The sequence below is a fragment of the Dasypus novemcinctus genome, chromosome 2 (assembly GCF_030445035.2).
Source record: "Dasypus novemcinctus isolate mDasNov1 chromosome 2, mDasNov1.1.hap2, whole genome shotgun sequence".
NCBI classification, from domain to species: domain Eukaryota; kingdom Metazoa; phylum Chordata; class Mammalia; order Cingulata; family Dasypodidae; genus Dasypus; species Dasypus novemcinctus.
The window spans coordinates 156,331,487-156,619,844 of record NC_080674.1 but is presented as its reverse complement, the minus strand read 5'-3'; the positions used below and the strand labels follow the sequence as shown (position 1 = coordinate 156,619,844).

The following is a 288,358-nucleotide window of genomic DNA, read 5'->3' as shown; positions in this document are numbered from 1 at the left end:
AGCAATATTGTAATATTCTTTCATCAGTGTCAAAGCAGGTACTACAACAGTGCTAAGTGTCAATAATAGAGAGGTATGAGATTTTTTCTTTTGGACCAAGGAAAACATTAAAAAATTTACTGAGGTGATGACTGCACAACTCAGTGATGAAAGTGAGAGCCATTGAATGTACACTTTTGATATATTGTACAAGGCATGAGACTGTATAACATAGTGAACCATGTGGTTTAAAACAGACTGTGGTTAACAGCACAAATACGAGAGTATACTCTCATAAACTATAACAAATGTACAATACTAATACATGGTGGTACTTATATGGGTGGTATAGAAAAAAGTATGAAATGTATGCTATAGGCCATAGTTAATGATAATAGTGTGATGATGTTCTTTCATAATCTACAACAAATGTTCCACAGCAATGTAAGGTGTTGGTGGAGGGGTATTGTATGGGAATTCTGTACTATCCATCATGTTTTGTAAGTTCACAACTTCTCTCATATACATATATATACACACACACACAAATCAAGGGAAGCAGATGTGGCTCAAGCAGTTGGATATCTGCCTACTATATGGGAGGTCCCCGGTTTGGTTCCTGGTGGCTCCTAAAGAAGAAGGGCAAGATGGCTATCTGATGCAACGGGCTGGCGTAGTGAGCTGACACAACAAGATGACACAATGAGGAGACACAATGAGAAAACACAACAAGGGGACACAACAAAAGACACAACAAGCAGGAAGCAGATGCGGCTCAAGCGAAAGGATGCCTCCCTCCCACATGGGAGGTCTGGGGTTTGTTTCCCAGCTTAAAAAAGACGACGAGGAGACATAGAACACATAATAAACAGACAGAGAGCAGGCAGCGCAAACAAGTGGTGGGGGGGGAAGGAAATAAATAAATCTTCTTAAAAAAATCAAAACAAAGATATTTTTAGGAAGATGGAAACTGAGATCATTTATTGTCAGCTCACCTACATACAAAATATAACAAAGGAGGAGTGGCTATAGCTCAGTGATTGAGCGCTTCCTTTGCATGTATGAGGTCCCTGATCCAATCCCCAGCACCTCCTAAAAAAATAATAACAAAGGAAGTTCTTCAGGATGAAGGTAAATGTCACCAAATAGAAACTTGGAAATAGAGCAAGAAATGAAGATAACTGGAAATGGTAAGTATATACCTCATTATGGATTCATGTTGTTCACATAGATAAAGAAGTAAGGATGAAGATGTGTCTATATATATGTGTGTGTGTGTTTGTGTATTTATATACAGATACATGTCTGCATATAAGTGTAAACTTCTCAACTGTATCATCTGAACCATCCATGAGACAATGACAAACCAGTAGCAATGAACAAATCTAACACAGATTTCAGTTTCTAAGTACTTTTTTCCACTAAAAGGTAGCAGGGCTCCATGAAAATTTCAGTAATCCAGGACTAGGGCACAGAAAGTACAGGATAAGCCTAGAACATCAGCTGTGCCTAAAAATAAAGAAGGCTCAAAGAATAATGGGGAATATCAAAAGGACAGAGTAGCCAGCTTGAAAGGGCCCCCACTAGCCAAATTTGGGATGATATGAGCACTAAATTATGATAACATATCAAAACCCATTGAATAAAACAAGAATCCATGAGTCCATTCTCATATAAATTAATCAAGCAGTCAGGTAGTCAATCAATACATAAAGGGAAAGCTCTTCTTTAAACAATGTCAAATAAGTGTGCTATGGGGGCATTTTCAGTACTTGAGAATTGTTCTGATTGACGTTGCAATGACAGATACAGGCCATTATATATCTTGCCATAACTTACAAAATTGTGCAGGTGAGGATGTAAACTGCAATCCGCAATTAGTGGCAATGCTCCAAAATGTGTTCATCAATTATAACAAAGGTACCACACTAACAATGGATATTGTTAATGTGGGATAATGTGGGAGGGATAGGGACCCGGGTATATGGGAATCTCCTATATTTTTTATGTAACATCTATGTAATCTAAGTACCTTTAAAAAGAAAAAAACTATATTAAAAAAATAAAATGTCAAATAATTAATATAAAAGAAATAACGGAATTAGAAAATCATCAATACATGCTGTAAAAAATGAGTGTAAGTTGATTATAAGATACTTACATAATCTCAAAGTATCTCCCCATATATTAATTATTAATTACAGAGGGAAAAATACTATCTTTCCAGTGGAGAAAATAGATGGATACATTAACCAAATGATCCAGTCAGTATCACCAATATTAAGACAAGTTAGCTTAATGTGTCTCCTAATATGATACACTGAGAAGGCCATCATCACTTTGTTGTATTCTTGCCAAGCATGTATAATATTAATCTATGAGAAATAGACAAAATAGAGGGGCATTTATTTTATTTTATTTTTTTATCTTTTAAAAAATTTATACTTGTTATTATCTTTTTAAAGATACTTAGATTACTAAACGTTATATAAAAAATCTAGGGATTCCCTTATGACCCACTCACTAAACCTCCTACACTTTCCCATATTAACATCCTTCATTAGTGTGGTACATTTGTTACAATTGATGAATATATATGGAAACATTGCCACTAAGTATGGATTATAGTTTACATTATAGTTTAATGCGTCTTCTCCACAATTTTGTAAGTTATGACAATATATATAATGGCCATATTAAGTCATTGCAGTGTCATTCAGGGCAATTCAAATGTTCAGAAAATTTTCCCTTATTACACATATTTTTCCTTCTCCCTCCCCTCAGAACCTCTGGTGGCCATTGCCTCCACATCAATGATGAAATTTCTTCCATTGCTAGAATAACAACTGTATAGTAAAATAACAATAAGTCTACTCTAGTCCATCATTTTAAAAAACAAAACCTGGCTTAGACTTTTTACAAATGTTAAGGTCAAGACAGACAAAGATAGTCTCAGAACCTGTTCCATATTAAAGGATTCTAAAGCAACAAGACTACTTAATTCAATTTGTGGTGCTGGATTGAATCATGGACTGGATGTAAATGTTATAAAGGACATCATTGGGACAATTAAAATGTTAAATATATTTGAAGTAACATAATATTGTTTTATTATTAAATTTCCTAATTTTGATATCGGCACTATTATCAAATTTCCAACTTAGAATCAAATGATTCCCCCCAAAATTATTTACCTACATCTAAATCTATATCTATATTGATAGATAAGAGAAATCAAATAGGTGAAAAATATATCCACATATAGAATTGATGAATCTAGATAAAGGGCAGAATGTTGTTCTTTCTGATCTTTAAACTTCTGTTTGTAATTTTATTAAAATTAAGGATACAAATATAAATAAAAGCCTATTTTAAGAAAGAAAATGAAGATATGGTTCTCAATTGTTTAAAGAATAAAAAGAGACAATTAAGTAAATTACCATGATTGGATATTGACTCAAAAAAATATATAAGGGAAGCAGACTTGGCCCAATGGATAGGGCATCCGCCTACCACATGGGAGTTCTGCAGAACGCCAGGCCTCCTTGACCCGTGTGGAGCTGGCCCATGTGCAGTGCTGATGCGCACAAGGAGTGCCCTGCCACACAGGGGTGTCCCCCAGGTAGGGGAGCTCCACGCACAGAGCAAGGAGTGCGCCCCGTAAGGAGAGTCTCCCAGCGTGAAAGAAAGTGCAGCCTGCCCAGGAATGGCGCCGCACACATGGAGAGCTGACACAGCAAGATGACACAACAAAAAGAAACATAGATTCCCAGTGCCTCTGATAAGGACAGAAGTGGTCACAGAAGAACACACAGCGAATGGACACAAAAAGCAGACAACGGGTGGGGTGGGGGGTGGGGAGGAAGGGGAGAGAAATAAATAAATAAAAGAATCTTCAAAAATATATGTATATAAAATATCTTTGAGATAGTTTGGTAATTTTGAATGTTAACTGGATATTAGAGTCTATTCTTAAAATATTGCTTAAGAATTTCAGAGATGTCTGTCATGATACCTTTCTGCAATTTCAATTTCCTTTGAAATTATTCAACCAAAATTGTGTCAGTTTGTGTCAGTATAATACAGCAAAATGTTGTTGAATGTATGAGAAAGGTAATGATTTAAATTGTAACATTTTCAAATTTTCTATGTTTGAAAATGTTCAAAATAAAATGTTGAAGCAAACTGTAAATTTAAAAAACTTGGTAGAGTAGATGTAAATGAAGAAAGGGAAGCAATAATGTGTCATAAGAAGTTCCTTAGGCACTCAACTATATGTATTCTTTCAAATTAGGAAACTGAAGCTGACACAGTAGAGAAAACTTGCAAAATAACCAATAGGTTGACAGTGGTATTATTAAATTAGGAATCCTGGTCTCCTGAACTTTATATCAGCACTTTCACTATGCCAATATGCCACTCTCACTATGTACACATAAGCTTCAAAGAAAAATGGACATTTAGTAACAATAAGTGCACTAGGAAAAAAAAAAGCGTTTGAAGTCAGATATAAAGGAAAGTCTGTACTTAGTCTCTGTGACCATGAACAAGATAACTAAAATCTCTGATCCTCAGTTTCCTTACTTGTAAAATGGGAATAATAATATCTACGTTGCAGCAATTAAAAACGATGGAAATAAAGCACCACAGCGCCTAGCACAGGAACAGAAGTCTGCAGAGACCCAAGGTGGAACATAAGCTGCTGAGAAGTGATGCACAGAAAAGGGCTCCCAGAGGAACAGAGAGAGAGAGACTGTGGTAGAACCGCATCTGACAGGTGCTGTGCTTATTCAATCGATTTTCTGCTGCCTTTCTAGATTGATCCCAACTGGCTCCCTTGAGTGGGATACACTAACAGGAAAGAAACTGACATAAAAAATATTCCACAGGGAATAAAAGAGGGGAGGGGTTAAATAGGAGGGTCCTAGAACTGAAAAGAGAGAGGAAAATGGGGAAGAAGAGGGAGAGAACTTACACATATCATAAGGATTGGGGAAAGAGTTCTGCATAATAACAAACAGGACAGATCAAGATACCTGGAGAAGGAATAGAGGAAGGAAAGTTTTCTCCTGGAGGTGAAACAATTACACAATAATTACAATAATAAAAATTGTACCATGTATCCAGGGCAAGAATGAGATGAAGAAGAGCTTAAAAAAATCTGAACAGCTAAACACGAGGTATTCTAAAAGTCCAGAATAAATTTGACAAGTATCAAAGAAGAGCCTTAAAACAAAGACAATCAACAATAAAACCTTAGATAACAGGGAGAAACTAACCTTCAGGGTTAACTCATCAAGAGAATAAGATGCCTAGAAATCAGCAAAATAATTACAAATCAAACTGAAAATCAGGAAGATATGGTTCACTCAAGGGAACAAATTAAAACATCAGAGAAGACCCAGAGGTAATGAAAGAAGCTCAAACAAATCTATGGCCAATTGATTTTGATTTTTTTAAATTACAGCTTTAGTGAGATATAATTTAAATACCATACAACTCACCCATTTAAAGTGTTCAATGCAATGATTTTAGTATGTTCAGAGAGTTGCAGCACCATCTCCACAAACAATTCTAGAACATTTTCAACAGCCCCAAAAGAAATCCCATACCCATTAGCAGTAACTCACCATTTCCTCCATCCCCATCCCAGACTCTAGGCAATCAATAATCCCCTTTCTCTATATATAGATACATCTATCCTGGAAATTTCATATAAAGGGGATCATATATATGGTTCTGACTGGCTTTTCCTTCCAACTTTAGAACATATCCATTGTTCCAAAAAGAAACCCCACACCCCTTATCCCCTCACCCTCTCCCCCCCACTATTGGCACCCAGCACTGGTATGGCACTCTTGCCACAATTCCTGGAAGCACATTTAGGCATTACTGTTAACTGTAGTCCATAGTTTGCATTAGGTATATTTTTTCCCCATATACTACCCTATTATTAACTCCTTGTAATAGTGACATTCAGTTGTTTTAATTGACCTAAACATTCTTGTATTTATACTATTAACCACCTTCATCGTCCACAACAAGGTTCACTATGTTATACAGTCCCATGTTTCATGCTAGTGACATACACAACCCTAAACTTCTCCTTTCAACCACAGTCATACACATGATTCAGCACTTTTAAGTATACTCATGATAATGTGCTAACATCACTTCTATCTAGAAGGTAAGTTACCAGAAGATAGAATGAGGGTAGAGAATAGGGATGGGGAGCTGATGCTTAATTTGTTCATAATTTTTAATAAGGTTAATTAAAAGCTGTGGAAATGGATGATAATGATGGTAGCACATTTATTGTGAGTTATATTGGTGAATGTGGCTAAAAGGGAAAATTTTAGATCATATATGTTACTAGAATAAAAATTAAAAGATAAAACATAGGACAACATAAAACAGTTAGCCCCATTGTAGACAATGTACTATATATAGTTAATAGTACAAGTATAAGAATGTTCTTTCATGAAATACAACAAATGTATGACATTAATACAAGGTGTTAATAATAGGGTGGTATGTGGGGAAAAACACCTAATGTAGACTATAGAAAATAGTTACTACTACTATTTTAATAATCTTTCATCAATTGTAACAAAGGTAACTACTGTAAAAAACAATAGTACAATTACTAAAAGTGGTATCATTGATTGTAACAAACACTCCACACCAATGCAAAGTATTGGTGGTGGGGTGGTGTATACATGATTGGGCTGTAAACCCATAACTTCTCTTGTAATATTTTTTTAAAGCAATGAGCAGAAAAAAGAAGGGAAAACCTTAACTGAGTAAAGCACCACAGTTATTTTAGCTAAGCTTTAAAGAATGGGCACAATCAAAACATTCAGAACTATATAGAGAATAAGGAATGGAAGGAAAAGAAAGGGTAATTTAAGGAAAAGCATGAAGTTTCATGAATAATGAACAGTAAGACTGAAAGATGTCCTCAAATGTCAGGTTAATAATACATTAGGCTGTATATTTCCAGTTTCTGTCATTTTTCTTATTGGTAAAACCTTAGCAACAGGATGTGAAAATCAACAGGTGCCTGACTGGCATCCCCAGTCCAGCAAGTACATCAGTACCCATTAGAGCAATTCTTTTAAGTTTTGTCATCATTCTTTAATCATCCTTAAAAGAGTGGAGTCGATAATAATATGTTTGCTTGTACTCCCAGTGAGTATGCATGCATAGATATGTACCCTGTACCCAGAGAGGTAAGAAGAAGAGGAGAGAGATTTATCCAAGGCTAAGCAATGTAAACTTATTAAATATGACTAATATCTTAGTACTGTAGAGGGACTGTTTTCACCAATGCCATGCCCCTCCACTCCTGCACTAGGGCAAAGATTGTTTATTCTGTCAAATCATTGATTATATGAAGCTGAAATATGTTATTTATTATTTCAACCCATGGAAGGAAGAGTGATATCATTACTAACTAGCCATTATTATTTCAGGGGAAATGGGGAATCATATTTTTGCACAATAGTTTTGCATAATATTAATTTACATTTTCTTGGTTTATTCTCACAACAAAGCAATGAAATTTATGTTAGCATGCAAGTATGTTAGCATTTTTGCATGCCTTTTTGTAGTCTAGGAAAATAACTTATCTAGAGTCACATCACAGCTAAAATGGTCAATTTGGAATTGAAGCCAGGGCTGTTTCTCCATGGGTTTTGATTATCCCTCTTCAACTGGCCGTCTCCAAAGATCATTTCCCACCATCATTTTAGGACAAGCTTCTGTTGAATTATTTCTAAGTATTGTAGAGATTATAAACAGATTTTTTAGGGCCTACAGATCACTGTAGTGAAATGTTTTCAAACTACACATTAGGATTTGTAAATTATGAGATAAAATGGAATAAAAAGTATCAAGAGTCATCACACGTAACAAGGCTTAGTTTCATTTCTTAGCAATTTTGTTTGTATAAATACAGACACACAAACAAAAAGAGAAGAAAAAACAAAACAAATACAAACATACACACACACTAGGCCATAACACAAACTTATTTTTTATTTTGGGTGACAGTCAAAACGTTTAAAAATCACTGATTTGTTAGAAAGAGCACTGGCTTTGACATCAGACAGGCCTGCATCTGAATGTTATTACTGCTGCTAGACTACCTAAAGAGTTCCTGTGGGAAGATCCCAGCTACTTCCCTTCTCCAATACTGCTTGGGAGACCAAAGAAAAAATCCTTTTCTCAAATATTAAACTCCCTCAACCGTGGCTATTAGAACCTTACTGGCAAGAAAACGACCACTGAAGTCATGGCTCGAGATGAAGAGACAAAAAAATTTACTCATCCAATCAGTATCTATCAATGCTTAGACTCAAAAGGGCATAAATCATTTCCATTCACCTAGCACTCAACTCAGATTCTTTGAATAAATAGTAAGTCTCAATATTTGGAATGTAATGATGACTGAATGAATAATAGTCTGAGTGAACCAACAAATGACTACTCTATGACAGGGACTGGAGACAGAGGTGAAAAAGGCATAACCTGGGTCTTCAAGAAAGTGTGTCCATTCATTACTTAGTTCATGTAGTCAACAAATATACATATAGTGTGTACCTTTACCATGTGCTTTGATAGGTGCTACAGTAAACAAAACACATGTGATTTGCTCCCTAAAAGTGGTAGGATATTATATAGTAACTATCAGATTAACAATAGATATAAATTGTCTTAAGTGCTATGAAGAATGATATAGAGTATTATGAAATAATATAACAGGAAGGCCCTATGTTGATGTGGAAACAAGTGAGGGGAGACTCAAAAAAGTGTCTCTATGGGAAAATTATATTCAACCTGAATCTTGAGGCTTGACTGCTGGAAGTTATATTATTATTAAGGGGAACAGAGAGATAACCAATGTAGCTTGACAGAGTGAGCAAGGAGCAAGGAGGTTAGTAGGGGATACAATGAATTAGGTCAGATGGAACAAAATCTTGCAGGGTCTGAAACTTTCCTAAGGATTTTGAATGAGAAGGTGGGGAGTAACATGATCACTTTTGCATTTTATAAAGATCACTCGATTTTTCTATGGTAAACAGTTCTGAGGGAGAAATAGATGCTGGGAGAATGTTTGAAGGAAACTGCAGAAATCCAGAAGGAAAATGATAATCTTCTTTTTAAATATGACAGGGAAGGTGATGAGAAGTACATAGAACTGACAATAGCTTAGACATAGGTACAAGAAGAGGATTTAGTAATAAATTCAAGGTGGATAATGGTGCACAGTGAGGATAAGGAGAGGCATAAAGATTATGCTTAGGTTTTGGCTTGGACAACCAACTAGAAGGAAGTGGAACAGCTGAAAGAGTGAAAGAGGAAAATATGTGTGGTGATGATCAATATGGTAGTATGTGACATTAAATTTAAGGTGCCTAAAGGGTATCCCAATGAATATGTTAAGAAGGCAGTTGAAATATTTACAAAAACAGAGTTGGCTATCTCAGTCTGAAGATCAGAAGGGAGATCTGGGAAAGATGAAATATTTAGAAGTCATGCATTTATTGATAGAATTTAAAGAATGTGAGTAAATCAGCTTACCTAAGGACAGTGAAAAATGAACTGCAAATAGGATCCAGGACCAAGACTTGAGGAACTCCAGCATTCATCTACAGTAGGGGGAGAGAGTAAAAAGATGAAGAAGGTAGAAGGATAAAGAAGGTATTAGAAATGTAGGGGACTGTGCAGTCATGAAACTCAGGGGAAGAGATTACATTAGTATGATCAAGTGTGAGGAATTAGAGGCCATGTGCACTGAGAAAATGCTCATGGAAATTCTGGACCAAAACAAGAACAATTTCAGTGGTGGTAGGAAGGAGGAAGAAGAATGGTGAAGTCTGAAAAGTAAATGGCAGATAAGAGAAACAGTCATATGTATAAATAGTTACAACAGTGCATTATGTGCCATATTCCAGCCTGCTCAAAAGTGCTATGGTCGGATGTGGCTCAAGCAACTGGGTTTCTGCCTACCATATTGGAGGTCCGGGGTTTGATGCCCAGGGCCTCCTGGTGAAGGCAAGCAGGCCTGTGTGATGAGCTGGCTCACACATAGTGCCGGCCTACGCAGAGTGCTGCCCCGTGCAGGAGTGCTGGCCCATGTGGAGAGCTGGCGCAGCAAGGTGACACCACAAAAAAAAGACACTGAGGAGAGATAATAAGAGATGCAGCAGACCAGGGAGCTGAGGTGGTGCAAGAGAATGTTCGCCTCTCTCCCACTCTAGAAGGTCCCAGGATTGGTTCCTGGGGCTGCCTAATGAGAACACAAGCAGACCCTGAAGAGCACACAACATATGGACACAGAGAGCAGACAATGGAGGAAGGGGGAAGAAATAAATAAATAAGTCTTTTTTTAAAAAGTGCTATGGAAGAGAGCTGGTGTAGCTCAGTGGTTGAGCATCGGCTTCCCACATACAAGTTCCCATGTTCAATCCCTGGCCCCAGTATCTCAAAAAAAAAAAAAAAAAAGGCTATGGAAGCCCAGAGGCGTTTAGGGAGTTTTCCAAAAGGAAAGAGCATTTGAACTGAGTCTTAAAGACTTAGAGGAATTTCAATGATGTAGAGGTAAAAAGAAACATTCTGATCAGATAGAACAGCATGTATATATATGAAAGAATAAAATCAATAACAATAATGGTGATATATTTACTGTATAGTATATTTACTGTATGGTTACTATGGGTCAGAAATTTTTGTAAAGACTTTACATGTATTAATGTATCTAAAGTACAAAATTGGTCTCTTCCTTCCACCTCCACCATCCTCACCATCATCTCTTGCCTGGACTATGACGATAACGTAGAGGCTGGTTTTCCTGCTTCTTTACTTGCCTTCTAACTTATTCTCTTAAGCAACTATAGTGACCTTTTTATTTATTTATTTATTTATTTTTAAAGATTTATTTATTTATTTTAACTTCCCCCCCTCCCCTGGTTGTCTGTTCTTGGTGTCTATTTGCTGCGTCTTGTTTCTTTGTCCGCTTCTGTTGTCGTCAGCGGCACTGGAAGTGTGGGCGGCGCCATTCCTGGGCAGGCTGCTCTTTCTTTTCACGCTGGGCGGCTTTCCTCACGGGCGCACTCCTTGCGCGTGGGGCTCCCCCACGCGGGGGACACCCTTGCGTGGCACGGCACTCCTTGCACGTGGGGCTCCCCCCACGCGGGGGACACCCTTGCGTGGCACGGCACTCCTTGCGCGCATCAGCACTGCGCATGGCCAGCTCCACACGGGTATAGTGACCTTTTTAGAATGAATGTCAAAGCATGTCATTCTTCTGCTATAACTCTCCAATGACTTTCTCTTTGGTAAAACAAACAAACAAACAAAAAACCAAAGTCCTTGTCATGACCTACAAAGGCAATTGTGATCAATGCCCTCACTGCCTCCTCGATCAAATCTTCTACTTTTCTTTCTATCACCCGGCTCCAGCCTGACCTGGATTTTTCTCAAGTTCCCTTCTGCCTCAAAACCTTTTGCACTTACTCTCTGCCTGGAATGCACTTAGATACCTACATGGCTCGATTTCACACTTTCTGCATGTCCCTCTTCAAATGTTGCCTAATCAGCAAGTCTTTCCCTGACCACCCTAAAATAATATCCCTCCAAACACCTCGCACTCTTACCTCTCTATTCTTTGTCTTCATAATATGTCTCACAATCTTGCATCCTTTATAATTGATTATTTGTTTTTTGCCTATCTTCTCAAATTAGAATGGAAGGGAAGCTCTGTGAAGGTGGGAAATTTACTGGTGTATCCCCAGAGATGAGAACAGTGCCTGACATATTTCAAGATCTGTGAGTTCTAAGAATTTACCCTGTTTGAAAGCTAACAAGTTGGCCTGCCACAACTTCAATGGATCCTGGCAGAAGACACAGATTTTTAGGTCAGAAGTGAGGGACTTAATTATTCAATAGTAATAGCCAAAGCATCAACATTTGTGCTGGTTCCCCAGCCCGGATTTCCGCAAGGAGACTGGAGGAGGGGCAAGTGACACCTGCATAGGAAGTGCAATTCGTTACTGGAGAAGAAAGCCAAGCTTTTTAAAATCACAAATTGTTTTAAGAGGGCAATAAATCCACCTCTTTGCCCTGAAGATAGATATTACCTCTATTAAATGATTAGTAAACAAATTCAACCTTGCTCCTGGGCGGCACCACCTCTATCTTTCAAGGTCATTATGCAAACATCAGGAAAAGGTTGTCTGAAACAAAGGCCATCAGGTCTCTGCTCTACAGACATGCAGAAAGATGAGAGAAAAAGGAGATTTATCTCCCAAAAACACAGTGGAGAAACTATGTATGTGTTTTTTTACAGAATTGTTAATACTTCGAGTTAGGTTCTATTATTATTTCTATTTTCAGATGACTAAACCGAGGCACAGCAAGTTACTGGAACATATGGCAGTAAGTGGCTCCAGCACACTCTATCTCCAGGGTATGAATCCTTCCCATCTCTAACCTGTCCCTCTATCAGCTACTTTAGGTTTCGTGAATAGGTGACAGAAAAAGAGAGAAAGTAAAATAAGGAAAGGAAGAAAGAATGGAGGGGTTTTCTAACATCCACACCTGCTTAAACATCCAGGTCTGAAGAATAGGAGGAATCCTGGACATCATCTAATTTACACCTTTATTTTATAGATGAGAAATCTGGGGATAGAGTTAACAAACTAACTGCAAGAACTGTTTTCCTGACAGATTTTTGGCCTTGGATACTTCAGGCCCACCTGCTCTTTTACTGTTATTACACACATAACGTTCAACCTGAGACCAGGCTATGATAACAGAGTCAATCAATAACCAAGGAGGTCACTGGCAGTGCAGCAGGTGGAGCCTGTGTTCCCATCCCACATATATGCACCTTCCAGTCCCAGGGTTCTGGAGGGAAGTCGCAAGTTTGGTGCAGTTTTCCACTGAACTCTGGACACGGAAATTCAGCCATGAAGGTAACAAGCATCTTTCTGCTCAGTGCCTTGATCCTGTTCAGTTTCTCCGGTAGGTGGCTGTGCATATTTTTCTGATTTGAGTGAAAACTTTTGAACTGATGCTTTGCTGAGCACATTACCCACTAGACTGTGAATTAGCCTTCGCCAGGTTTTTTGGTCCCAATGAAATGAAATATAATCAATGGATGGTAATTATAGAAAGAAATTTTCCTCATAAGCGTGAGAACTACATTCTACAAATGAGAGCAGTCCAGAGATGGAATGGTTCTCCTCTAATGATGGGAGGCTTACACTTTGTCAATGATATGACAGAGAAAAGAAGGTGGGAGTATTTCAACCCTAAGTACTTTTTCAACTCTGTAAATGTTTAGGCCAATTTACAAGTTTTAAGTTTCCATGGGATTGCATTAAAATAGATAACAATGGCTTATTAGTCTATAGACAAGGCAGAGTTTGACTGATTGAAAGTGTTATTTTTCGGGAAGCAGATGTGGGTCAAGTGATAGAACTTCTGCCTGTCATATAGGAGGACCTAGATTCATTCCCTGGGGCCTCCTGGTGAAAAAAAAAGAAGAGAAAGCGTGTCTGCAAGGCAAACCTGTGCCTGCACAAGTGCCGGCGGGCTGAGCGCAAGTGCCTTTGTGGTGAGCCAGTGCCCACACAAGTGAAACACGCAGCAAGATGATGATGCATCAAAAGAGAGACAAGGGGAGAGTCAAGGTGAAGCACAGCAGAGACCAGGAACTGAGGTGGTGCAATTGACAGGAAACCTCTGTCCACATTAGGGGTCTCCATGATTGAATCTAGGTGAATCCTAGAGGAGAAAAAATGAGAAGAGAAGACAACACAGACAGCAAAAATAGCAGGGCAGGAGGAGGGGAAGGGGGGAAAATAAATAAATAAATCTTTTTTTTATGTTAATTTTCAACCTGCAGGATGTTGCCAGGGAAAACATTTTGTTTGACTAGATGGTGTGTTTATATTCCCAAATTCCATCTCAACTATATTGACAGATGATTCTGAACACATAAGATTGAAATGAGCTTCTAGTTTATCACTGGAAATGGTTAACATTTTCACCTTATTCTCAGTTAACTTGCTAAGAAACCTACTGGGAGCCAACTCAGCACTTTGCTAAAAAGGAAAGGAAAGAATATAATTTGTTGTATTTGCTAAAGATTTATGAGAGTGTAGGCCCTTTTCCCTTCCTCCTACATATCAACTGAGATAAGCAGGTGGTGACCACCTGCTCCCCCATTTCAGAGGCAACTAGATTCCTAGGGAGTCTTTCTTCCACAGGCTCTTAGAGGCCTTACTATTTTTCAATATTTAGTAGGAAGAGGGACTACCTGAAAGTAGCCACCAATAATAAAGGTCTGCCCAAAAGGAAGACTGAGTAGTTAATCTTTATATTTTCTGTAACTGGGTGACTCAGAGATTGTTGATATCAAAATTAAATCTCACCGACATTTCCTCCTTTGGGTGCTCTCAGATTAGTTCCCTTTCTCTTCAGTGAACTCATCCACAGTTACAAGTTACAAGTCTAGCATGATGTTAGCAAGACTTCCAATCTTTTGGAGCATGTGAAGTAGCTATTCTGACCATTTGTAAAGACAAGAATTGTGAATTTGACCTGGAGTCATTCAGTGTGATATAACTGTGGGAAATAGCTCTTTTGCGAACTGATGGTGAGTTGTAAAGAGCTCCATTTTTTTACATTTTTTAACATTAAAAGGACTTGAATGTAATTTTAAAAGTTAATCTTGTGTCAGAAAACCTGGTTTCTGCCAGCGATAAATGTGTTAGAGTCATATAAGCCCTCCATAACTGAGATAAATATAGTTAAGCTTCCTATAACACTAAGTAGTTATGAGATCAAAAGATTGTGAGAATGTCAGTGAGCATTCTACAGATATTTGCTCAGGACATTTCAAGCAAGAAGTACTGAATTTCTACTTTCAAGGAAATGGATCAACATATCTGAAATACCAAATTGAAATACTTTGGTAATTGTAAAAATATTTTTGCTTATTTTTTTTAAGATTTCATCATAGTGGGAGCAGATGGAAACCAGGTGAATGCCCTTGAGAGAGGATGTAAATAGGAAGGGATAGGGAAAGGAAGAGAGTTACGAAGAAGTTAGGGTCTTCAATGAAAGCAGAAAATTTGCATCATAATAGATATGGCTTTTCCCATCTTGGGACCCAACTAACATGTTTGATTTATGTTTTCTAGGTAACACTAAAGGTGAATCCCTAGGAAGAGAGGTAAAAAGAATTTTGTAATTCCTCATTTCTCAGGCTGGATCTGTTTATTCCCTCAAGATTGCAAACTAGCTGTCATTTTTAAATGTACCCTGAAGCCAAGGCAATGAGTGTGAATACTGGTGAGGCTTAACCTGTGAAAGCCAGATAGTAATACAACTTCCTTCAGTGCTGATGTCGAAGATCAAATTCATTGATATAGGCAAGTTTTATGTAGTCATATAATACTTGCTGTAAATGAGTTCTTAACAGATAGTAAGACTAAGCCAGTAGGAGAAATATTTTGAGTGGAAGCCTTCTCAACTTCACACAAAGTAACCCTTCCTCCTTACTGCTAGTTTGACCTTGTAGGTAATTACCAAGGTGTAATTCTAATTTGTAATTAGCAAAACAAAATATTAACCTAGGTTCTTCTTCTAGAAAGGTATTCTCAACTTAACTTTTCCATTTATTTCTTATGTTTAAAAGATAATTTCAGTAAATTTGGAAACCAGGAGAAGTGTTCCTCTTCCTTTTACATTTATACCTAATGTGGAGGCAGATGATAAAATTAATAAAGAAATAAATTATTACATTTGCGAAAAGTATTATTAAGAAGTTCTGGTACTGTTAGGAGCCTAACCCATTTAGAGATCAGGGAAGGTGTCCCTAAGTAAGTGTATCAGTCAAGTTTCTCCAAGGAAACAGAATCAATAGGATGTATGTTTATAGGTATGTATGTATGTATGCAGGCATTATTTTAAGGAATTGACACTTGTGATTGCAATGGCTGGCAAGTCCAAGATCTATAGGGCAGGTTAGCAGGCCAGAAACTCAAGGCAGAGTTTATGTTGTTTTGAGTTCAAATTTGTAGGACAGGCTAACAGGCTAGAAATTCAGATATTTGATGATGTAGTCTTGAGTCAAAATTGCTTCTTTTCTGGGAAACCTCAGTTTTTTCTTTTAGGGCCTTCAACTGATTGTACAAGGCCCACCCATAGTTTTTAAGGGTAATCTTTATTTAAAGTCAACAAACTGGAGATGTTAAGCACATATATAAAATACCTTCACAGTAACACATGAATAAATGATTAAATACCTGGGTACTAGAGCCTAGCCAAGTTGACATACTCGATTAACCATCACAGAAAATGAAAATTATTTTGATTCATGAAGGATAAATTTGTGTTTGCAAAACATAAGTGGGTGTGAGAAGTAGTAGAGCGAGACAATTAGAGCTAAGACTCAAACTATACTGACTGGGTTTGAATTCTGGATCCAGCAATAACTAGTGGTGTGACATTGGTGATTTTATCTCTTTGTGTCTCATTATCTTCACCTGAAGAATGAGTGTATTAATAATGTCAAAGAATAAAAAAATAGGGAAGCAGACTTGGCCCATTGGTTAGGGCATCCATCTAAAACATGGGAGGTCCGCAGTTCAAACCCCGGGCCTCCTTGACCAGTGTGGAGCTGGCCCATGTGCAGTGCTGATGCGCGCAAGGAGTGCCGTGCCATGCAGGGGTGTCCCCCACATAGGGGAGCACCACGCGCAAGGAGTGCGCCCCATAAGGAGAGCCGCCCAGCGTGAAAGAAAGTGCAGCCTGCCTAAGAATGGTGCCACCCACATGGAGAGCTGACACAACAAGATTATGCAACAAAAAAAACACAGATTCCCATGCCACTGACAACAACAGAAGTGGACAAAGAAGAAGACTCAGCAAATAGACACAGAGAACAGACAACCAGGGTAGGAGGGAAGGGGAGAGAAATAAATTAATTAATTAATTAAGTAAATAAATAAAGAATAAAAAATTAAACAAAAAATACATGGAACTACACAACATAAACTGTGAACCCTAAATTAAAACATGGACTGTAGTTAATAGTACAATTATAAAAATATACTATTGTCAGTTTTAACAAATGTACTATACCAATGCAAAGTGCTAAAAATAGGATGGTATAAGGGAATCCTGTATTTTTTGTATGATTATTCTGTAAACACATAACTTCTCTAATTAAAAAAAAACTGATAATAAGGTGTGAGATTTAAATAGAATAAAACAAACAAAAAAAGCACTTAGGATATTGTCAGGCCCATATAAGTCATTCAGTGATCTTATTGGAGTAGAGGAAACAGATTACACAAACACTCTGAAGGTGAAAGGTACATAGTGTCTTTAAGGAACTAAGAGAAAACTGGTGTGACTGGACAAGAGTTTGCTGTAAGGAAGAGCATGCTCCAAGGTGAGACTGTCTTGAGAGAAGCTAGCACTGCAGAAATTGTAAACCTGAACATCAACTCACTCATGTCATTTAAATCTCACAACACCACTATGCAATAGGTGGGGAAAATGAAAACATGGCTTGCATTTTTCAAAGGAAGAGACTAAGGTTTCAAGGAGTCTAGTTACCTCCCAAAGTCTTATAAGTAGCAGAGGCATTACTTAAAACCAGGCCATCTGGCTCCAAATCTTGGAATCAGTTCCCCCAGAACATGTAGAGTCACTCTCCCAATTACTGTCATGCTCCATCTTAAAGATGACCAAATACAAGATAAATAGAACCATTTGAGATACTATTTTATAAACTCAAAGAATGGAAAATGATGGGAAATAATTCCATTTAACCCTTTTTTTAGGCTCAATGTAACGAAAACATTACTGGATGCCCCAAGATATATAACCCGATCTGTGGGACTGATGGAAATACTTACAGCAATGAATGCATGCTATGTAAACAAAACAAGTGAGTATAAACTTAAACTTCTTTTAAAATGCATGTTCAACCTTCCATATATCTTATAACTCTAGAGTCTCAATCAATATACTGATAACAAATCTTAGCATCAGAGAAACAAAAAGTTTACTGTTTTCCAAGACTAATTTTCTCTTTCTCTCATTTTTATTTATCAGTGTGAATATATAGAGATGTGTATGTATGTTTATCAGGATAGAAAATAATATTTATTGTGTCAAACATTGTGCTAAGCACTTAATATTCACAAATCTATGAGGTAAATAATACTAACGCCGTTATACACATGAAGAAATTTAGTTTAAATAAATTGGTCAAGATCATCCATCAAAAAGTGCCTTCTGGGACTGAAGCCTTGTTCTTCCCACTATGCTGTAAAACCAGGCACCAGGTAAAGTATGTGTGGGATACAGAAGAGAATCCAATATCTTATATCCCTCAGTTCAATCACATTCAACGCTAAAACAGTGTAGTCAATGCTATTGATGGAAGTTTGAGCAAAGTGCTATGAAAGGACAAAATTATGCCAGCTTTGATTTGGAAAAATTTGGAGGCTTTCCTAAGCAGTAAAAAAGGGGAGAGAGAGGCAATCCAACAAGGAGTAAAAACTGAACAAAAGTAAAAAAGGGGAGAGAGAGGCAATCCAAAAAGGAGAAAAAACTGAACAAAAGAGAGAAAAGAGTTAATATGTTGAAATATAAAAATGAATAAAAGTGTGCTCCTGAAAGGATGATGCAATAGAAGAGGGAAAGCAATTTTAATGACTCTCTAAATTTATTAAAAATTACTTCCCTTATAAAAAAAATTCATGTTTATACAACAAAACAGTAAATAGTTTGAGTTTTTAAAAAGCTCATACATGCAAAATATCTTTGATTTAAAAAAATATTTCTTGGTGATAGTAAAGGCTGTGTTTTCCAAATCTCTCGACTATGCAAATGTAAATTGTATATATTCAATGAGCAAAATTTTTTTTGCAAAACTATATTTGTGGAGGGGCAGCCTCAATGAAGCATCATTTTCAGAAGTGTCCTTAGGCAGGTGATGTGAATCAGACTCAGGGCATTTAGGACTAGATTTGCACAGATTTTACTCAGCATCTGAACTCTTAACATGTGCCAAGCATGGTGCTAGTCTCCCCTACTTTCCTTGGACTTAAAAGAGAAAATAGGTCATGAGGGCAAATAAGACAGTGACATGTACTTTGAAACAAATGCCATAAAGAAGGTGTAAGCAAAGTGCTACTGGCTTGATGCAGAGATAAAGATTTCTTCTTACTGAAAGAAGTCAAGAAAGGTTTCATGAAAAGGATACCATTTAAAAGAGATCTGAGTTTTGGCAGCAATGAAAGAGCATTCCAGGTTAAATAAAGGTGTATAATGAACAAAATAAATAGAAGAGGTTCCACAAGTGACTTAAAAATCCTTAGCTATTCTGGAACTGATTTGGTATTAAATACTTTGATTTAGGCTCAAATGACAATGTAAAGTTAAATTATACAAGGGCATAAATTCTTGTTCCTATAACATAAACCTTCTTCTGAGTTGCTTTAAGTCATTTCAGAAAATTCTCAAATTTAAGCAGAATGAGGGACCTAGGTTTCCCATTGTGAGAGGTCTAATATCCTGAAGTCCTGAAGTTTTAGACCCAAAACATCATGTGACCTGCTTTGATAAAAATTTGTTTCATAACAAAGACTTGTAAAAGGAATTTGAAACCAGTTGTTCATTTTCTCATGACCTATGTTATTGACTTTAAGGTCAGATATATTTCCATCCAAGAGTAGGAGAAAGCAATCAAACAACCTTAAGACTGGGGAATTTCCAAGTGCCAAGATCAAAAGGCATACTTTATAGCAGGGGTTCTTAACCTTTTTTGTTCCATGGATCCCTTTGTCAGTCAGTTGAAAACCACAGATCCCTTCTCAGAATGTAGCGGCAGAGAGTTCTATGACACTCAACTAACGTCAGGTCTAACAACTACTGTAATTTCATGAGCATAAGCAATTTTTCAAGATATGCAACTACTGTAATGTGATATGAAGTGAATACTACTATAATTTATTGCATACATTCATAAGTAAAGGAAATGCTAGATTTCAGTTAGAGATCAGAGAAAATAAAGGTAACAAGTTGATTTTTTTCAGTTCAAGTTCACGGATCCCCTGCTTTATAGAGTGAAATATTGGGAAAGTATGGACAAAGGGCTGGAACACCTTATTACATTACCCTTTTAAGTCTACCAGTCCCTGTTTTATATTCTTCCCAAAACATAAAAGTGTGGGAGGGATATTTGAATGCCATCAAATATAACCTCCCTTCCTATTTCTCAGATAAGAAAACTGAAGCCCAGGGAGAGATATGGCTTCCTCAAGTGAACCATATTTTCTAAAGTAACATAATCCCTTTCTTTCATTCCCCATTTAAAAGCCCAGAATAAATTCACTGGAGAGTGTATTAGTTTCCTAGGCTGCTATAACAAATTACTACAAACTTGGCAGCTTCAAACAACAGAAATGTATTCTCTCACGGTTCTGGAGGCCAGAAGTCAGAAGTCAAGGTGTCGGCAGGGTCGGTTCCTCCTGGGGGCTCTCAGGGGGAACCTGTTCCATGCCTCTCTTCTAGCTTCTGCTGGTTGTCCACAGTCCTTGGTGTTCCTTAACTTGGAACTGCAAGACTAATCTCTGTCTCCATCTGTACATGGCCTTCCTCTCTCTGTCTCTGTGTCTCAAATCTACCTCTCCTTTTGACTTAGAGACAGCAGTTATTGAATTTAGATCCAACCCTAAATAAAGGATGATCTCATCTTGAGATCCTTGTGTAAATTATATCTGCAAAGACCCCGTTTCAAAATAAGAGTATTCACAGGTACTGGTGGTTGGGACTTACACATATCTTTAGGGAGAATATAATTCAATCCACTGCACATAGTAGTTAGAGCCAGGCTCTGACCCTGGTTGTTGGGTTTGGTGGTTGGTAGACAACAACAAATAAAGGATTGCATATAAGTAGTCTCTTTGGTCATTATATGCTTGGTAGATATACAGTGAGTTCTCCTTCTATTTCTTCTAGGTCTCCTTAGAGAATCTGCCATTAAGTATTCTTTTCTATAGATTACAGAAGTTCTAGCTAATAGAACTTTCCGCAATGACCAAAATGCTTTATATCTGTGCTGTCTAATGTGATCGCCACTAGTCACATATAGCCATTAAGCAATTAAAATGTGGCTAGCACAACTGAGAAACTGAATTTTTACTATTGCTTAATTTTAACTAATTTAAATTTAAATTTAAATAGCCATATGTGGCTAGTGATAGAAAATAGGTCAACTCTTGCATGCACAATTTAGATGTTTATGTTTGTGTACATTAACTGATTCAGAAATAAGTATTATGAGTGGTTAATAATTATAATGGGAAGTGGATGTGGCTCAAGAGATTGAGCTCCAGCCTACCACATGGGAGGTCCTGGGTTCTGTTCCTGGTACCTCCTAGAGAAGATGATCAAGACAGTGAGCTGGCACCACAGGCTGGCATGACGGGCTAGCCTGGAGAGTTGACACAACAAGATGACACAACAAAGGAGGCACAAAGAGGAGATACAATGAAAGACACAGCAAAGCAGGGAGCAGAGGTGGCTCAAGCAACTAGGTGCCTCTCTCCCACATGGGAGGTCCCAGGTTCAGTTCCCGGTGCCTCATAAAGAGAAGATGAGTAGACACAGAAAGCACACAATGAATGGACACAGAGACCAGACAGTGAACGCAAACAATAGGGGTGGGGGTGGGGGAATAGATAAATAAGATAAATCTTTTTTAAAAATTATTATTATAAGACAAGAAAGCAATGAAAACTTTAAAAATGAAGATCCAGATAAATAAATATATAAAAGTATATGGAAATGGAGACAGAGAGTAGATGAGAGTTTGCCAGGGGATGGGGTAGAGGGAATGGGGAATGACTACTAATGGGGTAATGGGAATGTTTGGAAATTAGATAGTAGTGATGGTTGCACAAAATTGTGAATACATTAAAGCCAGAGAATTGTATACTTTAACATGGCTAAAATGATGATTCTATGTTATATGAATTTTATCTCAGTAAAAATATACATATGGAAGACTGAATAATGTTTATGGAACTGCAAAGTAATAGAAAAATGGAAGAAGTTTTATAAGCCAGTATATTCAAATGAAGCAATCATTATATCATTTAAAAAATGAAAGCTCTGGAAACAAAGTCTTATAAGGAGTACTCACAGGACCTAAAAATATTTAACTTATAGAAAAGAAAACTAGTTTGGGAAGAATGGTGTTGGGGGACAGTTTTTTGTTTGTTTGTTTGTTTGCTTGGAAGGTGTAGGCACTAGACATTTACAGACGCTGGGTATTACATGGAATAAAGCTATGATTTGTTTTGCAAGATCTCACAGATATGAACCCCCAGAAGTAGAATTCTAAGGTCAAAGAAGTAATCAATTAAATGGTCCTGAGACAGCTGAGGTACCAGTTAAAATGGGAATCTGGTAACTATGGTAATGACATCAGGGGCAAAAGAAGCAATGGGATAGAGATTAATTTCAGAGGTTCACTGTAACACCCTGCCAGATATGTGAACTCCTTAAGGACAGACATCTTTCCTCTCTGTATGTCCCAGGTATGTCTAAGAGTACTCAATAAATATTTGATGAATTGATTATTGATTAATGAATAAATGAATAAAATCAATTGGAGTAAATCTCAAATATTTCTATTGTAAATAAAGTTGATTTTTTTCACTATTTTACTCCCATAGTCCACTTTTGGTCAGTAAAGTTTAAGCTGATGTGTTTTTTTCCCAATCTCTTCTACAGGAAGACCCAGGTTCCTGTTCGCATTCTAAAATCCGGGCCTTGCTGAGAATTAAGGTTCTGAAATCCCATAAGGTCACCTCGGTGTCTGGATGGCCTGATTATTAAATAAATGCATCAATATACTTCCTGTCGTTCCCATGGAAGTTGTCTCTAAGGAATGTTTGATTATACTGGAGACGGGGGACTTGGGCAAGACTCAGAAGAGATTAAGTTTTACAAAATCCAGCATTCCTATGATTTCAGATGCTTTTTTTCACCCATGATGCCCTTTCCTTCCTCACTTTTCTCATACATTTAGGCTTCTCTCTTAGCATTTATGATTGTCATACCTTGCATATATTAAGTGACAGGACAGAATTGATTGTGAATTCATTTAAACCTAAGGAGGACTAAACTATGATATGAGAAATGGTCAGAAAACTCTCAGTCCAAAAACAATACCTATCACCTTTTACTGACAGAACTAATTCCTTTAGGGTTCTTTGAGATTTAATTGAGCATCTATTGAGTCTGATATAATTCTAGATGCATGGGCATAAAGATTTCTAAGAATTGTGTGCCAGACAGAAAAATGTTTAGTCCTTAAGATTTCCTGTATACCTCAGAATGTAGATTTTAGGTGAGACATTATCTTTGCCCGGAGGCTCTGAGTCATTGAGTACACAAACAAAAAATACCCTACATTTTTTCAGTTATCCTATGAATTTAGCCATAATTCTTCTCCAGAAAGAGGAAATTTCCCCTTAGTTACTAAGATGGACAATATTAACGTAGCACTGTCATTTCTTCCTGGGAATCTGAGGTTTGAAGAGAGGGCTTCATTTAGGACTTGCATTGGAGATGTCCATCATAGGGCCTGTGGAGTTAGTGCTGAGCTAATAACAGGGGAAAAGGGCTTGGTTCTGAATTAACTCGGCAATGGATCTTTCTGCAATCAAACCATCCCCATGAAATGGTCTGGCAGGAAAGAAAGAACTATAGATTAGATAAACTGATCATGAGGACTTTGTGTAGTTCACTTGCTTTATGTTATTCTTCTAATGACTTTGCTTCATGTTATCCAATATCCTGTAAGGTTATCTATGCTTGTCTTTTGAGTAAAATTAGAAAAGTTAAGTACTATCACCAATAAAAAACAAGGCAGAGTCAGGTTTTTAACCTAGGGTTGACTCCAAGTCTAATGCTTCCTCTACTAAACCACGGTCCTCTCACATGGATTTCTCTTTGCTATTTCTTCCCTAGGAATTTTAGGTAACATCCTCACATTAAAAGGGCATATGCGTTTATAATCAGGGACAGCAAATAAGAAAAAATAAGGAAGTACACAAAAGAAAAAGTTCTCACAGCTACTACAAAAGGGAAGGGAAAGCAGTTCAAATCTCTGAGCTCATGCAGCACTAACTTGGAATGGAAAGGTGGAGAAGGGGCTATAAAAAGCCTGAGATAATCAAGATCCCTAATATGCAGCTGGCAATAGATCACCCATTGATCCAGAAAAATCCAATCAAAATATATTCCACACTTGTAAAACACAGTTGCTTGGCACTCTAAGGTTTAGCTTAATTTCTGGTAATGGTCAGAACATACGCATCTTGAGGCTTAAATCTGACCACTAGAGGATGCTGTGGTCTACCAGGTGACTCGGCCAAACGCGAATCTAGCAGCTCACCCTATTTTTGCTGACAGACGTTATGGATGCAAGATGGCTTCTGTAATGCTAGAGGACACCTGAAGGACACCCCTGAAAGGAATTTTGCTATGGTAACTAGAATTTAAATAATTGAATACTGGAAATTATTTTGACTAATTGGGGCACTTTATAGGTCCAGAGAGGAAGAAGGCACCTGAAGGTTGTAGGCAAAGGCAAGACATTAGACAGTCTGCCTTTAATGATTGTGCTTTCTCCGAGTCATGGGACAACATGCGGAGTAATATGTTCATTTCTGGTGTTTGTTTTAGAAGAGATATTTATAAACTGGTATGTGCTTAGAGAAGAGAGACCACCAAAACTGATAACAAATTTGAAGCTTTGTACTAGTATAAGTGGTTGAAATGAGAAGAGAAATTTTGGGCTGAAAAACCAGCAAATCCACAGAACTCAGCTGGCAACTGGCCTCAGCAATTAATTGCCCTCATAAAGCCTTCTATTATTTCTGACATGGTTTAATGTAACTGACCAGGGCCCATTGGTAAAGATAAGGGCTGTATGCCTCATCAAATGCGGAGCCACAAAATGCAAGTAAACTCCAGTAGGACACAGTCACAGGGCAGTCAATTTCTGCAGCTTCCTTCATTGGTTTCAGAATTTTTGAATTACGAAGGTATCTAAAGTGAACAGTGTATCAAAAATATTTTTGTTGCATCATAAGAAGCAAACTGCAAGTTTTTCAATTAAACATTGAAATAAATTATACTGAGCCTTTCAAGAAACAGGAACATGAGAAACATCGAATTTTTTTTTATGTTTCTAACCCTTTCTATCCCCTAGAAAGCTTACCCTATTCAAACTAAGTAGAAATAAAAGGTACTTACATAATAAAATAGGTAATTAAATTAAAATGTGCAAAGCTTTTAATTTTTAAAGCACTAGCACTGCCAACACTCTGTTCTTTCTTTGTTTAAATATTAGCTAACTTTAAGTAAAAATACAGAATATGGGGAAGCGGCTGTGGCTCAATCAGTTGGGCTTCCATCTACCATATGGGAAGCCCTGGGTTCGCATCCTGGGGCCTCCTTGGGAAGGCAGGCTCGCCCGCACTCTGTGGAGAGCCACCAGCCTGGGCACCACAGAGTGCCGCTGGCCAGCAAGCACTGCAGAGAGCTGACACAGCAAGGTGAACAAAAAAAGGGAGACAAGTGAAAATGCAGAAGACCGCACAGCAAATGGACACTGAGAGCAGACAGCAGGCCAGCCGTGGGGGGAGGGGGAGGGAATAAATAAAAATAAATACAGACACAGAAGAGCACACAGGAATGGACACAGAGAATAGACAGCAAGCAAAAAGCCGCAAGGGGGGGATAAAGAAAAAATATGGAATATGCAGATAATAAAATAGATGTTCACAAAAGGATAATATAGATCTTCTGTTTTTAATAAAATCAAAAGCCACTGAAAAGCAAACAATAAAAAATAAAAAACCCTGGTTAGAGGTCAGGAAAAAAGCCAGGTAACTGAATGCGGTGCTATTTGAGATCCAATGTTTTTTAGGAGGTAATAGTAACTCATTTTACTCAATGCATTTGAAGTTACAAATAAGAAATATAGATTTTTTTTTTTTATTATTCCTCCTTGAAGGAAGAAAAAAAGAAATAAAGGAATGTGAGAAAACTGGAAATTAGGAGTTGTCAGTTATGTTAGAAATAGAAACAAAAAAGTAATTGCAAAGAAAAAGAAAAAATACAAAACTGTGGAAGTTACAGGATAAAAACAGAATGAATCATGTATAACTGAAAAAATCCATAGAAACAAACACACTCATAGAGAAAGAATAAGAGGCAGAGAGCAAGACAGTGAAAATTTAATAAGTCTTATAACAAATGTGGTTCGGGAAGGCCACATTCAAAACAAGGAATATTTTTAACTGCATATGCTAAATACCAGTTATTTTTAAAAAGACTTTTTATTTACTAAAAAAAACTCATGCTTTTCTTCAAACCTATTTGTTTTAGTTTGCTAAAAGCTGCTGTGAGCAATATACCAGAAATGGGTTGACTTTTATGATGGGGATTATTAGGTTAAAAAAGCTTACAGTTCTGTGGCCATGAAAATGTCCAAGTCAAGGTATTATCAGAGACACTGTCTCACCAAACATCTGCTCCTGGGCGATCACCACATGGCAGCATCATCCAAGATGCTTTCTTTCCCACTTTAGCTGTGGGCCATCAGGCATATAGCTTATCTCTCCCCTCTCCTCCAGGCCTATCTCTCAGGCTCTCAAGGACTTCTTTACAAGCCTCTGTGCTCTGCTGATTCCAGCTTCCAACTTCTGGAACCTCTCTCTTTGCACATCTCAGGGTTCCTCTCCGTTTTCAGTCCTCCATTTTAAAAAGACTCCAGCAAAAGGATCAAGAGCCACCCTGGGCCATGCCTCACTGACGTAATCCAATCAAAGCCCGCATCTCCCCAAATGAATCCAATCCAATCAAAGGGTCCCACATTCATAGGAATGGATTAGCTTCAAGAACATAATCTTTTCTGAGATCCACAAAAAGCTTCAAACTGTCACACTAGTTTTGAAATAAAATGTTATTTGGAGTCTAGAGACCTTTAAAATATTTAAAAGAATGACTTAATAGAAATTAACTTTCAAACCTTAAAGGTGAAAGTCAATGACAAGCAATAAATAGGAACTAACCAATAATGAATATTTCTATGTGCCAGGTTTAAATAAAGCCTTCTACAGAAGGCAAGCTACATTGAGACTTAATATGATTAATTAATTCTCAAATATTGGAATAGATAGCAAAAGAATGCATAGTGAAAACTGCACTTAATTATTCAGAACTTGAAAAAGTAACTAAGGCAGCATATCAATTTTGTTGGAAGGTCTCCTCAGAACACAAACAGGCTGGTGAAACCTCTTCATCTCTCACAATACTCTTCATGTTCAATCTTCAGTCAATCTGTCCATTCAGCTTGCAGACAGTGTTTAGGGGAAATAATTCCAAATCTATGTGTCTTTGTTTTCTAGTCTGCTATAATAAATACCACACAATGGAATGAATTAAATGATGGAAACTTGTTGGCTAAGTTTTCAGGCAGAAGTCCAAAATCAAGGCATTAGCTAAGCAATGGTGTTCTGGTACTGGCTGTCTGCAATCCTTGGCTTCCTTGCTTTTATCAATCACATGGTGATGGACATGGCCATGTCCTCTCTTTTCTGGGTTTCTGCTGACTCAGCTTCTGACTCATCCCTGTGACTTATAAGGCTTCCAGTAATAGGATTAAGATCCATTCTGAGGCAGTTGTCCACACCTTAACTAAAAATAACATCTTCTAAAGGTTCTATTAACAATGAGTTCAATATTTTTTAATGTAACATTTAAAAGAAAATAAAGAAGAAGAAAAAAACAACGAGTTCATACCCACAGGAACGGAATTTAGACAAAGAACATGTTTGTTTGTTTTCTGGAGCAAATAACTCAATCTACTGAGCCATGTAAAGACTGGTCCACATGCCTTCTCTTATTGAACCAGATGTTCTGAATTGTCTTATCCTTCCACTCATTTATTCAACAATCATATACTAAGCTTCAAAAATTTTGCCATTGTTCTAATAGCCAAGTCAGGAAAGATATTTCCCTTCTTGGAACTGACACCCAAATGAAGAGAGAAGGATTAATTATCAAGAGGAAACAAATATACAAACAAGATAACTTTAGATGATGTTATGAGCTATGAAATAAATAAATGTGATGATAGGACAAAACTTGAAGAGGTCACACGAAAGGGGCACAGTGGATTAAAAATAGCCACAGATTATTTTTAATATCTCCCATCAAGAGGTAGAGTCTATTTCTCAACCCCTTAAAACTTGGTTAGCCTTATGACTTGCTCTGAGCAATAAAATATTGCTGAGGTGACACTGGGCAACTTTTACTCTCACCCTCTTGAAGTTCAGATATCTTATGAGGGAGACTGAGCTAGCGTGATAAAGAGGTTATGTGGATAATAACCAAGGCCCACCAGTTGACATAAAGACAAACATATAGACCACCCAGCCAACATATAGACAAATGAGTTAAGCTCTCTGAGTCACAGCCACCAGGTGAACTGTCAACTTACCCAGAACCCACAAACACAGTTGTTTTATTTTGCTGAGTTACTGAAAGTACATGCCATAAAATGGGTTGGCTTTCAACAATGAGAATTTATTCACTTACACTTAAAGTTTGGGAAAATGCCCAAACCAAGTCATCATTAAGATGATGCTTTCTTCCCAAAGATCGGCTACCAGCAATCCTTGGTTCCTCTGCCAAATGGAAAGGCACATGATGATGTCTGCTGGTCTCTCCCTTCTCTTCCTGGTTTTGTGGCTTTCTCCTCTCTCTCTCTCTCTCTCTCTCTTCATCACATTTATAAAGGACTTCAGTAAGAGGATTAAGACTCACCCTTGGCCATGCCTTAACTGAAGTAACCTAATCAAAAGGTCCTAGTTAAAATACACTTACATCCACAGGGATGGATTAGCTTTAAGAACGTGATTTTCTGGGGTGCATACAGTTTCAAACCACTATACCAGTCAACATGATGTGGAGCAAAGGTAAGGTATCCAACTAGCTGGCCCACTGAATCATAAGCAAATAAACTGTTGTTTTAAATCACAATATTTCAGAGGTGTTTTTTAATTGGAAACAGATAACTGAAACTGAAACTAGAGTGATGAAGCTACTTTAGATAGGATGGTCAGGCAGAACATCCATAAGGAGGTAGTATGTGAGCATAAACATAAATAATAAGTAGAATTTGAAGCAGAGAGCAACAGGACATTATTCCAGGCAAAAAAGAAATGCAAATGGAAATGACATAGGTCAGAAAGAAATGGCTTGGTATATTAGAGAAACAGAAATGAGAACATTATGACTGGAGCATAACAAGCAATGAGGAAAATAACACAGCAACATGGGATGAAATGGAAAAGATAGGAGGGACCACATTATATAAAACCTGTACACTGTGGTAACAAGTTTAGATTTCATTCTAAGTGAAACAGGAAATTATCGAGCATTTTTGGAAGTAAAGAGATAGGATTTCTCTACATGTTTAAATACCATAATGGCTACTATGAAGAATAGATAGAAAACCAGTTAAAATGCTATAGAGTTTATCTAACTTATACATCACAGTAGCTTTGATTGGGGTAACAACTGTGAAGATGGACAGGAGAGGATAGAGTCAAGATATGTTTTGTCCATGAAACCTATAATACTTGTTAGTGATTTAGGAGCAGGTCTGTAGTTGAGGAAAGAAAGGGAAGAGACATCAAAGATGACTGCTGACTTTTGGGCTAGATCATATGGATGAATGATTGAGCAATAAGTTGGGAGTGGGAAGTGGGCAATAAAAATCAACAGTTTTGTCTTTCAATTTATTAAATTTTGCTATCTGAAGTGGAGGTAAATAGTAAGTAACTAGCTATCTGTCTGGAATCCAAGGGAGAGTATAAACTAGAGATAAAAATTTGATGATTTTCAACATATAGAAGGTATTTGAAGCCATGGAAGAATGTGATAAAGGAAGAGAATTTAGACAGAGAAGAGAGGCTAGGTTGAGTACAGAAGGAAGAGTCATTCTCCCTTATTTTGTAAGAAAAAACTTTCAAAGGCCAGTTAAACATGAGGAAAATAAAGACAGTAAGAGGTCAGATATGCCTAAAGAAAGTGGCATATAAGTTGAACCAGCAGCCAATTTATGATGCTGCTTCTGTAAATAGAATATGCAGGTCTAGAAATCAATGGAAAGAATTATATCAATAACTCGAATTTTCACTTCTAGTCCCTGAAAATTCAAGCTCTGATCCTTCAGAGGCCTAAATTCTGAAGGGACAATGCTTGTACAAAACAACATTGTTCCACTGAACTGAAAGATGAAGCTGTCATCTGGCCATGTGGGGATCCTCATGCCATTGAAATTATAGGCAAAGAAGGGTGAATGATCTCTATTTTTAAGGGAAATAGAATGCTACTAAACAGTAAGGCAAGGGATGGGGTAGATTATGTCTGGAACTCAAGGAATCCTCTGAGGTACCTCTAAGTACTTCCAGGTTCAGTAATAAAAGTTAATGGAGAGGATTTCTAGGAAGGTGCAACATTAGAGAGGTACAGGACTCATTTCTCTCCCAGAAAAAAACAGCTAGAGAAAAGGCAGAAACAGTCTTGGAAAAAAATGTTCTAGGGTTTAGAATACCAGGTAAAGGCTGGACTCTACCCAGAAGAGAGAGGAACAAAGGAAAAGAATCTCCATGGCAAAACTGTAAGTTAAAGCTGCAGCTGCAGCTGCCAGTGCCAATTCCCTTCCCCCAACACCTGGAGCAGGCAGCTTTGAATTTTCTGGCCTCTGGCCAGCACCTTTGGACAGAGGGGCTATAGGAGTCTACTTCTATAGCAAAGAGGAGAGAGAGGAATGCAGCCTAATGCTCATTCGCTTTTGGTCAGCAAATTTGGTCCACTGTGTCCCAGGAGTCCTTCCAAGCTGGGTGTGGACTTGCCGTTGTTTACCTTGGGAATCATCAGGGGACAAAAGAGATCCAACTCTCAGAAACACCCTTCCTACTGATCAGGACTGGTTGCTGAAGATGCAAACGGGAGGGGAATTATTTCCTACCTGGGAAAACAGAGGGGGCTGCCAGAAAAGTTCGCAGAACAGCCTCAGACAAAGGTTGAACTGTGAGGCTCTGAACAGACCTAGAGGATCCTCTGTCACATTATTGCAGTTGGTGTTGTAGTAAACTCTCTCCCAGAAGGGTTTGAACTGAGAGTGCTGAAGAGTGCCATCTGCTGGCGGAACAAGGAAGTTATGTGAGGAAACTAAAAAGTAAGAAGTTTCTCCAGTCTTTCCAGCCTCCCTCCCAAAGGTCTAGAGAAGTGGGTCTACAATCCATTAGTGTGTCTATGGCCTAGGCTTGAGAAACTAAAGAGTGACAATCCTAAAGACCTAGAACAGGAAGAACCAAGAATCAAAGAACACCAGGAACACACAGCCTCCTGCCACTAAATCACTATGAGAGAGAAATTGAACATCAGAGTAAACTCGCTATCAATGAGAGGCCTAGGCATGAGCAAAAAATCATAAGCCATACTAAGAAAGTGAAAGAAAGGAACCAAGCAAAGGAATATATTAAAGCCCAGATGAGACACGGGATCTGAGACAACTAATTGAAGTTCATAAAAATATCCTAAATCAAATCAATGAGTTGAAAGATAATGTGCCTAAAGAGATAAAGGATATCAAGAAGACACTGGGAGAGTACAAATTTGAAAACCTGAATGAAAAATAACAAAGCTTATGGCAATGAAAGACAGAATAGGAGAAATTTTTTTAAAAATGTTATAGGCATACAGAAACAGACTCAAAATGAGAGAAGAAAGAATAAGTGATGGAGAAGAAAAAACAGCTGAAATTGAAGAGAGAAAAGAACAGAAAAAGAAAAGAATGAAAAAAAATTGAACAGGGGCTAAGGGAGTTAAATGATCACATGAAGCACAAGAACATATGTGTCATGGGAGTTCCAGAAGGAGAAGAGAAGGGAAAGGGGGCAGAAAGAATATTTAAGGAAAAAATGGCTGAAAATTTCCCAGTTCTCAGGGAAGAAATGAATTTACATGTCCAAGAACCACAACATACCCCAGTCAGTCTAAATCTGAATAGACCTACTCCAGACAAATACTACTCAGAATGTCAATTGCCAAAGATAAAGAGAAAATTCTGAAAGCAGCAATGGAGAAGGGAACTATTATATTCAAGGGACACAGAGCAAGAGTTAGTGAAGATTTCTCATCAGAAATCATGGAGGCAAGAAGACAGTGATATGATATAATTAGAATACTGAAAGAGAAAAATTGCCAGCTGGGAATTCTTTATCCAGGAAAATTGTCTTTCAAACATGAAAGTGAGTTAAAATATTCACTAAAAAAAAACTAAAAGAGTTCATAAAAAAGAATCTGCCTTTGCAGGGAGCATAAAAGGGAAACTTATAGCCCAAAAGATTAAGACAGGAGAGACATAGAGAAGTTAGAAGAGAAGACTAGCAGAAAAAATAATCAAAAGAATAAAGAAACAGATGAAAATAAGATATGACATATGAAAGTCAAAGTTTATATGGTGGAAGTAAATAACGCATTTACAGTAATATCATTAAATGTGAGTGGACTAAACTCCCCAATCAAAAGATAAAGGCTGAAAGAATGGCTAAAAACATGAGCTGTCCACATGCTGCGTACAAGAGACTCACCTCAGATCCAGGAATACAAATAGGATGAAAATGAAAGGTTGGAAAAAGATCATGCAAACAGTAACCAAAAGAGAGTGGCGGGCGGGGGAGGGGAGAAGCAGACTTGGCCCAGTGGTTAGGGTGTCTGTCTACCATATTCATGTTCACGGTTCAAACCCCGGGCCTCCTTGACCCGTGTGGAGCTGGCCCATGCGCAGTGCTGATGTGCACAAAGAGTGCTGTGCCACACAGGGGTGTTCCCCGCATAGGGGAGCCCCACACACAAGGCGTGCGCCCTGTATGGAGAGCCGCCCAGCGTGAAAGGAAGTGCAGCCTGCCCAAGAATGGTGCCACACACACAGAGAGCTGACACAACAAGATGACGCAACAAAAAGAAACACGGATTCCGTGCCACTGACAACAATAGAAGCAGACAAAGAAGACGACGCAGCAAATAGACACAGAGAACAGACAACTGGGGTGGAGGGGAGAGGAGAGAAATACATAAATAAATAAATCTTTAAAAAAAAAGAGAGCAGGTTTAGCTATATTAATATCAGACAAAACAGGCTTTAAATGCAAAAAAAAGTTATAAGATATGTAAGGCCATTACATATTAATAAAAGGGACAATCTACTAGGAAGAAATAAGTCATAAATATCTATGTATCTAACCAGGGAGCCCCAAAATACATGAGGCAAACTCCGGCAAAACTGAAAGGAGAAATAGATATCTCTACAATAATAATTGGAGACTTCAACACACCAATCACATCATTAGATAGAACTAAAAAGATTAGCAATAAGGAAACAGAGAACTTGAGCAATATAAAAAATAAGCCAGACCTAACAGACATACACAGAAGGCTGCATTCCAAATCAGTGGGTTAAAAATTCTTCTCAAGTGCTCAAGGATATTTCTCCAAATATACCACATGTTTGGTCACAAAGAAGGTCTCAATTAATATAAAAAGACTGAAATTATGCAAAGCACCTTTTCATACCATAATGTAATAAAGCTAGAAATCAGTAACAGATGTGAAAAGAAAAAATTTTTAAATGTGTGGAGGCTAAACAACACACACCTAAACCATCAGTGAGTCAATGAAGAAATTGTAAGAGAAATTAGTAAATTTATAGAAACAAATGAAAACAAGAACATAACTTATTGAAACTTATGGGATAGAGCAAAAGCAGTGCTGAGAGGGAAATTTATAGCCTTTAAATGCCTATATTTAAAAAAAGAACAAGAAGCTAAAATCATAGACCTAACTGAACACTTGAAAGAACTAGTAAAAGAATGGCAAACCAATCCCAAAGCAAGAAGGAAAGAAGTAATAAAGATTAGAACAGCAATGAATGAAATTGAGATCAAAAGACAATAGAGAAAATAAACAAAACCAAAAACTGGGTCTTTGAGAACCACAAAACTGACAAACCCTTAGCTAGACTAACAAAGAAAAAAGAGAAGATGCAAATAAATAAAATCAGAAATGAAAGAGAAGTTACAACTGACCCCACAGAAATAAAAAGGATCATAAGACATATTATGAGAAACTATATGCCAACAATCTAGACAATACAGATGAAATGGACAAATTCCTAAAAATGCACAACCAACCTATATTGATTCTGTAAGAAATACAAGAACTCAACCAAACAATCACACTTCAAGAGTTTGAATTAGTCATCAAAAATCTCCCAACATGGGAATCAGACGTGGCTCAACTGATAGAGCATCCATCTACCATATGGAGGGTCCAAGGTCCAATCCCTAGGACCTCCTGACCCATGTGATAAGCTGTCCCACGTGTAGTGCTGCCGCGTGCAAGGAGTGCCATGCCATGCAGGGGCAACCCCACGAAGGGGTGCCTCACACAAGAAGTGCGCCCCACAAGGAGAGCCACCCTGCATGAAAAAAAAAGTGTAGCCCATGCAGGAGAGGTACTGCACACAGAGCTGATGTGGCAAGATGATGCAACAGAAAAAGAGATGCAGTTTCCCAGTTCCACTGGATAATGCAAGCAGATGAAGAAGAACACACAGCAAATGGACACAGAGAGCAGACGACAGGTGGGAAGGGGAGAGAAATAAATAAAATAAATCTTAAAAAACAACAACAACATGTCCCAACAAACAAAAGTCCAGGACAAGATGTCTTCACTGGTGAATTCTACCAAGCATTTTGAGGAGAATTAACACCAATTCTGTTTAAACTCTTCCCAATAATTGAAGAGGAGAGAAAATAACCCAACACATTTTATGAAGCCAACATCACCCTGAACCAAAGCCAGATAAAGATACTACAAAAAAAGAAAAGTACAGACCAATCTCTCCAATGGATATGAATGTAAAAATACTCAACAAAATACTTACAAATAGAATCCAACATCATATCAAAAGAATTATACAACACTTTCAAGTGAGATTTATTTCCTAGTATGCAAGAGTGGTTCAATTAACAAAATACACCACATTAATAAATTGATAGGGGGAAAAACACACATCATCATGTTGACTGATGCAGAAAAGGATTAGACAAAATCTAACATCCTTTCTTGATTAAAAAAATGTATTTCAAAATATCAGAATACAAGGAAAGTTCCTCAATATCTAAACTGTATGAAAAACCCACAGCCAATGTCATACTCAATGGGGAAAGGTTGAAAGTTTTGCCTCTAAGATTGGGAACAAGACAAGGATTGCCACCACTGTTATTCAACATTGTGCTAGAAGTTCTAACTTGAGCAATTAAAGAATTAAAAAAAAAAAAAAAAAAGCAAAAACCTACAAATAGGAGAAGAGAAAGTGAAACTCTCACTGTTTACTGACAACATAATCATATATTTAGAAAATTTTGAAATGTCTAAAGCAAAGCTACTTGAACTAATAAACAAGTTCAGAAAAGTCGCAGGAAACAAGATCAACACGCAAAAATCAGTAATGTTTCTGTACACTGGTATTGAGCAATCCAAGGAGGAAATCAGGGGGAAAATTCCATTTACAATAGCAACAGAAAAACTCAAATACTAAGAATCAATTTAATCAAAGTTGTACAGGACCTATATTCAGAAAACTACAAAACAATGCTCAAAGAAATCAGTGAAGACCTAAGAAAATAGAAAGATATTCCATGTTTATGGATTGGAAGACTAAATATTGTGAACATATCAATCCTACCCAAACTGATTTATACATTCAAAGCAATGCCAATCAAAATTCCAAAACCCTATTTTACAGAAATAGGAAAGGCAATTACCAAATATACTTGGAAGGGAAAGTGCATCCCAACAGCCAAAAGCATCCTAAAAAGAAGAGCAGTGTAGGAATACTCTTACTGCCTGACTTTGAAACATACTACAAAGCTACTGTGGTCAAACAGCATGGTATTGTCATAAAAATAGACACATTGATCAGTGGAATAGAATCGAGAGTCCACGATTAAACCCTAACCTCTATGGCCAACTGGTTTTGACAAACTGACCGAGTCCACATTACCAGGACAAAGCAGTCTCTTCAAAAAATGGTGCTGAAAGAGCTAGATATCAATAACCAAAAGAATGAAAGAGGACACCTACCTCACTCCCAATACAAGAATCAACTCAAAATGAACCAATGACCTAAATAGAAAAATCAGGACCATAAAACTACTAGAAGAAAATGTAGGAAAATAGCTTCAAGACCTTGTGGTAAGTGGTGGCTTCTTGGGTCTTTCACCCAAAGCTCAAGCAACAAAAGAAAAAATAGATAAATGAGACCTCCTTAAAATTAAACACTTTTGCACCCCAAAGTCATTTGTCAAAAAGATGAAAAGGCAGCTGACTCAAGGGGAGAAAACATTTGGAAATCACATATTCAGTAAGGGCTAAATATCCATGATATACATAGAGATCCTACAACTCAAGAATAACAAGACAAATTACCTGATTAAAAAGTGGACAAAAGACTTGAGGGAACATTTGTCCAAAAAATAAATACAAATGGCCAAAAATCACATAAAAACAATTTCAACATCATTAGCTCAAGATCAAAACTACGCTGAAATATCATTTCACATCTTCTAGTATGACGATTATTACAAAAACCAAATACTGTAAGTGCTGGCAAGGATGTGGAGAAAGAAAAACAGTCCTTCACTCTTATTGAGAATGCAGAATGGTGCAGGCTCCTTGGAAGACAGTTTGGTAGTTCCTCGAGAAACTAGATAGATGTCTGCTGTATGATCCAACAATCCCCTTACAACAAATATATTCAGAAGAACTGAAAGGAAGGACGTAAACTGACATTAGCATACCAATATTCACAGCACCGTTATTTACAATTGTTAAAATATGGAAACAACTCAAGTGCCCACCAACCAATTAGTGGATAATCAAAATATGGTATCTACAAAATACAATGGAATAGTATTCAGCTGCATAAAAAATGAAATCAGGATGCATATGACAACATGGATGAACTTTGAGGACATTATGTTGAGTGATATAAGTCAGACACAAAAGGACAAATAGTGTATGGTCTCAGTAATATGAACTAAAAAAATAAGTAAACTCAGAAAGGTAAACTCTAGATCAGGGGTTCTTAATCAGGGGTCCACAGACCCCCAAGGGGTCCATGGAAAGATTTCAGGGGGTTTGTGAGCTAGAATTCAAAAATCAGAACTTACTAGCTTTATTTTCCCTGACCTCTAATTGAAATCTAGCATTTCCTTCACTTATGAATGTATGCAATAAATAAATTACAGTAGAATTCATTTCACCTGGCTGTCAAGGGGATCCATAAAACAAAAAAGGTTAAGAGTTCCTGCTCTAGAGTATAAGTTACTAGGAAATTGAATGTGGGTTGAAAATGGGAGCTAATCTTTAATGTGTATAGAATTTAAATAAGGTTTATTATAAATGAGTGGAAAGGAATAAAGTTGATGGTAATATAGTACGTATAAGTAACACTGCTTATTTATAAATGTGATTTTGGTTGAAAGGGGTATTCTGTGGATATATTTCAATTGAAAAGAAGACAGAGAATAATATAGGAACTGTATAACAGTGATTTTGGTGGTGGATGAAGAATGTGGTTAATATTAATAGTATAAATACAAGAATGTTCTTCCTTTACAAAGTGTTAAGTTAATGGTAATACATGGAAAAAATACATCTAATATAATTTATGGATTACAGTTAACAGTAATATTGTAATATTTTTGCAGTAATGGCAAAGAAGATATTATATCAAATCTAAGAGACAAATAATAGGGAGTTATAAGGGGGTATGGGATTTTTTCTTTTGGAGTAATAAAAATGTTCTAATATTGACTAAGGTGATGACAGCACAACTCTGTGATGAATGTGAGAACACTGAGTATACACTTTGAATGGATTGTACAAATATGGGACTGTATAACATAATGAATCCGGGGGTGGAAGATGGACTGTGGTTAACAAACAAATATGAGAGCATTTGCTTATGAACTATAACAAGTATATAACACTAAATACAGGGTGTCATTAACCAGGTAGGTTGGGGGAAAAAATACACCAAATTTAAGATATTGGTTATAGTTAGTAGAAACATTTTGATGATTCTCTTTCCTAGATTATAACAACTGTTTCACAACAATACAAGTGTTGGTGGTGGGATAATGTATGGGAGCCCTGTATGATGATATGCATGTTTGTTTTGTAAGTTCAAAACTTATACTATTCTCTTATTGTTTATGTATGTTCATGTATGAATGATAAACTTCAATTTTAAAAAGTTAAAAAAGAGTTGTAAACTACAAGTTTTGGACAGGGTGTGGAGAGATAGGAATGCTTGTTTATTCACTGCCAGAGGGAATGTAGAATGGTACAGTCATCATGGAGGACTGTATGGCAGTTTCTGAGGAAGTTGAATATAGACTTGCCATATGACCCAGCAATACCACTACTAGAGATATACCCAGAAGAACTGAGCTCAGTGACATGGACTTCTGGACACCGATGTTCACAGTTGCACTGTTCACAATTGCCAAAAGATGGAAACAACTCAGGTGACCATCAACTGATGAATGGATAAACAAAATGTGGTGTATACACACAATGGAACATTATGCAGCTGTAAGAAGAAATGAAGTCATTATGAAGCATATGACAAAATGGATGAAACCGGAGCATATTATATTGAGTGAAGCAAGCCAGATCACAGAAGGATAAATACTGTATATTGCACTATTATGAACTAAATATTTTGTATAAACTCATGGAGTTAATAACTAGAATATAGGTCACCAGAAAATAGAATGAGGGAAGAGAATGGAAAGCTGAGGGTTAATCTTTGCAGAATTGGTAAAAAGGATATTTGTAAATCTTTGGAAATGATTAAAAATGGTGAAAGCACATCATAGTGCTTGTAGCTAGCAGTGTTGTTATATGGGTATGTCAGTGGTTGAAAGGGAAAGTCTAAGAACATGTATATTACTAGAAGGAAAGCTAAAAAATAGAACATGAGACTGTATAACAGTAAAACCTCATGTGAAATATGAATATGGGTAATATTGTACATATAAGAATGTTTTTATAAAATATAAATACAAATAAACTAAGAGACAGAAACAGAATAGCAGCTATGTATAGTAGAGAGTGATTGAGAGATGATGAGGTTTTTGTGTTTGCTTGTCTGTTTTATTATTATTATTATTACTATTATGGGAATAATGAAAATGCTTTAATAATGATTGAAGTAATGAATGCAAAACTATATGATTATACCAAATACCATTAATTGTACACTTTGGATAGATAGTATGCTTTATTAATATGTATCAATAACATTGATTTGTTTAAAAAAAAAAAGTTAATGGGACACTACAATAAAAAGGACCCCTATAGCGTTTATATTCTTCAGGAACAAAAGTTTGAACTACTCTACCAAGTAAAAGATTTCAACCAACTGAGGTGCTGGTTGATGTCAAAGGGAGCATGGAATGAGTAAGAGAAGAGAATAATAAATATCAGCCATGGATTCATAAGTTACTAACAACCAATTATAGAATTTATGATTATTAGTTATACATGATTTCTTCCATACTTGTTATGTAGTGTTTGGGTGTGTTAATTATTTCTTTTTTACTTCTCTTCATTTCTTACAAAGATGTGTGATGATGATTATTTTTATTATTTAGTATTTAAATTACAGAATATCCACTGTGAAAGCATTTCTTTTTATATGCAGAATATACCATGTTAGGTAAAAGCATCATGTTATTGTTGAATTTAGTATAAATAAGGGTAGAAGGGAAGTGAATGAACACTGAGGAGTAAAACGGATGGCCTGTGTTGATTATTTAACTATTAATCATAGGCTCTATTCCCCTACTTCATGCTCTTTTCTGTGTAACAGGCAGAAGAGGGAGCTTGAAAACTGCATTTCCCAGATACCCTTCACAGAGGAGGTACTGAAAGGAGATAGAAAGAAAGGAGGAATGGGATGGCCATTTCATTTTCTGCTTTTGATGGGGCATCAAACACTCACGACGCCTCAGTGAGAAGGTCATCTTCTGAGTTTCTGCTCAGCTGCAGGACTGTAGATTCAAGAGTGAAAGAAGCAGAGTAGTAGCAGGATTTTAAGGTCCTGTGGTCCTGCTCAAGTGCAGCAGTACACTTTCAGCTGTACTGGCAACAGCAAGCCAGGCTTCCATCCAGGTTCAACAGCAGCTTCTAGTTCCTAGGTTACACTCTGCTGTTTTTGTTTCTTCAGCCTTTCTAAAACCCTTACTAATCTTCAGCATTAAATCCCTCTTTCCTTAAAATATTTAGAGTGGTTTCTGATTTCTGGGCTTGAGACTAACTGTTGAAGATATGATTTATAGAATATTTGAAAAAACTATTTTCTACGGTTGTCTGTTTTTTCAAGTGACTATTTCCAATCCTAGGCTGGAATACTGTTTGAGAATTTGAGCCAATCATCTTGGCCAGGGAGACAATATGGCTTAGTAGAAAAACATTTGCTTTGACAAGACAGACCTGTATTCAAATATTAATTGCAACAATCAGCCATGTGGTTATTAATTAAATTCCCTTTCAGAATAGGTTTCCTTTTCTTGAAAATGGTAACAATATCTGTAAAGCTGTTGAAAAGTTTGAAATAAATATATAAAAACATTGTAAATAATATTTGTTCACAAAATGGTAGTTGTGTAGATTGAATTATATACCCCAACAAAAGATATATTCTTAATTGTAATCTGCAGTCCTGTGAATATGAATCCATTGTAAATAGGGCCTTTTGAATATGTTACTTTTATTTAAGATATGGTCCAACTGAATCAGGGTGGGCCTTAATCCATATCACTGAAGGCCTTTTAAGAGACAAAATGAGAGGCTAGAGTCAAAGGAATGCCGGAAGTCAGTGGAAACTGGAAGAGAAGACACAAGGGAGTCAGTGAAGTAAACCAAAGAGCACCAAGGATTGCACCAAGCCAGAAAGCTATAGACTTTAGAGAGAAAGCATGGTTGTGGATGCCTTTATTTTAGACTTCTAGCCTTCAAAACTGTGAGACAATAAATTCCGTTGTTTAAGTCAACCCAGTGTGTGGTATTTGTTATAGCAACCCTGGCAAACTAATAAATGATTTAAGAAAAAACATGATCAATAGGAAAAGTGAGGCTAACTGACTACTCTAAGGATTTAGATTCTCCTGTGTACTCTCTTTTATCATTCTACTCTAACACTTTTCTTCTATCTATCTATATCTATATCTTGATCTCACTCCATTTTTCCTTCCTCTTCCCCCGACTCATCCTTCCTTCCTCTGTTGTGGACCCATCTCAGAGACACACAGTTCAGCATCTCCCACCTATCCTTTAAGATCATGCCAAAGTAGCCCCATTATCACAACATCTGCATCAGTAACTCAGAGTCTAGTTTACCAGTCATTGTAAGCATTATCCACTGAATATACTCTTGCTGTATACAGAGTAGAATTTTCAAAATCTGTAGAACTGTAAACAGACACCATTTAATCATGTTGGAATTATACTTAAAAACAAATCAAGGAACAGACACAAAAGGTAACATATGATACAATTCCATTTGTAAGAAATATCTAGAAGGGGTAAACCCATAGAGACAGAAAGCAAATTGGTAGCCAGGGTCAGGGAGGGGATTTAGGGACTGACTAATAGGCACATTGTTTTATTTGGGGGTGATGAAAAGGCTTTGGAATTAGAGATGGTGATTATACAACACTGTGAATGTAGTAAATGCCACTGAATTGTACACTTTAAAGTGTTATATTATGTGAAATATACCTCAAAAAAACAAAGGGAAAAATTAGGGAAACTCTGAAGGGGGTTGCTAAGCAATATATTGGTCCACGGTGACATTGAAGGGTCAATATCTTCCCTGGAGATGAAATTGTTGCATTGATGGATTCCAAAACACTCTAATCCTTTGCTTTGATGAATCAGGATCTTCTGAAGCAAGAGGAAAGGGATACGAAGTAAAGAATATGGCAGTGCTTTCCATGGGGACAAAGAGGAGATTCTAAGTCTAAGGAAGGAAGAAGAATGCAGAAGATGCCACCTTCCTCTCATACAGCCAGCTCCTACCCCTGGCCACCACTGGTAATGGGGGGCCTCTTATGAGTCCAAAGTGCCCAGATATTTGGTCCCTTCCCAGGGTCCTCAATGGGAATGGTGCTTACCACTGCAAGAGTAATCAAGTGAAATGTCTTGAGCTTGGAGGATCCCTGGATGAACTGCAACTTCTGTTTGAGAGATAAAATTCTGAACACACTAGGAAAGGAGAAAGGGCCTCTGCCCATGAAAAAAAGAAAGCACAGCTATCAAAAGAGGATAGGATAAGGGACTGGGGAATGATGTCTATTGGCCTTCCTTCTTTCAGAGTAAATGGCAGTGAGAACAGGGGTTTGTAGAGGAGTCAGAGTAGAGAGACGAGTGTGGCATGGGAAATATACCTAAACATTAAGGAAGGTTATCTCTTAGGTAAAGATTATCCCCATTCTCAAAGTCATCATTTTGTACTAGTTTTCTCACTTGTTTTGCAGTAGTCTTATAAATCCTGTCCCCAATGTAACTTAAGCCCTTATTTCCCTCAATTTTACCTTCCCTTGATCCTGTCTTTACCTATCAAAGCCACGTTTAGCTAGAGTTCTATTGCAAGACAGTAAAGGATAGCACTATAAATTGTGCCTAGGAGAAGAAAAACAGGTATTTTGCCTACCTGACTAGAATGAGAAGGTTTATTGAAGATTTTGGAAAATTAGACACAGTCTTCCTATCAACATTCAAATAGTTCAAGTCAGAAGTTATTTATCTGATATAATATACTTTCAATCAAACATGGATGAGAGAGTCTGGTTAATCTGAAAGAGCAGAGGGATGATTTGGCCTATTCTAAAGAATCTGTGTGAAATTCTCCCTTTAAATGTCATTGGGCACAGCAGGTAGAAGCTGGAAGAAAGTCCAAGGCCTCCTAATACTCAGGCAGTACCTATTTTCTCAAGGTACTATTTGCTGGAGGTCTTTCTCAGGTGGTAGGCAAGCAGCTAAGGAAAAATATGCCAAGGAAAAAATTATCACTGTCACAGTGATAGATCACATTAGATCTGTGGTCTGATCCCAGGCGAGGAAATTGAGGAAGGAGAAAACAGGAGTAGATAACCAATTCTGCCCTTTCCACTTTGACCCATGTGACACTGACAGTCCTGTATTAATGACATGAAGATTCTCTTGGAACCCAGGAGACCCAGGTGGGACTAACTGGCACGTTTCATGATGTCCACCATAAAACTGACCCCAGCCGTTGAAGCTGCCATGTAATTATCTACCTATCTGCTCAGCTTGAAAAGAATTCCAGGAGTCACTTATTTTTACTTCTTGGAAAAGGAAAAGAGATGGTAGGGCATCAGTTAGAAACACCTGCTTCTGTCCACCCCAATTTCTGATTTCTACCCTTTGACAGTCACCACATACCTGTTGTCTTATCACCTTAGAAACTTTTCATGCAATTTTGAATCTCACAGCTTTATTGGGCAATTAATGAATTGGGCAGCATCCCATTCAGAAAGTAGAAGGGAGCGCTACCGAGGGAGTGGAAACAGGAAGCTCATATATGACAAATGCAGAAGCAAGTAAGGAAATGTTCTGACGGGCTGGCATTAAGTTTCCATTTTCACATGGGTTCTTATAAAGTGGGGAGAACATATATGTTGATTAGTATAGTATTCTTGTCCATTTTGGTAAGCTAAATCTACTGGAGTAAAAAAGATTAATCAGCAGAAGTCACTTATCTGCAATTCTGTAGGATGCTTCCATTTTCTCAGAAAGTCTCTGCAGGTCAATTGTCTTTGTCTTCTAGAAAAGCCCTTCGCAGAAAGGCGTCCCTCCTGACAATGCCCTATGCAGGTGATCATTTTATTTTACTTAACAAAACCCAAGAGTATGGAGATGTATATACTTTAGGTTTTCTCCAGTGATGCCTCCATATCACTGAAACACTCAAGCACTCTCAAAGACAATTGTCGGCATTTAGCTTTGGGTGGTCAAGGTTTCCTAGGATCAGTTGTTCTTCCTGACATGGGAAAGTGTTAATTAGTTGTGGGAGAAGGGAAACCCAGGTATTAGGACAGGTCTGACCAGAAGTGTAAAGTAAGGGGACTCAGCAAAACAAATCAAGTTTTAGAGTAGGATTTCCTGGGGCTTGGACCATGCCCATCTCAAAGGTTAAGACTATTTTTAGTGCTTCCTACCCTCTACCCTAACTAAGATCTTCAACCCTCTCTGCCAAGCCCCATGTTAACCTATGCATTCACCCATTCAGTTTCTAAATCTTTTACCTATGTATCCAAGCTGTTTTCTCAACATTTTTGGCTGGATGTATCTATTGCCCCAGGCAGGCCAGGTTTAACATATGTACATCTGTCTTTCCAGGTGAACTTAATTTTAAATGGGCACATTCCCCTTCCTGCAAAACAAGGGGATTTTTATTGATGTTTGTGAGGTCATAAACCAGAGAAGACATACTCCTAGATGAGGCAACCATCCTCCCCACACCATGCCACCACCTCTGTCCAAGGCACATCTTAAATGGCATATGCACATTCTTTAACACAATAGCTATGGGTAACAAAATCACTCTTGCTAAGTATCAGTAACTTCAAAGAGACCTATTTAGAATCTTGCAAATCCCAGTTCGGCCCTGTGCCTTCCATGTTCCTGCCTTATAAAGCCCCCTGTAACCCAAGGTGCTACGGAGCCCTACTCTGAACTTCCTATGGTGGCCCAGGACCAGCTCCCTGAACTGTAAGTTCCCTAATAAATTGTTACTATTTTGCTATATGGAGTGGCCTACTTCCTTTTTCAGTTTTAAGTTCCCATCAAACTTTGGTGGAACCTCTTCTGTAGGTTCATGGTCAGACAACGTTTTTGGAAAACTAGGCTGAAGTCCCTTCTAAGACAGAGCACTGCATTTATTTACTCAAAGCCACTGGGAAAGAATGATTGATGACTCAAGATTTTCATTTTACCATATGTAGCCAAAGAAGTCTGACTTCAGTTTTTCTATGTCTCTCAGTATACAGTTAATGGAAAATATATTTGATTAGAACAATAGAGAGCTATTTAGGTGATTTCTCTTAATAGAAGACCAGAAGTGAATCAAGTCTTCTAAATAAAAACTGGTAATTTAAAAATCTCTAAGGAAATGCAAAATTACTAACTTTCAGTACACAGAGCAGGGATGATCTATGTATGTGCAAGCATATGAAGATTTTTTTAACAAAAGGACTGATTTTCAGGCCTATGAGACAATTATAAATGCTTATGGAAGATTCTGACTAAAACACTCCTTTTTATGGATTTGTATAAAAATTTTCTGTCTAATATTTTATCACACATATCCTGATGTAAACCTGTCCTTACGTTCAATTTGCTTTTTGCCATGTCTCCTTTCTTGACTTTCTCATGTCTTATTCTCACTCTTCTTTGAACCTGGGGTTCCCTTTCTAAATGTTTAATTTCAGTGAACTTTCCCTGAGGGAGTTTTGTTGTTTTTAAAACACTCTTTCTTGAGTAGGCTCTAAGGGGCATTTGAGCTATTTCCTTGAATAGAAATTTCTTACTATTGGTCAACAATAAAAATTGTTACTGGTCCAGATATAGTGCTGAGATTATACCCAAGCCATTCTAAAACTCAACTGAGCTTTCCCACATCTGAGAAAGATGGAACAGGGTCTCAGGAATCAAAGACGTAGACAGATGATATTTCATTTCTTACCTATTCTAGCTTCTGCTTTACTTGTTTGCTCTTTCTTTTTGAGTTTTCTTTATTTAGTTATTTATTGGCTGGTTTTATTTATCACTTTGTGACAGTTTGCAATTTGTGGGAAGAAACTCTGAGGGAGAATTTTCACTCATTTTCAGAGCACTGTTTATTCCAGAGCCTTAAAAGCCAAAAGAAAATACACTGGAAAAGAGAACTCTCTTGGTTCATTCCAAAAATCTTAACAGACTTAAGCAAGGTTAAATGCCTACATGTAGTCTTCAGAACATCTCCTTTTTTAAAATTAGTCCAATCACCTAGCAGAGGAGGGACTAGATGCCTGTAAAGGTATCTCTTGTTAAAACAAGTTTTATTCCAGCATAGACATATTGTCTCTTTCAGCACAACCAACAGTACTAGCAGAAGTTCCTGGGGCAAAAGGAACTCAACCATCAGCACAGTCAAGTCAGAAATCCCATTAAGGATTGAGAGGAAATAGGTATCACAAATATTTCAATATTTGAAAGAACATGGGTTGGGAAACAGATATGGCTCAACCACTTGGGCTCCCATCTACCATATAGGATGTTCAGGATTCAATGCCCAGGGCTTCCTGGTGAGGGCAAGATGGCCCACACAGCAAGCTGGCCCATGTGGAGTGCTGGCCCACATGGGAATGCCACCCCACACAGGAGTGCTGCCCTGCATGGGAATGCCACCCACGCAGGAATACTGTCTGATGCAGAGAGCTGGAGCAGCAAGATGACATAACAAGAGACACAGAGGAGAGACAATAAGAAGACGTAGCAGAACAGGGAGTTGTGGTGGCACAAAAGAGTAATCCCCTCTCTTCCACTCTGGAAGGAGTGGATTGGTTCACAAATTGGAACCCAGGATTGGTTCCTGGAGCCACCAAATGAGAATACAAGCAGACACAGAAGAACACACAGCAAATGGACACAGAGAGCAGACAATGGGAGGAATGGAGGGGTAAGGGAGAGAAATAAATAAAATAAATATTTTTAAAAATGGGTTGGAAAAGGGAGAAAGGATGGGGATTACCTTGCCACATAATAATAGAAATTAAATAAATTATAAATATTGTATCCAGAGATATCCATATTGTGAGAAGACAGTTTTCTAAGATAGGTAAAACTGAAGGAAATGTAGCTTTTGGTTTCCAGTGTAGGTGTCAGTGGCTCACTTTAATGTGAGAAGTCTATTCAAGGCAGCTCTTTGGAAGGTGTCATTTATTTTATCTAATAGGGCTACACGGAAACTGAGAACCAGAGGACTGTTGTAAACTACCTGCTGGGAGAACCATTAACCCTAGCTTCAAATGTGTAGTTTGGTCATAAAGAAAAATTAACTATAACTGATTATAGGGGCCCAGCTTGAATTTTTTTTTTAAGTGTCTACATTTTGTTTTATTTTACATATCAATTGCTTGGCACAAGGTAGGGCTTCTCTTAATTAATGGAGAAATAATAACTGTACGATTTCTTTCTTGAAGGAACACTAAGGAAATGACCAGAAAAGGGGCACAGAAATGAGGTCCTATTGACCTCAAGTCCCATCACCAGCCTTGAGCTCAAAGATGACCCTAAGCAGTGCTGGGAAGCTCCAAAAGAATGTTAATGAGGTGTCCCCTTTCTTTATTCTTTAAGCCTATGTAAGGTCTCTGCCACAAAGAAAGGGCAAAAAATCATTTTTTCGAAAGAGTCTGAAATAAAACCCAGCCTTCTCTTATAGCTTTCAATGACTCACCCATGCTCAGACTTAGAGCCAGTGTAAGAAAATGCTGGGAAAAGGGACCATATAGGAGGTCTGAGTGTTCTGGTGGTGGCTTTCCAGCAACCCACAACTCAGTCTCTGCCTCTGTCACATGACCATCTCTCTCCCTGTTTCCTACTGTATCCAAATTTCCTCTGCTTAAAAGGAATCCAGTCATCCTGAATTAAGGCCCACCCTGATTCAGTTTGGCCTTTGAAGATCCTTTTTACAAATTAGTTCACATACACAGGACCCAAGGTTTGGAGTTAACCATGTTTTTATGAGGGAGATGATTCAATCCATAACCTCTTAATATATTCTCCACAAGCTGGATCACTCATGAGGAGAACTGGATCATGAAAACCCCTCCTAGACAGCTCTGATAGATTTAAGGGAGGTTTCAAGAAGCAATCCCTTCCCTTTATTTCTCATGACTCTGCATTTCTCAGTCATTAAGTATGCATGCAAAATAGACAAGAATCTCAAGGAATGAAACATTGCTTGAGGCACAGAATCTTTTTTTTTCCTTCCACAGATATCAGAACTTGTGGCAAATAGGGGAAATGTTAAAAACCTTGGAAAGAAGAAAGCACAATAGACGATGTGATACGAAGCTTTATTCCTCCTAATTCTTCATCACTGGATTTGTTCTGTGACTGTAAAAGCCTGCCTTTAACACTATGGGATTAAACAATGGGCAGACTGCACAGTTTACTGAACTACAACTTGATGATGTTCTCCCAGAAGGTATAATCTGTAAAAAGATAAAAATTTAAAAAGAAATCTCAGCCCTGAAGTTCAAATTCAGAGAGAACTAAGCATGTTCTTGGGAGGCGGAGACACTCAGTATGTGATAGAAGAAACTTAGGTATAAAAAAGACTGAAAGAAAGAGAAGACATCTAAGTGCTCTTCCCTGGAGAAGGAACACGTACTTGATTCTCAACTACTGGTCCCAACACTAGAACTGTGAAAATCTTGTTAAGAATTGCATGAAGACTTCTAACTACAGGAATCAAGCACATTGCTTATGTCCTATGGAATGAAAGTGTTCCCTCTGATAAAGTGACACTAGAAATTTTGGGAGCTCATAGGTCAGAGTCCTTCCTACCTAGCAAAGAAGCAAACAGTTGCTTATGCTGGTGTATATAAAACCTGAAAGCAACTCCAAGAGAGCTCTACCATGTATGGGACAATGAAGCATTGCCTTTCAGTTTCAAAACCACCCTTCTGTACTCTGACTTGTGATACTAGTACTGGGATGATGCAAATTATATTTCTGCTTGGCCAGTCAGTCCATCCCACCAGTAGGGGAGTGATAAAGACAGCAGAAGACTGGACAAAGAAGGCAATTGTTATTTCCTTCCTGTTCCTTCCTGTCGGTGTGAAGTTCTGATAAGCATTACTCTGGCAAGACTTCACCCATGCAGCAGCAGCAGCAACTTTCTGTAGTAGCAGTCAATCTGCTTTGCAGTTTTCCAGCACTTACAGCACCAGACTTACCTTGCTCCTTCAGAGATGCAAACAGCTTCCCTCCTCACGGGATTGGGTCCCACCCTCTGAGCTCAGAGACACCCATGCCAACTGAGCAGCATGCTCTCCTCAGAGGTCTGAGTTTCTACTCCACAGCCTGTGCACCATGCTTCTAAGTTTTAATAAATGCAATCTTTTTCCATTGTTTCCCCAGACCTAGGTGGGTAGAATACTTTATTTTGTGTTTCCTTTTTTTCCTTTTTTAGTTCTTAAAAATCTGGTAAAAAAAGTTTTATATTAAATTCTGTTAAAACAATTGTGCTTTCTATCTGATATACTCTCCCCTTCTCAAGCTTCCTCTACATAGTTAGACAGTAGAAGGGGCAGGAAAGTTGAAATAAAGCTACTCTAAGATATACCTGTACCCCAAAGTATAAGAAGCCAATAGTTTGAGAGAAACAGGAGATGTGATAGGCTAAATTTCCTCTTGAATCTACCCCACTTAATTTGACTTCAAAATTCTGGTTGTAGAAGTTTTCCTAGATTGATCTGTGGACAGGACAGAAAGCAACCCTAAAGAAGGTGCCCTATACAGAAAACACTTGAAGCATGAAACTCCTCTCGATGCTTAGCCATCATATTGGGCTCTGGGCCATGGGGACCCTTTTTCAGATTGCCCTGGAGAGTTTAGGGAATTAATTCTATATGGATCAGGACTCCCTCCCAAATCCTAACCTACTTTTTTCCTCTCAGGCAGGGTAAATGCTATTTTCTGGTCAGCCCTGTCCTAATACCTGGCTTTCCCTTCTCCCACAACTAATTAAAGTGACCTCTCCCATGTCAGGAAAAACAACTGATCCTACGAAAACTTGCCCACCTAAAGCTAATTGCCAATAATTGTCTTAGAGAGTGCTTCACTGTTTCAGTAATACAGAGGCATCACTGCAGAGAACCTGAAGTATATACCTCTCTGTCCTCTTGGGTTTTGTTAAGGAGAACAAAATGATGACCTGCATTGGGCATTGCCAGGCAAGAGCAAAACTTCAAGCAACTTTGGCATCTTCTGATTTAATCTTCACCACAGACCCCATTAAGCAAATTTAGCCCATTTTACAAATGGAGAAACTGGGCCCAGAAAGCAGCTAGCTTTTGAAGTAATATGCCAAGAGGGCTAAAGAAGCAAGAGTCCTCAGTCACAGCATATTGCAGTTGAGTAGACAGCTATTTTAAATAGGTCAATTTAAAACTTTCAGTTCCTTGGTGTATGGCAGGTATGTAGTGGTGGTATGACTTAACAGCTCATACCGTATGGGTCCTAGGTTGCTCTAGTCTGTCACTGGAACGACTTGAGGCCAGACTCTGTGGCTGGAAGACCTCCTCTTTGTTCATTCTTGAGTCCATTTGTTCAAAAGATGTCTATTGAAAAAAAAGTTGGCCTCCCAGAAATAAGGCAGTTCTTTTGAGAGTGATAGAAATTCAAACTGACTTTAAGAGCATCATATGTATAGCCCAAGAGAAAGGAATATAATTCAGTGACCTCTAAAGATCATGATGCAGAAGACCGTGATTTTAGATTCTCATTTCAGCTCCCTGAACAACAGCCAAACTGAATGGGAGTTTGGCAGGTCCTTGAAATCATAAACATTGAGCATATAATTCTGTTTCCAGTAGGATCAACTGGCATCTTTAAGTGTCCACCAGGCAGCACTGGGTATGCATAGCACTGATTTCTAGGAAAACATGATGAGCTTGAAACTCCCTCTCCAGGCTGCTCTCTCTCACTGCCATTTGGACCACAAAAGCATTCAGAGATCTGTGAAAGGGTGGGGAAACTGCATGAAGTAATCCCTCTCTTTGCCTCTTAGACTTCTATTTATTTCTCTGCTATAAACCAGGATGCCAAATAAGTAGGAATCTCAGGATAGTAAGCACAGGGTTCTGCTTATTAGCTCCTGTGTGATCCAACTATCATGCAGTTTAGGACAAGAAGAAAAGAGGCTAGAAAATAAGGTACACAGATATAGCTGGATGAGAGATTCTCTTAATCTGCCTATGTTAGTTTATTCAGAAGTCATTTTTTTAACATTTCTTCATTTAAAAAATTATTTAAGAACATCATTCATAATGAGCATACGTTAAACCAGAAGTTTATGGTAAAAGCCTGAACTTACAAAACAAACACGCATAACCTACAGGGCTCCCATACATCACCCCACCATCAACATTTTGCACTGTGGTGATACATTTGTTATAAAGGATGAAAGAGCATCATCAAAATATTACTACTAACTGTAGTCCATATCTTACATGCGGTGTATTTAGGATTTTAGGATGGTGATGCTTGCTCTGCTTCAGATGATTAGTATTATATATGTCTTATAGTTCATGAAAGAACACTCTCATATTTGTACTGTTAACCACAGTCCATCATCCACCACAGTATTCACTGTGTTATACAGTCCCATGCCTTGTACAAACCATTCAAAGTGTATACTCACTAATGGAACAGCAACAAGCCCCCAAGTGCAATGGCTAAGACCAATAAGGAAGGATGGTCCAACAATGAGCCCTTGATGCTAATGACTATGCTTGTGAGCCTGTGTACCTGAAATAAGAATTATTTCAGCCTAGAGCTGTAGGGTGCCTAAGAGTTACCTCCTGGGAGCCTCCATGTTGCTCAAATGTGGACAGTCTCAAAGCCAAACTCAGCATGTAAATGCATTGCCTTCCCCCTAGCGTGGGACATGACTCTCAAGGATGAGCCTCCCTGGCACCAAGGGATTACTACCAAGTACCAGCTGATGATGTGGCTGGAGAACAGCCTTGAATAAAAGGGTCAACTCAGACCAGCAGAATATCTCAGCCTACATGTAATATCAGGAGTTAAAAATGCTTTTTGACCTTGAATAAAAGAGGGAAATGGAAAGGACAAATGAGTTTATATGGCTATGAGTCTCCAAAAAAGATCCGGGAGGTCGTCAGAGGTGTCACCCTTACGCGCACCTCAACAGAGTCCCAGAGACAGGTAAAGTAGATACAACCCCAGGTATTGGTTCTCGTGAGGGCTACAGAGACCCACAGGTTCTATGGTCATGGCAGATGGAGTTCAGTGCCATGTCAGTTGGCCCTACTTTGGAGTTTGTGTTCCTGAGTGTGATGGAGTTGGACTCAGATGTGATCTTTGTTCACAAGCCTCTCCTGTTACTTTTACTGGAACTGTAGTTGGTGCTGGGGTTTAATATACACCCAGGGGACCTGAATCTCTGGACTGACCATGTGATAGCCATGTCCTGAGCCTCAACAGACTTCAGCTCCTACATTCTGGTTTATTGGACTTACCCAAGCCAGCTAACATGGAGGTGAAGAAGGTCAAACACCACACCAGGGAGCCAAGACTGCCTACAACTGCAAACAGGAGAACTGCATCCATCATCTAAGTGGAATCTAAGCACCCTCTTGATGCAGAGGTGGAGTGGACATAGCCATCCCAGGGTCCACAGAATGGAGGAGTGGAGTATGGATTGACGTGTACTTGCTAATGCTCTATTCTGGAATTGTTGTGATTAGTGATGGAAGTAAATGTGGCATTGAGGTGGAGAAAGTGGCCATGATGGCTGCTGGGGGTGGGGAGTGGGAAGAAGAGATGTGATGTGGGGGCATTTTCAGGATTTGGAGTTGTCCTGGGTGGTACTGCGGGACAGTTACTGGACATTGTGTGTCCTCCCATGGCCCATGGGGTAGAATGGGGGAGAGTATAAACTTAAATTGGACCATTGACCATGTGGTGCAGCAGTGCTCAGAGATGTGTTCCCCGAGTGCAGTGAGTGTCCATGATGTTGGAGGAGGTTGTTTTTTGGGAGGAGTGGGGTAAGAGGGGTGGGGGGGGGGGTATATGGGGACCTCATTTTTTTTAATGTGACATTAAAAAATAAATAAAGACAAAAAGAATTCATTAGCCAATTCAAAAAACAAAACATACAAAGTGTATACTTAGTTGATCTCATTCTCATCACAGAGTTGTGCTGTCATTACCACAGTCATTTTAAAATCTTTTCATTACCCCAAAGGGAAAAATTTTCCACCTCCTCACATCCTTTATTGTTGACCCATAGAATTGATACAGTATCTACTTTGCCATTGCTGGAAAACTATTATAATATTACTGTTAACTATGATCTATAAGTTACATTAGTTGTAATTTTCCCACGTATTCTTAATACTTTGTAATAGAACATTCTTATATTTATACACTTTTAAGTTTATAAACTTTATTTTTAAAGAAGTTTTAGATTACAGAAAAGTTACATAAAAAATATGGGGGATTCCTATATAACCTCCTCCCTTTCTCACATTTCCCCCTATTAATAAAATATCATATTAGTGTGGTACATTTATTACAACTGATGAACAAATATTGAAGCACTGCTAATAACCATGGTCTATGGTTTTTATGGTTTACACTTTGCACCTGAGAATTTTATATGTTTTGACAAAATGTATAATGGCCTATATCTGTCATTGTAATGTCATGCAGAAAAATTCTAATGCCCTAAAAATGTCCTATATCCCACCTATTGCTCGCAACCCCTCCCCTCAGAACCTCCGGTAACCACTGTCTTTATACCAATGTTAAAAGTTCTTTCCTTACTACAAAAATAATTAAGTCTACTTTGGTCCAAGGTTGCATTCCCACCTTATATTTGGTCATTTCTCAGTCTTAGGGATTTGGGGATGATGATGCCTATTCTGCTTCAGACTGTCAGGGGGCTTAGATCTTTTGGGGCATATGGAAGGAACAGTTTTGCTTGCAATTTTAGATACTATTTGCTTTCTGAGATGGGGTTTGTCTATCATCACCATTTTGTTATTTGTCCCAGGCAAGTCCAATGAACTAGAGAGTAGGTGTTGGTCACAACTCTGTTGAGATTCAGGGTTCAGTCAGCATATGAACAGACTAAAGATTTAAGTCTCTAGGACATATCTTTAATAGGGATAATGCTAAATACAGGTTCAAATAAAAGGAATAGAAGACTCGTGTAGGGAAATTATAAATTATTCTAACTTTGTTAAATTAGGGAAATAGATTATCATATATTCGAAGTTAAGGCCCACAGATGGGTTGCTGATTTCATGGCATAGGGTGCAGATGTTCCTAGAATCCTCAGGAGCACCCTGTTTGAGGCTTTGTTTACTGTGGCAGTGAGAGTCACCTGAGACATGCATAAGTGTAATCTCTGGAATGACCTTCTGACTCACTTTTAAATTTCTTAGCCATAAAAACTATTTTGTATTATATTTAATGTTTCCCCCTTCTGGTCAAGATCTTTTTCCAAATGCATTGCTGGCTGGCACTTGGTATTTAAGCCCTCAGTGCCAGGAAGGTTCTCCCCAGGAGTCATGACCCAGGCTGGGGGTAAAGTAGGGAATTTATTTGCTGAGTTTGGCTTAGAGAGAGGCCACATTTGAGTAACAAGGAAGTTTTCAGGAGATAACTCTTAGACAACAGATATTATTAGGCAAAGTTTCAATTTTACAAGAATAAGGTTTATAAGTACAAGCGTTAATATTGAGGAATTGGCATATTGGTCTGTTTTCTTTTATTAGGCACTGCCTAATAATAGAGATTCTTGCCAGAGAACAGAGTAAGACTCCCCAGGATGGAAATTTAATATTTTGCTGGTTATAGTGTAGGTCTCCACACACTGAGATAACACTCTATGATGACATGAACACATTCATATTCCAGAGAGGCATGCCCCAGGTACACCGTTCCCCACACATCCTCCCACAACCGACACCTTGCACCAGTGACCTTCCCCTGCCATAGATACTGAAAGAACACTCCTACAATTGTATTCTTAACCATAGTCCACAACCTCCCCAGAGTTCACCTGTTCCTTCCTCCAGCCCTTCCCCCAGCTCTGTGGATAGCCCAACTTATCCCCTAATTCTGCTCACACTCACACTCGAGCATCATCGACCGCACTCACACTGCTGTACCACCATCATCCATCCACTGCTAAACCTCCTCAAACCACCTTATCATAAAACCTGCCAAGATTGAGCATTGGTGTCATACTCTCTATTCCCTTTCTATTTTCTGATAACCTATCTTCCCGACTCTACCCTGTAAGTGTGCTCAATATTTTTAGTTCATATCAGCGAGATCATACAATATTTGTCCTTTAGTGACTGGCTTACTTCATTCAGCATATGGTATTTGAGATTCATCCATTTGTTGCATGTGTCAAAACTTCATTCCTTCTTAAAGATGAGTAATATTCCATCATAAGTATATATCACATTTTTTAATCCATTCATCCATTGATGGACACTTGGGTTGCTTCCAACTTTTGTTAATTATGAATAATATGATGAACACTGGTGTGCATATATCTGTTCATATTCCTGCTTTCAATTCTTCTGGGCATATTTCTAGTAGTGAGATTGCTGGATAATATGGCAATTCTATACTTAGCTTCCTGAGGAACTACCAAACCATCCTCCATAGTGGCTGCACCATTCTCCGTTCCCACCAGCAGTTGATGAGTGTTCCTACTTCTCCACATATTCTCCAACACTTGTAGTTTTCTGTGTGTGCTTTTTTTTAAAATAGCAGTCAGTCTAATAGGTGTTAGATGACATCTCATTGTAGTTTTGATTTTCATTTTCCTTATAGCTAGTGATATGGAGCATCTTTACATGTGCTTTTCAGCCATTTGTATTTCATCTTTGGTCAAGTGTCTATTCAAGCCATTTTTCAAATGGGTTGTTTGTCTTTTTATTTTTGAGATGTTAGATTTCTTTATATATGCTGGATATTAGGCCCTTATCAGATAGTTGGTTCCTAAATATTTTCTTCAATTGAATAGACTGCCTTTTCCCTTTCTTGACAAAATCCTTTGAAGCACAAATGTGTTTAATTTTGAGGAGGTCCCATTTATCTATTTTCTTTCACTGCTTGTGCTTTGGGTGTAAGCTTTATTAAAGCATTTCCTACTACAAGATCATGTAGATGCTTCCCTACACTATCTTCTAGGAGATTTATGGTCTTGGCTCTTATATTTAGGACTTTTATACATCTCGAGTTAATTTTAGTACAGGGAATGAGACTGTGACCCTCTTTCATTCTTTTGGATATGGATATCCAGTTCTCCAAGCACCATTTGTTGAAGACAACTGGTTCTCTCTCAGTTGAGTGGGCTTGGTGGCCTTGTCAATTATCAGTTAACCAAATATGTACATGTCTATATCTGAACTCTCAATTCTATTCCATTGGTAGTGTGTCTATCCTTGTGCCAATACTACACAGTTTTGCCCATTTTAGCTTTGTAATATGCTTTAAAGTCAGATAGTGTGACTCCCCCAATTTCGTTTTTCCTTTTCAAGATGTTTTTGGCTATTTGGGGCCCCACCCCTTCCAAATAAATTTTCCAGCTCAATAAAAAAATGCTGTTGGAACTATAATTGGGATTGCATTGAATCTGTAAATCAATTTGAGTAGAACAGACATCATAATGACAGTCTTCCAATCCATAAACATGGAATATTCTTCCACTTATTTAGATATTCTTTAATTACCATAAGCAATGTTGTGTAGTTTTCTGTGTAGAAGTCCTTTATATCCTTAGTTAAGCTTATTCCTAGATATTTGATTTTTTTAGTCACTATTGTAAATGGAACTTTTCTTGATTTCCTCCTCAGATTGCTCATTATTAGTGTACAAAAATGCTACTGATTTGTGCATGTTGGTATTATATCCTGTCACTTTACTGAACTCGTTTATCAGCTCTAGAAGCTTCGCTGTAGGTTTTTTGGGATTTTCTACATATAGGATCATGTCATCTGCAAATAGTTGAAAGTTTAATTTCTTCCTTTACAATTTGGATGTTTTTTTATTTCTTTTTTTTGTCTAAGTGCACAAGCAAGTACTTCTAATACAATGTTAAATAAGAGCAGTGACAGTAGGCATCCTTGTCTTGTTGCAGATCTTGGAGGGAAAGCTTTAGCCTTTTACCATTGAGTATTATGTTAGGTGTTGGTTTTTCACATATTCCCTTTATCATGTTGATGAGGTTTCCTTCTAATCCTAACTTTTGAAGTATTTATATCAAAAAAGGATGGTGTATTTTGTGGTATGTCTTTCCTGAGTTGATAGAGATATCACGTGATTTATTCCCCTTTGATCTGTTACTGTGCCATATTCCATCAATTACTTTTCTTATGTTGAACCATCTTTGTATACTTGGGATGAAAGCCCACTGGAACATGGTGTATAATTTGATTGATATGTTGTTGTTGAAGTCAATTAACAAGTTGAAGATTTTTGCATCCAAGTCTACTAGAGAGATTGGTCTCTAGTTTTACTTCTTGGAGTGTCTTTATGTGGCTTTGGTATTAGGGTGATTTTGAGTTAGGTAATATTCTGTTCTCTTTATTTTTTTGGAAGAGTTTGAGGATCAGTAATTTCTGGAAGGATTAGTAGAATTCACCTGTGAGGCCATCTGGTCCTGGGCTCTTCATGGTTGGGAGATATTTGATGACTAGTTCAATCTCACTACTTGGGATTGGTCTGTTGAGTGCTTCTACCTCTTCTTTGATCAGTGTAGGTTGCTTGTGTGTCTCTAGAAATTTGTCCATTTCATCAATATTGCCATCTCATTGGCATACAACTTTTCAAAGTATCCTTTCATGATACTCTTTAGTTCTGTGGGGTCAGTGGTGATAGTCCCTCTCTCATTTCTGATTTTATTTATTTTGCATCATCTCTCTTTTTCTTTGTTAATCTAGATAAGGGTTTGTCAATTTTATTAATCTTCTTAAAGAACCAGCTTTTGGTTTTGTTAATTTTTTCTAATGTTTTTTTATTCTCTATTTCATTTAATTCTTCACCAATCTTTGTTATTTCCTTCTTTCTGCTTGCTTTGGGATTAGTTTGTTCTTCTTTATCTAATTCCTCCAGGTGTGCAGTTAGGTCTTTGACTTTAGCCTTTCTTCTTCTTTAATGTAGACATTTAGAGCTATAAATTTTCCTCTCAGCACTGATTTAGCTGCAATCCAATAAATTTTGATATGTTGTGTTCATTCACTTTGAAATAATTATTGATTTCTCTGGAAATTTCCTCAATGATCCACTGCTTGTGTGAGAGTGTGTTGTTTAACTTCCATATATTTGTGCCTATTCCAGTTCACCATCCTTTATTGATTTCCAGCTTCATTCCATTATGGTCAGAGAAAGTGCTTTGTATAATTTCCATCTTTCTAAATTTGTTGAGACTTCTACTTTGACCTAGCATGTAGTCCATCCTGGAGAATGATCCATGAACCCTCAAGAAAAATGCATATCTGCTGCTTTTAGATGTAATGTTCTGTATAAGTCAATTAGGCCATGTTCTTCTAACATATTATTCAAGGTCTTTTATTTCTTTATTGAGTCTCTGTTGCGATGTTCTGTCAAATGGTGATAATTGTATATTGAAGTTCCCAATCATGATTGTCGAGGCATCTATTTCTCCCCTTAGTTTTGCCAGTATTTGCCTAAGTATTCTGGGGCTCCCTGAGTAGGTGCATAAATATTTATTACTGTTTTTCTTCTTGGTAGAGTATCCCTTTTATTAATATATTATGTCCTTTTTTGTCTCTTACAAGTTTTGCATTTAAAGTCTATTTTGTCTGATATTAGTATAGCTACTCCTGCCCTTTTTTGGTTACAATTTACATGCAAAATCATTTCCCAACCTTTCACATGCAACCTGTTTATGTCTCTGGGTCTAAGATGTATTACTTGTAGACATGGTATAGATGGGTCATATTTCCTTATCCATTCTGCCAATCTGTGTCTTTTGATAGGAGTGTTTAATCCACTAATATTCAAAGTTATTACTCTAAAGGTAGTACTTCCTTTAGCCATTTTTATAGGCTTATAGGTGTCATATTTTAATATTTTAATCTTTTTCATTACTCTTAGCAGTAATCTTCCTTCTACACTTTCTTCCAACCCTCTCTCTCCTGTTTTTTCTATTAAACCTGCAGAACTCCATTTAATATTTCTTGAAGGGCAGGATTATTTTTGACAAACCCTCTCAATTTCTGTTTATCTGTGAATATTTTTAATGCTCCCACATTTTGAATGGCATTTTGGCTGGCAGTTTTTTTCTTTCAATGCCTTAACTATGTCATACCACAGTTTTCTTGCCTCCTGGTTTCAGATGAGAATCAGCACTTAATCTTATCAAGCTGGGAAGTGGATTTGGCTCAAATGATAAGGCATCTGCCTACCATATAGGAGGCCCAGCATTCAAACCCAGGTCCTCCTGACCCTGTGGTGAGTTGCCCACGTGCAGTGCTGATGCATGCAAGAAGAGCTGTGCCACACAGGGGTGTCCCCAGTATAGGGGAGCCCCATGCACATGGAATGTACCCCTGCAAGGAGAACTGCCCCTCATGAAAAAAGTGCAGCCTGCCCAGGAGTGGCACTGCACACACAGAGAGCTCACGCAGCAAGATGACACAACAGAAAGACACACAGATTCCTGGTGCCACTGACAAGAATGCAAGCAGACACAGAAGAACACGGAGCGAATGGACACAAAGGGCAGACAACAGTGGGAGGGGAAGGGGAGAGAAATAAATAAAAAAATAAATCTTAAAAAAAATCTTATTCAAGCTTCTTTTCTATGTGATCAGTTTTTTTTCTCTTGCTGCTTTGTGGATTCTGTCTTTGTCTTGAGCTTTTGACAATCTGGTGTATATATATATATGTCTTAGCGCAAGTCTACCAGGATTTATTGTGCTTGTAGTACACCATGCTCCCTGGACATGTATGCCAATGCCTTTCATGAGAGTTGGGAAATTTTCAGCCATTACTTCCTCAAACACTCCTACTGCCCCTTTTCCCTACTCTTCCCCCACTGGGATGTCCATAATGTGTATGTTTATGCAGTTCGTGTGGTCATTCAATTCCCTGAGTCCCTGCTGAATTTTTTCCACTTTTTTTTGTCTAACTGTCCTATTACCAGTGTGATTTTAGGAGTCCTATCTTTGATGTCACAATTATTTTCTCTTCTTGTTCAAATATACTCTTATGTACTTCTAGCATATTTTTAATTTCTTGCATTGTGACTTTCATTACCATATGTTATATTTTTATGTATGCTTACAATTTCTTCTGTATGTTATCTCAGTGTCTTCTTGAAATTCTTTATCTCTTCCTTTATTTCATTGAGTTGGTTAAGGATATTTGTTTGGACAACCTTGATCAGTTGTTCCACACTGCGAATCTCATCCTGATTTTTGGTTTGTTCATTAGATTCGGCCATGATTTTGGTTTCATAATATGGCTGGTAATTTGTTGCTCATGTCTAGGCATCTATTTATCCTGATGGTCTCATTCGGCTTGTTAGTTTCTCTTTCTCATCTACAGTTTTATTTTTGTTTGGTTTTCTGTTAGAAGTTTTTTTTAACCACTTGGTTCCACTTCTTCTATATGTTGTAGTTGTCCATGCTGAATGGAAAAAAAATATTAGATCCACAAAAAAGAAAGTAGAAGAGGAAAAAAACATATAAAAAGGAAAGAAAAGGAAAAGAAAAAATAGGTAGAAAAATAAATAATAAGGGAAACAGTAAACAGGAATAAAATTTTTTTAAAGGTGAAAAAAAGAAACAGGAAAAATAAAATAATAAAACAATAAATAAAATACCAGATACATAAGAAGAGAAGAAAGGCAAAATAAGTAAAGACAGAATGGAAGAAAAGAAGAGGAAAACGATAAGAAAGAAAAAAGAGGAAGAAATGAGAAAAAAGAGAAAAGGGGTAAAATAACAAAAGATTAAAAGGGAGGGAAAAAGAAAAAAGGAAAAAGGAAAGGACAAGAGAAATGAAAAGAGAAGAAAGAAAAGAAGAAAAGGAGGGGAAGAAAAGAAAATAAGGAAGAGGAGAAGAAAAACCAAACAAGCAAAAACTGAAGACAGAGAAGCATTGGATTCCTCTAGGTTCTTGGGCTATGACGCATGAAAGAATTTATGAACACACCAGCTTAGTTAGGCCAGTAAAAAGAATTTATTTGGGAAATGGGGTAAAGAAGATGGTCTGCTGAGAAATGGGAGAGAAAATGGGAATACACCCCAAGATTTGGTGTGGGTCAGCTTTAGGAAGACAGAGCAGGCTCTGCCTTGTGTGATTACCTTTTAAACTGTTAATTATTCCACTCCCTTGCTAATGATAAGAGGATAGGCCCCAGTGTTATTGGTTACCCCACCTATGGTGAGGGCCAATGGTAAGGTCTTTTGGGAATATCCAGGGCCAAGGGGATGACCCAGAAAGATAAACTGGGACCTCAAGGTTAAATTCAAGGTCCCAGCGAGGTCTTGCAGCCATGTTGTCTGCTGGCCATGTGGTCTGCCAACTGTGTTGTCCATCAGCCATGTGGGTTGTCTTCTCCTCCATTACCCTGTAATAATCTGCCTTGAGACAAACAAAAAAAAACAAAAAAAAAAACATAAAAAAAGGAAAGAGAAAACTTGGTTTCCCTCTCAGACCACCAAAACTGCTAGGCTCCTCCTCGCAGGCTGCCTGTTTTGTTTTGTTTTTTTAAAGGTTTATTTTTATCTATTTCTACCCCCCTTGTCCCCCATTCCCCCTGTTGTCTGCTCTCTGTGTCCATTCACTGCGTTCTTCTGTGTCTGCTTGTATTCTCATTAGGTGGCTCCAGGAACCAATCCTGGGACCTTCTGGATTACTTATTGTGCCACCTCATCTCCCTGTTCTGCTCATCTCCTCTGTGTCTCTTGTTACGTCATCTTGCTGTGTCAGCTCTCTGTGTCGCAGGCTGCCTGTTTTGGGTAACCTAGCACTCCACAACACCCCTCTCTGCAGGTATCCCGGTGAAGAAGGAGAGTGAGAGGAAAAAACAACAACAGGCCTCCCTTTCAGGCCAACAGCAACTGACTAGTCTACTCCTCTCCGGCTGCTTGTACCTGCCAGTCAATGACCCCACAGCCAGTCTCTCTGCCAGTACCCAGATGAAGTGTGTGTGTGGGAGAGGGGGGGGTTAGGGGGGTGGAATAGAGGAGGAAAAAAAAGAGAGAGAGAGAGGAAAAAAGGGAAAAATTAAAACCTCTAATTTCCTTCAGCTCTCCCCGTGGCTAGCCGGGCTCCCCTCTATTCTAAGCAGGCTGGGCACAGACCCACCTGTGGGATCCCTCCTCAGCAGCTCCACACTCCCCGAGAGTCTGCTGCGGGGCTCCCCCTCCCTCAGGGCCTACTGGAAGTTTTCCTCTTCTCCTGGAAGCTGGTAAGTTCCTTTCTTCTCTGGGGTTGGTGGGCAGCTCCCCTTTACCGTGGGGCCCAGGAGGCTCACCTGGGACTTCTCTCTCTCTCCAGCTGCCCTCTCCTATTGCCCCCAAAACACTCCGACTTCCCTTACACCTGGCAAGCGTGCCTACCTTCCACAGTTTCTAGAGGAAAGTGCAGCCTGCCCTTCCCTACTCTGCCATCTTGGATCTCCTCAGCTTTTTTTAATACTTGCAGATTTCCAAAAAGTTGAACAATAGTACAAATAATTCCTATATATTCTACCCAGCTTATTCCCCTAGTGTTCACTGATTTTTCTATCTCTGTACACACACGCACACACAATGATAAATCAAGGAAAAAAGAGAGTGGAGGAGGAGGAGAGGAAGAGGGGGAAATGGAGAGGAGGAAGACAAGGAAGAGAAAAGTTGCAGATATTCTAAACACTTTAGTGTGTATTTCCTAAAAAGGACATTTTCTTTCACAATAACAGTTCAATTATCAAAAATTAGAAAATTAATATTGAAATAATACTCTCTACTCTGTAGACCTTATTCTGATATTGCCGACTACCCTGTTAATGTCCTTTCTAGTGAGGTTTTTTTTTTTTTGGTTCTCCAGGACCCAGTCCAATCCAGGATAGTCAATCCAGCATCACTCATGCATGGCATTCAATTATCAGATCTTTTTTTTTTTTTTTAAGGAGGAACTTGTACATGGAAGCAGGTACTCAATTTCAGAGCTACAACTGCTCCTAATTATTATAACTCTTGAATCTCTTTTAATGTGGAAGTTTTTCCATCTTTCTTTGTCTTTCATAACCTTGACATTTTTTCAAAGAAGATCCCTCAATTTGGATTTGCATGCTATTTGCTCATGATTTCAGATTATGCATTTTGGTTCTTAAGGAGGTTTATTTGTCTCATGTCTCTTTGTTCTATTCCTGATGATGCTAACTTTGATCACATTACTGAAGAGGCATCAATCAGGTTTCTTCACTGTGAAATTACTATTTTTCCTCTGAAATTAATAACAATCTTGTGGGAGATACTTTAACACTGTAAATTTCTTCCTCCTCATCAAACTTTTATCTGCTACTATTAATATCCACTGATGCCTAAAAATATTATTATAATGTTTGCTAAGTGATGATTTGCTGAATGATGGATCCTTCCTTTTCCGTTTATTAGTTGGCATTCTCCTGTAAGAAAGAATTTTCCCATCTTCCCTATTTAATTCATTTATTTGCTTAGAACAGTATAGGCTCAAGAATTCTAATTTCATTCTATCATTTATATTCCATTTCTATCATTATTCATTTTGATGCTCAAATTTTTCCAGATTTCGTAATTGTGGATCCTTTTTATCTGGTTCTTTTGACTTCTGAAGTGTCTGTCACCATCATTCTTTGGGTACTTTATCTTTACTTTCTGGCATAGCGTGATGTTCTACTTTCATCTTGTTCTTACTGTCCCAGACCTGGAATCAGCCATTTCTCCAAAGATTCCCGGTTTCTCTTCCTTTAATGAAAAACTGAATATAGAATTCATGATCTAGATATAGGTGTGTCATTGCTGCTAGGCCCTCTCAGTGGACAGAGCTAGCATACACAGGTGTGTGTTTCTATATATGTATGTATATCTATATAGTTATCTATGTTATATTTATATGTAGATCTATCTAGATCTATACATCTACATTTATATCTATATACCCATGAGTCCATATTTTTTTAAAGTTTTTTTTATTTGTTTCTCTCCCCTTCCCACCCCACCCCCCACCCGCCCCAGTTGTTTGTTCTCTGTGTCCATTTGCTGCGTGTTCTTTTGTCCGCTTTTGTTATTGTCAGCAGCATGGGAATCTGTGTCTCTTTTTGTTGCGTCATCTTGCTGCGTCAGCTCTCCGTGTGTGTGGCACCATTCCTGGGCAGGCTGAAATTTCTTTCGCACTGGGCGGCTCTCCTTACGGGGCGCACTCCTTGAACGTGGGGCTCCCCTACACAGGGACACTGCTGAGTGGCAGGGCACTCCTTGCGTGTATCAGCACTGCACGTGGGCCAGCTCCACATGGGTCAAGGAGGCCTGGGGTTTGAACTGCGAACCTCCCATGTGGTAGATGGATGCCCTATCCACTAGGCCAAGTTCGCTTCCCTCCATGAGTCCATATTGATACCTCCAATTCCAGTGCAACACCTCAGAGTTTATTCTAATCTTCCCACTTCTGTATACTTAACTCTCTTATCCAAGAGTAAGAGAGCAGACTCTGATGAGTTACCATATATTTATTTCACTGCTCAATCCTAGTACATAGTAGTTTTTAGATTACTAACTCAAATCATCATGAAAAACAAATTTACTAACTAATGTTCTGTATTTTATAGTTTTTTGTCTTAAGGGTTTATATTCAAATCCTGTGTTCATAAGTTATTAGGGTCAGTATTTTGTTGTTGTTATTCTCCTTCAGGGGAGATATGTTATTCATTTGAAATCAGTTAAATTCATTCCTTTCTGTTTGTGTTACCTATTGAATTTTTCCAGTATACCTGTTGATTTTCTTTGTTTTTCTGGTGTGTATATAACCTTAATGTGGTTCCACTATGAGAAATGCCACTCTTTCCATGACATCTAGCTCATCTACCCTATCTTCCCCATTCTTCTCCTACACACTCCTGTACATTTATCCTTTCTGTTTCTTCTTGAACAAATGAAGATTCATTTATTTGTTCCTCATTTTTACACAAAATATGACATTTTATATTCTTATATACTTTGCTTTTTTTTCCCCACTTAGAAATATATCCTGTAACATACTCATAGAGATTTTCCTAATTCTCTTCATGGCAACATTGTGTCAATTGTCAGGATAAACAATACTTCATCCAATCTTTCCTCCATGAACATTTAATTGGTTTGGACTGTCAAGATTCCTACTAATTCTGGAGTCCTCAGGTTTGGCTCAACAAAGAAAATTCTATGCTTTGCCTTGGAATACTACATATACAAATTTTTCTATGAAGATAAGGTGGTGGGGGAGAATACTGGAAAGATGAGTAGATGACACAAAGCAAATGGTTCTGTTACTTTTTGGCCTGCCCTCAATGTTAAGGCTCTTGGCCAGAATAAAAAGTGACTGGGAAGATAAATAGAATAGGAGAATTAGCTTGAAGTGCTATTATTCATGATTCTTTTTAAATGATATCATAAGCTACTTTATTTTCCAAAGAATCATGAATAGCTTTGTAATGCACAAGGGTGAAAATCCTTTACAGAAACGCAGAGCACTGCAGTTGGGTGTAATGGCTCTGGTAAGGGGAGGGATACCTAAATAAAAGTATCAGCATAAGGTTAAAGCACAGAGCCTAGCAACTGCTTCCTAGGGAAAGGCAAGGAATAAGTGAGCAGAACTGGAAATGTTTTAACCAGCCAAAACATAAGTGAAGTACAAACGCACGATAGAGAAGGAATAGATTCAAAGCCCCTTTGTGGGGTCCTACTACTATCCCTCAAGTCCCTTGGGCCACTTGGGTATAAGAGGTTCTGTAAACTTTTTTTTGTATCTATATAAACTTTCCTAGTTTCTGTTTGGTTTTGTTCACTTCATCCTCACAATAACCATCTCAGCAAATTCTTTTATCATCTCTTCATTGCTCAAATGCACACCGTGTATAGCCTCCTTATATTCCTGGAGGAACTCAGCCAGCCCTTTGTTGGGTTTCCTTTTTTTGCTTTTCTGGATACATCATTCTCAGCTGGGTGCTTCCTGCAGCCCTTGTTTCACTCTAGATTTCCTGCTTCTTTTGACTTTCCTTAGTTCTCTGGTTGTCCCTCTCTCTCTCTAGCTTTCCCTAAATTTCTAGTTTTCCCTCATTTCTGGCTTTTCTTTATCCTTTAGTATATCCTGATTGTCTTTCCCTCATTTTCTAACTTTTCCTTGTCTTCCAGATTATAAGCACTTCTGGCTTTCCCTCATCCTGGGGAAGTTCTTCATTTCCACCTCTCCTTGGTTTTCAGGCTTTCCTTCATTTTCATTGTAGAGCTTTTTCCTCCTTATCTGTCTTACAAGGATTCCGGGCAAGTTACTCCTCTTTTTCTAGCCTCCTCAAGTGCTGAGAACAACATAAGTGCCAATCTGCGGGGCCTTGGGCAGGCTGGTGTATCCTTGGGCTCGCCAAAGCCTACTCACCTGCCACCTGAGCAGCTTAAGGATTTGGTTCTGCACCTCTGCCAGGATCCAACTGGGGGAAGGGTGGGTCCTGGTTTTTCTGTAACAAATTTGTTCACCAAATTTTATATTATGAATTGAATCATGTCTCCCACAAAGATGTGTTTAAATTATAACACCTGGTTGTATGGATGTCAACCAATTTATAAATACGATCTTTGAGGATTTTATTAGTCATGGTGAAGCTGAATTGAATCAGGGCAATCTTTAATTCAATATGATTAGAGTCCTCATAAACAGAGGGAATTTGGAAACAGCGGTAGACAGATAGGGGAGAGACAGCCACGTGATGGAGGCAGAGAGTGAATTACGGATTGCCTGCAAGACACTACCAGAATGCCACAGACTTCAGAGAAAGCACAATCCAGCAGATACTGGATTTTGGCCTTCAAAACTGTGAGACAATGAATTCCTGTTATTTAAGCCAAGCAGCCTATGGTATTTGTAATAGCAGCCCTGGCAAACTAAGACAGTATATAAGTGAAAGTAAATCCCAGCCTGCTTAATGGGATAAGACATAGAATAAATCCATGGCTTCCACATAGTTTAGATGAGGTCCTGCCAAAAGGCAGGTCCTGAAAAGATCCTGTTCCTGATGGTTAGACTCAAGGAATTCTGGGGTTGTTCCTGTGAGGGGGCAAGACTCAACATTCAATTGGTGAATTTTTAATTTAGCCAAGGAAGGAGAAAATAAATAAATGAGGTGTCTTCTAAAGGCCAACTGCAGCTCTCACCTACAGCTGTGAAGACTGAGGAATTTGTAGGAACCATGACAATAGTGATGGCGTCTGTATCCACTTCTTTATTGGGGGGTGGAGGGATGGAAGATAGGTAGATGCCCACACTAAGAAGACATTAGGAATGTTGGTGACACACTACTCAAATACTTGTTAAAGGAAAAGGCGAGAAAACAGATTCAAGATTCCTCTCAGGAATTACCATCATGTCCTTGGACTTATTGGTTTCATTCTACTTTGTTTTCTCATGTTCATGAAGCTGTCTGACCTCAGAATAGGATGCCAAATGGAGAAAATTATCAAGGTTGAAGACAGTAAATGAAACAATCATTTTGTGATACACTGACTAAATCTTAGACTATATAAATCAGAGAAACCCAGGAGATGTTAACAGCCTAAGCATGAACATTCTTTCTCTTGATCTCATACTACCTGTTTCTAAAATGATATTTATATACCCAGGTTGACTTGAGGTTCAAAACTAAATCAGGTATCCATTCCAATCTTTGGTTTATGAGATAGAGGAGATTAGCTTTATGACCTATAAAAGGTCAGGTCTTTGAGTTAGTCAAATTTAGGACACAGAAGTTACAATTAGACTAAAATATTTTATCTGAACTTGATAGTGGCTACCTGTTGGGTCTGGGCCATGAAAGCCTCTCCTTCAGGAGAAGGTGCATGGAAAAAACATATCCTTATTCTATAATATCTCCATATAGAATTGCATAAAGTCAGACTGTAGGACATTTTCCTAGGAAATTTTGGGAAATGAGGTTACTGCATGAAGTATAGAAGCTTACTCTTCCACTTTGACATCCTCATGCCATAATGTCTTAGAGACAAACTAGGAATGATTGGAAAAATGGAGAAAATGCTAGCCACTGTATATATTTTAGATTCACAACAGGTATATTAATACCAATATCCAGATATTTGAACTAGAATAGTCATGTCATTTCATTTTTAAGAGAAGATCTATTCTTGATTATGAAGGCCACAAAAATCTCAAGAATTACAGAGGTTTGTATAAAGCTGAATGTGCAACATATCCTTTTGCTTTTAAAAAACTGTCCATTTTACAAAGGTATTATAGATTAAAGGTCTGCTGGGAATCTAGGAGAAATAATCACAAAGTAAAGTGACTTATCCATTGTTTCTGTACCTCCAAGGATTCAATGACTATAGATAAAATAAAGGAGGCCTGGAAATTAAGCTGTTTGAAGATATAGCTATAAGAAGTGATGTTGGGAAGCGGACTTGGCCCAGTGAATAGGGCATCCGTCTACCACATGGGAGGTCTGCAGTTCAAACCCTGGGCCTCCTTGACATGTGTAGAGCTGGCCCATGTGCAGTGCTGATGTGCGCAAGGAGTGCCCTGCCATGCAGGAGTGTCCCTGCGTAGGGGAACCCCATGTGCAAGGAGTGTGTCCCATAAGGAGAGCCGCCCAGCGCGAAAGAAAGTGCAGCCTGCCAGGAATGGCGCCGCCCACACGGAGAGCTGACGCAGCAAGATGATGCAACAAAAAGAAACACAGATTCCCTTGCTGCTAACAACAACAGAAATGGACAAAAACAAGAACACGCAGCAAATGGACACAGAACAGACAACTTGGGGGGAAGGGGAGAGAAATAAATAAAAATAAATCTTTAAAAAAAATAAAATAAAATGCTAAACATATAATTACGTTTTAAAAAAAAAAGGAAGTGATGTTTTTCTGACTCTTATTAATTTGCTTTGGATGTAATGACTCATTAAGGATAATGTAGCATCCTGAAAGGAAATGCTAAATTTGCTATTCATGGCATTCTTATTACTTATCAGGCCTTGCATTCTACCACTGATACTGTGCTGCCATATTAAAGACCAAACATCCATAGCTCTAGAAATGGGTCTAGTCCAACTTTCCATATTATAATGTAAAGTGTTGACATGCCTGAAGTTAGGATGATGTAAATGACCTGTGAAGGTCCTCTCTGTTATAAAATTCATTCACAGTTAAGTAAAATAAATGAACACCTACCTTAAGTATTGCAGGGAGGGACCCCTTTTTGAGTAAGACTTTTCCAGGAAACAAAAGCAGTCTACCTGCCAGGACATTTCGAGAAAATGGAACACACCCTACAGAACTGCAGTTACACCATTAGTGATAAACCAGTTTGGGTCCAGTAGAGATGGCTTATCAAAATGGACAAGCAACAAGCAGCAACATGGTGGCAGAGTAAGGAGCTCCTAGTGTCAGCTTCTGCTACAGGGCAGTTGGTAAACACCCAGGACTATCTGGAGCTATCTGAAGCACCTCTTGGAGGTTTCAGGAGGCCAGAAGAGCATCCTGCAACATACTTGAAGGTATGGAAGGAGGAGACTGCCCATCTGCAGAGAAGATTCATAAGTAGAGTGCTCCACACCACAGAGGCTGGTGCCCATCTCAGGAGCTACTCTGTAACTGGAATTGAAAGCTCCACTTCCCAAAAATGGGGGAGGAAGAGACAGTTGGGCACCAACTTCAGCTACTAAGAAGTAAATTCAGCAGACTAAAGTATAATCCAAAAAACAGCAAAAGTTTGAGCCTGTCCAAGTAAGAAAGATGCCAGTAGCTGCCCTCTTAACTCCACGCCTAGCATGAGAGGAAGCAGGGCAGACTGAAAATCACAGTGATAGTGGGGACTGGCTTCTTTCCATGCAGATCAGATTGTAGCTCTAACCTAGGCCCCAGGGCCACCTCCAGCAGGGAGGAAGCTGCAAGGACCTGCACAAGCCTCACCAGGAAATTACCGGCCAAGTTGTAGAGGCCAGTGATTATCCTACTCTGGTGGCAAGCCACCCTGGGAGCTGTTCTGTGGCTGGAATTGGAAACTCCACTTCCCAAAATCAGGGAAGGAGGAGATGGTTGGCTACCGATTTCGGCTACTAATTAATAGATTTGTCTGGCTAAAGTATAATCCTAGTAACACCTGGGGTTGAATCTGTACAATTAAGAAAGTGGCCAGTAGTGGACAATTTGACTCCGCCCCACCATGAGGGGAAGCCAGGCTGACCGAAAATCACAGAGATGGTAGGAACCAGTTTCTTTCACCCAGATCAGCCTGCAGAAGTAGACTAGGCTTCAGTCCCATCTCTGGCAGGGAGAAGGCTGGCGGGTCCTGCACCAGCCTATCCAGGTAACTGCAGGCACCTTTGGCTGACACAGAATGAATAATTGAAAGTCTATTGGGGCAACTATGGTCATCTTGTGCCTGCACTGAATAGAGTGCTGCCCATACCTGCAGCCCCTTCCCCACTCCAGGCAGGGGAGAAAGAGGTGTGAAGCTTCATCAGTCTTTCTGGGCTTCTACAGTCTAGGCCTGCATGACTTGGATTATTCCACACAGTTGTGACTCTGTCCCTACTCCTGCAAGGGAGAAAGTTGAGAGAGGCTTCATCAGTCTCTGGGGCAATGAGGGCAGCTTGAACCTCCACAGCTTGTAGCATCAGCTACATCCTTGGCTCCTATTGCACAACCAGCAATGGAGAAAGGACAGGAAGCCCTAAACTAAAGAGAAAAACTGCACCAGAATAAGTATTATATTAAGCCAGATGCCAAGACATCAACAAAAAATTACAATCCACACCAAGAAACAGGAAGATATGGCCCAGTTAAAGGAACAAGATAAGCTCTCTAGATGACATAAAGGAGTTGAGACAACTAATCACAGATGTTCAAACAAATCTCCTTAATAAATTCAATGAGATGGCTAAAGAGATTAAGGATATTAAGAAGACACTGGATGAGCACAAAAAAGAATTTGAAAGCATACATGGAAAAATAGCAGATCTTACAGTAATGAAAGGTACAATAAATGAAATTTAAAAAACATTGGAATCATATAATAGCAGATTTGAGGAGGCAGAAGAAAGGATTGGTGAGCTCGAAGAAATGGCCTCTGAAAGTGAACATACAAAAGAACAGATGAAGAAAAGAATGGAAAAAATTAAACAAGTTCTCAGGGAACTAAATGACAGCAAAAGATGTGCAAACATACACATCATAGGTGTCCCAGAAGGAGAAGAGAAGGGGAAAGGGGCAGAAGGAATATTTGAAGAAATAATGATAGATATCCATGTTCAAGAGGCACAACGTACTCCCATCTGAAAAAATCCTAGTAGACCAACTCCAAGACACATACTAATCAGAATGTCAAATGCTAAAGACAAAGAAAGAATTCTAAGAACAACAAGAGAAAAGCAATGCATAATATATAAGGGTTACCCAATAAGTTTAAGTGCTGATTTATCACCAGAAATCATGGAGGTAATAAGACTGTGGTCTGATATATTTATGATACTACAAGAGAAAAACTTTCAGCCAAGAATCTTAAAAAAGGTCTAAATAACTGGAAGAACATTCCATGCTCGTGGATTGGAAGACTAAATATAATTAAGATGTCAATTCTACTCAAATTGATATACAGATTCAATGCAATCCCAATAAAAATTCCACCAGCATTAAAAAAAAATTAAAAGCACGATTATCAAATTTTATTTAGAAGGTTAAGGGGTCCTAAATATCCAGAAACATCATAAAAAAGAAAAGCAAACCTTCATCTCCAGACTTTAAATCATATTACCTAGTTATAGTGGTAAAATCAGCATGGTACTGGCATAAAGACAGACACAGAGACCAATGGAATCAAACTGATGGTTCAGAAACAGACCATCATGTGTATTGTCAAGTGATTTTTGAGTAGTCTGTCAAACCCACACAGCTCAGGTAGAACAGCCCAGTCAACAAATGGTGCTGAAAGAACTGGGTATCCATAGCTGAAAGAAGGAAAGAGGACCCCTATGCCACACCTTATCCAAAAATTAACTCAAAATGGATTAAATACCTAAAAATAAAAGCAAGAACCATAAAACGCCTAGAAGATTTTGTAGGAAAATATCTTCAAGAACTGGTGGTAAGTGGTGGATTCTTAAAGGAGATAAGAGGAGGACTGAGATGGACTATCGATGTTTAATATACGTAGAAGTTTTAATTAGCTTTACTGTAAAAGTGTGGAAATGTATATAGTGGATGGTAACAAACAGTGTGTAACAATTATTTTATAAATGGGGATGTGGCTGAAAATGGTAGTCTAGGTATGTAAATGCCAACTGACAGAATACTAGAGAATAACCTAGGAACTGAATAGCACAGTAAACCAAGAGGTGGATGAGAATTTTCGTTGATGGTACAGATGCAAGAGTGTCCTTTGTAAGCTAGAAGAAATGCACATTACTACTGCAGGGTGTTGGGAATGTGGAGAAGCATGGGAAAAATAGAACTGGAGTGACCTATGGACTGTGATTAGCAGTAATAATATAATATTTTTGCATCAATGTCAAAAATGTACTGTGTTGATAATGAGGCAGTATGGAAAATGTGAAACAAATGTACACTATGGATGTGATAACAATCAGAAGATAATTATCTTATCTGTAACAAATGTTCCACAACACAGTGTTGTGTTGATAGAGGGGTGTTGTTTGGGAATTCTGCACATGTGCATGATGGTCTGTCATAAAAAAATATATTTAAAAAATAATAATAGGATGGGTTGGGGGAAAAAATACCAAATGTAAGATAAGGACTAAATTAGTAGTAAGATTTTGACAATATTCTTTCACAATTTGTAACAAACGTTTCACGACAATGAGAGGTTTTGGTGGAGGGTTGATGTATGGGACCTCTGTATGATGTTATGCACGTTTGCTTTGTAAGTTCACAACTTTTACTATACACTTAATTGTTTATGTATGTTCATATATAAATGACATAAGGATAATAATAATAGGGAGGGTTGGGGGAAAAAACTTTGATTCATAATAATATTTTGACAATGCTTTTTAATCATTAGTTAAAAAGCTTTAACAACAATGCAAGATATTGGTAGGGTGAGTTATGAGAGTCTTGTATGATGTTATATGTGTTTGTTTTGTAAGTTCATAACTATTACTACACACTTATTGTTTATGTATGTTTATGTATAAGTGATATACTTCAATAAATTAAATTTTAAAAAATGGACAAGCACACCACACCAATCAATGTCTATCTGCTCCCCACTTTGTAACATTCCTTTCCTTCCCTCCCCCCCCCCCAATTTAGTTTCCTGGGCCACTCAAGTAAATACCATGATATGAGACTTTATTAGCTTACAGTTACGAGGCTGGGAAAAGTCCAAACAAGGTGTCATCAAGGTGATGCTTGCTCCCTGAAGCCTGTGGCATTCTGGGGCAGACTGTTGGCAACCTTTGGCACCTCTGTCACATGCTAAGGCCTGTAGTAGCATCTCATCTCTCCCTTCTCTTCAGGGGTTTATTCAATCTCAGCTTCTTGCTTTGGTGGCTTTTCTTTCTCGTATCTGAGTTCATTTCACTTATAAAGAACACCAGTAATAGGATTAAGACCCAAACTGATTGAGCTGGGCCACACAACACCTTAACTGAAATAAGCTCATCAAAAGTTTTCACTTACAATGTTTTCACACCCACAGGAATGGATTAGATTTAAGAACATGTTTTTCTGGGGCACGTACAACTTTAATCTACCAGAGCTGTAGAGAATTTACAATTCCGTTCCTATACTGAACTCTGAGCTGTGAAGGGCTCTGCCAGACAATTCTAGACAAATCAAGAGAAACTCATAAAACAAAAATTCCTCTCTTTTTTTTTGCTCTTTCAAGCAATTCTTTCATGAAGACAAAATAGTCAGATCATCAGGAAATATGAGCATAAAAAAAATTGTACTAGTAAAAGAGTCTGCATTTTCTACTATCTTCCTACTGAACTTCAGCATGGAGTGAATGGAGCATGAAAAGTCAGACAAATGATGAGATGAAGCATTGGACTCCATTATATTTCTAGAGCTCACTCTGTTTACCTGTATACAAGGAAGACATGGAAGACTGGATAACTAAAACATCTTCAACCTAATTTTTCTAGGTGAATCAATGGACCCATCTCCCCCCATTCACACTGAAATGCCATATTCCAGTCAAATATACTCCTCCCTAATTGTCCTCTTCATCTCTGCTTCAACATTTCTCTAACAGGGATAGATTATGTAAGTTTGAGAATCAGTGAAGCAGCCTCTGGCCTCTGATTCTGAGGACTCCCCCCTTACCAGTGCAACTAAACATGCTGACCCTGCTGCTTCCAATGCCCCTCATCCGTGTGTACAGTGCTTCCCTCCTCTCTGCACAGGTCCTCATCTCCCTGGTGCAGTGTTGGCCAGTTCATCCTGGCCACCAATGCCCTCAGTCCTTGTCAGGTAGAAACACCTAGCAGTCTCTTTCAAGGCAAGAATTCACTTTCACCTCTACCTTTTGCTCTTGTACAGAAGAAGAAAACTCTTCCCTTTCTATGTTAAGCTTTTACAAGTGAAGTGAGTAAAGATCTCTCAGCCTTCTTTTAGGAGAGTTGTCAAAGCAGGATTACTTGGGCCCATTAGATGTTAAGTATTGAAAGAATGGCTTCCACACAGAGTAAAACTGACCCTCCAGTGTAAGTGGATCAAGAATGGTTCAAGGTCCATCTTCCTGGAAACGTTGTTTCCATCCACTATCCTTTTCAGTCTCTATTTTTTGTTATTTGTCCCTTTGCCTGGACAGTAAGGAATTTGGCCTCACCTACAGAGAGTTCTGGCCTTTGTCCTAGCTCTTAGGGGGAGTAAACTCTAAACACCTGGGATTTTCTGAGTGACAGGAATGTCTTTGTTATTCATAATGGACTCCCTCAGCCCCCACTTGACAGTTCACGCTAACAAGGTACTTAGGATGGGGCTGCTCACAAGTAGTCTTAGGGGAGGGCTGGACTTAAAGAAAGACCAACCAGGTGATCAGAGGGTTTGGGTTTTGAGCCAGGGGATAAAACCCAACCTCCTGGTAGGAGAGGCTGGCTGGATATTGAGTTCAGTTATGTGAGCAATGATTCAATCAATCATGCCTACTTAATGAGACCCCAATAAAAACTGGACAGCAAAGCTCAGGTGGGATTCCCTGGTTGGTAATAATCTTTGGGTACTGTCATAAATTGATGTACTGGGAGGATGACACATCCAGCTCCATGAGAGAGAATAACGGAAGCTTTGCAGGTGAAGATGAACCCTCGCAGACCTCACCCTTATGCATCTCTTTTGGCTTGTCCTGGTTTGTATTCCTGGTTAGTATTGTCCTGGTTTGTATTGTTAATATAGCACTTCCCTTAAGTTTTACGAGTCATTCTGAGGCAGGTTTGTATAGTGAAGGGCAGAAGGTGGCTGAGGCCCAGCAGACAACAAGGCCGGCAGACCACATGGCCCTGAGACCCAGTCTGGAAACTGCTTGAGGAATCCTGGGAGACCCTGGTCATGAGAACAATCCTGTTCAGAGTCAAGGGAAAGTGCCTGATATCCTTAAAAGGCATCACCATTGGGCTCTGAAAACTGGCAGGTGGGGCAACCAATCAGAACAGCAAACAGCTGAAGACCTCCACCAACATTATGATGGGTGAGGAGAAAAGCTGGGGCCCTACATGCACATCTCATTCTGCAGCATGCCTGTAGTCCATTTCTCAGACCATGTACTTGTTTTCTTGTTTCTTAATAAACTCTTTACTCTCTTGTCTACCCTATGGTGTGTCCTTAACTTCTTTTAGGCTGCATAAACCAAGAACCTAGAAACCCAGAACTCAGAGCCATCTGGTAACAATTCGAGCAAATTATCCAACCTGAGTGAGCAGTGGTAACCTCTGAACTTGTGACCAGTGGGTCAGAAGTGGGGTGGTTTGGGGAATCCCTGAACTTGTGGCTGGTGTCTGAGGTAATGGTAGTATTGTGAGGCTGTGTTCTTAACATGAAGTTTGTCCTAACTCCAGGAATTTAGTGTCTGAACTGATTGCATTTTCACAAATGTAGCTCCAAAATGGGAGCATAATGTGACTGATGAAGACATTGGACGAAACAAGATCCCAATATTCAAATTTGGGCATGGTGTGATTGAGCGGAAAGTGTTTTTTTAAAAAAAAACCCATCTGGCACAATCAAGGAGAGTTAGGATCAAAAGGTATAAAGTTCTTTTTCTCTAAGTTCAATATCAGACCATTGTGCCCTTAACAGGAAAATGAGATTAATATTCATTCCATTTGTTGATTCAAATGATACAGGGGCTGGATATTATGACCTATAAAAAGGTAAGCACTGATTTAGTTTATTCAAGGTCAAAAAGATCAGTCCCATGCATAAAATTTTATCTCAAGGCTTGAAGCTTAAGTGTGATTGCATAAGTAAAACTTCCTTGTCCTCTCATTTGTACATTGTACAATATTTAGTGTCTCAAATGCTTGTTAGACCAGTTTTAACACCTTACAGGTCACCTTATTAATTAACTAGCTAATTAATTAAAATATTTGATGTGTTCATTTTATACTTGCTGAAGGTTATGATTTTACCACTTTGAAAATTATACTTTAACAAGAGCTAAGAACTTCACAGATTTATTTGAGAGATGGATTGGGTTTTTATTAAGGATTGAGAAATTTATTAGAAGGAGAAATAGATGCCAGAAAAGAGAATGATTTTTTTTTAAAGAGTTAAGATGAGTGTATTGTATCTCCAGAGATAAAGAACCCACAGGATAGGTAGATAGGTAAGTAGGGAGGTACATAGATAGAGACGTAGATAGATAGATAGATAGATAGATAGATAGGAGTTGGCTCATGTGACAGGGGGAATTGAGGTTCTCTAGGGCAGGCCTCAAATTGGGAACTCTATGGTGATGTTGAATTACACAGGAGGAGTTAGCTGGCTGAAGGAGAGATAGAAATTCTCTTTTTCTGACTGCTGCTGAAATCATCAGTTTTCTCTTAAAGGCCTCTATCTGACTGGATGAGGAAATTCCTCTCATTGCTGAAGGCAAGCTCCTTTGTTGATTGTAGATAAAAATTAGCCTTTGCAGCAGTGAACTGCCTATAGATGCAAATCTGTCTAGGAAATATCCTCACAGTAACAATCAGGCCAGTTCTTGTTTGACCAAAACACTGGCCATCATAACCTAGCCAAGTTGACACATGAACTTAACCATCACAATGAGGTAAGCTGCTTTCCTGAAATCTAACTTTTCTGTGCCTCTAGGTTTGGCCCTGCCAGAGAACACACTGAGTCCAGGGTGGTAGTTTCCAATTCCTCAAGAAAGGAGAGAAAGGACGCTCAGCTTGTAGCAGTTAGAGCCTAAAACATGTTAAGCAAGAGTGACTCAGGAGGAGAAAGTGGGAAGAAGCAAGAGACTGCAAAGATTTCCTACCCAGGTTTTGTTGCCCTTGGGGGGAAAAACGACAAGAAAAAAACACACAAAAATATCTCCCCACAAGCTCAGATTCTTTCATTATGCCATTTTCTATCATGAAAGTGTTAGCAAGCTCTATGCTCCCAATTTCACACTTCAGATTAACTATAAGAAACAAATTGAATAGTAACAAAATGTAGATACAGGATAGAAATATTTAAAGAAAGTTGGCTGATAAATATGTGAGGCAGATCATGAAATCTGTAATCTCCACTTTTAGATAGGCCTTTTCTCCTTTTAGTCCCTCTGCACCTGGCAAACATATCCTTGAGAGGAAATGGAGCCTGTTGAAGGACTTAAAGGATAATTTGGGGGTCAAAAGGTAGAAGGTATTAGGGGAAATTTTTTAAAAGTTTGGGATCCTAAAGGAAAAGTTGTGGGTCTTTAAAGGTTCATATTTAGGGGAGGAGACAATATAATAGAATAGCTGGAATTCACAGAAACTATTTTACATGCCAAGCATGTGCTAAGATTTCTACAAATTTGATTTGTTCAAATCTCCATTTAGTAGGTAAAGTCAACTGTTATCCTGGCTTCACAGAGGAGGAAATTGAGGCTGAGAGAATACATGGCTCTATGATCACACAGTTAAGGACTGTAATCTGGGAAGAAGCCGAGCTATCTGAAGAAGAGAATAAGGTTTGAAATGTTGGGAAGTTTAGAGTAGAGGAAGACCATTTTCTTGTTGGCAATCCCATTCTCAATGACTTTAGGAATTTTTAAAATTTAAATAATGGTTTTCATCCAGGGCCTCACCAGCCCTTCTCAGCCAAGTCACTTACCTTGTGGCTATATGAACTCAGTAAGGATTTGCCAGATGCACTGATTGGTTGTTAAAGCCTAAATCTCAAGAACATCAAGCCAAGAAGAGCAGAGGGAGGGAGGTGAGTGCTTGGAATCCCTTCTAGTTTCCCCTCCCACCCTAGAGCTTTCGCCTGAGGCCTTTCTCAATAAAATGTAAAAACTAAATAAAACCTTGGCAGTTAAACCTTACAAACAGAAGAAGTTAGCTGTCTACATAGAAGTAATCTCTAATACCTCCTTCTCCCTAACCTCCAATATACTGTATCCCTTTCAGCATAATGTAGCCAACCCATCAGCAAGTCCTGGTAAATTCACCTCCAGAATGCATCTCAAACAGTCCGATTTTCTCCATATCCACTGTCAGGACCCTAATCTAACCACTATTATCTCTGTTCTAGATAACTGCTGGACCCTAAATGCATCCACTTTGCCCACCTCCAATTCATTTCCCATAGTACTAAGGAGGAACCAAAGGCAAAGTCTTCAATGACTCTTCATTGTATTCAAGAAAAAGGTCCAATTAACTTAAAGTGGCCTACAAAGGGCTGCATAATTTGGTCCTTCCCTCTTTCCCAAGTTCACTACTTGCCACTTCCCCTGCTGCAAGGGCCTCCAAAAATATTTTTTATTCCTGGCCTTTTCTCTCCTCAGGAGCATTTCCTTCTGCCTAGAACTCTCTTTTCTCAGCTTTTACACAATTGGCATAGCTCATACTTCATTTTGCAGTTTAAATATAAGCCCCCCTAAGAGAGTCATCCCCATTTTGTGCACTTCCATTCCTTATTCTTTATCTCAATCTTTCAGCATTGCTTTATAGGACTTATGACAATTTGCTAGCCTTTTGCTCTCGTTCTTGTCTTTGACTACTCCAACCACCAGATGCTAAGCTCCATAAGGGTATAGGACATTTGCCTCTATCTCTGTGGGATGCCTGTGATTATTACCCTGCTTGGCTCATACAAGAACTCAGTAAATATTTGGTGAGGGGATGAAAAATGTTTTCTATTCCTAGTGTTATAATTATAAGACATTTTTCATCTGCAAGCACTGTAGTAATTATTAAAGTTATGGTGCCTCTCATAGATAACTAAAAATAAAAACTATATTAAAAGTAAAACATACATATGTTTATAAAAATAAAAACTTTTTTAATAAAGCTGTAATATAGCGGTGGTCACTATTAGCATTACACTTCTTTTTCTACTATAAGAGCAATTAATCTTTGGCCTTCTTTCCTTTCTTTTCATTCCACACAGCTTGGCAACTCCTTAGCTATTGAGAAATACTAATCCCGCAAAATAAATGAACAGAAGGAAAACAAGGAGGAAAGACAGAGTTTGTGTACGCTAAGGGTACAGATTCTTTCAACAAACATATAGATGGTAATAACGTGTGCCTTGTACTGAGTTAGGTGCTAGGGTTAAGTAAAATTGAGTGGCATGCCATGTTCTTCCCAATGTTAGGACCTACAAACATATCCTTCCCTTTGTCTGAAACCACCTGCTCCCCACCTCACCCCACAATCCCTCCAGTATTACTGTCCCTGTTTCCCAAACTAAGTTATAGCCTCCTTTAATATCCCAGCAGAGCTCCCTGCATTTCTCCAATGTACTCATCAACAGAATTTAATTTATTATGTGTTTTATTTCTTCATGTTATCGTATCACAGCTATGTCCCTTGTACTTAGTAGAGTTGTCAGCATACAGCAGCAGCTAGCAATAAATATTTGTTAATTTAATAAACAAAATGTGAATGAATGAACATATCCTGACCTCCACAAGTGCTTACAAGCAAATGTGAGGGACAGATAAATAAAAATATATTTACCACTCAATAACATGTGTATAGTAATAAAGATGGGACAGGAACAATAGGAAACTCAGTTCTAATTTTGGTATCAGTAAAGACTCCGTAAAGGAGGTGATGTTTGAAATAAGTCTTAAAGGTGAAACAGGTGGGGTATGAAATGGATTTCCAGAGGAAGCAGGGTAAACAGGGCAGAATTGTCCATCTGCTATCTTGGGAGTCATCCAGAAGATAGTAGGGCAGAGAAGTGTAGATTCATGAAAGACTTTGTCTACTATACTTGCTTATTGATCGTACCCATAAATGAAATGCAGCAAAGTCAGAATGATCATTACTGATCACGTTTATGTGCTCTGTAAATACACAAACTATTAATAGTCACTTACAGAGTGGCTAGGCAATAAATACCAGTTACTTCTGGACTTCCTTTAACTTTTTTTTTTTTAAACCGTGCCATTTGCCTATCCATGAGATACACATTCTACACAATTCCTCATAATCTACTAACAGTAGGTTTGCAGTCATAGCAGCATGTTCTCAGCATAACCCCGAATGGTCTGAGTATTTTAGAAATGCCCAGAAAAGGGTGCTATGCAAACTGTAGGTATTATACTTATATTTCTAATGATATTAGCTAATAGTGATTAATCATGTTTTACATGCCAGGCATTCCTTAGCACTTTGCACACACAAACTTTGATCCCCACCACAACACAATGGGATAGGTACCATTATTATGTTGTACAGATGAAGGAACTGAGGCACAGAGAAATGAAGCACCTTACACAAGGTCACTGTGAAAACTAATGAATAGGTTTGGATTCAATCCAGACAGTCTGTCTCAGAGCCCACACTTTGCAGCCTTCCTCCCATTATGCAGTGGTTTCTCCTGCAATTTTAATGAAGCTTTTGGAGCCAAGACCCATACCCTGTACTTCTTTGGACATGTCATAGAATTCAGAAGTCAAAGTTTAGAAAGGTTCCAGGAGAGGTAGACAGTCTGGTCACCACTAGTACTACTGGAAAGTAAGTTCTTAGAATGAAATGAGTGTTTCCAAAGAACCATGCATACCATAAGTGATATGCTAGATGACTTTAAATATATATGTACAAACGTTTTCATTTAAAAAGTTATGTATTAAAATATTTGATGAGTATATTAATTTTAATGTGTGTTATATACACATTTTGTTAATAAGATAATTAGCTTATTTTTTAATTTTGAGAAATAGCAAAAATATACAATGCTATATAAAGAATATTATAGTAACAACTTAGGTAGACAGGATCCAATGTACAAAGTTGTTGACATTTTTATTATATTTCTTTGTATATTATTCACTACTTATATCTTCATTATATTATATTTATTAGAGTTATTTCCTGATTTTTTCACTCAATAAATATTTATTGAGCACCTAATTTAGATCAAGAATTGTTCTTTCTGCTTGGGAAATATCAGTGAACAAATAGACAAAAAGAAATCCCTATTTTTGTATAGCTCACCTTCTAGTAGGGAGAAACAGATGATAAAAAATATTTTAAACACAAATAAATAATACAGTATATTAAAAGATGATAAATAATATGGAAAACTAGAGCTTGCTAAGAGGAAGAATGGGAATCAAAAAGAAGAGTGTAATTTAAAATTTTCTTTTTTAATTTAAAACATTACAAATAAAGTTGAAGGCTCTGTTTAACTAAAAAAAAAAGTGAATTTGCTTTAAGTTCCTTTCTCTGGGACCACTCTGTATCATGTCAATTTGATTTATGTTCTACTGAAGGAAGAGATGAATTTCAGTTTAAAATAAATACATAACAAATAATTGAAGTAAATCAAAATAAAATAAATGGTAATTAGATAAAGTAACTAGTTTTAAAAACTCCTATTAAATTATGGTGACATTTCCACATGGATATGACAGAAAATGGGAGAGTAGTATTTGAATGGTTAAATTTGGGGAATTATTCAGATAGGGAACACCAAACTTTTCTCTCCCGAAACTGACTCCTGAGGAGTATATGTTTATACTGACGGTGGGAGAGAAAAACTAGAATCACTCACCCCAACCCAGTCAGCTACTGATGTTAAGGATGAAATCCTCTGTCACAAGGCCCATGAAGAGTGTTCTATAGTTTAAACAAGTCTGAGCTTCCATAACCTGCAGCTTCCTCTACTAATTTATAAGAACATCTCCGTTGAAAATAGAAGGTAAGATATGAAGAATATAAAAAGATGTTAGCTCATCACAGCACATTGCTTTTTTTTACACAATCATACTTGTTTGATGCTGATTTGGAAGTGTTTCCATGCCTCTTTATGACTGTTCAGGCTCTGCAATGGGCAGGGGCCACCAGCTGCACAAAGCAGGATGTTAAGAGTTCCTTTGGAGAGGACCAGGAGGCAGTGTCAAGTCCTGAGGATGCGCTGCAACCCTTTCCTGATCACCTAGTTAGGTTCAAGTCAGTTTTGTTAGAAAAACCCATGATACCAAGGAGATCAAATGCAGGAAAAAGCTCTCTCATATTTTATTTTAGTTACTTAAGAATGAGTAACAAATAAGTATAGTTAACATTTCTTGAACACTTACTACGTGCCAGATGTGCTTATGATTCACATGCTTCATTCCATTTAATTCTTCCAATGATTCTATGAGATCCTATAATTATTTCCATTTTATAGATGAAGAAAGGCAGGCCCAGGGAAGTTAATTAAGGTGCCCAAATCATACATACAATAAATGCTGGCACCAGAAATTTCACCCAGGCTGTCTGATTTTAATCTAATGCCATTTGAATCTATAGTAATCCCATGGGTTAAGAAGAACAATGATTATATCCATTTCATGGAGAAATGGCAGGAAAATGTAATTAGGAGAGCATATATTAGTGTTAGAAGAGTTGCAGCTTTAATTCAGCCTTATCATATATTAGCTGGGTGTATTTGGGAAATTTATCTAACTCCTTAATGACCTGCAATGTCTTCAACTATTGAGTTACAGAGAACACTTCATTTCTTAGGTCTTTCCTGTCTTTGCCACCCCTTTCATGATCAGGCTATCCTCAAGTTTTCCTTATGCCTGAGAATGCCATGTTACTCCCTCCTTGGATTAAGAGGAGGATATAATTTAATAATAATAATGTTAATTAAGGCAGACATTTATTGTACACTTACTACGTGCCAAGTGCAAGCACCATCTCATTCAATCTTTTTAACTACTGAGAGAGAGAAATACAAGCATTGTTTATAATTAGAACTCAACACTCCTGTTTTCCCTTCCTTTTTTCCTGCCTACCACCCTGCCGGCCACCTGACTTGGGAATTCCAGGCGGGAGTCATTGAAAATGGCAGACAACTGCCTGCAGGAAATTGAACGTTCCAGGAGCCTAACACTAAAAAGCTTCGGAACTATTCACCAACTGGCGCTACTGAGAACCGTGACTGTCCAAAGGAGTTTCCGTTCCCTTCATTTCAAATTCTTAGTCCACCACGGAGTAACGAGTACCTCTACGTCCTCTTCAGAGGCAGAGCCGAAAAAACAAACCGTGCCTCACCAGAGAACAAGCCGGGAGTAGTGCCGCACAATCAGACAGACTCCAGTTTTATTGTAAAGTCCAGTCACACGCTTTTTTTTTTTTTTAAACAACCTTGAGTGGCATTGAATGAAAGATGCTATAAGGGACAATATATTTTGAGTAATAATACTCTGCTCTTTTGCCACTTATTTTCTCTACATTAATTATTTTTTCTGGTCACAAAATTTAATGCATTGTATTGAAAAAGCATAGAAAATGCCAAAAGAGCTGTTTCGCGTCTTTCAATTTAGATTCGAGTGAAATTTTAATTATTCTCTCCCTATGCCTACGCACCCTTGGCCCATCTTTAAAGACCTGAAGTCCAGGGAACGAACACCCCGCGCACCCAAGAGGGCGGCAGCACAAAGTCACTGCCCCGGCCCCTGCAGCCTGTGTTACCCGTCTCCCCTCCCCCTTCGCCCGGTGGCTCACCATTGGTCATTGCCATGACAACCAGCTGCTGCCCAGGCGGGCAGCCTCTACCGCAGCAGGGGTGGGGCTGTGGGGGAGGGGGAGGCGGGGGAGGAGCCAGAGGAGGTGTCTGCTGCAAGTTCCTGGCTGCCTCTGAGCTCACCCCATCCTCCAAAGGGAGGAGGCCCAAGTGGAGATGCCGCTGCTCCAGCCTCCTCTGCTGCTGGTACTCTAGCGGGGCTGGAAGGGAGGCTCCTCTTCGCATCATCGCCAACTAGCGAGAGACGGGAAAATATCCCAGGAGCCGCTGCTGATGTTGGCTTCTGAGGCTGCATCCGATTCGGTTCCCAGGAAAATGGATTCAATTTGCATCTTTCCCTCCTTTCGACAGCTTCTCTGGGTCTCAGCAAGGTAAGTAGGAGACAGTGGGGCTATCTTCTCGGTTTAGCTTGTTATTAAATGGCCTGCGTGCACATTCGTGGCCTGGTTTTGAACAATGACTCTCCTCCCTAAGTCTAGGAGGGGGAGTTGTGGAGACAGAGATGGGGATGGAGCGAGGGGAAGGTTGCCAAGGAGAGAGAAGTGAGAAGGCATCCGCCAGTGTTAAAAAAAAAAATGGTGTTCAGATTTTTATCTTAAACGGCCTCAGAATGCTTTCTGAGCCACTTGCTTCCTTTCCTCTCAGGCTTAGCGACAGAATCAGGGACTGAAAAATCGCTAACGACAAGAAATGGGTGTAATTGAAAAGAATCCTTTTATTTGCAGCTGGCACATAGGGTTGGGCCTTCAAAAATATATTTGGTGCCTTATAAGCATCTCACCTAATTATAAGGTGTTTTTGCTTATTTCATTCGTTGCCAAGAAGAGGCGGCTCGGGAATTTGGCATTCAGTTTCATATATTCTAATATGTTTTACCTACTCTTGTTGAGAAACCATTTGCCTGATAGAGTTTGATTTTCAGTATATAGATCTGATTGTGAACATACAAACGTATACCGTATGGACGTGCATTTCATATATACACTTAGCATTTTTACATACAGAGCGGGCTTTGCAATCATTTTTATAGAATATAAATGCCCTTGCATGCGTGGAGGCAATTGTATATTTTTGAAACTATGCTTCTGGTTTACATATTATTCATTGACTTCATTTGGATTAATGTGAGATTTATTCTTGTTATTGTCCCTCAATTTCATTGTGATCAATTAAGACTGATTCCTATCATTTAATCTGTTTATAGCACTAGATGCGAATTTACAGCCTGCCTCTTTTTTTAAATTTTTAATTGGGTTTGTGGAGGGGTGATATTGAGGGCCCTGAATTTACAATGATGGGAAAGGTTTGTGGAATTTTGTGACCAACATCTTGCCAAATGAATGTTGAAACAAATCCGTTTTCTTGGAATTCCTACCCCAACAACCTTGTCAGATTTGTGTCTTGTGTCCCAGGAAGCACAGCAGAGCGGGAAGGTGAAGTGCATTCATTTTATTTAATAGTGCTGCTATTTGCAATTCATTCCTTCAGTATCCAAGCACCATTTTACCGTTCTCTCAAATGATGTATTAAAGATCTGCTTCTTTTAGTAATTAAATAGGATAGTGGGATTGTTTTGAAAATCTAGATATTTCCAAGTAACCTAGCCATTTTCAAATTAGCCTGTTTGTACAATGAAATGAAAGGAGAGTGAGCAGGAAAATATGTGGCTTGTAGCTGAAATGGGGGGCTATTTACAAATGCTAACTGGAATCTTCTTGACCTTTTATTATTGTTAAAGCTCTATGGCAGCTCTGGAGACTAAAGATGCCTGAAATGGGTAGGGTACACTGCTCACTTACCACCTAGGACAATGGATTGCAATGAATTAAAGCCAGAAAAAAATGCTTGCACATAAAAGTGAGTTGGTAACACTATGTTATCTTAAGAACTAGTTTTATCCATTAATCTCCACATTGTAGTAGCACTGGCAGTGCAAACATTTTTACAAGCTAAGATAGCAGTATTTTTTGGTTTTAATCTTACAAACTTACGCATTACTCCCCCTTATTTAAAATTGTTACATTAATTTCCCTCAGAATAATTGTCCTATTTGTTTTATAGTTGGGAAGGCTCTTCAGTTACTTAAGGGGAAGAATGGATTTAATATGCTCAAGGCATCTCATATATGTAATACAGATTCACTACTCTGTAAAGTCATGCTACTGTGTACTTAATAGGGGAGAAAAATTTTATTGGGGAGAAAAAAAGGTACTGGTCTTCTCTGTCAAATCAAAAGTGTCCTGAATCTTTTAATGATAACTTTTGACTTCCAAAAATTAAAATCTCAGAGATATCTACAGTAAACTTTAAAAAATTAGGATACCAGTGAAGTAGACCCTGTTTCATGTAGTGAAACCAGCTATTTTGGGGCTTTGTTTTTGTTTCCTTTGTGTTGAGTTTTCATTGGGATGTGTTTCTGGTACAGTTTGAGCAGTGCAAATTACTGCAAGCCGTGGGCTTAGAACTGACGGGCTGGTGATGTTTTCTTGCCCTGTGGTTGGACTCAGATGGTAATACATGTCTAGTATTTGCCCTATGTTTAAAGAACTGCATGTTGAATTGTCTAAGGAAACTAGGATTATTTCATATGAAAAGAGAAAACTGACAGATGAATTTTTACTGCTATTTTTTGGAACCTAAAATAGGGTAAATGGACTTCGACTGTATTAGAAAGAATGAACGTTAGAAATATAAGATGTAGAATATGGTGGTAGTAAGTGTGAGCAAATGGTCAGCTAGGTGAGCAGAGAAGGCAGTGGAGTGTTTCATAAAATCTCCAAAAATAGGACTTAGATCATGCATTTGTCTAGGATGGACTAGATTACTTCTCAAGAATTCTCTTTTTTTCCCTAGAGTAAATGGTCCATTTAAGAATGTACTTAGTTGTTTAGCGTCAGGCAAGTCCATTTTACCATGGACGTCTAATACAGAATCTGGATATTTTAAAAGAAATAGATTAAACATCTTTTTGAAAAAGTTTACATGTATTCCTGCCTAAATTCAGGGGACTGAGCATTGTGCTGCTCATAACAGCCCCTCTTTCTCAGCAACTTTATGGAGTTAAATGTTTAATAGCCATGCTACAGTAGTTCTGTATGTACAGAATGGTGAGTACTGTATGTACAGTTTGGTGACTTTTAAAAAAATATATGATTTTTCATACTTTGTTTAGTAGGGTCTAAATACAAAATAATTTGAGAGCCAGCAATTTGATGTCAGAAAAACAAATTATATGAAAGATATTTATGTTATTGTTTAAATGCACTATTTAGCAAATAAGCTAAATTTACTAATTACTTTTATATTCAAATACTATCTTGAAAATCCCATATTTGTTGGAATATTAAAATTAAATATTTAACTGGTGTTTAAGCCTTTAGTAAACTTGTATGAATTGGAGTAAAACACACATTGTCTAATTTCTCCCCTTCTGGGATGTTCCTTATTTCTTCAACTGATCTCAAAACATGTTTCAATTTTATGTACATGCTCCATCTGGGTGTCTTAGAAAACTTTTCCTATATTTCTCATCAGCTCATAAAAAAAACGGTTAATGCTTTGCTTCCATGGTTGGAGACTAAAGGAAAATCAAATTGATCATGGAACTTTCCACATAGATAACCCAACAATCAGCTTTCTCTAAGGCTGAAATAAATAAACTAGGTTTATAATTGGATATTAGTCTTAGAGATAAGTTACATTTCCCCCGTTTGAATACCCCAACCATTAATTATTCTATCAAGTGAATATGTGTTTTCAAACAAGGTGAATTAATGAGTTGACCAGCCAATAATTGTAGAGCTCTTGTATGACTCCATAATTTACGTATGTTAGCAACATGAAATTCCCTTGGGGAGATAAAATATGCACACGTAAAATTATTAATGAAGTAAACAATATAGTTGAAATTAGTACCTGTTATCATGCCTTTCATTAATAGGTTTTACAGTTCTCAAAGTTACTTTACATTTTTCATTGTTTATTCCCGACAGTTCTGTTGCATTAATAAAGCTGGTATCATCAAAATTATTTTAAATAAATTGGAGACAGGTTCAGAGAGGTGTGACTTATCCAACATTGTATGTGGTAAGTGGTTTAATTGGGACTGGTAGCCAAGTCTCAGGATCTCCCATAAATGATATGATAAAATTTAGCAAATTAATCTTGCTGGTTTGAACTGGAAAATATTAAATATAGTAAATATAAATTAAACGTAGCTCATGTTTTTTTAGATTGGAGTATTTCCAGTGCCATAGTTTGATTTTTGGCAATATTAAGTAACCAAATGGACTAATTGTGTATTTAGGGCATCAGCAACAAAACAAAAAGAGTGCACAAAAAATATTTTTGAGAAAATGTGTGAACCCTGATATTTCAGAAAGGCATAGAAGCATTTGCTTAGGGGAAAAGCATTTGCTTAGGGGGAAAATGTGACAGAGAGGTTGGGAGTTACCATAATTTTTCTGTGTTTAGGATCTTTTTAAGATTGATGTAGGAACTGGGCTCTGAAAAAAAACTGTGGCACCTCCTCGCCTATATGTCCTAAACATCTCTCCATCTATATGTCTTAAACATAAAAGCAATATTAAATCATAAAATAAATTAAAGCAGTTCAACAACTTTCTGATTGTTTCCCCCTGGACAAATGCTTCTACACTTTTCTGAAATATCAGAAATCAAATACTTCTCCAAAGGAGTCTGATTTTTTGCTGTCCTCTTCTTTTCACTACTGCCCTAGGCACACATTGTCTGATTATTTGGTAATTCAGTCCTGACCAATGAATTAATCATACTATCTGAATCATCACTCCATATTTGAATAAAATCTCCTTTATAATTAATTAGCTTGCAGTCAATGTGAGATCTGGCAGAGTAGACATTCTGTTTTAAACCAACATTCACCAATACTATTATTTTGTTTCAGATTTTTTTCACACTAAGAAAATATGTGTATATCCTCATTATAACAAAAGAAAAGATAATACATAAATGTATAAATGAAGGTGAAAATCACCCATAAGCTTACTATTAAGGAATAATCATTGTTAGCATTTTGGCACATTTCATTCTAATTCCTTTTTCTGAATGCACAAATATGCTCATATGCACACTTTCATCAATGGGACCATTCTCTAAGTACTGTTTTATATTTCATTCCCTTTATGTAATGTGGCCATCTTTCCCTGTCAGTAAATAACTCTCTTCTTATTTAATACCTGTGTGCATTTTTCTTGATGATTAGAGCTATTTTTCCCCATTTGAGGGTCTTCACACTTTGCTTTTAAATACTTCTCATGATGCAGGTTGATTTACAGCAGCTGTGAGTCAAGTATTTTTTTCAGGAACTATGAGCTTCTGTTATCCTGACCTGTCACTGCATCTCACAATGGGTATTAAATTAACCTTGTTCATCTCTTCTCTGCTGGTAATGAATGAGTTTTAAACCCAAGTCACTGAAAGCCCTGTTTGAATCACTAGGTGATTCCATCAGGTGCATGCATCAGTAGCAATTAAAAACCAAAACCAAAACCAAAAAAACAAATCTCCTTCAGATTCATGCCATCTTTCCTCAATGTGGTAGTGGAAGCCTGCAGTTTTAACCTCTGTGATCAACTCAAAACTTTTATAGAAGTATATTTGAACAACGTCACATTAGTTTTCACATTAGTTCTCAGGAATAAACCTAACTCATTCTTGGCATCTTGTGTTTTCATTGTGTTCTTTAAACATGTGTAGTTTTGAAATGAATCATCTGACTCCTCCTCCTTTTAACATTTGAATGGTTAGTTTCTTTTTATACTTGCAGTCTGTACTTAAAGGTAACTTCTTGGAATTGTTTCCCTAGGTGTATCTCCCCTGCTACTCTCTGTAACTGCACCTTATGTGTTTCCTTCATAGCATTTATCAAGAAGTTTTCATTTTAGAGTTATTTGCTTACTTGATTTTCCCTACCCATCATTAGATTGTAGGCATTAACTGACACCATTTTGTTCACCAGTTAATAACGAATGCCTTGGCACGACAGACTTGCTCAATAGGTACTAGTTAATTGACTGGATGCATGGATGGATGGATGGATGGATGGATGGATGGATGGATGGATGGATGGACGGGCCTTGCAAGGACGTTTGGCTGAAGGCTGTAGAAGAGATTTACTTTAGTAGTACTTAGGACTGTCATTCCCATGCTTTCATTTTGACTGTAAAAACTAAATGGATTGTTTTCATGTATGAGATATTCTCAGGACGTTGTTAAGAGGTTGATAAAGAAAATCTAATCCTAAAGGTAAGAAGTCACAACCCTTAAAAATTAATCATCATTAAAGGTTGTTTACTACATGCTGTGATATAAATAAGAAAGGCTGTGAATGCTTCTATGGCTGCCTTTATTCTCTTTCAAAAACTAAAATGCAAGTCAGAAATGGTGATATCATTATAGGATGCTTTTGAATCCATTTTAATTTATTAGAATAAATTAGTAATTTATCATTAGTCCTAAATTACACAATATGCACTCACAGCTAGTTTGCTATTTTAGACATCTACCAAATAAACTGATCATGAATCATTCCTTAATATTTATATCCAAAATTAAGCTGAAACACAAATGGGAGGCTGTAACTTTACTCCAAGGCTAAATTAAGGCAGGATCTTGTTTTTATTAAAGTCTGGAAATCAAGCATACAAAAGAATGACTTGGAAAAGAGGGACATACTTGCCAACAACTGAGGCATGGCTTCAAACCATTGCTAACCACCATCACTATGGGGTGCCTATCTGCTGATACACTGAAACGTAAGGATAAGGAAAAAGTCTTTGTGTGGCATCTAAATCAGGCTCATTGCATATACAGAAATTCTTGCAATTCTGGAGTCCAGCTGCAGTTATGCATGGAGAATCAAATCTGACTAAATTTAGTAGACACTATCTGCTCAAAAATCAACCCATTGGTATATATATATTGTTTTCGAGAAGGAGATTTTACTTATATTATTATGGCTCTATAAAGCCTTGTTCTTAAGCATGTACTTAAGAGAGTGATATTTTCAACATTCCTTCTGTTCCCAACTGGAAATGTTCCACTGAAAAATGTTACCCAGTGTAACGATTACAAAAATGTACACTAAGCAAATGTTTCTCACCCACATTCCTTATCTGGCTCCTCCTTGTGCAGCATTTCATGGAATGAGGTGCCTCCCCAGTATAAACCCAGTTCTTACTTTAGAGTTTTCACTGATCCATATTTAACGTTATTACTAATCATAGGTCAGATATACCTAATTTGACCATATTTCCCAAAACCAAAATTAGGTATGGGTGGGTTTTTTTTTTAATGCAATTATATCAATAAAAAAAAACTGGACAGAATGTTTTAAATGAGTACCTTTTGTAAAATCTAGGCTATCGTGTCTTTCTACCAAGAAGCCATAAAAAGAATAGTGAAACAAGCAAAAATAAGCTTTTATATAATAATAGTCAATCTGGAGAATTTTATATTAAAACTATACACTGAATTCACATGAGAACTCACAAACTGCTAATTCTGCTAACTGGCACTGACAAGACAGGGAGAAGGGCTTGGGTGTTATGAAGATATTACAGATCCCACACTTTCTCTCATATGAATTTCGTAGATAAATCAGACTATGAGGAAGGAAACTTTGGAATTAGTGGAGTTGCTCCACCCTCTGCTCAGCTCTGGTTACCTAGACCTAGAGGAAGGAATGGCTCAGAATCCACTGGGCCAGTCTTTTTCTCCTGTGTTTCTTGAGGAGGATTTTAAGGAAACCATAAAATGGATTTTATATTTCTAAAAATATATCATTTTAGTTGTATTAAGGACATAGGTATTTGAATTAATGACATCCTTTTATTTTTAAAGCACTTCACTTAATAAAAGTGTCTGCAAAATTTAGAAACTATTGTATTTTGAGCCAGATTCCTAAAACATTAGCAATATTTAAAAATAAACCCTAGCTTTGTCAAGCTGAAATAAGGGTACCTCTCCTCCCCCCAAGAAGGAACGTTTTACCCTTATTGCTCTCTTCTTTGCTAGATCGTTCACATTTTCAGCCTCATTGGTCACAGTGCTACTCTCTGAAAAAGAAGTGAAAGGAAAGTGCAGCTTTCAGGTTTTTTTCCCTTTTGTAGGTTTTAAAGAATCCAATTTCCAAAACATGCTTACACACACCTGATTCTTACAAATGCTCTTTTCTGAACAGGTTTGACTACATATTCTTTCTAATCCCTTTCAACTGTGCTATATGATTTTATATTTTTCTCCTTTTACTTTAGTTATGGCTTTTTAAATCGAGTATACCTTACTCAGCCCAAGCCCCCTGGCAGGTAATAAAGAGAAAAAGAATAGTACTTCTGGTTAGTCATAGGTCATTTGCTTACAGAACTTTCACTAACATTTGTATAGGTTGTATTGGCTATATAGTCAACCTTAAGCAGAATCAGTTCTCATAGTGCCATCTCTAAACACATTCTTGACTTATGAAAGGATCTTGTGGCAGAAAGGAGCTGATGAGATAGTTGGAAAGTCATTTTGTTTGGGAGACAATCTTTACAAAGATGCACTCTCTCCTGGAATTTTTTTTCAGACTTGATGCTAACTCATCTCCACTTTTTAAAAGAAATAAGGAGATGCGTAGCTTCAATTTTCTTTATAATTCTTTATAAATTCAAATAAATTATAATTCTTTGTAATTCAAATAAAATAATTCCAACAATGTATGGGAACACTCTTGGTCTGTAATAAGAATATCTGATATGCTCTGATATATATATAAAATATATATAATATAACAAATATTAAAGGAGGAAAACAGAACTCACGTTTTTTTTAAGTTATCCAGAAAAAGAAACAACTAAATTATTTGAGCACTTACATATTTATTATGCTGAGTGTTTTCATCCATGTTTTTGCCATCCTTGCAATAGTCTGGTGAAGTAGGCATTGTTCTTCCTTCTCTGCAAGAAGAAAATGAAGCTGAGACGTTAAATTTCTTAGCCAAAGCCCTTTGGTTAGTAGGTTTTAGAGCTGCGATTCAAATAAGGGCTGTCTGATTGTATAGCAGTGGTTAAAAACTGGAGCATTGTGGACTTGACCTGACTTGGGGAAGTGTTTGTAAACATGGATGAAGTGTTTGTAAACAACGGTATATGCTCCCAGCACAATGTTTTGAAAAGGATACTTTATCCAAAATTTTATAACTTTGACATTTCAAAAAAATTGAATAACTGCCTCCTCTTACAAAGAAAATTTGGCAACACAAGGTAGACTCATCTGGAGTACTTGAGTAATGGATCGTCCCTTGAACAGGTGATGGGTATTGTGCTTTACAACATGTTGCCTTGTCCACTCCAATTCCAACTCCAATTAATTCACATTAACCTTGTTATTTCCCATTTAAACATGTTTTTTTGTTCTTCAAGCAAACTTTCAATTTACATTTATATAGAAGCTGAAAATGAGCATAAAAACAACCTATAGACATATGTTTGATAAAAATGAATTATCTATATGAAATTTAAACTGTTGACCTGGTTTTGGGGATAATCACAATGACTAATTTTCAGCTTCACATGTTTACTCTTAGTCCTCATCAATTATTATTATTTTTTTTGCTTTATCTCTTTTATATTTAGTAGTCTGAAACATTTTTTTCACTAGTATGTGCCTAATACTTTCATGTAAAATTTATAAGAACTTCCCGTATCTTAATTAAATCCACACTATAGGTAGGTAGATATGATGTATTACATTATGTATTATATTATAATCATATGTTAATTATATTAGTTGTATTATATACTATATTATTATAGTGCTATATTATTTATAATCATCCTCAGGGTAAAGTTCTGAGTGTCTGCTTGTACTCAGCATCACCAAACCACCTAACCTTCCGAATTTTTTTTCTCTATAAGATGTTGCCTCAAATACCTGATTGCATCAGAGAATCAGGGCCCAAGAACCATGACAAAGATCTGAACCACCTCGCCTTGTAAATCCCAAGGATTCTGTATTAAAAACAAAATTTTAAATAGGTACTATATATGTGTGTGTGTGTGTGTATTAAAAACACTGCCTAGTTTACTTTTCTGTTCTTGTCAAGCAGTACATAAATTAGCAAGACAAAATTGTTTGCTGTGCTTTTGACAGTTCTGTATACTATAAACATTTTCTTATCTCCTCTAAGAAGATTTAGAGGGGAGTTTTACAGGAATATCATCTCTAGGAAAATCCCCCTCTGCAAAATTGACAGAATAGCACAAAATGCAGAATTTAATGCTGCACAGTTTCTGTGGTCTTATAGTTTGCACGGAGCTAAGGTCATGCAACTCAAGACTTTTTTGGTTTCGGTTTTTAGCTTATTGAGAATAGCAGGAGTTTTGGCAGGGATAGCTTTGGGTGAGAAAAAGTTGAAACCCTTATTTGTGTGATTTTCTCTGTATATATGTCAGCAAATCTCAAAAAATAGTTGTCTGTGTGTGTGTGTGTATGTATCAACGAATGACTCAGTTCTAAGTAATACATAGGCAGGATTTATATGTCTCAAAGTAGAAAAACATGCACTGATACATTCTTATCACTACACATCTAAACTAAAATAGAGAGATAGAACATTAAAACCCATTTAAGAAGTCAAAATAAATGCTTAAAAAATCCCAGAACTTAAATACCTACATGCATTTTATTAACAGGTTTATCCTTTTAGGCTTTACTTAGGGCCTAGTAAAAAGAAGTAGGAAAAAAAAAGTAGGTATTTGGGGCTGTTTAACAAAGGGCCAAGTAACTCTAAAAACTGCTGAATACAACAGTTGGTAATTTAAATAAATATCATGCACCATTGAGGAATAATAAATTGTGTTCACTATGACTTGCTTAAAGAGACAGTTAAGTGTGTAGCAATCAAGAAATATTTTCTTTTTTAACAAACCAATTTTCAAAATTTTATATTTTATATATATTTTATTGAAATATTTCATTCATACATGAACATACATAAACAATAAGTGCATCGTAAAAGTTGTGAACTTATAAAATAAGCATGCATAAGTTCATACTGGGGTCCCATACATCACCTGTCCACCAACACCTTGCATTGTTGTGCAACATTTGTTATTATGTAAGAGCATTGTCAAAATATAACTACTAACTATAGTCCATATCTTATATTAACAGATCAATTTATTGATACATATTAATAAAGCATAAATCCATCCCAAATGTACAATCAGTGGTAGTTGAAATAATCACAGAGTTGTGCATTCATCACTTCAATCATTTTAGAGCATTTTCGTTATTCTGGTAGTAATAAAATAATAATACTAAAAAACAAAAATCAACCAACCAAACAAACAAAACTTATTACCCCTCAATCTCTCTATGCTTCCCCTGCCGTACATAGCTGCTATTCTGTTTCCTTCTCTCTAGTTTATTTGCATTTATATTTTGTAAAAATAGTCTTCTATATGCAAAATCGCCCATATTCATATTTTACATTAGGTTTCACTATGTTATACAGTCCCATTTTTTACCTTTTTAATTTAACAATCTTTCTATAAAATGTTTTTTATACTTTGGGGAATATAAGTGATAATAGGCATTATAGAACTTAACTTGCTAATTGATATCAAAAAACTTAAAATCTTAAAATTGTGCATTTACCTAGCAGCTCACTCAAAATTTGACAGATGTTACTGAGTTTTTACTGTATTCCAGGTGCTATTCCAGACAAGAATCCTTATCTCTTTTTGCTCACAATTTAGTAAGGGAGACAGATAAAGAAAACATAACAAGTAAATACAAAGTGTGCTAGAGCAAGATAAGTGCCGCAGAAAAAGAAGGATTTTCCCTGGAGAGCCATAGAGAGAAGGGAAAGTTTAGGAAGGTAGGTTCCAGGCTTTCTACTCAAAATATCTATCCATTGTGTGCCCTCCTAAAATTTTGAGAAAAAGATCCTGTCACAAAATAGTTTGAGACCCCAATGATATAATTGATGTAATTGATATTCTGTGTGTGAAAATATCTATAGTTTCTTTAAAAACCAAGAATTTCAGTTTTCACCTGCACATTCAGCATCCTTTTTTCCATCAACCTCTAAGTGGTTTTAGCTCACAGTAGTAATTAGAATCAGTGTTAATAAGATGAAAGTCTAAATTTAACCCTGTGCAGTCCAGTCACAATTCATTTTTATTGAAACCCTCAAACAAGGAATTCTAGATGAGGAGACAAAATTCCATGTAAATTCTTCGTAAATTTGAACTTTCGCCCTTCAGAAGGTCAGCACAGTTATCCACATCATGAAGGACCTCCTCACACTTTTGATGCCCTCTCTCTTTGTAGTTTAAATGAAATGCAGTCTTTCTGTTCTTGGACCTAATGATAGTGTTGATGATGATGGTGATGATGATAATGGTGGTGATGATCGTTTAGAGGGTGGGATCTGGGAGTTGCACAGCACTAGGGAGGGCAATGTGAATGGTGCTGATTTAGCACCTGCTATGTGCTGGGTGAAGTTCTGAACACTTTATCTGAAGTAACACCTTTGCGGTAGGTACTGTTTTACCCTCATTTTACTCATTTACTCAGAGAGATATGAGGGAGCATGTCTAAGTTCAGACAGCTAATAAATAGGTTACTGAAGGGCTCCTAAGAGCTTGTCTTTGTACTAGGTATGTGACATAAAGATCAGGGACCTATTTTCAAGTTTTATGGAGTAGTAAGGGAGACAGGTGTATAAACAAATTGGTAACAAATATAACAAATAACTGTGATGGCATGGCTTTCCCATGCAGCCACCAAAGGACATGGTCTCAACCAAAAACTTTATGCATTAACATTTGTCATGAAGATATATGCTAAATCATATTTGTTCTTTACTGAAGAACTGAAAACAAGTTATGAATCATTTTGTAGTGCTTTTTTCCTGTTACTGTATATTAGACATTGTAATGCTGTCCATTAAATCATATCTTTTTATGCTATCTGACCAAACCCATCTTGGGGAATCTTAAGATAACTCAAATATTTTACTTACTATGTGAATTACTAACTAGCCAGAGATTTATCTTTTTTTTTTTTTCCCCGTAACATCATCTGGTCATTCTGTTTAATTAGAAACCAGAGACGGATTTTAACTTGTTGAATTAAGGCAGAACTTTATTCTCCAAACCAAAGTAAAATGAGTGTTCTTTAGATTTATGGACCAAATATTAATACAAAGAAAACATAATGTTAAAAATAATTCTAACAACTGAAATGTGTTGTTCTAAATTAGGTGTATGTATGGAGGTGTGATGAGTGGAGAAACTGCAAACATGAATATGACTTAATAATAAAGATAGTTAGTGTTTAGACATTAAAATATTACAGAGAAACGTGGAAGATTTATCTCAGAGCATCAGAACATTTGCCAGTTGGGTATCACATGTGAAAATCTGTACAGGAAAACTTGGGTAGGGATATCAGTCAAGGAGATGAATGAGAAAAAGCAGTAAATTCACAAAATTTCATCCCTGGATGGGGGGAGGGGAGGTATAACATACCTTGCCTTAAAGTTAAAAAGGAATGTTACTGTGACACAGAATCATGATGTAAATGGCCTTATTTTTCAGAGAATAATACAAAATAAGGATTTTAAAGACAAAGCAAAGCAAAACAACAACACAAACTACTTTACAACATGAACAGTTTACTCTGAATTTCAGCGTATTGAACCTTTATCACTTGGTGTATTAGAAAAGAGGCTGTAATACCGAAGGAAGGGTGAAATGCTGAAGGAAAATTATGAATGTCTTTCTCAAGTTTTTCCCTTCTGAACCTTCCCTCGCATATGACTCTGATGAGGCCATGTACGTAGCAAGTATTGGAAAACATGTTAGATTCATTGATTCCATTTACAATCATGGGTCTCTTTTATTATTATTTTTTCTGTGTTTAATACATAAAAAGTGACCTAGAAAATGAGGAAAAATATAAATCCAGAGGGAAAAATTTCACTGAGTATTTAATGAGAGTATTGATCTCTGTTTGCCTGCCTTGACTTTGATGTTTTTGTTCTTTGAGCTATCGCTAACTGTACTCCAAGCTCTGTGTTAAACAACCTGGCAACTTTCTCTCTTGGGACCTTCTCAAATGCCACCAAAGCTGAAACCTGGAAAACCTTGGTGGATCCCTTAAACTCTTAATTTTCCCTTAAGTGGAGGAAAGGCTTGGGCTAAATGATAAGACCCTTTAAATATAAACCTATATGTTTATGACTGTGATTCTCCATCACACTTTCTTTTTGTTGGTCATGCTATAATAAATACTTCCCAAGGTAATAAATCAATATCGACTTTTTCTCATTTTTTTCTGTGTAAAAGTATGTGTGTGTGTTTAGAAGTGCCATTCAGTTTAACAAATATGCCGATAAATCCCAGCCATACATTTTAAAAGGCATGTAGTGTATAGTATGCTGCCTGGTTAGTTAGCCAGTCCAATGGAAAGTTTATATTTTTTCGGCTGTCCCAGATAATGTATCCATAGGAGCTGATGTTTTAGCACAAGGTGAATGATTGATTGACATATTACTGAGGGGTTTTTAGCTGAGTCAAGTGGTTATATTAGACTATATTTATGACTGTCCCCATTCAACATTATGAATCTATGATAACTAGATCCCTCAAGGTAGAAGCATTCTCTACTCAGTAAAATATTTGTTCTTGCACATTTCGAATGTGACTTTTTAGATTTTCTTTATAGAAGCTGGTATGGAAGCCATTTGTGATACTTTATGTGTGATACTTTAATCGAAGTATGAATGTAGGTCTGCTTGAAGAGCAAATGAAAGAATAAAAGATTATCTTTTTCTCTCTCTTTCATGTCTTCCATGTCTCTTAACCAGAGAGATTTTGAAAAGTATTCACTTTCCACGGTCTTTTTTTTGTGTGTTTTTGGGTGAACCAGTGACAAACAGTGTGAAAACACACACCTAGGATTCAGAAATTTTTGGTTTAATCTTTCTTCAGCCACCAACTAATAATGTTGTGAGCAGGCGACCTATCCGTTCTTCTTTTTTTTTCTTCTTTACAAGAGAAATTGTGAGTTTACAGAACAATCATACATAAAATACAGGATTCCCATGTATACCCCACCAGCAACACCTTGCACTGATGTGAAACATTTGTTATGATTAATGATAGCCCATTTTAAAATTATTTTACTGTTAATAAAAGACCATAATTTAACTTAGGGTTCACTGTTTGTGTAGTATACCATGGATTAAAAAAAATTGTTCTATTACCATATATACAATCTAACATTTCCCATTTTAATCATATTCATATAACTATTTCAGTGTTATTTGAGTTCACAATATTTTGCTACTATCACCACCATCCATTACCAAAATAGGAACTCTGTACATTTTAAGCCTTAACTTCCCAACCATTTCCCCACCCTGTTCCCTGTTCATAGATTCTGACTCTGTGAGTTTGCTTATTCTAATTGTTTCAAATCTGTGAGATCGTACACTATTTGTCCTTTTGTGTCTGGCTTATTTCAGTCAGCATGGTTTCTTCAAGGTTAATCCATGTTGTCACATGTATCAGGACTTGATTCTTTTTTAAGGCTGAATAATATTTCATTGTATATATATGCCACATTTTATTTATCCATTTATTGGTTGATGGACACTTAGGTTGCTTCCATTTTTTGGCAATTGTGAGTAATGCCATGATGAACATTGGTGTGCAAATGTCTGTTTGAGTCCCTGCTTTCAATTTGTTTGTGTTTAATACCTAGTAGTGGGATTGCCAGATCATATGGTAGAATTATGCTTAGCTTTCTGAGGAACCATCAAACTGTCTTTCGTAGAGGTTGCATCATTTTACATCTCCACCAGCAGTGAATGAGTGTTCCTATTTTTCTGCATCCTCTCCAACGCTTGTTATTTTCTGATGTTGTTGTTGTTTTAGTAGAAATCACTCTAATGGGTATGAAATGTATTTCATTGAGGTTTTGATTTGCATTTCCTTGATGGCTAATGATGTTGAGCAACTTTTCACAGGCTTTCTGGCCATTGTATATCTTCTTTGGAGTGATGTCTATTTAAGTCTTTTGCCCATTTTAAAATTGAGTTGCTTGTCTTTTTTAAGTTGAAAAATTTCTTTATATATTCTGGAAATTAATCCTTTATCAGATATGTGATTTATAAATATTTTCTCCCATTGCATATACTCTTTTTTACTTTCATGATAAAAGCCTTTGAGGAACAAAACCTTTTAATTTTGATAAGGTCCCATTTATTTTATCTTTTATTACTTGTGCTGTGGGTCTAAAGTCTAAGAAACCGTTGCCTAACGCAAGGTCCTGAAGATACTTCCCTGTAGTTTCTTCTAGGAGCTTTGAGTTGGTTTTGTATATGGTGCGAGGTAGGTTGGAAATGGAGATCCAGTTTCTCCAGCACCAAATTGAGTGGTCTTTGCCACCTTGTCAAAAATCAGTTGGCCATAAATGTGAGGGTTGATTTCTGAGCTCTCAACTCAATTCCATTCATCTGTATGTCTGTCCTTGTGCCAGTACCATACTGGTTTGTTTACTATGGCTTATTTTAGCAATATTTTGTAATTTTCAGGGTATAAGTCCTTTACATCTATTTTAATTTGCTAAAGGCTGCCCAAGTAATATTCCAGAAATGGGTTGACTTTTACAATGGAGACTTATTAAGTTAAAAGCTTACAGTTCTCTATTGTGGTTAGTAATCGAGAAGATGTGGCATTGATGTGGAGAAAGTGACCATGGTGGCTGCTGGGTGCGGGGAAGGGGAGGAAGAGAAGAGATGTGTAGGCATTCTCGGGACTTGAAGTTGTCCTGGGTGGTGCCCCAGGGACAATTGCTGGATGTTGTGTGTCCTCCCATGGCCCACTGGATGGAACGTGGGAAACTGTGAGCTATGGTGTGGAACACGGGACATGGGGTGCAGCGATGCCCGGAGATGTACTCACCAGACGCAATGGATGTGACATGATGATGGGGGAGAGTGTTGTTGGGGGGGGAGTGGTGGGGTGGGGGCGGTGGGGGCGAATGGGGACCTCGTATATATTTTTTTAATGTAATATCTTTTTAAAAAAATGAATAAATTGAGTAGAATTTGAAAAAAAAAAAAAAGAAAAAAAAGCTTACAGTTTTGAGGCTGTGAAAATACCAAATCAAGAGAGATGCCTTCTTCTCTAGCTGGAGCTGAGGGCAGTCAGGCACATGGCAGGGCACAATGGTGGCATCTATAGGTCTCAACTTCTGTGGGTTCTATTGATTTCAGCTTCTGGCTCCTGGGGCCTTCTATCTCAGCTTTTGGTCACTTTTCTGTCTCTGTGGCCTCCTCTCTCCCATTTATAAAAAGACTCCAGCAAAAAGACTAAGACCCATCCTGGGCTACAACCCACTGAAGGAATCCAAACAAATGACCTTGAACTGAATGAATCCAATCCATTAAAAAGGTCCCACAACCACAGAAATGGACCAATTTAAGAACATAGTTTTCTGGGGTCCGCAAAAGACTCAGATTACCACAACATTCTTAGTTAGATTTATTCCTAGATATTTCATTATTTTAGTTGCTATTGTGAGTGAAATTGTTTTCTTGATTTCTTATTCTGATTGTTCATTGCTTGTGTATAGAAACAATGCTGATTTTGAGGTGTTGATCTTGTACCCTGCCATTTTGCTGAATTCATTTATTAGCTCTAGGAGCTTTGTTGTGGATTTTTCAGGATTTTCTGCATGTAGAATCATATCATCTGCAAAGAGGGCAAGTTTTACTTCTTCCTTTCAAAATTAGATGCCTTTTCTTTTTATTACCTAATTGTTCTGCAAGGACTTCCCATACAATGTTGAATAGGAGTGGTGACACAGACATTCTTGTCTTGTTTCTGATTTTAGAGGGAAAGCTTTCAGTCTTTCACCAATAAGTAGGACATTAGCTGTGGGCATTTCATCAATACTCTTTATCATGTTGAGGACATTTCCTTCTATCCCTAGTGTTCTAAATGTTTTTATCAAGAAAATGTGGTCTACTTTGTCAAATGTCTTTTCTGCATCGATTGAGATGATCATGTGGGTTTTTTCCTTCATTTTGTTAATATGATGCATTGCATTAACTGATCTTCTAATGTTGAACCAAACTTGCATAGCAGGGATAAATCCCACTTGGTTATGATGTAGAATTCTTCTAATATGCTATTGAATTCAGTTTGCAAGTATTTTGCTGAAGATTTTTGCATTTATATTCATAGAGATATTGTTCTTTAATTTTCCTTTTCTTTGGTATCTTTATCTGATTGTAGTATGAGGGCAATGTTGGCCTCATACAATGAGTTAGGGAGAATTCCCTCCTCTTCCATTTTGTGGAAGAGTTTGAACAGAATTGAAATTAAGTCTTCTTGGAATGTTTGGTAGAATTCCCCTTTGAAGCCATCTGGTCCAGGCTTTTCTTTGTTGGGAGGAATGTTTTTTCTTTAAAAAATTTTTTTCTTAATTTTTAAAGAAGTTTTAAATTACATAAATGATACATTAAAAATATAGGGGAGGGAAGCGGACTTGGCCCAATTGATAGGGCATCTGTCTACCACATGGGAGGTCCGCGGTTCAAACCCCGGGCCTCCTTGACCCGTGTGCAGCTGGCCATGCGCAGTGCTGATGCGCACAAGGAGTGCCGTGCCACACGGGTGTCTCCCCATGCACAAGGAGTGCACCCCGTAAGGAGAGCTGCCCAGCACAAAAGAAAGTGCAGCCTGCCCAAGAATGGTGCCGCACACACGGAGAGCTGACACAACAAGATGATGCAACAAAAAGAAACACAGATTCCCGGTGCCACTGATAAGGATTGAAGTGGTCACAGAAGAACACACAGTGAATGGACACAGAGAGCAGACAACTGGAGGGGGTGGGGAGAAATAAAAAAAAATAAATTAAAAAATAAAAAGATTTATAAAAAAAATGTGTGTGTGTGTGTATATATATATATACACACATATATATATATATGTAGGGAATTCCCATGTACCCAACCCTTGCCCTTCCTATAATTTCCCACATTAAGAACATTTTTCATTACTGTGGTACATTTGTTACAATTGTTGAAAACATATTGAGGCATTTCTACTAACCATGGACTATAGTTCACAGTATAGTTTACTCTTTGCCCTGTGCAATTTCATAGGTTTTGACAAAATGTATAATGGCCTATGTCTGTCATTGCAATGCCATGCAGGACAATTCCAATGGTGTTGAGAGTTTTTTATTACTGATTCAATCCCTTTACTAGTATTTGGGTTTTTTTTTCAGGTCTTCATTTTTTTCTTGACTCATTGTAAGTAGTTTGTGTGTTTCTAAGAATTTGTCCATTTGATCTAGGGTATCTAATTAATTACCATACAATTTTCATAGTGTTCACTCACAGTCTTTTTAAATTAGCAGAGAAGTAGTAATGTCTGTGCTGATTTTCATTATCTGTATTTTTTTTTTGTCAGTCTAGCTAAAAGTTTGTGAATTTATTGATATTGTCAAAGAAACAACTTTTAATTTTGTTGATTCTCTCTATTTTTTTTTGTGTTTGCTATTTATCTCTGCTATAATCTTTATTTCCTTCCTTCTGCTTACTTTGTGTTTAGTTTGAACTTCTTTTCCTAATACTTTTCGTTTTAAGATTAGCTCTTTGATTTTGAAGTCTTTCTTCTTTTTTTTAAATAATATATATTTTTAAAGATACATAAATCACACTAAATGTTACAATAAAAAATATGAGGTTCCCATATACCCCACATCCCACACCCCCACTACTTCCGTCTTGACCACTTCTTTCATTAGTGTGGTACATTCATTGCATTTGATGGGTACATTTTGGAGTATTACTACACAGCATGGATTATAGTTTATGTTGTAGTTTACACTCTCTCCCAGTCCATTCAGTGGGTTATGGCAGGATATATAATGTCCTGCATCTGTCCCTGTAGCTGAGCGTGAGGGTTTTGTCCTCGCTCAGGCCAAAGAGTCGGGGGGGCTTGCTCCTGCTGAACCGCTGGCGGGGGGTGCTCCAAGAGGGAACACCGGTTCTCCAGGCGTGGGGGACGCGCGGTTGAGGAAAAACCACAGAGACCGCTTGAGCGCAAGAACAGGTCTGCTTTATTACGGAAGTACACTTAGCTATATAGGGTTGGGTAGAGGGAGGGGCGTGATGAAGGGAGGGTTGGCTAAGGGGCGGCTGTGGACAGGCTGAAGCTGATGGATAGACCTGAGGTAAGCAGTTACTGGGGAAGAGGGCAGATTGCGGGTTGGCAATATGGGCGGGACTGGCGGGAAGGACGGCGGGGGCTGGAAGGGGAGGAGGGGTGGAGAAAGGCGGCAACAATTGCTCCTTTTGTTTTTAAAAGGAAATAGAGGCAACAAGTTTTGGTGCGCACTGTGGGTGTGAATAACTCGGTGTGCGCAGCAACAAAAGACAAGGATTATGAGGAGGAGGAGGAAAAGGAGGTTATAAGGACGGGTACTGGAATAGGACGAGGGGTGGGGGGAGACCACGAGGACCGGCTGGCCGTGAGCGGACGACATAGCATCTGGCCAGGACGCATGTGCCTGCCATTAGGGTCGGCGCACGCCGGCGCCTGGCGCGCGCCGAGCCTTGCCAGCGAAACGGGCCTGTGATGCCCCTGTACCCCTCGCCTGAGGGGGAGGAGTAGTTGGGGAGAAGTAAGGAGAGGAAGACAAGAAGCTATAGGCGAGCGGTCTGGAGTAGGTGGAGAAACCTGTGGCAGCGGGGTTGTGTCCCCCCCACTCATAAGACGGAAGGTTCGTGCGTCCAGTGAGGTTGGCGACATCAGTAGTGAAAGAGGGGGCGGAGGCGGTTACGTTTGAGGCGAGGAGCCTTTTTTGTTGCCAGAGGGAGAGGGTCCAATTGAAGGGCTGGTGACTCGGGTTGGCATCGGCTGGGAGAGCGAGGGAAGCCAGGACGAAGAGAACGGCTGCGAGGCTGTGTAGAGGCATCATCTGACGGTGCGGCATCTTGATGATGGCTGGTGCTGGATCCGGGTGAACGGGGCGACCTCTGGGCCGTATCCACTGTCAATGTTATCTCTCACCGAAGGCATAGGGTGCTGATCGTTCGGTGGAACTAATGGGTCAGTGGCAGGCCGGATGCAGCGCCCAGGAACCCAGAGCGGCTGCGGCTCAGAATCTGGAAAGACGCAAGCAAAGCCCCTCCCCTGTGCTAGGAGGGGAGCTGGATCTTGCCAACGATTTGTGGCAGGGTCTTTCCAATGGACGAGGGGAACTTGCGAGGGCTGCCACATGGGTCCCCAGTGTTTATGGGTGGGGGAGAGTCCATGGTCATCGAAGGTTAGGAGATTGTGATGAATGAGGCAGGCAGTCACGACGTCGGCGGGGCCCTTGTGGGGAGAGGAGGCCCTTTCTTTTTGAATGAGTAGCTTGAGCTGTTGGTGAGTGCGCTCGACGATTCCTTGCCCCTGTGGATTGTATGGAATGCCAAAATGATGCGTGATGTGATACATCTGCATGAAGCTGGCGAAGGCGGCACTGTGATATGCTGGTCCGTTGTCTGTCTTGAGATCCCATGGAATTCCCATGAACAAAATAGCTTGGCGAAGTGCCTGGACGCAGTGTTTAGCACTTTCCCCCGTAAGAGGGACTGCATAGCACAGATGTGAAAAGGTGTCAATTGCCACATGAAGATATTTGAGGCGGCCAAATGCACTGACATGAGTGACATCTAATTGCCACCTTGAGTTTGGGCGGAGGCTGCGGGGGTTAACACCCTGAGGCTGCAAAGGCCCAAGTGGCAACAATGGCGCGCAAGTCCGGCACGCACGCACAAGGTGTTTGCAAGTTTCAATGGGAAGGTCTGGGAAGAGCTTCCGGATGGACCGCGCAGAGAAGTGGAATTGGGAATGCAGGAGCTTGGCTTGATTAACAAAGTCTCCAAGTCGCGGCCCGTCGGCAGGGCTTTCATGGAGGAGGACCGGGTTTACCTGGCGGCTGGACACAGAAGCATCAGCGAGGTCATTCCCTAGAGCCAGCGGTCCTGGTAGGCCAGAATGGCTTCTGATATGAGCAATGAACCAGGGCTGCTGCCTCGCCTCAAGCAGTCGCTGTACGAAGGCGAGCGCCCGATCGATGTTTGAGTCACCTGGTAGGAAAGTAGCAAGCAGGAGGCTGCGACACACCTGAAGAGTGTATAGGCTGTCAGTAAAGATGTTGAGAGGCTGGTCTGGGTGGAGATTGAGGACTACAGCGACAGCTAGAAGCTCGCCCACTTGAACAGAAGAGTCATTTGCGAACAGCAGTTGCCGTGGCTCAGGATTCTCAGGAGTGTATATGATGGCAGCAAACGCCGTTTTTGAGGCATCTGTGAAGGCAGTGATAGCTGAGGGGATTGGGTTCCGCGCGGGCAATGGATGGAACGGGTTGGAAAACGCCAATTGAGACATTCCCTGCAGCAATCGGTGATGAGTATAGTGGTTGTCAAAGGAGCCGCGAAAGAGCTCTAGTAGGCTCTGCATTTGGGCATTGTTCATGATGAGGGAGGTAACTTCCTTGGCATCTAAAGGCCAGACAATGGTGTGTGGCGGGATGCCATACGTTTGTATGGAGAGAAGTACTAAGTCAGTGGCCAACGCGATCCAGGCCCTTATAAAAGGGCAGATTTTCGGGAGTTTGCTCTTTGACGTATGCAGAAAAAGGAGAGGGCCATCTTGCCACAAGAGACCTGTGGGAGTGATTGGCGTTGGCAGAACTAAAGCCAAGATTGGAAGGGTGGGGGAGAACCGCTCCAGGCGACACTGTTGCAGGGCGGCGCTGACTTGTTGGACGGCTTCTCAAGCCTCTGGAGTGATGATGATGCTGCGAGTGGTCGCCGTTGGAGGGCTGTCCCTTGTCTGCAAAAGCTCGAAGAGAGGCTGCATTTGCGCTGTTGTGATGGGAAGCGCCGAGCGAAGCCAATTGATTTGCCCGCAGAGCTGCTGGAGCTCAGTTAATGTCATCTTCGGAGAGAGGTGGATTTTTGGGCTTGTGGGCTGGATAAACCGATGAAAATGAAAGCCTAAAAATTGGAAAGGAGGCTGGAGGTTTATTTTGTCAGACCGCACAGTAAGTCCGAGGCTTGAAAGGTTTGTCATCACTGCAGAGAGCAGGTCATTGAGGAGCGTGCTGGAGCTCGCTGCTAAGAGGTCATCCATATAGTGGAGAATGTATGTTTGCGCTGGATGAAACTTTGAGCGCAGCGGCTCAATGGCATGGTTGACATAGAGCTGACATATGGTTGGGCTGTTCCGCATAACTTGCGGCAGCACTCGCCATTGGAATCGAAGCGCTGCGCCCTGGTTGTTGGTGCGTGGGACTGTAAACGCAAATCGCGGACAGTCTCGCGGGTGAAGAGGAATAGAGAAAAGCAGTCCTTGATGTCAATGGTTGCTGCATGAAAATGTTGGGGGACTGCAGTGGGGTGCGGGCATCCTGGCTGAGGTGACCCCATTGGTTTGATATGCTTGTTGATCTCGCGGAGATCATGGAGAAGGCGGTATTTGCCAGTGCTCTTTTTGCTGATGACAAAGACTGGTGAATTGAAGGGACTAGTGGATGACTCTATGTGCCCTGCCTGTAGCTGCTCTTGGACGAGGGTGGAGAGAGCTTGTAATTTGTGAGCAGGTAAGGGCCACTGCTCGACCCAGATGGGCTCCTCTGTGTCCCACTCCAGAGGAATAGGGTCAGGTCTTGAGATGTGAGCAGTGGCCCCTAGTGGGGGGGGGGGCAGCGCAGCTGAGAAGGCCTCTGTGGTAATTCGGGCCTTTAACTGGCTGAGGACATCTCTCCCCCATAAGATGGTCTGGACAGACGAAAGGACGAGTGGGCGAATTTGGCCTTCGTGGCCTTCCCGGTCGCTCCAATGCAAAGGCTGGGACGTTTTCCAGGAGGTAGCGGATCCCGTGGCGCCGATGACTTGAGGGCCGGTTTCTAGGGGCCAGTGATTGAACGCAGCGACTTCAAAGGGAACACAGGAGACTTCAGCGCCGGAATCCAGGAGCCCATCGAGCCATTGCCCATCGATTTTAAGCTCCAATGAGGGTCTCTGGCGGTGCGTGATGGGCATCGTCCACATTATGGCTTGGGAAGTCTTCTGGAGGCCTCTTGGGGGAGGGGCTGAGGCCTGCCCCGCTGGGAGTTTAAAGGCTGCTGAGGACTTTGGGCAGAACGGCAGTCACGGGCCCAGTGATATCCTTTCCCACAGCGTGGACATGGCGTAGAAGGGCCCCTTGGCCACCGCAATGGCGGGTCTGAGCAAGGCGCTGGGCCTGGTTGGGAGCACTCGCGGACGAAGTGGCCGGGCTGGCCGCACCGAAAGCAGACAGAAGTGGGGCCGGATGAAACAGCCATGGCAGAGGCAAGGGCAGTAGTGAGTGTTTTGACTTGTGGGTCGACGTCACGGCAAGCAAGGACCCATTCGTGCAGAGCCTTGTCGCGTATGGGAAGGACTACCGCCCGGAACGGCGCAAGGCACCCGTCAATGACTAACTCTTTGGCTAACGCAAATTAGGCATCCTCGCTGGAAATTTTCCGTTGACAAGCTTCCAGGACGTGGGCGACAAATGCTGGGAAGGTCTCATTGGAGTCCTGAAGCAGCTGCGCGAGCTTGGTGGGCTGCTTGGTGGAAACTAGAGAGAATGATCGCTGGACGAGGACTTTTACCCGGTGCCAAAACCCTGGGTCAATTTCGAGATAAGAACGAGGGTTTGCATAATTGTTGGTGCCCGTGTATGCATCGGAGGGATCGAGGATGCCGGCTTGGGCATTTTCCACGATTTGCCGGTCAACAGCCAGTTGGTAATGGGCGCGCCATTCAATGAATTGACCCGGCGTTAAGATGGCACGGGCTAGTGCAATCCAGTCATATGGGAGAACGAGTTGGGTCCCCAACTCCTCAAGTAGTTGCTGCGCATAAGGGCTGCCAATCCTGTCTTCCTTTACAGCTTTGCGGAGGGTTCTGACCTCTTCCGCTGTAAAGGGTAGCCAAGTTTGGGGTCGCTGTGGCGTAGGCTGCGGATTCAGCGGATACAGCTGAGGGGTTGGAGAAGGTGTGGCACCGGGGACCGATGGAGCAGCCAAGGCAGGTGAAGGACTATTGCCGTACGGCGGCGGCAAGGGATAAGCGGAACACGGGTGAGAAAATGGCGGCTTAGCGACTTCCGGGCGACAAGATGGCGGCGGGACCCTTCCGGGTGCCGGCCAAGATGGTGGAGCAGCCACATCCGGCAGGGGACAAAATGGCGCGAGGGGCATTTCCGGTTTAGCGGAAGATGGCGACCATGCAGTTTCCGGGCCCGAACCAGATGCTAACTGGGCAGGAAGAGGCGGGTAGAGGCGGGAGGAGGAGGACACCAGCGGAGAAGAAGCCGGATGTGCGCCATCTTGGGCAGAAGTGGGGGAAGAAGGCGGAAGTCCGCCATCTTGGGGAGTGGCAGGAGTGGTTTCTGTCTGCTGCGGGGAGCTCGGGCGGGGAGGTTCGCGCTCGAGAGCAGCAGCAAGTTGGTTAGACAGAGAGTCAGTGTCGGCGGACTCATCGGGATCACAGTCTAGAGGCCGTTTGGGAGAAGCTTCATAAACGGCTTCGGTCGGAGCGCCAAGGAGACAGGCGCGAATGGCAACGAGAATGGGTAAGAGGCCTGTTGGGAAGGTGCGTTTCTCGTGCTCCATGGCGGAAGTGACTCGATCTATGAGTCGAGAGTATGTGTCCGGGCTCCAAAGTTGGCAGGTGGCGAGCCACAGATTAAAAGGGAGCAAGAGATCCCAGTACTTTTGGAGCTGCCGCAAGGAGACGCGGACTCCATTGGCATTGAGCAGGGCAGCGAGGGCCCTGACTTGCAGCGCCTGACGCAATGACAAAGAGGCGCCCATGACTGGATAGGGATGGGACGACGGCGAGGGGTCCCTTGGGGCTCGTCCAGGCGAGGGGTCCCTACCTGGAGAGGAGGACGATCACAGCAGCAGCAGCAGCAGAGAGGGGCCGGGGGAGGAGCCGCCACGTTGGGCGCCAGTTGTAGCTGAGCGTGAGGGTTTCGTCCTCGCTCAGGCCAAAGAGTCGGGGGGGCTTGCTCCTGCCGAACCGCCGGCGGGGGGTGCTCCAAGAGGGAACACCGGTTCTCCAGGCGTGGGGGACGCGCGGTTGAGGAAAAACCACGGAGACCACTTGAGTGCAAGAACAGGTCTGCTTTATTACGGAAGTACACTTAGCTATATAGGGTTGGGTAGAGGGAGGGGCGTGATGAAGGGAGGGTTGGCTAAGGGGCGGCTGTGGACAGGCTGAAGCTGATGGATAGACCTGAGGTAAGCAGTTACTGGGGAAGAGGGCAGATTGTGGGTTGGCAATATGGGCGGGACTGGCGGGAAGGACGGCGGGGGCTGGAAGGGGAGGAGGGGTGGAGAAAGGCGGCAACATGTCCCTGCAATATCATTCAGGACAAAGCATTTAGAGCTATAAATTTACCTCTCACAACTTCCTTTGCTACATCCCATAAATTTTGGTATTTTGTATTTTCATTTTCATTCACCTTAAGATATTTCCTAATTTTGCATCTGATTTTCTCTTAAACCCATTGATTGTTTAAGTATGTTGTTTAATTTCCATATTTATGAATTTTCCCTTTCTCCCTCTGTTACTGATTTCTAATTTCATCGTATTGTGGTAGGAGAATATATATACTGTATGATTTCAGTATTTTTGAATTTATTGAAAAGTGTGTAAATCAAAATACGAAATATGATTCATCCTGGCAAATGATCTATATGCAAAAAAAAAAGAATGTGAATTCTGTTTTCATTGGGTATGGTGTTCTATATGTGTTTGTTAGGTCTAGTTGGTTTGGTGTATCATTCAAATCCCATGCTTCCTTACTGGTCTTCTGACTAGATGTTTTATCCATTATTGAACGTGGATAAAAGTCTCCTATTATTAACGTAGAGCTGTCAGTTTCTCCTTTACAATCTATCAGTATTTGCTTCATATATTTTGGGGCTCTACTATTAGGTATATATATATTTATAATTGTTACAACTTCCTGTTGAATTGCCCCCCTTTTCAGTATGTAATGAACATCTTTGTCCCTTCTGTTTTTTACTTGAAGTTTCTATTTTATCCAATATTATTATAGCCACCCTACCGCTCTTTTGAATACTTCTTGCATGGTGTATATATTTTTCCCTACTTTCACCCTCAACCTACTTATATCTTTGACTTCAAAGTGAGTCTCTTGCAGATAGCATATTGTTCAGTCATGCTTTTTTAATCATTCTGGCAATCTCTGCCTCCTTACTAGAGAGTTTAATCTATTTATATTTAAAGTCAATACTAATAATATAGGACTTTCTTCTGCCATTTTCTATCTAACCTTTGTAAGTATTATACTTTTTTGGCCCTTCTGCATACTTTTGTATTTATTTGTTTTCTTTTGGTATACTATATTGCATGCCTTTTTTGTGTCTATCTGGATCTATTTCTCATCTGTTTTACTTATGGTTGTCATGATATTAAAATTTAACATCCTAAATATACAACAATTGTATTTGGTTTGATACCATCTTAACTTTGAGAGCATGCTTCAATACATTTCCTTTATTTTTTTGTCCCTGTACCATTTTTTTTTAATTGTTACTACTTATATCTTTGTACATTGTATGTACAAAAACCTAGATTTATCATAAATTTTTGTGCCTTAGCATTTTAACAATGGTAGGAAGAAATGGAGTTGCATACTAAACAATACAATATTGTAATTCTGACGTGTATAATTACTCTAATGTTTACCTTTATTGTAGGTCTTTATTTCTTTATGCTGCTTTGAACCACTCTCCAATGCCCTTTAGTTTCAGTCTGAAGAATCCTCTTTAGCATTGTTTGTAGGACTGATCTAGTGGTGATGAACTCACTCAGCTTTTGTTTACCCCTCCCTCATTTTTGAATGAGATTTTACCCCTCCCTCATTTTTGAAAGAGAGTATTGGCGTACATAAAATTCTTTACTGGCACTGCATTCTAGCCTCCATGGTTTCTGATGAGAAATTGGCACTTCTTGTATGTAATGTGTTGCCCTTCTCTGGCAGCTTTAAGAATTTGCTCCTTATCCTTACATTTCATAGTGTAATAAATACACGATGAGGTATTTTTTTCTTCATGTTTATCCTATTTGGTGTTCTCTGAGCTTCTTGGATATGCATATTCATGTCTTTTGCTAAATTTGAGAAGTTCTCTGTCATTATTTCTTTAGCTAGTCCTTGTTCCCCTTTATCTCTTTCTTCTACTTCTGGTGTTCTCCTAATGTGTGTGATGGTGTTCCATAGCTGTCTTAGGCTAAATTTCACTTTTAATATTTCTTTTTTGCTTTTTACTCCTCAGTCTGACTCCTTTCAAATGTCTTGTCTTCACATTCACTGATTCCATCATCTGCCAGCTTCAATCGCCTCCTGAAACCCTCCTGGGTTTTTTTTTCACTTCAGTTATTGTGGTTTTCAACTCCAGTAGTTCTGTTTGATTCTGATATAAAATTTCTATCTATATGCTTAGACAATCACATTGTTCATTCATTGTTTTCCTGATATCCTTTAGTTCTTTCTCTGTACTTACCTTCATTTCCTTGAGCATTTTAAAAATCTTTTTTTTTTAAGACTTTGTTTGGTATATTCATATTCTTTTCTTCTTCTTTGGTGTTTTCTATATATTCATCCTCTTCTTTCAGATAGACCATCAGTTCCTGTTTCTTTGTTTTGTACTCTTTTGTTGCATACTGTATATTTTAATAATTTAAAAATTCAACTCTAGGATTTAATCATGGGGATGTCTGTTTATTGGTTTTGTAGCCAGCTGGTGATAAGACAGAGAGATTTTATTGAGCTTCAGTACTCCTGGCAGGAATGTCTCACCAATACAAATACGGTGTGTAAGATATTCTCTGTCTTTCTGGCCTTCTCTCTTCTCCTGGGTCTTGTGCTTTTTAGTTGTTTTTGAGTTCCCCTGTTTATAGGAATTTGGCTATCCGCTCTGTTTCTCAGGGGACAAACCTCCTTCTCCTGGGTACCTGAAGCCACAATACTCCTTTTCCTGGGTATCTGAAGCTAGCGTAAGGCCTTCCTCCCAGACTGTCTGCCTCAATAGTTTTTCATACTCCTTTTGTTGTGTCATGCTGCTTTTGCCTAGAGGGCAAATCCTGGAAGCAGAGGTAGGTAGCTGCCGTTTTAACTGCCTCCAGCATGAGAAGAAGTGAGGCCAACTGAAAATCACAGTGCTGGCAGGGACCAGCTTCTTTCCATCCAGATCATAATGGGGCTCTAGCCTAAGTCCTAGCCCCACCTCTGACAGGAAGGAAGCTGATGGGACCTGTGTCATGCCCAGAGGCCAGAGCTTATCCTACTCAGGAGCTGTTCTGTGGATGGAGTTGGAAGCTCCATTTCCCAAACATAGGGGTGGAAGAGATGATTGACCACTGACTTCAGTTAGTGATTAGTAAATTCTATTGGCTAAAGTATAACCCTAAGAACAGCTGAAGTTTGAACCTGTCCAAATTGGAAAGAGACAGCGATTTCGATTCCACATTCATCATGGGGGGAAGCCAGGCTGATTGAAAATCACAGTGACAGTAGGGACAAGTGTCTTCATACACAGAGTGGACTGCAGCCCTAGGCTAGAATTTAGCCTCACCTTTGGCAGGGAGGAAGCTGGCAGGACCAGCACCGACTTCTTTGGGTAATTGCAGGTACATTCAGCAGGCATAGACTGAATATTTGGAAGTTTACTGGGTCAACTGCAGTCATTTTGGACCCACACGGCATATAGATTGCTGCCCACACCTGCAGCTCCATCCGTACCCCAGCAGGGGAGGAAGGACGTTACTTCATTATTCTCTCTAGGAAACTACAGTCTAGGCTTGCACAACTTGGATTATTACACACAGCTGTGATTCTGTCCCCACCCCTAGCAAAGGAGAAAGGTAGGGGAAGCTTCACTGGTCCCTGAGGCAATGTGGGCAGCTAGAGCCTCTAAAGCTTATAGAACAAACTACAATTTTGGCTCACATTACTCAGCCTACAAGGGAGAAAGGGCAAGAAAGCCCCAAACTAAAGAGAGAAACTGCACCCAGAATAATATTCTAGTAAGCCAGATGCCAAGACACCAACACAAAATTATAATCCACACCAAGAAACAGGAAGATATATGGTCCAGTTAAAGGAACAATAAGCCTAAAGAGGACATAAAAGAGTTGAGACAACTAATCATATATGTTCAGGCAAATCTCCCTAATAAATTTAATGAGATGACTAAAGAGATTAAACATATTAGGAGATTTTGGATGAACACAAAGAAAAATTTGAAAGCATACATAGAAAAATAGAAGGTCTTATGGGAATGAAAGGTGCAATAAATTAAAAATACAATGGAGTCATATATCAGCAGATTTGAGGAGGCAGAAGAAAGGATTGGTGAGCTTGAAGACATGGCCTCTGAAAGTGAACATAGAAAAGAACAGATGAAGAAAAGACAATATTGAACAAGGTCTCAGGGAACTAAATGACAGTAAGAGATGTGCAAACATAGGTATCATGGGTGTCCTAGATGGAGAAGAGAAGGGAAAAGGGCAAAGGAATATTTGAAGAAATAATGGTAGAAAATTTCCCAACCTTATTTAAGGACATAGATATCCATGTGCAAGAAGCACAGCCTATTCCCATCTGAGTAAATCTGAATAGACAAACCCTGAGACACATACTAATCAAAACGTCAAATGCCAAAGACAAAGAGAATTTTTAGAGCAGGAAGAGAAAAGAAATGCATAACATATAAGGGATACCCAATAGGATTAAGTGCCAATTTCTCATCAGAATCCATGGAGGCAAGAAGACAGTACTATGATATATTTAAGATACTGCAAGAGAAAAACTTCCAGCCAAGAATCTTGTATCTGGCAAGACTGTCTTTCAAAAATTAGGAAGAGTTTAGAATATGCACAGATAAACAGAAACTTAGAGAGTTTATAACAAAGAGTCTGGCTTTGTAGGAAATACTAAAGTTTATGCTACAGTCTGAAAAGACAGGAGAGAGAGGTTTGGAAGAGAGTCTAGTAATGACAATTTTATCAGTAAAAGTTACTAAACGTGTCAAAATAGTGGTGAAAATAAAATATGACAGATAAAACCCAAAGGTCAAAATGGGTGAAATAAGAACTGCCTTTACCAAAATAACATTGAATGTTAATGGATTAAACTCCCCAATCAAAAGACACAGACTGGCAGAATGGATAAGAAAATATGAGCCATCTATATGCTGTCTGCAAGATACTCACCTTAGACCCAAGGATACCAATAGACTGAAAGTAAAAAGCTGGAAAAATATATTCCATGCATGTAGTGACCAAAAAAACAAAACAAAACAAACAAATAAACAAAGCTGGAATAGCTATACTTATATCAGATTAAATAGACTTTAAAAGATACTAGCAATATGCAATCTGAGGGGGAAATCAGGAAAAGGATTTCATTTACAATAGCAACTAAAAGAATCAAATATTTAGGAATAAACTTAATCAAGGATATAAAGCACTTGTATTCAGAAAACTACAATGCTTTGTTAAAAGAAATTTTTAAAAGACCTAAATAATTGGAAGAACATTCCATGCTCATGGATTGGAAGGCTCAATATCATTAAGATTGACATCAGTACATCAGTTCTACCCAACCTGATGTACAGATTCAATGCAATCCCAATAAAAACTCTACCAGCATTTTAAAAATAAATGGAAAACACAATTATTAAATTTATTTGGAAGGTTAAGGGGTCCCGAATAGCCAGAAACATCTTAAGAAGGAAAAGTCTCACTTCCAGACTTTAAATCATATTACCTAACTACAGTGGTTAAAAACACCATGTTGCTGGCATACAGACCAATGGAACTGAATTGATAGTTCAGAAGCAGACCCTCACATCTCTAGTTAAGTGATTTTTGACAAGCCTATCAAAACTACCCAGCTTTAGCAGAACAGTCCATTCAACAAATGGTGTGGAAGAACTGGATATCCATAGCCAAAGAAAGAAAGAGGACCCCTATCTCATACCTTATACAAAAATTAACTCAAAATGGATTAAAAACCTAAATATAAAGGCAAGAATCATAAAGCTTCTAGAAGAAAATGTAGGAAAACATCTTCAAGACCTGGTCATAGGTGGTGGACTCTTAAAGGAAATACAAGAAGGGCTGAGATGGACTACTGATGCTTATTGTAATAGAAGTTTTAATTAACTATATTGTAAATGTTTGGAAATGTATAGAGTTGATGGTAATACAATATAGTGAGTAACAGCTGGTTTATAAATAGGAATGTGGCTGGAAAGGGTAGTCTAGGGATGTAAATGTCAATTGAATGAAAGCTAGAGAAAAATCTAGGGGCTGAATAACACAGAGGTGGATGAGAACTGTAGTTGATGGTACAAATGCAAGAGTGTCCTTTGTGAGCTAGAGCAAATGTACATCACTATTGCGGAGTGGTGGGAATGTGGAGAAGCATGGGAAACATTCAACTTGAGTGACCTGTGGACTGTGGTTAATGGCAATATTTATGCATCTATGCCAAAGATGTACTATGTTGATAGTGGGGGTGTATGGAAAAAGTGTACCAAATGTATGCTGTGGACCATGGTTACTGGTAATAGTCTGATGATGTTACACAATCAGTAACAAATGTTCTACACAACACACCATGGTGTGTTGATGGAGGGATGTTGTATGGGAATTCTGCATATGAGCGTGATTGTTTTTTAAGTTTGAAACTTTTTAAATAAAAATTATATTTAAAAAAATAAATAAAGCGGGTTGGGGAAAATACACCAAATGTAAGATACTGACTGTAGTTAGTAGTGAGATTTTGATGATATTCTTTCAGAATTTATAACAAATATCTCATAACAATGCAAGATGCTGGGGGTGGGTAGATGTATGCGTCCCCTGTATAATGTCATGCATGTTTGCTTTGTAAGTTCACAACTTTTACTAAACATTTTTTGTTTATGTATGGTCATGCATAAATGTTATAAAAATAATAATAAGGTGGGCTGGGGTGAAATACATCAAATGTAAGATACTTTGTTAGTCGCGATATTTTGAGGGTGCTCTTTTATCATTTGTTGAACATGTTACACAACAATGCAAGGTATTGGTGGTAGGGTGAGGTATGAGAGCCCTGAATGATGTTATGCATGTTTGTTTTATAAGTTCCCAGCTATTACTATACACTTATTGTTTATATATGTTTATGTATGAGTGATATACTTCAATAACATTTTTAAGTTAAAAAAAACACAACAAAAATCTACATTACACCTCAAAGCCCCCATTTTATTTAAATGCTTCCCTATTCCAGGGACAATATTAAAGGACTTTTATACATGAATAAGGTCCATATTCCCTGTGTGAAAGAACCCATCTTCTCTCTATTTCAATGTGAGTGAGATTCCTCTCCACCTCTAAATTAAAATACTCACCTAATGTGGGTGGTGGCAGCAGACTTCAGAAAGAAAAGGCAATGAACAGAAAGCAGTGATTTCATACATAGTTCCCTGCAGCGCCTCTAGGATATTCAGAAGTCTACAGTAACCTCACCCCAGTGGAAGAGACCAAGACTGAATATTTGCAGAGAGAATGCTGAGTAGGAAAATGTTCCCCTTCAACATCCTTACTGTTGCAGGAAGAAAGATTAAACATCCTCAAAACAGCCCCCAAAGTAACTAGTACTTTCTCCTTCTGGGCCCACCATGTTTCTGTTTGTCAAAGAACTGAACTGGTTTTTATCTTCTCATTAAAGCAATATGAAGAACTGAAGGTTCTTTAGAATACAGGCCTCAAGGCTACTAAAGGAAATTTAACACATCAATCCAAACTCTTCTCTTTACTTTCCTCACAAGTTCTCCTTCACAACCCAGAATTCAGAGGACTTCTGGTGGTCTCACAGTTTCATTAAATATTTAATTATCTTCACTGTTGTTATAATTTAATCTGTTTTCATTCCCATGATCAAAAAATTCACTTTCTGTTCCACTTGTCATATGTAGTCATCATTTCTGATTGATGAAATATATAATCTTATTTGTCTGTTTCTAAAACATAATATGGTGTTAAGTACTGGAAATACAAATCCAGATTTGAAAGCTGGCCCTGCCAATTAAGCTTTAACCTTGAGCAAGTTACCTTATCTTTCTAAGTCTCATTTTCCTCAGTTGTTAAATATAGAATAAAAATTATTCTTTTCTTGTAAGGTTGTTGTTTAGAATATTATATATTCTTCTTCCTGAATCATCCGTTTCTTCCTTTCAACTAGATCCCTTGAATAGCATATAAATATGTTCTTGTATCTTAGACCTTAAAAAATTCTTTGACCTCAGTATCCTCTTCAGTCACTGCCGCGCTTACATTCTACCCTTCACAGCAAAGCCTAGTGCGCGAAGAGTTATCATCAGTGCTGTCTGTGTACCTGCTCACTAGGTGGGCTTTCATTACCACCACTCCACTGACACCGCACTTGTCAAAATCCCAATGATCTCTTTGAGGCCAAATTCTAATGTCACTTAATCCTTGTTCTTTTCTTATATTCACCTCTCTGGTAAGACTGTTGACCATTCCCTTCTTATTAATTTTTCCCCTTTATGGTTTCTTAACTACTATTTATTTGACTCATTGCCTCTTCTCTGTGCTTGCAGCTGCTCCCTTTTCCACTTTCCATCTCTAAATATTTGTGAACCAAGGCTCAGTCCTAGACTTCCTTAGGTGCTCTAGTTATACTCTCCCCAGGTAATCTCACACATTCTTAAAGTCTGTTGCCTCTCTCTGTCCCTTGAGTCCTTTATCAATAAAGTGGGTGAGGGCACAATGGTATGAAGAGATTAAATGGTATGAAGCTTCCAAGAGTAACGGAATGGACAGTGAACACTTTCCAGTAAGTGGTAAATAGATTTGTCAATGTTTGTGAAAGACCTTAGTGGTGCAACTGGACTACACATAGCCACCTAAATTACACTCATGAGATTTTTATTTAGCTTTTATTTTGTTCAGTTTTTGCATATGTGTTCAGTTTTTGCATATATGATATCTTATGGTGTGTTCTAGTGGAGTTTTCATGATTACAACTCTTAATCTTTTATGTTCAATTCTTTTGACCTTTTCTTTGTTATTTACTAATTAACTTTTTTTTAACTAGTTCACTTTTAACTAGTCTTTTTATGATTTGAAATTTAACTCATTAAACAATTTGGAATTTATTCTGATATGTAGCATAAATTGCAGGTATCTAAATTTTATCAAAATATTTTTCTTTGTTCTGCTTAGTATTACTTTTATATTTTCAGAGATTACATTTAACTTTCCTAATATCAGCATTCATTTGCATTTTAGTAGTAGGTTATTAATTTCTGACATTACCAACAAAATTTAAATTGTTACATAGCCATGGATTTTTCTATAATCAATTAGATAAAGTTGTAAAATTGGGAAATAGCACACAGTGTTTCAGTTACCTTTGCACTTCTCTGCCCTTATTATTAGTTTAGCAGCACTTAATTGGAGGAAGCAAATTTCAGGGACCCTTATTTTCTGAACCTTTGTTAAATTGTTCATTGTATGAGGTGCTGAAAATGTACTGCAAATGACTATATTACCTAAAATCAAGTCAACAATCAATAGCCTTTTTTTTTTAAGATTATTACTTATTTCTCCCCCCTTTCCCCACTGCCCCATTGTGTTCTTCTGTGTCTGCTTGTAGTCTCATTAGGCAGCTACAGGAACCCATCCTGGGACCTTCCAGAGTGGGAGACAGACGATTATTCTCTTGTACCACCTCAGCTCCCCTGTTCTGTTACATCTTATTTTCTCCGCTCTGTGTCTCTTGTTGTGTCATCTTGCTGCGCCAGCTCTCTGTGTCAGCCAGCACTCCTGGCAGGGTGACTTTTACTGTGTGAAGCGGCATTCCCTTGCAGAGTGAGTCTCCTGCACAGGGCCACATTCCTACATGGGCTGGCACTCCACGTGGGCCAGCTTGCCTTCACCAGGTGGCCCTTGTCATCGAACCCTGGACCTCCTATATGGTAGACGGGAGCCCTTTTGGTTGAGCCACATCCGTTTCCCTGAATAGCCTTTTAATAGCTATATTTGTTCTTTAAAAGTAAATAACACATGGTATAACTTACGCATAAGTTTTTTTAAAAAATCCATGCCTCATATTTTAAAATAAAAGATAAGTTAGTCAATATTATTACTGATAATATGTCAAAGGGAGGGAGGGAAGAAGGTAGGAAGGAGGAAAGGAACATCCTTTTGATTGAAGTAAATCCCATATATATATAATTTTCTATCATACCTCTGTTTATCAAAAATCACCATAATACTTAGAAATAGTGTAGACTGATATTGATGCAAGTGCATTTTCATCCCAGGATAAAAAAAACCCTGCTACCGTCATAAACTAACATAGGTGGCACTGTGCTATTGCTCACATGTATCATCTCATTTCACTACCGTGATTGCCCTGAGAGGTAGATAATATAAATATTATTATCACTTATTGCATCAATAAGGACAATAGGGTCCAGAGGCTACATAATGAAAACAAGCTTACAGCTGGTAAGTAGCAGAGGATTCACATCCGAGCCCCCGATATCAGAGCCACCAACATATTCTGCCTGACTAGTTGATTTGAGTAGTTCTCTGGTATTATGGAAGCTCTAATTTCTCGAAGGTCTTCTCCGGATTTTTACAAAATTTAAGAATCAAGTTTAGTTCTGTTGGTAGTGGCAGAAGATGCCTCCCTAATGGTGCATCATGTCATATCTCTGCACATTGATCAAAGTCAAGAACTACGTACGGCATTGCCTTCATTTGTGAAGAGTACTCCTCCATGCCTCAGTGGTCCCTTTATTAGAGAAAAGGCCTGTGGATAATTTGTATTCTTTGTCTTGATGATGACTTCTGCCCTTTGGGTTCTTTATTTTTGGTGTAATATTTTCTGTGAATGGAATGGGCCCCATCTGGCAGTAATCACTATAAGAATCACATAAACTGACCTTGGCCCGGCACTGCCACCTCCTTTTCCAAGCACTATACAAAAAGTAGCTTCTTTAGTGATGAGCCATTTTATTTCACAGGACTTTTCTTTTTCTCTTCTGAAATACTAGTTTCATTTAATCAAAAACATGTGAAGGGAAGGAAACCAGCATTTATTTAGCATCTACTATAACCATTACAGCATCTATCACACTTTCTGATACACAGCAAGCATTCTGCAATTGTTCATTTTTCTTGTCTTCCTTCATTTATCTCTCTACCCTCTGCATTTCTGCATTTTGTTCTCTGTTGTTCACCTGTGTTAAACAGATGGCAGGATCTAAAAGCAACAGCTCCCACCTGGGAAGGATGGAGTGCAGACTCGGCTGTTTATATTGACAAGTCTTATCTGGGGACAAATGCACGCAGCCCTGCACTTTGGTGACTTAGATAACAGCGAGCACTATCCATCTTCCATTTCTCCTCTCAGTCTCTGCTCTCCCTCCACCTGTCCCCAGTCTCCTTTGAGTGGGGAATAGTTCCCCCTAGCAACTGTCTTGCAGAGATTTATTAGATCTTGTTTGTAAAGTTGTTTCAATTCCTAAAACAAATACAAGTATAAACACAACATAACATGCTGAATAATTTTTTTGTGTTTACTGTTCTATAACCATGAGAACATTTCATGAACAAAGCCTTTTGAATCACTTAGAAGGTAAAGTATGCGGTAATTCTATGGCTCAGTTGTTAGAATGCTCTGTTCTGTTCTCTGAGTGAGCCAGGGTAAGGAGTAAGGGCAGGAGCCTCCCTGTTGTTTTTATAGACCTTTACTGACTTAAATTATTCCTCCTGGAAAGACAAAACAAATACCATTTGTCTATGAGAGAACTTTCTTTGGAGCTTCAATCACTTATGAAAATATATGGTGCTTTGAGAAAAAATCATTCAAAGCATTGTGCTTTCATTTCATTCACTATAGTTGGACCTTTAGTAATCATAATGAACATTCCCTTTTAAAAAACATTTAAATATTTATATAGGGCCCTTCCATTTGCACTTAAATATTCATCTGCTTACCATACTTTAACATATATGTGTATATATATGTATGTTTCTTTTAGTTGAAGCAATGCAGAATATTCACACATTTGTAAATTAAATTAAATAATCTAAATTCTCAGTGGGGCCCCCAATTGAAATATTCAATTCATTGACACCCTAACACACATTAAAGCAAATTATCTTCTATATATAATGGTTTAATTTCTAGTCCACAAACCATAAAATGTATGTCTGCATGCTCTTTATTTACCTGGTGACAGATCTGGTATTTAAGAGCTCAGGTTTTCAAGCTATACAGAAGTAGAGTTGAATACAAGTTTTGCTGTCTACTGGTGATGAGGCCCTGGTTAAATTACCCTATCATTCTTCACCTCAGTTTCTCATTCTAAAATATGGTGACTGAAAAACAAGGTTACGGTATTAGATTGTGAGGAATGAGTTGTAAGTGCTCAGAACAGTACCTCACTTAGGGTGGCCCTTTTTTAATATACTTTATTTTTTAGAGTGATTTCAGGTTTACAGAAAAAATGCACAGAAAGTACAGAGTTCCCATATGCTGTACCCCCCAAACACACAGTTTTCTCTATTATTAACATATTACATTAGCGTGGTACATTTACTAACCAATAAATGAACATTAATTTTTAAATTTTTAAAATTTTTATAAAGTCCATTGTTTATATTAGGGTTTACTATTTGGGTTGTACAGTTCTCTGGGTTTTGACAAGTGCAAAATGTCATGTATCCACCATTACAGTGTCATACAGAATAGTTTCACTGCCTCACTTTTTCATCCCTCCTCTCCTTCTAAATCTATGGCAAACACTGACTTCTTTTTTTGGCAAACACTGACTTCTTTTTCTTCTTTTAATTTTATTTTTTTCGAAAATGTCTCAAAATAACCTTTGGTGGGTATTATTATCACCCAGAATGCACCTCTTCTTACACCTGAATTGTGAAACTCTAGCCATCCTTAAAGTTAGAGCTGAATTGTTACCTTTCCTGTGTAGCTCCTCTTAACCTAGACTTCTCCCTGACCTGCCCCCATGCAGTCATTATTAATCATCCTTTTCTCTGAATTCCCAGACCATAGCATGTGTCTCAATATAATACTACATATGTCTCTCCCACTGGAATGTGAGTGCTCAGGGGCAGGGCAATGTCTTGTTTATTTTGTGTCCCGGGGCCTAGCACAGATCCTAGAACTATTAGGCATTCTCTAATTTTTCATCAAATTGACTTTGTTAGATACTTTAAACATCCTATTTTCTTCTGCCTTACACTATTTAGAGCTTGCTCTCCTCAAAATTGAGAAGATAAACCAGTGATAGCATTTTCTAATCTCCCAATTTTATGAAATTAATTCAAGTTGGAGCCATCAATATATCTAGTCTTCAAAATCCAAACTTAGTAATAAGAATTTAAACTTACAAAAAATGAAAGAAGCATTCAATTATCTTTTGTTTTACAATTGCCTGGTTGTTGGCACAGTGATGTCAGTCTACTTGCATCATTACTTTGGAAAAGAATGTATGAATTCATTAGGTCACTCAGACAATATGATTTGGGACTTCTCTCTAGTCATCAGGCAGATGTTCAAACATCAGAGAATGATTACAGTGTTCTAGAAACAAAAAGCAAGTGCCTCATGCAACCCAGGGAAACAGAACCAACAACATAGAGAAAGAAGAGAGAGAGAGAAGGAGGGAGGGAGGGAAAGAAAGAGAGATTTACTTTAGGAACTGGCTGGCACATCTGTGCAGATGGGCAAGTCTGAATTTTGTAGGGCTGACCACAAGCTGGAAACACTGATGAAGGTTTTGATAAATTCCCCAGGGGGTGCTGACTAGCTGAATTAGAGATGGAAATGCTTCCTTTTATTTGTCCCTTCACTGCCTCTTTCAGTCTATGCTTGCAGTAGTTCTGCTCATACAAATTTCACAAATACCTTGTGAACTTTGCATGCAGTTCACAGGGTCCAAACCATCAGACAATAAAACTTTCCGCAGATCTTATTGTATAACTACATATCCAATCCTGACTTCCACAGAAATAGCTGGTTGGTTCCATGTTCAGTTAAACTCTCACATGGAGCCCTATTCTCTAGGGAATCACTTTCCTGGAAGCTCAGGGAGGTGCCTGATAGAACCATTTCTGGCTCTAGTCTCAGAGCACACCATCTCAATAGACTCAGAGTTTTCAAAACCATCAATTTCTGGTTTCTTTGTGCTTAAAAGTTTACTTTTCAGCTTATCTCTTTCTCGAATTTTATTACAAGCTCTAAGTGGAAACCTGGTTGTAACTTCCACATTTAGCTTGGAAATCTGCTCAGCTAATTATCCAAGTTCATCACTTTCAAGTTCTGCCTTCCATCTGACATCAGAACTCAATTTTGCCAAGGTCTCTGCTACTTTCAAACATTGACCACCTTGCCTTTAATTTCCAATAACACACTCATCATTTCCTTTTAAGGTTTCACTGAAAGAGCCTTTAGCATCCATATTACTACCAACAGTCTCTTCAAAGCAATGCAGGGTTTGTCTATCAAGCACCTCACAACTCTTTCAGCCTTTACCCTTTACACAATTCCAAAGTGATTTCTATATTTTTTGGTATTTGCAATAACAGCACCCCACTCTCCTAGTACCAAAAACTGTTTTAGTTTCCTCATTGCTAAAGCAAATACCATAAAATGGGTAGGATTAAATAATGGAAATTTATTGGTTCATGGTTTTGAGGCTAGAAGTCCAAACCAAGGTGTCATCAGGATGATGCTTTCTCCCAGAAGACTGTGGCATTCTGCAGCTGGCTGCTGGAAATCCTTTGTCCTTGACTTACTGTTACATGGCAATGCACATGGCAACCAATCGTGGCTGAATTGGGCCTGCAAGCTACAATTTGCATCTAGGCCTGATCTTTGTAAAAACGACATAAAATCATGCCAGTCATCTAATTTAAGCCCCTTAGATGGTTTCCTAAAGCACTAATACATCCCCAGTTCTCATTATCATGGTCTAAAGAGGCCACTTGATCTAGCACACCCTTCTGCCCCAGCCACTCCATCCTTCATTATGATTTTCACACACACAAAGCTAATTCCCTCCACAGGGCCTCTGGTTAATTGCCTTGAGTTCTCCCCCATCTCGACTGGGCTGATCCCTTCTCATATATAAGCTCCAATCAGATGTCACCCCCTCTGAGAGACCTTTAGACTGCAATTCAAAGCCATGCCAAATGACTATTTAAAGTCATCCATTACTACATTTTATATTCTTGGTTATAATATAATTCTGTATCATATGTATTCACTTACTAGGTTGTAAGCACCATGGGGATAAAGACTTAAGTTTTTTTGCTCTATCCCCAGGACCTCACCCAGTACCAAGCACAGAGCAAGCTTTGACAGATACTTTTCAGAAGGAAGAATAAATAAGTAAATACTCAAAATCATTATATACCATAGCACCACTTAAAGCCTGCAGTCCTTAAAAGTAAAGAAAGCCTCATCAATCAGTGTATGCCACAGCTTTATTCTCAAAACATTGCCAAGTGTGGCTGGCCTAAGAAGTTGAAATCGTTTCAACCAGAAATCCTTTAAATTGAAAAGAGAAAGATTCATCTAACAAAGAGCTTGCACTGATTCTGGCCCTGTGGCTGGTCTCTGTCTCTCTGTGGCCCTTTGCCAGTGCTTGATGTCTGGAGGGAGGTACTTAGAGAAGAGATTCCAAATAAAGTAAACTACAATGTAAACCACTATCTATGTGGTACAGCAGTACTCCAAAATATATTCACCAAATGCAGTGAATGTCCCGTATCATCTGATGAAAGAGGTTGTTGATGTGGGAGGAGTGGGGTGAAGGGGGTTGGGGGAATATGGGGTCCTCTTATATTTTTTGAATGTAACATTTTTTAAAAATAGAGAAAAAATTTTTTTAAATAAAAAATTTTTTAAAAAAAGACACTTTTCAAAACAAGTTTTATGTGGGGATGTTGTTATTTTTTTCTTTGTATCTGAGGTATAAAAGCCAAAAGATCCAAATTACATCTTCCCAACAGACTTTATAAAATTTTTTTCCCTTTTTTATTGACTTTTTTTTTAAAGATACATAGATAACATGAAATGTTATATTAAAAAATATAAGAAGTTTTCATATACCCCACTTCCCATCCCTGCAACAGACTTTTTGATTTGAAAGCAACACGAAAGTCCTTTGTCAGATAAGTTTCCTGGACTCTTCATTAGAAAAATAAAACCATTATTTTTATAGGAAGATAAGAGATAATTAAGGAACCTTTAAATGCTGCAATTTCATGTAATATAGGTTTCCTTATGTTTAAAGGAAAAAAATATATTTATATGTATTTGTGTGTGTGTGTATATATGTGGCAACATAAGTGTGATCTTGAGAAATCTATGAGCTTACTCTTTTTTTCTTTTTGTCTCTTATACTTTATACTGTCTCAATCTTGCAATTCTTAATAAGTTCAACATGAGTTTACAAATAAATGAGTACTATATGTGAAATATTGTCTCAGTGAGACTGGAGAACAAAGGAAAAACTCTCACTGTGGGGCCTTTCTCATCCATCTTCACAACACAAAGGCACCCCCTGGGGATTGTGTCCCTAGAGTTCAGAATGAAGCTGTTTACCACAAAATGGCCCCCCTTCTGCCTTTTCTCACTTGCTTGGTCCTTTTGGGGTACTTTTCCCAAAAGAGTTATTTATTTTTTGTTCTCTCATCCTCATTCGGGTTTATTTCACAATATTTGTGATCTTCCCTCAGGAAGATATTGATCTAAGACAAGAGCAGGCCCTCAAGTGATTAAGGAACTATTCATTAAGTATTTCACTTTTTTTTTTTTTAAAGATTTTTATTTTATTTTATTTTTTTATTTATTTAATTCCCCTCCCCTCCCCCGGTTGTCTGTTTTCTGTGTCTTCTTGCTGCGTCTTGTTTCTTTGTCCGCTTCTGTTGTCGTCAGCGGCACGGAAGTGTGGTGGCGCCATTCCTCGGCAGGCTGCTCCCTCCTTTGCGCTGGGCGGCTCTCCTTATGGGTGCACTCCTTGCGCGTGGGGCTCCCCTACGCGGGGGACACCCCTGTGTAGCACAGCACTCCTTGCGCGCATCAGCACTGCGCTTGGGCCAGCTCCACACGGGTCAAGGAGGCCCGGGGCTTGAACCGCGGACCTCCCATATGGTAGACGGACGCCCTAACCACTGGGCCAAAGTCCGTTTCCCAAGTATTTCACTTTTAAAAACTAGTAACTTTGCTTGTGTGCTTAACCACGTAAAAGGTACAATGTTGGTGTATTAGCCAGGTTTCTCCAGAGAAACAGAACTAATAGCATGTATATAGAGAGATATATTACAGGAATTGACTCACATGACTGGGGGATTAATAAAGTCGAAATTCCATAGGGCAAGCTACAAACTTAAAACTTTGTAAAAGGTGATTCTGAAATCTGGCATGTCTGAACTCAGTGGGGCAAGCCACAGCCTCGACCCTCCAATGAAGGGTGAGTTAGTTATATGCCCCAGGAGAAGCTGTCTGGCTAAGAAGAGGTAGAAATTCTTCTTTCTTACTTTAGACAATCCTCAGTCTTGGCTTTAAGACCTCCAGCTGACTGAATGAGGAGACAGATGGCTCTCATTGCTGAGAGCTATCTTCTTTGTTGATTGTAGATGCAAGCAGCCATAGATGCAATCAATTGACTATGGATGCTAATCCATCTACAAAATACTCTGACAGCAACAATCAGACCAATGCTTGCTTGACCTACAACTGGACAAGATGACCTAGCCAAGGTGACACATAAAATTAACTGTTACATGTGCTTTTCATGAATGTTCTCATTTCATCCCATCAACAATACTAAGAGGGAGGTGTTTTTCTTATCTGCTTTTTTATAGATGTGTAAACTAAGGTTTGGCATGGATAAGTGTGATGGTTAGACTATTGTGTCAACTCGGCCAGGTAATTGTGCCCAGTTGTTTGGTCGGGGGAGCACTGAGCTGACTGCAGTGCAGGGGCATTTGTGGACTTTAGTTACTGTTGACTTTACTGCAGTGGTAAATCATAGATAGCTGGTTATAATCGCATCAGTCAAGGAGATTGCGATCAGCAGTAAGTGACGCTTAACCCAGTGAGTTGAATCCCTTAAAAGGGGAAGTGATTCCAGCATTGAAAGAGAATATCCCAGCTTGTCTTTGGACAGCCAGCATCTCCCAGAACTCATCAAGAATCTTCATTTAACTTGCATTGGAGCTCCTGGTTGCAGCCTGCCTCTGGAACCTGGACTTGTGCATCCCCACAGCTGTGTCAGAGACTCTGATAAATCTCTTACTATCGATGGATATCCCTTTTGATTCTGTTTCCGTAGAAAACCCTGACTAACACAGTAAGTAAAACAAATGAACAAAAAAGTTAGTAAGCAATGGACTTGAGGCTTGATTTCAGCTCAGTCCAATTTCAAGCTGAGTCTCTTAACTAATATGGAAGTTGTTCTCATTCTTTAGTCATCCATGGCACAATTGGACTTAAGCCCCTTATTATAATTTGAAGTGTCAGCATATATGCAAAATATTTTCTATGCAACATTTGATTCTTCATAACCCAGTCTCTAACCTGAAGTTCAATTATGTCCAATATTGTCAGGCATCTATTACTCAGTGACACTATTAGGTAGGCACTGGTGAGTGGAGCAGGGTCATGTGCTTCACATCACTGACAGCTTGGCAGGAATGTCTGACATATGCCCAACCAAGAGAAATGTCAGGTGACATAGAGCTACTACTAAAAGAACTGGAAGAGCACAGGAGAAAGGGACTAACTTCAGCTAGAATAATGGCAGATTATTATTTCAGGTAAGAGCCTGGTTTTGTAGTTGGGCCATTCTGTGTTTGAGTCCTGTCACTTATAAACTGTGTAACTGAGCATGTTTCTCTAAGGCACAGTTTCCTCCTCAGGATAAAGATGGTACTCACCTCCAAAGTCTTCTCTGAGAATTACATGAGATAATGCATGCACAGTGTTGAATCCTGTGCATGGCACATGGTAAGTATTCAATAAATGTTAGCAAACATTGTTGCTGTCATTGTTTAGCCTCCAAGGAAATCACTAGTTTGAAAACGAGGACAAGCAGTTTACCCATACTGTAAAAATAGTATCACAGGTTTAGAGTCTACAGATTTATGTGTGTGTTTTAGATCTGTCACTTAGTAGCTGTGTAACTTTGGCTATGTTTTCAGCCTTTTTGAGCCTCAGTTTCCTCATCTCATAAAAGGAAATAATGATCTCTACTTTGTAGCCTGTGTTGAAGTATAATAGTAATACTGTCAGATATTTATATTATAGTTACAATGTGCCAGAAATTGTTCTAAGGACTTAATATGTATTATCTCACGAGATCCTCATAAAAACTCTTATTAGGTACTAGCTGTATTATAATTATCCCAATTTTTTTATGGGGACACTAGAACACAAAGTAGGTAAATACCTTCCTAATTTCATACAGCAAATAAGTGGTAGAGTCAGGATTTGAACCCAGGCTTTCTTTATAACACTTCAAAATGTTTTTTTTTTTTCATTTGTTAGATAAGTTATTTGTTAGATATGTTTGAGCTTTAGCAGAATTCCTGGTACTGACGCTGCACCTATTAAATGTTTCCTATTATTGCTATAAATAATATCATGTAGGAAAACGGCTTCTTGGGAGAGGGAGCATTTGAGCTGTGACTTAAAGATTTGTCAGGCAGTAAAAGCTAAGCAAACCCAAGCCTTGAAAGAATATTTGGATTTGGGTATTCCAGATAGGATAAGTAGAATATACAAAGATACAATGTAAGAAGACACAAGACATATATGGAGAATAGGGAGAGTTCAATTTGGTAGGAACATAGGTTGAGGGAGGTGTCTGGGAAGATAAGCCTGAAAAAATAGGATGGGTTAAATTTTAGAGTGGTTTAAATAAAATGCAAGGGATCTGCTAAGGGGAAGTCACTGATTTTAAGTAGAAAAAGGCATTATCAGGGAGTAACTTTGTTGGCACCTTGAAGATTGGTTGCTGGAAGCAGAGTGTGGAAAAGGGAAGACTGGTAGGAGGCTACTGGGTTAGTTCACGTGATCTCTGATAAGGTCCTGAGATAGACCAGATGGTCATGAGACTACATCAAATGGAACTCATTCTCTCTCTCTCTCTCTCCTTCCCCCCTTACATGTGTATGTGTGTGTGTAAGTATATGTAGAGCCTTTGATAATTTCTGAAATCCTCACATTTTCAGGCCAGGTTTATTCAGTGTTGCAATTTTTGTTCTTTAACTTGTTTAAATCACCCTCAGAATAGAAATCCTTGGTGGCCAGGTAGAACTCAAAATTTAAGTAATTTTAATTGCAGGGTTGTTAAATATGTGTAATGATTTCCAACCTTTTTGTATAGCAGAGATGGAGAGAGCATTAATTTCCCTCTGGTTGATCGCCTGGCCAAGCTGACTGACTCAAGCATGTAAACTTACTACTTGTAAGCCCTTTCTGGTTGTACCGTGACTCCATTAAAATTTAAATGGATCTTATCTTTAAAAAGACCTCTTAATGACTCTACTGGATAAAAGATGTAGACACTATGGCAGTTAGGCAGGTAGGGGGACATTTGTGCTTATGTGGCATCTTTTTCATATCTTGTGACTTGTAGTGCGGCCTGGTAGTTGTTAAGTCCTGAACACTGCTTTTTCTTTGTGGAGAGGTGATGGTGAGCACTATTAGATGGAGAATGCAGTTCACTGCCTTAAAGTGTCACTTATGGGTGTGGCTCATTTTGTGACTTCATTTTTCATTAGAATATATGATTTATAAATGTACAAAGATGTAGGAATCACTAAACAAACTATGCTAAAGCAAACCAATGCATAACTGGGGCACTGATTGATTATAAAGTTAAATATGTGAGCAGCAGTGATACCTCAATATACATAAGAATTTCTGAGTAATGATCATTTTAGAAAAACAAAAGTGAGTATTTTTATACTGATGAATGAAAAATAAATGGGATTGTACAAAAATGGAGGAAAAATGGAAGATAATACAGTTATATACATGGTTAGTATTTTGGGGGTATTTAATTCTGCAATGATGGAAATAAGCTAACGTTTCTTGAGTACTTTACATGTTGCAGGATCCATGATGCTTTGCATATTCAATCAATGCAGAAACAATAGCTTATAAGGCTTAGGACATAAGGGCTTGAAGTCCCAAAAGAACAGTTGGCTACAGAAACTTGTCCTTCTGACAAATTGGAGATCCATCTTTGGGTTATCTCTATTCCTGTTTTTTTTTTTTTTTTTTGTCTTTTGCTTTGTTTTTTATAATAATTTTTTTCCTTTTTAAAGAAGCCTGAGATTATATAAATGTTATATTAAAAAATATAAAGGATTCCCATATGCCCCAATCCCTCCCCCTCCTATACTTTCCCACATTAACAACATCCTTCATTAGTTTGGTACATTTGTTACAATTGATGAACACATATTGAGACATTGCTACTAACCATGGTCTACGCTTTACATTATAGTTCACACTTTATCCCACACACTTTTGTAAGTTATGACAAAATATACAATGGCTTGTATCCATCACTGCAATGTTATGCGGAGCAAATCCAATGTCCCAAAAATGTCCCCATTTTACACCTATTCTTCCTCTTTCATCCCTCAGAACCTCTGGTAGCCACTGCCTTTACATCAATGATAAGGGTTCTTTCATTGCTACAATAATAATAAATCTATAGTAGAATAATAATAAGTTTACTTTACTCCATTGTTCATTCCCCAATCTTGAGGATTTGGAGATGGTGATGCCCACTCTACTTCTATTTGAGAGGGGGGCTTAGATCCCATGGGGCTATCTTGCTTGCAGTTCCAAACTCTCTCTGTTCCTTGGGATAGGCGTTATTCATTGTCATCTCCTTGTTAGTTGTCCTGGGTGAGTCCAGTGAACTGAGAGTAGGTGTTACAATTCTGCTGAAATTTAGAGCTCAACTGGCACATGGATGGGCCAAATATTTTAAGTCTCTGGGACATATATTTATCAAGTATACTGCTAACTATGTGTTCAAATAAAAGAGGCAGAAGAGCCATGTGTAGAGCAGCTATAAATGAATCTAACTCTGTTAAACTGGGGAGCGTAAATTCCAAAATAAGGCCCACTGACCAGGTGCCGAATTCCTGAGCTTTCTGTCCTGCTTATAGTTTCTGGATGTCTCTAGAGCCCTGAGGAGCCCCTCTATTTGAGCTACTGTTTACTGTGGCAGTCAACGAGATCCTGCTGAGACTTGCATAAGCATAACCTCTGGAATGACCTTCTGACTCACTTTGAAATCTCTTATCCATAAAAACTCATTTGTAGGGAAGCAGATTTGGCCCAATGGATAAGGCATCTGCCTACCACATCAGAGGTCTAGGGTTCAAACCCAGGGCCTCCTGACCTGCAGTGCTGATGTGCACAAGGAGTGCCGTGCCACAGAGGGGTGTTCCCTGATGTAGGGGAGTCCTATGCACAAGGAGTGCACCCAGTAAGGAGAGCCACCCAGCACGAAAAAAGTGCAGCTTGCCAAGGAATGGCGCTGCACACAGAGAGCTGACACAGCAAGATGATGCAACAAAAACGAGACATACATTATGGGTGCTGCTGACAAGAATACAAGCGGACACAGAAGAACACATAGCAAAATGGACACAGAGAGCAGACAACTTGGGGGGGTGGGTGTGGAAGGGGAGAGAAATTAAAAATTAAAAATACAACTCATTTGTATATACCATTTTCCCCTTTTGGTCAAGGTATTTTTCCAGATGCATTGCTAGCTGGTGCTTGATAATAATCCCTTAGTGCCAGGGAGGTTCATCCCCAGAAGTCATGTCTCACACTGGAGTGTGTTTATATGCTGAATTTGGCTTAGAGAGAGGCCACATTTGAGCAACAAGAAGGCTTTCAGTAGATAACTCTTAGGTAGTATATAATACTAGGCTAAGTTTCAGTTTCACAAGAAAGATTCATAAGTACAATCAGCAATGTTAAGGGCCTGGCATAATGGTCTGTCTTCCTCATTAGACCTTGCCCTTGCTCTTGGGAATTTTGCTTTCTTATTAGAGAATGTAGCAGAGCTCACCAGGATAGGAATTCAATATTCTTTCGGTTATTGTGTGGATCTCCACCCACTGAGACAATGTCCCGTGAACACTTGAACATATTCATAGGTCTTAATGGCATGCCCCATGTGAACTTTTTCCATACATCCCCAAATCACTGACACATTGCACCAGTGATCCTGCCCTGCCACTACTGTGACCTTCTGTGACACAGAACCTCTCCAAAAATGAAGCCAACAAAATTAATAAGAAAATGAAGTAATAATTTTAAAAATAACCAATAAAATACAAAAATTTTTAAAAACAATTTGAAATAAAATTTATAGACTGTGTCTCATTACTGTAAGATCTTTATTTTATATGTACAGTGATATTATCTTCCATATATTCCCCTAGTGTCTTATTTTTTTTCATTTCATCTTCAAAGAAACTTTAGGATACAGAAAAATCACATAGAATATAGAGGTGATTCCCATATACCCCAAACCCTCCCCCTTTCCCCCTCTCCCTACTTCATATCATTTTATATGCTGATGGTACATTTGTTACAATTGATGTACAAATATTGAAGCATTGCTTCTAACTGTGGTCAATGGTTTACTTTATGGTTTACATTTTGGATCATACACTTTTATAGGTTTGGACAAAATTTTAAGTGGTTTGTATCTTATTGAAAGATCATGCTGAACAATTGTAATACCCTAAAAATGTTCTACATTTCATCTATTCTTTCTTTGCTCTCCCTCCCCTCAGAACATATGGTAATCACTAAGTTTCAATTTTTAAAGAATAAAATCTCATAATTACTTGCAATAATATTGAGGGATTGACATATTAGTCCGTTTTCTTTTATTAGACATTGCCTATGTTCTCAAGGGATTCATGTCCCTCCAATTGAGAACATAGCAGGACTCCTCAGGATGGGAGTTTAATATCTTCTTATTTATTGTGTGGGTCTCCACCCACTGATATAACACACTATGACAAGAAGAACACTTAAATATTACATAGAAGCCTGCCTCAGGTGTGTGCTCTCCCGTATGTCCCACCACACCCAACACCAGTAACCCTCCCTGGCTCATTTGCCCAAAGAGCATTTCCAACATTATAGGTTTAACCACAGACCTGCAAATCCCCAGAGTTCATCTGCACCTTTCAACCCAACCCCCCGACCCTACTCCCACTCACGGAGCAGCACTGCTAAACCCAATCATGTCATTGTACCACTGGCAGGTCCAACCACTGCCCAACCATACCCTTCCAACTTATCATAGATTTTCCCCTTGTGGGCATTGGCTGACCACTCTCTACTTCCTTTCTGTCTCCTGTAAACCTGTTTTCCAGACTTTTGCTCTGCAAGTCTGCTCAATTTGCTTAATTCTTATCAGTGAGGTCATGTAATATTCGTCCTTCAGTGACTGGCATGCTTCAGTCAACATAATGTCTTCCAGATTCACCTATGTTATCCCATGTAATCCCAAGTAATGCAATACTTCTTAGAGCTGAATAATATTCCATTGTATGTATGCACCACAGTTTGCTTATCCATTCTTTGGGTTGCTTCCAATTTTTGGCAACAGTGAATAATGCCACTGTGAACATTGGTGTCCATGTATCTGTTCATATCCCTGCTTTCAATTCTGGGTATATACCCACCAGTATGATTGCTGGATCATAAGGCAGTTCTGTAGTTAGCTTCCTGAGAAACCACTAACCTGTCCTCCACAATGGCTGCACCATTCTACATTCCCACTAGCAGTGAATAAGTGTTCCCATTCCTCCACATCCTCTCCAACACTTGTAGTCCTCTGTTTTTTAATAGCCACCAATCTGATGAGTGTCAGATGATATCTCATTGTAGTTTTGATTTGTATTTCCCTAATACTAGTGATAGTCATTTGTATTTTGTCTTTGGAAAACTGTCTGTTCAAATCTCTTGTCCATTTTAAAAATGGATTGTTGGTCTTTTTATATTCAAGATATAGGATTTCTTTATATATGCTGGATATTAGGCCCCTATCAGATAAATGGTTACCAAATATATTCTCCCATTGATTGGCTGCCTTTTCACTTTCTTGACAAACTTCTTTAAAGAACAAGTTTTTAATTTTGAGGCGGTCCCATTTAAGTATTTTTTCTTTCATTGTTTGCACTTTGGATGTAAAGTTCATGAAACCATTTTCTACTACAAAATCACATAGATGCTTCCCTACATTATCTTCTAGGAGCTTTTTGGACTTGGCTCTTATATTTAGATCTTTGATCCATCGTGATTTAATTTTTGTTTAGGATGTGAGATGGTGGACCTCTCTCATTTTCTGGATTTGGATATTCAGTTCTCCAAGCACCATTTGTTGAAGAGGATAGTCTCTCCCAGTTAAGTGGGCTTGGTGGTCTTGGTGAATATCATTGACTATAGGATCTATATCAGAACTCTCAGTTTGGTTCCATTGGTTAGTATAGCTATCCTTGTACCAATATCATGCAGTTTTGACCACTGTATTTTTGTAGTATATATTTTAAAATCAGGTAGTTATGATTCCTCTGATTTCATTTTTCTTTTTCAATATTTCTATGGCTATTCAGGGCCCTTTTCCCTTCCAAATAAATTTCATAGTTAGCTTCTCCAATTCAGTAAAAAATGTTGTGGTAATTTTTATTGAGATTGCATTAAATCTGTAAATCAGTTTCTTTGGATAGACATCGTAATGATGTTTAGTCTTCCTATCCATAAACAGGACCATTTACTTTGGTCTTCTTTGATTTCCTTTAACAGTGTTGTGTAGTTTTCTGCATACAAGTCCTTTACATCTTTAGTTAAATTTATTACTAGGTATTTGATTCTTTTGGTTGCTATTGTAAATGGAACTTTTTTCTTGATTTCCTCCTCATATTCCTCATTATTACCTTAAGGAATGCTACTGATTTTTGCACATCGATCTTATATCCTGCCATTTTACTAAACTCATTTATCAGCTCTAGAAGCGTTGTTGTAGATTTCTCAGGGCTTTCTTTGTATAGGATCATGTCATCTGCAAATAGTGAAATTTTTACTCTTTCCAGTTTGGATGGATTTTATCTTTTTCTTGCCTAAGTGCTCAAACAAATACTTCTACCACAATGTTAAATAAGAGTAGTGACAGTGGACATCCTTGTCTTGTTCCCGGTCTTAGAGGGTAAGCTTTTAGCATTTCACCATTGAGTATGATGTTACCTGTCAGTTTTTCATATATATCTTTTATCATATTGAAGAAATTTCCTTCTATTAATATCTTTTGAAGCATTTTTATGAAGAAAAATGCTGTATTTTCTCAAATGCTTTTTTGCATCAACAGAAATTATTACATGATCTTTTTCTTTTGCTCTCTTAATGTGATATATTACATTGTTTGATTTTCTTATGTTGAACTATCCTTACATTACGGGGATGAAACCCACTTGGTCATGGTGTATAATTTGTTTGATGTGTTGTTGAATATGATTAGGAAGTATTTTGTTGAGGATTTTAACATCCAGGTTCATCAGAGAGCTTAATCTATATTTTTGCTTTCTTGTGGAGTCTTTATTTTGCTTTGTTATCAGGGTGATGTTGGTATTATACAATGAGTTAGGCAATATTCCCTCCACTTCTATTTTTTGGAAGCATTTAAGCAGAATTGGTGTTAGTTCTTTCTGGAATATTTGGTAGAATTCACCTGTGATGCCATTCAGTCCTAGGCTCTTCTTAGTTGGGAAGTTTTTGGTGACTAATTCAATCTCATTATTTGTGATTGGTCTGATGAGTTCATCAATTTCTTCTTTCATCAATGTAGGCTGCTTGTGTGTTTCGAGAAATTTGTCCATTTCATCTTAATTATCCATCTTGTTGGCCTAAAATTTTTCAATGTATCCTTTTATGATAGTCTTTATTTCTGTGGGATCAGTGGTCATATCCCCTTGCTTATTTTTATTTTATGTATTTACAGCTCTCTTTTTCCTTTAGTCTGTTTGTAAATTTTATTAATCTTCTCAAAGAACCAACTTTTGGTTTATTATTTTTTCCTAGTGCTTTCTTATTTTCCATTTCATTTAGCTCTGCTCTAATCTTTGTTATTTCCTTCTTTCTACTTGCTTTGGGATTAGTTTGTTTTTTCTAATCCCTCCAGGTATGCAGTTAGGTCTTTGATTTTAGCTCTTTCTTCTTTTTCATTATAAGCATCTATGGCTAAAAATTTCTGTCTCCACATTGCTTTTGCTGCCTCCCATAGGTTCTGATATGTTGTGTTGTCATTTTAATCATTTCGGGTAGTTACTGATTTCTTCTTCAATTTCCTTCTTGTTCCACTGATTGTCTAAGAGTGTGTCCTTTAAATTCCTTATCTTTGTGCCTAATCTGCTTCTCTGCCCCTTACTGATTTCCAGCTTACTTCCATTGTGATCAGAGAAAGTACTTTGTGTAATTTCAATCTTTCTGAATTCATAAGAGTTGTTCTGTGGCCTAGCATGTCGTCTATCCTAGAGAATGATCCCTGTGCTCTCAAAAAAGAATGTATATTCTGCTATATTTGGGTGTAATGTTCTGTATATATCTATTACATCTAGGTCCTCTAACCCAGTATTCAAGGTCTCTGTTTCTTTATTGATCCTCTGCCGAGATGTCTGTCTAATGGTGATAATGTTTATTAAATTCCTCCACTATAATTGTAGAGGCATCTATTTCTCCACTTATTTATACAATGTTTGCCTCATGTAATTTGAGGCTCCCTGGTTAAGTGCATAAATGTTTATGATTGCTCCTTCTTCTTTTTTTTTTTGTCTTTATTTTTTTAATGTTACATTCAAAAAATATGAGGTCCCCAGATAACCCCCACTCCCCTCACCCCACTCCTCCCCCCATAACAACAACCTCCTCCATCATCATGATTCATTCATTGCACTTGGTGAACACATCTCTGAGCACTGCTGTACCTCATGGTCAATGGTCCACACCATAGCCCACACTCTCCCACAGTCCACCCAGTGGGCCATTGGAGGCCATACATTGCCTGGAACTGTCCCTGCAGCACCACCCAGGACAACTTCAAGTCCCAAAAACGCCCCCACATCACATCTCTTCCTCCCACTCTCTATCCCCAGCAGCCACCATGGCCACTTTCTCCACACCAATGCCACATTTTCTTCGATTACTAATCACAATAGTTAACTAACAGAATATCAGTAAGTCCACTCTAATCCATACTCTATGCCTCCATCCTGTGGACCCTGGAATGGTTGTATCCACTCCATATCTATACCAAGAGGGGGCTTAGATTCTACATGGATGCTGGATGCAATTCTCCTGCTTGCAGTTGTAGGCACTCTTGACTCCCTGGTGTGGTGGTTGACCTTCTTCACCTCCATGTTAGCTGAGTGGGGTAAGTCCAATAAACCAGAGTATAGGAGTTGCAAGTTTTTGAGGCTCAGGGCCTGGCTATCACATGGTCAGTCCAGAGATTCAGGTCCCCTGGGTATACCTTAAACCCCAGCACCAACTACAGATCCAGTGAAAGTAACAGGAAAGGCTTGTGAACAAAGATCACATCTGAGTCCAGCTCCATCACACAGAAACACAAACTCCAAAGTAGGGCCAACTGACATGGCACTGAACTCCATCTGCCATGACCATAGAACCTGTGGGTCTCTGTAGCCCTCAGAAGAACCAATACCTGGGGTTGTTTCTACTTTATCTGTCTCTGGGATTCTGCTGAGGTGTGCATAAGGGCAACCCTTCTGATAACCTCCCGGTCTTTTTGGAGACTCATAGCCATATAAACTCATTTGTCCTTTCCATTTCCCCCTTTGATTCTTGATAGATTATCCTTTTCATTAATATGTAGTGTCTTTCTTTGTCTCTTACAATAATTTTTTTGCATTTAAAGTCTATTTTGCCAGAAATTGGCATAGCTACACTTGCCTTTCTTTGGTTATTGTTTGTGTGTAAAATTGTTTTCCAACCATTCAATTTCAACCTCCTTGCATCCCTGGGTCTAAGGTGAATTTCTTGTAGACAGCGTATAGATGGTCATATTTCCTTATCCATTCTTCCAATCTCTCTCTCTTGATTGGAGAGTTTAATCCATTAACAATCAATGTTTAGGACCTAAAAGATGGTGAACTATGCCTGGGCAGGGCAAAGCCAAAGGAAACTCTGGTGGAGGTCCGTAGCAGTCCTGAAGTGCAAATCGGTCATCTGGTCTGGGTATAGGGGCGAAGGACTAATCAAACCATCTAGTAGCTGGTTACCTCCAAAGTTTCCCTCAGGATAGCTGGCACTCTCGCATCTCCTCCCCCATGCAGTTTTATCCAGTAAAACAAATGATTAGAGGTCTTGGGGCCAAAACAATCTGTTATTACTGTCAAGGCATTATGTACATTAGTCATATTTTCTTTAGGTTTAAATGTGTCATATATTACATTTATTTCTCTTTTTATCTTTTTAGTTATTCATACAAATAATTTTCCTTCTTAAACTCCCCTCCTATGATCTCTTTCCTGTTTTTTTCTTTTCAACCTGTAGAACTCCATTTTATTTATTGAAGGGCAGGTTTCTTGTTGACAAACTTTAAATTTCTGTTAATCTGTGAATATTTTGATCTCTCCTTTTTTGAGTGCCAGCCTTGCTGGATAAAGAATTTTTGACTGACATTTTTTTCTTTTAGCACCTTAACTGTGTCATACCACTGCCTTCTTGCCTCCATAGTTTCAAATGAGAGATTAACACCTAATCTTACTGAGTTTCCCTTGTATATGATGGGTCTCTGCTCTTGCTGCTTTCAGTATTCTCTCTTTGTCTTGAGGATTGGACAATTTGATAAGTATTTGTCTTTGGGTAGGCCTGTTAGGATTTATACTGTTTGTAATGCATTGTGCTCCTTGGACATGTCATGTACTTCCAAGTCCCTCAGAAGAGTTGGGAAATTTTCAGTCATTATTTCCTTTAACACTCCTTCTCCCCACTTTCCCTTCTCTTCTCCCTCTGGGATGCCTATAATGTATATATTTTTGCATTTCATCTTGTCGTTCAAATCTCTATGTCCCTGCTGAATTTTTTCTATCTTTTTATCTATCTGTCCTACTACCTGTCTTTCAGATGTGCTGTATTCCACATCACCAATTCTTTCCTCTGACTGTTCAAATCAGCTGTTATGTGCTTCCAGTGTATTTTTTATTTATTGCATTGTGCCATTCAACATCATCAGATCCATTATCTTTTTATGTATGTTTACAGTTTTTCAGTGAGTTTTTGCAGTGTCTTCTTAATATCCTTTATCTCTTTCTTCACTTCATTAATTTGATTCATGCTATGATATTTGTTTGGATTTCCATGATTAGTTCTTCCATTTTCTTCTTCACCTCCTCCTGTTTTTTTCAGTTTGTTCATTAGACTGGACCATGTCTTCCCATTTCTTAGTATGTCTTGTAATTTTTTGTTGCCTCCTTGACCCGTGCGGAGCTGGCCCATGTGCAGTGTTGATGCGCGCAAGGAGTGCCCTGCCACGCAGGGGCGTCCCCCACGTAGGGGAGCCCCATGCGCAAGGAGTGCGCCCCGTAAGGAGACCCACCCAGCACGAAAGAAAGTGCAGCCTGCCTAAGAATGGCGCCGCCCACATGGAGATCTGACACAACAAGATGACGCAACAAAAAGAAACACAGATTCCTGCATGGCTAACAACAACAGAAGCGGACAAAGAAGACAACGCAGCAAATAGACACAAAGAACAGACAACCGGGGTGGGGTGGGGGAGAGAAATAAATAAATAAATCTTTAAAAAAAAAAAAGTAGTTGGGGAGGGAGACAGCAAGATGGCCACAGAGTAAGGAGCTCTTAGAGTCAGCTCCTGCTATGGGGCAGTTAGTAAACACCCAGAGCTCTCTGGAGCTAGCTGAAGCACCTGTTTGGGGGCTCCAGGAAGCCAGAAGAACATCCTGCAATGTCCTTGAAGGAATGGAAGGATGAGGCTGCCCATTTGCCGAGAAGACTCGTAAGTAGAGCTCTCCATGCCACAGAGACTGGTGCCCATCCTCTACTGGAGGCACAAGCCACCTCAGGAGCTGTTCCTCGGCTGGAGTTAAAAGTGCCACTTCCCAAAAATGGGGGAGGAAGAGACGGTTGGGCACCAACTTTAGCTAATGATGAGTAAAATTCAGCAGGCTAAAGTGTAATCCTGAGAACAGCTAAAGTTTGAGCCTGTCCAAGTCAGAAAGAGGCCAGGAGCTGCCACCTTAACTCCGTACCTGGCAGGAGGGGAAGCGGGGTGGATTGAAAATCCCAGTGCTGGTGGGGATGACTTCTTTCCATCCAGGTCAGATTGCAGGTCTAGCCTAAGTGCCAGTGCCACCTCTGACAGGGAGGAAGCTGCAGGGGCCTGCGGCAGCTAGCCTCTCCAGAAAATTGCTGGCCAATCCACAGAGGCCGGTGATTGTCCTACTCTGGTGGTGCAAGCCACCCCAGGAGCTGTTTTGTGACTAGAATTGGAAGCTCCATCTCCCAAAAACAGGGGAAGAGGAGATGGTTGTCTGCTGATTTCAGCTACTGATTGGTGGACTCAGATGGCTAAGGAATAACCCTAGGAACAGCTAGGGTACGAATTTGTCCAAGTTGGAAAAAGGCCAGTGGCTACCATTTTGACTCCACCCCCAGCCTGAGGGGAAGCCGGCCTGACCAAATATCACTGTGATGGTAGGAACTGGTTTCTTTCACTTGGATCAGCCTGCAGCCCTAGCCTAGGCTTCAGTCCCACCTTGCAGGGAGGAGGCTGCCTAGCTTAGCACCAGTCTAAAAGAGTACCTTTGGCTGGCATAAACTGAATAATTAAAAGTCTGTTGGGGCAACTGCAGTCATCTTGGACCTGCACTGCCTCCATTGCTGCCCACACTTGCAGCTCCATCCATGCCCCAGGCAAGGGAGAAAGGGGTGTGAAGCTTCATCAGTCTCTCTGGGCAACTACAATCTAGGCCTGCATGACTTGGATTATTCCACTCTGTCCCTACCTCTGGGAATGGAGAAAGTTGGGAGAAGCTTCATCTGTACCTGGGGCAATGAGGGCTGCTTGAGCCTCCACAGTTTATAGCACCAGTTTATATCCTTGGCTCCTACTGCACAACCAGCAAGGGAGAAAGGGCAGGAAGCCCTAAACCAAAGAGAAAAACTGCACCCAGACTAAATACTCTAGTAAGCCAGATGACAAGACACGAACCAAAAATTACAATCCACACCAAGAAACAGGAAGATATGGCCCATTTAAAGGAACAAGATAAGCCTGCAGATGACATAAAGGAGTTAAGACAACTAATCATAGATGTTCAAACAAACCTCCTTAATAAATTCAATGAGATGACTAAAGAGATTAAAGATATTAAGAAGACACTTAATGAGCACAAAGAAGAATTTGAAAGCATGCATAAAAAATTACCAGATCTTATGGGAATGAAAGGCACAATAAATGAAATTGAAAGAACTTTGGAATCATATAATAGCAGATTTGAGGAGGCAAAAGAAAGGATTGGTGAGCTTGAAAAAAATGGCCTCTGAAAGTGAACATACAAAAGAACAGATGAAGAAAAGAATGGAAATAATTGAACAAGGTCTCAGGGAACTAAACGATAGCCAGAGATGTGCAAACATACATGTCATGGATATCCCAGAAGAAGAAGAGAAGGGAAAAGGGGCAGAAAGAGTATTTGGAGAGATAATGGTGAAAACTTCCCAACCCTATTGAAGGACATAGATGTCCCTGTCCAAGAAGTACAACGTACTCCCATCCAAAAAAATCCGAATAGACCAACTCCAAGACACATACTAATCAGGATGTCAAATGCGAAAGACAAAGAAAGAATTCTGAGACTAGCAAGAGAAAAGCAATGCATAACATATAACAGATACCCAATACAATTAAGTGGTGATTTCTTACCAGAAAACCATGGAGGTAAGAAGACAGTGGTCTGATATATTTAAGATACTATGAGAGAAAAACTTCCAGCCAAGAATTTTATATCCACTAACTGTCTCTCAAAAATGAGGGCAAGATTAGAATATTCACAGATAAACAGAAACTGAGAGAATTTCTAAGCAAGAGACCAGATTTTCAGGAAATATTAAAGGGTGTGCTTGAGCCTGAAAAGAAAAGACAGGAGAGAGGCCTGGAAGAGAGTATACAAATGAAGAATAGATCAATAAAAGTAACTGAAAGTGTCAAAAGAGTGGTGAAAATAAAATATGACAGATAAAACTCAAGTAGTCAGGAATAAACTTAATCAATGATGTAAAGCACTTGTATTCAGAAAACTGCAACCCAATGTTAAAAGAAATCAAAAAAGTCCTAAATAACTGTAAGAAAATTCCCTGCTCATGAATTGGAAGACTAAATATCATTAAGATGTCAATTCTACTCAAATTGACACACAGATTCAATGGAACCCTGATAAAAATTCCACCAGCATTAAAAAAAAAAATTGAAAACACAATTAGCAAATTTATTTGGAAGGGTAAGGGGTTCTGAATATCCAGAAACATCATAAAAAGGAAAAGTGAACCTTCATCTCTAAACGTTAAATCATACTACCAAGCTACAGTGGTAAAAACAGCATGGTACTGGCCTAAAGACAGATATCCTGTCAAACCCACACAGCTCAGGCAGGACAGTCTATTCAACAAATAGTGCTGAAAGAACTGGTTATCTATAGCCAAAAGAAGGAAAGAGTACCTCTGTCTCACATCTTATCCAAAAATTAACTCAGAATGGATCAAGAACCTAAAAATAAAAGCAAGAACTATAAAACTAGAAGAAATTGTGGGAAAATATCTTCAAGACCTGGTGGTAGGTGGTGGGTTCTTAATGGAGATAAGAGAAGGAATGAGATGGATTACTGATGTTTAATGTATGTAGAAGTTTTTTGTTTTTTTTTTTAAGATTTATTTATTTAATTTCCTCCCCCCCCCCCCCCCCCCCCGTTGTCTGTTCTCTGTGTCTGTTTTGCTGCGTCTTGTTTCTTTGTCCGCTTCTGTTGTCGTGGGCGGCGCCATTCCTGGGCAGGCTGCACTTTCTTTCATGCTGGGCGGCTCTCCTTGCGCGTGGGGCTCCCCTACGCGGGGGACACCCCTGCGTGGCAGGGCACTCCTTGCGTGCATCAGCACTGCACATGGGCCAGCTCCACACAGGTCACGGAGGCCCGGGGTTTGAACCGCGGACCTCCCATGTGGTAGACGGACGCCCTAACCACTGGGCCAAGTCCGTTTAATTAGCTGTACTGTAGAAGTGTGGAAGTGTATAGAATGGATAGTAAAAATAGTAATAGCTAGTATATAAATGAGGATGTGGCTGAAAATGATAGTCTGGGATGTAAATGCCAATTGACAGAATGCTAGAGAATAATCTAGGAACTCAATAGCACAGTAAACCAAGAGATGGATGAAAATTGTGGTTGATGGTACAGATGCAAGAGTATCCTTTGTGAGCTAGAGCAAATGTATTTCACTACTGCAGGGTGTTGGGAATGTGGAGAAGCATGGGGAAAATACAATTGGAATGACCTATGGACTGTGGTTAGCAATAATAATATAATATTCTTGCATCTATGCCAAAGATGTACTGTGTTGATAATGGGGGAGTATCGAAAATGTGAGCCAAATGTATACTATGACATGGTAACAATCAGATGATATTATCTTATCTATAACAAATGTTCCACCACAGTGTAGTGTGTTGAAAGAGAGGTGTTGTTTGGAAATTCTGCATATGTGCATGATTGTTTTATAAGTTTACAACTTCTGTCATAAAATATATTTAAAAAATAATAACAAGGTGTATTGGGGGAAAAACACACTAAATGTAAGATAAGGACTATAATTAGTAGTAAGATTTTGACAATATTCTTTTGTAATTTGTAACAAACATCTCACGACAATGCAAGGTGTTGGTGGAGGGTTGATGTATAGGACCCCTGTATGATGTTATGCACGTTTGCTTTGTAAGTTCACAACTTTTACTATACACTTAATTGTTTATATATGTTCATATATAAATGACATAAAGATCATAATAATAGGGAGGGTTGGGGGAAAAAACTTTGGTTAGTAGTAATATTTTGACAATGCTCTTTAATCATTAGTTAAAAAGGTTTAACAACAATGTAAGATATTGGTGGTAGGGTGAGTTATGAGAGACCTGTATGATGTTATATATGTTTGTTTTGTAAGTTCACAACTATTACTATACACTTATTGTTTATGTATGTTTGTATGTGGGTGACATATTTCAATAAATTAATTAAAAATAAAAAAAAGTAATTGGGGAAGCAAATGTGGCTCAACTGATAGAGCATCCGCCTATCCTATAGGAGGTCCAGGGTTCAAACCCAGGGCCTCCTGGCCCATGTGGTGAACTAGCCCACACGCAGTGCTGCCGTGCACAAGGAGTGCCATGCCTCACAGGGGTGTTCATCCTGTAGGGAGCCCCACGTGCAAGGAATGTGCCCCCAAGGAGAGCTATCCTGCACCAAAAAAAGTGCAACCTGCCCAGGAGTGGCACTGCACACATGGAGAGCTGGCACAGCAAGATGATGCAACAAGAAGAGACACAGATTCCCGGTGCAAGAATGCAGGTGGACACAGAAGAACACACAGCAAATGGTCACAAGAGAGCAGACAATGGGGGGGTTGGGGAAGGGGAGAGAAATAAAAAGATAAAAAAATAAGAAGTTGTGTATATTACTAAAATATAACTATACATAGTATTGTATATTATAAAAATAAACACTATTGTACTATATAAATATATTATCCTTCATCACGATTCTATGCACGTTTTATGGATGATGAATCTATAGCTCAGAAACCTCTGAATAGGCAAAAGTACAGAAATAAATTCACAAAAGTCCAGGCACTAAAGTTGATGCCCTGTATCCTGTATTAAAAATAACATCATCACAAGGTTGTTTTTATCTCTTTTTTTAAAAACCCAACCAACAAAGTTGGTACTTTAAACTTTAAGTTCTCAGGAAATAAAAAAGTCTGGATCAGATGAAAGTCTATTATTTGTAGGTCCAATAGCAAATGTGAAAAATATAGTCACTAACAATAAGAGGGGAACACAGCAAGCCATAAAAATCAAATATAACAACTGAAACCTCCATGGTGGTTTGGAGTGATTAGCAAAGGATGAGGATTCTTGTCTTCCTGGTGAATACTCAGGGCATAACTTAACCACAAATACTAGTCATTACATGATGAGGCAAGGACCACAAGCCAAAGATTTGTTACACTTAGCCTTGTCTATTTAGCAAAGCCAGGAGTGGGTAAGCAAGGATACAACAAAATCCAAAAGTTTAGAAATCCAAAAGAATAAGTCTTCAAGAGTCCAAAGCATTTTAAGAGGATTTTAGTCTTCGTTTTTTTGCCCTTGCTAGTATTTTGCTGATTTGCTATCCTTGGGTCATTTAGTAGTGTTGGTAGTATAAGTCTAAGTTTCATCCTCCTGGGTTTGTCTGTGTGTGTTTCCGAAAGAATCTCGAGTTCAGGAAGTACTCAATAGTAACTTACAGGGCCTATATAGGGGCCAAGGGCAGGCCCTATTTTTCAAAAGGATCTCACATTTAATCTTTGATATTATATCCAAGGAAGGATCTTTGTACAATCACATAGTTGCCTTGACAGTATTGAAATGTGTCCATCATAAGATTTCTAGCTTTTGAACCTTTGCAAGATCTTACAGCCAATAACGAACCATCATTCACTTTATATAAGAAATACTGTAATTATTTTGTGAGGAGCACAATTATATTGCCTTGCCTCTTTAGTTAAAACAGTAGTAAGAGGTTTAATAGGCCTAAAATATTTAGCAACTTTTGGATAGTTTTTGGACTTTTATTCATTTTTAAATACAATTGAAGTCTTCAAAATAGAAGTAACTTAGACCTTTGAGAGGACTTGGAAATTTATGTATTAATGTCAAAGAATGTTTTCTCCAGTGAACTCTTGAAAATCTGGACATATCCTTAATGATGTCATTTAAAAGTCAAGTAGAAATCTGGTTGTCATACTCATAATCTCCCTGTCATCACACAATGTTATATGAAGGGCTGGGGGGAAGATTTTCTCTCTCTTTTTTTTTTGGTCAAGCATAGTTGTAGGCAAAACTATCCATCTTAGATCCTCGCTTCAGTATCTCCATCTACCCTTTGGCATCAAGCCATTTGGCTGCGTTGGCTCATTTATCTGTCTTTTCCTCTTTGAGAAGTAAAGGAGGCATCTTGCTTTTAAAAAAAAGAAAAAGAAAAGAAAGCAAGAAACGGCTCAATGCTGCAGTGAAAGGATATTGGATTCAGGCTTCTGATTAACATTGGAAAAATGCCAGCCTCCACATAGGATCATAGTTTTCAGTTCTGTTTGAACCTTTTGGGGGAAGAATATCACTAAAAGGTTAACAGCTTCAGGAGCCTTCTGATAGCACTGGGGAATTCCCAAGGAATCCAGAGCCAACTCAAATGTAATAATGTAGACCAAAATCAAGCAAAGCTAGACAAATCTCCTAGGCAAATTGTGACAGTTTGAATTTTGTGAATTCTGAAAAGCAAAAGATGATGATGATTATTTTTTATTATTATTTTTCTTAATTCTTAAAAGATTATGTTTTTAAATGAATCTGTTCCTGTGGGTGAGACCCATTTGACTGGATTACGTCAGTGGGGCATGATTCATGTTGAGTCGCCACCTTCTTGCTGGCTCTGATATAAAGGGATACACAGAGAGACAGACACAGAGAAAAAGGGAGCTGCCATGTCTGATTCTGCCATGTGAGAGAGAGAACTGTAGGAAAACAGAAGCCCCTGACAGGCTGAAAGAGCTGAGGCCCAGAAAGAGACTAGCCCTATTCCTGGTTGTTCACAGCTGAACTCAAAGAGACAGTAGATTCTGGAGGGGAAGGCAGAGACCTCCGTAGATACTGGTGGCCATCTTGCTTCACCACGTCACAGCAAGACCAGGATCAACAGTAACTGACTTTGGTGTAAAAGCTCTTTTTTTTTTTTTTTTTAAAGATTTATTTTTTATTTATTTAATTCCCCTCCCCTCCCCCGGTTGTGTGTTTTCTGTGTCTTTTTGCTGCGTCTTGTTTCTTTGTCCGCTTCTGTTGTCGTCAGCGGCAGGCACGGGAAGTGTGGGCGGCGCCATTCCTCGGCAGGCTGCTCCCTCCTTCGCGCTGGGCGGCTCTCCTTACAGGGTGCACTCCTTGCGCGTGGGGGTCCCCTACGCGGGGGACACCCCAGTGTAGAACGGCACTCCTTGCGCGCATAAGCACTGCTCATGGGCCAGCTCCACACGAGTCAAGGAGGCCCAGGGCTTGAACCGCGGACCTCCCATGTGGTAGACGGACGCCCTAACCACTGGGCCAAAGTCCGTTTCCCCTGGTGTAAAAGCATCTTTGCTGATGCCTTGATTTGGACATTTCATGGCCTTAAAACTGTATATTTTACCCAAAATAAATCCCCATTTTAAAAGCCAACAGATTTCTGGTGCTTTGCATCGGCAGCCCTTTGGCAAACCAAAACACAGACTAACTACGTTTGTGCAGATATTAGGTGCTGTGGAACATTTTCAAATAAAACCTGCAGTGGACTGTCCAATCAGATAGTCTATCTGCAAATTATTTTCTAGGGTAATAAAGTTACAATTCAGATAAACTACTAATCTAGGTTTCTGCCTTGCCCTAACCTCATCCCACTAGTGAAGAGACAGGACTATAAGTTTCCCTTGAGATAAATGTCTAATGCCTGCATTTTATTGTGAGGGATGCACAGATTCCAATTAAAAGATTTCACACACACACATGCAACTAACCAAGTCCATTTTTGTATCTTTAGCAGTTAACCACCCTTACAGAGAAGTTTCTCCAAATTAAATGGAGCTATAAGGTTTATTTAAATAATCTGCTTGAGCATGAAGAATGTTGGCTCATTCCAGCTTTGATAGCCTTGACTGACACTGCGTCGCCTTCCTACAAGGATGCAGAATTAGGTCCTCTAACCTCTGTGTGATGGAAAAAAGAGGTTCTGTGAGATATAGAAGTAAGTACCCTAACCTCTCTAACCATGTGTATTAGTCAGCCAAAGGGGTGCTGATGCAAAATACTAGAAATTGGTTGGTTTTTATAAAGGGTATTTATTTGGGGTAGGAGCTTACAGATACCAGGCCATAAAGCATAAGTAATTTCCCTCACCAAAGTCTATTTCCATGTGTTGGAGCAAGATGGCTGCTGACATCTGTGAGGGTTCAGGCTTCCTGCATTCCTCTCTTCTTGGGTCTCGCTTCTCTGTGGGTTCAGGATTCTGCTCTTCCCAGAGCTTGCTTCTTCCTGGGCTCAGGGTTCCTCTCTTCCTGGGGCTTGCTTCAGTTTCCTCTATAAGTTTACTTCCCAGGGCTCCACCTTAAGGCTTTAGCATCAGACTCCAACATCAAAACTCCAAAATCAAAAACTTCTCCAGCTCTGTCCTTTGCCATGCCTTTTGTCCCCCACCAAGGGTTGGGGACTCAACACCCTAATGATGTGACCCAATCAAAACCCTAATTATAACTTAATCATACCCAGATAAAGACCAGATTATAAACATAATCCAATATCTATTTTTGGAATTCATAACCATATCAAACTGCTACACTCCACCCTCTAAATTCCAAAAATAATTTATAATATTCAAATCAGTAACTATGCAAGTACTAAGTCATATCACAATCAATTTAAAGAAATACAGTTTGTCTTTGGGCAAAGTCCAGTCTGCTGTAGATCTCTGAAACTTACAAAACAATTTATCTGTTTCCAGTATACAAATGGACAAAGGATAAATATTTTCATTACAATAAGGAGAAGCTGGGAGGGAAACATGAGTCATGGTTTCTCTACAGTTCAGTAAACTTGCAGGGCATCCTTCATTCAATTGCAGGGTCATTCTTAAGATGATGGTTCCTTCTCCTTGGTGCCTTATGGGAACCCATTCTTTCCACATGCTTGCCCAACAGACAGGCACCTTCATCAAGCATCTGGGTGTCACCAAGCTCCACACCTCTCCCTCCAAGAGTGTTGGGGTGATTGTCACACCTTAAACTTTGGGTTAGATTCTTAGCCCGCCTAGTACAATGACATAAAGACAACATGCCCCCTAACCTTTGGCAAACAGGCTCAACACACTCAGAGCAATGAATTGACCACCTGGCCTTTCCTAACCTTTGGCACGCAGGCTAAACCCTCTCAGAGCAACAAGTTGACCACCTGGCCTTCCCTAATGCATGGGGGACAGGTCCATTCCTCTCAGACCTGTGGGGTGCTGACCTTAACCTCCCTAATCCTTGAGAAATATACTCCACCCTTTCTGCACCCTGGGGTGGCAAAACTCTCCTATAACGTTGAGTGGGAATATCCACCCTCTTCAACTGCTGGGGCAAACTCAACCTCTCTGTTCACATGGGTGGGGTTTCTCTCTTGGCCCAAGGTGATGTCTTAATTCCAGATCTCAGCTTCTATGGTTTTCCTCTTAAAGCTGTTTCTCCTTTAGTCTCTCCTTCCCACATCCCTTTTAGTCCAAGCTGACAGTGGTTTTGTTCATACAGCTCTCTCAAAAACCTTGTTGGTTTAGCATGCAAGAAGCAGGGGTCCAAGCCATCAGACAGTAAGTTAGACTTTCTATAGGTCTTTCCGTGATAACTGCATTTTCAATCCTGATTTACAAGTTCCAAGTTCAGTTAAGTCCTCCAATGGAGCACTTTCTTCTGGGAGCTTGATTTCCAGAGGCTTGGAATTTCCAGAATTAATTTCTGTTTTCTTTGTATGTGACAGTTTAGTCCTCAGTATATCTCTCTCGTCTAGCATTTTGCTATAAACTGCATGCAGAAGCCAAGCACATTCTCCAGGTTTACTTTACAAATTTCTCCAGCTAAATTCCAAGGCTCATTATTTTCAAATTCTGCCTTCCATAAACCAGGAGTTAATCTTGCTAAGTTCTCTGCAACTCTAAAACATGGCTTGCCTTTTCTCCATTTTCCAGTAATAATTTCATCATTTACTTCATTTACATCATTTACACAAATAATTACATCATTTACACAAAAAGTCTCTTCAGCATCTGTATTGCTATCAACAATCTCTTCAAAGCACTGCAGGTCTTTTCTTCCAAGCATCTCACAATTCCTCCAAAAAATACACCTTATCCATTTATAAAACCATTCCAGCATTTTGGTAATTGCAAAAGCACTTCCCCACACCTCAGTACCAAATTCTGTATTAGTCAGCTAAAGGGGTGCTGATGCAAAATACCAGAAGTTGGTTGATTTTTATAAAGGGTATTTATTTGGGGTAGGAGCTTACAGATACCAGGCCATAAAGCATAAGTTACTTCCCTCACCAAAGTCTATTTCCATGTGTTGGAGCAAGATGGTTGCTGATGTCTGTAAGGGTTCAGGCTTCCTGCATTCCTCTCTTCCAGGGTCTTGCTGCTCTCTGGGTTCATGATTCCACTCTTCCCAGGGCTTGCTTCTTCCTAGGCTCAGGGTTCCTCTCTTCCTGGGGCTTGCTTCTGTTTCCTCTGTGAGTTTACTTCCCAGGACTCCAGTTTAAGGCTTCAGCATCAAACTCCAAAATCAAAAACCCCTTTAGCTCTGTCCTTTGCCATGCCTTTTATCTCTGAGTCCCCACCCGCCAAGGGTGGCCCAATCAAAACCCTAATCATAACTTAATCACACCCAGGTAAAGACCAGATTACAAACATAATCCAATATCTATTTTTGGAATTCATAACCATATCAAACTGTTACTCCATGTTTCCTCATTAATAGAATAAGGATCATAAAGTACCTTCCTCATAGAGTGGTTATGAGGATTCAGTAAGATGATGATAGGTCCATTATGATATGATCATTATTTTCAGTGTTTCTCCCTGGAAGGAAGCTGAACATTGACTATTGGAAAATAGTGTCTGGGATTCTAGAGGGAGAATAAGGGTTCAGCCCATTTCAGGTTTTCAATATTTTAAGTCAACAAACCTTTTATGTGCCAAGCATTGTGCTATAAGTTTTCCAAAACCATTAATATTCGTATTTCAATAATTACTTTGCTCCGACCAACTAAATTGTGTAGGGATAATTAGCAGCTCAATAAGCTAAAAAGAAAACACCTGGAGAAGGGGAGCATGGAGCCATACAGAGTCATGGATCTTGAAGGACCAAGTATCTTAATATATGTAAGATCACATGGAGCTGCTTTATTCAGTAATGCAACAAGAATTTACTGAGTAATTACAATGACCTTGTTTTGGCCAGCTACATAAAATAGACTCCAATCTCTCTATATTCTTTTATCCTGCTTTACTCTTTCTTCTTAGCATTTATCGCCTGCCATTGCCTGCACTTACTTCTTTGTTTTGTTGCCTTCTTCCATCACTAGACTGTAATCTCCATGCCAGTCTAACTTTGTCATTTGTTTCCCCGTGGCCTGGCATATAGTCAATGCTCAATAAATAGTTCTTAAGTAAGTGAATGAAAGCAGACTTGCTCCTCTGTTCAGAAGAGTACAAGAATGAGCTGACTCTGAGAGAGGAAGATCCTGAAGGATGATCCCAGGAGGCCAGGGTTGAAATAGGCTGCTGTGTCCCCTAGTTCCATCAAATAAATATGTATAAGGGTATAATATGAACTTTTGAGGCAATAATTCAGTATTAGGGAAGCAGATGTGGCTCAAGAGATTTAGTTCCTCCCTAGCACATGAAAGGTCCCAGGTTCAGTTCCTGGTGTCTCCTAAAGAAAATAAGCAAGACAGGGAGCTGATGCGACAACACAATGGGCAGGTGTGGTGAGCTGATGCAACAAGATGATGCAGCAAGAGACATGCAGAAAACATAATGAGAGACCTAACAAAGCAGGGAGCAGAGGTGGCTCAAATGATTAGGCACTTCCCTCCCACATTGAAGGACCCAGGTTTGGTTCCTGGTGCCTCCTAAAAAGAAAAGAAAAAAAAGACCTGCACACAGCAAACACAAACAACAAGAGGGTGAGGAGAAATAAATAAATAAATCTTAAAAAAAAAAAGTGTGTATGTGTGTGTATATATATATATATATATAATTCAGTATTCGCCAGCCCTGCTTTTGTGATAGCACAGGCTGTCTCAAGTTGTCTTAGGAAGTATTTTGATGGAACAGGACATGGCTCAAGTGATATATATGGGAGGACCTGGGTTCAATCCCTGAGACCTTCTAGTGAAAAAAAAATAAGAGAAAGTGTACCTGCGCAGTGAGCCAGTGCCCGTGTGGTGAGCTGAGTGCCCACAAGTGAGCCAGTGCCTACATGGTGAGCCAAGTGCCCGTGCAGCAAACCAAGTCCCCACACAGTAGCCAATGCCCGTGCAAGTGAGTCACACAGCAAGATGATGATGCAACACATAAGAGATGAAGGGGAGAGTCAAGGTGAAGCACAGCAGAAACCAGGAACTGAAGTGTTGCAATTGACAGCGAACCTCTCTCCACATCAGAGGTCCCCAGAATTGAATCCTGGTGAATCCTAGAGGAGAAAGACGAGAAGAAAAGACAAAAAGAGAAATAGATATAAAACAGAAGATCACACAGCAAATGGACACAGACAGTAAAAACAGCAGGGTGGAAGAGGGGATAGGGATGAGAAAAAAAAATCTACAAAAAAACATAAAATATTTTAAAAAAGAAATATTTTGAAATTACATCAAAGTTCCATAAAAGATTTACTAAAAAATATAATACAGTAGTATAAAACTATATGTGATCCACATGGTTGCGGGAAGACAGAGAGGTCGCAAATAATGCCATATTCAAGTAACAGATACTGTTTGGCAGGATTGGTTTTGTTTTGTTTCTTTTTTCTTTTCATTAGAATGTCAATGTTTTAATGAAAGAAGTAGAAAATAGAGCATAAAATTCAGTATCAACTATTTGTCTCAGTTACAAGGTACAGCAAGTATTAAGCAGGTAAATAGAATGACAATATAATAACAAAAGTAGAATTTGTACATTTGCCCAAACTGAATTCACTGTTTTTCCAAACTCAAGGTATATGGTAAGTTGAATGTTTGAACTTGGCAACTGCTACATCATCCATTTAACACTCCTCATATATTGAAGGAGGCATTACTCTATTCACACAAACTCCATAAGTACACAGATGCTGATCTGTAAATAGTTTTCCTTCCATGTTTGGCATCCAACAGAATGCTTCAAATTCTTCTGTGTGACCTGTTGTCCCTCTCTTCAGAAATGTCAGTAATGCAAATTGGGTAAAGTTTTGAAACAAGAATTGTAAATTAACAATGGTATAATCTTGATAATATGAAAAAAATATTCCCATTAGAAAAAAAAAATATTGTCAGCTCTATTTCCTGAAAATTCAATTGAGGTAGCCTCTGCAAGTCACTGCTCCACATTTGCACACAGTTTTAACAGTCTTTTTGGCTGGGCTGTGGTCAATAGAATCTGGACATTTATCTCCAGAACCTTTCATTTGGTAAACAAAAGTCACCTCTTCTCTAGCGTTTCTGGTTCTTGTGGAAAATAACGCTATTTGGGGAAGATGCATATCAAGGTTATCAATGAAAACATTGAATACCTGAAAATTTGGGTCACAACTGTGATTCACAAAATGAGATGTTTCTATATCATGCTGCATCCAGCATATGGGAATCCCCTATATTTTTTATGTAACCTTTATGCAATCTAAAGTTTCTTTAAAATAAGTAAATTTTTAAAAAGAGGTATAGATTCCTTTGTTATCATATAACTCCCCCCTTTCTTTCACCTTCTTCACCTGTTCTTACCTCTCCAACATATTCCATGACAAAGCTCATTCTTTTAATCTTCACAAGGGTTGTCACACCGCAGCCACAGCCATTGCTAGTTCGAAAGATGCAAGGGGGATGCTCTGTCGCTTTTTGTACAATCGTATTGGGCAGTCAGGTACACAATGACATCTTGAGTTGCATTCATAGATGGGGATGCCAGGGGGCATTTTATTTATTGGTTTTTATTATAAGCAAAGAGAACTCTAACTTCACCAGGACAGTATTTCTCAAAGAAGTAATCTGTGCATGCACAACCAAAGGAGCATCATTTACTAAACATTCTATGAGCCAACTTGTATTCATTAATGTAGTAGAAGGCTGAAGGCGGGCACCCTAAATCAACAGTATTTTCAACAAATATCATTCCTCTATGAGTCTTTCTTCTGTTGAGCTCACCTTGCCATCTCTGCAGAGCTATCCTGTGTTCAGCTTTCTTTACAATGTATTCAGCAATGGCAGTTTTCAGAGCTTTGTTATTGCCTTTCAGAGTTACTGCTTTCCCTTCTTTACCTGAGATAAATCGTTACGCTTGTCATTAGAGAATTACTGAAGTAGTAATGGACACTTCAGATTTTGCCAGGGTTTCCAAGTATTTGTAATCTTGTCATCCTTTCCATTTTATGAGGTAATATTCCATACCCTTCCTCTCCAACTCCATTGTTCCTCCTCCTATATTCTTGAATCTTCGTGAGCCGTATCAGCGTCTCCACCACTGCCCAAATAGGAGCAGGACATGGCCCCCTCACTGCCTGACAATCCAACCCCCAACCTCAGACTTGCAAATTTTACTACCTACTTCTCTTCACACCCATTTTTCCTAATTTGGTTCAGCACCTCCATTTCTTGTCTGTATATACTTACAACTGCCTTTCAGAATCTGTAGCCATGTATGTGGCATTACCCTCTCTACCAGTCTGCTTTCCTCACTGCAGAGAGAAAATACTCTGAAAGCCAACTATGATTGTGTCATTCTTTTAAAACCTTCTGACTCTCCACTGCCTTAGGGTGACTGAAAAATCTGCACTGAACCTCGTTCCTCCCCACTCCCATTTCCTACAAGCCCATTCTCTCCACAGGATCCATACTGAATTGCACTCCTTTTCTTAGGGCTCCAGCCGACATCATCTATTCTGAGAAGCTCTCTGTGACCTGCCCTAGATGCAACTCCCACAGATATTATAATAAGTGCCACAGCACTTACTATGCCAAATTCTAAAGGAGTATTTTACTTGTCAGTCTTTCTCACTAGTGTGTGAATTCCTTAAAGTGAGGGGCAGTTTCTTACTAATATTTATATTCCCAGTGCCTAATGTAGTATCTGACACACAGAAGAAACTCAAATGTTTGCTGAGTGAGTCTTTACAACCTTGTAGTCACACAAGTATTCCACCTTATACCTGTTTAGATTCCTTTTGGTGATTCCAGTGGATTTACATGTGAGCTTTTCTTTTCTACATGATTCCTGAAGAGTATCAAGTGAAACTAGGAAAGGCAAATACCAAGCTTGGCCTGCCTCATCTCGGCCACCGCCATCTTGCAGACTCCCCAGGATTGGTTTTTATAATGGAAAAGCTGTTGTCTTTAATATAATATGCCTGTTTGTGTGTGCGTTTGTGTGCGTGTAAAAGAAATCTTTAACTGGACCTCTTAAAATTGGCCCAGCATTAACTACATCTTATGTTTTTAAAAATTTATATTATCCCTTGAATATTAAGGTTAGGTGACCTGGAACAGAAAATGGAGTTTATCTTGAGTGCTGTTTCTTTTCAGTATTTTTGCTGCTACTCATACCCACTTAGGTTTCAGGTATTTAGGCCACAGGTATTGATTGTTTTCACCATTAATTCCAAATGAGTAGCATTGAGTAGCATTGATTCAGTACTTAATTTTAGCTCACATGTTTTCCCTGAAACTAGAAAGAAGGAGATTTTATTTCCTTTATTGAAATCTATAATGAATATTGTCCATTTCTACCAATTTTCTTTTTACATATTATCTTTCACTGAGTAACAAATATATTATAAGACTTTATGGAAAATACAGAGGAAAAGAAAGATTTCTTAATTTTCTGGTGAATTAATCAAAGAAGTGAGCAAATTTCCTTGCTTCTAGGAAAATGTACATACTTATATTTATGACTTACCTTCTTATACATTAAGCAAGGTATATGCACTAGTTTTGAGAAATTTAGCAAATAAAATAAAATTCAAAGGAATAAAACATAATAAATGCCCCCCACAATTCAATCCCCTAAGAAATAGCATTAGGTATATAACATTCTGAACTTGGAAAAGGTTTATTTTATTGGAAAGGTATATAGGCTGCAGTGAGTGAACAGGCACCATCCTACCCCTTCTCCCCCTTCCCAGATCATCCAAACAAGCCCTCCTCCTTTTTATCCTCAAACATTTTAGTTCCTACATCTAGTTTACAGACTTCTGAGTGAGGGGCCTAAGTGTAATGAAACTGGTTCTTAGAACATACATTGAAAAAATATATTTTGATCTGGTAACTCCTTTGGTTTGCAGAATCTTTTATATCTTGAGCCTTAGTTGAAAATTTAACATTAACATGCCTCTATTCATGATTGTCCCAAGATCTCATTTAATCCTAATGTCAGTCATGTGAGGTAGCTATCACTGCTTTCACACTTTTGCTGATGTGAAGAGTAAAGCTTGGAAAAGTACATGGTCCAAGGTCATACATCCGGTGAATGGCAGATCCAAGAATTTATCCTAAGTTTTTCTCACTCCAAAGTCCAACCTCCTAATTTACTAATATGCATATCATTATAATCTAACAGGTCTAAAAAGGAATTTTTAATAAAATGTTCACTAGTAAATATGTTCCCTGCCTGACTTATACTTAAATTTTCATGCATTGAACTTTCTTATAAAACAATTTAAATTTTCTTATCTTCAAGGCATTGCTACTTAAACCCCATTATCTTAGTGTTTTTCAGTAAACATATTATATGAATATATGTATATACTCAATAAGACAATTATATTAACTGAGACATTTTTCATTCAACTTAATCAGGGAGAATCTTCACTATGTTTAACAAGAATATTATTTTCCAGGTCGAAGACAGATGTGTTTCATGAACAGAATCTTCAAATCAATCAGCAGCTACTGGGGCCAATTCCTGTACATTATTTTAAATAGCTAAACCAGAGGCCTATCACAACTTCATTGCCATCTTGGTCAGAATGTACGTCTTAAAGATCACAAAAGTATGAGAGTTGTGGAAAGATCCTGCTCAATTTAACATTTCAAACCTTTGACAACTTAAATTCTACATTTATATAATCATTTCAGTTGAGAGACCTTAATAAATCTCCGTGCTACTCATTAGCGAGTGTTTTCTTCTTAATTTCTCCTGCCTATAGCAAAGGATACTTCAATGATTTGGTCTAAAAGTATAAAAAACAGAGTTGCATCTCCTGATTTATAACACTGAAAGGGTAGACTTACAACAAGCTGAGAATAGTACACGATGAACAAATCTAGTGATAATCATATGCTTCAGCTATTAATTAATTTTATTAGAAAGTGTTTTGACATTGAAGTGGGAAGTAGTTCATTCTGTAAGATCAGGCTATACTTAAATCTAAGAAAGTAGTTACCTACAGCATTCAAAATTACTATTATTGCAATAAATATTTCTCTTAATGGAGATGGCTGTGCCTGCATTTGTTGGAAGAATTGACCCTAAATTCCCTAAATCATTGCTAATTACCTTAATGTCTCCAGTACTTTATCATTGAAACAATACTTGGTTCACATAAAATCTGTGTATGAGATACATATAAATACTCAACATTGGAAATCTCTAAACTCCAGGGTTTTTATTAAATGTTGTTTAGATACCTTACATAGCTAATGTTCTTTAAATCCAGTGGATTGATCTTTATAGAATGTTTTTGACAATGATTGAAACAGAATTTTTTTATTCTAATTAATCAGAAAATTAAATAAACCAGAAAATAAAATTCCATCCCTTGAGAATTGTAAATGAGAAAGAGTTTATCATATTTGTTACTTAAACCAGGTTAAGAGGCAAGTTGTGGGGACCAGTATCATTTTATAGTCATTGCCCTGAGGCTCAGAGAGGAAAATGACTTGCCCAGAGTAGAATGAGGAGGAGTCCAAACTGAGACTAGCACTGTCTAACTCCTGGCTTCCACCCCCGTGCTCATTCTAGTCCACTGTGCTGGGAAATCTGTTATTTCATAGAAATGGTACCCAAAGTGAGTTACCAAAGGCAACATTTGCTCTAAAGTTTGAAAAGCACTGTTGTATTCTATATGTGATTTGAGTTTACCACCACCCACTTTTTCAAGCAGGGTGACTAGAGTAAGTCCAGTAACTTGGCCAAGGTCACATTTTTGGCAGAACCAAGACTCAGACTGAAGTCTGGCAGGTGAGAGACACGTTGAAATAGACACCCGAATGGCAAGGATCTTGGAGGAACCCTTCTTTAGGGTCCTAAACCCAGCAGGGATACATACTACTTTCATGGAATTCCACTCTGATCTTCTGCATGAAACTTTAGCAGAACTGCCAGAAAATTTGCATGGACAGAGAGTGTTCTGCTCCTTTTAGTAGAACATTTCCTTCTCATGTACATTTCTGCAAGGGCCTCAGGGTGCCCCTTCCCACCTCCTCCCTTTGCACAGGTGAAAAGTCAAACTCTCTGTTCACACCCATTAGAAACAGAAGGCAATTTACTAGCAGTTTGCTATGATCTGCACATAATTTATAAATCTTAACCCACATCAGTTTCTGCTGTTTTTCTTTGAAAGCAATGGTTTTTCAATAAACTTGCACACAAAGATGCTGAAAAAGCAATAGCAAAGGAAGGATGGAGAGATTATCAAGAATAAATAGAAAAACAAAGGACTTAAGGAACAAACTGGAAAATGCCAGCACCAAAAGATAATGATTAGGAAAGGCAAGAATGAGGTGGCTATATACTAGTAGACATTATAAAGACAGAGGCCAGATTCTATTCCTCGTTCATTCCTTCTTCTTTCAAACATGGTGCCCTGCACAGAAAGATGTCCATTTCAGCTTTTCTATCTCTGAGCCATTCTCACAACTAAAGTAATGAAATTGTCGTGATTTTTTTTTTTCTTACTTGGGGTCAACTTGCTCATCCATGGAGATGGAATGGTTGATACCATCTCTACCCTTAAGATTCTCAGAGTTAAATGGATTAAAAAAAGAATCTCACCTAAACCTTGATTTAATTACATGTAAAATGTTTTCAAAGGCAGTCTCAATCGATTTTAAATTATATAAGCATTGTGAGGATTTTAATGTTAGATATTTCCTTGAAGCTGCTGGCAAGACAAAAGAGTTATAATATAGTATTGTGAGATCAAATGGCAGAATGGTGTCAGATATGTCAGAACTTTATACTACAAGGAAAAACAGCATAGAATGAGGGTGAGAGCTAATTCGAAGGTCAAACTATCTGGATTTAAATCCTGATGTTAGGAAATAGAACCAGCTGTGTGACATTGGGCCAACTACTTAACCTCTCTAAACGGTAGTTTCCTCATTCAAACAATAGGGGTGACAGCACTTAACCCAGTTGAGTTTTTGTAAAGATTAATGACATGATGCAGGTAAGACCTTCAGGGCCTAGTTAATTCCGAATGCACTGTTGTTATCAATATAACTAGTTATCATTCCTATTATTATTATCTGACAGATCACAGTAAGCTCTGTGTTTTCTACTCTGTCCACCATCACGGCAGATAGGGAGAACTACCATTCTCAAATTCTCACACACTCAGCTTTTTACTAGAAATGGGACCATCTCGACTCCCTGTGTTGATAATTGTAGCTATGAACAGAACTCTGGTAGGCCCACAAGCACACAGTGAAAGAGAAGCATGTTAAGAAAATGGTGAGGGTATATGGGAACTCTGTATTTCAGCGTGATGTTTCTATAAACCTACAACTTTGCTAATAAAATTTTTTTAAAGATTTACTCCAGTATGATGGGAGAAAAAGTCACAAAAAGGGAAATGATTCCAAATGACACCACTAATCTTGTTTACAGTTATGTTGGGCATTAATGGAAATATATAGACTGTCATGACCTGCTTTGTCAGGTGGCATTCAATCAAAGCGCTATACAGAGTCAATTAAATGTGCCACAAATAATTCACGAAGCATGGACTGGAAACCTAAGGTGGTAGGAACTGGAGATGCAAATCAGAGTTCTCTTTTAACCACCTTTTTTTAGAACCATGCAGGAGCAGGGGAATAGAATTTAACTTGCAACCGGTTGGCAATATTTAGTTTTTAAAACCCACACAATTCAACATGTTCCAAGATTTGCTCTAGTGATGTTTTGTATGCATAACACACTGATCCTAATTGAAATGCTGAGGAGTTTGTTTCTCCAAGGTTCAAATTCTTGACGCATCTTCTGAATATCAAATACTCAGAATAATGCTGCAGCACTGGCAGATGTGCAGATAAAATGTGTGGTCGGGCTTCTGCCATGATACCAAGAAGAGCTCATTAAAAATCATGCTCAGCCCCAGATGGCTTGAAATAAAATAGTTTTGAAATGTAGGTGACCTATTTTTCAAAACATTCGATTATCTTAGAGAAAAATCATCTGGATAATAGGAAGAGGGGAGCTTTGCTGTGTTCTCTGGGTCTCTAAATCACAGACTTCTTTTCCTGGGTGAATGTGAACATGAATTTAAACCTATAAAGCAAAGGTACACACTTGTAAAAACCTCATCCAGAATCCCTCCAGATAGTCTTCTTTTATTCCCAAGCCACAGAAATTGAGGGTCTATGCATGATTCATGTTAATAATTACACTAGGACAAGAGAGGTGAACCAAGTCTGCCCTTAACAAATTGGAATATTACCATGACTCCACTTAGGAGTCTAAATTACTCAAATCCCCCAAAGGATTTCTTTTGTCTTTAGTGATTTCTTTTCCTAAAATTTCTGATCAGTCTTTTATTGTCAAACTGTGTCTTCATGGCCTCAATGTCCTGCTCCCCTAGTCCATTCAAAACAGAACTGATGTGATTCTTGTTTCTGCACCACATCTTCTGTGTGCATCTGACCTGGGGGGGACACTTGCCCTCATTTCTTGCCCATTCACTTTATTTCAGTTTAAATAATTTCCCTTGATTCATCTTAGCACCCCTATCTACTTGCATTCATTATTAACCTAAAATGTCCTGAAATCACTTAGGCTTGACCCACAGTTAAAAAACAGATACAAGTGTATTGGTAGGAAGTCATTAGCATGTAAGCCTCTGCAGGACACATTTATTGAGCATTTATTATGTACCAGGCACAATGACAGGCATTTTGCATGCATTACGTTTAATTTTTACAACCACTTTGTCAGATAGTTACTACTATTCCTATTTTATAGATCAGAAAATTGAGGCTTAGAGAAGTTACAGAACGGAGCTAAAGTATAGTAACCACTTGAAGTCCAAACTCTTTGTCTTTTCTGTTTTATTGCGGAAGTTTTTTAGTGAAAAGTATTTAAATAGAACAAAGCTTTTTCTTTGACAGCATCTAACCTTGTCTGACCTTTTGAAATTATGTAAAATTTAGGGAAAATTATGTAAAATTTAGGGACATAAACCTTGACGATTTTCTTTCCTTTTCTCCCCCTTGTTTTAATTGACAATTGAGCATCTTGTTTCAGTTTTTGAAGTGCTCTCTCAAACATCCTCTCATTTTATCCTCACAAAAAAAGTAGCTAAGGTAGGCAAGACTGGGATTATGATCCCGACATTATAGATGAGGAAACAACCATGGAAAAGCTAAATGTCCTAAGGACATGCATCTGTTACTAAAACTGATATGGGATGGGACAACTCTTAATTAATGGTCAAACTGAATTATTATTGGGAGAGAAATATTTACCTACTTATACATATATCTATAACTGTCTGTCTATCTTGCCAGTGATTAGAAAAGAAAACATCAATCTACAGATTCAACTCTTTTAAAAGTCATTTCAAAGTACCCTGACTTGTGAAGACTTCATGAATCAAGTTGGAGTGTGTACAGGAAGATCTTCCTTCTTTGTCACTATTCCATTATCAAACCTGGGTTTGAGTCTGAGCTGAGCCTTCTATTAGCCTGCTCAAGAAATTCCTTTACTCAATCTATACTTCAATTTCCTTCTCATTAGGCTAAAATGAAAATAGTTCTTAGCTGATAAAATTTTTAGATGGATTTTAGGGGATGGTGCTTATGAAGCACCCAGCCCAGTGCCAGACACACAGTAAGTATACAGCACATTAGATGCTTTTTCATTATTGTTGTTTTTATTGAAGAAGAGCAAGAAGGGTTAAAAATACTGCTATAAACACTTCATCTCATTAAATGTAGCTGCAGGTGTGATAACAAACAAGATAATTATTATAAAATTATGGAGCTAGAAAGCCTGTGCTTGGAATGTTTACATGGGGCTCTCATTTTTGAGCATATGGTGCATTAGATGGTAAAAGAAAACTACCTTACACTATAAGTCCTTTAGGGTAAAAAATGGAGTTATGGTAGGGTGTTTTGTATCCTCAGGAGCTGGGTTAGTGATGGCAAAGTGTGCAAAAACTGTAGGTTTATGAAAAAGGAAATAATACATCCCTCCTTTTGAGTTTTAGACATTTTATTATATTTTTATAAAGTTAATATGTTTGAGGTTGCTACCCCCAGTTACTACAAAGAGACAGCTATATGTTCAACTCATAACCATATGGTGTTCTTTAATGTCTAATGATGGTGTATAGAGATTGCATAATGAATGAGATGCAAGGCAGAGCTCTAACTGCTAAAAATAACTACATCAAAAGGCATAGAAGAGAGAGAGAAAATCATCTTTAGAATGCTGAGGAGTATAATTTTTAAAATATATTTGGACCAATAATAATCTGATTTAAAAATCACCCATGATTGGAAACCCAGCATTAAGAGAAAAATGTTTTGCCTTTGAAATATACTGACCTACCTTCATCCTATGTACAACCCCAAATTACCTTGCTGATAACCCAAAGGGAAAGTTTTAATAGAACATGCCACCTAGAAGGGACAAAGTCATTGTGTTAAAATGTTTCCTTATTCTGTCTGAATAATTTTTAAAAAGGAAAGACATGTTTTCTATTTTTAGAGGAGTTGTTTCACATGGTCTCATTATTAGTTTGAAGAGCATGCTAGATAAAATATGTGGAAGGCTGCTGATTTGTTGGATTGAATTTATTTTATCCTTGAAAGATGAAATCTTCCTTCACAAATTAAGTATAGAATATGGAACTATTTTGTTTCTTAAGAATTTATGTAAACTAGAAAGAGTAGGGATTAAAATCACAGTACAATATACTAGTTTGTAAATGGTTTATTTAGCTACGATACCAAATGCCACTTAAATCAATGTATTTACAAAATATTCATGTGTCTGGATTTTTGTGTCTGATTATATGGGGTGTGTGGTATTGTTTCTCTCTGTCCAATTTATTAAAATGAGAATAACAGGGCTTAAAGCACAGGTATCTTAGAAAGAGCATCCCTATTGAAAGGCAAAATTTATGGATTATAGAATTTCTACTGTTTCCGTTAGATCAAATACTGTGCTAATGGTGGATGGCTAACTTTTCCAAACTTCAAAATGTAATTAATTACATAATATCTTTATTTTTCTCCCTAAGAAATGCTTTGTTCATTGCTGTACAACTATTATTCTTGTGAAAGTTGTGCATTCTCTCTTAAAATAACGAAATGGGATTGAATGAGGAAGAAAAGAAGGATGCAAATGGAAATTAACTAAGACAATCTTCTACTTCTAACTTTTAAAAGTAGATAATTCTTCTAGTAATGGAAGCACTTGTAACATTGATATAAAGACAGTGGTCAGCAGAGATTCTGAGCAGAGGGAGAGAAAAGAGTTGGTATAACATGGGGCATTTTGGGGATGTAGGAATTGTTCTGCATAACATTACAATGATAGATACAGGCCATTATACATTTTGTTAAAACCTATAAAATTGTGCAGTGTAAGGTATATAAACCATAATGTAAACTATAGACCATGGTTAGGAGCAATGCTTCAATACATGTTCATCAACTGTAACAAACGTACCACACTAATGAAAGATGTTAATGGGGGAAAGTGTGTGTGGGGGTGAATATATGTGAATCCCCTATATATATATATATATTTTATTCCCCCCCCTTTGTGGCTTACTTGCTGTCTGCTCTCTGTGTCCATTGGCTGTGCATTCTTCTCTGTGTCTCTATTTATCTTTATTTATCCCTTCCCCCCTTGTGTCTTGCTTGTTGTTTGCTCTTTGTGTCCATTCGCTGCGTGCTCTTCTGTGTTTTTACTTGTCTCCTTTTTTTGTTGTTGCATCCCCTTGCTGAGCCAGTTCTCCGTGGCACTTGCAGGCTGGTGGGACTCCGTGGCACATGTGGGTCAGGTGGCTCTCCACTGAGCAGCCTGCCTTCACAAGGAAGCCCCGGGACGTGAACCCAGGGCCTCCCGTATGGTAGACGGGAGCCCAACTGATTGAGCCACAGTTGCTTCCCCAATCCCCTATATTTTTAATGTAACGTTTTTATAATCTGAAGCGTCTTTAAAAATAACAATAAAAAATAAAAACAAAGATAGATAATTATTTGAGAAAATTAGTTACCTTGGCGTCAAGAGAACTGTAAATTATAGTCTTGTTTTATTTAGTAAACAAAATGTGAAACTTGCCATCATCAGCATCAAATGATTTACAGTTTCTTCATTTCACTTCTAATGAAACCAAAATATTGTCACCATCCTCCCATGACTAACATTGTTCCATGTTGTCTTTTCATTACCTACACTTTCCTGGGACTAGTCATGTACTTTAAAAATCTCAGATCAAACACTTTTCCCTGTATGAAACAAATAAGAAATTTCAGCCTGTGATATTTTAGAGCTAATTCTTGTAAATCCTCAGGGATTTAAAAGTCTGGGAAATCATGGAGAGGAACGTTGAGGAAAAAGCCACTCCTTGTACAAGCACCCTCCCATGTACAAAACACAAAATCAGAAAGAACATGAGACGAGAGAAAGGGGAGTAACTAAAAAGAGCAAGGAGACAAACCTGAAACCTGTGATAGCAAGTTATAACACCGTCCTTAAAAGATTATGCAGATATTTATAAAACTACCAGGGTGAGAATTGCAAATTCTATCATTAGTCATTTGCAGTAAAGTTTGGTAGAGTACATTATCAGTTGGGTTTTCAAGTATTATAGATATGGAGGAGCCCTTTAGAAATTTTTCTGTCCCCTGGTTTTAAATGTTGCTCCATCAAACACTTGTGTGTTATAAACTATTTATGAATAACCGAGATATACAGATTTGTAGAACTGATGAGAGGAAGCATGATTATTTTGTAATTCATATCATCTCTCGGGTCACTAATTCCTAAGAGATCCCAGCTCTGGGAACAAAATAAGGAAAGTAGCAACCCTTTCTTCCCACACTTTAGTATGGAAAAATACGATTTTAAATAACAATAATATCACTAGATATCTTGAGAGATTTTTACCCAGAGAGGACTATTAAAAAGTTCCCACTCTGTGAATTTGTCCGTTTCTCTTTATAATTTACTCAGCTTCTGCTTTATATATTGAGGCCGGATATTATATAACATACTAATTTAGAACTGCTATATCATCCTGGGGAAAGTGAATATTTTTTCTCTAGTTAAAATCTATTTGTTTGATATTAATGCCACTACCCCAGCCATCTTTTGATTTTGTTTTTATTTTACATATAATATATTAACTTAAGTAAATATATATTCTTTTATTTTTAACTATTTTAACTCCTTACTTATAAATTTGATTTTTAAGAACACTATCACTTGGCTTTTGGTTTTTTTGTTTTTGTTGTTTTTTTCCCAGTGTGCAAATTTTTATCGTTTAATTGGTATATTTAGTTTATGTAATTTTGGATATTTGAATTTAAATTTACTTCCTCATTATATGTTTTCTGTTTCCCTAACAGTGTTAAGTTTTCCCCCTCTTTACTTGCCTTCTTTTGGACCAATAGGAAATTTTTTTAACAATTCAGTTTCTTCCCTCTATGAATTCAGAAGCTACAGACTTTTCATTCTATTCTTTTAGTGTTAACCTTAGTAATTATAACATATATCTTGACATCAAAATATAATTTTAATCTATACTTTTATCTTCCTCCCCATCCATAAAACATTTTAAGTATACTTACCTCCTCCTGAATTATTTGCTATTGTTTTTGTGACTTATAATTATATATGTAGCATATCTCACAAGACACTCTCATATTTTTAGTTTGTGTTCATTTATATTTTCCCAGATGTTTACCACGTTTCTTGTTCCTTATTCTTTCCTCATCATTTCCTTCTGCCTGAAAAGCATTCTTTAAACTTCTTTTTAGTTTGCATCTACAGGTAGCAAATTCCCTAACTTTAGTTTATACAAAAATGTCTTCACTTTGCCTTTATTCTTTTTTTAATTTTTCTTACTTTTTTTTAAAGAGTTGTACTTTATTTATCCACACATTCACACACTTTTATTCCTGAAGGCTATTTTCAGGGAACACAGGATTCCCATTTGGCCATTGCTTCCTTTCAGCATACTGAAAGTATTACTCCATTGTCTTGTGGCTCCCCTTGTTGCTATTGAGAGGTCACAATCAATTTATCCGTTGTTGAAGACCATCCGTTTTCCTCTGGAAGTTTTTAAAATTTTCTCGTTGTCTTTGATTCTTGCTGGTATTCATTGGACTTCTTGAATTTGTGCATTGGTATTTTCATCAATTATGGAAAAATTTAGCCATCATCTCTTCAAACATTGCCACTTCCCTATTCTGTTTCTTGGCTCCTTCTCTGGCTCTCTTGAACGATGATATTGTGCTGGAGCCTTTGTTTCTTACCATCTTTTGTCTCTTGCATCTTTTTTTGCACATTTTCTTCTTTCTACGCCTATGCCTTTGTCCATTTCTTTATTCAGTTGTACCTAATCTCGCCAGTGAACTCATCTATTTAGTTCTTAATTTTGGTTGGTATCATTTTCACTTTTATAATTTATATTTTATTCTTTCTCAAATCTCCTCTATCATTTTTTATATGTTCAGGATAGCTTTCAAAAATTTCAGGCTTGGCATTCATCTCCTTGAACCATAGTAAGCATAGTTGTTTAGCAATATATTTTTGCTAATTCCAGTATTTGAATTCTTTCTCTGTTTTTGTTGTCTCTTGGTTCTGCTGGTTCTTGCTCACACTGTCTTGTCTCTGTATGCATTTGTTTGCCTTTGATTATGTGCTAAGCATGGTATTTCAATAACTGTTAATAGAAATCATTTGCTGTCCTCCAAAATTAATTTTCTTTTGCCTTTTCTGGGTTCCTGTGGGTAATAGCAATCTGGGATTACTTTAATCTAAATTCAAGGTTTGAAATTTTTTTGGTCACCAGTGACGTATAACTAAGGTGCAGTATTTATGAGCAATCATTGATTTCCAGTTTGCCTTTATTTGCAGAGTGTGGCATTCATGGGTCCAAGCTTGAAGCTGGTACAGTTTTACCCAGTATCCACCATTTTTTCTCCAAAAGCCCAGTTCAGCCTTAGCCGTCTTTCTTGGATCAGCAAATATCACCAGAATAAAAGTGCCTCTGAGTGCTCTTATGTTCTTTGTTTTGGGTTCCTATCGCCTCTCAGATCTTATACTGGTAATTCTTTACAATCTTGTTTACTCTTTAATGCTTTTAAAATTTTTTTTCAAGGATTTTAAATTATGTTTATTGGTTTGGGGTTCGCCAGAATGACCCAATCTTCCATTTATGAAGTATAATCTCCAATGTACTTAATTTTTACTGTTTTTCCTACTATGAATTTCTTCATATATTAAAAAAGGGATTACTTGCTTTATTGGACTATTGTAAATTTTAAGTGAGTTGATAAATGTAAAGTCCCAAGAATAGTACCCTGTATATAGTAGATGCTTAGTAAAGATTAGTTTATGTTGTTGTTGCTAATGTTATTGCTCTTTGTTTAAAATGTCTCATGTTTAAAATAACCTTGAAGGCTCGCACATGCAAAAAACCTTTTCAGAATTTGTAATCTATCAAAAATTTAAACAAATTTACTGATTTTATATTAATATAATTAAAAATTTTAATTCTAAAAAATCTAAGCCAGCTGCATTTTATCAATCCTGGATGGAAAATCTTAATTATAAAATGTACTAAATTTAATTTGTATGATAATATTATAATTATTCAGAATATGGTTTATTTTTGGAGGCTTCAGTTTTGACACATTTCTAAATATTTAGCCATGTTCCTCAAAATAACACTGCCAAACTAGAATTACATGGATTTATGTTCTCAGCTAACTAAGAGGATTTATTTTAATCATTAGCATTCTTGAAAGGGTTACTGCTCTGGCTTTTACTTGAGAAGGAGAATGGGAAATGTCTGTTAGAAACTGAAATGTCTGTCCTTTCATTTTCTCCTTTAAATGTTCACTGACATTACCATCTATTCCAGCAGAGTGGAAGGTGTGGGTGCTACATGCTCTGTGGTTATGGTGTCTAAATTAAGACGGATGAGGGAGCAGCCAAGTAAAACATTCAGCTCCTAGTTTTAAAACGTCCCTTACCCTTCTCTCCACTAACTGATAGTGGCAAGGCAATTTTATAGTGTAAGCAAAGTCACACAAAGAGATGAGAATGCAGCTCTATGCAAGCATTATTAGTGGAAGGACTCCAAAATTTGTTCCTTGGCTTGTGTGTTCCTACTGCTTCAACAGATTTTATATAATTTTAGAAAGGAATTATACCCAAAATATGATCATGTTCACACTATAAAACCTATAGTGAGAAATAGAAATTTATGAAATGATGAATAAGGAAGGCATTATCTAATCAAATCTTTATTTAAAAACTGAGGCCCAGAAAGGATAAATTGCTTTATCACAAATAAAACTGTCTGAATCCCTTCCATGGGCTGGCACAAACCCAGTGGGAACTTTGATCAGATGGTCCAGTGCTCAGTTATTTCTTGGAGGAGCTGTAAAAAATGCCCTCTGTGGGTGAGTGTGGATTGCAGCCAAGGGCAGTCCAGAACAGAAGGAGCGATTTCAGACATTAGTCTGAGGGTAGGTGTGAGGTTGAAGATGGGGAGACAGACGCAAAAGCAAAACTCAGGAGAGTTGGATCAGGAAATAAGAGTTCAAACTACAACATGGAGTACATTTTGGGGATCTTAGTTATGAATAAAACATGGTTGTAGAATGCTCTAATGTGGCATAAAATCCAGCTGACTACTATAAAATATAGCCAGTGCAGATATTTTCAGCAATGCCACCCAGTCTACCTTTAGTAAGAATTTACTGTTTACCAGGGACCATGATTTACATGTAGTGCTTCATTTAATCTTCTCAAAAGACCTATGAGATCAGTGATATTACTATTACATTTTTATCCAGAAGGAAGCTGAGGCCTTGCTTCCAAATCAAGGAGTATCTGTCTCCTTAAGCTATCTGCACTCTTACCAATATGCCACCTGCTTCCATGTTCTTTAACATTTGTTTTCTCCGCTTGATATAAAGAATGGGAGAAAAAAAATCTATCCTTTTTATTCACTTCTGAGTCCCCACTTCCAAGCATAGCACCCATTGAAAAATAAACTGTTGAATAAACTAATAAATGAATAAAATGTACCATATTATTATCACCTCTGTCACAACCTTATTATGACTCTAGGAAACTGCAGGATTTGTTTGATGGGTATTTTCCCTTGCAGCAGGCCACGTCCCAGCCCATGTTCTCACAGGACCCATAAAATGAAAATGAGGAGAGTTCTTTATGGAGGTAGATCCATTCATGTCTTTACCATTTCAAAATATTATCACTTAAAATTTATCTTTTGAACATTATTTCAGAAAGATTTAAGAGTATAAGACTTTTTAATTAGATTAGAATATTTTAAAGATTTTTAAGATTCTTTTCTAACATTCAGAAACATATTTGTTACCTAGACGTTTTACTACTTTAGAATGTGCCCTTAAAGCTGATTCAGAAATTTGCATCGATATAAAATAATAATTGTACCTTATATTTGCATAATGTAATTAAGTTCTCAGAGCCGTTTCTCATCACATCTATCATTTATTTCATTTTGTGTTTCTCATTAGCAGAGCCTTGGTGCATTTTGAATTCATTGTGATATAATAATATGTAGTTGAATACCAATAAAACATTGGTTTTGAGGGATAAAACCTGCAACCTTCATTTGTACATCACAATATGTATTGCTTTCATGTATATTATCTTAATGGACCTCACAATAACCCTGAGAAGGGGATAAAGCAGGTATTATAATCTCTATTTTATAGACCAAGAAATGGAGCTTGAGAAGTTAAATGACTTGTTTCTGAAGGTCACTTTGCTAGTTAAGTGGCAAAAGCCAAACTAGATTCTAGGACTAGTGACTTTTAAGTCTGTGTTTTCTTTTTTTTTTTTCCTCCCTGACACTTTGCTGTTTGTAAAATATATGCCTGTTATTTATAGATATTTTATTTGAATTTCCTTTTTTTTTGTAGCTTATATATTTGGTGGAAAAAAATTATAGAACTGTATGCCACAGCAGAATCTATATATCCAAATAATGTTTTAAAACACTCATAATATTTCTTGATTTTTAAAAAAATATGTGATCCAAAAAATCTCCAAGGACCTCATAAAGTAGACTTTACATTCTTAACAGATACCTGAGCTCTTCTCAAATCCCCTAATATATGAATACAATTATAAAACATCACTTTAATATTGGACAGTTCCATAAATCTAAATGATTCATGTCATTCATTTAATGACAATTCAACTCCCTGATTTAATCAAAATGCCTCTTTTCAGATTAAATGATCCCTCTTAGAACTCTCTATTTCCATCACCAGTACTAACCATTGACTTTATTTTGGGGATGATTTTCACAAAGAAGCAAGATTTGCTGTTATTAAGGTGGTGTCAGTGATAGTTATTTCACTACTTCAGGAGAATCAGTGCATTTCTAAAGAATAAAGCCACAGTGTGATGTTGGGCAGGTACCTGGGTTTATTCACCTGCAGTAACCTCAGCTACACTCTGCTTTCAGAGCACTGCCTATGCAAACTCAGGAGCCCGCAATATCACAGATGACCTCATGCCATAGACCTTTGGCGTCAATCAGATGTCTTTCCTTATTAAGAAACAATTCATTTTATTATGTGCCACTGACTTACTAACATCTTTTTAGGAAAAAAACAAAATGCATCTATTGTAAGATGCATTCCAATTTCAGGAATATTGAAATTTGACAAAAACTTCATATTAGAATTGAAGGAACAAGTTAAAACTGTGAGTGACAACTAGTTTAAAGAACGATTTATTATGTTGATTGCGTACACAGTTGATCATAATTAAAACCGGAGTGCGGGTGATTGGAATTCTAACTTGTTTCTCCTCTCACTGCTGGCTGTCACTTAAGTCAGTGTTTTGAAGTGTGTGTGTTGGCCATCAGGATCATCTTCAGAGTTTGTTAAAAATATAGCTGCCCTATCCCCAACTGGGTGGTGGAGGCTGACATCTGTATTTTTAACCCACTCCTTAGGTGATACTGATTCTCTTCAAAGTTTGGGAATCAGTGTCTTAGAGCCAGTGCCCAGGGAATGGTAAGCCTATCTTTGGGCCACATTCCTTTTTGTTTGTTTTATTTTGATTTTTAGTTTTCTGTTTGATTGTTTTCAAGCTGACGCTATCCTTCCATTGTCACTTGGACCCTAGTTTGGTAGCTGCCTGGCAATTTGACCATATATATATTTAAATATTGTGAAACATTTTCATACTCTTTGACTCAGAAAATGGAACACTTCCAAAAATGGTATCCTAAAGAAATCTTTAATAGGGAAATATGTATTGATAAATATATAATATAAATTTAAATCCCCTTTCTATTTGATTTATAATCATAGGAAAAATTGCTCAGAAATTATCCCCGCTTGTTTTGTGTTTTTTTTTCTGACTTGCATCAGGCCAAAACACCCCCAAATTCTTCCTATGAAAGCAGTTAATTCAGATCATGGCTTCTTCCCAACTTCTTATTTCAACTCCCGTTTTTTTCTAAGAAGCTTATTTACTTACTATTTCTGACCTGAATTACAGATCTATTATTGACTCATCACAAATTTAGTATTATAATTCCGCTGTTGTAGAGATCGCATTGACAGTCTAAGTCAGATATTTTGGAAGGGGGTGGTGCATGATGAAAAATATATAGCCTGCCTGTCATTCTTGGATTGGGATACATTGCCAGGGAGGATGTAGTGATGCTGGAGAAACCCTGGTAGCTTCACTCTGCCCTTCAGTGAGCAAGAGCATCATATGAGGTGAAGAAGAGAATCTAGGTGGCCTAGAAGAGGGTGCCATCAGTCTGCCAAACTCTGGCATTAATCCAGTATTTCCCAAAATGTATCATTACATAGGACGTTCATGGATTTTTATAGTAATCTATTATTGTAATATATATTAGAAAAAAATATTACTAACACACCATGACTTTGGTTTTATAGATATGTCTGCTATTTTGAGACTAAAATAGTTCAAAGAAAAAAATGTTGACTTAAAGAAAAATTAATAACATAGTATCACAGTTGGCATGTAGTTATAGTGAAAATTGTCAGGGCAGTAAAATTTTGCTCAGTTTGGGGAAGCATTGCATCTATCAATACTGGTTGCATACCTCACATGGGCAGCAGGCATCATTTCTGTCCCTTCTGGTACTTTATAGCTTGGAGGCACTTGCCAAGGACTTAACATAATGCTTTGCATGTAGGAGGCATTGATTATATGTTCTAAATAAAAGTACTTGTTTTAACTTTCTATATCAAAAATCTGGTTCACATTCCTCCAAAGAAAGCCTAGGAAAACAAGACACAGTAAAATACATAAGCTTTGTCAGCAGAAAAAAAACTAAGTACAAACCTCAGCCCCTTACTGACTTTAATTCTCTGGATAAGTCATTAAGCATCATTGAGTCTGAGTTTCCTCATCTGACAAATGCAGATAATATTTAGGTTTTGATCATAGTTTTGAGGATAAATGTCAGAATCTATACAAATTTTGAATCATAATACCTGGTACATTGTACGTATTCAATACTATCTTATTGTTATTATTTCCTTTTTTAAAAAATTGAAGTCCATTATACCAGGTAACCATAAAAAAGTGTTGAGAGATAAGTTTTAATCATATGGTCATTTTAGGATAAATGAAGGCAGAATGCCCTTTCCGTGAACCCGAGGCCCTGAGAGGAGGGCGGGTTGGTCTGGCCAGACACCTGACCCTCATAAACAGGGGACTGGATTGAAGAATGGAAGAACACCTGTGATAAAAATCAGGCGGTCTGGTAATTGTTAACTAATAACCCTGTGTCCCACTGTCTGTAACCTTATAAAAGCTGACCGTGTCTGTTAGATGCTACAGAGCACGGCACAGGGCATGAGGTGGCACCTCCCAGCCTGCTCCCACCAGGTGCTTAAGTAGGCAAAAGAACTATTTTAGGAAGATGGATAAGATAGAAGAAAGTCAAAGATATAAACATAAGTGGAAGCTTTAAAGTTCTTAGAAGAAAACATAGGCAGATACCTTTGTGACCTTGGATTAATTAGGCCATGGATTCTTAGATATGACACCAAAAGCAAAAACATTAAAAAGAAAAAAATGATTAATTAGACTTCATCAAAATTAAAACTTTGGGGTTTAAGTGCTACCACTAAGAAAATAAGTCAGTCCCTAGGATGGAAGAAGAATTTTGCAAATTATATATTTGATGAAAGAGTTTATCTAGAATATACAAAAAAACTTCCAACTAAATAATAAAAGACAAATAAACCAATATTAAAAATGGGCCAAGGATTCAAATAGACATATCTCAAAAAAAGATATACAAATGGCTAATAAGAACATGAAAAGATGCTCAACATCATTAGCCCTCAGGGAAATGCAAATCAAAACCATGATGAAATAATGCTTCACATCTACTAGGATGATAATCATCAAAAAGACAGATAATAAGTTGTTGGCAGGGTGTGCAAAAACTGGAATCCTCATCATTGCTCTTGGGAATGCAAAATGGTGCAGCTGCATGGGGAAAATGTCTGGTAGTTTCTCCAGTGATTAAACATAATCCACAGGGTTAGATTAAGTTTAAGAACATTTTTCCTGGGGTTCATAGCGCTATACCACCACACGTGCATTTACATTTTTTCATCTGACATGTTAAATCATACTGTGGTTTCAAGTTGCAGTGCCCCTCTTAGGAGGTACATACCACCCAAAAGAAATGAAAACATCTATCCACCCCAAAACTTTTACATGAATATTCATAGCAGCACTTTATTAACAGTCAAAAAAGCAGATTTCTCAGTGAGTCCCCATGTTCCCTCCTTGCTAGAGTTGACCAAAACCAAAGAGATAATGGGAACATAGTTAATGATCTTGCACCCATACCTCATACCCAAGACTTGGGAAAGATGAAAAAAGGCAGCATCTTCCCCCACTTCTGCCCCGTTGTTCCTCCACCATCCCTTTTGAGCTTCTCCTTAACTGGTTTCCTAAGGTAATTTACTTTTGGAATAGTCTTTCCTTACTAGTATAGTTCATAATTTTTTGATTTATGTATATACAGTTCTACACTTTTTAAAATAAATGCATGACCCTCTATTTTAGAGTATTCCATTATAGAAACTGATCTTCAGGCTGCTTCCAATTTGCGCTACTACAACAATGCTGTAATGACTAGCCTTATACATCACATCATTTAGTACACGTGTAAGTATATCTATGGTTTAAAGTCCAGACGTAGAATGTCTAACTCAAAGGGTATGTATTTTTTCAATTGTTAAATATTTTGCTAAATTGTTCTGCAGAAAGGTTCTGTTGGTTTACATTTCCAACACAATATAAAAGCATTTCCCTGCATCCGCACTGAAAAAGTGCTCTTTTAGTTTCATTGTTGCTAAAGCACATATGCCATTGGCTGACTTAAACAACAGGAATTTATTGGCTCAGGGGAAGTCCAAAATCAAGCCATTATCAAGGTGATTCTTTCTACAGAAGACTGTGTTATTCTGGGGTTGGCTGCCAGCTATCCTAGATCCTTGGCTTTTTTTTGTCACATAGCAAAGCACATCCTTTCCTGGCTTCTCCTTTCTCTTCTGGATTGCGTTGACATTAGGCTTCTGGCTGTTCCTTCTGCCTTTTTCTCTCCCCTTGACCTTCTCCTATAAAGTCTTCAGTTAATAGGATTAAGGTCCATCCTGATTCACCTTGGCCACACTTTAACTGAAGCAACTTCATCAAAAGGTCTTATTTTCAAGAGTTCACACCCACACGAATGGATTACATTTAAGAATATATTTTTCTGAAGTACATAGCTTTATGCCACCACAAATGCATTTACATTTTTTCATCTGATATGTAAAAAAAAAGTCTCATTGTACTTTCAATGTGTATGTTTTTAATTATGCATGAGGCTCAGGTTATCACTCGTGTTTTTTGTCAAACTGAGTGACCCACCTTGCAGTCACACACTTTTTATCCTTAAGGATAGAGGTGCAGGCGCTGCAGCCCTGGAATTGACTTTAGATTTCACATAGTCCAGGCCCCTCATTTTGCAGGTCTGAAAGTTGAAACCCAACATTGAGAAGGTTTTGCCAGGGTCACACAGAATCTTAGTATATTCTTTCTCAACAAGTGAGCAGTCGCTGCCTCTGAGTTAAGTGCTCTTTGACTACCTTTCAAGGCCCCAGTCATTAACTGCTTAAATAAGGTACAAAAGATTCTCAAGTGACTTAATTAGCATTCCCAGGCTCAGCTTTAGCTTGGTCAATACAGGTTTTTCACACATTCATAACAGACTTATCTCTTGCAAAAGGCATTTTAAGGTATAAAGAAATCATAAGACAAATATCCTTAAGAGCAAGGAGTGTTTTCTCTTGCTGCTCCAATGAACAGATTCTGGAGAGATTTCACTCACACATCCTGGTACAGCAGATGACAAGATAAAATTATCCTGGCTGATTTGTGTGCAGATGTATGCCTGTACCTTGTTATTCACACTCTGCAATGTTGTATAGTGCTATTTTCTCCCTCTGGCTCCATCCAATGTTGTGTCCTTCAGAAAAGAGAATAAACACAGCTCCAACAGGCCTCTGGCTGCTTTCATGTACAGCCATAGAGTAGTGCATTTTCTTCAGAGATGCTTCCCTACTCCAATACACAGCCTTTCTGCAAAGTCGGTGTAATCAGCAGTGTCAAGTACAAATCATTGTTGACAGCCAATGATATTTAGAAATTAAGGAAGCAAAAACTCCTCAAGATTACCCTGTGGAGTAATAAATGACCATGCTGATTATCGTAGAGAATCCAGTTCATTTTCCGTGGTGAATCGGATTGATTCTTAAGGGTAGTTTAGTCTTGTGGAGAGTGAACAATTCCCGTGGTGTACTTTTCCTCTTACCTTGCTCCACCAACTCTTAGAGACCCTGCTCTTCCTCTCCAACACCCAAGGCCCCAGTCTGGAGAGATAAGGAGAGAAAGAGGAAATACATTATCTTCTTTTCTTGAGAGAAGAGAGAGAAGAAATGTTGCTACTGGATGAAATTGTGTTCCTCATAGAACTCATTTCTGTCAAAGGTAATTTATTATTTCACATAAATGGAAAGTTAGCAAAAGAGCTGGACTCAAGGATGTTTGGGTTGTCAGTGTTCTGTTTTCCCGATGCTCAGTTTTCCTCACTCTTGGGTTCTACTCTTTCACTGTGTTGTCTTGTTCTGGCAGCCCCCTACCTGCATTCCCTAGAGAACAATTCCATCAAAAGACTTGTATTAAGATTCACTAGATAAAATTGTGTCCTTCTTAGAACCAGTCTCTGTGGCCAGTTCTAGATCCTGTACAGACCTTTGTGTCAGGCAGGTAGGGGCTGGGTGGGCAGTTGGATTCAGTCTATTGAAAGGCTTTTACCAACAGTAAGATTTCCTCCTTCCTTTGCAAGTGGAGGCTGCCTTTCCTCTTACTTTCTGACAATGAACATTAGGAGGATTCAGCATTCTCTTCATCTTTCAAGTATTCTGCCTCCCTCATTCAGCTACAAGCAAATATCTGGTGGCAATGTAATTCACTATCTTAGGTTGAAGAAGGAATCTTCAATCAAAGGATAGTGAAATACAAAAATGCAAAAACAGTGGCTTATATAAATCTGATTTTAAGGGCATTAGAAAACTGCAGAAGCAAGGAATACTGGGGAGACTAAAATTCCAGAAAGATGAGAAATTTTCAGAGGTGATCTTCATTTGGTCATTTCCTGGGAGTTTTGCTAATTCTTGACTCTGATTTAGGGCTGAGAATCTAGGATTGACCCAATTCACAGTTTTGAGCAGTGACAAAATGAGGAATTGCAAATGCATGGCTGAGTTTCTTCTCCACAAGACACATGCTGAATTCTAAAGTTAACTTTATCTTTTTAAAAAAATATATTTTTATTAGAAAAGTTGTGAACTCACAAAACAATCATGCACATGTGTGGAATTCCCATACAACAACCCTCCATCAACATACTACATTGTTGTGGAACATTTGTTACAGATTATGAGCTAATACCATCAGATTATCACCACTAACTATGTTCTGTAGTATACATTTGGTATATATTTTCATACTCCTTTTTTTTAACACAGTATATATTTGGCATTGATGCAAGTATATTACATTATAGCTGTTATCTGTATTCCATAGATTACATTGTTTTTTTCCTCATGCCTTTTCACCTTCTTACCAACTTGCAATAGGAATATACATTTGTTGTAGTTCATAGAAGAACATTCTTATATTTGTACTTTTAACCACAATTCTCATCCACCTCTGGGTTCACTGTTATTCAGTCCCTAGATTATTCTCTAGCCTTCTTTCAGTTGACATATACAACCCTAGACTACCCTTTTCAGCCATAACATTTTCATTTTAATAAATATTACTTCTTGCCAGTTTTGCCTCTTTTCTTTTTCTAGAAATCCCATTAGATATATATTAGAATTTCTCACTATTATCCGTTTGTCTTTTTGTTCATAATATTTAATAGTTTCTTCAGATCTGCTGTCCAGTTCACTCACTGTCTCTACCTATATCTAACCTGATGTTCATCATCCATTTAATTTTCAATTATATTCAATTTTTTTTCCCTTCTTAAAGTTCAGTTTAGCGATTTTTATAGCCCATAGTTCTTTGCTTATACTTTCAATAGTTTATTTTATTTTTTGACATTTTTAATGTACATAATTTCTATTTTATGCCCTAGAATTTCGCTGTTTGAATCTTTGTAAGTGTGATTTTGTGTCTGCTCCCCTCCCCTCCATAAGTTTTCTACCTTGGAACTTTATCTGGGGGAACTTTTTGAGGTCCATGTTTGTGATGGTTTGAAACTTTTGGTGGATCCCAGAAAAGATCATGTTCTTGAAGCTAATCCATTCTTATGGGTGGGACCATTTGATTGGATTGGATTCAGTAGGAGGGCCTTTGGTTGGATTACTTCAGTGAGACAAGGTCCAGAGTGGGTCTTGGTCCTCTTGCTGGAGTCTTTATTTAATAATTTTTATTTTTTATTTTTTTTCTGATCAAGCCTCGTTTATTGGGAGTAAAACACGGGGATATATCTTGCTGGAGTCTTTATAAGGGGAGGACTGAAAGCAGAGATGCACAGAATAAGGCAGCAGAGACAAAGAAACCCCAAGAGACAGAGAGAGAGGTCCTGGAGGCTAGAATCAGCAGAACACAGAGCCCCAGAAAGAGGCCCCCGAGAGGCTGAGAAGAGAGATGAGCCATATGCCTTATAGCCCACAACTGAGGGGAAGAGAGCTTTGCTTGATTCCTTGATTTGGCCAGAGCTGCCAGTATGCCCTGCCCTGTGCCTGATTGCCCACAGCTGAGCTGAGAAAGTCAGCATCTTTAGATGACTAAACCATGTGCTTCATTGCCCAGCAGCTGACTTTCAGTGAGAGAACATCTCTGATGATGCCTTAATTTGAACACTTTCATGACCTCAGAAGTGTAAGCTTTGAATGCAATAAATTTCCATTATAAAAGCTAACCCATTTCTGGTATATTGCTCCCAGTAGCTTTTAGGAAACTAAAACAATGTTGAAGGTGTGTTTTGCCAACGGAATTTTGAGTTTGCTCCTTTCTGTTCATTGGGAACACTAATTTTTCAGCCAACATATTTTTAACTAACATAGGTCATATAAATTCAGGCCACACACCATCATGAGGGATAGCTTGTGGTTCCAGCTCAGGGAATAATCCCCCTTCATATATTAACAAGTTTGAAACAGGCAATTTTCTTTGGTGTTCTTCTGGTAGAGAAGGTTGATTTCTAGTTCATTTTAGGCACCCAAAGCCTGAACTTTATTTAAAAAGCACCTTGTTTCAATTACAATTGTTGAAATGGTAACAAATATATCACACTAATGCAAAGTGTTAGTAATAGGGAAAACCGTGGTTGGGTGTGAGGGGGCAATATGGGAACGCTGTATTTTCTGCATGATTCTTCTGTAAACCTACAGCTTTTCTAATTAAAAAAAAAAAGTAAAGCCCTAATCTTGTTAGACATGAGTGAATGTTTTCTGTCCCTGTGCCCAATAGTCATCACTTTTTGTTGATGCCCCTTGGGCAAAGACAGCTGTGATGTTTGTTTATATTACTGGAATATCATTTTTGTTCCATTTTTTACTATTGCTATTGTTGTTGATACAGCAATTTTAGAAGTTTTTTTTTTTTTTTGGTGCATAAAATGTTCAAGAAAACTAGACCCCTTTACAGCTGCAAAGAGAATTCTCTTTAATTCCTCTCTATTCCTCAAGCTACTCAGTAAATTGTACATCACTTTACTCTATCTACCCTCCTTATTAATAATGGTCTCATGCTTGTAAAAGACCCTTTCTAATAGTCTTTCCACTAATAAGGAAAACTTCCCAGGATCTGTCAATTGTCTTCTCTTATGCTTTAATTCTTTCTAAACCTATCCTTCTCAATTTTCACCCCTAGTTTAGGGCCAGATTCTGTCTTGCTTAATGATCGCAGTTTCCCTACAACTCATTTTGACTTACGAGTGCACAACTCTGTTCATATCATAAACCTCCTGAAATCATCAGCAATCACTGTGACCTACTAAATAAGGCCTTTAGCTGGATTAAACTACCTTTCAAGCTTTATTTTATTCAACATTTCTTTACTCTATAGCTCAACCTTGGTGTGCTTTGGTGGTTTTCCTAGTATATGTAATAATCGGATATATGTTTTATCTCCTCTATTAGTTTGTTGTTACAGAATCAGCAAAGGCTAGGAGGAGTAGGAGCTTATAGGGCAATTACAGAAAAAAGTGGGGAGTGAATAATAGCTAGTATATAGCCAAATCTTAGACTACATAGAATGTGATAAAGTTGAAGCCAGACATGAAGAGCTTTCAGTGCTAAGGAGGTATGCAACCATTTGTGGGCCACAGGGCAATAATGAAAGAGCATATCACATTTATTTTTTTATTTCTGTTCTCTATGGTAATAATATATATATAAAACATAAAACTTGCCACTTTAATAACCATTTTTAAGCATGCAATTCAGTACCATCAAAATTATCCATTACCAAAACTTTTTCATCACCCAAAACAGAAACTCTTTACCATTAAGTAATAACTCTTCTTACCACCTCTGCCAGCCATTGATAACCTCTAGCTATTTTCTGTCTCTATGAATTTGCTTATTCTAGCTATTTCATCTAACTGCAGTCATACAATATTTATCGCATTGTGTCTGACATTTCACTCAGCACAATGTTTTCAAGGTAGCATGTATCAGAACTTCATTCATTTTTTATGGCTACATAATATCCCATTATATGTATATGCCACATTTTGTTTATCCATTAATCTCTTAATGGACACCTGGATTACTTCCACATTTTGTCTATTGTGAATAATGCTGCTTTCAATATCAGTTTAAAATTATCTGTTTAAGTCCCTCCTTTCAATTCTTTTGAAATAATTCTACCTAGGGGTAGACTGATGGTATTTCTATGTTTAACTTTTTGAGGTACCACCAAAATGTTTTCCATAGTGGCTATACCATTTTATATTGCATCCAGCAATGTTTGAGGGTTTCAGTTGTTCCTTATCCTTGCCAACATTTAATTATTTATTTTTTTTAGTAATAGCCATCCTTGTGGGTGTGAAGTGGTATCTCATTATGATTTTGATTTGCTTTCCCCTTGTTACTAATGATGTTAAGCATCTTTTCACGTGCTAATTGGCCATTTGCATATCTTCTTTGGTGAAATATCTGCTCAAGTACTTCACCCATATTTTAAAAAATTGGACTGTCTTTTTGTTTTTGAGTTGTAGGAGTTCTTTATATATTCTAGATATTAAGCCCTTACAGATATATAATGTCAAAATATTTTCTCCCATTCTGTAGGTGGTCTTTTCACTTTCTTGATAATGTCTTTCACATAAAAGTTTTAAATTTAGATAAAGTCCAGTATTTCCGAATCCATTGCCAAATACAAGATCCTGAAGATTTCTCTAATATTTTCTTGTAGGGTGTTTTCATAGGTTTAGCTCTTACATTTAGGTTGGTGATCCATTTTGAGTTAATATTTGTATGTGGTGTGAGGTAGGGATCTACTTTCATTCTTTTGCATGTGGATGTCCAGTTTTCCTAGCACCATTTGTTGAAGGGACTGTTTTTTTCTCCATTGAGTGGTCTTGGCCCTCTTGTTAACAATTAACCGACCGTAGATAAGAGGGTTTATCTCTGGACTCTCAATTCTATTCCATTGGTCTATTTGTCTATCCTTATATCAGTACCATGCTTTTTATTACTGTAGCTTTGTAGTAAGTTTTGAAATTGGGGTGTGTGAGTCCTCCAACATTGCTCATCTTTTTCAGGAGGTTTTGGGCTATTCATGAGCCCTTGAAATTCCACATGAATTTGTGGATAGACTTTTCCTCTTCTGTAAAAAAGGCTGATGGAATTTTGATCAGGATTGTATTGCATATGTAGATGGTTTTGCATAATATGGACATCTGAGTAATATAAATCTTCCATTCCATGAATACAAGATGTTTTTCCATTTATTTAAGTTGTTTTAAATTTCTTTCAGCAATGTTTTATAGTTTTCAGTGCACAAGTCTTTCACATCCTTGGTTAAATTTATTACCAGATATTTTATTCCATTAGATCCTCTTGTAAATGGCATTGTTTTCTTGATTTGCTTTTTGGATTTTTCATTGCTGGTAATCAGAAACACAGCTGATATTTGCATATTGATCTTGTACTCTGTAATTTTACTGAATTTGTTTATTAGCTCTAGTAGCATTCTTGTGGATTATTTGTGATTTTCTGTATATAGGATCATGTCATCTGTGAATAGAGGTAATTTTACTTTATCCTTTTTAATTTGGATGTCTTTTATTTCTTTTTATTCCCTGATTGTTCTGGCTAAAACTTCTTGTACAATGTTGAATAGCCATGGTGAAGTGAGCATCTTGTCTTGCATTTACTTTGGTACCACCATTTTGTACAACTCTGGGGAGCATATGACACTCCTAAAGTTGTGCAACATGTCTATCCCAGTAAACCTCATACCATATAGAACAACATCTTAAACATAGTTGACACCCAATATATGATTACTAAATTTTGTCTAACCGCCAATAGAGATATATCTTAATATTCTGTTTATTATTATCACTAGCCTTTGCTGGGATGGAGAAAGTTAAGGCAGGAAGCAGCTTATATATTAGAAGTTTCCTATAAAATATTATTTTGATTTTGTCCTTTAAAATGGAAACAAATATCATAATATCATATTCAGATTTCAGACAGTGGATCTATGTTGGCTTTAAAATATAAAGTATAGTAGATACAACTATGTATTAGCATAACCTTGCCAGAAAAAAAACTCAATTTATATAACTTGTGTCTCATTCCAAATCAAGTGATTATTACAAAAACTAAGCCCCAACTCATATAAATCAGTATACAAAAAAAAAAAAAGAGTATAAATGAAGAAAAAAGCCCCTGAGCTATCTTTCTGTATCTCTCTTTCTCTCACCTCCCCTTTCTGTGTGTCTCTCTCACACACACATATACATAGCCTCTCCTTCTGTAACAACAGGGAATGTCTTGGATGTGTTGGCCCAGGACGCAGGCCAGGGCTCCTGCAGTTGAAACAATGCTATTCATTCCCATTAGATAATGCCCTAAGAAGCAATCCTATTCTTCTGGCTCTCCCTCAGTAGGAAATACGGTGTCTGCCAAGCTGCAGACCAATCCAGTATTCATCAGAAACTGACCCATCTCAAGACTAGGAAAAGAATGCCTGAATCCTTTGAAGTCTTCTGCCCTATGGGTCATATGAGAACGCTCACAAGCCTTCCTGTTTATAAAGTAGTTGCCCTGATATGACTTAGTCACCGCTATGACAAGGTGGGAAACACCCAAAATGAGAACAAGGCTGCTGTCATCACCCTGGAAAATGAACGTTATCCTCTCTAGCCAAAATAGAACATTAAAGGAATTTTTAAAATCTCAGCCTTTTGCCAGCGTAGGCAGTAATAATAGTGAACCAACAATTCAACAATAAATCTAAGATTGAATGAGAGAGATCATATTTGACACTAGGAGAATAGCTAAATTCTAGTCTGACTGTTCTTATCAGTTTAATATATTAATTGGTCAAAAATTCTTTAACTAAGAAGTGATTGAAAATGCTTTTAGAAGAAAGTATTTCTTTGAGAAAGAGCAAACATCACAGGTATGCGTAATTTGTTTGATTTTGTACTGAAATCTAATTTGTCAGAGCAGTTCAGCCCCCAAATTAATCATAATTCTGATTCTGAATATTTAAACAATTCCACTAACCTGAGTTTTTAATAATCCTTTGACATTTTGATTAGAAAGGATTGGAACTAAAATGCCAAAATATGAACTTAAAAATTACCACACCAATAAATTAATACCTTTAAAAGACTGGAATCAGGGTGTTTTAATTCAGCTTTTTTTGATAATTTAATGCCTCCACTCCCTTGCCAAAAATAAAAAAGATGAAACTTTCTGCATTTTTTATTACAAAGAAATGTGTTTGCAAACTCCCTTCCCCATCCTTAACTCCATGCATCACCCCCTATATATTGTGTATATTGCTTTCTAATTCTGAAAGATTAGAATGGAAAATGATTTGTAATTTTTAGTTATGACATAGGTAGGTGAGGTTACCTCAGTAACTTCAGACTCACTGTGGTATCATCAAATGTCAGGTATCTAATAGGAATTATAATGGCTAAAATGCGTTGAGTTCTACCATGAGCCAGTTACTTTTTTTTTTTTTTTTAAGATTTTTTATTTATTTCTCTCCCCTTCCCTGCCTCCCCCCGCTCATTTGTCTGCTTTCTGTGTCCATTCACTGTGTGTTCCTCTGCGTCCAGTAGTATTCTTGTCAGCGGCACTGGTAATCTGTGTCTCTTTTGGTTGCATCATCTTGCTGCGTCAGCTCTCCGTGTGTGCAGCGCCACTCCTGGGCAGGCTGCACTTTTTCACATGGGCTGACTCTCCATATGGGGCACACTCCTTGTGCGTGGGGCTCCCCTACACCGGGGACACCCCTGCATGGCGTGGCACTCCTTGCGCACATCAGCACTGCGTGTGGGTCAGCTCACCACACGGGCCAGGAGGCTCTGGATTTGAACCCCAGACCTCCCATGTGGTAGGTGGATGCTCTATCAGTTAAGCCAAATCCGCTTCCCTGCCAGTTTCTTTTGTATGCATTTACATGTGTTAGCTTATTCAATCCAAACAACTGTGTGAAGCAGGAAATAAAATTGGGCAGAGAGAAATTAACTAACATGTCCAAGGTCACACACAATAAGTGCTTAAAGCTGGTCTTTAAGTCCATACCCTAACTCTAGAGCTCCTACCCTTAACCCCTGCATGGCATATTTTTTTCCAAAAGTTTTAAAATAGATGAATATGTGACTATATTTATAAATATCAATCTCTAAAGATAAAGAAAAACATGTACAACTTTTATTTTAATTTTAATCATATAAACCTGGTTCACAATTTCAGATGTTAATCTGTCACAAAGTGATACTATAAATTATTATGCTGTCAAACAGATGATAAAATAAAGAGCTTGAAATTTTTATAAATTATTGAAAGAAATCATTCATTTTTATTTTTCACATTTTTACAGTATTTATTACCAGTTTTAGTACTGGCAGTTTTCTGTGATATTATGAACTATTTTGTTAATCTTAGTATTACCAACAGACATTTAAAATGACAAATGTTCTGAAATCTAAATCAGCAAGAGCAAGATAGAAAGAGAGAGAGAGATCTTTGCATTCAGATGGACCCTTTTCCCATGCTTCAGGCCTAAGTTATACAAGCATCCTACTCTCTTCTTGCCATTCACCAATCCATTCATTGATTCACTCATTCATTCATATGAAAAATATGTTTATTTTTTATTTTTATGCTAGCCACCCTGGTTAGCAAAACTCAACATTATCTCTGCCTTATCAGGGCTTCCATTTTAGTGAGGGAATAAGTATTGACCAAAAAATCAAACAAATATATAATCCCAAACTATGATATATGCTATTTAGAAATAAATAGCTGATGCTGTGAAAGCATACCCTAGACTTGACTCTGCTACCAGTGCTCTTTTACATACCACTAATCAACTGGTAGCTTCATGCGCCCTTGAGTAGATAGAGGGAAAACACTCCCCTGTTCTGGGCTAGACTATGTCTAGGAGAGGTCTACGTGGCAAAGCCTCCTTCAGGGCCAAAGACTGGATTATGAACACAGCGCTTGGAAAAAGATTTAGGTTAAATCCCAGCTTTGCAACAACTTTCATTTGTCATTTCAGGATTCAGAGACCCAGTTCCCTTATCTATAAAGTAGGGAGAGTCGTATCTGCTTCAGAGTGTCATTGTGAACATTGGATCTGATAAAATGTGTGTCAGTTATCTGTGAACTTATAAAATAAGGAGAAAAAATGTTGAGTGGTACTTGGAATTGGGAAGAATAAGAATCCTTGGCCTTTTAAGCCTAGCACAGTTCAACTAGATGCATTTTCAGTGACAGAAGGAGCAGGGGTAGAGGAGGAGAAGAAATATTAATAGCATTTCCCAATCTGTATGTTGAGGAGGAGGTAGGAAGGCTAATAATAACATTTAATTTGTCTATACTGGAGAAGATGAGAGAGTTAATATTAATCACTTTAATAACTGAACATATATGTGGTGGTTCGTGGCAACAAACTGTTTTCTCATTTACAGTCTCATGCAATGCTTGGTCTCCTACACCCCTTTTAAAAATAAAACTCACCTATCTGAGTATCTAGGGAAGTCATTTATTATGTTAACTGATCTTGGGGAGGCTGAATGGAGTGAGACACTGAGTGAGAAGATGGGTATCAAGGGAGCAGATGGAAAAGGAAAGAGAGGATAGGGCTTTAATCACCCCTGGACTCCCAACGAACTCCTGGGAAACGAGAGAAACTAAAGAAATCTTGGAAGACATTACAGTGTCGCCCAGAACTGATCCTGTCCACCCTAAAGGCCTCGGCTGTTCCAAGTATGCAGTTTATCAGAACTTCCCATGCAGGTTGGGACCCAGGGGCCACACCACTAAGGTGTGACATTATACTTTGCTCTTTTGACTCAGTATGTCTTCAAGAGTGACTAGCCTCATTATATAGATCTACCTATGCATTTTTTTAATGCATTTTTTTCGCACACCCCCCTCCTGTTCTCCCCCGTTGTCTGCTCTCTCTGTCCATTTGCTGTGTGTTCTTCTGTGTCTGCTTGTATTTTCATTAGGTGGCTCCCAGAACTGATCCTGGGATCTTCCAGAGTGAGAGAGAGGCGATTACTCTCTTGCGACACCTCAGCTCCCCTATACTGCTATGTCTTCTTATTTTCTCTCCTCTGTGTCTCTTGCTGCACCAGCTCTCAGTATCGGCAGGCACTCCTGCGCGGGGCAGCTTTCCCACGCAGGGCGGCTCTCCTGCACGGAGCCACATTCCCGCATTGACTGGCACTGCGTGTGGGCCAGTTTGCTGCATTGAGCCCTGGACCTGCTATATGTTAGATGGGAGTCCAATTGGTTGAGCCACATCCATTTACCAACCTATGCAATTTTTAGCTATTGCATACTAATTTGTAGACTGTATATACCATTTTATTAAGTTAGTCCCTTTTATGTGGATATTACATTATTTCTAATTTTTCATTATTGCAGTGATGCAGTGACTACTTTGGGCAGGTATGCGTTGTATCTTCATGAAGTCTCTGATTACCTTTTAACATTTTAATATACTACATAGTTTAAGTATTTATTTTGCTAATTACTTGTCTCAGTCTACTAGAATATAAGCTCCATGAAGGCAGGGATTTTTGCCTATTCTTTATACAGTTCTACCTCCAGCACCTAGAACTGTGCACCCAAAACTATTCACTGGAACACTATTCTGGGTATATTCTGCCTCACATACAGTTATGGTCTACCTGTATTGTCCTTTTTAGTACAGTGTAACTCTCTGAAAGCAAGAACATTCTCATCTCTTTTACCTGCAGTATTTGGCATAGTGCCTTGCTTTGAGTGGGAGCTCAATGCATATCAGAGACAAACAATTGAGTAGTGTACTGTTTGCTACTTAAATCAGACCCTTATCAATTTCCATCTCAGCTCAACTACTTACTGTCCTGTGATCCTGGCTAAAAAGCAACCTTTTAAAGCCCAAATTTTCCTCACCTGCGAAGGATTAACAGGCGCTTGCATCTGATCCCTCTCACCAGCACCATTGCTCCACCCTGGTGTAAGCAACCTCCTGGGCTTTGCTGTGGCCTCCTCCCTAGTCTCCACACTACACTTCCACCCTCTTGCAAATTCATTCTACTCTTACCTGAGCAGTCACAGTGAAAATATAAAATGAAGTCAGATTGTGTCACTGTCTGCTCTAACTCTCCAGGCGCTCCCACCTCACTCTGAATAAAGCTCAAATCCATGGGAAATGGCCCAAAAAGCACGACTTGGTCTGCACACACCTCTCTCATATGCCCTCAGCTTGGCTCTTTCCATGCTCCTTCCCTCTAGCCTCCCTGGCTCCCTGCCCTTCCTCCCAGTCAACTGTCTGATCCCTTCTAGTCAAATAACACCTGCACAATTAGCCTTTGCCTTATTGAAAATCTCAACTCCACCTGGACACTTCCTTTTAGCCTCTGTGCTTTTTAATTTTTTATTGCACTTTATCCTAATATAGCATAGTACTTATTTATTAATCACTCTTATTGTACACTTCCCTCAATTAGTATGTTAGCTCCTTAAGCCAAAGATATGTATGTCTCTTTTATTTTATTTTACTTCATTCACTGCTGTATCTCCAGTGCCAAGAACAGTGCTCAGTACCAATTTGTATTCAATTCATATTTGTTGAATCAACTCATTTTAAAGCAAAACAATTATTTGACATGTGCAGTGCTAAACTCTTTACATGCACAATTCCGTGTAATTCTCACCACCATCCTAGGAAGTAAAGAAAATTATCTCCATTGTCCAACAGCTTGGAGTAAATGCTGACTCCTTTCTTTACCAGCTCTGGGCTAAAGATCACATCATTTATCTTTGATAAGTTGCACTTACCCCATTCGAATGACTAAAAGGGAATATTAATGATTATTATTTAATACTATTTACTGAATTTTGTCAGACTCTGTGTGAAGCAACCATTTCAGCACAGAGGTTTTTCAACCACAGCCCCAATTTTTGGCTTTGAATTCTACCTTATTTAATTCTGTATCTCATGTGATCATTTAAGCTATTTTGCATGCACTATTTTGCAGGAGCAAAGTACTCCCTTATCTCTACCCTATTTCTTATGGGAAAAATATTAACTTCTAGTTTACGAGTGTCCTGCAAAATGGGATTTATAAGTGAAATGCCCTAAGCAATTAGCTCAAGTGGCGCCCAGAGCTTTCCTACAGTGCCTGATAATGCAGCTTTGTGTTGAATCTTTGTAATGCTGTGGACAAAAAAATGTGTTTTGTAGCCTTACTTTGATTTCTACCCAACAGGACTTCTTTTAAATTCATCTGGGAGTTTTAAAAGCAATAATAGGTATGAGAAAGAAAATACGATGTTCTCTTTCTGATCTTAAAGGACAGGCAAGTGTTATACAGAGGATTAAGGACAAGTATGTTTAAATCAAACAGGCCTGATTTCAAATTTTGACAGACACATAGTATAAACTCTTAAGTAATATTAATTGGATCAATGAATGGCTCATAGTTATATACAACTGTGTGACCTTGGGCAAATTTATTTAACCCCCTAACATTTTTAGTTTCCTTTTTTTAAAGAAAGGAAAATTACATCTACCTCATGAAGTAGTTGTGAGGTTTTAGTGAGATGAGATAATAAATGTGCAATGGTAAATACCATCTTGGCATATAGAAAGTGTTCAACAAATAGTTATTACTGAGTGCTTTTTTTCTTCATACAATTCAGAAAATGGAAACCCCCCAAAATTAAATGTTTTACCTGAGCTCAGTATCAGATATTAAAATGATCCCTGTCCAAATTCTCTCCCCCTCCATGTTAATCAATAGTCTTGGTACAGCCCTAATTCTTACTAAACCTTACATTGTATTTATTCAGTGCTTCCTTGTTTCCTAGACCAGGGGGCAAGTTCTCTCTCACCTTTCTAGACTCAGCTTAGCCCTGGCAGGGGTGTTGGAGCTCCTCCTCTGAGCTCCAGCAATGTCTGACTCCCTCCTCCAAGACAGCATTCAGTGTATCTTCAGGTCGGCAGTTCCTTACTTCCATGTTGGTCTCTCCCACTGGGGAGATTTGTAGAAAGGATTCATAAACCATACATTTAGGGCTGGACTAGATGACTTTTAACACCTATCTCAGAGCATTAAAAGACAATGCATGTAAAAGACATAGCATGGTGACCGCTAGTAGTAAATGGTCAGTAGTAGTAGTTATGATGATGATTGGCAGCAGTAGTAGTGTTCATCTGTCACAGTATGGGGTAAGAGGATGAAAGATAATAAATTATCTTTACAAATGCTATTATGATTTAGATATTATAGACCAGAAGTCTAGGGATTTGGAATATCAAAGATTGCCAACTATACCAAGAGGAAATACTGATCTTAGAAACTTATTCTTTTTTTTTAAAAATTAATTTATTTATTTCAATCCCCCAACCCCCCCTCATTGTCTGTTCTCTGTGTCCATTCTCTGTGCATTCTTTGTCTGCTTGTCTTCTCTTTAGGAGGCACCAGCAACCAATTCTGGGACCTTCCAGAGTGGGAGAGAGGTGCTCAATCTCTTGCACCACCTCAGCTCCTTTGTGTGCTGTGTCTCTTATTGTATCTCCTCTGTGTCTCTTTTTGTTATGTCATTTTGTTACACCAGCTCTCAGCTCAGGCCAGCTCACCACACGGGCCAGCACTGTGCTTGGGCCAGCTTGCTGCGCAGGCCAGCTTGCCTTCACCAGGAGGCCCCAAAAATCAAACCCTGGACCTCCCATATGGTAGACGGGGGCCCAGTCGCTTGAGCCACATCTGCTTCCCAGAAGCTTCTTTTTGTTCCACGGGATAAAGATAATACAAGCCTTTGAGACTTTGTTTTTTCCTAAAAAGATGACTATAGAAATAGTGTAAAACTTGAAATGAAATTGTGATTCCAAGTTTCTGGGCCAGAAGGTAAGAAGCCAAAGAAAATAAAGGAAAAAAAGTGTTTCCCAGATATAAATTGCTTATATTTGAAAGTATATTTCTTAATATTCTGAGTGCTTAGATACTATTAATATACTGGAGAGTTTTAAATGGGGTAAAATAGCATTATTATTAACTTGATGGTGAATTACTACCATCTTGTAATATTCTATAATTTGATTAAGATTAATTACTTTAAGATTTTGTGTTTTAGGAAACTTTTTACTCTTGCCAATGAAAATTTTGTTTTGGCTTCATTCATTCACTTTTTCAACAAACATTTTATTTTTGAGTACCTACTGTACTAGACCAGGCACTGGGGATAAAGTGTTGAACAGGGATCAGGAAAATCCCTGCCTGCCCACCCCCCATTCCACCCGCTACCCCACCCTCAGAATGGATGGAGATATTGAAGGAGGAAAGGTGATTTTACAGGTTATGCAATTTATTTCCCTGAGTGATCTGTACTACTGAGCTATAAGATAGGTACAGAACTTTCCACAGCTGAGGTGAGGGAAATGCTGTAGGCAGTGAAGACTTCCCTGAGAAAGGCAAGTTTGACAGAAAACAGAGCCCCCAGTTGTTTCCTGAAAATGACTTATTCAAGCTCTAATTTAATTGACTGCATAGTCCCTTTGTGAAAAGGGGTCTGGCATCCATTCAGAAAGAGTTTGTTCTGGCCCTATTGATTCCTTAATTAAGTCAGGTTTTGCAGAGTATACAATTGTTCTGTGACTTGCTATGGCTAATAGTTTGGTTCACTCTTCATTGAAGAGGAGAGACCTTGTAGAATCTTAAGCATTTCAGATTTAGGAACAATATCTCTGTATGTTTGCATTAATTCCAGCTTTTCATGATGTGATATGAAAAGCATGACTGTTGTGTTCCCACCTACTCCTGGCTTCAGCTGGTGAGCTACCTTGTTTTTTTTTCACTTCACTTGCCTCACAGAATAATTTCTTTGTTCCCCTGTATCACCGAAGGATTATTTCCTTCAGATCATAGAAGTTAGACAACAATTATTATGGAAATCTTGGGGAAGGGGAAGAAAAGGCCAATACAAATTAAGATCTTCTATAATCCTACCACTCAATGGAAACTAACGGTACTTGAACACTTATCTTTATATAGGCATACATCTACTACTTCATTTTAAATCTTCAATTGTATTATTTTGAAGTATGTATTTCTATAAAGTGCCTCAAAATTGTTTTCAGATAAGTGTGGAATAAATTTTTAAATAGGTAGATAAATCAATAAATAATAAAAAGATGGTACAGCTGTAATTCAAATGTGCTTTTTCTAAAAATGAACTGGAGTGTTTCTGGTACAGCATAGTCAATTTGTAGGCTTAGGAATAAGGTTGTCCATGTTAATATTCTGACCCTGCTATTTACTAGCCCCACAAATTTGCACAATCTGTAATCATTCTTTGAGCTTCTTTTTTTCTTTATTCATACTATTTACAATGTAGATTAAAAGAGAAAATGCATATAGGTCATTAACATAGTTCCTTGCTTATATTAAGTGCTCTGAAAATATTAGCTGTTATTATTTCCAAATATACAGTGACTTCTTCCATCTTACTGAGTTTGTTGATGCCCCTAACGTTCATCCACTGTCCGCTGTACAAGGCTTGGATGTGACCTTTGATCTTTCCCTACTTGTCCCACTACTTCCCAACAATCAGTGCATTACAGAAAGTCCTCCTACATCACAGACCAGCTGAAGAGCAGTATAGTGGTTTAAGTCCATAAAAAGCTTTAGGCTCAAACATACTAGCTGTGTGACTTTGAGTAAAGAAATTGGCCTCTTTTTAACAGATCTGTAAATGGAAAATAATAACTGCATCTATCTCATGGTTTTAAATATAAAATGGGATAATGCTAGTAAAATGCCACCTTTACAGGCTCCATACTTATGAAGTGTCCAATAAAGAGAAGCTGTTCTAGTGATGATGAAGAGGTGGTGGTGGTAAAAGGCATAAGTTCTTTATTTTAGGAAAGAAAAAGTCCTTCTACTTCTTCATCTTAGTCCAGACCTCCCCTCTTTATGTCTGGACATTGGCAATGGATTCCTGCCCAGACCTCCACCTTGAATTTCTTTCTGTTCTGTTCTGCCCTGCACATAATATCAAGATTAATCTTCTTTAAAAACAAATTGGGGGGAAGCAGCTGTGGCTCAATCAGATGAGCTTCTGTCCACCATATGGGAGGCCCTGGGTTTGCGTCCCGGAACCTCCTTGTGAAGGCAGGCTCGCGTGTGGAGCGCCGCCTGGCCTGCAGACGCCACGGAGAGCTGACTCAGCAAGGTGACACAACAAAAAGAAGGAAGATAAGCGAGAACACAGAAGAGCCCACAGCGAATGGACATGGAGAGCAGACAGCAAGCAAGCTGCAGGGGGGGAGAGGAAATAAATAAATACATACAGACACAGAAGGATGTACAGCGAATGGACACACAGAGCAGACAGCACATAAAAAGCCTCAGGGAGGTGATAAAATTTTAAAAAACAATAAAACAAATTGGTATTTAGTATTTTCCTCTTTTGGTCAACATCTTTTTCCACTTGCATCACTAGCTGATGCCTGGTAGTAATCCCTCAATGCCAGGGAGACTTATTTCTGGGAGTCATGTCCCATGCCAGGGGAAAAATAATGTATTTACAGGCTGAGTTTGGCTTCGATAGAGGCCACATTTGAGCAACAAGGAAACTTTCAAGGAGTAACTCTTAGGCATTATATAATATTAATACTAGACTAAGTTTCAATTTCACAAGAAAAAGTTCATAAGTACAATCATGAACAATAAGGGCCTGGCATAATGGTCTGTCCTCCTTCTCTAGGCACTGCCCATGTACTTGGGGGATTCTTGCTGCTCTATTAGAGATTGTTGCAGGACTTCCCAGCATGGGAATTCAATATTCTTTTGGTTATCATGTGGGTCTCCACCCACCAACACAATGTCCCATGAACAAATGAACGTATTCCTATGTCTTAGGGGCATGCCCAGATGCACCTCTCCCCATCCATGCCCCATCACCAACCCTGCACCAGTGATCCTCCCCTGCCACAGTTGCAACGCTTCTGCAATCCAAAATCTCCCCCAAAACAAAGCCAAAGAAAACCAAATAAAATTAATAAGAAATTAAAATAATAATAATAAATAACAAATATAATACAAAAATAGAAAATAATTTTTTCATTGTCTTTCATCACTGAAAGATCTGTTATCTTTTATGTACAGTGACAAATTCTTCCCTATGTTCCCCCAGTGTCTTATTTTTTTTTCTTTTTATCTTCAAAGAAGCTTACAGAAAAGTCACAAAGAAAATATGGGAATTCCCATAAACCCAACACCGTTCCCCTCCCCAGCTCTCCCCAATTAATAACATTTTACATGTGGATGGTATATATGTTAAAATTGATGTACAAATATTGAAGGATTGCTACTAACCAAGGTCAATGTTGCTCATAGTGGTTTACATTTCGTACTGTACACTTTTATAGGTTTTAACAAAATTTAAATGGCCTGTATCTGTTATCACAAGATCATGCAAAACAATTCCAATGCCCTAAAAATGCCGTATATTGTTTTTACAGCTATGATATTTCAAAGTGAGTCAGGAGGTCATTCCAGAGTTTACGCTTATGCGTTGTCTTAGCAGGATCTCATTGACAGCCACAGTAAATAGTGTCTCAAACAGCAGTGCTCCTGAGGACTCTAGAGACATCTTGACACTATAAGCAGGGCAGACAATCTCAGGAATTCGGCACCCTGTCAGCGGGCCTTACTTTGAAATTTATGCTCCCCACTGTAACAGAGTTAGCTACACATAGCTCTCCTGCCCCTTTTATTTGAACCTATATTTAGTACTATACTTGTGAAATATATGTCCCAGAGACTTAAATCTGTTCATATGCCAGTTGATCCCTGAATCTCAGCAGAGTTGCAACACCTACTCTCCAGTTCATTGGACTCACCCAGGACTACTAACAAAAGGATGATGATGGACAACACTCAGCCCAAAAAACAAAGAGTATCTACAACTGCAAGTAAGACAGTTCTACCCATCTGTCCATGAGATCTAAGCCTCCTCTCAGTCAGAAACAAAGTGGGTATCACCATCCCCAAATCCTCAAGATTGGGGAATGAACAGTAGATTAAAGTAGACTTATTATTCTATTATAGACATTATTATTTGAGCAATGGAAGAACTTGTATCGTTTATATAAAGGCAGTGGTCACCAGAGGTTCTGAGGGGAGGGAGAGGAAAGACTAGGTGTAACGTGGGGGCATTTTTGGGACATTGGGATTGTCCTGCATGACATTGCAATGAAGGGTACAGGTCATTATACCTTTTTTTTCAAAATCTATAAAGTTGTGTGAGGCAAAGCGTAAACTATAATGTAAACTGTAGTTCATGGTTAGTAGTAATGCTTAAATATGTGTTCATCAATTTTAATAAATATACCACACTAATGAAAGATGTTGTTAATGTGGGAAAGTGTGTGGGGGGATGGAGTGTATTGGCATCCCCTATATTTTTTATGTAATTTTTATGTAATCTAAAGATTCTTTAAAAACAATAAATTAAGAAAACGAGTTGCATCATATCTCTTCACTTATGTTTGTCGGATTCCCAGTAATTATTGAACAGAATACAAATTCAGTATTGAGGCAGTCAAGACAATGCACAATCAACCTTCAACTTTTTTTTTCTAACTGTACATCCATTAGTTCCCCAACATGAACCTTCCACATCAGACAATGTGGTACGCAATTTGTTCCTCCTACTTACCTTCATTGTCCTACCTTCCTGCCTTTCCTGGATCCCTCATATTCATTCTTTATATTTCAGCCTTAACTATACTTACTCCATAAAGCCTTATCTTTTGGTAAAATTAATTATTTATTCAAAAATATTTACCTTTGCAAAGATATCTCTATAACAGATTGTTTTTGTTTTGTTTTAATTCAAGATCTTTGAAAACAGTCACAAAGGAAACAATGGAATAGATTATTATGTTTCACTTATACCTAAAATAGAAAAGAATATGTTATAGAATATAATTCTATTAAGATCACTCCCTCCACTGATTGGGATGTTTTACTTTAACTTTACGTACCAGTTTGTTTTTTTAACAGTGTACATATAGAGCAAGTGCCTCCTTTGAGCAGGAGCTCTAATGCATGTTTCTTGCTCTCTCTGACCTTGGATATATAAGTGTTTCCTGCTATGTTTGAGATCTCCCCACCAAGTCCAGTGAAGTTGGTACTTCCCAGTCTACCACATGTATGAAGTACTTTGAAGACTGTAGAGAAAAGATTATGCAAATAACAATATATGGCAGTTAGAGCCATAGTATGCTAGCCTTGTACTTGTAGAAGCCTCCTAAATTCAGATAACAGAGTATGGGGCAGGATAACTTACCCAAAGCTGAGATGTGAAATTCAGCATGAGGGTTTGATGGAGGCAGCAAGGAATTAAGAAATCTAAACATATGGCTTAAATGAAAATTCATTTAACTTCCATAGTTTATTTAACTTTGGTGTCAAGCTTAAATTGCCTAAGATAAAAGCAGCCATTTAAAGGCTCCCCCAACAGTAAAAGAAATTTCCCATAATAAACCTTATTAAAAATTATCCTTTTGGAAATTTTGACATATATTCCTTACTTTTAGTATTTTCCTTGGAACTGGATCAACGTTAATTAAATTCAATAACTATTCATTGAACTCCTACTTCGTGGTGGCCATTGTGATAAGTCCTAAGAGTAGAAAGACAAGATGTATTCTGCCTAAAGTGAGACTCAGTCACCTAAAGAATAAATATAAGTTGATTATGGCCACAGCTTCCTAACTGTTCTTTCTGTATATGTGTTTTCCGCTTTAGTCCATTGCACTCTCTCATCAGAAGACTATTGAAAACAAAATGTGATCAAGTGACTCCCCCTGTTTGATACCCTTCATTGGCTACATACTGCTGTGCAGATCCTTTAGCATAGTTTGTACTGTCCTCCACCATCTTCCCCCTGCCTGCCTCTCCATGCTCATTTCTTGCTGTTTTTCATTCATTTGCCATACTCTTGCTGGAATAAACAGCAGTAATTTTCTCCAGATCATCATTGATATTCTATTTGACCTTTAGTCATTTACACTCAGTACTTCCTCTGCTGAAAACATTCTTCTTTCCCATCCCAAACCTTTGCTGGAAGATTCCTTCTCACCTTTGAAACCTTCATTACACATAACTTTTCCCCAGGAATCTTTACTGACCCATCAAGACTCCAGTGACTCCTAGTTCCTGTTGTGCAATACAATGTGTGGTTATCACACAGTACTGAATTGCTATTCTCAGCTGTCTTTTTAATACAGACACCCCTTCCCTTGTGATGCTTCATAAATATTTGTGAATTGATGAGTTAATAAATTAATAAATGAGTTATGAATGCAGTAAGAAGTATCTCCAAAGTGAAAGTTGGAGCCCAGATGAGGGAATATTTTTTTCTACTCAGGGTATGGTGAAGATGGTAGAGGAAAGTGATAGGACATGACACTTGATCTGGGTCCTACAACAGGAGTAGAAGACAGTTCACCAGGGAGTCGAGGAAGGAAAAGGGGAGCCAAGCAAAGGGAACTGCAAGAGCAAAGGCATGGGCTTGCAGGGGATGTAACTTCTGAATGAATCCTACCCACTTTGGATCTCAACTTAAGTATCACTTCCACAAAGCCTTTTTACACCCACCCATCCCCAAGAGGTATACGTCTCTTGCATGTGTGCTGAGAGCCTGTCTTACTCTACACTTTATGAAATTTATTTCTCATGTGGAGTTTTAAACCCTAGAGCTAAAGAAACAAAGCCATCATGAGTAATAAATTTTTCATTTTAATTTATAGCATTCTTTTCCTATAAAAAACTTAAGATGTTGACTGCAAATAATTTCTAATAATAATTGTTGCTATTATGGTTGTTGTTATTATGGAATAAAGAGGGCAATTGGGTGGAAGAGTGGAAAAGAGAAAAACAAATATGAGACATACAGATCCTGGCACTTTACAATCTTGAAGGTGCATATCACTACCATTCTGAACTTTGGCATTTCAGATTAATTTTTTTATAATAGATATGTAATGGATTAAAAGGTTTTTGACCTTATATGCATGCCACCACATTAGAGAGGGAGAATAGAACTCCAGGGTTGAACTGGCTTACATATCAGACCCCTTCCTTTAAGTTAAATTGCTCTGTTAAGTTTGTGAATGCACAGTGAGATATTTTTCCTGAGTAGATAGGGTTTTAAAAGTGATCACATCTTTCTACAGTTTAATAGCAATAAAGTGAGCTAATTTCATTCATTTATTTTAAACATCGGGGCCATCTCACTCAATAGGATCATCTTTGAAAAACAAGAGGGGAAGGACGTAGACAAACTAACAAAGCTTTGGTAGAGAGGGTCAACTCCAAATATTAAATATAGGGAAGTATTGAAGCATTTATCTTCATACATATGAATTCTAGCTCTTTTATATTACACTTGCTTTACAAATCATAACTCAGAGGCAACAGCCTTATTAGAAATCCTAAGATTAATGACATTGTTCAGCTATACCTTGAGGCAGAACCAGCAACAAAGCCAAGAACCCTCGGAATACTCATCTGTGAATGCAGATTTCATTTCCCCCAAGCCGTGAATCCATTAGTGTTTCTGCGGGTCTCTGTGCCTTTCCTGACCTGTCTTTTTAATACAAGGGGTGATAAATCTGTTTCCTCTTCCTTGAAAATCTAGCAGAGTTTCCACTGGAGAGTTGCGTTCTGTAATAATAATAATAATAACTATCATAATGATAATACTAGCTAGTTATTGTGTACATTTTAATTCATTTGATTCTTGCAAGAACTCAGGGAGGTAAATAGCATCCTTCTACCCATTTTACAGAGAGGAAACAGATGCTCAGAGAGTTTCAGTAACTTCTCAAGAGTATACTGTTAGGAAATTTGATACAAAGCCAGTTTGAATCTGATTTCAAACTTCATATTCTTAACCACTGCATTCTGCCATTCTGTTTCGTAAGCCCTCAGCTGACCCTTTTATGCCTTTGCCATCTCTCTAGACTAGCTGAACCCTGCCCTTTCTTCAAGAAAGTATTATATTGCTAAGAATCTTTGGAGATGGACAGATCTATTTCTGAGTTGTAGTTTTGCCATCTCATAGCAGTGTAATTTTTTTTGCAAAGTTAACTGTTCTGATCCTCCATTTCTCAGTCTCTAAAATAGTCAGTGTCAATATCTCAATGTGTTAGTTGGGATAGTTCAGTTAGTTGAGTGTACCTAAACTGAAGAGCCCAGTACCTGGCACGGAGTAAGAATGGGTAGGTAGGGTGGTGAAAGCTCTGCCAACCGGCCATCTTCTCTAGGAAGCCTTGGTACTTTTCCAGTCCACTCTGCCTCTGCTTCCTCTCCACTACCACAGCATTGGCCATGTATTTAAGTCACTGCTTTGTAGAGTTTGTTTTCTCTTTATAGATATTTGTGTATTCTTAGAGTCAGGAAGCTAGCAAAGGGTAGGAATGATGTTTACACTTTTTAACATCTATGAAAAGCCAAGAACAGTGCTCAGTAAACAGTGGCCATATTTTCTTGATCAAATATGTGGCCATATTTTCTGAAAAATAATTGTGTGGTATTTTAGGATGCAAGAGACATTAGAGAAGACAGCTGGACCTCAAAATGTTAGGATTTCTAGTACATTTTTACTCTCTTGGAAATACCATGTAACCAGGTTTATAGGCTAAAATCGATAGCATGGATAAATTGTATTTAAATATATGTTAATTGATTTAACATATGTTTTCAAGTCCTTGTTTTAATCTTGAAATTTATGTCATTAAAAAAGAGAATAGGGAAGTGGACTTGGCAATGGATAAAGCATCCGTCCACCATATGGGAGATCCATGGTTCAAACCCAGGACCTCCTGACCCATGTGATGAGCTGGTCCACGCACAGTGCTGATGCGCGCAAAGAGTGCCCTGCCATGCAGGGGTGTCCCCCCGCGTAGGGGAGCCCCATGCGCAAGGAGTGTGCCCTGTAAGGAGAGCTGCCTAGAGCGAAAGAAGGTTCAGCCTGGCCAGGAGTGGTGCCACACACACGGAGAGCTGACGCAGCAAGATGACAGAACAAAAGAGACACAGATCCTGGTGCCGCTGACAAGAATAGAAGCGGACACAGAAAAACACACAGCAAATGGACACAGAGAACAACTGGGGAGGGGGAAGGGAAGAGAAATAAATAAAAATAAATCTTTAAAAAAAGAGAGAATAATGCTGAATGGGAATTTTTAAATCTGGTAATATGGTTATAGATGCTGAAGTTCTCTAAATGCTTAAGACATAAAAGGGATATACCATGGAGTAGAGAACCTTAAGATTGTTTCAAATGCTGCATCCTGTGTATGATTTCTAGAATAGTTGTGGTAAGTAAGGAGAAATCATGTTGACAAGGGAATGTAGCCTCTACTGCTTGTGTTAATATCATTCCCCTTTGTCACTTTTTTCTCTATCAGGTGTTTTGTGTCAGTGTCTAAATAAGTCTGTAGAAAACGAAGAGGCCTTAGGAACAGCTTTTAAATAATTGTGACTTTCCGTAAATGTGCTCCTTGAATTATCTTTATTTTTGCACATTCTCTATCCTTCACTTGATTTATGCATCGTGAGGACAGGAACTGTGTTACTTCTTTAGTTTCCTACACCTCGCCTAATAGTAGGAATAGATAGAATGCACTCCATAAATGGTAGCTCTCAAGTGTCAGGAGCCATGTAGGAGCATCACTTACATTCTTTCACATAATTGTCAATGCCATGCCACAGGTCCTATGCATCCCCACCTCTAACACTCCCCCATCTTAACATTTCAGAGTAATGATGCCTAGAGAACTGAGTGATATATCCAAGATCATGTAGCTAAAACGGCAGAGGTGAGGTTTAAAACCACGTCTTTCTGAGTCCATATCCCATACGGGCTTCAGAATCACTAAAGCTCTCCAGGCAATTTTGATGCAACCAGATCTAAGATTTGGGACACTATACTATATTTCCTCCTTAATAAATGCCTTTTAAATGGATGAATGATGGCTGTAATTTTTCCATTAATTATTCATTCCTAATTTTATAAAATTTGCTCTCAATGATCCTTACTTTAAAATGCAGGTATTCTGAGAAGCTGTTGCTAAAGTTTCTGACATCTTTATCAGAAACTTGGTTATAGAAAATCTGAGCATCTGGAGTGATGAGAGGTGCCTGATTAAGGGGCTTAGCACATAGGACCAAAAGGATAGGCTAAAATTCACATTTTAGGGAACTCATAATGTTACCTGGAGTTACTGCTGCCTGACAGAACAGCTAAGAACTGGAAACCTGAGTCTCACTTAAAATTCCTCAAAGTTTTTATATTTTGAAGCTCCTACAGGGATTGGCCCTTAGTTGGACAAGGTGTAACAGAGCTCTGTGTGCAGTGACTCCTTCAGGGACTCTCCTTTCTGTTCTCAAGCATGCGCCTTAAGGAGGTGGTGTACCCCTTCAGGGCAGGCACCTTCTCCTGAAGCCTGACATTAAGCCACTTGTCAAAAGGCAGCACAAGTGCCTGTAAACTAATGAATAGATAAATGAAATCTCATGTATCCAGAAATGGAATATTATTCACAATAGAGAGTAATGAAGAACCTACTACAATATGTACTTAAAAAGCATTATGCTAAGTCAAAGAAGCCAGTCACAGAAAAATACATATTGTATGATTCCATTTATATGAAATGTCCAAATCTATAGAGACAGAAGGTAGATTAGTGACTGCCTAGCTCTGGTAGGGAATGGGAATGACTGCTTTGAGTATAGCGTTCCTCTTTGGGAGTGATGGAATGTTCTAAAATTGATCGTGGTGATGGTGCCTTGAGAATATGCTAAAAACCTACTGACTTGTACATTTTTAAAGGGTGAATTTTATGATATGTAAATTATATCTCATTAAGGCTGAAAAAAAAAAGGCACCATAAGTAGACAGTATGGTGGAGTAAAATTAGAATATGAGGATCACAAGATTGCCGGAAGCCCATCACAACTGGAAAAGATTTTGGAATGTACTCCTCTACTAGTGGGACTGAGAGGACCGTACTTGTGAACAACTGTTCACTTTAAAATACTTATCCATTGCTTTTATCAGTGATTTCCTGTGATGCTTTTTTTCTTTCCTGGACATATCTAATTGTTTCACCCTTTTCTTTCCCCCAGCTCTTATGGGACTAACTTTCAATGCTTCTCAGACTGAAAATACATGAGGTCAGGCACATGAAAGAACTATAAATATTTTTATTGCTTTGCCCATTTTTGTTCCACGTAGTTCCAGAGAGCTTGGACCCATGATTTATAATGAGAAGGAATGTTCAAACCAGTAATAGTGTTTAAAAGCAGGGCTTATTCCATTGAAGTCTCTATGTGTCAGATTTGCCACCTCCCATTTCATCCCCATAGCCTTTATTCTGTTTAGGGATGCATTAGCTCTCACCTGGACCATTGGAGCAGCCCAACTGATTTCCTGCCTTCAGTCTCTGCTAGTAACTCATCTTCCACGACCCTTGCCAGAGTTACCTTTCTAAAATGCAAAGTTCAGTGCAGCCCAGAGGATGAAAGCTTGGGCTCCCCTCTCAGACTACCTGGATTTGAATCTGGGATTCACCACTTCTCAACTGTTTTAATTTAGGCAAGTTACTTAATCTTTCTTGGAATCATTTTTCCATATTTGTTGTGAGAATTAAATGATAGCAGTATGTTAAGTGTTTAGTCCAGTGACTGACACACAGTAAGTAAAACAGTAACTGCCAGCTTTATTTATTTATTATTACACTGATATTCAAGTGTTGCCATATTTCTTTCTTCATTTATCTCTAATGAAGTCCATATTCCCTGGCCTGACATGCAAGAATCTTTGAAATCTGATGCCATTATGTCTTCTAGTTTACAATCTTTTCTTAATACATCAAGACAAATGTGTGGCTCCAGATTTTCACTCAAGTTCTTTCCTCTGCCATTCGCATGCTGCCATTTAGAAAAGCCCTTCTTCATTCAATAAGACTATATGACCCTAAAGGGATTATGAGAGTTAGGAAGCTTTTTCCCAAACTCTTCTTTGTTCCTTCAGCACATTTGGGCTTTGAGAGAAGTTAACCAAAGAGAGGCATGTTTTATACATAAACAGCAAACAGGATTTCCTGGTGGACTGTATAAGAGGAACATGGGATAAACTAGAAACAATGATGACTTCTAAGTTTAGAACTGGAACAACTGGGAATGTGATGGTACCATTTTTTTATATGGGAAAACCTGGGGAGGATAAAGTTTTGGGGGACTAGTCATAAAAACATCTGTTTTAATCCTATTAAATATGAAATGTTGATCAGGTAGCCAAATTGATTTGGAAACTAAGCAGTTGAATATATGAGTCTGGAGATGGGGAGTGGTCAGGGCTATGGATATAGAACTTGGAATCATGTCCAGTTGGAGCCACAGATCGTCTAGAGAAAGCCAGGAGGACATAATGTTTAGATCAACAGGAAGAAGAGAAACCAGTTATTATATATATATAAATTTATTTCCCCAGTCCCTGCTTGAGGTTTGATGCCAATTTATGTTCAATAACTCTTGTTGAATTCATTTCCATTCTAAAGGCAAAGAAAGGTCTCAAAGAGATCTCCCAGCCCTGCACTTTAATGATTTGGCGACAGTTGCAAACAAGCAGGAAGTTCAGCTCCAGCATCTAGCTCAGGGTGTAACATGGTAGACAGTTCCACGACTGCTATGAAAGGGGCCGTGAGAGTGCAGCACCTGCTCGAACATACCAGTGATCAGTAGGAGTCCTTTTAGGTTCTGGACTGAAGCACTTCGTGTGCACAACACTAAATTTTCTGAGAAGTTGCATAATATCCAGTATCTTGTCATATTTTCCCATTGATTTTTAACAGTTTAGTATTCTTATTTTTCTGAATTTCCTTGTTCCAATGAAGATTTAAGGATTTGTAAATCAAGACATGTGTCACTCTTTTTTCCTCTCTCCTTGCCACTGTTCTGATTATACCTTCATCATCCTTTATCTGTACAAATTTGGTATCTCCTATCTGGTTTCCCTGACACCATTCTCTCTCTACCCTGCCCCCAGGGAAAAAAAAAAAAAGGGCTGCTCTCTTAGGGCCTCCACTCGCCAAGAAATTCAGTAGTTTTCCCATTGCTTACTAAAACAAAGATTCTAAAATTTTAAGCTTAATTTAGCATTAGGGCCTATCCACCATATCCTGCGTTATAACTACTCAGACCCACATTTTTTCCCCACAAAATGGTAGTCCATGTGCTTTCTTTTTGCTGTGCCTCAGCACCTGCCATTTTCTCTCCTCAAGATGTTTCACCTGCTTCCCTATCCTAATAGCCTGCTCGTTTTCTTAAAGTTCCAGGCCAGTGCTGCCTTCTTTAGGGAGTCTTCCTTACTTGCCCTAATCAAAAGAAGAAGTCCATGGCTGTGCTTCTGAAAGGAGTAGAACTTATTTCTTTAAAAGCATTTATCAGATAGATGATAGATAGATGATGAGATTAGATAGTTAGAAAGATTTAGAAAAACAGAGATATAGATGATGAGTAAATAAAGATATAGACAAATTCAGTTTTTTTCCTTGCCCTAGAAACAAATTTTTTTTATTTTAACATACCGTATTTTACCCAGCATATGGAAGGACTCTAAACATATTGATTGAATGAATGAATAAGTGGCCAAAATTAACTCAGCTATCTATTTATAATTAATCCCCACTTCTCACAGTTTATCCACTGTATAATTTCAGGTCTTTATATATTGGATTTTCTTGAAGTTGAGGCTATCCTGTATCCTGAGGTCACGTCATAGGTAACTTCCTTTAACAAATACTAATTGAGTGCCTGGTGTGTCCCAGGTCTTATGATAGATTTTGAAGAGCCTGCTGTAAATAATACACAACCCGTTCCTGTCCTCACAAAGTTTACTGGTTCATGGAAGTGACCACAATTAAATCTTTAGGACAAGAAACAGCCTTTTCCAGAAGGAACAGATATTTCAGCTGAGACCAGCAGGATTCATGGAAATTAGTCAAACTAAACTGTGCCACAGAGTCAAAAGGAAAGTCTGACAGAGGTGAGGACCATGTGGTGAGGAGTCTGGGCAGAGGATGGAGAAAAATGCATAAATTAGGTAAAGCACTAATGAGAAGAGAGAATGAATTGGAAATTAAAAAGCTTTCATTAGAGTCAGAGAATCAGTGACTGGAGAAGAAAAGAATGAGTGGGCAGGTTTGGGCATAAAGGTCATTCTAAGATGTGAAAGATATACTCATAAGCCCTTGCAGGATTTTAAGCAGAGCAGTGAAATGACCAGAATGGCCATTTGGAAAGATGACTCTAAACCCATGTTGAAGTGGCTGGGAGATACACACAGGAAGACACTGAGGAGAAGGCTACTGCAGGCAGCTCAGGAAGGGAGTGGACCGAGCTGAACTTATCCCAGGTTGTTGCCAAAACAATAACTGCTGTCTCTACCTCTTTTAGGGCTTCCAGGGCAGCAGGTGAGGAGACCTTACCAAGGAGCACCACACAGTAGGTGCTGAAACATCGCACTCCTGGATAACAAATGGTAACATGGCAGCACCTGTTTGAAAGGAATTAAAAACCAACAAGCTCCATTTAGAAAGGAACGATGTCCAAGAAAGGGAGAAATAAGGGCGAGAAGCCCGAAGCACTTATTGTCGCCCTTCAGGCTGCCAACGAAGACCTCAGGACCAAGCTCACAGACATTCAGATAGAGCTGCATCAAGAGAAGTCCAAGGTGAGTGAGGGCTATCTAAGGCCACGGCCTTGAGGGCGGTGCTGGCCATGTTCACACTCAGAGAGCCCACCTCTGCCTACCAGCTATTTGCCAAAGAGGTCAACTGTTGCCCTTGTGGAGGTTCACTTGTGTGTGGCAGGAGGGAACTGAGCACAGGATACACAGAAAACAGACTGGACTCTCCTTCTTCAGGAAGCCTGGTTCAGCAAGCCAAATAGCCTAAACACTGAGACAGCAGTCCCACCGCCACATCCCAGTGCTCAACAGTTGTATGACCTTGGACAAGGTCCACCCTTAGAATGAGCTTTCTAAAATGTGTCACATCTTCAAACCTCCATTGTCATCTCACCTTTCAGAGTCAAAGGATATTTCCTACCATTATAGGATATTATCACCAGCTACTTTTTTGATTCATTGCCTTTAACTCTTTCCTTTCATCAGTCTGCCCCAGCCTCTTTGTTGAGTCAAAAGAGATAATATTTGACACATTTAGGGCCTTGGCCCCTCTTCTTGCCCCAGTCAGCTACATGCTACTTCCCATACCTCATTCAGTTTCTGCTCAAGTATCATGTATCTGACCACCGTCTCTAAAAAAGAATGCTTCCCTGTGCCCAGTCCCTCTCTGTCAATTGACTGTTCTTGATTTATTTCATAGTGATTTATTTATTTACTTGTTCTGTGTTTATCCCTCCCTAATCAACTGTAATCTCTTTGAAAGCAAGGATTTAGCTCGCTGCTCTATCTCTAGAGCTTAAATAATATCTATGTCTAGAATTTAATAAAAGCTTAGCATGTCAGTTGCATGAATACAGGAATGAATGAAAGGCGAGTCCTTTATCAGTAAAATAGATTTACTACTCTGTCTCATAGGGTCATGAGGAGGTTTAAATTTTAAACCTACATAAACTATTAGGGGGATTAAATGAGATAATCCATGTCAAGTGCTGAGAACTGCCTGGCACATAGTAAATGATCAAAAATATTTTATCATCATTACCATTCCTTCTAATATGCTCTGGACTTGAGTCAGTTACTACCTAGACTTAGGAAAGTGTCCCTACTTCTTTGAGTCTCATAATCATATACGCTAGCATCTATCTCACCATGGTGGTATGACTACCAAATAGGGTCATGGTTAGGAAAAGATTTTGAAGCATCTTATATGCATCAGACATCTTGCTTCCTGCAAACTGGTGACAACTATGCCAGCATACAGGTGCCTTATCTGAAGGATTCATTGCATAGTAAGAAAACTTTCCTGACCAATAAGATATAGGTCATACAGCAACAAATACCCTTATTCCATTTTATCTGTCTCTCCTTCTTTGATGTCACTTAAATTAAATTAAATTAAAATGTAAATTAAAATTACATTTTAATTTTTTATTTCCTTGAGAATCTATTTCTCCTGGTTTAAGCAATAATAAAAGCCTGGATCTACCAGAGTTCTTTGCCTCTTTTCTCAGGTAAGCTTGCCCAGAATAAGTAGACCTTAAATGTAGTTTTTTGAAGAAAATTTTTAATTTCCATGAGACCAAAGGGAACATGATATCATTTTTAAAAAAAGCATTTGTGGGTGGGGAGTGGGGTATATGGGAACCTCTTATATTTTTTAATGTAACATTTTATGTGATCTATGTATCTTTTAAAAAAACATAATTAAAAAAACAAAAGCCATTTGTTTGAGAATCAAAAGACCTGAGCATTATTTGTCTTTATCTCTCTTTGGGGACAAAATGTAAGCCTCAATTTCTGTAATTTAGGTGACTGAATCTGTTTCCCCATATCTGTGCATTAGAATAATGTGAAATTCAGTACAGATGGAGATCCCAAGGCTCACACCCCATGGACTCTGAAAAACCCAGGGCCCTGCACTTTCAGCAAGTCCAGATGATTCAGATGCAGGTGGTTCCCAGCCTTCTTACTGACAAAAGACTCCTTCCAGATCTGACCATTAACTTTCCCTGGGGCAACAACATTTCAAGGGAGGCACGCTCCTCTAACTTACAGAAAGAACGGGATGACAAACTACTATCATACAATACTATCATACAATAAGCCTGTCGGACTGGAGATTGGTAACTGTAAAATGTGGCTAATTTACGAAGAGTAAACTCTTAAGATTTCAAAGAAGTCAAGGCCATGAGGACCCCTCTACCCCCACCAATTTTCCACTTTCAACTCTTAAAAACAGAAAACTCTCCAGCCTGGATAAGGCTGCCTGTTTTTCCAGGGCCCAGCACAGGTGTCTAAGCCAGCAAGCCAAGTATAAATTCCCTTCCTCTGACAAGAGACTGGCTGCCCGCCTCCTGATAGAGAGCGCCGCCCCTTTTCCTTCCTCTTCTGCTGCCCCTTTCTCTCTCTCCGTGATAGTTAATCACAGTCCCAGCATTGGAGCTATGAAAAACCTTACTGCCTGTCAGCAGCCTTCCCAAAGAGCAAGGAGAATTTAGAGGGCAACCAAGTCATAAAGCAGTTTTATTATAAATAGCAATGATTGTGTTTTCAAAGGACTGGTTTTTAAGAGAGAGAATATGAACAATGCCAAGATGTGAATTTATACTCTGTTCTGCTCTGAGGCTATGAGGGCAAAATGATAATTCAGGTCCTGGGGAATAGACTAACTAAAGAGTGGAAACCTTTGGGGCTATGGGGCATTACTCATTTTTCCAGCAAGGCAGATAGTCCAGTTGATACCTACAGAATATCCATTGCATATACAGCCGAGTCAAAGTGCTTTGGGCTGAAAATAAAAATACCTACAATTTATTGAGTGATTTTTCTATGACATCACTGTAATGAGGACATTTCTTCCTAACAGAATCCTAACTCCTTCACGGAGCATCTGAGTGAGGCTGAGTGGTTTATGAAGCACCTCTAGGTTTTCCTTTCCTGTCTATCAAAAGGAGCTTAATGGCATCTACTTTGTAAGGGCATATGTGTGTGTCTTAGGTTTTGAGCAGTTAGTTCGTGTCAACCATGTTAATTATTTAAATGTGGTTATTTCAGTTCACCCTCACCACCCTCTGAAGGGAGAACTATTGTTATCCCCACTTTATAGATGAGGAAACAGAGGCTCAGTGGGGTAAAGAAACTCACGTAGAGTCACACGTCAGCAGGTAGCAGAACTGGATCTTCACCTCTCCTTCTCTACCCTTGAAAATATGCTCTTGAAAGTGTAAAGGTCTGAAGAAAACTGCAGACCTTAGGCGGAGAAAGAGAGAATGTCTAGGCTTGTTTTCTTTCCACTATTATGCAGATTTCAAATGGAGAATGGAAGTGGGTGTGCGCACAGTAGGAGGGGTAGTGGGGATGAATTCATATCCTCCTTACATAGATATCTACATTTCCACAGCAGGAAAATTAAACAAAAATATTAGACATGTTCATCTAGTAGGAAGAAATTATCTGAAAGATTTACCAGGCACTGATAGGTAAATTCAGGTAAGAAGGTAAGCAGAGGGTCTGCTCTCTAGGCATAAGGGCTGTAGGAGTAGGAGTATGGAAATTGAGGCCCATAGTAGAGAAGAAAAAACACAAGTGGGATCTTACCTTTGTGCTCTACTCTCTGGACTTGTATTTTTGCACTCGTAAAGCGAGTGCATTGGAGTTCAAAGATTGGAGTTGAGCTGAGATCCTTCCAAAATGAAGGAGGTTAGTTAGGAAAGGCACCTGCCTTCCCCAGCTCTTCCTATGTTGGAATAGTTCTCAGGTTCCTTCAGGTCCCAGATCTTCCCTGGCCACCTAGTAGATACAGCACTGCCTTCTGTGACCAAAGTTCTTCTGCTTAGAAGGACTGCAGTCATTAGATTAAGGCCCACAGTGCTTCAGCTTGGCCTCATCTTAACAGGATCTTCAAAGATCGCATTTACAAATGAGTTCACACCCTCAAGATGGGGGTTAGGACTTGAACATGTCCTTGTGGGAGACATCATTCAGTATACCTCAGGAGGAGCCAAAATGGTGGTGGTTAAGATTGTGCTATTATCTTATTCTGCTGAGCTCTGTGGCCTCTAGGGGAGCTCTTCTAGAATGGACTAACCTTCTCCTATTCAAGTGACTGCTCCCAGAAAGCATTCACCCAAATATGGGATGCGGTATTTCTTGTTTTCTGCACGTTTAGTACTATTTTCAGAAAGTATATGTAGCTGAAAGCAAGAAATTAAACGATATAATTCTTTGTAGTTCCCCAGGTGTGTAAGTCTTCCCTTTATTCTCTTTCCCGTCTGTTTGAGAAGTATTTGGCTCCCTTGGAAATCCCTGCCAGCTTGTTGTGAGCTTCCAGTGTTTGCCAGCAATAATTGGTGTTCCTTGGCTTATAGATTCATCACTCCAGTCTGTGCCTCCATCGTTACGTGAAGACCTTCTTCTCCTATGTCTGTCTATTCTGCTCTTCTTATAAGGACACCAATTATATTGGATTAGGGCCCATCCTGATCCAGTTTGGCCTCATCTAAACTAATCACATTTTCAAAGACCCTCTTTCCAAATGAGTCTTATTTGCAGATTTGGGGATTAGGATTTGAACATATCTTTTGGGGTCATACAATTCAACCAATAATACCACCCTGTTTTACAAACAAGAAAATTGAGGCTGAGAGAGATGAAGGAGCTTTCCCAAGGTTTCAGAGCTAACTGGGAGATATGGGATCTGACCCTGAAATTGCTCCAAAACTGAGGTTCTTCTTTGTTAGGTTATTTATGTAGAGATTGCTCCTCAGTGTTCACATCTGAAATTTGGATGATAGAAATACAACCTACCTCATAGAGTTGTCAAAGAGGTAAATGTACTGATGTGTGTAAAGCATTTAGAAAGGTGCCTCACTTGTAGTAAGCCCTTGTTAAATGCTAACTACTGTAGGATTGGGCTGAGTATTTCTCCGTAAAATATCTCCAGTAATCAGTTTGTTTCTTTTTTTTCCTAAATAATTTATCTCCATTTCAAAGTATATCTTCATATTTTTCATTGTTATTGAGGAATAGCTCTTCATATTTTTGTATATGCATTGTCAAGATTTATGGTAAGATATTAAAAGCTTTTTCTTTAGTGGTACAATCAGAAATTGATTTTACTACAAAATGTTTTTGGTTCTTTTTTTTTTTACACCCTTAGAATACCAGAATGGTATATCCAAGCTTGAAAAAAAGTCAGACCTAGCAATCCTGTAAAATATGCCAGTTTCTATGACAACCGAAATAAGTGAACATAGCAGTTGTCAAATGTATTTCAATTCCTTTGGGCTTTCTTTGATTTCTACGGATTCTTTTTAAGTGATGAACGAGAAGGCCAGTGTTTGTATTTGTCTTTAGGTTGGGATATATTTCCCATACACCTACATTCTCACTTTCGTTTCGCTTTCGTAAATCTCCCCTCCAGGTTCCACATTGGAAATTAGTGATTTTAATTTCGGAGCAATGACAGAATCAACAATCGAATGCACCCCAGAGAACTTTCATGTAAATAATTTCAGATAAACAGGCGTCTCCTCTTACATCCAGTAACACTACCTTCTATTTCATAGTATTTTATGTTCAAGATACTTTCCTATGTACTATCTAATTTAATCCTACAAATATCTTTGTTTTAGGGATTTTCAAAAATATTCAAAGATCTTCAGAAGGTTAAAGCAACTTTCTTAGAGATAGAGGATAGTGAAATATAAATGCAAACCCAGAGTTTCTTACCCTTTATCCAATTTTACTATGGGTTTTCATTGTTCCAGGAAGAATTGCTAAAATTTCCCTTTCTAATTTATTGCCTAAAAGTCCTCATGGCCATGATATGGTTTGAAATGCCTAAACTAAATACATCCCACTGAATTTGAAGGTGAATACAAAGTATTTGCTGAGTATATACTAAGTTACTGTCATTTGAGTTCTGGTAACTTTCCAAGGCCCTTTATGGAATGTAAATGATCAGAGGTTCTAAATCAATGAACTATAAGGCCCCTTCTCCAAAGTAAATGAGCCATCCAGACCAGGATCTGCAAACTTTTCTCTAAAAGGCAGGATAGCAGATAGTTTAGGCTTTGCAGGCCAGACAGTCTCTGTTGTAACTATTCAGCTCTGCCGCTGTAGAACCATAGCTGTAGAGAATACATAAAAACCGGTGTGGTCAGTGAACCCAGAGGTGGATGAGAATTGTGGTTAATAGTACAAATGCAAGAATGTCCTTCTATCCACTAGAATGGATGTACGTCACTATTGCATGGTGGTGGGAAGGTGGAGAATCATTGGAAAAATACAATTATGTAACCTATGGACTATAGTTAACAGCAATACTGCAGTATTCTTGCATCTAGGCCAGAGATGTACTGTGTTAATAATTGGGGGGTATGGAAAAATATGCCAAATGTACATATGGACCATGGTTAGTGTTAATAGTCTAATGATATTATCTTATAATCTGTAACAAATGTTCCACAACAGTGTGGTGTGTTGGTAAGGGGTTGTTGTATGGGAGTTCTTCACATGTGCATGATTGTTTTGTCAGTTCACAACTTCTGTAATAAATGTATATTTTAAAAATGGGTGTGACTTGTGGCAGTAAAACTTTATCCATGGAAACAGGGTTATACCAGATTTGGCCCATGAACTGTAGTTTTCTAGCCCTGATCCAGAAGATTCCCATGTATGTTTATTCTAGAAAAATGGAAAGTAAGATATTGGTTGTCCTCAATGAAGCACTGAAAGAAACATCAAACAGAGGAAAAGTGGAATTCTTTCACGTTAGGGCTGTTTTTTTGTAGTGTTGTTATTGTTGTTTTATATAGGGAAGGTATAGATGAGGGAAGGCTGCTCTGAGTAACCCTACAAGCCTATGTTCTCTAAACTGTACTACAGGTTATATTAGAGTGTGTGTGTTACATATTATATAAAATATATATAAAATTTATATTTATTTTACAGATATATTTTTAAAGATAGATTACATAAATGCTAAGTTAAAAAAATAGGGGATTCCCATATACCCTGCTCCCCACACCTCCCACATTTCCTACATTATAGTTTACATTGTAGTTGATACTCCCTCCCACACAATTCTATAAGTTATGGCAAGATATATAATGGGCTGTATCTGTTGTTGCAGTGTCATCCAGGACAATTTCCAAGTCCCAAAAATGCCCCCGTATTAAACCTGTTTTCCCTCTCCCTGCCCTCAGAAACTCCAGTGTCCATAGCCTCACCATCAATGATATAATTTATTCCATTGTTAGAATCACAGTAAGTCTATAGTAAAATACTAGTCACATAAGCTTACTGAAATGTGTTCTTTTATTTTGACACATGCTCTTTGAGTCTGTATTATGTGTTAAGAACCATTGGGTATACTAAGACAAATATGGCTCAATGGCAGCCTTCAAGAAGTTTCCACTTTGGAAAGTAGTGAGGATGAACAAGTGTACACAAACCCATAGCATAAAGGAAAATGTGGAAAGAACCAGTAAGGAACTGTTAGCAAGTACACTGAAAAGACAGAGGCAGAAGAAAGGAACTTTGTTCTAGGTGATCAAGGGTGGTGTGACGGGAGAGGGTGGTATCCAGCAGGGCCGTGGTGAATGAGAGGTGGAGCTGAAGAAAGGGTATTTCAGTAAGAGGGAACTGTAGACATGTAGGAACAGAGATGTAGGGCATGCAAAGAAAATGCCTAGTTCCCTGAGCTTGGAGTGAGGCATGTGTGAGGAGAGCTAGATTGAGAGGTAGAAATGGGAGTGAAGGTGTTGAGATTTTATTCCAAAGCATTAGAGAGCCCTGGGTGATTTTTGAGCAAGCATGTGAATAAAATTGGAACTGAGTTTTAAGAGAATATCAGCAGTAGTATAGGGAAAGCTGGCTTCATTTTAAATGACCCTCTAAGAACTATAGAATGGCACTGTCCTACAGAAATATAATTCTAGCCACAAATGCAGGTGAGATATGTGATAATGAAATTTCTTACAGCCATGACTTTAAAAAGTAAGAGAAACAAGATTAATTTTAATAATATAGTCCATTTTATCAAATTTATCTAAAATATTATAATTTCAACATGTAATTGATGTAAAAATTAAGTTATTTTACATTCTTTATTACATACTAAGTCTAAAATCCAGTGCATATTTTACACTTACATCTTAATACATCTTATGTCAAATCTCAGGTCAGACTAGCCTCATTCCATGTGCTCAGTAGGCACGTAGTTGCTATGGGCCAGAGCAGCTCTAGTGCATATGAGAGAATGGCATCCAAGAAGGGATCATAGACTAAGCTGAAGGCATGCCCATCTGCTTGTTTTGTCAAGTCGTCCTGTGTCCTAAGCTCTTGTAGAATAACCATCATGGGAATAATTACTGTACTTTTAAAAATGAAATATTTGTAGAATGCTAAATGGACCTAGAAAATAATGTTCTGACTAAAGGTAGGTTAACTTTTAAGGTAAGTACAATCACAGACGATTCACATTATACAATTTGGATGGTTGCAATAGGGAGCTTGAATCTTAACATTTTTCAGCTGGAAAGATCTTTAGTAATTACTTGGTGAAGCCATACAATTTTGCAAATAGTAGACAGTCAACTAAATATTACTCCTGGGGCCTTCCCCATTCTTCCCTTTTTTTCAGTTATGGTCTGTGGTGTGTGTGTGTGAGAGAGAGAGACTGGCAGATGGGATGAGCTGAGGGGAAGAGACTGGTAGAACAGGATCACCTGAGAGGCTTTGTCAAGCTCTGAATGCGGGGCCTCACCCTGATCTACTGACTCAGAGACTGACACTGTCAGATTAAAGCAGTGCCATTGCTAATCTTAAAGAATCTTATATTACCACTAGAAATACACAAAACACAGAAGCATGCTTTACCAGAATTCCTGAAAGGTTACTTTATTAACTGCTTAGACTGTTGGCTCTAGGGAATAAGGATGGGAATGGGGAAGGTCAATTTATTAGTCTAACCACAATGTCAAAACCACTGAGCTGTCCCAAGCACCCATACTTCTCAGTTTGGATCTAACTAGGGATGTGTATTCTAACAACCTATTCAGGCGATCCGTCTTGAACATTTCCCCACAAAGTTGGAAACCATTTGAGCAATCTTCTCTAATTTTAGCGTGTATACCAATTGCCTGGGGAATGCACAGGCTGATACCTTAGGTCTCAGTTGGAGCTTGAGATTCCACATTTCTGAAAGCTCCTGGATGATTCCTGTACTGCTTTTTGCAGACCACACATTGAATAATAAGGCCCCAGATCATCAAATATTTGTCTGAACAAAGTAATATATTCATCCTTAGGTATTTCCTCATTGTACACACCTTATTCCCAGCTTTTAAGCCTGTGATTCTTTCCCTCTGAGCACACAGTGGCTTGGAGTTTGTAAAGAGATGAGGATTTAAGAGATCGCAGTTATCCCAAGCATATCCTAAGCTGCAAATTCTGCCTGAGGGTATACCTTTCCTTTGAGGCTCATTTCTTTTCATCCTTTCCCCTCTCTGCCTATATAGGTTTCTAAGCTTGAAAGAGAGAAGACTCAAGAAGCAAAGAGGATTCGTGAACTGGAGCAACGCAAGCACACGGTCCTGGTGACAGAACTCAAAGCCAAGCTCCATGAGGAGAAGATGAAGGAGCTCCAGGCCGTGAGGGAGAATCTCATCAAGCAACACGAGCAAGAAATGTCAAGGACAGTGAAGGTGCGGGATGGAGAGATCCAGAGGCTCAAGTCAGCTCTGTGTGCTCTTCGGGATGGCAGCAGTGACAAAGTAAGGACAGCTCTTACCATTGAGGCCCGGGAGGAGGCCCGGAAACTGTTTGATGCAGAGCGCCTTAAGCTCTTACAGGAAATTACGGACCTGAAAACTGCCAAGAAGCAGGTGGATGAGGCTCTGAGCAATATGATCCAAGCGGATAAAATTAAGGCTGGGGACCTTAGAAGTGAACATCAATCCCACCAGGAAGCCATCTCGAAGATCAAGTGGGAGTCGGAGCGGGATATTCGAAGGCTGGTTAGTAATTTCATCAGACCACTACAGAAACATTCTCTCTGGAGGTTTCATCACTCCATGGGGTGTGCTTTCTCAGATGTTTCATCATAAGTGTATTGTAAGCAGTGTCTGCCTTTTGTTGAGTACTCCATGCAAAGTACGAAATAGGTAAGTAGGTAGGGAGATAGGTACATAGATAGATGATAGGTAGGTAGATACGTACATACATACATACATACATATATACATACATACATATATACATAGATGATAGAGATACATGCATGTCTAGGCCAAAACTAGAACTGTATAGTTTTAAAGATTTGGAATCACCTTTCTCATAAAAACTGGACTCTCTATCTATTCAATGATTCCAGTTTTCTAGTATGTTTATGAAAATATTCTAAACTATGAACTCCTCCAAAGTAAGCATGTTTTTGTGGGTTCTCCATTTATAAAATGTTATTGGGATTTTACCTGTTGGGAAAGTTCCTTCTACAACTTTCAATATGCCTGAAAACATTACCCATGGGCAGCAAATTGAGTGATTCAACAGTCTTCTTTCTAGGAACCTTATTTGAAAGCTAGACACAGAGCTATTAAAATTCTCAGTCATTTTAAAAATAGAAGATCTTGCTCCCAAAGTAAGCCTCCAAAACAGGGGCCATTTTGATTTATTAAATTGGACCTCATTACTAAGTTGCTTATTTGCTATTTCAGTTTCCAAGATTTCCCTCAACCCCCCATAGAATTGAGCTGTTCCTTTTAATACATATGATCAAAAGTACATAGATCTCCCACCATGCTTAGAAACCAAATGAATATAACTACCATTTGAAAGCTATAAAATCCTAGGTTGACTTTGTCCAGTTATCTTAGAAGAAATATTTAAGAGCATCTACATTCAGAATATTAAACATTTGTTATATCTTAGAAGTAAATCAAATTAGCCTTCATCAGTTACAAAGCACTATATGCTTCCTGTGCCTGCAGAGTTTTAAGAAGTCATTTTCTAAGAATTCCAATGATGATCCTTAGACAATATCTCTGAGATTTCAATTTTAAGTAAACTATGGTTATCATAAAATAATTTTAAGAGCTAAACATATAATTTTCTTTCTATTGAGTTACAGTGTGACTGTAAAATGTTGCATTGCCACACTTTCTGAATTCTTTATCTGAAATTCATTTTATTGCACTTGTTGACAATAAAGACCAAATACAGTGCAGAAAACATTGGTCTTTGCCCTGCCTTTGGCTTTCGAAAAGACAATGGCTGATGAAGAAGGACTCAGGTTTGTGAACTCTGGAGTCAGCAGGTAGGTAAATGAAAAGAGAGCCATGCATTTAATACTTTTGTTTGTTAATGGTTTTTCAATGTAAAATCTACAGATATTTCACTTGTTGATCTGTATTTTTTTTTTCCATGCCTTCCTTTCCTTGGCACATTGCTGAAGTAGACCAAAAGCGCCTCCTTTAATAGCAATATAAAATGCTAAACATCACAGAAGACTGATTCAAAACCTGGGTGTAATCAGAATAGCATGGGAAATATTTTCAATAATAGACATGTAGTTGTCTTAATCTTCCTCCTGTTCTTACACTGTCTCTACTCCCACCCCCAACTCCCTTTTTGGAACTGGAAAGGAGAGAAATAAGAGCCATTTTGTTTTAAAAGTTCCTTCAAGAATTCTGGTATGTACTCCTTCCCATTTAAGAGCTAGATGTTAGTATTTTGGTAGATTTTCCATATTTTGAGCATAGAGTCTATATGGTAGGCCACTATGCAACAGAGCCTATACATTACTAGTTACTGGATAGTATACATAAAACCACTTTGGGAAATACTCAGAGTGTATGGCAGTTTGGTTAACAGAGTGGCCATAGAGTCTGAAGATTGAATTAAAGATCACGTGCTCTGCCACTTACCAGCCAAATGACTATGACCAAGTCAAGTTTTTAACCCTATCAATCATCTATAAAATGGTGATAACAGAACATGTTTAATAGGATTGATCTACAAGGATATAAGTCAAGCAAAGCTCTGAGGATAATACCTTGAAGATAACTAAAAAATCAATCAATTTTAGTTATGTTGATGCTGATTATGAGGACTGTTATATGAATAGTAGTGGAATGATTTCCTAGAAAGTTCTGTTAGGTATTGCATCAGAACCAAGTAGGAACATGCTGTATCTGAGGCTATTATAAATGTAAATAACACTATAGATGACAGTCTGACAAATGAATGTGCTGTTCAATTAGGAATAATACTGGACTCAAGTCTCCTGTAAGAAGATGGAGACTAAAGACAATGCTTCCACCCTCTACCCCCAAATGAACAGGGCAGTGTTTGATTCCTCTCTGAGGTAATATTATAGGATGCCTTCCCAAAATTGACTTAAAATTTAATCATCTCATTTGGAGGCAATAGTTCAACAATATTAACATGTGTGAAGTATATGTCTATGTAGTATAATATCTGTCCCTTATTTGTGTGTGTGTGTGGTTGGAAGAACACAGCAAAGAAATTTTTAAAGAGTGTGATTTCTTGTAATAAAGGAGACTTTTTTTTCTTTCTTTATTTTTTTAATGTTACATTCAAAAAATATGAGGTCCCCATATACCCCCCACCTCCCTCACCGCACTCCTCCCCCCATAACAACAACCTCCTCCATCATCATGAGACATTCATTGCACTTGGTGAATACATCTCTGAGCATTGCTGCACCTCATGGTCAATGGTCCACACCATAGCCCACACTCTCCCACAGTCCACCCAGTGGGCCATGGGAGGGCACACAATGTCCGGTAACTGTCCCCGCAGCACCACCCATGCCAACTCCAAGTCCCGAAAACGCCCCCACATCACATCTCTTCCTCCCACTCCCTACCCCCAGCATCCACCATGGCCACTTTCTCCACACCAGTGCCACATTTTCTTCGATTACTAATCGCATTAGTTCATGAATAGAATATTAGTGAGTCCACTCTAATCCATACTTTATTCCTCCATCCTGTGGACCATGGAATGGTTGTGTCCACTCCACATCTCTATGAAGAGGGGGCTTAGATTCCACATAGATGCGGATGCAATTCTGCTTTCAGTTGTAGGCACTCTTGGCTTCCTGGTGTGGTAGCTGACCTTCTTCACCTCCATGTTAGCTGAGTGGGGTAAGTCCAGTAAACCAGAGTGTAGGAATTGCAAGTCTGTTGAGGCTCAGCTCCTGACTATCACATGATCAATCCAGAGATTCAGGTCCCCTGAGTATACACTAAACCCCAACGCCAGCTATAGATCCAGTAAAAGTAACAGGAGAGGCTTGTGAACAAAGATCACATCTGAGTCCAGCTTCATCACACAGAAATGCAAACTCCAAAGTAAGGCCAACTGAGATGGCACTGTACTCCATCTGCCATGACCATAGAACCTGTGGGTCTCTGTAGCCCTCAGAAGAACCAATACTTGGGGTTGTATCTACTTTATCTGTCTCTGGGACTCTGCTGAGGTGTGGATAAGGGCAACCCCTCTGAATACGTCCCGGCTCTTTTGGAGACTCATAGCCATATAAACTCGTTTGTCCTTCCCATTTCCCCCTTTTCTTCAGGTCGAAAAGCGTTTTTAACTCCTGGTATTATATGTAGACTGAGATATTCTGCTGGTCTGAGTTGACCCTTTTATTCAAGGTCATTTTCTAGTAACATCATCAGTTGGTACTTGGTAGTAATCCCTCAGCACCAGGGAGGCTCATCCCCAGGAGTCATGTCCTGTGCAGGGGGAAAGGCAACGCATTTACAAGGAGACTTCTAAATAAAGAGACAAGAGTATAATATTGTTTGTACTAGATGTCTTTTCCCTACCTCCATTTTGAATATTTGCATTGAATATAATGAAATGAAAAGTAAAGCCTACCCCTATGGTGACTGTGCTATATTCACTTCATTAGTCCTTTAGTCCAGAGATGGCCAAACGGTTTCAGTCCAATAGAACTCTGATTAATTGATATCAAATACCTTTGGCCTCTACTTGAGAACTATTCTAAAGCCATGTCCAGGCTTAATAGAAGTGAGTGTTGGGATCAATAAATATACCCCACACATGTGGGTGGGGCAATTATAGCTAATATTACTAGGTATTTTCCATCCATGTTCTAGTCCCAACCATAATATTCCATGAGTAATGTTACAGTGGTTGGTAAAAACCAGCTGTCCGAAAAAAGGATAGAAATGGAAAGAGCTTATATAGCATGAACCATGGAAGAAGCTCCCTTTATATTCACTAGCCTGAATGCAAACAGTAACCTTAGGAATTGACCAAGAACCAAAAATGCCCTCAGTTTATCCAATTAAAAATGATACATTTCGCAGTGACAATTGTTATTTGAACTGAACTCAAATGTTCATTACCCCAAAGAAGCGATAACATCAAAAACTGTTTTGGAAAACATTGTAGTGAAATATTTAAAATCTGTCTTTATTAACACCAATGCATTACCCCAAAGAAGAGATAACATCAAAAACTGGTTTGGGAAACATTGTAGTGGACTATTTAAAATCTGTATTTATTAACACCAATGACCTATTTAAAAGTAAACCTTTTATTTCCATATCCAACCAACCCAGACCATTTCAAATAATATGTTTCATAAAAACATCTAAACAAGATATATGAGAGAAGAAAAGAAATAATTCTCTTTGATACCTAATTAGCCTAGGATAGCCCTTCATTACACAATGTTGGTCTTTAGAAAGGGCAGTGCTTGTCTTTTTTTTTTTTAAAGATGTATTTATTTATTGCTCGTTAAATGGGCCAGCTTGCCTTCACCAGGAGGCCCTAGTCATTGAGTCCTGGACCTCCCATATGGTAAACGGGAACCCAACTGCTTGAGCCACATCTGTCTCCCTTTGCTTGTCTTATTCATGTGTTTTTTTTTCCTATATCAATCAGCAGAAAGAAGTTAAACTCATAACATTATAAAATATATTTTTTTACAGCCTTGTTAAATAAAATGCCCCGGGTTTTATTTAATTCAGATGGATGAAATCAAAGCCAAAGACAGGATCATCTTTTCCCTGGAAAAAGAACTGGAGACCCAGACAGGCTATGTACAGAAACTCCAACTGCAGAAGGAGGCTTTGGATGAGCAACTCTTTCTGGTAAAGGAGGCTGAGTGTAACATGAGCAGTCCGAAAAGAGAAATTCCAGGAAGGGCAGGAGATGGCTCTGAACATTGCAGCAGTCCTGTAAGTCCATTCAAATTGAAATTAAGAACTTAGGAGTCATCTTTTATTTAGCCCCCAAGTTTTACTTTTCATTTAAGCTCTTTTCCTGTGTACTACAAAGAAATCAATTCTAGCTCCTAATATATATCCAGCTAATATCTTGGGAACAGTGTTTTCTAAACTCCGAGACAACAAAGTGGTTAGTACTGCATTAGCAGATCACAAGAGAATTATAGATCTCTTTAAATCCTTCATGGAATTTTTCTAGCAAAGCAAATAACTATCCAAAGATAATAAGAATCTCAGATTAGATTCTTATTGCCTCTTGCCAAGACTGATAATTTTCCCTTGTGTGAATAATTGGGTTGGAAATTGGTTAACATGATTATCATGTACAGGGGTCAAAATGTATCACGAAATGAAAGACTAAACCATTTATAATCATCATCTGAAAGCTTCTATCTGATTGAACTTGTCACTTATTTCTCTGGATTTTCATCATTTTTATGAAATATTACTTTCAGAAGGGCAACAATAGTAATGGGCTCAAATATAGCTGGTTCTCACATCTTATATGTTCCAAATTATTTAGCTGCTAAAAAGATGAAAATGTATTATTTAATATAAGAGATAGGTTCCAAAGTACTACTTAAAACTGAGTAATGAATAATACATGAATTAGTATTCAGGATATATATAATATATTCCAGTAGGTTGCAGAAAGAGGTCTGAACTAGGATTTAGGAGACATAAGTTTTTAGTTCCATCACTGATCCTCACCTGTAATCTAGCATAATTGTCTGGAAAATGGACTCTAGAGACAGACCCTCTTCTTAAAATCCTTGATCTGCCATTTACTAACAGTGTGACCTTTGGCAAATCACATCTCCACTCTGAGTTTCTTCCTCTGTAAACTTAGAGCTATTACGAGACCCATTAAGCCTGGTCTAAGGATTGGTAGAGATGAAATGTAAACTGTTGAGCACAGTGTCTGGCATATAGTTAGCATTCAGTGCATATTTGTTAACTGATTTTTTATGTTAGCTATGAGACTTGAATGAGTTAAGCCCTCCCTGAATCTTACCTGTTCTGCTAAGTCCTCTAGAATACTATGAATCCAGGGATATAATGTATGTGACAGTGCTTTGTCAAAAATATAGCACTGTCAAAATGTAAGATGATAGCAGAATTGCAAGTGTATGATAATGGTTATATGGACTCCAGAGGGGAGAATTAAGCCACAACTACTGTGTATAAGGTGACCCATGGCATTTCTGCCATTGAGGAAGCCAGTTGCACTGGGCAAAATATACTGATGAAAGATAGCCTATAAAATGCTATCTTTTATGCATGAAAGTAATGCACTGATCTCCCACTCTGAACTTTTTCTCCAAGAGTGTACAGGAATTTGTAAAACACCTTCCTACCTTCCTACTCTGTTACCACTGTGCCTAAGTGCAATAGCAGGACAGCTGTCTAAGTTGTGGGAAACACTATGATGCAAGAAATGCTCCGAGTCTTATATAATCACAGCATGACCTTGGTCTCACAGCACACAGTTCTGATAAGCTGATCCAAACTTCTGCCATTTCCCATGCCAGGAATCTGGACTCTAGGGAGTAGCTGCTATAGGGAATTCATTTGTGATTTCATCCAGGCCTGGTCTTAAACCCAAGTGGTGACTACTAAGAGTTAGAAGAGAATAAATAGTTACTATTCTCTGAATAAGCGAATGTTTTATTCTCATCTCATGAGCCAAGGGTAAAGAATTGAGCCTATGACTTTTATGAACAGTATTCCAAATCTTTGCGAAAACTTTATTGAGGAAATACTAATTAATTTCATTTGTAGGATTTGAGAAGAAATCAAAAGAGAATAGCTGAATTGAATGCCACTATTAGAAAATTAGAAGACCGGAATACTTTGCTTGGAGATGAACGAAATGAATTGGTAAGTTCTCATCAGAATGTTTTTATTTTATATTTTTGTTAAGCATATTTATAGACATATAATAGAGAAAAGTGCACAAATCATAAATGTACAGCTCAGTAAATAACACAAAGTGTCACTTCTATGTAATCACTACCCCGGTCAGTAAATGGAAGACTGTCAGCATCTTGGAGCCTCCCCTTCTTGTGATCCCTCCACAATCATCATCTGTCTCCTAAAGTTAACCACTCCGCTGACTTCTGTCATCATAGAATTGTGTTGCCATTTTGAAACTCCATGTAAAAGGAATTATTTATTCTTTTGCTCAACATTGTTTATGAGGTTCATACATCATGTTGCATGTAGAGATAGTTCACTCATTTTCAATTCTCTGTAGTATTCAATTAATATACCACAATATATTTCTCCATTCTAATATTAATGGACATTTATATTATTTCCAGTTTAGAGCTGTTAAGAATTGCTGCTACATGTCTTTTATTTATTTTTTTTAAGATTTTTTTAAAAATTTATTTCTCTCCCCTTCCCCCCTCCCGCCCAGTTGTGTGCTCTCTCTGTCCATTCACTGTGTGTTCTTCTGTGACCGCTTCTATCCTGTCAGCGGCACTGGGACTCTGTATTTCTTTTTGTTGCGTCATCTCTCTGTGTGTGCGGTGTCATTCTTGGGCAGGCTGCACTTTCTTTTTGCTCTGGGCCGCTCTCCCTACGGGATGCACTCCCTGCACGCGGGGACACCCCTGTGGCACGGCACTCCCTGCACTCATCAACACTGCGTGTAGGCCAGCTCCACATGGGTCACGGAGGCCTGGGGTTTGAACCACGGACCTCCCATGTGTTAGGTGGACACCCTATTCATTGGGCCTAGTCGGCTTCCCATACATGTCTTTTAGTAAAAAAAAAAAAAAAAAAAAAAAGTGTTCCATTCTGGTGGGAATATACGAGATGGCAAAATTTCTGGATCACAGGATATGAATGTAGTCAGCTTCAGTAGATATTACCAGTTTTTCAAAATATGAGAGTTGCAGTGCTGAGTCAGAAGACTTAGCAAAATCTCTGAAAGAATGGGCTTTGGAGATAAGGCTTAGAGTCAGGTCCTGGTTGTTTTCCTTAATGGCTGTATGATTCAGATGAGCTTCTTTGTCTGAGGCAATGAGAGGGCGTTTCTAGTTGGAGGAGAAGTAAGAGCAAGTGTGGGACTGATGTGGAGCATAATCGGGTAACTGGAGTGAAGGGATGGGGAGCGAAGAAAGTGATTACTCTTCCTGAGATTTTCGAAAACCAGTATATTTACGGCACCTCCTTTCAAGAAATATATTGATTCAAGGTTGTGAACTCTACGATGAAAAGATGTTAGAGTAGAGAAAACTGAAAACCAATCAGTTTGTTAAATGAAGGATTGAAATGTCATTGGCCAGTCCTGGTACACATAGTGAAACATATGAAAGGTGGCCCCAGATTGCTTTCAACCCCACCAATTTATTCTCCCTACCCTCTTCCCAAACCTGCAACTCTTCTCAAATTGCGATTTATTTCTTCCCAGTTAAAACGCGTGCGAGAAACTGAAAAACAATGTAAACCTCTCCTGGAAAGGAATAAGTGCCTCGCCAAGAGAAATGATGAGCTGATGGTGTCTTTGCAGCGCATGGAGGAGAAACTAAAAGCTATTACCAAGGAAAATTCAGAAATGGTGAGTATTATAGCCTCTGTAAAACTGCAGCTTCCTTCTTGATGTTATTCCAATAACTGGACTTACTATTCATTCCCAGCATATTTTTAAAATACAGCGCTATTTAGGAAAGTTTGGATTTTCCTTATGTAAGTAAGGAAATTTTAAGGAAGAAATCAAGAGAAGCTTGCTTACTCTGAATTTTATGGGGTTTTTAAATTTGTGGAACACTAAAAGTGCTTCCAAGAATCTGCACAGTCTCCCAAAACAAGAAATAGAAAAGCAAAGCTTTAACATAACCCCTCAGCCACAGAAACCTCCTTCCAAAAATTTCACTAACTGCTCATTACAGAGCTGCACTGAGATTACCCCCACCCCCCTCTTCTAAGGTCTTGCATGACAGCAGTAAAGAGATACCATCACGTGTATTCTATATCGACAAGTGATGTCCTAATGTACTTCTTAACACACTTCCAATACAACTATACCCGATTTTAGACAACCCCCAATGATTTGGACTTATTATAGCTAGTAAAATGTATTTGTTTTAGTTGGTGTTCATATATTCAAGCTGGGACATTTTCACATCTCTCTGTAGCCTCATAAAGTTTCTACAAATATTTAATAATAACTAAAGTTTATGATTTTTAAAGTCTCTTGTACATTCTTCTTGTCCAATTTTTTTCCCCATATCTAGAGAGAAAAAATAACATCCCATCCACCCCTGAAGAAATTAAAATCTCTTAATGACCTTGACCAAGCTAATGAAGAACAAGAGACAGAGTTTCTAAAACTTCAGGTCATTGAGCAACAGAACATCATTGATGAGCTCACAAGGGTATGTCTTGATCAATCTATAAACTTGAAACTGTTCCCAAGCACAAGTAGCCAATAAATCAACATGCACTGGGAGCACTTAATAATTTTAGATTAGCTCCCAGAGGCCCAAGTTCCTATGTTCAGTATTTAAATATATTCAAGAGATCCTTTCCTCCAAATGTTTTATATTATTAAACTATTTTATACCTTTTCAGTGATAATCCTTTGTTAACTAATTTGATAGCAAATACCAGCAAAGCACATTACAAAGCACACTGTTATGTAAGTAGGTGTGTATGTTATAATAGCTCTCCAATTTAAGGATCCTGAGACTCAGAGGTATGAAGTATTTTACCTACAGTAGCAGGACCATAAGCCTCTTGTTCCGTAGCACCTAGTAGCATCCAGCACCTAGTTACAATTTAATAAATCTTTCTTGAATGAACAACCACATGATTACCTGGCTGACCTAAAATACCAGTCCAGGTTTTCTGACTGTGACTTCGGAACCTGCTGTAGTTAAGTAAAGCAGTTATCACTACTCCCTTTGCAGATGTGGGTAACGGAGGCCCAGAGAAACCATGCCCTTTTCCAGGTCAGTGCTGCCAACAGAGGTGCATTGAGACCTTTAGATGCCTCTGGGTTTTCCACTCTGCCTCTATGTCTTTATTCTGTGAATGGCAACTGTGGTTTTTCTCACTTAAAGACCAAGCCAAGGCCTAGAGACTTGCAGAACTAGTGATGGGGAATTTTAGGTAGTTGTTGCCAGGTTAGGGTAAGCAAGCTGGTTCATTGCTGAGAAGGGAAGGAAGATTATACTATCTGTTTACAATTATATATGGTTCATCTTTTCTAAAATTTCTATGTTGAGTATGTTATACTACATTTAACAGATAATCTAAGTATATAACTTAGATAAATTGAAATATTGATAGAGTTTGTATGATCAAAATATTTCTACTTATAAAGGTGAAAAATCCAAAAGCTTAAACACCACTGCTTTGACCCAGATTATTTACCAGACATGATCTTCTAAAGCTGTATGCCCTGTATTCCACTTCCATATCCGAGTAACTCATACATTTCACAGATTCACTAGTCCAGGAATTTGCCTGACTTAGAGCATCTTCAAGCATCCTGAGATTAGCTCTGAGATTCTTATAACGTTTTGGGCTATTTATGCATGTCAGTCAGACTTTCTAAGAGACGAAAGTTTTGTCTATTTTGCTTTGAATTTTCGCAGCTTAGAAGTGCGTGGAGCTTTGAGCAGATCAATCCCCCAAATTCCAGTGGTATTTCCATTCACAGCAAGAATGAATCAAGAGATCCTTAATTATTTCTAGTAACTCTTTTAGTTTCCAGAAGTTTCCAATGATATAATAATAAAACAAGGAAAGAAAGAAAAGCTACATGACTTAGGGTATAACCAGCTAAACATGCTGATCTTCAGGTAAGAACAAGGATCTAAGGATAGTCAAAGGGAGCTCTCTCAACATCTTTCAAATGAGTAAACAGAATACGGTTTTACTTTATTGTGAAAAGCTATTTTAACACTTAAATTTATAGTAATTTTGGGCCAGGAAAACGGAAAAACTGCTTTGGGGGAATATGAATATTTTCAGAACTAGTTGATTTTCAAATATAAAACAAAGGATTCTGATTTGGAAATATAATGTACGTCCTTTGGTGAGGCTCTCAGATGCACTTAGCAAGAAAAGTTGTATAATATTCTTAATTTGAAAATATTTAAGTAGCAAACCCCCAAATAACCAAAATTTACAAAATATAATCTTATTTTAAATAGAAATATTTAATGACTGGGGCGGGGGGGGGAGGGGAGCAACTCTGTCTTTGCAAACAGCTCTCAAGAACATGTACCATGGAAAGTTCTTCGCTTTTTTTCCAGGACAGAGAAAAACTCATCCGTAGGAGAAAGCATAGAAGAAGTTCCAAGCCAATTAAGGTAATGAGAAAACTAGGTTATCATGCATTTTCCATAAACAGAGCCAGAGAGGTGAGGCTTGCCAAGGAATCTTCCTGCAAAGATGTGATAAGTCAGATGTTTCTGAACTGCAGCAAACTCTGGGCTTTATTTGCTAAAAGAAAATCTCTTCTCTCGGCATTTCTCAGAAGTTTAAAAATGGTTGTATTGTGGATTTTAACCTTAAGGGCTTGCTTAATTAGATAATTCTACCAAATGGCTTTCTCTGAATGGAGAGGCCAATGGATTTGATGTAGAAATGGTATTCTGATAAACTGGAAAGTCACACTCCCAGAACATGCAAGGGATACATATGATTTGAGGTCTCCCACTGAATAAAATTAGAGTCCGATGCCCACCCTATATCTGAATAATATATTTTTATTTTTATGCTAGTGGTAATGATACTTCTAATCCACTAATAGCTGTATAGTCTCTTATAATTCACATAGTATCATTAATTTGACTTTTTGTCTTGTTTTTTGTTTTATTTTCAAGTACACCGTTTGGTTTGGATGTAGAATTGAGGGACAAGGCTTAAGATCTGGAAATCCCCATCACATAGATGCCTGGGCTTTTAGCATCCCTCAGTTGTGTGTTAAATATTGGAAAGCATAAATCAGATGTACACATAATGGCATAGAATATAATTTAAAGAGGATCCAATGTTGCCATGAAGAAAGCCAAGTATTAATGAGTCTGCCTTGAACACATCAGAAGTGAAATAATAATGGGAGAAACCTTCGTTGGCATTAACATGTTCTTCCTAATATTTTTATTTCATCAAGGAAACATTAAAGGATCCGTATCTTAAATGTTCATTTACATTTTTGCCAGCTGACAATGTTTTAATAGTATGTCAACTTTCCCCACTGTCAATTTTATCAGTAAGTATGTACTTTCCCTCACTAGAGGCCTATTTTGGATCCATTTATTGGCTATGATGAGGACTCAATGGATTCAGAGACATCATCCATGGCCTCATTTAGAACAGACCGAACACCAGCTACCCCTGATGATGACTTGGATGAAGTAAGCTATTCCATATCTCTAGTGCTTTGTGATTTTATCAACAAATCTTTTCTTTTAGAGGTAAAAAAAAAAAAGCATTTCATTTTTCAAGCTCCTTTATGAAAATGATCTGATAATAGTGACTGATTTTGAGCCCAAACAACTTTGTTACCTTTTGGAAAATAGCTTCACCTCTGTCCTGTAACCCTTTTAGAAACTTCTCTACATTTCAGCTCTGTAACTTGAAAACTTCTTTCAAAAGAAAAGCTACTTTCTAGGGATGGTGTGATCCAAAATACTGAGCTTAGAAGGCTTTTGGATACCTCTGAATGACAGTGTTTAGCAAATTGTGCTCTGTGGACCATTTTCCTCAGAATGACCTGAGGGCTTCAGTTACAATGAAAATTCCTGGACCTAACCATACACCTCCTGAGCCAGGATCTTGAGGGTGGAGCCTCCACATTTATTTTTCACAAAATCCCCTGGTTAATGTGTTCCCCTCTAAATAATGAAAACTAAAGCTATACAACTCTGTTTTTATAGTTATCTGAAGAAGTTGCTGAATATGAATGTATTGAAAAGAAGTGAGATTACAGGGAGCAGATGTGGCTCAAGCAGTTAAGTGCCTGCTTCCCACATGGGAGGTCCTGGTTTGGGTTCTTGGTGCCTCCTAAAAACAGCAAGCAAAACAAATGAAAAAACCAATCAGGGGAGCCAATGTGACTCAGTAGTTAAGCACAGTTCCCACGTATGAGGTACTGGGTTTAATCCTCAGCCCTAGTACCTTTAAAAAAAAAAAGAGACTAAGTGACTATCATTTCCTCAAATTTGGATACAAAATCTGGGTATCATTTCTAATTTGGATCCAGAACTTGACTGAAATCTGAGCTCAAATGGGCAGTCACCAGAAATGTAAATATAAACAAATATTTCTTTTATTAAAGTAAAAACAGGTATTTCTGTGATATTCATCTTGTAATATTAAAATATGTGTATAACAAACATTTTAGAGTTTAAAATAAAATTTAAAAATACATAAAATCAAGCAAAGTATTAACATGTCTAAAGAGTGGGCAAATGTTAATATTTAATATTTCACATTGAACATAGGTTCTGAACATAACACAGTTTTATTTTGTTTTTTTGGTGGGGGGTGTTTTTGTTTTTGTTATTTTTTAACTTCTAGAGTTTAGCAGCAGAAGAATCTGAGCTACGATTTCGACAATTAACAAAAGAATACCAAGCCCTCCAAAGAGCATATGCCCTCCTGCAGGAGCAGACTGGAGGCATCATTGATGCTGAAAGAGAAGCCAAGGTTAGTGCACATTTGGGGAGAGTGCTCTGAAATGGCTTGCAATGGTCATAGCATGAAAGTACCTTAGACATAAAAATATCAATAGGATAGTTTTCCCTGAACCTTCCTCTTCACTGCCACTTTTGAGCTATTGTCTCTTTTATGTCAACAAACCTTGGATCTAGAGACATTAGAACCAGCTTAGATTGATGCTTTTATTCCTTTAAACACATATATGTCTTACTCTTGCTGTTTGAAAACTTAAGTTCTCAAACCTAGACAGTATTGAATTTTGATAATTCATTTTTTAGTTTCTTGTTTAGAGAAAGAGCTTTTATCTTTCAAAGGAAATGGTTAGGCAGTCTCTTTTCTTAGTAAGTGCCTGACATTACTTTTGACAGTTTACCAAGGACTTTCACAGAAAATATCACATTTAATCCTTGTGACAGCCCCTAAGGGCAGGTATTTTATAAAAGAGGGATTTGAGTCTCAGAGAAGTTAATTTAATTGCCCAATATCACACAGCTAGTAAGTGGCAAGTTGGGATTCTACTTCAAATCTTTATTGGGTCAAATGTTCTTTCCATTATGTCACAACTGCCTTCTATATACCTATTTCCACAAAAGGGAATGTGCACAATACTAATAAACATTTTTTGAGTTTTTGCTGTCCACCTGTTGTGCTGAGTACTTTACATGCATTAGCTTATACAATCCTAAAACAACCCTGTGAGGTAGATACTATTATGATTTCCTTTTACGTAGATACTATTACAATTTCCTTTTACAGAAGAGGAAATATTAGCCTAAGCACTAAATGTAGCTTAGTGTGGTTAAATTATTTACCTAGGGTCACAGAGCCAGGATATGACCTGCTGACTCCAGAGTCTTAACTACCACATCATATCTACCTCATAGATAATTTTACATGGGGTGAGAGGGGGCATAGTAATGTAGTGATTTTTTCCAACTTCTCCTTTAGAGGATGTGCAGTGTGCTGAGGCATGTTGCCAGAATTTGTGCTAGTTTTCAGTGGAAAAGAATAGATCTTACAACTATATGTTTTTACATAGTAGGATTATATGTATACATACATACATGCAAACATATGCTTACCTAGTGAGTCAACAGGTTTTTAAAAACACTGATTTGGAATAGACAAGCAAGCAGTCTCTGGAGATTTTTCTGAAAGAGTATCCATGTGTGCCTTCATGTATTCCTTACTACTCTATTTGTGTATTTATAGTATTTACTAAGCATTCTTACAAACATGGTATTGGGCAGATAAAATAATAGCATATGCCTGTTTTCTGGATAGGTGATATCATAGAAACCAGTCCTCTTTCTCTCATCTGATTCTCCTATTTATATAAAGGTCTAGCTTTAGCAAAAATGATATAAAACTTAGAAGCATTATCTACGGTCATTAAAGTAGTCAGGGCTTACAATTCTGAGCAAAATAGACTAAAACAAATCAAGTAGTTAGAAAAAGTAGAGTAAACTCAAAGAAAGGAAAAAGAAATAAATACTATGATAAAAGAACACCAATGAAAACAAAAAATAGAAAATCTGAAGACAGAAGATAAAAGGAACAAGATGTGAAAAAAGAGTGAAAAGGGAAATATAACCCCTAAACAATTAAGATTTTTAAGAAAGGAGAATGTAATAAATAAAATTAAATTAAAATAGATAATTTCAATAGAACTAAAACTATTACGTAAACTAAATCCCTAGATAAATCTCTAACTACAAAATATATTCCCAGAGAGTTTTACAGCTGAGTTCTGCCAAATAATCAAAGAACAGATACTACCAATATTATACAAATTCTTCCTGAGAATAAAAATATGGGAATGGTTCTTCCCAAATTAATTTATAAACCAGACACAAAAACTAGAAAATGAGACTATGATAATAATTATAGGCCAACTTTACTTATGAAAATAGATACAAAAATCCTAAAGAAATATAAATAAATCAAATATTAAAATGCACACACACCATGACCAAATTAGGATTTTCCTAAAAGTGCAAATATAATTCCACATTAAAAAATATCCAATAATACAATTCACTGTAATTCCCTAATGGGTGAAACCATATAATCATTCCAATACAAACAAATATACAAAAGATTATCATCAGCACCCATTTGAGGTTAAAAAAAGTTCTTAGCAAAATTAATAATAGAGTTTTTTTTACCTGCTAAAGGTGAATATAATATTTAATCATCCAAAGAATTATTCTCCTTACAATGAAGAGTAAGAAAATGATGTTTACCACTCCTGATTTTATTCAACCCTATATTAAAAAGCCTATACAGATCCTAATACAAGAATAAAATATGTATAAGGGCAGGAAAGAAAAAAAACGCTGTAATTTCAACAGAAAATATTATTGTTTATATAGAGAATACAAGAATGGAACAAATAATGCAGCACAGCAAGGTTGTTATACAAGATCAGCATCCAGAACCGCTTACACGTACACATAAGATAAAGATAGATATAGAGATAGATAGAGATATATGTTACCAAGGAATTAATTTAGGAGAAGTGTAGTATTTTATGGGAAAACTTACCTAACAGAAAAATAGGCAAAATGATATAAAAGGCATTTAGCAGAAGAGGAATCCTAAATGGCTAATTAACCTTTTTAAAAGTACCCCTACATACTAATTATCAAGAAAACACAAACTAAAATAGCAATTGAATATTATTTTATAATCAGCAGGTCTTTTTCCTATTAGTAGAAAAAATCTGACAATAGATAATGCTATATTTTGGAGATGATATGGAGAATCAATAACTCTCCTACATGGCTGGAAGAATTTGGCTTATCCATTTTGGAGCGAGACATTATCTAATTGTAAAATTGAAAATATACATACCCTATGACCTAGCACATACCCTAGAGAAATTTTTACACATGCTCTTAAGAAGACATATTTGTACATGGCAGCCTGATTTATAATAACAAAACAAATGAAAATAATCTCAATGTTTATCATCACTAAAATGAATAATTTGTGATAACCTCACTCAATGGAATGGCAAATAGTGGTTAAATGAATAAATTAGAGTTAAATGTAGCAAAAGGGATAAATCTCAATTTTTTTGCCAAAGATTATATTGTTTGAGAAAAGCAATTACTTACCATATAGAATATGATAGTTATTTAAAGTTTAAATACATAATATATATATACACACAGTTTAATGGCTACACACATGTACATATTAACCTTAGGAAGGAGTTGAAACATGCTCTAAAGGGAAACATGGGTTTTAACTGTTTGTTAACATAATAAGACTATAATTCATAGGAAGTAAATATGGAACTTTTGATAAAACAGGATGGTGGGTAGGCAGGTGTTATGTTATTTTTCATATTTCTGTTTATTTAAATTATTTCATTTAAAGAGGACCAAAAAGTAGTGATTAAAATCATGACCCAATTCATGCTACTTACAGTCTAAGAAGGGAGACTTCTTTGTTATATTGAATTGTAATGTGTCCTAAGTATTTAAACCCAAGACAATGAGATGATAAAGGCTCTGGGACTGTGTGGAAGATTATTCAACCACTCTTGGATCTGTGTATTTGTTTTGTGAGCATCAATTTATGATCTTTAAATTCATGGTTTGATTAGGACACATTCATGAATTCATAGACAGTTGAGATTGCCATGAGCTGGAACAGCAGGAAGGATGACAATATGGGATACACATCTGGCTTTGAAAGAATGGAAAAATTTTGGTCAGACAAAATGGGAGAAGGCTTTCCAAGAGGGGAACTGGTTCAAAGAGATATGTAGAAGTTACAAGACACTTTTAGGAAGCAAGGAGATCACCAGTAAGCAAAGGTGGGCCTTGTATCAAAGTGTGATGCAGAAAGATTGGAAATATAAAGGGAGTTCTTGATGCCAAGCTAAAGAGATTGAAATATAGCCAGACGGTAAAGGGTGTCACTGGAAGTTTTAAGCAAGTTTCTGGATAAAAAGGTAGTTTAGAAAGATTATAATAGAATTTAGTTTTATTTCCTCTTGCTTGTTGAATTCTAGGCAAGGGACATATAAGGGAGGGGAAAAAATGAATTACCATCTACTTGTTGAGCTCTGGAATTTTGATTTCACTAGGCTCAAGAACAGCTTCAAGCAGAAGTGCTAAGATATAAAGCCAAAATTGAAGATCTGGAAGCAACTCTGGCTCAGAAAGGGCAGGTAGGCATTTGGTTGTTAGAATTTCTTCAGACACGGTCAATTCAATGTGACCTTCCTCTACGTCACCCTGTGCATGGGGCAGCATCCAGGACAAAGCTTGGCTCTCTACAGTGACCTTTTTCAAATTGTGTCAGAATGTTCAACTTTATGTTTCTGTCCCCAGTACTTTCCTGCCAGTGTGTGACCAGCCACAGCTGCGAATGAGGTTGGGCAAGAGTGAGAATGCCAGAGGAAGAGGAACCCTGTACAAATAGCCTAGAGTTGTCATAACTGCTAAGACAGGGACCCACCCCTCCAGCTGCATTCTTTGCCTCTATGCTACATTTATGGTTCCGCATTTTAATGTTTTCCATCCATATGTACCTAGCCTGTGTGCATTCTGACCCTTTTCACTTTTTGCCTGTGTGGTCACTTCTGAGTCCCCAGAAGGCTGGTCCTGGATTATTCTGACTGTAAAAGCTAGCGATAGTGAGTAACAACAAGAAAGGGGTTAAATTTTCCTGGCAACTTTGGCCCCAATGCCTTTGAATAAAGAGCTGGAAGGGGTAGGTGTCTTTTGCCAGTCGTTGGCAGGCAAGCACACTGGGTGAAAAGAAGACAGCTCTGGCAAAGCGGTTTGACGACACCTGCTCTTTCGTGCCACTCTGAAATGCTGACTGCGCAATATTCTTTGTCAAACAGGATTCACACTGGGTAGAAGATAAACAACTTTTCATTAAGAGAAACCAGGAGCTTTTAGAAAAGGTATGTTGGGCGCAACACCCTAGTGGGGCAGAGGAGAAAATGATGAGAGATCCAGGAGCAGCAGGGGGTGCTCTCAGGAGTGGCACAGGGGCCAGGGGAAGGGGAGGCTTTTCCGGCGCTGCACTCTCCTCTGCTGCGTGCTCAACTGCATCCCTGTCACCGCCATCACCATCAGTTTAGTGGCACGTGTGCATGGCTCTGCGCTGGGCATTGTGCAGACTTGAAAAGATGTGATCCCTGAAAGCTATGGATTTGTTAACCATATGTGTATATATACACTGTCGATATATATATATATATATATATAGTACATGTATATATACACACACACATGCACACATCCTATGTGGTTGTCCATCTACAAAACACTTACTTTGTGCTAGGAAGGGACACAATATGACTCCAAAACCATGCTGCAACCTAGCATAAACTGTGTTCTCACTTTTAATCTTTTTGCTAAGCTTGGCTCTTTATATATATTTATTTTTAATTTAAAAAAATTTTTTAAATATGCATCCAAAGAACAAAACAGTGTGTCCAGGAAGTTGTTCACTAAATCAAGATACTGAAGCATGGATAAGGACCAATAAATATCATTAATTTTGCTTATATGTATATAGGCTTTTGATTTGGGGCAATTAAATATAACAAATTATTTTAAGCTCAAAGTTGGCTTTTCCTTTGGTGTTTATTTTCTGCAAATAAAGTAAAAGATTAAAAAGCAGTCTTATATGATTCTTCAGAAGTAATTGCAAAGTCCATTTGAATTAGGGAAATAATTTTTTAGGTCAATCCAAAGTTATGTATTTCTTCAGGATTATTTTGTCAATTATTTGTATCAATATTTTCTACCCTTGACAAGTAATAAAAAGTCAACCACAACACCCTCATAGGCATGGGGAGGAGAAATATGCTTGCCCTCACTCATATCTTGAGTAACCTCTCTTCTAATCTGGCAAATCAGGACCTCCTAATCACGGTATCTGAGAGAGCTAAATATTCATGCAGTTTAGTGTGGAACTCCACAGCCTGCATTTTCCAGATCAAAAAGTTTGTAAGAATGAGTGTCACCATCACTTCCTCCATGATGAAAGACAGAGCTGGTATATAGAGGGTGGGTGGGGGCCCCAATGATGTGTTCTAGGGTTGAGTGCTATTACTCTCAGGAAGGTTAAAGTCTCCTGTAAAGAAATCTCATCGGGCATGGGCCCTGGTCTGTGAAGTACAAGCTGGGAACTGCTGATATAATCATTAGTGCTAATCAGCAGAACCATCAATCCTCCCCAAATATCCAAACATCTAGGAAGTAGAATCTCTTTTTTTTTTTTGTCTTTATTTATTATTTTAATATTACATTCAAAAAATATGAGGGAAAGTAGAATCTTGACTATGATCTAAGTCAACTTTTAAAAGCTTTTGAAATTTCACTAGACCAGGAATACCTGGTGTAAAAAAAAGTTCAGTTGTCTCCATTAATTAATGTCATCTAATTTCTTACTATATTCCCAGTTTATTTTACATTTTCATATATCAGGACACTATGAGAAAATTGATTTTCATAGGCTCAGAGATCTCTGGGAATAAGTGATATTATATTTCTTTATCATTTAAAAAACTAATCCCCATTATGTCTCCTGTCTCATTTCCTTTAGTCATGGTTTCTGACCAAAAGCAAAAATTTTGAGCCCAGTTTCCAAGAGTAAAAGGAAAACAGAGCTAAAATTAAAGCTAATCCTTTTACTACAGGTATATGTATTTGGGGAAGTAAGATTCATCCTCTGATAAAAAATAAACGAACATGGTTTTGTGTTTTTTAATTCAAAACTTTTAGTTACTCTGCATAAGGCCCAACCACACAGTTACTATCAAAGACAGCCCACACCTACTGCAGTTTACAAAGATTTTCTGATCCCTTAAAATTTAAAGATGTATCAGATGTGGACTCTGTCTACAGGAAGAGGCACACTTTTACACAACTAACCTAATTCAAGGCTTTATCAAAAGGAAGAGGTATCACTTCTGTATGCATAGACTAGGGAAGACTTTTATGGTAAAAGATGTTAGATCTTGGTGTTCAAGGATGGATAGGATTTCCTCCCATAGAAAAGGAGAGGAGATGAACCCTTTTCGAGTGGAGAAATAAACAGTTACAGAGCTCTTGTGCTGGTCAATTCATTAGGTAGATCAGTGTTTCTAGATTGTAGTATATGTGAGTGCATGTGAATATAAAGATAAAAATGATAACATTTGAAACTGGAAAACCAGGTGGCAACCAGATTAAGGTTTTGGAATTCTATTGTAAGGAGTTGCGCTTTATTCTCTAGGTAATTGGAAGTCAGCAAAATTTTGTATATGGTCAGAAATGCTTTTTGTTTTTTTTTAATTCTCTTGAGAATTTGTAACTGCAGAAAGTATCCCCAAATGAGAGGTCTCAGTCCCCTATTTACAGCTTCTAAACTGGCTCCAGTATGCTGCCCCCGACCCACCCTAAGTGTATATATATATAGCAAGTACTCCTAGATTTACAGTATCCCTAGACTCTCCCCCAAAATGGAGATGTCCTCCTGCGATTTCCTCCATGACCAGAAGAACTCAACCAAAGGATGAGAAGGAAAGCTAAAGACTTATTTTATTTACATATACTTGGGAAATGTTTTCATGATCTAGATGATTTATTCACTGAATAAATGAATGCTGTCCATGCTTACTTTGCAAAGTTGCAGATGATTTTTACAATGCTCACCTAACTAAAGGATTTACTTTATTAGATAGAAAAACAGGAGGCAGAAAATCACCGGTTACAACAGGAACTGCAGGATGCCAGAGACCAGAATGAGCTGCTGGAGTTTCGAAACTTAGAGCTAGAAGTAAGGAAACAATAATAATAATAATCAAAATAATCATAAAAACATACATTGAGCACTTACTATATGCTGGGTGCTGAATTAACAATTTCACATGCATTCTGTCATTTGAACGCCACAGCTACCCTCCAGACTTTATAAATGAGGCAACTGAGATTAAATAACTTTCCCAAGACCCATGACTAGTGAGTGGTAAAGCCTCGATACAACTCAGAACTGTCTACTCGGAGACAGCACTTTTCAATACTACTGCCTTCATGAGCAAGGCAAATGAATAATTTTTTAAAATAATTTAAATAATTGATTTCAACCTCATCATTATTCCATTGCTCTTAAATAATAATTTCCATACTTCATTGAATTTTGACTCAATAAAAATGTTAAAGGATTATATTTCAAAATATGCTATATATGAAAATATTTTATACTAAAATTAGATACTTGAATTTATAAGGAAACATTTTTGTCCATAGTGGATTTATGCAAAAGGAGGCTAAGAAGTAAGGTAATATGCTTTAGGAAATACCTGGGTTAAGTTAATCAGATTTCAGGGTTTTTTCAAAGTGTATCATGTAAATCAAATCAGGTTTTGATTGTATCATGCTGAACCTAGCTGGGGTTCTGGTTGACCATATTTAAAGGATAAGAAGAACTCCCATTTGATTCCTCTGTTATTTTGACGGTGAATTCTTGTTGAGATTATTTCAAATTAGGTCTGGATAAAAAGATAGCATTTGGAATGCTTGCAGTGAAGAAAAATAAGGCATCTTTTGCAGTCCATATATCTCACTCATAAAGCTTGAGTGTACTGAATATGCAAAAGGCTGTTAAGCTGTCATAAAACTTCATGGCAAGACCACTCTTTGTGATATATGAGAGATCTAAATATTCATACAGTTTCCACTGGAACTCCACTTCCCACATATTCCAGATCAAAAATTTTGCAAGGATAGATGGGACCGTCTATACATTCTTCTCTCATACCTCTTAGTTGCTAGGCAATTTTTTTCCCATTAAATTTACGAATGAGCCTCTTGAGTTTGATTTATTTCCAAATGATATATTGATAAACTGCTGGCATAGCATAGAGAACACTGACACCTAGTTTCATGTTTAAACAGTTGTTACTTTTTTTTTAATTCTCACATCTTTCACTGTACTTCAAGGAAAGAGAGAGACGATCTCCTCCATTTAACCTACAAATTCACCCATTCTCAGATGGTGTGAGTGCTCTACAGATCTACTGTATGAAAGAAGGTGTCAAGGTAGGCAGATACTTAATTTTTATGTTTTTAGAAATTAGAGAAACTTGGAATTGGAAAAGGGAAATTTGGTCATGTCTTTTGGTCACTGGATGTCATTTTGATCCAAATTACTTAGGGAGTGAAAATAGCCACATCTATTGGGAAAATCAATAGAACATAAACAAAATAAATCAGTGACCTATATATGAATTGTCATAACAAAAAGAACCCAGGAAGCCATGGTTATTTAGAACAGAGGAACATAATGATACAGAATCAAAAGATATATTAAGATAATTAATTTTCATTATTCAGAAGAACTATTAAATAGATTTAACCCTTCAAGAAATATAGTTCAAGTTCTCCCAGACCAAAAGTATCTGTTGAGTCCCTTTGCTGTGCTGCTCTAGGTGCTGTGGAATTCATGTTCATGGAATTTCAGAGTTAGGAGAGATCTTGAAATCATCCAATCCACTCTCTCTTCCAATATGTTTAATTTAGGAAGGATTTCGCTTTTGAAAAAACTTAGAGTTGGTAACATATTTACCATATTTAGACAAAACATAATTCTATCTTTAGTGATTGTAGAATGCATTTTAGATATTAAGGTTGAATTTAGGTGGCTTGTCTCCTGGAAAATATACTGTGCTTCAAGGTAGTGAAATTGCATTGTGAAAATCTACTCAGAGGTAAAGCTAGAAAGCCTCCTGCTATTTCTGGTCTCTCCCTCTCTGCATGGCCCCTCCTATTCCCACTGAGCTGCCAGGCACACCTGCTTTAGTTACCTTCTCTCCACCCATGAGATTGAGCTAGATTTCCCTTTCCTGCTGTATTGCTGTGTGAACATGAGCAAAAGGAGAAAGTGATACTACTGAGGGTAAAAGGAGGAGGGAGAAATGAGGTAATAAAATTGTGCTGCCTTGTCTTCCATCTTAAACCACTTTGGTGGTGTTTAAACCTCTGGCCTTCCTGGGCTGCATGAAAAAAATTTTTTTGATTCAACTCGAATTAAATGTAAAACAACTTACTTTGTCTTCCCATAGATACTTTTCCTTAGATAAGTCACAAACAACCTGTTCTGATGGATTTAAACAAGAGCCGAGGGAACTCTTTCAAATGGGGTTCAGCTGCTTCAAACTGACTCAAGGGCTATTGTAAAAATTAGTTGCATCCCATAGAATGAAATTAATGCCAAACACCTAAAAAATGGAATTGTGCTATAGTTTTTTGTGTGGTAGTCAAAAGTCAACCAGGTCAGAATTCTGTAATTAGAATGAAATTGGTTGATTCTTTGTATTATTATGTATTACTTTTCTTTATGCTTGAAATCTTATATAATTGAAAAAAAGAGTTTGCCAATTATAAGGAAAAAAGTCAATGATTATATTTTGAGACCTTAGTATATGTCAGACCCTTTCATACACAGTCTCATTCTCCTTCATCTCAGCCTATGAAGGAGGTATTTATTATCTCCTACCAGACAATTAAGTAGTTTGCTCAAGTTCACACAGCTATAAGCAGAGTAGAAACTTATAACCAGGTCTGCCTGATTGAAAATAATCCAACGAAGTATAGGCCTTAAACTGTCTTCCCTAATTTAGGGTTCACACACTGATAAAATGTTGGGCCATATTTGTGTCTTTGATTTAAATGTATCTCCTTGATCTTGCAGGACGTGAACATCCCTGATCTTATAAAGCAGCTTGATATCTTAGGTGATAATGGGGTAAGTAATGAATTCATAAATTCACTAAAGATGTGAACTTACCTAAATAGGGGCAACAAATACTTGCCAATGAATGCATCATGTATAAATTAGAAGCAAGTGAGACCCCATGGTCACCTAAGGAATTCAGCTTCCTGGAGATAATCTGCATTTTCAAAGAACTTGGTCTAAAGGGTTGTAAAGGATCTCTGGATGTTTGTGACAAAAGTGGGGCCAGGCAAAGTACTTTTCATGGGTAGGTTTCAGATTTAAATGTCTACCACATTTGCAGTGATTAAAGTTAATTACTGTCTACTATTGCTTGGAGGCACCTAGTGTGAAATTAATCAGTCATGCAGTTGGAAATGCTGCTAAATAATGGGGTTGGTGGCAGTGCCATAAAAATGGACCAGGAAGCTATAATCTCTTTTCTCTCTGAAAACACCTTCCAGGCAGGGTCAGGGCGTATTAATTCAGTGGGAGGACCATTCGTTGAGATATGAGATGAATGATGCATGTATGTCTCCAAGGTTGAAGGATTCGCACTATCTTTTTCCCTGAAAAAATTATCAGAGAAGAAAACAGAATCAATTAAAATCATAACAAACAGCTATGAGGAGACTGTTCTTTATTTCATTTTGGTTTCTGTTTTTCTTATAATGTGAAGTGTATTCATAGTAAAATCAACTCACTCTTGGTCAGATATTCAACTTATATGTCCTTTTAACAGGTTTTGCATTAACTCTTTGAATTATTAACTAAGCAGAAGAAAACATTTGCTAAGATTCCCTGCATACATATATAGGGGTGGCTGTGGCAGGCAGGCAGTTTTTCTGGTAGTGTAAATAATACCATTAATGTCTGGAGCTTATTTTCTTTCCTTTTTTCTTTTTTTTTGTTTTTGTTTTTGTTCACAGAATTTAAGAAATGAAGAACAAGTGGCCATAATTCAGGCCAGCACTGTGCTGTCCCTAGCAGAAAAGGTAATCAATAATTTTCAAATCATGCCAGTGCCTGCCTTGTTTAACACCTGAAAAGTAGAGTATAGAGAAAACGGACATTCTTTTTGCACATGATGACTTTGAGTAACTGAATACTTAATAAATGTTTTTTTTGAGGGCCATACAACCTAGGTAGAAGAATGAGAACGGACAAGAAAAAAATCTATACACTGATTTGGGTATAGATGGATGATGATTGCTTTCAAGTCTCTTAAAAATATATAGATCATTCTTTAAAAATGTAAAGCCTTTTGGATTACATTATTCAAGCAATCCCTACCACCTCGGAAACAAAAACCTGGGATGTGTTGAGAGATGTTAAAACTGGACTTGCCCTTTACCACCTCGGAAACAAAAACCTGGGATGTGTTGAGAGATGTTAAAACTGGACTTGCCCTTTTTATAGACAATTCCTTGGATGTATAAAAACCACTTGTTCCTAACCGATTTTGGTGGTGGATCCTAGCAGTCCCACTGCGAAGCTCAACATTGGGAATGTCAGGAGAAAAGCAGCACTAGATGTGCTTTTGCCCCCTTGTGTCTAAACCTGGTAAATGGCAAGAAGAGAGCCGGAAGAAGAAAGAGCCAAGGGGAAAAGCCACATAACTGCTGTATTCAAGGTGCCTTGAGAGTGTGCATTGCTGAGAGTCTTGTGCACATGATTGGCTAAAATGAAAAATGTATGTGTTCCTTGAGAGGTTTCTTAATTCCTAAATATGTAAAAAGCTTCTTAGAAATTAAATAATGCCATGAGCAAGCAAAGAGCTTGATGTTTTGATGAATTGTACATTTCAAATGACTCAGTTAAGTTAAACAAAAAACAGTGAAAAAGAAGAAACGGTACAGATAGGGAGAAGGACTGCTAGAAAATTTAAAAAGATACTTAAAAGATTTTGAAATGATGCTCTTTGGATTCTGATTCAAGCAAATAAGATAGGAGGAGGACATTTTGCTGGTAATTTGGGAAATTTTATTAGGAACTACATATCAGGTGATAAAATAAAGTTGGTTTGAAGTTGTGAAAATGGCCTTGTGGTTATGTTAAAAAGAAATATATATTTTTAAAGGCCTTATCAGAGATGCATATTAAAGTATTTACATGAGAATGGCGTGAATTCTGAAATCTATTCTTTAAAAAACTTATTTCCTTCATGGTATAAATTGACCAGTCTTAATTACAATCCTGATTACTTTCCTTCCCAGCAAATTACTAGTGCCACAATATCCCTAAAATGAAGTCCAGAATCCCAAACTTGGCAAGAGGCCCTTGGGATTCCCATACCTCCTTCTTCAATATTGCTTCTCATCACTTCTTCCATCACTGGCTAAGCTCCAGCCATACATGAAATCTTTTGTTTTTCTTAATTAGAGAAGTTGTGGATAACCTAGAACAATCATGCATAAAATATAGGATTCTCATATACCACCCTATTATTAACATCTTGCATTGGCATAGAGCATTTGTTACAATTAATGAAAGCACATTTTTATAATTGTACTATTAACTATAGCCTATAGTTTATTAGGACCCAACTTCAATTCTCTCTCTTGGGCCTTTACCCTGTCTTCTTTACAGAGAACACTTTCCCTTCTTCCCTGTCCATTTTTGCCTGGGTAAATCCTACACAATCATTCGATTTTCCCATACGTAGAAGAAACCTTCCTATTCACCTAACCCCAATTAGTTGTGTACTATCTCAGTCTTCCCATGATGACCTGTACTTCTACTACCATGACTTTTAACAATGACATTGCAACTGCCCATTTACTTTTGTTATACTCACCACTAGACTATAAGCCACCACTAGACTCTAAGGCCCGTGAGGGCTAACATTCACCAAAAAGAATTTGCCGGGCATTGTTCTAACTGCTGAAGTCCACTTGCTAATTATTATCCCCATTTTACACATAAGGAAACTGAAGTATAGAGAAGGCAGATAACTGCCTACCTCCAAAATGACGGATTCAGGATTCACACCAAGAAGACTACCTGGATCAAGAGGTCCATAATCATTTTAACCAATACAGCGCCAAATTATCCCCCAAGCATCTTACGAAAAGCAGGATGTAACCACTACCGAGCATGTTGGAGCTGGTCTGTTAGAGCTGTGGCCAATTATCCCGTACCTCTGCTTACGTCCTTTGCTAGACAGGTGGAGAGTTCAGCTGAACAAGCCAGGGGGCATGACTGGGTGCTGAATGCCATGCTACAAAGTAAGGAACCAGATGAGTAAGACATAAACCTGCCCTTAAAGACTCGTGGTCTGTGCAATTTCCCTTTGTAGAAACCATTGGGATTCACAGATTAAAGTCGTCTCCTACTTTTGCGTTTCATGAAAACATTCATGCGTCTAAGTAATTCAGGTGTCAACCTGTGACTTTTCTGAGGTTTTGAATTTGAATGGCTTTCTAAAAGGCGAGTACATGGGAGTAGACCTTTAGCAAGAGGTTAAGCCTAGACAAAAATATAAAAAGTACATACTACTGTGACTTTGTGTGAAAAAAATAATAGCAGTCACCTTAATTAAGTACATATTATAGGCCAGGTACTGAATTAAACACTTTACATACATTATCTCATCCTACAGGTACAACTATTTTCATTTCACAGATGAGGCAACTGTACTTGGGTCATACAAGCAGTAAGGAGCAGGAGCCAGTGCAGAAATCTAGTTCTACAGTACATTCCTTAACTACTTCAATTCACAGTACTCTTAAAAACATGATTTAAAAAAGAATTTGCTTCTTGTTGACAAAAAACAGCAAGTGAAAGTGTTTTTGTAAAGCTTGACAATGTGCAGTTGTAATGTGTGGCTACTTACAAGAAACCCATGACTTCTGACTGAAACTTGATTCAAGGGGAAGCCATGTATATACAAGAAGAACTGATGACTGGCACCTCTTCCCACTCAGTGGACCTGTTTGCTTTCGCCATGTTCCCTCCCACCAAGGGGTAATTGGGCATAGGGGCCCCTGTGAATATCAAGGCACTAGTATATAGAAATGCCCAATGCGCCGCATCATCTGTCACAGAAAAACTAAAAAGAAATATCTGGTAGTGGGGCACATTTCTAACAATATAGAAGTACAAAAAATAAATATTAATAAATATCTAGCTTTCAGTGGGTTCTGGGAAAAGTGACTTACATGAATAATCCTTTAATCTTCCTATTATTATTAAACTCATTTGACCGATAAGAGAGTTGAGACTTAGAGAAGTCACATAACCGTTCAAGGTCATTTAGTCACAAAAAGAATAGGGATTAAAGTCAAGGCTGGTTCCAGCTCGGGTGGGGGGTGGGGGGGTAGGAGCAGTAGCAGCCAGCAGCCCGGTTTCAAGAAGGCTCTTGGCGCAACGTGACCGCAGCACCACCAAGATGCCCAAGAGAAAGGTCAGTTCAGCCAAAGGGCAGGGAAGAAGGAGCCCAAGAGGAGGTCGGCGAGGCTATCTGCTAAACCCACTCCTGTGAAAGTGCAAGTGAAGCCCAGAAAGGCAGTGGGAAAGGATAAACCTTGAGACCAAAAAAGTGCAACCAAAAGGGAAAAGGGAAGCAAAGGGAAAGCAAGCTGAAGTGGCTTACCAAGAAACTAAAGAAGATTTACTTGCAGAAAATGGAGAAACAAATATGAGGAGAGTCTAGCGTTGGGTGAAGCAGCATAGAAAGAAGTGAGGTCTGGTTCATACCGTACACCATGTCTTATCAGTGATCCCTGTTTCTCCCTTCTTGTACAATCCAGAGGAATATTTTTATCAGCTAATTTGGAAATGCAAGTTTTTTAGTAGCTCTACAAGCAACGTTTTTAAGAAGGAGGTTGGAATCCCACCTCATCCCATTTTTTTAAGTGTAAATGCTTTTATTTAAAGAGGGGAAATCATTTGCCAGTTGTTTATTTTTTGGTACAACCAGAAAATACTGGAATATTGAATTATGGGGGGCTTTGACAGTCTTGGGTGTCAACTTAACATTGCACTGGGGGCTGGCAGTTTTTATAGCCTAGAATGCATTTTAAATTACTCCTATTCCCATGTTTTTTTAGTAGACATGTTTCTTAAAACCACTCCCTTATCTTGACTCTTTCTTGTCAGAACTCTCAAACATCCTTAGTCGTGGATATCCAGTTTTTCTAATAACTTTGTTATATGCTGTAAAAGATAGGAAATGTGAATATGTAGTGTGTGGTATTAAATTGTGAATTAGTGGGACTTAACAACTTATCAACATTTGGAGATATTGGTACTTGATATCCTCATAAAGAAAACTTGCCTCCAAATTTTAACCTGGAAAGTCACTGGAAAAACCTTAGAAAAACAACTACATGGTTTTTTAGGGTTTTCGTACATACATTAAGAATTGTGTACAAATTGTTCATAACCGCTGTGCTTATGTTCAAAACAACCAATAAAATTTAATTATGAAAGAAAAATAAATAAAATCCGGGTAGTCTATCTCCAGAACCCACTTGCCATGTTGACTTCCTAAGGAAGAATCTGGTGTTTAACTTGGTAAAATCCCTTTATAATGATTTGTTCTCTTAAACTTTATATTTGCTAGGTTCATACCATATTATTCAAAGTAGAGTAAACTCATTCAGAGTGTTCATTGATGCCATCTAACAGAATGATGTATTCTCTCTTAGGATAAGTTCATTTTATGTGATTTAAAATTTCTCCACTTAACAAAACCACTTCTTTACTGCTTGGCTTTAACCATTTCCATATATTAAAAAGTCAACACATCTTCTGTCTCATCTGCCCTTCTTTCTTTCACCATGCTTTCCCCAAAAATGGAGCAACTGAACATAAAGTACCTTCTTTTTGGAACACTTCTCCCTCGTTTTTGCCTAATCATCTCCATCTCATCCTTCAGACCCCAATGCAATAGTCATGTCCAAGAAAGGTATCCGTGGTGACCTTGGGGGAGAGCAAAAAACTTTCCAGTTTGGTTCACCATTGCAATCCTAGTACTTAGCACAGTGCCTGGCATATGGTAAACTTCAATGAATGCATTTGTTGGATGAATGATTGAATGAATGAATACACAAAAGACTATAATCCAGCTTTTGAACTAAGATAAAAATTCACTAAGCTTCCCTTTTAGCTGTCATTCTGTTTCTGAGATATGAGAGGAGGAGCCTGAGTACCTCAGTGGACAGCACAAAAACTATATGTCGTATATCAGGCAAACATGTGAACACTTGTCTTGTTTACCCCTTAGTGGATCCAGCAAATTGAAGGAGCTGAGGCTGCCCTGCATCAGAAAATGATGGAATTGGAAAGTGACATGGTGAGTATCAGAAAAATGTGGGAAAATATATAAGGCAAACGGAAAATGGCACTCTCCACTACCAGTTTATCTAGCACTGATGAAAGTTTGTAGATTTCCCATTATTTTATGTACAGACTGGAAAAAATTCCCAGAAGTATCCAACAATTTCAATTTATATACTGTCAAAAATAGTATGTTGTAGTTTGTAATATTTCTGAAGTAATGCTGAAGAAAAATAGGTGTTTTCTCCTCTTGTTTTTTTTTTTTTTAAGCTAAATACTTTTTCACAGTATGTAATTTCAAGTGAAAAATTACAGAAATTATGGGTGTGCCTCTGATTTTAAAATCCCCAAGCCTGGGAATCAGACATTATAAATTTACAGTGATGCATAGAACTTTATAACAAGATAGTCTTTAATTCCATCATTATTACTAAAAAAAAAAAAACAACAGTGGATTCCTATCAGTTTAAAGATGCTGTAATAAGGACAATTTGCATTTGTATAGCATGGTAACAGCTTGTAAACCATTTCCTTAAACTCTTACATGGGGATACAGCTTAACAAAGAGTTAGACTCTAAAGTCAAAGCATATAACATGAACTGTTTGTATTCATATTTACCCTTGAAAATTATTTAAATGCACAAATATTAATTAAGCCATCAGCCTGTACCAGGCTATGTTCTACACACTCGGACCTAGATAGAATCAGAAAAATTGCCAACAAAAGTACAGCATGCAAACATACAGTCTCTCAAAAGTCAGCTCAACCAGGTTTTACTCCATTGTTGAAAGAGATTTTGTTTCTTTAGCCAAGCACCCATAGAAATAATTGGCCAAGCTGTATAAAAAGATATATTTTTAAATGCTAGAATTACATGCAGCATAGCAAGGTGCTCATGATATGAGAGGCACACAGGAACTGAGAGCAAGCGAGGAAATGTCAGGTTTAGATCTCCTGTCTCACACTGGCTTGGTGGAAAAGGCAGATGCTTATTCATTCAGTGACCCTATGAGTGGATTCAGCCCCAACATTTAAGTGGCACTTTGTCTCTCCGCGTGCCAAGTGTACACAGATGAATTTGAAGATGGAGTTACATTTGTTTGTTATATAACTGCTATCTTTAGTAATATTCTTACACAAATATGTATCACAATATATTCACACAGGTATATTTATTTAATATTAATATTTACTTATTTTGTTAAAAGATATCCTTAATCACATCCTTTCTGATTGGCATAAAAATCTTTTAGAGCATGCCATGTGGATTCTTCATTGTATTTTCTGTTCTTCTTTCCATTAAATTTCATATTCCTTATGTGAGACATGAAGCTATGAAAAATTAACTGTTTCTCTACCAGACATTATCTATGATGCTACAAATATTAGTGATTTGTCTTGTTGAATTAAAGAAAACATTATTCTATTGAATTTATGTATCACTTTCTACTCAACTAAGTTATCTCTTTATATTTGTCAATATGGCTTTTTTATAGGAACAATTCTGCAAAATCAAAGGCTACCTTGAGGAAGAACTAGATTATAGAAAACAAGCTCTTGACCAAGCATATATGGTAGGTACAACAAGCTGTAAAGATACCAGAGTGTCTGTAATTTTATACTATGGACTAAAACTTCCTATTTAATTTTTTTTTAAGATTTATTTTATTTATTATTTCTCTCCCCTTCCCTCTTCCCCCCTGCCCCAGTTGTCTGTTCTCTGTGTCCATTTGCTCCGTGTTCTTTTGTCCACTTCTGTTGTTGTCAGCGGCATGGGAATCTTGTGTCTCTTTATTTGTTGTTGTTGCATCATCTTGTTGTGTCAGCTCTCCGTGTGTGCAGCACCATTCCTGGGCAGGCTGCACTTTCTTTCGCACTGGACAGCTCTCCTTACAGGGCACACTCCTTGCGCATGGAGCTCCCCTACTCAGGGGACACCCCTGCATGGCATGGCATTTGCACGCATCAGCGCTGCGCATGGGCCAGCTCCACATGGGTCAAGGAGGCCTGGGGTTTGAACCACGGACCTCCCATGTGGTAGACGGACGCCCTAACCCCTGGGCCACGTCTGCTTCCTTCCTATTTAATTTTATCATGCCATGTCCTGGAATAGACTGCAACATGCTTGCATTTATTCACTTGTTTCCAGCTCTTGGCTCTTTTCATGTTCTTACGACATTTTATACATAATATGTAATTATACTTCATTTAGAAATGAATGTTAAACAAAATTTAAATGAAAGATAAATTGAATGGCAGAGTAGATTAAAGAGAGACTTATTAAATCAAATCCAACTGTTTGGAAATCTAATCTAGTAGCATATTAATAATGCACCCACTGTTTGTTATGCATATTTTTTTTTCATTTAATTCTCACAACAGTCCAATAAGGTCATATTATCATCCCTATAGTATATATGAGGAAACTGATGATTAGAGCGTGTATGAACTTTGCCCAAGCTAGAAAATGGTAGAGTTTAGATTTAACTCATAATATTGTCCCCTTAACCATAAAGTGTTTCTATGTGTGTTAAAAGACTGCCTTTTTTTCTCCCACCGAAGATGAGACTGATTGAGGAGTATATTTGATCCATTCCTTTCTACCAGATTCATTTTGCATAATTCCTAGTGTTGGTTACACTTGCATTTCTTCTCTCCATTTGCCCTCCATTAATTCATAGTGATTACTCAAGAGAAAATGGGCAAATTTAAAAGAGCAGTAGGGGCTTTCTAGAAAGTAAAGGTTTTTATAATGCTTTTCTGGAAGCAGTCCTTGTCACTTTTGGGAAAAGAGTGAACAAAATAAGAGATTTTCAGTGCTGCTTGACGGGGAAAAGGGAGAATGAAAGTTGGACACTTACTAGAGAATAAAGAAGTGATGTTCCCCCTCCTTTCCACCCTTCTTCCCTTGCTTCTCCTAACTGTAAGGGAGATGAGGCTGTGTTGATGTAGCTTCCACAACTATTGAATACTCATCGAAGACAACCATATTTAACTAACTTAGTAAAAGATGAGATCTCTTAGTCCAGGAAATGTGCTAGGAGAACATCCCTCACCAGGGAATATCCAGTCACCCCTGCTAAAGTTAGGAAGGATAAAGTTGTAGACTTTGGCAACTGTGTCTGAAGCATGTAAAAAAATTAGAAACTAAAAAAATCTGGGACAGGGCCAGGCTAGCAACCTTTCTTCTGAGGACCCATGTGAGGGCAGTATACCCATAATCTAAAAAAGAGAAGACTCAAGTAGGCATTCGATAGCTAGAGCAACCAAAAGTCTCAAGACATACAAAGTAGACCTATTTCCAAAGACTGTAGGCCATTTTTAGGCCAAATTTTCCAATTTTATTTCAAGAAAATATATGGACACCATAAAGTCATCATCAAGTATGGAGATTTGTCATGTGGTGGTGAGATGGCATTTATTTTGTGTATGAAATATTGCTCCAATTTAAAGCATTTTGTATCCACTTAGCTCACTTTTCAATAGCTATTTCTAAAAGTATAGCCATCATAATTGATGTCTTTAAATATCTGAAGGACTGTCAAATGAAAGAAAGAGGATACTCATTCTCAGCTGCATTGGAGAATAGAATGGGTGACAATGATTGTAACAAAGTAAGGAAAGACTTTCTAACATTGAAAGAAATGTGAAATTGTCAGGAACCCAAGAAAGAAAACAAACTGTCCATCACTAGAAGTTCACAAAATAGCCAAATGACCCTTATGGAATGTTATAAAGGGAGGTTATCAAAAGGGTAGTTAGACTCTATAAACTTTGAAATTTCTTTTACGGCTAATATCTGTAAGAATGAAGTATACAAATATGAACACATGTCTATATACAGGTACATTCATACGTCAGTCATTAATGCTAATAATTGCCAAAGTTAGACCTTTGTAATTCTATTTACCAGAGAATCCAGGAACTAGAAGCCACTTTGTACAATGCTCTGCAGCAAGAAACTGTTATCAAGTTTGGTGAACTATTAAGTGAAAAACAGCAAGAGGAGCTGAGGACGGCAGTAGAAAAGTTACGGCGGCAGATGCTGAGAAAGAGCAGAGAATATGATTGTCAGATTCTTCAGGAGAGAATGGAGCTTTTACAGCAAGCCCATCAGGTGAGGATTGAGTTACTCCATCTGCGTAGAGTTAGTACTTAGTAAATGAGACTTAGTACAAGTACGTGATCCCACCCTCTCACAGAGAAGCCCAGGATACATACTAAGCCACTTTCAGAGAGTAAAGTAAGTAACTATTATTTTCCACCAACACTAATAACCTTCATTCAGAACCAGGATGACAATTTTGTAATGATTCAATCTTGAGAAAACTGACATTTCAAAGGCATTGCACATTGCTGCTATTTTTAAAGCTAGTTTGTCATGAAATGCCCTTTGAATCTCATGGAGCCTGATTATTTCCCCTATGCAGAGAAGCAGGACCCTCTCTAGGGCAGAAATAATGCATTCCTCATTATTCCTCATCCCAGTCCATAGCCTAGCAAGTAATCTGAAAAGGGTAAAAGAGAGCAATGACATTCTCTTTATTCCCAGAACAAATAGCAACAGAAATAAAGATTGGAAACTGCCATTTACTTACTGACATTTTCTGCATGTCAGGAACTAAACTAAGGGTTCTACTCATGTAATTTTATTTAACCTCAGCCCTATGAGGTAAGTATTCTTATCATCCCAATTATAAAGATAACAGCACCAAGGGTAAGAGTGCTTAAGTGATTTGCCCAAGATGACACAGAGAGTAATCAAACGAACCAGGATTACAAACAGATTTGCCTGATTCCAAGGCCAGTAGATAAAACTACTGTGCTGAACTGTCATATTGTAGCTTGAGTCATCCATGAACAGCAAGAAGCTTCAAAATTAATTCCCATTACTAATTTCCAGCCAAAATTCTTAGTTGCAACTCTTCATTCATGTCATAGCTTGACAGTTGAGGGCTGAGGTCTTGGTTAAGAAAGAAAAAAAGAATTGAAAGTGCTAGGCTGTCATATTTGGTACCCAGAAGTTGTAACAGGCAATTAGTACAAAATCCACATGGGCTACACAGGGGGCAAGTATCATGTGGTGATCAGAGAACAAGATAGTAGAAAAGGAACAGGGATTATTTTATGACACCAATAATGATACTTAACACATTTCAGATGCAGCTAGACATTTTGTGGATTTTTGTAGACTAACAAATTACCCAAATTAGTGGAAAACTCTGAAACTGTCCCAGAGATGATAAGTACATGTATGCATATTTTAATGACCTTTTGAATTCCATCACAAAGGTTTGAGTTTGCAAGACTTTAGCTTTGGGTTATTCTACATTATCATTGCACTTCTTCAGGCATCCTTTCCTTCTAATAAGGGATGAAAGTGTCCTATTTACAAAGGTTTCTTATGCTGCAATAGCATTTAATTCATCTCAGCACATCAGGAATTGTGCCATGGAACCATAGACATGTTAATTTGTAAGATGGACATATATTTTATTTATGCTTAAAACCTTGTCATCCCCTGTTGAGTCTTACCTTAGTCAGTTAGCTAAGGTACTTTACTTCTGGAAAAGTTGGTTTTGTTTGTGTATTTTGTTTTGTTTTGTGCTGTGTTAAGTTATCCAGTCTGAGGTGATTGGCACATTGCATTTCTAAGCCTCATAGAGCTCCACTGAAATTTTCTATTCCCCAAACAAATATTCATTAGACCAGGGGTTCTTAACCTTTTTTTGTTCCCCAAACCCCTTTGCCAGTCATTTGAAATGAATACTACTATGATTTATTTAATGCATACATTCATAAGTGAAGGAAATGCTAGGTTTCAGTTAGAGGTCAGAGAAAATAAAGATAATAGGTTGATTTTTTTTCAGTTCAAGCTCACAGACCTCCTGAAATCTTTCCACAGACACCTGGTTAAGAACCCCTACATTAGACCATGCCTTTTCAAGTTATTTCTTCCTCTTCCCTTTTAATCAGTAGCTTAATTTCAGAGAATTATTCCAGAAAGTATTAGCTAGGATTTAGTGTATATAAATATACAGTCCAATCTAAATTCTAGAGCATATCACTAACCGTTTATTTAATAGGCATTTCTGCCTAGATGTTTCAATTTAAGCTCAAATGAAACATAGCTAAATATTCATTCTTGTCATCACTTCACTCTTCTCTCCCCATCTGCCTATCTTGGTCAGTAGAATTACCACATTCCAAATTACTCATGCTGGAAATACTGAAATCTTTTTCCTTTACCTCCAATAGTTAATATAGCATCATGTCCACTGACATTTCCCCTGAAATATTTTTAAGCTGGTCCATTCTGTCTACACTTGTTATCCCAGGCATATACAAGACCTTTTATTAATGTAGCAGCTTCCGCGTGTTGCCAGATGTCCTCTGGGGTAACCTGACCACATCATCTCTGCATTTTTTCAATCAAATATTTAAACACTTTTCCAGAAAATTTACTAATGGACTCTGCCCTCAAAAAGTTTATGATATATACTTGGAGACAAAGGAAATCAACACAAAGAAAAATAATTCCAGCGTAATTGAGAAGTGGCATAAGAAAAGCATATATGGTATGCCATGGTGAGCTAGTTGTGGGGAAGACTTCCAGGTCTCCTCTCTTCAGTCCATCATGTACACCACTGCAGATTCTTCACCCACTCTCATGGCCTCTACCCACTAGATGACAGTGGCATTCTCCTCTACCCCGATAGTGATAATCAAAAGTATATAGACAATTAAATGGTGGTGATGGTTGCACAACTTTGCAAATATCCGAAAAACCCCTGAATTGTACATGCTAAAATAAAGAAAGAAACAAATAAACAAACTAAAAAAAATTCCACACATTACCAAATGTCCTCTGGGGGGCAAAATCACCCTGGTTGAAAACTACTGCTTTAGAAAGTGTGGGATATGATTCCCAAGTTCTGGTATCCTTTATTTTGGTTTCAGTTTTTTTACCCCATATTGCATTACAAAAAATAATCCATTCGGCTTCCAGGGTTTTTTTTTCCTTCTCTATATTTTCTACTTATTCTCAACAGAGTTATTAAATCACAAGTGTACACTGTATAACTATGTATGTAATCATAAAAAGCCTTTAGATTGCCAGATAGAAATTTGATGACAACTTTACTTGTAATATTGATTTCAATTCTGTGCCATTTAAAGTAGTAGAATTTTGCTGTCTATAGTTAACAGGTAAGATCAAAGACAATTCTAGAACCTTTTTTTATCTTCAGTATATTTTATTTTTCCTAACTTCCTACTTTATCAGCTCTCTCCCTGGATTTTCTGGGTGAAGTGTAACCTTTGCTTTGTTGTATTGGAATTGGCCCATCCTGTTTAGTGAGGAAATCCTACCCTGAAGCAGGGTTGAAATAAGAATGAAAAGAAAGTTAGCAAAAAAAGGATGGAGTTGTTTACATTTGTATGAAGCAGTTTTAGCCATTTTTACTCTGGTAACAGACAACCAGAAATCTCAATACAAGTGGTTTACTACAATCAAAATTTGTTTTTTGCTCATCAGTACTGGATCATATGAGACTACATTGAGACATCCTGCTCTCCCTTTTAGGATTCGGCATGCCCACATCCACTGCAACTCACATTCCATTGGCCAAAAAAAAGTCTCATGGCCAAGCCCAATGACAACAGGGAAGGGGTGTACAGGGATAGACCAAGTAAAAAGAGGAGGCAAAAATTTTCAAAAAATGTAATCAGTGACAATAATTTTCCACCACAATTATGGGCAATTTTTGAAATATGCAACTACCTTCTAGGTAAGGAAAAACATATATGTGATGATTCCAGCTGATAGTACTAATATTAATGCTTTTACACAAAGTATTGTGTTTCATTTGGTGAATGATGTGGTGTACAGTGTCATGCCCATTAATGCTCCTGTTTTTCCTTTCTTCAGAGAATTCGAGACTTAGAAGATAAAACAGACATCCAGAAAAGACAGATAAAGGACTTAGAAGAAAAGGTATGGTTCAGTTCAATATCTATCTAAATTTTTACCTGTTTAATCAGAAAATTACATCTATTTTGCCCACTGTTTTCTTTCTTCTCAGTTTTTATGACTCTTGCACAGGCAGGTGTAGTTTAAGTCGACATAGCCTTCACGGTCAGTCAGGCACCTGGATTTCAGCAAAGATTCTGCTACCTATAACCTAGCTTTTACTTTTATACTTATTTGTGTTGATTCTTATCCTTTTGTGTGTTTTCTCTCCCCAGTTTCCCCTTCCTTATCTTTATTTTCTTTCCAAAAGTTTCTTAAAATTTTTGTTACTTTTCATTGCTCTTTCTTTTCTATATCTTTTTTAGTGCCATTTAAAAAACATCTTTCACATTATTATTCATAAAAAGCCCTTTTTTTCCTTGGGCTGCAGTTTCACTTCAACAACAAGTTCAGAAACTTAGGTTGACACTTAATAATTATACACTCCTGTCACTTCCCCAGTGGTATGAAAGAATAACTCCTTCAGAGGCACCAACGCTTTTTTAAATATATATATATAACATAGGTGGTTCTTAAAGAAGGCATTTGGAAATGTGTATGTGTGATGGTAGAAGGGGCAGGGCTTAGGCTGGGATAAGGATCCTACAAAGAGCTAGACAGTCTTGCACAACAAAGAATTATCCTGCCAGGAGCACCCTGCTGAGATACAAACAGGAATGGCAAAGAGGTTTCCTCCAGAGTTCCAGTATGGTTGACTGGATGGAGCTGCCTGAATCCCGGGGCTGAACAGAGGAGCAGCTGTTTTGTTGTCTTTTGTAGCCATCCAAGAAGAAAAGAGCAAACCATTTGCCATTTCTGAGATAATGGTTAGAATTTGATTCATCCCGGTTTGCTTCTATAATTACCCATCTGTGTGAGAGCAGAGGAAATTGGTAGAGTCCAGTAGTCAGATCATATTCTCTATGATATATCTTCATGTACTCATTTGAACTTGGGTATGTGACTTACTTCATCCCTTGTATCTAAACCTCATCAGTATAATAGAGATAATAACACTTGCCCTCACTTCCTATCATAAGGAACATTTGAGGTCATTTATGTGAAAAATTATACCAAGAAAGTATAAGCCAATTAAATTAAAAAGTACAATTTAAAAATTTCCAACCATGAAGTACACTTCCTTTGCAAAATATTAAATATGAATTTCTCTAACTTTAGAAGTCTGTTTTCAGTTCTGCCAGATTGAATAAGTAAACATACAATACAGTAAATCAAGAACGTCATGTAATTCCCCAGGATTTGGTAGGAAGACCCATAGAAGGCAAGGATTGCTCCCACAGCTTCCCTAATTGTCGAAGGACATACCAAATCCCTCCATTTTCCACATTTTGAATGACCAGCTCTTGGCTCCAGCCATTTTCACTGCTTATTCTTAAGCAGTCCTGGGGGTGGCTCAAGGAGGAAATCATGGTTAGGTATTTGAGTTCCAGAAACTTTATGATACTGTGTGTCCCCCTTTAACTAAGATTAAAGAAAAGAATGCTCTTAAAAGGTATTTTTTAATGCATATGAATGTCACCACCCTAGCCATTCTCCAAATTCATTAAATAAATTCCATGGAAATTTTGGGAGGGGTGGGCTTAAGATTATTTTCACTGTCAGAATTCAATATGATCTTTTCCACAGTTCTTTTCTTAAAACATTTAACAGGTCTAAACTTCTTAAAACTTTATGACATTGATGTGATGTACTTAAGAGAATACAAGGATTCTTTAACTATCGAAGCAGCATTTTCCACATGTGGTAGTAAGTAAAGCCACTTCAGAAACAATCTGGTTGGTTTTTGAATGAGAGACGAGGCTTATAATGCTTCTTCTAGTCACTTGACCTCAGTTCTGTCTGCGCATAAGCCTAGTAAAATGGTTGAAGATCATTTATATCAGGGATACCCTTCAATCTTACCCTTGGGGTACTTGAAGAACAACTCAGAATGTGTATGATACTCCTTCTCTGTTGCTTATTTCCATGTATTGATTTAGTACAAACCAGGTGATAGCAACAGAAACAGCAAAATTGTTTCAAATATGTATACTTTACTATGTCCAAACCATTTCCATTTTCATCATATCATTTGATTCTCATAATTATTCTATGAGTTAGCCATAGCACATATTATGATCCCCTTTTGTACAGATATTAAAGCAGTGGCTCAGTGAGATTTAGCAATTTTCCCGAGATCATCATGCAACCAATCTTTGGCAAAATCAAGACCAGAGGCCAGGGTACCTGACTCTAGGTGCCACGGTCTTCCCACCACACTGCATGGACTAAGAATCCCATTACAGACTTGGTAATGGGCATCTCCTTGTGCCTCATGCTCTTGTACCTTGTATCTGCCTTTATAAAAATAGTGGGAAGCCATCTCTGGCCTCTCCTGCTGCAGTGACATCATATCACTCTCTGTCTTCCAGGAATGGAAAAAGAACAGTCTCCTCTTTTCAGAATAATGGAATAGTCTACCATCGATGTTTTTTAGCACCATATTTATAATTTGTTCACATATTTTAGACCTAATGAAGCAAGAACCCTATACACATTGGAATTAAAGGAAATATGCAAGTAATGTGCCCAATATGAGAATACCATATGACCCTCATTCAAAGAAGTCATGTCCATCAAAATATTTGTAAAGTGTGGTAAAGCAAAAAACTTACTGACCACCTAGGAAATCAATATTTTTTTTAAAAACTGACTTGACCTGTTACCTTTTATAATTAGTATATAGTTGGTTATATATTCCAAGACTACACAAGCATTTATTTTTCTACCCACTTAACTGCTTCTCTAATGAAGGCTTTGTTGAAGAGAAACAAATTTGACAATTCTTACTCCATTTAACTTCTACAAGCCAGATGAGGAGAAGATCATCTCAGAAGCATACCAGCTGGAAGGATATCATACCCTTACCTTCTGTTGACATAGAAGAATATTTCATACTGTACAATGTCGATACATCCTCACCTGCCCAGGACAGACCCAGTTTATACCTGATGCCTCCGTATAATTACTGATAGTGTCCCCTTTCCCTCTCTTTAGTTTTCCACTTTGGATCCAATTAGTCACATGTTTAACCTATATCTTAATATTCTCCTTACTTTAGCTTACTCCTAAAACCTGGCCCATTAACAAGATGATGATGCTCTGATCATGTTTTGGTTTTTTTTAAATACCCTCCCACATGTGGAAGATAGAGACAGAGATACACAATAGAGTAAGACTAAGCAAATCTAAGCTTTAGCCCTCTTTGTGCCATGAAATTATGTGAAGTTCGATTATTAATTTATGGCTCTGGGCTTATTTTTCTCGCCTGTAAAATTAAGATCTTAGACCAATTACCTGTAAGACCTCCTTACAATTCCAAAATGTACAAAGCAATGTTAGCTGAGCACTCATTATTCATTGCATTGATTTGCCAGTAGATAGATGAAAATATGTTTGTTTGTTTTGTAAATAAAAAAGGTACCTGGTATGTTGGTGCAAAGTGGTCAGTCTTGAGCGATGTGGAAAACCTAAGGTTTTGTACTTACCTGAACAGAGCTACAGAAATTCAGATTTACATAACTTTCTTCTTTTTCTCTGCAGTTTCTGTTTCTATTCTTGTTCTTCTCTCTTGCCTTTATTCTATGGCCTTGATGTCAAGGTGCCTCTTAAAGGTAAGATTCCATTTAATTCTCAAAATGTGGTTCTAACAATATTTGATAAGATGGATGCAGCATATAGTTACTATCCCCATGTTATTAAAAAAAAAAAAAAAAAAAAAAACTTGGTTTGGTTAGTTTAAATGCCCTAAAGTGACATACAGATCCAATCCATTTGGGTGATTATTAAGGAAATAGAGAAGCCATGAAATATGTTCAGAATCATAAAGGATGGGAATTGGTCCTAATTTTTTTTTCTACTAATTAGCTGCAATGCTTTGGGAAATCACAATGTCTTTTTAATCTCAGTATTCTCATCTGAATCTCCCATCAATTAGAAAGACTTGCTTCTGTAGCTGCAACATGAAGACCTATGACTATATCTTTAATATTTCTTCAATCTGGAAAACCCTGTGGTTTTGTCAGTCTAACAAGCTAAGACTGACTACTGTTGTTTTTTATTTAGTTTTGTTTTTTTTTTTAAACTTTCTCCTGGTTTCTCTTCATCAGAACTTAGAAAAGGAAGCTCTAAAATGAAATTAGATCTTGTTTTCAATGAAAAAGGAGAGCCATACTTTTAAATTACGAAGTCCAAATATCCTGAATACCTGTATAAATAATATGGGACAGTGATTCCCAATGCTATTAAAATACATATTCCAAGGCCTTGCTGCAGACTTAAAAATCTTATCACAGGAGATAGAGGTAAGATAGAGAGAGATGGAGGGCAGGGATTGGTTTATATTTTTAAAAAGCATGCTGGGTGATTATGATGTATATCCAGGAAACCACGAATCTCAATAGTTACTTAAACAGAGGAAGGCCAAACTGCTGTTCTAAACCCATTTATCATGGACCATGATCTTCCTTAAACCTCCTGATGTTTAACATTGAAGATTTAAAAATGGAAGAGAGGCACCTTGCTTTCTCCGTGGGTATCAGCTCTGTTATCTGGATGTGGAAGAGACAAAGAATAGTTCTATAGCATGATATGATGCAAGGAAAGAGCTAAGGAGATATGCCCAGAAAGTTAATATGCTCATATAGCCCTCTAGCTTTATTTCTTCTTCCAACTTTTTTTTCTTTTCAGACTGTCAATTATCCTTTGGCAAGAAGAGTAACTGAGTCTCTTAAATTGAGTGAAAATACCTAAAAGGAAGTAGAGTGAGACTTTAGAAAAGGATAAAGAGCATCAGAAAACACACACACACACACCCAGAGAACAATAAATAAATAAACAGGGTAAACAAAGCTAAATGAGAGAAAGGCACTGTATGCTGAGTTTAGAGGAGAAAAATCAAACCTCATAAATATATCTAGAAAATAAATAGTTTTGAACATTAATATCAATCCTAGCTAATGCATATGCCAGCACCTAAGCAATAGGGGCATTTAATCCTCACAAAAACCCCCTATGAGGTAGGTATTGCTTTTATTCCTATTTTAGAGTTATAGAGACTGAGGCACATGACTTTCCTAAAATCGTACAGCTAAAAAGGGCAGGACTCTAGGTTTTGTAACCAGGCATGTTCACTTCCAAATTCACTCTTAACCACCATACTGCCTTACAAAAGAAAGAGGATATTTCTCCCAAATTTTGAGGAACATTCATGTTCATCTATCAAAGTATCAGGTATATCTTCTACTATTTGTTTAGTACTACTTAGCTATTGGATTGTGAAATTTCATTATACTTATCCCTGGATTAATTCCTTAAGGGATGTACAGATTTATCTTGACTTGCTTTTCCTCCAGGGTTTGCACTTAATGATTGTGTGTATAATGAAAGCATGTAATGATAATTAATAATAACAGAGAAAACTAAAGTGAAGATGACTTTAGGTCATATTAAATTTATGTACAAGTGACTGACTAGTTTAAAGCATGCAGCTTTGAAATCACATAACATTTATAAGTTTGAATCCTGCCATTTACCATCTGTGTGGCCTTAGGAAAATTACTTAATCTACCTGAAATTAGGTTTCCTATTCCATAAAATGGTCATATAATTATATTACCTATAGAATGGTGTTGTGAAAATTAAATGAGGTTATGTATGCAAAGAATTTGTCACTTTGCCTGGCACAAAGTTAAATTATTGGTAACTCTTAGCTATTATTATATTTTTTAAAAATAGCTGTTACATTTACCGAGTTTACAAAATTATGTTTGAAATTATAACTTCTAGAATTGACAAGCAGTCTATAGCATAAATCCCAAACAAGTCATGGTCTTTCATCTCCACTTTTTAGGGATTTAAAATAATACAAGGGATTAAGACATTACTTGGAGTAGATTAAATGCTATATGCGCCCAAAGCAGGCAAGAGTGAGCTAGGGGATCTTGATTATATATCCACATATTCTGGTCTAGTTTTTTTTCCTTGCCTCATTTAATTTATTTATATATTAGAAGACTTTTATATTTACAGAAAAGTTGCAAAGATAGTAAGAATAAATTTCCCATATATCCCATACCCAATTTACCCTATTGTGACTATCTTACCTTATTATGGTATAATTGTCACAATTAATGAACATTACTGATAACATTTATTATTCACTAAACTTAATACTTCATTCAGATTTCCTTAATTTTTAGCTATCATCATTTTTCTGTTCCAGAAATTCATTTCGTCATGTTTACCTAGTTTTATATTTCTTAAATTTATTTATTTTTTTATTAGAGAAGTTGTCAGCTTACAGAAAATCATGCTGAAATACAGTTTCCTTATACCCCTTCTCACATTCTCAGTTTTCCTGTTATTAAAACTTTGCATTAGTGTGGTACCTTTTTAAAATTGATGAAACAATATTATTATAAATATACTATTAACAATAGCCCATATTTTACATTAGGGTTCACTGTTTTTATTGTACAGGCCTATAGTTTGTTTTTTTTAATTCTTATTCTAATAACATATATACAACCAGAAATTTCCTCCTGTAACCATGTTCAAGTACACAGTTCAGTGGTGTCAATTACATTCACAATACTGTGCTACTATCACCACCATCAGTTAACAAAACATTTCTATCATCATAATAGAAACTCTGTCCCAATTTTTAAGATTTAATTCACCGTTCCCTATCCACAACCCAGTTCATCTGTGGCAACCTGTAAGATCATATGCTGTTTGTCCTTTGTGCCTGGCTTATTTCACTCAAAATGATGTTTTCAGAGTTAATTCGTGTTTTTGCATGCATCAGGACTTCATTCCTTTTTACAGCTGAATAATAGTCCATCATATATATATACCACATGTTGTTTATCCATTCATCTGTTGATGGACACTTAGATTGCATCCATCTTTTGTCTATTGTGCATAATGCTACTATGAACAATGAACATCAGTATGCAATTATCTGTTTGAGTCCTTGCTTTTAAAATCTGGTCATATAGCTAGAAGCAGAATTATCAGGTCATATGGTAATTCTATATTTAACTTTCTGAGGAACCAGCAAACTGTTATCCATAGCAGCTGCAGCATTTTACATTCCCACCAACAATGAATAAGTGTTCATATTTTCCACATTCTCTCCCAAACTTATTTTCTGTTTTTTTAAATAATAGCCATTCTTGTTATTGTGTAATGGTATCTCATGGTGGGTTTGATTTGCATTTGCCCAATGGCTAATGATTTTGAGCATCCTTTCAAGTGCTTTTGGTCATTTGTACATCATCTTTGGAGAAATGCCTATTCATGTTTTTGCCCATTTTTTAATTGGCTTGTTGTTAAGTTGTATGATTTCTTTATATATTATCAATATTAAACTCCTATCGGATATGTGGTTTTCCAAATATTTTCTCTCATTGTAAAGGTTGTCTTTTTACATTCATGATGAAAACTATGTCTATTTTTTCTTTCCTTTTTTTTTTGCTTGCACTTTTGGTGAGAAGTCTAAGAAAACACCACCTCACAAAAGGTCCTGAAGATGCTTCTCCATGTTTTCTTCCGTGTTTCATGGTTTTACTTCTTATATTTAGGCCTTTGATCCATTTTGAGTTAATTTTTTAATATGGTGTGTGATAGGGATCCATCTTCATTCTTTTGCATATGTATTTCCAGTTTTCCTAGCCCCATTTGTTGAAGAGGCCATTCTTTCGCCATCGAGTGGACTTGGCACCCATGTCAAAAGTCAGTTGGCCATATGTGAGGATCTGTTTCTGAATGCTCAGGTTGAGTCAGGTGGTTTATATGTCTGTCCTTTTGCAACTACCATGCTGTTTTGATTATTGGAGTTTTGAAATAAGTATCAAAATTGGAAAGCTTGAATATTCCAATGCCGTTTTCCAATTTCAAGATATTTTTAGCTCTTCAGGGCTGCTTACCCATCCATGTATATTTGATGACTGGATTTTCCATTTTTGTAAAAAAAAAAAAGCTGTTAGCTTTTTATTGGGATTGCATTGAATCTATATATGGATAGAATTGACATCTTAACAATATTCACTCTTCCAATCCATGCACACAGAATGTCCTTGCATTTATTTAGGTCTTTGATTTCTTTTAGCAATGTTTTATAGTCTTCTGTGTTTAAGTCCTTTTCATCCTTACTTATATTTATTCCTAGATATTTAATTCTTTTAGTTGCTATGATAAATGGAATTTTTTTTCTTGATTTCCCCATCATAATTTTCATTACTAATGTACAGAAATACTACTGATTTTTGCATGTTGATCTTGTATCTTGCCACTTTGCTGAATTTATCAGCTCTAGTAGCTTTGTTGTGGATTTTTCAGGGTTTCCTATATATTGGATGTCATCTACAAATAGTGAAAGATTTACTTCTTTCTTTCCAATTTGGATGCTTTTATTTTTTTTTCTTGCTTAATTGCTCTGATAAGAACTTCCAGTAAAGTGCTGAATAGCAGCGGTGATAGTGGGCATCCTTGCCTTGTTCCTGATCATAGAAGGAAAGCTTTCGGTCTTTCTCCATTGAGTATGATATTAACAGTGGGTTTTTCATATATTCCCTTTATCTTGTTGAGGAAATTTCCTTCTGTTCCTTGTTTTCTGAGTGCTTTTATCAGGAAGTGGTGCTGATTTTGTCAAATGCCTTTTCTTTGTCACTTGAGGTGATCATGTTGGGTATTTTCCCTTTGTTCTGGTAATGCGGTTTATTACATTCATTGATTTTCTTATGTTCAATCACCCTTCCATAGCTGGGATAAATCCCATTTATCATGGTGTATAATTCTTTTAATGTGCTCTTGGATTCAGTTTTCTAGTATTTTGTTGAAGATTTTTGCATCTATAATCATAAGGGATGTTGGTTTGTAATTTTCTTTTCTAGTGCTATCTTTATCTGGCTTTGTTATTAGGGTGACATTGGCCTCATAGAATGATTTAGGAAGTGTTGGTTACTGATTAGATCTCTTTACTTGTTATGGGTCTGTTGAGATCGTCTATTCCTTCTTAAATCATGTAGCTAGTTTGTGTGTTTCTAGGAATTTGTCTATTCCACCTTGATTCTCTAATTTTTTGGCATACAATTGTTTATAGTACAATCCTTATATTTCTGTGGGGTTGGTAGTAATGCCCCCCGTTAATTTCTGTTGTTGGTTATTGTTGTTCTCTCTTTTTCTTCTTGGTTAGTCTAGTTCAAGGTCCATTGATTTTATTTATCTTATCAAAGAAATAACTTCTGCATTTGTTGATTCTCTACTTTTTAAAATTCTCTACCTCATTTATCTCTGCTTTATTCTTTATTTCCTTCTTTCTACTCACTTTGGATTTAGTTTGCTCTTCCTATTCTAGATCCTCCAGTTGTGAGATTAGGTCTCTGATTTGAGATCTTTCAGCACCTAGAGCTATAAATGTTCCTCCCAACATTGCCTTTGCTACATCCCATAAGTTTTAGTATGTTGTGTTTTTGTTTCCATTGGACTCAAGATTGATTTTCTGGGAGGATTGCATCCAGCATCCATGTGGAATCTGAGCCTCCTCTTGACATAGAGGTGCAATGGACACAACCAATCCAATGTCCACATAGAAGAGGTGGCATTGGATTGGGAAAAGTGGACATGGTGGACGATGGGTATGGGGAAAGGCAGGAAGAGATGAGAGGTGGAGGCGTCTTTGGGACATGGAGCTGCCCTGGATGGTGCTTCAGAGGTAATCACCGGACATTGTAAATCCTCACAGGGCCCACTGGATGGAATGGAGGAGAGTATGGGCCATGATGTGAACCATTGTCTATGAGGTGCAGAGGTGCCCAAAGATGTACTTACCAAATCCAATGGATGTGTCATGATGATGGGAACGAGTGTTGTTGGGGGGGGGAGAGGGGGGGTGGGGGGGTGGGGTTGAATGGGACCTCACATATATATTTTTAATGTAATATTATTACAAAGTCAATAAAAAAAATTAAAAAAATAAAAAATAAAAAGATTGATTTTCAAGAGTATGTTGTTTAATTTCCACATAGTTCTAGATTTTCTAGCTCTCCCTCTGTAGTTGATTTCTAGCTGCATTCCATTATGGTCAGAGAAGATATATTGTATGTTTTCAGTATTTTTTAATTTATTGAATCTTGTTTTGTGACCCGACATCTGGTCTGCCTGGATAATGATCCATGTGCAATAGAAAAGAATGTATATTCTGCCACTGTTGAGTGAAGTATTCTATATATGTCTGTTAGGTCTGTTTGTTTTATAGTACCATTCAAGTCTTCTGTGTTCATCTTAATCTTTGTTCTAAATGTTCTTTCCATTATTAGATATTGTATATTGAAGTCTCCAGCTATTAATATAGTGACATCTATTTCTCCGTTCACATCTAGCAATATTTGATTTGTATATTTTGGGCTCTGCTGCTAGGTTTATGTATTTATAATTGCTATGTCTTCTTGTTGAATTGAACTCTTTATCAGTATATAAAGAGCTTCTTTGTCCCTCATAAGAGTTTTTTACTTAGAGTCTATTTTATCTAGTATTCATATAGCTACCCAGCTCTCTTTGATTACTATTTGCATGGTATTATATTTTTTTCATCCTTTTACTTTCAGCCTACTAGTGTCTTTGAATTTAAGATATCTCTTAAACAGCATATAGTTGATTCATGTTTTTAATCTATTCCGCCAATCTCTACTCTTGATGGTTTGTTTAATCCATTTACCTTTGGGAAGCGGACATGGCTCAACTGGTAGAGCATCTGCCTACCATGGGAGGGTCCAGGGTTCAAGACCCAGGGCTTCCTGACCCACGTGGTGAGCTGGCCCACGTGCCGTGCTGCCATGCTCAAGGAGTGCTGTGCCACGCAGCCACATGGGGGTGCCCCACGCACAAGGAGTGCACCCTGCAAGGAGAGTTGCCCCGCATGAAAAAAAATGCAGCCTGCCCAGGAGTTTGCCACACACACGGAGAGCTGACGCAGCAAGATGACGCAACAAAAAAAGAGACACAGTTTCCCAGTCCCACTAAGGGTGCCAGCAGACACAGATGAACACACAGCAAATGGATAGAGAGCAGACAATGGGGGAGGGGAAAGAAATGAATAAAAATAAATCTTTGGGAAAAAATCCATTTACCTTTAAAGTAATTACTGATGATGCAGGACTTTCTTTTGCCATTTGCTAATTGGTCTTTGTGAGTCTTATAACTATTTTGTCCCTCAGTTCTTCCATTAATGCCTACTTTTATATTTATTTGATTTTTTATAGTGTACCATTGAGTCCCTTCTATTTCTTTCTGTATGTATTTTTCAGATATTTTCTTTTTGGTTATAATGTGGCTAAAATTTAATCTCTTAAATCTATAACAGTCATATTTGATTTGATACCATCTTAACTTCAATAGCATACACATACACTATTTCTATACTCCTCTATCCCCCACCTTTCATTTGTAAAGGCATACCTCAGAAATATTGTAGGTTTAGTTCCAGAGCATCATAACAGAGTGAATATCACAATAAAGCAAATTACACAAAATTTTTGGCTTCCCAGCACATATAAAAATTATGTTTACACTATACATAATGCATTAGCATTATGTTTACACTATATTTAATGCATTAGCATTAAGTCTAAAAAAATAATGCACATACTTTAATTAAAATGTGACACAGAGACAAGAAGTAAGAAAATGCTGTTGGAAAAATGGTACTGATAGATTTGTTGACACAGGGTTGCCACAAACCTTGAATTTGTAAAAAATATTAATATCATTAAGCACAATAAGTGAGGTATGCCTGTACTTGGTACAAATTATATCTTTATACATTATATGTCCAAAACCCTAGATGTGACCTGACTTTTTATGTATTTGCTTTTTAGTACCTGTGAGAAATACAGAGTGAAGTTGCATAGCATAAAATACAATATAATATTACTGGCATTTATAATTACCCATATGGTTACCTTAACCAGAGGTCTTTATTTCTTTACCGTTCATCAAGCCATTGTCTAGTATCCTTTCTTCTCAGTAGGAAGAACTCCGTTTATTATTGCTTGTAGGTCAGGTTTAATAGTGATGAACTCCCTCAGTTTTGTTTATCTGTGAATATCCTAATTTCTCCTTCATTTTTGAAAGATATTCTCACCAGATATAAAATTGGTTAGCAGTAATTTTCTTTCAGCATTTTAAATATTTCATCCCACTGCCTTCTTTCCTCTATGGAAAGCATTTAAACTTATTGGGACTCCCATGTGCATAACCAATTGCTTTTCTCTTGAAGCTTCCAGAACACTCCTTGTCCCTGGCATTCAGTAGTTTGATTATAATACATCTGGGCATAGCTTTTTCTGAATTTATCCTGTTTGGGGTTTGTTCAGCTTCTTGAATGTATGTGTTCATGTATTTCATTAAATTTGGGAAGTTCTCTGTCATTATTTCTTTGAATATTCTTTCTGCCCCTTTCTCTTTTATCCTTCTAGTATTCCCATAATATGTATATTGGTACACTTGATAGTGCCCTTGGTATCTTAGGCTCTGTTCACTTTATTTCATTCTTTTTCTCTTTCTGCTTCTTAGCCTGAATCATTTCAATTGTCTTGTCTTCAAAGTCACTAATTTTTCTGCCAGCTCCTATCTGCTGTTAACATTCTAGGGAATTTTTCACTTCAGTTATCATGGTCTTCAACTCCAATATTTCTGTTTGGTTCCTTTTTAAAATTTCTGTCTCTTTATTGAGATTCTCATATTTTCCATTCATCATTCTCATAAGCTACCCTGTAGCTCTTTCTCCATGTTTTCCTTTATCTCCTTGGGCATAGTGAGGATCACTATAAAAAATTTTTGTCTATTATGTCCAAAGTCTGGCCGGCTTCTTTGGTGCTTTCTAGATTTTCATCTTTTTCCCTTAATGGGCCGTCAGTCTGTATTTCTTTGTTTGTCCTGTAATCTTGTTGCGCACTGTATATTTTAAAGTATTAAGTCTGGGATTTAGTAACTGAGTTCTCTGTTCCATAAGTTTGTATCCAGCCAGTGATATGAGAGTGATTTCCTTGAGTGCTAGGAGCTAACGTAAACAAACAAATGAAGGCAAAAATCACCTTTCATAATCTTTGCAAATGTCTCTTCCTTGGCTGATGCTGTCCCTTAGAGTTAGCCCTCCTGTCAAGAAGATCAGCCCTAGGTAACAGTGAAGTGCAGGGTCCTCTCCTCCTTTCCTAGCCTGACCAAGGTGAAAGTGAAGAGCAGGGTCCTGTCCATCTTTCCTAGACTGAGTTTTGTCCTGGGCTTGTGCTTGCTTACCCACCCAGCTTTTGCTGAGGCAAGTTGCCTTTGCCTGCAGGACAAGTTCTGCAAGAGAAAGTCAGTTTCCTGGCTCATTCTTTCAGGATGGCACCCAGTAGATTGGTATCATCACACAGGCACCCCAATCCGCACAAAGGAATTACTGTTCCCTCTGAAACAGGGCCAGGAACCCACAATGCAAGCACAGGCTGGCTCCAGGCAGGGTCAGGGAGGGGCCAGCAAAGGTGCCACCAGCCTCACCTACCATTTTTAAAGCTGTGTATTCTTGATTTGGCACTTGCCCTGTTACTACAGCCATTTTACTGTTTTCAGGAGTTTTGAGGAAGATGGTGCTGCCAGTTTTTGCTATTTGTTCAAAGACTTTGTGGAGGAACAACTCCCTGGAACTTTTATGCCACCATCTTGGTCAACCAGAAGCCTGTTAATTGTTTTAATGACACTTCTCTAGTGTTAACCATGAATTCTTGAACTTCACCGTTCAGTATATTTGCTTCCCATCTAGTAACATTAAAAAAATGTTAAAAGGACACATAATACTGTATTATTGTCCCAATTCAAAAACTTAAACAAATTAAATTTTGTATATAAAAGTAGCCATAGTTAATTGATTATAAATTATCAGTTAAAATATGCAAATAATACTTTTTTCAATTCCTCCTCCCTTCCTTGCCCTCAGGTGGGTTATGGAAGACAAATGACAATATGACCAATCTGTAGTATATTTTTACACTCTTGATATTTAAAATAGAATTATTTTCCTCTTCTTTTTTATTGGCAAAGGAAATCTGTAGGATGAGTCATTGTATATTAGTTAATCATTCCTTTCTCCATGTAAATATACCCGTTAGCATTCATGCAGTCATATTAAAATTGTTTCCCTGTCACATGCATTAGATTATTAATAAATCATACAGTAGGGCTGATATTTTACTCATTTTTGTACCTTCCTTATCTATAACAGTGCCTAGAATATACTACATGCTCAATAAATTTTAAATAGATGGCTGGACTGAAAGACAGATTGGTAAATGAATAGTTAGATGGGCAAATGAATATGAAAAATGACTTATGACAATAAATCAGAGCACTAAACAGCAAAGAAATGCAATATCAAAGTAATGTATCTGATTTGGTTCCTTATGTGTATCATTTGGAGGATAAGTTAATGAATGAACAAAGGAATGAAAAGATAAACAAATACACTCTCCCCTACTCCATATAGGGGATTACTGATTGCTCTCAGTGTATCCACTCCAGAAACCCCTTGACACACACACTTCACACAGCAGTCACAGTGATCTTTTTCTAAACATACATCTATCCATGTCCCCTTCCTGGGAAAGCATCATCTGTACAATCAATTCCTAATTCTATAATGTGGCCAACAAAGCCCTACATGATCTAAACACTGACCATCTTGCAGGCTTCCTCTTGCTCCAGGATCTCCCTGGATGAGCCACATTCCTGCTTGCCTACCACAGAAGGGTTGCCCAGGCTGTCTTTGTGCACAGAACTCTCTCCTTCTTGCTTTACCTAGTAAATACCCAAGGGAATATTCTATAATTTCCCTCCTGGCTAAATTTTACATGCATTTAGATACTTTTGATTGATATCTATCTCCCTCATTATATATAACCTTCATGAGGATAGAGAACATATTTGTTTTGTTCACCCTACATCATGGTTACCTAGACAGTGCTAGCACATAGTAGTCAATCAATAAATAGTTTCTGATTGATACTGATGATACCATGATAAGGAAAGGGACAGTGTTTTGCAACCACTATTTTACTTAATACTTTCAACAATCCTTCAAAATAAAAAAGCTTAATTTCCTTTCCTACATAATTAGTAATTAATAGCACCTGTCTATTTCTCTGAGGATTACATGAGATTATATGGGTAAAATAAACAGTGTAGTACCAGCACACGGAAAGATTCATTAGAAGCGTAGTTACTACAACTTATATATATTCTCTCTTGAATTGTGCCTTCCCATGTGCTCTTCCACCTACCTGAAACGAATTTCCCATACCATCAAATGGTTAATATTAATTTGCTCTTCTCATCTCAGTATAGAATGAAAGCCTCAGAGAAGCGTCCCCTCATCTTCTGGCCTCAGTTAGGCTATAATCAATATTATAATATCTTCCCCACTAGGAATCTCATGGAGCAGTTGCCAAGAATCCTCAGTGTCAGTTTCTTCATCTGTAAAATGGGAGTAATGATAACAGCTACCATTTATTGAGTCCTTTACTATGTGATGAATTGCATATGAGGATTAAAGGAATGGAAGGTGTCAGGGATGACCTTTAGGTTTCTGGATGCTGTAACTGGTTGGATGTTTGGTGCCCTGTTCAAATATGTACATGGAAAACAGATGACTGCTGTTCATGATTTGTGGTTTTGTGATAACTAGATGACAGTTAGCTACAGCTTTTTAATCACTCTGCTCCTGAGCATGTGGTCCACAAAGTATATAAACCACCTTCTAGCAGTTGCTTATGTGAATAGCAAACATAAGTAGTATAATAGTTTATTTTGACAAATATTTGCTGAGTGTCTTCTATGAACCAGGCAAGGTGTTAGGTATTGGATACTATAGTCACAAGTCAGAGGTGACTTCACTGTACTTACTGACCTGAAGTCTGGTGGGAAGTGGTAAAGTCCCAAGAATGGTCATAGCAATAACTTTTTACAGAGGAGGACGCTAAAGCTCAGTACTCTTAAGTAACTTATTTAATAAATGAGTCCCTGAGGTTCTATAATATCCAAGAGGTTATGAATTTATATGCTATACAGTTTCAGTTATACTGACCTGACCTTTTTAGCTCATTAAAAATTGGCTATCTATGATTACCCATTGGCTAACCCTCTAGTTATGCAGAATTCCAATTTAAGTAAATCTAGATTAACTATAAGAAATTGTAGTTCCTTTTACAGATATTCCTCAATTTACAGGAGATTCTAGGAGACTGCTACTAAGTCTGTTTGTATTGTTTTGTTTATCGTGGTAAGGTATATATAACACAAAATTGCTTATTTTAACTCTTTTAAGTGTACACTTAAATGGATTCATAACATTCACAATGTTGTGCTACCATCACTATCATCATTACCAAGACTTTGTTATTACCCCAAACAGAAACTCTCTACCTATCAAGAAATAGCTCCTCCTTTCTCCCTTCCTCCAGACCCTGGTAACTTCTCATCTACTTTCTAGCTCTATGAATTTGCTTATTCTAGATATTTCATTTAAGTAAAATCACAGTGCCTTTCCTTTTGTGTCTGGCTTAGTTAATGCAACAAAATTGTTTCCAAGTTTATCTATGTTGTACCATGCATCAAAATATAATTTCGTTTTATGGATGAAAAATACTCAATTGTATGTACATATCATACTTTGTTTATCAGTTCATATGTTGACTTTTGCTTCCATCTTTTGGCGATGATGAATAATGCTGCTATGAGTATCAGTGTACAAATATCCGTTCGAGTTCTTGTTTTCAGTTTTTGGGAGTACATACTTAGAAATGGAATTGCTGGGTCATAGAGTAATTCTATGTTTAACTTTTAGAGGAAACACCAAACTGTTTTCCACAACAGCTGTACCATTTTACACTACCACCAAAATCGTACAAGTGTGCCAATTTTTTTCTATCCTTGTCAACACTTGTTATTTTCCATTTCATAAGTAATAGCCATCCTCATGGTCTGAAGTGGTATTGCATTGTGATTTTGATTTGTATTTCCCTCATGACTAATGATGTTGAGCATCTTCTCATGTGCTTATTGGCCATATCGTCTCTGGAGAAATATCTATTCAAGTCTTATGTTCACTCCATTTGTTTTAAAACAAATATGTTTTCTTCAGTGATGGGTTTTGCCTCAAGTGTGACAGGAAGAATTGGTGTAGAATTTAGAATTTAATTTCTGGTAGTATATAAATTGAAAGTCTGCCAGTAAAAGACTTGTTGTGTTTATATATGTATTTTCTGTGTATACACACAAACATAGATACATATACACATATATGTATGTGTATAATATTTTAAAGAGCTTTATATACATTCAGATCAGTTATCGTCTTTAGCAGAGAATAGGGAAATATCATGAGTTGCCTAAATTAAAAAAATATATGAATATTTATTAGGTACTGTATTAGTCAGCCAAAAGGGTGCTGATGCAAAATACCAGAAATATGTTGACTTTTATAACAGGTATTTATTTGAGGTAGAAGCTAACAGTTACCAGGCCATAAAGTGTGAGTTACTTTCCTCACCTAAGCCTGTTGCCATGTGTTAGAGCAAGATGACTGCCAACATCTGCAAGGGTTCAGGCTTCCTCTTCCTCTTAAGGTTCTGTGGTCCCAGCTTCTTCCAATATCGGCTGTAGGCTCAGATAAGTCTCATCTCTCTCCTGAGGCTCATTCCTCTCCGGGCTCAGCTGTTCTGTTCTCTCCACAAGGTTAGCTGTAGACTTTCAGGCTCTCTCTCTTCCCAGGGTCTCTGCCATGTCTATGAAGCTGTCTCTATTCCTCTGTGTTCTCCTGTGTGTTCACTTCCTGGGGTCCCAGCATCCAAGATGCCGACCTCCCTTCTCTGGGGTGCAGTTTTCTGTGAGCCCCCACCCACCAAGGAGGCAGATACTCAACATCCTACTGATGTGGCCCAATCAAAGCCTTAATTATTATTTGATAAAGTACAACTGAAACCTCTGACAGACCAGTTTACCAATATAACCAGTATTTCTGTCTGGAATTCATCAGTAATATCAAACTGCCACAGGTACTTACATAGCCAGCTCAGCAAATATTACCTTACTTACTCACACAGGCCTTATATTCATAACTAGTTCTTTGAGCCTCTCATCTCAGAAGGCTGTAAACATGAGCTCAATCTATTTTTCTTCTCTCTCATCCTATAATTACATCTTCACTAGGTTCCATTACTTTTCAGTCACTTTCAGTTCTCTAAAGTCCAGTCCAGTTTAAAAATCAATCTCAGACCAGTTGATTCTCATGTTGTTCTTTATCCTACCTAAGCTTTGAGCCAGGTAGCCTATGGAGGAGGTGGTTCATGGTCTGTTCTGAGACCTCTTCCTCTTCTCTCTTCAAGGCTCAACCCTCTGTAGGGCAGAGAGGCGGAAGAGGTTAAGAGATACATGTATCTTGACTGCATTGGCAGTGGTTGTGCCCCTGCTCTTTGGTTGATGCTGTTTCTTTGGCTATTACTGAACAGCTCAGGGTTCCTTTTCTGTAAGAGGTGACCAGACTGGTCCTTCGGTGGGACCTATGTGTGAGCTCTTCAAAAGGCCATGCAGGCATGTCCCCTGCACTATCCCCTGACTGATCATAGCCCAAACTCTTGCACCACCACACTCTGGCTCCCATCATTGGTGATACAGCCCCTGCTTCTTGCTGGATGGATAGCTTGGGATGGAGCGTGGGCAAGGAGGACAACCGCACACTACTGCCTCCATCCCTGCCCTCCCATCACTCTCCAGTTCTCTCCTCAGATGGACAAAGAAAAATGAGCAAGTCTAAAATCCAAGTCTACCTTCATGCAAGTACCACCAATCCCTCCTGATGTCTCTCTTGGGCCATCCTGTCACTCCCTCAGTGGACTGTCATGCCACCCATTGGACATCCTCTCACTGATTCTCCTCTGTGACTCTATCATTCTTTCATCCCAGTCTCATTTAGTGTTGAGGAGCAGAAAAAAAATGTAACTTCACAAATATGCATTCCAAATATTTCTGCCTTGCATTTTTGGCAGAAATTACATTGAATATTTAATTCACCTCTGCATAGTGGCCTGGAAGTATCCTTTAGGTATTGAGTATCTCCTTTTCCTCAACTTTGAATCTTGGTCATCTTTTCTAGGACAAAAAATAAAGTTCTACTACACATGGTAACCTTATTTTATAAATGGGGAAATTTAGAGAAAAATTAAATAACTTGACCTTGAGTCCACAGATTGAAAGTGGAAACCCCATTTCCTCCATCCATGTCTTTCAGACTCTAGGCCATGTCCTTAAGCAGCACATGATGGCAGGACCTCTGTGCCATTGCTGGGTTTTATTGGAAGAGAGCAGTATGTCTTAGACTTCTACCCACTTGGGAGTCACCCAGACACTGACTGGCAGATCCAGGGTGAGCTCCTACTCTATGCCACTAGGAAACCTGTTTGGCTAAGTTCCCAGGGAATCCACCAGCCAGGACTTTAGGGTAAAGACAATCTGCCAGTGGTTACAGTTGTTAGGAAGTGTGACACGTAAGTCATTAAAGGGCACAGACAGGCCTGCTTTTTAAGCAACAGCTTAAATTGATCATTTGGATTAGGATGAATCAATTGAACTTCTTAAGGCATAGCTTTGGATCATCCTGGAGGAAAAGGTAATAATGATAATGTTATTATTTTAGAGAAAACTTACAAGGAACCAAGAATTTTTAAATTCTTTATATGCATTATGTCACAGCAACCCTTGAAATAGATACTTCTGTTTTCTCATTTAAATTTGCAGTAACTCAGCTTAGAAAGTTTTATGTAAATTACACTAGACTAAAGAGCTTGAAGAGGTGCTATGGAATAAAAATTTTTTTTCTTTAAAAAAGGTGTTTTTTTTTTTAATTGAGATGTTAATAGACATGCTGATTAAAGAATTTTTTCCTCTATTTTTCAGAGTAACCGACAACAGGGATAAGACCTAGAAAGGCAAATGCTTCCAAACCTTCAAAGATGGCAACATTGTTTACACAAGTGAGAGGGAGATCAAAAGCTAAGCACTATTCAGTAGCCAGGACAACTATTGTGTATTTGAAAGCCATTATTCAAGGTTTCTTACTTGACAGTTCCTACATGACCCTGTCGAAAATCTACAATATATGCTGCATTTAATGAAACATGTATATGTCAAACCAGAAGAAAAGAACTATAAACATATATTGAGTAAAGAAAAAAATTCAACAATGGAATCAGTTTCAGCAGATCAAGAAGAGATGTGTTTTGGGCATGGAACCAAAGTTACAATGAAACATTCTACCCCTGCTGTGCAGGGGTGTCATTTTAATGTAACACCACACCCCATGGAAACACTAGTCCTGATAATAAACATCATTTTAAAAACTCAAAACAAAAAAACAAAGGGTGGGTGGGGAATGAAGCACGAGGAATACCTATGAGGAGCTATTTACAATAAAATGTTTAATTTGAAAAGTCTGGTTTCTTAATACAGGAATTTGCTTTTCCGTCTTTAGTATTGTTTTAAACTCAGGAACAGAGACATCTGCAATGTGAATGGGAAGAAAAACAGTATCTAGTTTGCTCTTCAGCAAATGGTAATGCTTGTGGAATACATTGCACAGATGACAAATGAGAAGTGGATCACGGTGACCCCAGCTAAACTGACAACCAAGGCAAAGGACTGGGTTGAACCTAACCTAAGAAATAAAAGCAGGGTTGCTTTTCCTTGGCCCTCTCCTACACCTGACTTCCTCCACAAACAACAGACTGATCTCATTCATAATGAAAATTCAGAAGATGATACTTTAAATCACAAGCTCCCTGACTTAGTTGTGCTTAAAATGCCAACATCTGTGGGGAATATAGGCCAGAGAGCATCTCTGAATCTCTAAATTTCCAAAATACTGGTTTTCAAATGGCTGCTTAAAATTGCCTGCAAATGAATATGTTATATAATTTGGGTAAAAATACAATAGAGGTGATAAATAAACTTCTAACAAAACTTGTGTTTGCCACAGAGATGTGACTATTAATCTAAATTGCATTGTTGTTTTTGTTCTTGTTTTTTTTTTTTTTTTTAAGTATTCTGATATGCCTAGAGCATTCTGGCCTCTTGTCATTTAGAGTGATAACATTTTTCCCAGACAGTTGACAGCAACAAGATAGCTCTACTTTTTTATATGGAAATAACATTATGTTACTGATAAGATCATTTTCTATCAGAGACAATTAGAAGCCTGGTACTTTTCCTAAGTTATGTAATTGTGAGTCTTAGGTTCAGCTTTGAGAGCAAATAAATGTTCTTATGTTAATTTTAGACTTCATCTAATGTAGATAACAAAACAACCTCAATTTTTCAAATTTTCAAGGTTTCATTTATGGAACTAGAATTCCCAGATATAGAAAATATGTGTAAGGAGCCAGAATCTCTTTCTGTGAAATGCTACAAAAATCTTTCCATACTTGGGTTCAGTATATTATTCTTTGGTGTTACCACTGGCATTTTTCAAAGCCAGAATGATAACTGAAGAATGTAAAAGAAAAACTAGAGCTCTGGGATCCCACTTTTTGTTCATAAATATACTGCTGACCCAGGTGTCTTTGGCCCTGTCACCTAACCTCTCTGTGCCTCAGTTTCCTCATCTGCAAAATGGGGTTAAAATGCTTTTTCATAAAATTTTTTGCAATTCTGGAACAAGAGGTGCTTAAAGTAGCACAAAGTGCTTTGTAATTACTACGACTGCTTTATTATTTGATTCTGTTGTGTTGTTGAGAAAAAAGAATCCCCTGTGTAATAAAGTCAGTGCTTCAGTTTGGTTAAATATAAGCACTGCCATATTGTCCCATCAAGTTACCTGGGACTTACTAGCAATAAGATGGAGAGATCCCGAGCCAGGATCTCTAATAATCTATAGCAAATAGATCGAATCATGCTATTGAACAAGATAGAGTACTGTGTCATTTCAGTGATCTCCTAGCTCTCCTTATTATACATCCACACTACAAAGCAAAACTCCACTTTTATCATAGGAGAGCCAACCATGAAATTAAGGCTTGGAGTGAAATTGATAGTACGAATCACATAATTAGTCTGATTATCCCTTTCATTTTGGAATGTCAGGTGATGTGTCCCAGTAGGAACACACAAACCAGAGCTATCCTTCTGCTGGACTCTGCTCAAATAGGTAGATTCCAGACTAAATATGAGGGGTAGGTTCAGTGAGCAGATGATGTGAAAGGGGTACCACTACAGAATCTGCGGCCCAACCCCAGCAAACCTCGGTTAGGAAATAGGAATAGAATAAATTACTCTCCTACATCTTAAACTCTTCTCTTCCAGTGCTCTTCACTTGCAATTCCAAGGCCCACCTAAGCAAATCCATATACCATCTGCTCCACCAAATGTACCTTCCTTTTCTTTACGTTGCTTTTCCCACTAAGAAACATGTAGATTGAAATGTATATCCAAAAATGATTATGCTTAAAGTGATTCAAAATATTTGCAAAAATAGTGTGGCTTGGTCATATATCTTATCCTATAATCTGATTGTATCTAATGCACACACAATCAGACCAGAGGAACAGTGAAGATAGCCTTCAACAGCTTTTAATGTACTTAGGGCATATGCACATCTTTTTGCAGATCTGTGAGGTTAGCAAATTTTTTCTACCTTGTAAACTAAAAGTTGAGATTTTGACCAAATCTTGCTCATGATCTTCAAAACTAACAGATCCCTGGATAAGAATAAATATTTTAATAGCAACAGCTCTGAGCCATTTCCACAATTACAAAGGCATCAGCAACTATGTAAATGCATGTTCTAGTCACTCATGGATCCATGGAAGTAGACCATATCTAAATGAATTCTTCTCCTGCATATGATGTTCAGCAATAGTAAAAAGTATGTCCCAATAAGGGAGAGGTCTACTGTGGTTCCACTTCTTAAGTAGAGCAGAAAGTCTTCACGCCGATCTTTTAATTTCTGCTTCCTGACCATCCTGGCACATGGCACCAATGAGGAAGTAGCAATCAGAACCCTCTCCAGGGTTCCTTTCCTTAATTTTTCTTGACTAAAAAAAATACATAACTGAAAATATGGAGATATTTTGTGATGAGTGAATGTTCCGATTTAGCAGGAATTCAGGAAGGAAATTTCCTTGAAAAAAGAAAAGAAATTAAAAATTGGCTAACTGTATTTGTCTACCATACTGGGAAATATCACCTATTAAATTGATTTTTTTAAAATTGCAACCTGACTTTCATTTTATGAAACAATAGAAGTTGCTGGAAAAGAAAATGTCAGATGCCTTTTAATCTATTCCAGATAAGTCAAATCATTGCCAACAATGATGTTTCAAGGGTGGAAGGATAATTTTTGCTTTGGTTTCTCTTTTATCAACAAATAACTTCCCATGTAGGTGACATAGTCTAGAGACTATATGGAGTGCTGTAACCGGGCAAGAAAGGGAACATCTGTCTTCCACTAAGAGAAAAAATAAAAGTTCTGCCAAATAATTTTTGCTACAGTATTTTATTTCAACTTACTGTTTTCAGTTTAAAATAAATCTGACAGATTTTGCCTGTTTATTGTCAACTGTGTAAACCCATTGTGTAATTTCTAAGTTTACTGTCTTCAGTGTACTTCATATGTTCATATGTCTGTTTTTAAATGAAACGTGATTTAACCTGCCTGGGTTTTCATGGACCTGTATAAACAACCTTCATTGGTTTTGTGCTGATGCTTAAATAATTGGATCATGTGTGTTATTCTACAACAAAATAGATAGCATAGGCATTTTATTTTTAAAATAATTATATTCAATACGGAATAAGAATTTGCTACATTTGATGATTGTCCCTTCATAAAATTTTCGTAAAATAGTACTGGTAACTTAAAGATAGCCTTCTGGAAGCTTAATTTAATTCTATCACATTAGTAATTCAACTTTACTTTATTGAAAAACTTTGAAATAACTTCCAGAGAAGTTAGTAAACAATGAAAATCTTAGATGACTGCTTATGTCATGAGTTAATGATTCCAAAATGGGCCTGAGCCTCTATTTACATCCAGTTGATTTCTACCCTCTAGAAGAAAAAAAGTAGGTCATGAAGGTTTGAGGAAGGAAAGTGTTTATTCTCTTCAATTGCCTTGTCATTCCTGTATGAAAAATAACCTTCGAATTTCAGGCATATTGGGCAAGAGGATTCAAGCATATTAGAAGGTTGGAGTTGATCCTCAGGAAGTGCCAAATTCTCTGAGTCCATTTCAATACTGGGCAGAGCAGATTTCCCATTCCTTTGCTGCCTGTTCTTTGTCATTCAACTTAGGGTATCAAAGTTGGAGCTACAGGCAGTTGGTTGGGTGAGGTTTCATGTTTATTTTTGCACTGAGGTCTTTGCACCCATGCTTATATTTCCATCCTAGTTCTATGCAAAGCTCTCTAGGGTGGGGGTGTTACAGAAAAACAACTTTGGGTCCATCTTTGCCTACAATAAGACTCCACAAACTCGCTAAAAAGTGGAAGATGCAATTTCCCAACCAAAACCAGATCCCTAGCATCCATTGATAAGGTTAACTATTTGTATTTGATCCACATATCACAAAGTATGCCTATTTACCCACATCAACCATAAAAACATCCTGCAGTGAGGCAGATCAAAATCCAAACACTTATAAATATGTGATATACCTATCTACACATACATATTCTGTACATAGTATGATGGTGTGAACATTTACTAAATGTGTACTTCTGTGCTAGGATTGAGGACTTAAGGAAGGGTTTTTCCTGATGCTGCTGGGTCACTCATGTTTTTTTTTTAGCAACTGGTATCTGTAATTCTTCCCCTCCTTGCCTGCCTCTTTTTTCTCCTGTCACACCCTCTGTTCATTATTACTATTTCCTGTTGTTGCTTGAGGCAGAGAGCTGCTAATTGGTTTTCCAGTAATGTAAGCCCACAAATGAGGCTTGTGACTGTGCCAATGGTTTTGAAAGGAGCAACAGAAAGTCCAGAACAATCTACAGTATTAATATTATCCAAAAGTCCCATATCTTTATCAGCTAAAAAATCCCATTCCAAGAAGGATTCATGCATGTTTTAACCAAGATCCAATTCCATGGAGATTCAAGTATAAGCTAATGTGTTCAAATATATAACCCCCCAGATGTCTACTGTATTAATGTATCCAGGGGGGCATTTTCTCAGCGCTTTCATCCCACTGACTGCTTCAATTGGGATTCTTTCTCTCCATCTCATTAGCATGGCTCCATGTAGTGCTTCAGTGCTTGTTTCTTAATGGAAGTAAAATACAAATTGACTGAGTTTCACCAGAATGATCCTCTGAAGTACACCTAACATGTACATGTACTGTATGTATTACCGTAGAGATTGGAACCAACTTATTGTATGTAAAGTTTTATGAATGGTTATTTTATAATTTATGTATTTAATATAGGAAACAACAAACTGGTGTTTTAGTTTACATAAAAATAAAACAAGCTGGATTTTTTAAAACTTTATCTTGAATCGTTCATAGGTGTTCTTTTGTTTTTAACTGAACTATTATCTGTTTTGGAAAAAACCATTAGACAAATCAGGGGACAAATATCAAACAACAAATTCTACCTTAAGGAAAATAAATAGATTTCTTCTCATCTATCCACCCTGACTTTTTAATAGTGCCTGCCAGGGGCTATATGGAGAGAAGGAATCTAAGGCAGAGTTTACACTCAGGGGGAGGGAAATGTGATCATTAACATGCCTGCTTTAAGACAGTTTTACCAGCTATTTGCCATCTCCGTTCAAGATATTACTTCTCTTCCTCTATCCATCTAACCTTTTTTTCTCTTATAGAGCCACTAGATGCAGCTAGTTAACAGGTATGTGTTACATGTACATTCATTATGTTCCCATCCCTACAGCTTGCTGTATGAGTTTTCCCCCAAAGCTTCCTGTCAATTGTGGGAAACAACCCATGTGTACATGAAACAAAAAAGAAACCAATATGGTACTATATGAGGTTCAATTTTGTAGGTCACATCATAAAACTATTAAAAAATAATATTATTTGGGGCTCAAAAAGATCCAGGATAAGAAAGTTTCTTCTTTTAATTGTAACCTCAAGGACCAGAATCTGTATTATTTTATGATGCCCTACAATTATACGCATCTCTAAGAGAAAATGTCCCAACTATATCAGCACCCCATAAAGTAGACAGTTATTATAATGAATACTGTCTAATTTTATAAAGGAAAAGTTTGGTTTTTATTAACTCCAACTCTGGCATATAACTCAAATGTTATCATGTCAACAACTCAACTGACCTCTTCTGACTTCAGAGGGAAGTACACCAGTGTCTTCCGGAGATGCCAGAGCGGGTGGGGTGACTTCCTACCATTGGGCCAGTAAGACAAGTAAACATTCACTAGGCGCATCTAAACCCACATAAAGGGATTCCTCCCACAGGCTCATGACACAGTCCTGCCTCGAACCTAGGGATGAGTAAGTGTGGCCACAGAAGTGCAGATGTGTGCTTGAATGTCTGCCTGCCCCATGGGTAAAGATTTGCACTGAATAGCTGATAAACAATGCTTATTTTGGTGATCTATGTATCTTTAAAAAAAAAAAAAAAGACAAAAAAATGCTATAGAATATGAAACATAAACCATAGGTTAACACCACTTAATTTCATTTAGATACCTTTCTAATTAAAACCCAGAAATGATTTACGCTTTCCTGCTCATGTACAAGCTTCCATAGATGTATTGATATATTTTAGATGATAACCACCAACATCTGGTTCTCAATGAAGTAGAGAGAAATAAACACAAGAATGGCTTTCAATCACAGAAAAAAAAAAAAAGGCTTATTTTAAGTGACTTTGTACTGGCTTATAGAATGTGAAGGTTAATTGTGAGGTTTTTTTTTTTCATTGAAAATGCTGTAGATTAAGATCTCTTTTTAACAAAAATATTTTTTTGCATGTTGATGCTCTTAGCAAATATGAAGCCATTGGTTTTGATCAAAGGGCTCTATAACAAATAGTCACAAGTGCTCTGTGTTTACAATTGCTTAAAAATATTAAGGACAAGTGTCATTACATCTATGTCATCTATGTAAAGCTCCATATTTCTTTTAGAATTTAGGAAGAGGGAGAAGAAACCCAGACAAAATAACAACCACATTTGTGTTTCCTTAAGAACAGGATATTTCTTCCCTTTTAAGAGATAAAAATTTTTTTTACTGTTTCCCATTTTACCCTAACTACCTGGAAATGCAGAAACAAATCTAAACCTTAATCATGATATTTTATCAATTATTTCTATTTCTTTGGTCTTATTGTTTCATCTTTATTTTGCCATACCACTTTGAATATTTTTTGTAAAGCTGCAGGATATGAATTCAATATAAAAATGCACATTAAATATTCTCAGAGCTACTAAAGAAAAGTGTACAGTAAAATGATTGAAAACTTGAAAATAAGGCAAAAATGATGAGTTTATGTCTTTTCAGTTTCACTTCAGAGTGGTTTCTAATATTCTGTCTGGAAAGTAATTTGACTCTCAGCAAATGCAACAATTGATGAGAGCCCACATGTTTTAGGTACGTCACTTTTTTTTCCTGCTTGATAAAGTAGATAACCCAAAGATTAGGGTTTTTTCCCCCTTATCACATTAAAGGCTCTTATTTCTAACACAATGCTTTCATTTCTGCATACTTTTGCCCACTATTCAAATCCTTTTCGAACCAAATCAACCATTCCATTGGATCCTTTATTACTGAGGTAAATAAAAGTTTGACGCATGCTCATTTATTTCTATGAGAATGACCTTTTCAGCAATTTGATGAGTGCTTTTCCAAAAAACACTCAGGGTTATTGAGGTAAACAAGTCCTAAAAGACATGGTCCTTGCTCTCGAAATAATGTAGATAACCCAGAAACAAGTACATATAAATCGAGACAGGATGATTACAAGCTATAGGGATACCATCATCCACTACGTATTCTGAATTAATATTTCCTTCCAGGCCTGCACCTTCTCCTACGTTCTCCCAACTCAGTAAATGTGCTTAATGGAGTCATGGTTGATTCATGGACTTAATTCTTGTCTCCTTCTTTTCCCTTATGCTCTACATCCACTCCTTTACAAATTCTACTAATTTTAATTCTCCAACCTGTCTTCTGTCCTCCATCCATTCTACTAAGAGTTTTTCACCTGAACTGTTACAATAGCGTCTTAGTTAAAACTGCTTCCTGTTTTCCACACACACACCCCTTAAATATAACCTCATTTCCAGATTGATTTAAGATGTAAATCATACCAAGTTGCTGTCTTGTTTAAAATCCTTCCTCTGTGTGCTTCTATGCCTTTGGGCACCTATCTTATACAACTGTACACCTCATCAGCCTTACACAGTACTCTCTTATCCCCCCCCTCCTCCAACACACACACACACAAACACACACACATATTTTAGGCCCCGGCAGGTCTGGAGAGCTGGTAGTTGTGCAGACGTCAGGCTGATTTCATGCTCTGGGTTTTGCTTATGGTCTTCATGGCTGGCAAGGAATGTTCTTCCTATTTTCCTTCATGAGGATGAATCTTACTCATACTTGAAGACTCAGCTTCTTCAGGAGGTTGATACCCTTTGTTTGCTCTCCCAGAGCATTCTGGGCATACCTATCCACTCAGAGAAAAATCATTTTACCATATATAGTAAAACAACCTGTTGTGTTCCCTGATTGGTCCCCCAATTAAATCTAAGTTATCTGAGGGTAGAAATAACTTTTCAGCATTCAGTCCCCGGTAGCTAGCAGAGTTCCTGGTACTTAGCAGTGTCTCAATACATTATTCTAATTCTGTTGTTTACCTCTTGGATTGTGGAATTCCATCTTGTTTGGGAGATCAGAGAAGGCTCCATGAAGGTGGAAATACGTGAACTGGGCCTTGTCATTGGAAAGTTACTTCATCGTTTCTTTTATTGTTTTTTTTCTTTCCTTCCATCCTTTCTTCTTCCTTCCCTCCCTCCTTTCCTTTTATTTGTGCTTTCATTTGCTTTCTGCAGGAGAGTTTTGTTCTACAAGCCAAAAGCTTTTCAGGAAATGAATGCAAATAAAGCCACACACCCCCTACCCACTGCACTTCATCCTCCTGGTTGAATTTCTCTACTCCTCTGTATTTTGCCCTCTGTCCACATGAGGGTAGCATTTGGTTGAAAAGACTAGGAAGAGCATAAGCTTAAGGGATCTCTGGAGTTGATTTTATGGGGTTTCTTTTTGGTCTCTTGGTCTGTTTCTCTTCCTCATATCCATATGAAAGCAATAACTTAAATAGAAGCACTGCCTTGTCCATTCTTCTGGCATGATCTTTCTCTGAGTTGGTTTTCTCAGCCTCTCCTTCTTTCAGGGAGGCTAGGCTCTTGTCTTCACCCAAGCAGCAAATTCATTTGCAAGTATAAAGGCGCAGGAAACCTTAGCGACCAATTACACACTTTCCAAATACTTCACACTCACTCAGACGCCAGACAAAAGAGGTCAAGGCAGTTCATCAAATTGACTCCCTAATTCTCCAACTCTGAACCAAATCCCACTCCCTCTACCTCCCCCCACCTTAGGAACCTTCCAGGGAAGGTATGTTATTGTGTCTAGAGTTTCTATTAGTATGCCAATATCCTTGATGTGTTTTTAAATAAAAGTAATTGTGTTTTAAATATCTTTACCAAAATATATTATGTTTCTTAAAAAGATTTTTTAAGGGAAAAAAAAATGTTGATTTGCCCTTAAAAATCATTTACCTCCCCAAAAGCAGAATGAAAAACAGCAATAATTTCTTATTGTTCTGACAAAATATTGGCTGGAGAAGCTTTGATCTGCTAATCTGCCATTTCTAACCATAAATGGCATTTTGTAAGTCACTTCACAACTGACTAAAGAGCCCTGCTTCCCAATGCCAGCATCTACCCCAGTTATATAGGAGCTGCTATGGGAAAGCACATTTCAAACAAGCCAGGGGTTCCCATTTTATTTTTAGTTACAGACTAAAAAAGCAGAGAACCAGTTCTGTTGGCCTTACTCTTTTTGATCTATTTTTCTTTCTACTTTTTCTACACATACTGGAGAAAGACAGACTAGGTCCCAGTCCTATCTGTGCCACTAGGTATGTGCCATTGAGTAACAGCCATTCTAAGCCTCCCTTTCTTACTTGTAAAATGGGGATAAAAATATCATTTACCTTGTGGAGCTGCTGTGAGAATTAAATAAGATGCACAGCTGAGGGAAGTGGATGTGGCTCAACTGATGGAGCATCTGCCTGCCATGTAGGAGGTTCAGGGTTCAGTACCCAGGGCCTCCTGGCTCACGTGGTGAGCTGGCCCATGCGTAGTGCTGCCGCACGCAAGGAGTGCTGTGCCATGCAGGGGTGCCCCCTGCCTAGGGGTGCCCCACGTGCAAGGAGTGTGCCCTGCAAGGAGACCTGCCCGGCACCAAAAATGCAGCCTGCCCAAGTGGTGCAGCACACAGGGAAAGCTGATGCAGCAAGATGACACAACAAAAAGAGACACAGATTCCTGGTGTCTTTAAAACCTTAAAAAAATAAAAATTAAAAAAAAGAAGATACACAGCAGGATTAGTGCAAAAAGCAAAAAGGTTTTTTTTAAGATTTATTTTATTTCATTTCTCTCCACATCATCCTCCCCCCATCCCCCCTCCAGTTGTCTGCCTCTGTGTCCATTCGCTGTGTGTTCTTCCCTGTCCACTTTTTTAATTCTTGTCAGTGGCACCGGGAATCTGTGTCTCTTTTTGTTGTGTCATCTTGCTGTGTCAGCTCTCCGTGTGTGCAGGATGCTTTTTTCACACCGGGCAGCTCTCCTTGTGAGGTATACTCCTTGCACATGGGGTACCCCTATGTGGCACAGCACTTCTTACGTGTGGCAGCTCTGCACATGGGCCAGTTCACCGCAGGGCCAGGAGGCCCTGGGTTTGAACCCTGAACCTCCTACATGGTAGGCAGGTGCTCCATCAGTTGAGCCACATCCACTTCCCGCAAGGAGTTTTTGTGTGTGGCTGGCAGATATGAAGGGCTCGATAAATAGCAGGCTCAATAAATTACATTTCTATTATGTGTTACGTTTTCATTTCATTTGCTAGCATAAAAAGATAATAATACAAGAGCCTAAGAAAAGAGTGTAAAGTATGAAAAGGCAGAAGGTATAAAAGATACTCCCTACTTCAGGCATCCCCGTCTGTACCTTCCCTGACTCCTATTACTCTCTGCTAAAGCCAAGCAGAGTTTATTCAGCCAGAGCATTGCTTTGTTAAGTGGTGAATGATTTTTTTATTTAGAGGACCCTCAAATCTCCTCACTCAGGTGAGGGTTAAGAGGCCGTAGAAGAGGAGCACACAAGTGTCAGGGCAGATTCCAGGCGAAATGCAAAGGGCCAGACCCTGCCAAGAAGTCTGAGCCATAGCCCCTGCAGTCCTTGGCACCAGAAGATCTCCTTAGAGGAAATGCTGTGGTCTGGGGCACCTCTGATCAGACAGTGATACCGATGAATTGACTTTTCATTTGAATATTTGATTTTTCATTTGTGTACCTCACAATAAGGGTCTTTTTTAAAAACCTGGAGGGGATCGTAAACATTTATTCATTCATTCAAACGTATTTATTCTTTTATTCCTTTTTTGTTTTCAAAAATGACTTGTAGAACACCAACAATGTGGCAGGTGTGCCTGTGTATAAATAAGAATACTTATGGAAGTGACTGGTCCATTCTCAAAGCTAATAAAAGCAGAGCCAAGGCATAGGCCAGATTATCTGACTCCAAGGTTAGTAAACTTTCCACTAAA

The 288,358-nt window shown here is 38.0% G+C and overlaps 2 protein-coding genes and 1 pseudogene across 11 annotated transcripts; 2 read left to right on the top strand and 1 right to left on the bottom strand.

Annotated features, from left to right (window-relative positions):
- The first annotated feature begins 12,876 nt into the window (after positions 1 to 12,876).
- SPINK1 (serine peptidase inhibitor Kazal type 1) lies at positions 12,877 to 22,987 on the top strand. The gene is made up of 4 exons (XM_004447105.4): positions 12,877 to 13,008; positions 15,195 to 15,226; positions 17,847 to 17,953; positions 22,813 to 22,987. Exons 1-4 carry the CDS (start codon positions 12,954 to 12,956, stop codon positions 22,856 to 22,858), a joined length of 240 nt encoding a protein of 79 aa, XP_004447162.1. The 5' UTR covers positions 12,877 to 12,953; the 3' UTR covers positions 22,859 to 22,987.
- A 61,518-nt stretch (positions 22,988 to 84,505) lies between these two features.
- On the top strand, positions 84,506 to 282,032 carry JAKMIP2 (janus kinase and microtubule interacting protein 2). 10 transcript variants are annotated; one of them, XM_071210545.1, is made up of 23 exons: positions 84,591 to 84,840; positions 206,433 to 206,494; positions 207,169 to 207,445; positions 216,925 to 217,422; positions 222,436 to 222,645; positions 224,476 to 224,574; positions 226,115 to 226,261; positions 226,938 to 227,078; positions 228,966 to 229,022; positions 229,953 to 230,072; positions 231,238 to 231,366; positions 235,481 to 235,564; positions 236,246 to 236,308; positions 239,077 to 239,175; positions 240,339 to 240,437; positions 242,089 to 242,142; positions 243,039 to 243,104; positions 248,339 to 248,407; positions 249,890 to 249,967; positions 252,307 to 252,510; positions 256,324 to 256,389; positions 260,008 to 260,078; positions 276,451 to 282,032. In XM_071210545.1, exons 3-22 carry the CDS (start codon positions 207,317 to 207,319, stop codon positions 260,056 to 260,058), a joined length of 2,463 nt encoding a protein of 820 aa, XP_071066646.1. In that variant the 5' UTR covers positions 84,591 to 84,840; positions 206,433 to 206,494; positions 207,169 to 207,316; the 3' UTR covers positions 260,059 to 260,078; positions 276,451 to 282,032. The 10 variants fall into 10 exon arrangements, with proteins under 10 accessions (XP_004447164.1, XP_004447163.1, XP_012378746.1 ...); XM_071210544.1 differs by lacking the exon at positions 206,433 to 206,494 and adding an exon at positions 204,095 to 204,307 and having other exon boundaries at positions 84,596 to 84,840; XM_071210557.1 differs by lacking the exon at positions 236,246 to 236,308 and adding an exon at positions 204,095 to 204,307 and having other exon boundaries at positions 84,729 to 84,840.
- Positions 155,203 to 156,290, bottom strand: LOC101427894 (histone-lysine N-methyltransferase SUV39H2-like; annotated as a pseudogene).
- Positions 282,033 to 288,358: the final 6,326 nt, after the last annotated feature.

Bases quoted from the DNA above. Each gene is read 5' to 3' on its own strand.
- JAKMIP2 (XM_004447106.3), top strand. From the start codon at position 207,317: ATGTCCAAGAAAGGGAGAAATAAGGGCGAGAAGCCCGAAGCACTTATT. The intron at 243,105-248,338 runs GTAATCAATAAT...TTTACCCCTTAG, and splicing joins TGCTGTCCCTAGCAGAAAAG to TGGATCCAGCAAATTGAAGG. The intron at 248,408-249,889 runs GTGAGTATCAGA...GCTTTTTTATAG, and splicing joins TGGAATTGGAAAGTGACATG to GAACAATTCTGCAAAATCAA.
- SPINK1 (XM_004447105.4), top strand. From the start codon at position 12,954: ATGAAGGTAACAAGCATCTTTCTGCTCAGTGCCTTGATCCTGTTCAGT. The intron at 13,009-15,194 runs GTAGGTGGCTGT...TATGTTTTCTAG, and splicing joins GATCCTGTTCAGTTTCTCCG to GTAACACTAAAGGTGAATCC. The intron at 15,227-17,846 runs GTAAAAAGAATT...CCCTTTTTTTAG, and splicing joins GTGAATCCCTAGGAAGAGAG to GCTCAATGTAACGAAAACAT.